General features: G+C 40.0%; 8 protein-coding genes and 1 long non-coding RNA gene across 32 annotated transcripts; 6 read left to right on the forward strand and 3 right to left on the reverse strand.

Annotated features, from left to right (window-relative positions):
* Nucleotides 1-2,879: 2,879 nt before the first annotated feature.
* Nucleotides 2,880-8,995, reverse strand: pfdn4 (prefoldin subunit 4). The gene is made up of 4 exons (XM_067593182.1): nucleotides 8,888-8,995; nucleotides 8,324-8,431; nucleotides 7,144-7,284; nucleotides 2,880-3,272 (listed from the first exon to the last, which is right to left on the reverse strand). Exons 1-4 carry the CDS (start codon nucleotides 8,912-8,914, stop codon nucleotides 3,141-3,143), a joined length of 408 nt encoding a protein of 135 aa, XP_067449283.1. The 5' UTR covers nucleotides 8,915-8,995; the 3' UTR covers nucleotides 2,880-3,140.
* A 2,360-nt stretch (nucleotides 8,996-11,355) lies between these two features.
* LOC137185377 (uncharacterized) lies at nucleotides 11,356-13,251 on the forward strand. Its single transcript, XR_010928847.1, has 4 exons — nucleotides 11,356-11,672; nucleotides 11,841-11,914; nucleotides 12,171-12,255; nucleotides 13,027-13,251. It is a non-coding gene; the product is annotated as an uncharacterized lncRNA (long non-coding RNA).
* A 1,200-nt stretch (nucleotides 13,252-14,451) lies between these two features.
* LOC137185276 (uncharacterized) lies at nucleotides 14,452-15,746 on the reverse strand. The gene is given in 4 exon segments (XM_067593623.1): nucleotides 14,452-14,524; nucleotides 14,938-15,130; nucleotides 15,302-15,478; nucleotides 15,698-15,746. Coding segments are annotated over 4 exon segments (492 nt in total).
* Nucleotides 15,747-18,234: 2,488 nt separating this feature from the next.
* On the forward strand, nucleotides 18,235-26,292 carry bcas1 (brain enriched myelin associated protein 1). 12 transcript variants are annotated; one of them, XM_067593183.1, is made up of 13 exons: nucleotides 18,237-18,569; nucleotides 19,579-19,638; nucleotides 20,065-20,100; nucleotides 20,424-20,639; nucleotides 20,781-20,861; nucleotides 21,963-22,025; nucleotides 22,296-22,337; nucleotides 22,484-22,549; nucleotides 22,874-22,912; nucleotides 23,718-23,840; nucleotides 23,954-24,034; nucleotides 24,394-24,612; nucleotides 25,115-26,292. In XM_067593183.1, the coding sequence occupies exons 1-13, from the start codon at nucleotides 18,549-18,551 to the stop codon at nucleotides 25,193-25,195; spliced, it is 1,128 nt and encodes a 375-aa protein (XP_067449284.1). In that variant the 5' UTR covers nucleotides 18,237-18,548; the 3' UTR covers nucleotides 25,196-26,292. The 12 variants fall into 12 exon arrangements, with proteins under 12 accessions (XP_067449292.1, XP_067449284.1, XP_067449286.1 ...); XM_067593185.1 differs by lacking the exon at nucleotides 22,874-22,912; XM_067593190.1 differs by lacking the exon at nucleotides 23,954-24,034 and having other exon boundaries at nucleotides 18,238-18,569.
* A 5,462-nt stretch (nucleotides 26,293-31,754) lies between these two features.
* Nucleotides 31,755-39,619, forward strand: znf217 (zinc finger protein 217). 6 transcript variants are annotated; one of them, XM_067593195.1, is made up of 6 exons: nucleotides 31,755-31,905; nucleotides 34,502-35,881; nucleotides 36,078-36,185; nucleotides 36,338-37,735; nucleotides 37,845-37,969; nucleotides 38,144-39,619. In XM_067593195.1, exons 1-5 carry the CDS (start codon nucleotides 31,833-31,835, stop codon nucleotides 37,955-37,957), a joined length of 3,072 nt encoding a protein of 1,023 aa, XP_067449296.1. In that variant the 5' UTR covers nucleotides 31,755-31,832; the 3' UTR covers nucleotides 37,958-37,969; nucleotides 38,144-39,619. The 6 variants fall into 6 exon arrangements, with proteins under 6 accessions (XP_067449296.1, XP_067449300.1, XP_067449299.1 ...); XM_067593199.1 differs by lacking the exon at nucleotides 31,755-31,905 and adding an exon at nucleotides 31,916-32,044; XM_067593198.1 differs by lacking the exon at nucleotides 31,755-31,905 and adding an exon at nucleotides 32,268-32,492.
* Nucleotides 39,620-77,551: 37,932 nt separating this feature from the next.
* Nucleotides 77,552-177,902, reverse strand: LOC137185002 (teashirt homolog 2). 5 transcript variants are annotated; one of them, XM_067593203.1, is made up of 8 exons: nucleotides 177,436-177,902; nucleotides 177,120-177,250; nucleotides 175,287-175,350; nucleotides 135,224-135,360; nucleotides 121,365-121,537; nucleotides 119,092-119,237; nucleotides 118,812-119,015; nucleotides 77,552-80,649 (listed from the first exon to the last, which is right to left on the reverse strand). In XM_067593203.1, the coding sequence occupies exons 7-8, from the start codon at nucleotides 118,849-118,851 to the stop codon at nucleotides 77,609-77,611; spliced, it is 3,081 nt and encodes a 1,026-aa protein (XP_067449304.1). In that variant the 5' UTR covers nucleotides 118,852-119,015; nucleotides 119,092-119,237; nucleotides 121,365-121,537; nucleotides 135,224-135,360; nucleotides 175,287-175,350; nucleotides 177,120-177,250; nucleotides 177,436-177,902; the 3' UTR covers nucleotides 77,552-77,608. The 5 variants fall into 5 exon arrangements, 4 of the variants coding, with proteins under 4 accessions (XP_067449304.1, XP_067449303.1, XP_067449305.1 ...); XM_067593202.1 differs by having other exon boundaries at nucleotides 118,812-119,237; XM_067593204.1 differs by lacking the exon at nucleotides 177,436-177,902 and adding an exon at nucleotides 177,343-177,392 and having other exon boundaries at nucleotides 118,812-119,237.
* On the forward strand, nucleotides 144,148-181,506 carry zfp64 (zinc finger protein 64 homolog (mouse)). 2 transcript variants are annotated; one of them, XM_067593208.1, is made up of 6 exons: nucleotides 144,148-144,168; nucleotides 178,609-178,767; nucleotides 178,853-178,999; nucleotides 179,171-179,233; nucleotides 179,321-179,572; nucleotides 179,677-181,506. In XM_067593208.1, the coding sequence occupies exons 3-6, from the start codon at nucleotides 178,900-178,902 to the stop codon at nucleotides 181,104-181,106; spliced, it is 1,845 nt and encodes a 614-aa protein (XP_067449309.1). In that variant the 5' UTR covers nucleotides 144,148-144,168; nucleotides 178,609-178,767; nucleotides 178,853-178,899; the 3' UTR covers nucleotides 181,107-181,506. The 2 variants fall into 2 exon arrangements, with proteins under 2 accessions (XP_067449309.1, XP_067449308.1); XM_067593207.1 differs by lacking the exon at nucleotides 144,148-144,168 and adding an exon at nucleotides 178,161-178,417.
* A 24,128-nt stretch (nucleotides 181,507-205,634) lies between these two features.
* sall4 (spalt-like transcription factor 4) lies at nucleotides 205,635-213,459 on the forward strand. Of its 2 annotated transcripts, none has more exons than XM_067593209.1 (4): nucleotides 205,635-206,027; nucleotides 208,459-210,921; nucleotides 211,026-211,330; nucleotides 211,446-213,459. In XM_067593209.1, the coding sequence occupies exons 1-4, from the start codon at nucleotides 205,961-205,963 to the stop codon at nucleotides 211,878-211,880; spliced, it is 3,270 nt and encodes a 1,089-aa protein (XP_067449310.1). In that variant the 5' UTR covers nucleotides 205,635-205,960; the 3' UTR covers nucleotides 211,881-213,459. The 2 variants fall into 2 exon arrangements, with proteins under 2 accessions (XP_067449310.1, XP_067449311.1); XM_067593210.1 differs by lacking the exon at nucleotides 205,635-206,027 and adding an exon at nucleotides 207,468-207,717.
* A 3,760-nt stretch (nucleotides 213,460-217,219) lies between these two features.
* LOC137185005 (probable phospholipid-transporting ATPase IIA) lies at nucleotides 217,220-249,735 on the forward strand. Of its 2 annotated transcripts, XM_067593212.1 has the most exons (28): nucleotides 217,221-217,389; nucleotides 220,066-220,210; nucleotides 223,157-223,270; nucleotides 223,430-223,538; nucleotides 224,605-224,663; nucleotides 225,659-225,710; nucleotides 226,842-226,936; nucleotides 228,367-228,447; nucleotides 228,550-228,625; nucleotides 229,106-229,182; nucleotides 229,335-229,495; nucleotides 229,591-229,733; nucleotides 230,339-230,451; nucleotides 231,204-231,413; nucleotides 234,304-234,465; nucleotides 235,739-235,831; nucleotides 235,969-236,052; nucleotides 236,978-237,148; nucleotides 238,331-238,429; nucleotides 239,823-239,912; nucleotides 240,192-240,336; nucleotides 241,299-241,363; nucleotides 242,570-242,725; nucleotides 244,287-244,351; nucleotides 244,610-244,718; nucleotides 244,811-244,868; nucleotides 246,243-246,446; nucleotides 247,854-249,735. In XM_067593212.1, exons 1-28 carry the CDS (start codon nucleotides 217,322-217,324, stop codon nucleotides 247,988-247,990), a joined length of 3,141 nt encoding a protein of 1,046 aa, XP_067449313.1. In that variant the 5' UTR covers nucleotides 217,221-217,321; the 3' UTR covers nucleotides 247,991-249,735. The 2 variants fall into 2 exon arrangements, with proteins under 2 accessions (XP_067449312.1, XP_067449313.1); XM_067593211.1 differs by having other exon boundaries at nucleotides 217,220-217,389; nucleotides 228,367-228,625.
* The last annotated feature ends 2,971 nt before the right edge of the window (nucleotides 249,736-252,706 follow it).

Here is a 252,706-nt window from a genome sequence, read left to right on the forward strand (position 1 = left end):
ATATCAGTGTTAATGGCCATGACATGAAACTGCACAGTGTTTTGACAGGCGGCATGCTGCATTGTGCTTTTGAGAAGTGATGAGATTGCTGCTCACTTGTAATGAATAAAAGCCGGCTGAGACAGAACAGCTCTAAGTGATGAGGAATGGCTGTAGCTGCTATGGATTTTTCAAACCGTCTGCCGTTGACTCTCTTGACATTTGGGCTAACATGCGGAGACAGTGAGCAAACAACAAATTTTCACTGTAGCCCGGCGTAGGAAATGATAAGTGTGCACAAACTGTTTGATGAAGAGCGGGAGACACCGGCGACTGGCGAAATCTGTACTGACGACTAGGTTATTGAGAAAATAGAGGGGAAAGTGATTAGATAGTGATAGTGGCATTTCACACTTTGAATCAATCAAACCTAAACCACATGAGCGTACATGACTTTCACCTTTATTTACGAAGCATCCTTCAGTTCTTATTCTGCATATTTTTTTTTGATTTCCTCTATATCTCATTCATCATTTTTTTCTTCAGGAGCGATGATGTGACCATGTTTGGCGTATCTCTCCAATATTTACAACGTGCAGCCATGTCCAATAAACTCAAAGAGCTCAACCTTATACCAGAGAGAGCTCTTTGAGTTCACTGTTAAATTACTGGGGAGACAGAGACACCCTCTGGCCTGTTTCTGCCGTTACTGCAGTCAGCCTGAGCTGCACAAACATCAGTGTGTATCACATATACAGATCATACTTTTCTGACACAAATTGAGATTAATTTCCTTAAAATTAACATAACATTAACATATTTTGGTATCCAAATAAGAGCAATGAATATTTTAGTGTCCCACTACAGACATTAATGAACTAAAAACAACAAAACAAATAATTTAGCCCAATTATTGACATTCCTACTGGTGCAACTGTAGTAGAACTGCAGAGATTAGTCGACGAATCGATTAGTTGTTAGGCAGAAAATTAATTGGCAACCATATTGATAATTGAGTGATTGTTTTAGACATTTTTAAATCAAAAAATGCCAAATATTTGCTGGTTTCAGCTTCTAATATGTGATGATTTTGCTTTTCTTTGTCATACATGATAATAAAGTGATTATCTTTAGGTTTGGGATGGTTGCTTGAACAAAATAAAGATATAATTTTCATTCATTTTTGACTCTGAGAAGTTTTAATTAAAATTATTATTATATAAATGATAATTTTCTGACATTTTATAGACAAAATGATTAATCAGTAATGAAAATAATAATTTGTTGCAGCCCTAAACCACAGGCAAACATAATTTTTTGTTTTTTGCATTCATACTGGCTGCTTCAGCAGAAATTATACCAATTTAAAAGCTGTCAAAGTGCTGTGAATGTTAACTCCGACTGCACAGTTGATAAATATCAACATCTGTGTCATTAGAGAGGAAGCAGGGGAGCGAGAGGACAGATAGAAATGAACAGATAAAGAGAGAGAGAGAGAGAGAGGACAGAGAATAAACAAGGCCATCAGGGAAATAAGTCCAGTCATTTCCATGTGTTTTCCTCTGAGCCGGGGTTTAACAAGCCTCGCATAAAGACAAGCCTGTGTGGGTGGAGTTCCTCTTAATCATAGCTATGAATGTTCAGCAGGAAAGCTACCGGGAGGAGAAACTTGTTAATTGAGATCTTGATCCTCCAGAGGTGTCTGCTATAACTTCAAGCTCTCCATTTCTTTTTCAGATTATTTTATTAGCTCAAGCAGGCCACACTTGAGGGCACAATTTAATGAGGTTTGTGCATTGTTGATGTTTGTGGGAGCCACCAACCGTTCAGCATATATAGAGAATTATCTGGAAAAATGGAGCAAAGACATTCAGAACAACAAAATCTACATTTAAACAAAAGATTTCACCTGAATTCTTTCAACATGTTGTTTTTACTTGTGTAAATAAAGACTCATTAACTAACATTTATGCGGCGTATGTACCGACATTGTCGAGAATCACACCTCACCATTTTGGCATGTTATGTGTACACAGCTTTACAAGTTTACCATGAAAGGTGTCTTTAATCTACCAACTGCTCCATTCATCTGTTCATCAAAGACGTGAATAATCAGTCACAATAAGAATTGTTTGGAAAAACCTTCAGGAAACGCTCTGCTGATTGGTATTAAAATACTTCAGTTTTGGGGCCAAACAGCAGTTTCTTGTAATCTTTGCATTTGTTTTAGCCTGTTAGTAAATCAAAATGCAATAATTTATGGTGTCTTCCAAGTGTAGTTTGATATTTCTTTTACTTTTCTTAATTATGATACCTTTAATTATGTCTCTAAATTCAAGTCAGTTCTGTGGGATTCACGGCTGCAGCTTAATACTGTACGTGTGCGTCGTTTTAAATCATATCTAATCAAACATTACGGTCACAGATTAAACAGATATGTCATCCAAAAAAGAATTTGCTTGCAGCTCAGTTTGTCAATTCATTTCTGACTAAATCCTCATTGGCACAAAACATGTAAGTCTTTTATTTCTCTGTATTTTATCAAAAAAAAAAAAAACGTAGATCAGTAACAGAAGGTACTAATTTCATCAACTTTGTGGCTTCACGGCTTGATTTGAAGTTGTAAACACCACAAACTTCTGAAAAAAAAGGTCAAACAGGTTGAATTCTTTTGAGGGCTTTCACTTGAATTGTTGATTCAGAGCAGAACGCATTGATGTCTGAAAGAGAGTATTTTGTTAATTTTGTCCTACCTTCAGTCAAACACAGCATTGTGCAGAATGTTAAATATGCTTCAAGTTAAAACGCTACACAGCAGCTTTTGTTCCTCTTTTTTTTTTACTTTAGTTTGATCAACAGAGTAAAAAAAACATGAGCATTAAATAAGGGACCAATTAAAATACGTTAGAAATGATGTGCATTTTATTTGATCTCCAGATCTTTACCGTGGTTATTCATGTGAATTTGTTTTTTGCCAGAACTAAACTGAAGAAACATACAACATCTGTGTAAACAAAGATAAGCCAGAAGCTACGAATCTAAGCCGAGTTCTACTGGATGTTTTGTTTGGCAAACGTCGTGCGGATCGGATACGAGAGCTGCATGAAAAAAATAAAAAGAAAAGTCCATGCTGGGGCAGCTGTCAATGTCCATTTCACTGCTCAGCTTTCATCTGCCTCCAGGTTAATGTTGTTACCAAACTTGGCATAGAGTTGGACCTTCAGATCACCCAACACTTGCTGTATCGCTGACACTCGCTCCTCAAGGCCTTTGACTTCCTGCTCCAGTTTTTCCTGATTACAAGACATGAAAACTCCGATTACATGACAGCCGGTAAAATGTGGCAAACAGCAATGGGTTTAAAGGATAAGGCTGCTGATTTTCTATATTTTTTTTGCCAAGACAAACCAATAATGAACTGATTATACTTGCATGTATTGTGTGTGTATCCAAAGCCTGCTATATCTTATTCTTCTGTACTGTAGAACTCTATTGTCGTCCAAAAACTATTAAGAACACGTCAATGAGCTAACAAACCATACAATGACTGTAATGTCACAATACTTCTAAACAGGATCAATTCATTGTTGGTTTGGCTCCTAACATGAGATTTGTTGACAATAAGAAAAACATCGAAAATCACCAGCCTTATCCTTCAAGACATTTCCATAAACCAGTTTCAATAAATTACACGAATGAGCTGCGTCAACAACAAAAAAAAAAAAAACACACAGAAGGCAGGAGGAGAGAAAAAAAATGATGTAGAAAATGTGCGCTAAATTATCATCAGCAGATATAATGAGTTGACAAGCGAGCTGTTACACATTTGTCATTCAGTATGTGCAGCGTGCCGCTCTACATCAATCAGTACAGGCTTGTGCAGCGTGCTTTGTTGTGTGCTGATGAAGCAGCAAACAACACAAGGACGAACAGGGACTCTTGGTCAATGCTTGTCCTCTGTCTGGTTTAGCAACTACGGAGCGCTGAAACTGCCCGGCTCCTCTCCCGAAGGTGCATTGAGGAAGATCTGTAGCGCCCCTTTGTGGAGACTGCCATCTGGCTAAACAAGGCCTACTGACACCGAGGCCTGAGCCAGCTTGTGAGAGTGCTGTTGATGCCTGCTCACAAGGTTTTGGACTGTTTCTAACTGTTTTGGACAAACTATCAGTCTCGTATACTAAAGCATGTTTATGGGCGCTTATTCCGCCTTCGTCAATAAATATTGTCTGACAAGAGCTGCGAAGATCAGCTGTGCACTCCACAAATCTAGCTTTTATGGAAGAGTGGTGAGAAGAAAGCTGTTGCTAATAGAAAGCCATAAGAAATCCTGTTTGTGGTTTGCCACAAGTCATGTGGGAGGAAGGTACTCTGGTCAGATGAGACCAATTTGAACTTTTTGAGTCCTGGTGCAAAATGCTATGTGTGGCGGAAACCCAACACTGCACATCACCGTCCCCTCAGAGAAACAAGTTGGTGGCAGCATCATCCTGTGGGGATGCTTTTCATCAGCAGATACTGGGAAACTAGTCAGGATTGAGGGCATGATGGATGGAGCCAAATACAGGGCAATTCTTGAAGAAAACCTGTTTCAGTCTCTGAGAGACTTGAGCCTGGGGCGTAGATTCACCTTCCGGCGGGACAATTATACAAAGCATACTGGCAGAGCTACACTGGAATGGTTTAAGGCAAAGAATGTTAATGTCTCAGAGTGGCCCAGTCAAAGCCCAGACCTCAATCCAATTGAGAGTCTGTGGTGAGACTTGAAACTTGCTGTTCACAGACAGTCTCCGTCCAATCCCACTGAGTTTGATCTATTTTGCCAAGAGGAATGGGCAAAAATTGCAGTCTCTAGATGTGCAGTGAAACCTCCAAAGCACTATGCATGTAGTGTTAATCAAATGATAAAAAGCCCAATAAAGTCAATCTGAATTCCAGGACTTAACACTGCAAAATGTGGAGGTGGGGGGTGGGGTGGGGTGGGGTGGGGTGGGGGTGGGGGTGAATACTTACACAAGGGACTGTAAATGAATGAGAACTGACAAATAATGCAACTGTGATTTTTTTTTAAATAAACAAACTGTGGCAGGATTTCCTGCAGGGTGATAATACCAAATACCAGTTTACACATCGCATCACAAATACACATATTGTCAGATTTACAGATTATGCTTTGTGCATTTGTGATTTACAGCAGTTAATCAGTAAATCTAAACAAAACGTGCACTGAGAAATGTCTGTCCTGGCATTTAAAGGAGCAGTACACGACATTCAGCCCTACTAGATGTCAAAACAAATAGCTATTTGCTATGTTAAGATATAGTGGACTAATGCCGTCCTGAGCAGAGAATGAAGTCACACTCCCTCTGTGTGTGTTGTTATCCGAGCTTCTCTGTTCTTTGTTTTGATAGCCGGTCCAGCCACGTGTGCATATTAGTGCCTTCCTGCGTCCATTTTCAACATGGCGGCTGGGTCACAAAGTTTCTCATATTACAGCTAAACAGTTGATTAAAATATGTTTCTGAAAACATTTGAATGAGAAAGAGGCAATGCAGTGACAGAATCTTGATCCATATTTGATCAGCGCTGCCTGGTTTCATGAGCTCTATTTATCCCCAACTTTATCGAGTAAACGCACATTTGATTTGGTCTGAGATGATGGTGCTCTAGTGTGACATCTAGTGGGGCTGAATGTCGTGTAATGCACCTTTAAATGAAACATTACCGACATCATCTTTGAGTGATGGTACAGGAGTCTTACTACCACATTCATCAAGATCAAATATTTTATATCTAACAAAGAAATGCACCTTTACATCAGACTTTATTCTATTACTGAGACAGCTCTCTCTCCACAAAAGCAAGAGTAGGAGAGCACAGCAAAAATAAATTCCAGTATGGTGAGCAAACAGACGCATGAAGCACATGGAGCTCTTTATTTTCACAACCTTTTTTGGCTGCAGCGACCTTCAGATCACACTGAACAAACTCAGCATCAAGGCAATCTAGTACCTTCTCTTCAAAAAAAGCACATGACAGGGACAAATTCTTTCATTTCATAAAAAAAAAAAACGAAATTACACAAGTGCTTACTTGTGAATAATAATGAACTGAGCTTCAGTCACATTGAGAAGTGACTCTAGATAGTTTTGTTGTTTTGAACCTAGACCTTTTTATAATGTTTCTAATCAGCAGCTACCCCCTTGATCTCAAACACAGTCTAATGGGTCAATTATAGAGGCTTTCATAAAAGTTAGTAAATCCCGTTTTTGAAAACAGGAAGCTCACAAGATAGACAGACTCTGTTTTAATAAAGGGGACAAACATATCTCTATGTTCTACTGATAAAAGAGGGTCGCTCAGTCTAACTTAGTAAAAAGCATTTTTTTTGTGGCTCTTTTTTCCCCCCAGTCAAACATACTGTAAAGATGTGACGATTTTTGTGATCTTGTGTTTTCAAAAATAGGATTTATTATGAAAGCTGATTAACATACTGGATTGTGTTTAAGGCCAATGAGACGTGAGAGTGTTTCTTAAGACTGCTACAATCAGGGAAGCTGTGTTATTCACAGAAATAAATGATGGAAAACAAGATTTGAATACAGTTTGTGTTGGTAAAACAGTTATTACGGTTAATATTTAATGTTTGTGTAGTGTTTAGTTGTAATTTGGGTGGTTTAGTATCGACAAACTGTGTTATATTTTGGGCAACAATCAAATAATTGGTTAATCTTTTTTTTAAAAAAACAAATACGCTAAAATTTTGATGTAATTAACCTCTCAAATGTGAAGATTTAATGGTTTTCTTTGTCATGCATGATAGTAAACTTACTATATTTTGGTTTTGGACTGTTGTTCAGACAAAATAAGATATTTAAAGAGATAACTTGTGACTCTGGGCAATTACATTTTCACTATTTTCTGATGTTTTAATGGAGAAAATAAACGACAGATCGATAATAAAACAATCAGCAGTTGCAGCCGTTTACTTTTTACCAGTTCACTTCATTTTCTTGAGGCTAATTGCTTATCAAATGAGTTTCATTATGTATCATTCTATGTTAAATTCTCCCTCACAGCCCTTCAACCTGAGCATTTTGAGGTAATGAGGGTCTTTTCACTGATGATCAAGTCTGACGAGTATGAAAAAGGGATTAAGAAACCTACCTTTGCAGCCTCCAGCATCTCCTGTGTTTCTTCCTGGGTGTGACTGATAAAGACGTCACCGATTTGATAAGGGATCAATAGAGAGTCGTCGTCGAACATCATCAGGTCATCACTGGCATCCTGTAAGTTCTGCAGTGATTTCTGCATGGAGACATTAGCAAAATAATTGCAGAGTTTCAATGAGGGCTGTTGACTGTTAGTAAATTAGCTGCTGCACTGCCCTCAAACCACACTTAACTCATCTGAACAATAAGAACCAGTAAGTGTTGATTAAACGCTGTAGTTTGTGGTGCTGTTGTTGAATTTTTTTGTGTTAAACTTTGGTGTTTGTAATATGTTGTACATCCACTTTATAACATCAAGGGTAGCCTCAACTCTCAGTTTAATGCAATGAAATTCAACAGCACCTCAAAACACAGCCTCCAAGATAACAAAAAAGTTGAATCAACATAAACTGAACATTATAATTGTCCTAAAAGTAAGGAGTTATTGCAGGCTGTTGTATTAGACTGCATTCATTTTAGTTATGTGTATCTACTAAACACAAATACATCTATTATCAGTTAAGAGTCCCGGGACTGTATAGGGAGTATAATGTTATTAGAGCTATAATGATGACTTCATCAACAGAAAATTAATCACCATCACTATTAATTACTACTAATCACTATTCTGATAAATTGATTCATTGTTTTTCATTCAGTTATGTGCTGATTAAACTTTATGGTCATTTCAGAGGCTGTAGTCTGTGGTGCTGTTGTAGTTGTTTTGTGTTCAACTTTCTCGATAGATTTTATTTTTTAATTGTTAACTGTGCATATATATCCTGTTAATACACACACATAGTTTATTTACACTCGAATTTATATGTATATCTACACAGGTATTCATACTTCTATTTATATTCTGCTTTTTTGCACACAGTTGTTAATCATGTCAATATGCAAACATATAGTCCACTCCCACTTGAATCTTTGAATCATTGTAAACTACTGTCCCTCTCTTTCTGACACTGTTTATTGTTTAATATTCATGTTTATTCCTTTTTCTGTTGACATCTGGACCACATTAAATTCCTTATACTTGCTATTCGGGTAATAAATCTGATTCAGATTGTGTAAACTGAACACACAGTGAATGATTATTGAGTGACTGTATTCCCAATAAATTGGAGTCTTACTTTTTTTGCCTCTATTTCATTTTTGAGCTCCGTCATCCGACTCGTGTTCCTCGCGAATTTGTTGATCTTCTGCTGGTCTTCAAATGTGACATTTACATCTTCAACAGCCTGCAAACGAGAGACAAGTGAATGAATGTATAACGGTTAACGGTCGCGACTGACAGTGAAGCCGAGAATAGCAAACCATAAATATGAATGGTCAAACTAGCTAACGTTAGCTTGCAAGCTACAGACGGCAGTTTGGTGTCCTGTCACCATTATTAACTATCACAGCCGTCGTTTAATTAACATCATCATCATCATTATTATCATCATAATTATCGTCAGGCATTTGCACTTTTCAGATATCTGCTAATCACTGGGTAAACTGCAGGCTAGCAGGGGCGTTAGCCGTTAGACATGAGCTAGCTAACACGAGGGTGTCACTAACACTTTAAATATCATCGGCACCGCTACTTGTGGCCGTTTTTCCACACAGACATGTACACATTTAATTTGCTTTCACAGACTAAACAGCAGCAGAGTGCCTCGAATACAAAAATATATATTTTAATTTTAACTTACTACAGGTCCCTTCATAGTTGCTGCCATCTTGGCTTCCTCGACTGCTCAAAGACGGCACGACTTCAGCAAACAGGCCGGCTGCAGCGCCACCTGGCGGGGTAGAAAACTTGGAGTGTGACAGTAAAAGTTATAATAATAATAATAATAAAGTTTATTTATAGAGCAATTTTCAAAAATCCACTTTACAAAGTGATTCACTAAGGCAGCAAATATAAAACAGACAAATCATAAAAGGTTAAAAAAAAACATTAAAAAAACAATTTAGTGTATAAAAACCAATTAAGTGTGATATAAAACAAGAAGAAATAAAAACAGAAATAAAAGACAGTTCACAGAAAATAAAAACTCAAGTAAAACCAGGAAAGGCTCTGATAAAAATATGTTTTAAGAAGAGACTGTAAAGAAATCACTGACTCAGCCAGTGAAGTTGATCAACCATGGCCCAGTTTTTTTTTTCAGCACTGCTTATTAGGGGGCCATCATAACAAAAGCCTAACATGTTTTAAATATATTCTGTTTATTTATTTTAATTCATTCAAGAATAAATTGATTTATACAACAGTTTTAGGGTTGTATCTGAGCGCAGATTTCATAATTCCCATCAGTAAGTGGGGGCTCACAGAGAGACAGCAGCTTATGTCAATACTCATTTGGTAAAAAAAAAAAAAAGACTTATAAACATGAGCATATCCTCTGTGTTACACTACAAGATCAGAAATGTAATCGATAACTTATCCACACACAAAGTGTCCTGCTTCATTTATGATTGAAGAAAAATACTGGTATTGACACATATCTGTTCTGCTCAGATTGGCAAAATTATGTTATATAGACTTTGTTATTCATCTGGTAAATTTATAGGATGTTACGAGGTTTACATGAGCCTTGTGTTTACATCATTATCTACTGCAGATTTATGAAGAGTCATGTAAAAGATTTGATGTAATCAGGGCCAAATATTTTTATTGGAGGGCCAGATTTGGCCCACGGGCCACTATTTGCCTACCACTGGTGTAATGCTTTATTTGGTCAGTTTTGTCCATTTAGTTAAAAAAGCTTTTTCTGGCCTTCTCTTGACCGCACAGCAGAGCCTCCTTTCAAATAAGCAAGGTTATTTAATGTGGCATCAAACCTGATCCCTAACTCACATCTGAACACTCACAAAACTAAGAAGTTTGATCAGTTTCACCATAACTGAGAATTCTCACGGTTTGGTTTATTTTTACAGTTGTCATTTAAATTGTCTGGGATGTTTTTGTACTTGCTTACGATATGTCTAACTCGTTATTTTATCAACCGGAACTGCTGCTCTGTAAATATTTCTAGAGCAAACAGTACTGCACCCAAGTTCAAATATTTACTGAATACATCTGTAAAGCTAGAGCACTATTAATTAAATTCATACGAGCTACAGAGGATGTCAATAAATCTAATAAAGTCTACCACAGCAAATATAGGCACATGCTGTTACACAGTATCACATTTGTTTTTTTTACTTGGGTTGAACAAATCTTGATATGCCTGTTCTCCCAACTACCCTTAAAATCAATGGCCTTTTTGTAAGGTTTGTGCCACTAATAAAACATGTAGGTTGTCATGCGTTGGTACATCATGAAGAGATTGCTTGAGGTCTCTCAGCTGCGGTCTTTGCATGAAGTCAGAAGTGCACAATCCAAACAGGGGAATCCAACTCCCACCTCAATGTGTATGCTATAGGCCACAATCGGGACATTGTGTTCATGGATTCCAAGCCCTGTCATAATAAATTCAATAAATACTGCACATTTTGGGTTCAAGTTTTGTATGTTGCAGTTGTTTATGATAAAAACATATGAAGATAACGTGTCATTCGACTGATCTGCGCAAAGAAGTTTACAGGAAGTAATTGGGAATAAAACAAAATGAGTGTTATGGAGCTTTGGTCAGATTAATCATGACACATTTTCTCACAAAAACAACAAAGAGAACACAAAGATGAGAATAAAAATAAGGAAATCAGTTGATGAACTAAAGTCAGTTTGTCTTTGATCCCTGAACGTCTCTCAGATAGGCACTGATGCATTGAGAGGCCTATGTGGACGTCTTTAAGAGAGATGATTTAATTACACAGCTCTCTGTTTGTTTTGATTAACATAATAAGGCAGATACTTGCTCTTTGCAACTCAGAAAAGCTTTTTTAAATCAAATAATATCAATAATAATTCAATAGATATTTTAAGGCACATGTCAGTTTGATTAATTGTAATAATTAATTGATTTGAATCTTAAAAAATAACACCCATAGCATAATGAAATAAATGATAAAATACTTCAGGCCCTCCCTCCAATTCACAATAACTAGGTTAATATAACAGGGTTGTAAGAGTAAACATATATATTTTTGTTTTGGCAGTGTGGACCAATATCCTTAACACACATCCTGTTACTTCCCAGCGACATTTGTCAACAAAACTGTGCTTCACCGCCTCATCACAGTGTCCTTGATTATAGTGTAATCTCATTATCACCATATTTTCAGAGAATTACAACGAGATTACCATGAGCTAATCATGCGCTTTTACTAAAGAGCACCAACACACTGTTGGGCGGATGGCTGACTATTCACTGGAGGAAGTCCAATTGATTACTTCAAAAACAGTCCCACCCATTACAAAGCACACATAAAATAGCCTGTTAACAGTAGGCTATACACACAGTTGGGCTGGAGTGGCAAAGACATCTCTCTGAGAGTGACAGACACTTTCCATATATTTTTCTTGAGGAGGTTATTTTGAGGTGCAAGAAGGTAAGATATTTGAATGGTACTGAAATTAAGACATTGCCAAAATATGATCAGATGTGCAAATTTCATAAACACTCAAAAGAAGTTAGACTGTATTTGCTATGTATCCATGTATGTCAATGCAATGTAAAAAAATCCAACATATTTCTGACTTCTGGCTATTTGTTACAGTTGAATTTGTGCTGAAAAACCTTGCTGGAAAAAGTATGGGAAACGAGCACTCCAAGAACAAAGAGCTAACCAAGGTACAATTACACAAATACACAACAAACCTGTAGTACCTGTAGTAGTAATCTGTAACTTCAGTGGTAAGATGCATGTGGAAAAAATCGATACTTGCTTTTTGAACCAAAGGTTTGAGCCCCCCCAAGATTTCTAAATTTGCAAATTTATTCATGTGTCCTCTTGTAAACTTACCCCCTGTGGACAATATTTTGTGAACTGTAGAGCTGGCACACACTGATATTTGTTTATTATTATATATATTTATTATTTTTACAGAACGGGAAGATTCCTGAGAAACATGAAAATGGGGCGGTGAATGGCATCTCTGCAAACATCACATCTAATGGACTGGAGATTGGTGGTGAGTGAGATTTTTTAGATTAATGACAGAAAAATGATACATGATAATGACTTAATTTTAAAATAACACAGTGGTAATATGTAAAATATAAATGCAGACACAACTGAGGTGCATCACTAAAAAAACAGAGCAGCTAAATGTTCAACACCTAAGAATCATAGTGCTTGTATTATCCAAATTCCTTTCTCTAAATTTGGAGAATCTACAGATTTTAACTCTTTTTAAATGTCCTTTATTCTGTTGCATTCTATCCAGCTTTATGGGAATATACTGTCAGTCTCTGACAGACGAAATCAGCTGATCTTTACATGCACATGTTGGATTAGTCTTTTAGACTCTTAAAACTCTGTAAACACAGTGACTCCCAGCTGGTCTGTGTCTTCAGTCTTCCAATGTAAACTCTAGGCGTAGTCTAAGACATTGATGACCCGTCATGGTGTGGTTTGTGTCCCTGCACTGACAATAATGGTGTAGGATTCCCGCTGGCACTTGAGTTTGTCTAAGAGCTAATGTTGACGCTGGAGATAAGGATAATGTCACTTTCATGAATTGACTAGCCCATGTTTACTTCATGACGCATTGCACAAGTATGGGTTTAATGCTTCATGATATCTAACAGAAGCAACAGCCTTTTCTGTGATAAAGTAGATGGTTTATGTTTAAGAAGAGCAGTCAGACAGTTTGGGAGTGATGGTATGTTCTCATGTTTTGATTTGGTGGTGGTAGAGGTCTTTTGCTTACATTTTGATCACAGATTCTTCTTTTTTGCAGTTAACGGTGAGACCATAATCCAGCAAAATGCCATGTCCACATCATCAAATCCTGCCACAGAATCAAATGAGCAATATGTGATAGTTGAATCAAACTGTCAACATGTTGACGCTCAAGTTATCTCTGATACCCCTGACACCACCGTCCAGAAGGAAGAGGAAGAGAAAAAGAGAGAGACCTCAAATGAAAATCAAACGGATGCAAGTCTTCCTGCCACCAATCCACAGACGGTGAGTATTTTATATTTTTTTATTGTCAGCAAATTATACGAAAAGTTCAAAACCAACTATGTATTCATCCTACTAACAAGTATTACTTGTGTGTATTAAAAAACACATCAAAGGGTCATGCTAGGTGACATGTTCCTTCATTGCCATGGACACACGTACTGTAGTTTCTTTTGATTCAATCCCAAATAAACCGTCCTGCTGCTGGAAATACTTAGTAGAACCCCAAATGTGTATTAATCCACAGCTGAAAATAGTCCCCAAAATATGCATTATTTACCCCTGTCTCAGTAATGTTTTCTAAAAACTACGGTGCCCAGCTGTTTTAGGAAATTATTTAGCCTCATTAAATACTTCTATATATATAATCATGACCCACTTTTAAAGACTTACATTTTCAGTGGGAAGACAGGGTTCGGAAATCAGTGAGCAATGAGAGACGGACTAGAGTAATGTGGATTAGGTTCCTTTCATAGGATTTGTTGACAATAAGAAAGCCAGCCTTATTCTTTAATGTTGTGCTCTAATCTCTTTTTAACAGTCTGCCTGCCAAATTGCCTGAAATCACTCTGATTTAGATTAGATTTCCTTAATAACGTCACTTTTAGCTGTACATAAACCACTCCAAGATCTTATTGGAAAATGAAAATAAAATAATTCGTGTAATCACGAAATAATTACATCACTGAAAGACGTGACAAACATGAACATCTGTAATCCACTGCAATACACCAGGCCTGCAAGAAATTCTTCTGCATTTAAAAATGTGTGGTTGTTGTTGACACAATGACTGAAATTGAATTCTGTGGTATGTTTTGAGGCTTTAGTGGTACCTTATTGGGCAGCATTATATTGAGGGGTGTTAATATTATTTTGTCCACCTCATTCACATACATGGAGTAGTAAAAATGTTATAAACACCTGAAAATATAATTCAGTCCAATACAACAATACCATGAACTCAAATAAGCAGGGTGTAATCGACACCTCTGTGTCAACAACAATTAAAACTTATTTCCTAAGTATTTACCTTTTTTAGGACTGTTGTACTGCATGTTCTACTTTTGTGCTGACTCAGTGTGTGTGTGTGTACACAGTGCGATCAAGCACATGGTTATTATATATTTGTCCCAGGAACAAAGACCAGTTGTATTTTATCTAAACGTGAATGTTGATTTTCATGATAAAGGAGTCGGATTCAAGTGGAGAAGAAGCTGCTGCCACAATCATCGTCGTGCACCAAGAGGAGTTTGAATGCCCGCATCAAACAGCTGAAATATCAACGCAAACAGACATGAAAATTGAAGCGGATATTTCAACGCAAACTAGTGATGACCGTGATTCAACCACTTACACTGGAAGCCCAATAGAAGAGGTCGCCGTGATGGAGACGGCAACAACTGAAGAACATTCACTGAGTGAATCTGTTGTTGTCATTGCAGAGGAGGTTGTTGAAGACACTACATATGAGGAACCCTTAGACAACCAGACAGCTGGGATCATCATCACAGAGGAGGTCAACATAGAGAACAATGTGTATGAGAATATAGTGTTCATAGCGGAGAGGGTGGAAGTTACTGACAATTTTGAAATAAGCCAAATCAAAAACTACAATCCTGAGGAAGAGAGCATTAATGGGCCTGAGGAAATTGAGCAAGAAATCACCAAAGAACCAGAATCAAACCCAAACAAATCGATTATAGTAGATGAAATATCTGCCGAGGAAAATGTGATTGAGGAAAATGTGCCATTGGAGGTGTCTTTCAGCCTTCCCAAAGTGGTGGCAGATTGTATTGAGGCAGTTTTCTCCTCTGTTTCTGAATCCAGTGACTATACTGCTGTAAACACATCAGAGCCACGAGTGGAAGAAGTAATTACTGAAGACAACGGTGAAAGAGCTGGAGACATGTCAGCTGATGCAGCGCTGATTGAAACCGCTGAACCTGAGCCTAATGCTGTCACCCCTGAGGCCGGTGAAGCAAATGGCGTTCAGTCCCTAGACGCAGAGCCAGTGACTAAGGTGATAGAAACAATCTTTGAGGTTATTTATGAGGAGCCAAATGCTACACCTGGAGACCAAGACATGCCTGTAAAGGAACCTTCTGTTCCTCTTGAGACAGAAATTCTAGTTAAGATGGAATCCGCCCATGAAGAGGTCGCCGCCGATGATGCTGTTGCAGTCGAGGATGTACCAGAAAAACTCAGCCCTGTGTCTGATGATGAACCTTCAAAATCAGAAAATCAGATTATCACCATTGAGGAACTTCCTGAAGTTAGTTTAATGTCACCTGATGATGAAATTCAAATCAAGCTTCAGTCTATTCCTGAAATTATTGTTACAGAAGTTGATGTCAATGAAGATGTTATAGCTGATGTGGCACCCGAGACAGTTGAAGAATCAGAAGTCAGTTTTGCTATTGTCAAAGAAGATGCTGAGGTGTTACTGGAGGCAGCAATTGATGCCCTCTGTCTAGAACTTGAACCCAGTGCCATCACTCCTTTGGAGTCTGCAGCAGATAATACCAGCCCTCTGGAAGAAGAGGTTTTGGTTGCAACATTTTTTGTGCCTCTCTCTGCAGAACAAGAAGCAAGCTTTACCATTCCAGAAGAGCCTGTGGAAGAGACAATTATCCCATCAAAAGATGAGATAGTTGCTGAGAAGATGAAGGAAGAAGCTATACAAGCTTTATTAAATGAATTTAAAGCAGTGCCACACAGTGTTAACAAAGACACCGCTGTCCAAGAAACATCTACTGAAGGAGAAGTTGCCATTTTGGAGGAAACTGTGGAAGAAAGTGACATGGCAGAAGAAAAAGCTGAAGTATCTGATGATGAGCCACCAACAGAATTCACAGAGGAGCCTGTGGAAGAGACAATTATCCCATCCAAAAATGAGATTGTTGCTGAAGAGATGAACAAAGAAGCTATACAAGCTTTATCAAATGAATTTGAAGCAGTACCACAAAGTGTTAACAAAGATATTGCTGTCCAAGAAACATCTACTGAAGGAGAAGTTGCCATTTTGGAGCAATCTGTGGAAGAAAATAATGTGATAGAAGAAAAAATTGAAGTATCTGAAGATGAGCCGCTGACAAAAGTCACAGAGGAGCCTGTGGAGGAGACAATTATCCCATCCAAAGATGAGATTGTTGCTGAAGAGATGAAGAAAGAAGCTATACAAGCTTTATCAAATGAATTTGAAGCAGTGCCACAAAGTGTTAACAAAGATACCGCTGTCCAAGAAACATCTACTGAAGGAGAAATTACCATTTTGGCAGAACTTGTGGAAGAAAGTGATGTGACAGGAGAAAAAATTGAAGTATCTGAAGATGAGCCACCAACAAAAGTCACAGAGGAGCCTGTGGAGGAGACAATTATCCCATCCAAAGATGAGATTGTTGCTGAAGAGATGAATAAAGAAGCTATACAAGCTTTATCAAGTGAATTTAAAGCAGTGCCACAAAGTGTTAACAAAGATACCGCTGTCCAAGAAACATCTACTGAAGGAGAAATTACCATTTTGGCAGAACTTGTGGAAGAAAGTGACGTGGCAGAAGAAAAAACTGAAGTATCTGATGAGGAGCCACCAACAGAAGTCACAGAAGAGCCTGTGGAAGAGATAATTATCCCACCCAAAGATGAGATTGTTGCTGAAGAGATGAAGGAAGAAGCTATACAAGCTTTATCAAATGAATTTGAAGCAGTGCCACAAAGTGTTAACAAAGATACCCCTGTCCAAGAAACATCTACTGAAGGAGAAATTGCCATTTCAGAGGAACCTATGGAAGAAAGTGACGTGGCAGAAGAAAAAACTGAAGATGAGCCACTGACAGAAGCCACAGAGGAGCCTGAAGAACCCAGAGAAGAGAATGTCGCCGCAGCTGAAGTGCTGTTAGAAGATGCTGATGAAGAGAGAGTTACTCCATCTGTGGTTGCTCTGGAAATCTTGGAATCTAGTCCTGTCATTTCTGAAGAGGCTCTGGAGGAGAGTGTGAGCTCTCTCGAGCAACAACCAAAAGGTGGCGTGCGAGTTGTAATCCTCAAGACAACTGAAGACTTTACAGAAGAGATAATACATGAAACAGATCATTCTAGAGATGTTTCAGCTGTAGTTGCGGATAACACTGAAGATTCTCAAGTTGCTGCTTTAGATGAGTCTGTGGCAGCATGTATTGAGGCCATTGTAGAGAAAATAATTACAGAGGATGTTGTTGAAGCCAAACGCAACCCTGTGACCTCAGAGGATGTAGCACCAGAGATCGTCACAGATGCTGAACAGAAGGCAGAGGATGAATCAAGTGTGAACACAACAGTCCCAAGTCCAAACCATTGGGAGAACATGGAAGCTGTACTTGTTAAGTTGCAGTTAGCATGTGCATCGGTTGTTGAAGAGTCAGCATATAAGCTAAGTGGTGTAGTGATATCTTCACAGGGATATAGTATTTATGTTACCATCCATGTGGCTCCAAAGATGGAGCAGCAGTGAAATGTTACAGTTTTTGTTATGAAAAATATTGGTCTACCTCACGTGTCATGTGTTTAATGGTTTGTGATTGCAACTGGATTGTAAAATGATTTCTGTTTTGTAATAAAGCCGAGAGCCTGTTTTGTATATATCATCATCACAAAGCTCACATTTTCAAGTGCTGAAACATTTTCCAATAAAATAAAAAACGAAAACACTGAATTTACAGATTACATTTCTTCTTTATTCATGACTTTGAAAAAATGAAATAGTTGTGACTTAATATAACGTCAAAAAGGAATATATACAAAACAATAAATGAATATTCACCCCGAAGCAAACTCTGAATAGATTCACCAAAATAAACTCAAAATCAAGGTTAGTCAGTTGAGTATTTTAAAGATATTCACCATCTGGACACAGCAAGGTATTTGAGTTTTCCTGACATTTCTCAGGGCATAACTCTCAGACATTGTTGAATATCAATGAGTGAGGGGTGGGACACACACATTAATAAAAGGGTGATTGTTGACAATGCCCCGAGTAGGCTGAGGCATGGTTGGAATTGCGCTCCCATCTCAATGCTGCGATTAAGACACTCACTGCTTGCATATCAGCTCCACCGCTCTAACCTAATTCTCAAAGACTAATTCTTTTGTGATGGTGTATAGGAGGCAGAAAACCTAAAGCAAGAATCAGAATCATTAAAGGAGCCAGAAAGTGCGACTCTAGACCCCAGTCCAGAGGAAGAAAAAGCTCCTGAGACTGACGACGGAAACAGTCAGCCTGTGGAAAAGCAAGAGGAGAGTAAACCAGAAGAGAATCCAGTTATGAACTTCTTCAAAACACTAGTAAGTGACACATTTTGAGTAAATGAAATTAAGAGTGGTTTATTTCTTATTGCTTCTCTTGTAAAATTAGAGTGTCATTGCTGCTTGGAAAAATTTAATTAGAGAATTGCTATAATCAAAAGTAAAAATAAATCCGCTCTTGTTATCTCCAACTATTACTGAAGGCAAACAGCTGCTCAAACAACAAACAGCTGAATGGAGTTAATGCGTGTGCTAATTATTGTTTAAAGCCTCACTGAGGCCAAGATGTTTGGTAATTTGCCTGATAAAGTGGAGATCAGGGATAATTAATTAGACTTCAGCAGTGGAGATGTGTATAAATGTGAGTGGTCTGTTTGTGATTCCTCTTATTCTGTGTGGAGGCATGCAAAAAGATGAGATTGTCAAAAGGGGGTTTAATGGCAGTAAAGGAGTCCATAACAAATTCTGCTGTGATGACAGTGCTTAATGCAAAACCTTCAACAAGAAGCTATTGTATTTCCTCTTCATCATGCTGTCTTTTGGACTCATGCCGTTTTAAAGAGTTACCATTGCCCTAGCCCCATGCTAATCAAGTCTTTGAACATGCGGGAATGTGGTGGCCTATTGTTCAACCCATCGTGTGAGCTCACAAGGGAGGCCTGTGCAGTTGGAAGTTGAGATTTGTGAAGATAGAGCGAGGGCAGGCCTACGCCATCTCCGGAGCACAATAGCTGTCACAATGACAGCGCATGTACTGTATGTGCTCTGTCAGGCACCTCAGTGTGGACTCTGTTTGCCTCAGTTAACTTATCATAAAGGCCTATGTTTGCATTCATGAAAGGCGTCTGTTTCATCTAAATAATTATTTTTCTGTTCCTGTTACATCAACTATATCCTCTGATTTTGAACGCTTTATACCGCAGCTTTACTGCCAGCTACATGAAATAACATAATGCTCCATGCCTATACATTTAACATCTGAGGGTTAGGCATTTTGTCTTTACTTAATCAATTAAGAAAAGTTAATTTTCCTTCCCTTGTTACACAGGTGACTCCCACTAAAACAACCAAAAAGGAAACAGCTACTCCCGATGCCACAAAAGATCAGGTGAACATATGTTCGTGAAGCATTACATCACATATAAAAAATGTTAAATACATAACTCATGCCAGTACCTCCAATGTATTTAATTTGAATGGTTGATACTTGATATTCTCTCTATTGTATGAGGCTCATATTTATTTTTAAACCTCTATAAGTGAATTCAGTAATGATAGAGATTGACCATCGAACAAAGGCTTGGGGTTTGGGTTTGGAGATAGTTTTAGCAGGTTGTTGTAACTTTCAGTTCTGTTTCTTGCTTGAATAGATGGTATTCTTGATTCCATAACAATTAATTTTATTTCTAATGGACCAAAACATCAAAGCATACATACTATATGACATATACACAAGCTTTTTGCTTGTCTTTGTTTGCTTCACTTTAACTTCATCTTTCTAACTGCTACCTTTTTTTTTGTTGTTGCCAAATAGTCCGAGAAGGAGAACCAGCCAGCACCAACCACCACTGTGAGCCTATAATGTGTTTTAATTTGTATAACAGAACTTGCAATGCGCTAGAAAGGCACATACTGTACATGGTTGGGTTCTGTTAATTTCCAGAAATAACATTAATCAATCTAACTTTAGTTGTTAATGCTACATTTCCTTGTTTCCTTTGCCTTGTTGCAATTATATGAAAACTTGAAGTTGCTGAATGATGACTACATTGTATTTTTTTACCTAAAATTGCCATTGTATATCCTAAAATTTACTGGATGCACAAAGGTAACTGTGTGGACGGATTACAATATTTTCCAAATCATCATTCTAACTCTCTGCCTCTTGAATAGGTTGCGCAAGTGTCTGAACCACCTGCAGCAGCCAAAGGAATGTCTATCCCACCACCACCTCCTCCAGAGCCACCAAAAATGGAAGTCAAGGGAGAACCGGCTGCCAAACCTGTAAAACCCACACCACAAGAAGAGCCAAAAGCTGCTGCAAAGGAACCCGAGTCCTCAAAAGGAAAATCAGCCAAAGATACTCTGAGCAAATTCTTCCGCCCAAAGGTAAAAAAACAGCCATAATTGCAGATTGCAAGATGAAATCGCTATTTTACTGGATCATTACTCTATGGACTTTCAGTAAGCGTGTGTGTCAGTGTATCAGATTTATAACGTAGTGTGAAACATACTGTATGTGAATTTGAGGTACTGCTAGGTTTCAAGGCAACCAAAGAAAAGGGTGCTTCGGCAAGTGGAGCCAATGCCTCGGCTAAGACCGCAGCAGTGGTACAGTAGATTATCATATTCTCAAACTGACCATGGCTCATCCTCGTACTAACTGAACAAGAGCTGGTTTGTCTGGAGGTGGCAGAAACTGAAGCATTTGCTGTTTCCCAGTTGGAACCAGCAGCCGTTGCATACAGTAGTGTTTGCCCTGTTTTGAAACTCATGCAGGAGAATTACCAAGGTTTTTGTAGTTCCTCAATTAGACGAGGCATAATAGTGTGACTTAAGTCAAAAGGCTTCACTGAAAAGAAAACCTTAAATCTGCATTACTGTTTCTACCACAGTCCATATTTTCATGATATATCACCGAAATGGCATTAGTGCTTACTTTAAGTTGAAAAATTTGTCTGACATTTTGGGAAATATGCTTTTTTTCGCTTATGTATTTAGATGAGAAGATCAATATTACTCTCAAGGTTGTGCACTATGTATGGAGTTGATTAGCTGAGTTTAGCTTAGATTAGCATAAAGAATGGAAGCAGGGAGAAACAGCTAACCTGGCACTGTCCAAAATTCACACAAAGATCTACAGCTCACTATTTAACATGTGATATCATGTTTGTTTAATCTAGACTGTCTGTTAATTTGTCTTGTCACCACTGTGAGGTTACCAAGCAACCAACGGGCTGCGCCCTACTGCTTGGTGCCAAGATACAGTTACACCGCAATGTAAGACAACTTACATTTCGGTTTGTGTACCAAAGTAAACAAATGAGATACAACCTTTTAATTAGTGAGATTTAAAGGCGCCAGTGGGCATATTTGTGAACTTGGGAGGAGAACCAGGTCAGCTGTTTTCCACCTGCTCCCAGTCTTTATGCTAAGCTAAGCTAATTGTCTCCTAGCTCTTGCTTCATACTGTACGCACATACTTGAGGGTGGTATCAATCCTCTCATCTAACACTTGACAAGAAAATTAATAAGCGGTTCCCAAAATGTCAAACTGTTGCTTTAACCGGTTCATATTAGTCTGTATCGCTGCCATGATAACATATTAATCATTTCATAATAAAAGCTTTTCATGTGTGTTTTTTTTTAGGACATTTCTTTTCTGTCTTGCTGGCTTTTACTAACAATAAGAATTCCTTCACTGTTCTGCAGACAATCAAGGCGCCACTACAACAAGATGTAGAAGTAGCAGTACAGCAAGTTGTAGAAGTACAGGTAAACCAGAGAGTGTGCTCAATCTTCTCAGTTTTATTCAGGGAATGTTTTATTCATGTATTCTGATGTGAGTGCGAATCTGCATACAAAGGATTTCAGTAGTCATTCAGAAAACCTTTCACCAGCACAGTAGCACAGTAGGCCTTAACTTTGAACTGAGTATATACAAACCTTTCAAGGATCACAGCTGTGTTCATAACAGACATGCATTTTACATGTTCATTATAATTTGCATCAGTGCAGAATAAAAAAAACACTTTCACTCTGTAGGAGACACCAGTGGAGGAGCCAGAGCCAGTTGTAGAAGTCCAGGTAAATCAATGGACAAATCAATCTTAGGGTTTTGGTTTTTTTTAGTGGAGTATACTTCTGATCCTCTGATTATATCACATCACTGTGTACTAATTTGCATAGCTTTTCTTCTTTTTATATGTTCTGACTCATTTGCATTTGCTCAGAGTGAAAATAAGGTTGAACCTCAGGAGACAGCAGAGGAGGTGGCACAGCCAGTTGTAGAGGAGCAGGTAAATCAGCAGGAAGTGCTCAGGAATATTAATTCTTAATTTTCTTCACTCTACAGACACTTCTGACACGATGTTGTACTAAATGTTACAAATATTATGTTGTTCCACTTTCAATCATTTCAGTAAAAACATACAATCAAGTAAAAACAACAACTCTTTTTTATGTTTTGATTAATCAATTCATTCATTTGTTAAAACATTTAATCACATTGCACCCCATCGCGGTATAATTTCCGTCATGACAAAGGAGTCAGCCCATAATTTATTGCATTTCTTACAGCATTTGAATTGATGGGAGAACAAATAACTTTTCCTTCCCTGCAGATGGTGGAAGAGGCACCACAGCCAGTGGTAGAAGCTGAGGTAAATTAAAGGAATTCGGCATTTTGTGAAATATTGTATGCTTATTTGCTTGCCTGGCTACTGTAGATGAAAATATTGATACCACTCTCATATGTGTTTGTTATATATGAAGGTACAGCTTAGAGACAGTTAGCTTAGCTTAGCATAAAGAATGGAAATGGGGGGAACAGCTAGCCTGGTTATGTCTAAAGTCTACCAGCACCTCTAAAGCTCACTATTTAGCACATTATATTGTGTAAAACCACATTTTTTTCTTTTTTCTTTGATTTTCTATGTATTAAACAAACAAGATACAACTTGTTAGCTTTAGAGGTGCTGGCAGGCATTTTTTTTTAACCTTTGGATGGAGCCATGCTAGCTGTTTCCATCCGTTTCTAGTCTTTATGCTAAGCTAAGCTAAATGTCACTTGTTGGTTCATATTTAACAGACAAATATTGATGTGGTGTATCGTGTAACTCTTGGCAAGGAAGCGAATATGCACATTTCCCAGAATGCTGATCTACTCATTTCAATAAGGACAATCTCAGAATCATTCATTTTCCTATTCTCTTCTTTTTTACAGAAAATACTATCATTAATTTTTGTGCATGATGCTGGGGGTTCTTTATTCTTAATGGGTCAGGTTCTTGTCTTTAACTGATTTTCCTGCCTTACTTGTTTGCTCTGATCCTGGATACTTTTTCTTTCACTTGCAGGTGGCAGCTCTTGCTCTCACTCTTTCAGCTTCATGATGGTGGGCTTCATGTATTTAATTAGTAAATAACTCATGATATGTATTTTCCTCTCTGCTGTTTTGATAAAAAGAAGGTGGATCCCTCAAAAGCCGGCACTCTGGAGGCGGCTGCGAAGCCAGAACCGCCACCGCCTGTTCAAGAAGAAAAGAAACCAGCCTCAAAACCATCCTTCTTTTCTCTCTTCAAACCTAAAGTAAGCACCTATTCACCTAAGCCTTTATAGACCTTAAAAATATCTGAAAATGTCTGTGTATGAAATGTGGTGGACTTACTAAATAGAGAGTAACAGATTAATGTGAATTTGAGGTACTGTTAGACAACATGACCACAAAAATCCAGGCAGCCTCCACAAGTGGAGTTCGGCTCCTCAGGAAAACTACTGGAGTGGTAAATACAGTAAAACTGCCTAATGAGAATAGATGCATTATTAAACAGAGTAATTTCATTAATTACATCTGGTATGGTTTCACCCTTTATTATTGTCTTTGAAAATCATAACAACACATTTCAGTGCTTCTATGATCATCCCTCATAATGCTGCAATCACTAAGACCGATTAAGACCGGATCCTAACAGCAGATGTACGTCTTAATGTCACTTCGAATTTTACATCTGATGTCATCTCAAATCCATCTAATGAGTGGAGTACATAAGACATTGTTATATAACCACACAGATGCTGTATCCTCAGTTGCTCTAGGACTGGAATAATTGAGCTTTTCATTATGTGCCCTCAACAATTTCAGGCTGCTGAACCCAAGAAGGCGACCCCTGCCCCAGCTGCAGCAGCAGAGGGAGCTCAGACAGTAAAAGCCAAAGAGGAACCAAAAGGAGCGGCCAAGTCATCAGAGGCGGCTGCAGATAACAAACCAGCCTCAGTGGCCTCCCAAGCTGGAGATGATGCAGCCAATGTGCCCAAAAAACTGGAGAAGAGGAACTCCATCCAGCTGTTTTTTAAAGCTCTGGTAAGGAAAACATCATTTTTCCCCAGATGTGGTTGAGATGTGGTGCATTTGAAGTATGTACAGTATACTTATTAATCGAGTTACATATTTTTGGAGGCTTGTTTTGGATGGCCCTGTGTATTTGCAATATGTCTCTAGCTTCATGTCCACTAGATGGCAGCAGCAACTAAAGGTGTGGGCCTTTCTTTACTGAAAATAAGAATTGTGTCCTCTGTGTAGCCTGTGTTCACATGACACACATTCCATGCAGTGTTACAAGCAATGCAGTTTAGTGAAATGATACAAGTGAAAAAAGCATAAAGCTTGTTGAAGAGGTACTTTTGCAAAAAAAAAGAGTTAGACATTGCTTCCCATAACTAGCAAAATGAATAAGGCTTTTATGAGACTCAAACATAAATACATATCAAATGGGTTAGTTCAACTTTAGCATGGATGATATGGCTCTTTAAAGAAAAGAGATAGATACTTTAACAAACAAACACTGTCTCCGTTTAAACCGCAGGGTCAGAAACGTCACTCTACAGATGCCGGCGTCCAGACAGAGCCAGTGGTTGTTGCTCCAGCAGCTGAGAAGGCCAAATGAAAACCAAAACCGACACTGACGTTTTCCTGTACAGACTCCCCCCCTCTCTCTTTCTTTCTTGCTCTCACTCAATATTTATCTCTTTCACTCTCATATCCTTCCTTCAACCCCTATTGAATTACTTTAACTACATTCTTTTTTTGTTTTGTTTTTGTTACTGTTTAGTAGTTACTATATGAAAGGAAAGGTTACTGGAAGGATCAAAGCACGTGAACACTTGTGAGAAAGAGGAACAGTGGTCAGGTAGTTGAACAAGTGCAGGTTTGAAATGGTCTAAGGCCTATTTGATGGCAAGGTTGTTGAGATATATACATATATATATATTTTTAGTCATGCAAATGTCTTGACAAGTATAGCAATGTGAGTGTGAAACTTTTTCTACAGACATTTAATGTGACTTCTCTCTCTCTTGCAACCTAACAAACTGGGCTTATGCAATACACAGTACCACGCTTTGCTTTTAGCAATTAATTTTGTCTGAAACATTTAAAAAAATACATGTGTCATATCGGTTCTATTTTTTTCAGTTCATGCCAGAAAAAATCATGCAGTTGTGGAAACTCAGAGGTTAATATGAAGTGATTTTAAAGTAGGTACTTAAATTTGTATGACACTAAAATTAAAAGCAACAAATAGATCTGTCCTGATAAGAGGAGAATGTTTATATAACACACTGCACTTAAAGATTTTTTTTTTTTTAACTTTATGTAAGCTATATATAGACTAGAGCACATTCGTACATATCAAGTGTTTAACAGTCATATATTGGGCCATATGGGAAATTACAATCTTTACTATTCTGTTCTGTGGGGAGCGGATTGTAAGTATTCATGTTAGACATAACAAATGCATCTGGGATGGCAGATTGGTGTCATTGTGCAAATATGTCATCGTGGTACGTTTTGCAGTAGTCATAAATCACATCCGATTAGCTCTTAATTTAATAGCGGCACTTTGTGTCATGTTGTTTTATGGACGTCTTTTGGTGTATTGTGTCTGACATATGTGCAATTAATATCATGCTTTTGTTTGCCTATATGTACGCGTGTATGTGTGACTATACAGCTATCTTGAAGGCAATAAATATGTTCACCATTTGTCTGTTTTTCATCAGTGTGAATTACAATGATGTGAAGAAACTGAATCAAGAATAACTGGGTGTTAACCACAACAACAAAAATACGCAACTTGTCCAGTTTGGCAACAACTGAATATGACATTCTTTCATCACTGACATTCAAGTTATTTTTATGCATACAGGTTAATGCACTAAACTTGTGAGCTAAGGTGTGTGAGATGAGTCACACTTTGCTATGTTGGGCGTAGAAGTAAACTGTAAGCCTTACTCATCTATGTATTTATTTGTATCACTGACTGACAGGTGACAGTCTGACAGAAACCGTCGCAAAAATAAAAACTGACCGCGCCTCAGGCCGCCATTTGTAACTTTGACAGAGAGATGACTGCCGGACAACACTGCTTGAATACTGATTTACATTTTTAGAGCCCACGAGACACAGCTTAGAGATAAAAGATGTGAAACAAGTTCTAAGGAATTGTATATTTCAGGTAAAGGCGGCCTTCAAATCTTCAACCGTTTATGATGTAATTTCTATGATTGATAGCACAGTGTGATAGCTTTGAAAGGATGTGTTTCAGATAGCGATGTCTGAGACCCACCATTCACCCACCATTAAGTGATGAGTCTTGGCCCCAGAAGGCATAACTCACACTGCTCCTTTGTTGTTGCTGTTGACACACTCTTCTCGCATTACTCTCTGTAATAGGTGTGATCATTTTAAATTGTGCATCAAAGTAATTGCTGTAGCAATGAAGGAGCAAAAGTGAGGTATTGCTTGAACAATGTAAGACATTTGGTTCGATGTATGTCCTTTCCCCCTGAAGACTGATTTAAATTAGGATGTAATCTGATATTTTTTGCCAACAATATTGCTTTTATGTGTTAAGAGTTCATGTTCGTTACCAAACATTAACTAAAGTGGTGATGAAACTAGCAGATGGCACTGGCAGATACAATTTTTTTTTGTTTTTTGTTCGTTTTAATGAGGCAGAAAGCTATGAAATTTTGAAATAACGGTGATATCCTACAAACAAAATGTACTCACACATCATGACAAACATTTAACAACACTATCTTAAAAATGAAGAACTTTGTAAAACCTCACATCAGTTCCTTATGTTTTTACTTCCTCATGCTGTTATTCAGAAATTTGCACAGCCATTTATGCATTTATAGGTGTCCTGGCAGGAATCAGCGCAGACAGAGATAACAGCTGCATGTCCCTACATGCCAGAATTGTGGGCTTTTATTCACAAATGCTTTTTAAAGGGAAGGCATTTCTGTAAAAATTATGAAAACAATCAAATTTCATGAGGGCTGGACAATACAGGCAATAATGAACTGGGTGGCTTACTAAAATGGGAATGGTTATAGGTATGGATTTGACAATGCAAAGACTGTACACTGCACAAGATCTGCTCGACGACCATGTTGCTGCAGTTCATCCCAGGACAATGCATGTGACTGTGTGAATGCACTGAGCTCAGAGGGGGTGGAACAAGGGAACAGTGGGCAGGGAGGCCTGACAGGAGGCCTGCTGTCAGCACTAATGTGCATCACGGCGCTGCTCGCTAGTAACAGGTCTGTTGGGGAAACATTGGGGTGAAACGATTCCAGGAACCAATGAGAAGACACAGTAATCGCTGATTTTGATCTGATAACAAATGAGTGGTGGTGATCTAGCCTCTACGGGACAGTCTCATTCACTTTAGCTAAGGGTGAATCAGCAGGTCCTGCAGGCACAACGTGTGTGTTTGTGTGTTAGGGAGGCATTCTAATGCAGATGTGATTTTGGTTTGGGGTTGGTTTTTTTGTGAGTCTTCTCAGGGGAATGTTACATCCTGCAAGGCATCTTTAGTTTGATACTGGAAATCCCATGAATGGCTACAGCTATTTGAATGTCATTCAAAATTACTGAAACACTCCTGTTGTGTGATATTCAAACATTTGCTTGATATTCAAATTGGTGATGTGATTAAATTTGCATGATGACTGTGTTTTAACCTCAACTGAAAGCTGTATGTTATATGCTGTAAATTATATGATCATTTAAAGAAGAGTTTCAAAATTTTTGAACTCTGTCTTAAAACAATAACACATACAGCATGTACACTCAGTATGATCAGTCCATATTACTTTAAATTTCAGGTTAACCTTTGCAAACTTTATGTGAAACTAAGATGAGGTTCCAGCAGACTGATTTAGTCAAATTAAGTAGATATTTTCTAAAATGACTGTCCTTTTAGCGCAAAAGTCCCTCTTTGTGCTTACACAGAAAGTGTTTCCTTGTTGAGTGGAGGGGTAGTATCTAAAGTGACAGAAAATTTCCACGTGATTTGACTAACTCAGACTGTTGAAGCCTCATACAAACGTCAGATACATTTTTGAATACATTTTTGCATAATACGTGGACTGTGGATATTGTGTACCACCTCTTTCATTGGATGCACATAAGGGAGGCCTCTTTTCATGGCCAGTATGAGCAGCAGGAATGATTACAGTATTCAAAATATGGTTTAATGTTCATTTGGTCTTCTGACTATTGTTACAAGACAGGTTTAAAAAATTATGAACCTTTCCTTTAAGGCAAATTTCCAGTGTGGCTTCTGTTTATATTTTTTTGTACTTTGTTTGGTTCCTGAAAAGTTTGTTGCAAGTAAACAGAAACACAGCAGAGTGCACTGTGGGAAGTTAGGGAGATATAAGTTGGTGAGAATTGTAAAGCGGTGTCTAAAAGATTTTCATGTACTGTTTTTAACGTGCAACAGAAACAGTATGACAAAGATAAATATCAGCCAGAACTGATTTGTAAGGTTAAAAACATTCTTGATAAAAGTGAGTTATCATATTTATGACATGATTGTGAAGATAACAGCCCATAATACTTTAAATTTCAAGTTAATCTCAGACTCAAGGATATTTGGATCTTCAGGATTGGCATGATGAGGTCTATGCTAATAGTAAGTAAATACTTTTAGACAGAGCAAATCTGTCTATATTTAGATGTAGTTGTTTCAAAGAAGAAATATTTACATGTATTTTATTTTTGACAGAAAATGAAGGTAATGAGTAACAAGATGAGACATGTTCGTCCTAGTTTTGATAATGAGAGAAACACATACTGATACTAGAGGATTAATCCGACATCAAACTCAGCCAATCTCACTAATTTGATCAAAACAATAACGGCTTCTCTTCAGTAACTATCTGTATTCACATGTTGGCTCATTTATTTATTTACTTATCATTTTCTTCTTTATTGTATTGTATTTGCTATTACTGGGCAACAAGTGTCCACTTCAAATTCAAACAAACAAATTCTTTGTTTCTTTTGTTTGTAACTATGTCCATATACCTCCTTGAGGAGTCACCATAGAATAAAGAAAAGTCTAAAAGAAAAAAGAAAAAGGTTTAAAAGTCAAAAGACGGCAGTGCACTAACAGCAGAACAAAAAGCCCCCTCTCTTTTTCCTCAATTTCTCCTCAGGAAAGAAGCAAAATATTTCAAACATGCACAGAAGTCAGAAAAAGTTGCACTGAGGAATGCTTGCGCTGACTGATAAAATTTCTTTGAAGATCAACAACACAACAGCCGGTTGCATTGAATAAACATTACAAACAGTCTATGGGTGAGAGAGGAGATTATATATTATCAGTGTCTTTCAGGAGTGACACCAGGATTATGAAAGAAGCCAGGCTGTGAATCCGGAGGAGAACAATGCAGTCAGCTGCTCCTGACACGTCAAGACAAAAACAAGCCACCACAGTCTTTCCCCATCCGTTGATCCAATTCTTATCAGGGTGTCTGTCTACTGAATACATAATTATTCATTCAAACATTCGGTTTTTCAAAGATCTTGCTTTATCTTTAATTAGAATTCACTGCTTTGGGTTTAGTGCTGAATGTATACATGTGTGTGTTTTTTTTATTATTTGTAAATGGAGACAATTCATTTGGAGGATTTTAGGAGAGGAATTACATTAGCATAAAGTCAAACAATAGGACAAAGTTAATTAAATCATTTAAAAGAAGTAAACAATGTTTACCCACTTGTTGCTGTCATTACCACTACAGAGGATGCATGCTAATTAAATAACTGCAATAGAAACTGATTAAAGAAATATTTGTCTAGTTACACAAAAAAAATCTAACATCACCTCCAGAGAGTGGGCTTCTCATGGTACATCATCTCTGGGTTATTGCATGATCCTGAGGCATCATACTGCTGTTCCAGATTGATAGCCTTTCACAGAGCCTTTGTGGCCACAGAACAATAGGAAATGAGCGGGAGGCCTCGATGTGTCACATGTGGTGCCTTTGATTAACATACTAGACTTGTTTGTGTAACAGGATCTCGGGGTGAGGCAAGAATACCAAAAAGTGAATCAAAGTATTGCAGGGGGTATATAAAATGTTTTCATTTAGTGCAGCACTTGTAAGTGATTGAGGTCTTACTAATGCAAAACAGGATCTCTTGTCTTGTATTGCAGGCGCTCAGAGACAGGCACGTGGCCTATTTTAAAACTACGGCCCGACCAATAGTTTGAGATTTGATAAGATAAGATAAACATTGTTCTTTAGTATGTGTAAAATACTTGCTCCTGTCTTAGCTTATGTCTAATATGTGAGAGGCTTATGATCTCTTTATTGGTGTCTGGCATGCACACAATAATCACATTCACTGCTGTAGCGAAGCATTTTGATGAAGTCTGCTTGCCAAACCTGCAGATCTACTTGCTATTTTATTACAACCCTGTGTTACTCAGAGCTGTTTGGTGACAACAATGACTCAAAACGGCTTTCAATATATAGATAAAACAGTGTGATAACCTATAAAAGAGGGTGTGGGGATAAGGCAACAAGCCAGCCCATAGTGAAAGATGTTTTTTTGCAACTGGAGTCTTCCAGTCTTTGTTCACTGTTCTTTAACTGGGAGTGGTTACTGATAAAGTTTTTTTTTTTCTTTCAGACATTGCTGGCATTCAGGGGGGAGACTGGGTGAGTCTCAATAATGATGAGTGTACACTGGAGTCTACTGAATATCTTCATTGATTGTATGATGCATGGCTTTAAGCTAACTATCAATGCCTGGTGTCTCTTTGGGAGGCTGTAAGGGTGGAGGTGGGGCTCTTTTGTTTCTAACCACACATTAGCCACTGTGCTGATGATCTTTATCTCACAAAGATCAGAAGTACTTTTATGGGGTCTTTTGTATCTTTACAGCGTCCATATCATAATTTAGTATTATCAATAGCATTTTTATTATAGACATTTCCTTTAAAATAAGCTATACAAAGCCCTCTCCCCCCCTCTGAAAGATCAAACAAATAAATTCACATTTGACATTATCATTACATGGCTTCATCAGTTGACATGAGGATCTATTTAGATATGAAAATGGGCTGCTGTGCGTATTGTTTTACGTTTTTTTATATCGTGAAATAGGAAGAACCTGAAATTTCTCATGACTCAACCAACCTGCTTCTGCAAAAACCCTCATGTAACAGTGAAAAAGTTTGAGGCACCCCTCCCCCACCTCCACATGGTAGCTGATGCATGACGTGCGAGCGTGAAAGAAGAAGAAGAAGAAAAAGAAGGAGAAGAAGAAGAAGCAGGGCAACACTTTTAGGTAGGTCCAGAGCAGTATTCCAAATCAAACGGTGTTGTTATGTAGCCGTGTGGCTTTAAAATCAGCACATAAAGTCACTCTGTGGCAGCTTACACACATTAAAGAAGCTTTAGACGCGTTATCAACAAGCCTACTCAAGGTCAGTAAACTGAACAGCCAAAAAATATAAAACTCAACTATATGACCATGGTAACCTGGGCAATTAACAATACAAATCGGGTCCACATGATGGTGATATTTGATTAAATTAACCATACCTGCTCAAGCAACTGGTAACAACTAGGAGATAGCAAGATGCTTTATAAATATATTAGATATAAATAGACGCATCGCACGTTTTTTTTTTTTTTTTTATTGACATACGAGTTCAGTCAGATTATGTGGACTAATCCTTTTCTGTTACTCGTGACCACGTGACTGCCCTATGGGTTTTTTGGGGGCTGTCGTGCACGCGCTTCCATCTTCCCCTTGAGAATCGTTGAGGGAGGGGGGGGGGGCGCGCGCGCACCCTCAGAGCTCAACAGCTGCACAGTGAGGACTCGCCAAGTAGAACAAATATGATGATTCACATTCAAACAATTGAATAGGTGAGCTGTCCGCCAGCAGCCGACGCGTTGTGTGCGTGCGTGCCTGTGAGTGTGTGTGTATGTGTGTGAGTGAGTGAGGAAAATGAAGAAGCAACTCAACACACAAGTAGCCTCGCTCACTTGAACTCACTCGCTCGCAGTGTCAGTATCATTATTAATCCGGAAATTCACAGTTGGTAGGTATTGTTGGTGAGTTTCTACAGTTTGGTCGAAGTCAGAGACAACAGAAAAGTGTTAAGTTTGCTAACGTTAGTGTCGTTAGAATGACCCTGCGTGGAGTTCACGGCTTAACTTAACCATAACTTGGCGACGGTAGCTTATCGTTAAGTTACTTATCTGGGGGTTCAGTTTTGTAACTGGCGTTAAAACAAAACAATAAGCAACAACGTAAGTACACACGGTGTGGTTAATGTTGGTTTGTACCAATCTGTTGCCATTAAAAATGATCGTAGTCGGAAGTTGTTTGCAGTTGAGTTAGCTAAATTAAGCTTTTTTTTAATGATTTGGAGCGTTCCCAATCACAGTTAACGCCAACATCAATAACGTTAACATGATCGATATTGATTTGTTTCGTTTTAAAAAGAAAAAAAAGCAGCTAATTGTTCCCGATCCACTTATTAAGCATATATAGAAATGTAATAGCCATTTCGTTAAATAGATTTTCGACTTTGGTGAAGTTATATCTGTTAACTGATAACGTTGTTCATCCCCTCGCGAGTAACTTAACGTTAATGATCTTAACGAGTGCTTGAATAACAAGGTGGCTAACGTTAACGCTGCCTCACACAAAGCATGTGTGTGGTTTTAAAAAAAAAAAATCACTCTGAGTCATTAAAGACAGTTGCCTTTGCTCACCTGGATTCAGTCAAAAGTACATTCAGGCTAATTAATTATAGCAAGGCAGACAATAAATAGCTAATTGGATACCAACATCATGAAGTTGTGTTCAAAACACAAAGTTACATAATTGAGGAGAATATAAACTTGCAGTTGGGATATCTCCATGTCAACTACATTGCTTGGTTGTAACACTTTATTGATGATTTGATGTTAATTAATTAATATATTAGGGTAAATTTAAATATAACATAGTGATGTAGTGGGCTGGTATGTTTCACTGTTGTCCCCATGTTCACCTGCATTAGCCTTGCAGTCTTAAGCATTTGAACTTGCTGGTCCAGTTACTCCACTCTTGAGCTTCAAACTAGGCGTGTGATTTGAAATTCTTCAACTTTCTATTATTTATGTAAGCGGTTCTTTTATAAATGCTGAAAGTGTTACTTTGATAAAAATACTAAAGATTACCAGTGTACATGTGGAGAACACCATTTAAAGGCTGGACTAGTATGACATTAAAAACTATAGGTTTGATTTTTTTTTTTCTTTCAGGTGTCTGGATGTGTTCAATCTTGTTTAATGGCAATCAAACTAAGTCCACAGATAACACGTTTCAACTTTTGATGCGATGAGGAATCAAGATAGTAATAAAATGAAAAGCTAGTTTGTTTGTGCCCAGAAAAAATATTACATTGATGGTATTTGAATACTGTTTTTATTCAACTGCGGTGTATTGTCTTAACATTTAATAGTGACTATTGTCATTTACTCATAATTTAAAACAAAGTAGTCTACAAAGGAATCTAATGTTCAAATGTGAAGTGAAATGACATAATGAATGTATATGTCAATATATGTCTGATTTTTAAGCATGTCAAAGTTATGTAGTTAATAGCTCACAAACTCAGTGGAGTTATATATACTAGGAATGCTAAAAAAAAAAAAAAGTTTATGAGCAAAAAAGACATAGTTTTACATGTTTTACCAGTGGCCTCAACATTAAGGAAATGAGTTGTCTGTGCAGTTGATTGCAAAAAAGATACATTTCCTGTTTCAGTGTACGGGAAGACATTTCTCTTTGTGTGGTGAATTTTATCTTGGTTTTGGTAATAGCTACCTGATTCACTTTTGATAGTAAGAAAAGCCTAAAGAACTCTTCCCATTGTTTCCAGGTCCCCCAGTAATCTGGACAGTGAGAGCAGCAGTGTTGCTCCACCCCCAGAGGACAATGCCGACTCACTCATTGCTGCCGTTTGTGGAGAGCCCAGATGGACTTGCCCAAGACAGTTTGATTAGTAACAGTGCAAGTATCCCAGGGCCTGGCTCTAGTATGACACCTCACACCACTTACCCAGAAAAAGCCGTGTTGCAATCTGGAGGGAGTGTACCGCTATCTTGTATGTTCTGTGATCAGACTTTCACTCATCAGGAGGAGCTGGGACCCCACGTATTAGCACAGCACCCCACCACTTTCTTTGAACCAGCCGTGCTTCGAGTTGAAGCAGAATTTAGGATCCCAGGAGAGAGACCCCGACCCAAACCGAGTAACCTCCCCAATGAAAAAGAGGAGGTTCACAGCTGTATCGTGTGTGGTCAGGTATCACAAGATGCCAGTGAGCTGGAGACCCACATGAGGAAGCACAAGGACTACTTTACTTACTGCTGTAATGTCTGTGGACGGCGGTTTAGAGAGCCATGGTTTCTCAAGAACCACATGAAAATGCATGTAAAACCAGGAGCAAAGAGCAAGGCCCAGCAAGACCTGGAGACCCCGGTCACAGTCAACGGCATCGCCCAAGACCCTGTGTCAGAGCCTGTAGTCACTGCTTACAAAATGTGCATGGTTTGTGGGTTTTTCTTCCCTGACCATGACAGTTTGGCAGAACATAGCAAAGTACATAATCGAGAGGTGGAGCCTGGCAAAGATAAAGACATGGAGAACATGGATGGCACTACTGAATCTCTTGCCAAAGAGACATTTCTACACAGTCTCAATCTTATGCCTTGCCCTACAGGAAATGGTGTGCAACCAGTAAGATCATCAAAATGGATTCCACAGCTAGATCCTTTCAATACATATCAGGCTTGGCAACTTGCTACAAAGGGCAAGATAGCAGTTGGTCCTAATAATACTAAAGATATCGGCCAGGAAGCCAGCACAGACAACGAAGACTGCGGTTCTGATAAGGAGGAGTTGAATAATATTTGGTCCGAAGGCCAAAGAGACAAAGCTATGAAAGAGGTTCTTGGGAGAGAGCTCAGGTCTCAGCAACAGACTGTAGCAGACAACCCAGAGCCACAGCGGAGGTCTCTAATGCAAAAAAATAAGGACAAAGAAAGGCCAACCACTTGTGAGGATTGTCAGAGAACGTTCAGGACCTACCACCAGTTAGTTCTCCACTCCAGGGTGCACAAGCGTGAGAGAGGTGGCGAAGAAAGCCCAACTTCGTCTGTTGAAGGGAAGTTGTCAAGAGCAGGTTCACTGGATCATGCAGAGGAAGGCTCGGAGGAGGGCTTTGAGGAAGCAGCAATGACAGAAAACCTGGGTTCAGGTAAATTTGGGGCATTACATGCTCATGCTTCACTCATACTGCCTCTATTGTTGTTGAGGAATTGTTTCACACAAAGCACTCTGTTGGCAAGTACTCCCTCTGCTGTTGGGAGTGGTGACTACACGTGTATTTTGTGATTCGGTTCTGTTCCTTTTTATTTATTTTATTAAACATTTGTTTGTGTCTGTTTTTAAAGGTGAAGATGGTTTTGATCGATCAAAGGTCAGATCAAAAGAATGCAACTACTGTGGCAAATCATTTCGATCCAGCTATTATCTCACAGTTCATCTGAGGACTCACACAGGTATGTTCAACGCATTTTGCTTGGATGATTTATTTATAACTCTGACACTTTGTGAATGAAGAGAAATTAATTATGTACAGTTGGTCTTATTCTTTGACTGATATTTTAAACTATGCTTATTCTCAAGACTCACTGTTTGTATGTATTTTCAGGTGAAAAACCATTCAAGTGTGCTTACTGCAGCTATGCTGCAGCCCAGAAGACTTCACTGAAATATCACCTGGATCGGCGTCACAAGGACAAACCTTTCATGGAGATCCCCAGCAGACCTGTGCCTTTAATGCCCTCTCCGAATGATGGAAAACATGGAAACGACAATGAAAATCCTGCCCCAAATAGAACCAAACTCTGGGTTCCTGCAGTCAGATCATGCACCGATGAAACACCGGGGGACAGATTTGATGGCGTAGGTAGCAAGCTCGGCAAACCACTCGTCCAGATGAATGCTGAGTATGAGAAATTAATTGCTAAGCCTGCTTACTCCCCGATTGATGATGTGCTCATAAAGTGCCCCGTACCTGTTAACCTGAAGATGGAACGGGAGGAGATAAAAGACGAGAACTCTGAGGCCCCATTAAATCTGTCCTTAAAAGTGTCTCTCTCCATCCCCGCCAGTGCAGAACCCAGAAGCGCATTAATCCCAATTGCCTGTTCGTTTTGTGCATATAAAACCATCTACCCAGAGGTCCTGATTATGCACAAAAAGCTGAATCATAAAGACAAGTCAGACAGTACAAAAAAGAATGGATTTGGAGGCAGTTCAAAACAAAAGCGTTTCACAGGCTGCCCCCCCGCACTTGAAGGGAAAGATGTCACCCCACTTCCGATGATTGACAGGCGCCACCCACGTCGAACCAAGTCCCCGACCCCTCAACCCGCAAAACCACAAGAAAAGACACCTGTTAACCCACCGAGCGGTCCTAAGCTGTCCCCTATCCAAGCACCCCTACATGACGTCCAGGAGACCCAGCGATATAGACAGAACATTGATTCACATGCCAGTCAGGAATCCTCCAGGTATACGGAGCTCATGAGGAAATCCAACACAGGCAGCAGCACCAGCAAGTATGTAATGGACAGACCAGCTCCCCCAGACAGAGCGGGAATTGGTGAGAGGAGTTACCCAGCGAGAAGTGGTGTCATTTGGCACTCAGATGCTGCCAGGCTGTGCTTGTCAAGCCAATTCGGGAGTCTCCCCCAGATTGATTTCGGCGAACCTTCCAGTAAGAGATTAAAGTACTCGCTAGCTACAGGCAGAGAAGCTGACAGTGGTGAGAAGCCCGGCTTCAGAGGACCAGCGGGGGACGGATCCAACAGGCTGCTCATCTCAGGGAGAAGCGTGAAAACCACATCGCAAGGGTCGTGTCCATCCACGGCGTCCGAGGCTTTGGGTTCCGTGAAGAGTACATCTACAGCTATCGGAGGGGTTTTGGACACTGACTGGAGCATGATGAACCTTCTGCGCTCCTACACACCCAATGACCTGGCGTCTCTCTACCACAGCACACCACCTAACCCCAGTCATGGAGGACTGGCCAACCCAAGAGCAGGTACGTATTAGGCTAGCTGGTTCAGGGAAGGTGCATACAGGCTACTTTATATCGAAATATTCTAGCTTTTTTTTAATTTAGATTTAACATAAAAGGATTTTTTTCTCAGGGGGCAGAACTGTGCTGTACCAACACTTACCCACTCTGCCCACCCTGCAGAGGAGAGACCCCTCAGGCTCATTCCCTAATCAACGCTATGGGACCACTGATAAAACTACCTAAAGTGGCACCGAGGTAAAAACTTGAAAAACATTTAAAAGTACATACAGTAGGACTTCCTCTTTTTTTTTTTTTGATTTTCAAACCTTACCACAGATCTTTGAAAAGTTTTACCCGGTGATATAAATGAATTAAGTTCATATTTGAAAATATATGAAGTTTTATTTTTTATTTTTTTCCTCTCTCTAGATTTGAACTGTGCTGCTACCTTATTTCGGAGAACTTCTTGGAAAATTTGTTTAATGTACAGTTTCAATAAGAGAGATGGTTTGTGTTGTAAAAGTTTCTCAGTTCCTCTAATTTAATTTTTTTTTCCAGTAGAAGAAAAAGTGTATTGCATACACATTTCAGGGCTCAGGCCTTCAGTGTACATTCTACTTTTTTTTTTTTTGAATGAAAAGGCGCAGATCATCTCTCTTAGAAAATATTATCCCACTGGTGTGCACTGATATTTTTTTTGTCCACTCAGAACTTTCTGCTTAATCCATATTTGACCCACACTAATGTTCAGATCCTGTAAGTGTCTATGACATAACAGTGTATGTGGTAAGTGAGCTTGCGGTAGATAAGAACTGTATTAAGGAAAGACACAAGGAACATGATTCGTGTGAAGAATTGCTGCTCTGTTAATTTACTGTTAATGTGCAGGCAGTAATTAGCACTACCCTATTATTTTTTTTTTCCATTTCCAAAGCACTGAAGGGTGGGGGATTTTCTGTCAAATAACTTGATGGCTTTGGCCCGGTGGTTTACTAACAGGCCACAGCAATAAGTCCTTTTCTGTATGTTGAAGTGGTCTACCTCATGTTGTGCTTTAGACACTGTTATTTTTTTTGTAAAGCTGCTGTAGCCATCATGTTAGCTGAGCCTGTATTCCTAGTTCTCTATCGACTAGAGGGACAGATGTTTTGAGTTGGAGTAGTATAACTAGGTGGGCATGTGTTTGTCAGGCACCACATAAAATACAAGCTCATCTGGTGACACAGAACAACTACAGCTGAGGCCGTATCAACTTATGGCACATGATTAACTAACACAATTTTGGATTGTGGATTTCTTTGATATGCACAGTATTTACAAGCCCAGTTTTAAACACACAACAGATTTTGTGTTTGTCCTTTTTTTTTTTGAAGTGGTAATGGCTATCATCTGCTTTAGCGGTTCATCAAATCCATAAGCTGTAAAAAAAAGTACCAACTGTCATGGAGTTTCTGTTTGTGTTAAATAGTCACGCTGTGTTATTCTACTGCGCATCTAGTTACCGTTCAGGAGTTTGCTTTTACTATGCAGAGTCTTGCAAGTGTTAATTTGTGGCAAAAGTGGCAAAAGTTAGTCCCAGCTGGTCATAAAGTGGCCTTTTTAGATGTATAACTGTTTGGAGGAGAAAAAAAAAACAAAAAAACAAAAGCAGCTGTTTATTTAATTGCTCAATTAATTGTACACTGTGAATAAAAAGTCTCAGGTTAACTCCTATTTACAAGCTATTTAGTCTTTTGTGTGATTTAGTTTTTTTGCCACTTTGAAAGGCTTGGGTTAAGTTATTTGTTTTGTTTTGTTTGTTTTGTTTGGTTTGGTTATTCACATTGCATGTACACTTATGTAAAAATGGAAATATTGTTTCAGATTTGTATGACACATTTCAGTAATAAAGTGAGAGGCGAAAGAGCTTGGTGTGGCGTTTGTTGTTAATTGATGGATACTGACCACCTGCAACCTTCATGGTTTCTTCTATTGAGTGGCACAGAAAACAGATACAGCTGCAGTTTGAGGGCCTTTCCTGCATTCAGTGAGGAAGAAACTGTCCTTTTTAAACTGGACATCTGCCAGGCTCAAGACACACATACCTGTAGCTGAAATACTCTTTTGTATTCTCTTCCAACACAGTGTTGTATCATACCTCCTGCAAAGCTAATATACCTTGACACACTGTACCAATTTCACTTCTCTAGACTGTAACATGCTTGATAATGCAGTTACATGATTACTATGTCAAAGTAATACTTTGGTATCTTTAGTCCTCAACGAGAAATAATTTAGGCCACACATATCAGCCTCATACTTCAATTATAACATGAACAAAAGAAGAAAATAACTTGTGTGTAGTTTTACATCCCTTTCTCCATCAACAACACAGATTGACCACTAGAGGGCAGTATTTACTAAATCAAGATTAAAGCCTTATCAGATTCTGGTTTCAAAGCCTTGCATGTTCAGTCTGAATAGCAGACCTGCTATATGTAGTGATTAAACTACACTGTGGCAAGGCTGAAACTGGAATTACAGGATTATAAAGGATAAACCATAGTTTTTTTGTTTTGTTTTTCTTAGCCCTGATACTGAATATACCTTAAAATATGCACGTTTGTCTTCATTTTAAAAGATACATCTTGCACAGGACCAAAAAAAAATGTTGCTGCATGTCTCTCTCTTTTGTTTTAACTTACAGTATGTTGCACTTGTGGCCACACCCACTAATTGATGATGTCACACAGGTGTTGCTTATCAGCTGTCAAAGGCAGCACACCTGCTTTGACATCATTGATTGTGTTTGAAAGTTTTAATACAAAGCAGTGGAGCAGCAATCCCTCCCACCCCCCCCCTTTTACCCCCCGTGATTTAGAGAGCATTCACTCCTTAAAAAAAAAAAAAAAAAGCTTCCTGAGAGAAGTATGGTAATAGCTTCTACATCTGCAAGACATGAGCGCACTATTTTAGTTGACTCTCCTCATATCTATAAAAGGAGAAGACTGACAAATCCTTTCATGGCTGTGTATTCTGTAAACAACAAATTGTAAGGGACAATCTTGAGCACATTGAACACTTTTAAACTTTGATTTTTTTTTTTCTCCCCCTCCTCCTCCTCCCTTTTTGAGTCGACCACATCTGTTTGCTGTCTGTTCCCCTGGGCCAGCACTGTGTTATCTATTGCATTAGCTCACATTAGTGCATATCGCCCATGGGCCTTGGTAATCACAAACGCAAAATGAGCATTTCACTTAGCATCACCCTCATATTCCCCCACACTGTGGCAAACTTAGTGCAAACACGTGGCAGAGAACGCAAGTCGACAACAGCTTATGACATCCGTCCCGTTACTCTCCATCGCTGTGTCCAGAACGCTGCGAGGGTTTTCATGTCAAAAGCCTCTTTTAATAGGCGAAGATACTCTTTGAATGTTTATGTTTACTTCACTGTTCTTGATTTTATTTTTCTCTGTAATTTTGGGGGCTCTCAAGAAACATTTCTGCCAGACCTTTACCTACTATTATTCATCCTTTATTTAGATCCCAACCAGGGGGGTCCGCACGACAACAGCAACAATAAAACAAACAACAATTGAAATAAAACAGGAAATAGCTAGACAAGTCAAATATAAAGATCATAAAATAAGTGAAACAGCTCTACATATACATCTCTACTTCTTGCAGATGAAAAGCTCAGCAGGCCTTTCATTATGCTGCATCACAGATGGATCTTCTTATGCTCTAGAGGCCTAAAATATACATTTTTTATTTGATTGATTAATGTTGTAGAAGATCTGCTAAAGGTTCATATAAAGTTTTGTGTCCAACATGGAGCATTTTCTTTCTCTACAAGTTACAGAAAATAGATTTCACTGGTTATTTTAGTGATGATCTGATTAGAACTATTTGATCACATCTTGAATTTTTATTCCCCCAATAATGCTTCATTGTCAATTATGCACAAATATTCTTCTATGGATATTCACTTGGGATTCACTTTTTGTTTTTCTCCTCAAATTCTTTGGCATGAAACACCTGAGGTCTTCACAGCTCCTTATCAAGTTTCTTTCATCTCATGAGGGTTTCTGTGATAAGGATTCACACAGCAGCCATTTGAGTGCACAATTCAATACACAAATGGCATTTTATGCTTGCATTGCCATCCATTCATCTGTTCAGCGTGTTTGCTTTTAGGTGGATACGTGCATCTGCGACTGAGGACGTGTTAAGCAGTTCCAGCCTCTTTCTCTCTCTCTCTTTAGTACGACTTATCAAATCTCCTACCTCCCTCCTTCTTTGTTAAGTAAACTTGGTGCTTTCTCCTTCCCCTTGAGTGTCCTCCCCTCTTATTTTCAGTCCTTTCATCACTCATAATTGTTGCCTCCAGATTGTCAACTTGCATGAATTAGCAATTGGGCCAACAAAGCGGATACGGTCAAATGTTGAATATCCTGTCACAATTTGAGGCAGAAAGTCTGCTCTGGTTGTGATTGCTCATCATCGTCACCCCATTCCTCTGAGGAAGAGCAGCAATGTAATGGTTCCCACAAAAACAGCCCCTGGCCTGAGGAAAGGGATTTGGGTGTCTGGAGACAACAGGGGCCATATGGAGCGGGCTGAGATAGCAAGGCGCATGTACAGAATAATGGATGACGTGTCATGTTTCATGTTGCTGAGATGCCATCAAGAGACTTGGTTTGGGGAAATCAAAAAGCTCACATACAGCGAAAGTGACTGTTGGACCATTTAGCATTTTTTTTTTGGTGTATTTTTATGTTGTAAAAGCGCTGATCTTATAGCCTTGAAGAATGTGTTGCTCTATTTTCAGTGCCTTTAGTCTGTTGAGGTAATTTGTAAATAAACACAATTGTGGTCCCTGTGGTTATATGTAGGTCTATATATAATATCATAGCAGACGACTTAACAAGCATAATGAACCAACCACCTGTACACAGAGACTAAGAAATGTCAGATCTTAAGGAACAGTGAAGAGTAAAATAGATACAAAGATAACTTGTTTTGTTCAAAATATGGGCGACTATTGTTTTCTACAAATCTTTTTAGCCACACTAGCAAAGTGGAGTGGTTAAGAGGTTCAGTCCATCAGTCCATAGATTTACATGATCCCCAGAGGATGAATCATTGTTTCTTTGGTGATTCCCTGATTTTTCATTTAGCGCCACCCGCAGGTCAGAGTCTCCAGTGATATATCTTAACATCAACTAATTGGATTAGCACAAAATTTTGTTCAGACATTCATGGTTCCAAGATGATATATCCTAATAACAACCTTTTCACTTAAATGTCTCAACTATTGGATGGATTGACATTTGACAATTGCAATGACTTTGGTGTTCTCTTGACTTTTCATTTAGCGCCATCATCAGGTCAAAATGTGTCCAGTACTCTGGTTAATAGCTAAATAGTAGCAATACTAATGAGATTCTCTGCCTGTGCTGTACTTGCTAATTAGCAAATGCACACTAAACGAAGATAGTGAACATGGTAAACATACCTGCTAAATGTCAGCATGTTAGCATTGACATTGTGAGCATGATAGCATGCTGATGTTAGCGTTTAGCTCAAAACACCACTGGGCTTATTAGTACAGCCCCACAGAGACAGACTCTTAATTGTCTCAGTTTCAATAAATGTAAAAAATAGTACAGTAACACAACATAAATATATTGTAAATCCAAAATATCAATATCAGGCATGTAGGACAAAGGGGTTGTACAAAACATGAAATCCACTGCTGTTGTTGAGATAAAGCATTTCCTCCTCTGTCCGGAGGTCTCTTGCCAGGGGGCCACTGTATACTTAGTCACTCCCTCCCCCCCCGTCTATCTGCTCTACCTGCATGTAGAATAAGCACGGCACCTCACCACTGTTTTTCTCCCAGTGTCAGAACCGCACTTAAGTGCTGTTTCCGATACCCATGAGTAAGCCCCATAAAAGCTGCCCCATCGCCACAGCGTTATTGTTTCTTGCGGATGATTGATTGATGGATGAGGGCTGACACTTCAATGAAGCCATTTCCACTGGCATCTCTATCCGATGATGTGCAGCGTATATTTTCCATCCGCGCCTCATTGCTCGCCTGTGTCATTCCTGGAACTTCATTTACACCATGTTCCCTGAAGGACCTTTTTTAGTCCCATCTCCCTTTTTTTTCTCCCTGGCTCCTCTTTTTATCTCCTCTTTTTTCCATGCCATAAAATAATGCTATTTCTTGTCGACTCTGGAGGGGCCTGGAATCATTTGCAGGGAATGATAAAACCATAGGCATGGAGGGGTTATTTACAGGAAGTGTAACACTGACAGGGTCCCACTGTTCTGCTTTTTTCACTGTCAGATGCCAAGTCCATGCTGAGACAGGGCAGGGCTATGATATACATTTCAAACGCACTCAACCTACACCACATGCACACACAATCATTTACTGTTATCTTCACAAGCCAAATAGGGGCTCCCAGTGTTGCAGATTCTACCAAGATGTTGTCCAAACCTACCCGAAAAACATGTTAAAGTATATTAGTTCAATGACAGTGTGATTGAGGTGCCTTCTCTGAGACAATTGCCTGTTTTTGCTCATATGGGGAGCAGATGGTAAGCAGGCATCAGTGCGGCAGGCTTTCTGGGATGACAGCCATGAGATTCCCCCTCAGGTGCCATTGGAGCCCCTTTAGAAGGGGAGAGTGATTGGTAGGACATGGCACCTTCTAAGCAACTGTTTTTTTTCCCTGAGTTTCCACATCTTACAGTCCTCATCAACAAGCTACAAAGCAGTAAATATACATATAATGTGAAGAAATGATCTAATCACTCTTTTGCATCTTTGATTATATATGTAATACAGTATATTTATTTCCAACAATAACATGTTTTTCATCATCCATTACATTGACAATAAGAACTAATTGTTTAGACCCATATTAAATAATCAAAGGTTTGTGTCTGTTTATAACACACTATACACTATAAACACTATACTATGCAAGTGTAATCAGATATAAGGACATTAATAAATACTTTATAACATGCTGTAAAATTGTTATAAGCTAGTATACAATGTTTAAAACCTAAGCTTTTATAAGAATGTATTTAATTTAAATGTTCACATATATATGAACACTTCAAACCCTAATCCAGCATGTGTGTCCATCCATCCTTTATTTAGAAAAGCATAGTACTTTGCTGACTGTACAGTAACTATGAATCACTTTCTAAAAGTGTTGGAAATTGATTATAATATGGCAAAATGAGTGGGTTTTTTGTTTGTTTGTTTTTTGCTGATCAAACCTATGTACTCTCTATATTTAGAGCTAGGGCCTTTCCAAGAAGCAGGTTTACTAACCTCCACAAAACTAGAACATGGACTCATGTAAAAAGGCGTGTTGATGACTCAGCCAAGTTACCCAGATAACGAACCTGATTCATACACTGATAAGTACAGAGCAATGCTGTTAACAATTTATTCTCCTGAAAAGGGAACCTGCAGTAAAGTGTGCAATATTTATGTTGATTTTATCACTGAACAATGCTTATAAAATCAGAAGTGTGTGTTTGCACATTGTAGTTTCTACAATACATACTGTTCCTTTTTGCTGAGCACGAATATGCATCTTATACAAAACTGAAATATTTTATTAACCAAAAAATAAAGTACCAAAAGTACATTCTAAAAAAATAAGCAAAAAAACCAACCAAACAAACAAACCAAAAAAACCCAACAAAAAACACCAGAAATCCCCCCATCTCGTGGCAGGCTTTTGACCACTTCCTATTTTTAAACATGGAAACTCAACTCATCTTCTTTTTCGACAAACTGAAATATCACCATGACTTATGCAGAAACTATTATTTAATGTATGGACATTTCTGTCCAAGTCATCATACATGAATATGCCAAAATTCATGTTAGTTAAAATGAAGATTTCTCTTGTGTTGTTTATTTCCTTGTGCTACTACTGTGAATTTTGAAGAGCTAACTTCCCAGTTTGTTACCTCTTGTATGTAATAGCTCTGCTTTAGGGGCCACATCCTTTGCTCAGGTCTGACAGGATGTCAAATGGAAATTAGAGCAATTTAAGATAAACTTAAGTAAAGACAGACTTAAGTGACTGTACAATGTGTGCACTATAGGGAGAACTAATGTACTGTCAAATATGCTAAATAAACTATGAGCATGATTTATGAAACAAAATGCTATGTGTTGTGTCATCTATCTGTTATCTTATGCACAGTATGTGCAATGTGAAAGTGATGTGCAGATGGTGTTAAAAACCACAATATAACACAGCGTTACCGCACTGTCTATATATATGATTACAAAGACAAACTAGTCTAGCTCCACATTTAAACAAAACTGTGTGTGTGTGGGTTATATTAAGACGTTAATGTAATATATCTAGCTACCACTTTCGTTTAAAAATGCATCTGCCTTTCAGCATCTTGAGATCGAAATGCACCCTGTAGTGGACTGAAGGGGAAATGAAAGGACATAATGCACAGTTGAACATATGACGCATTTACTGTAGCTGTGTGTGTTCATATGTGTGTGTGTGTGTGCTGGCTCGGTGTACTTGACCTTGGCTGCTACAGGACATTTTGGTTCATCAGGAAAGATGATTGTTTCCTTTAAAAGATATTAGGAAGACTGTGTCTAAAGGAAACTGACATGGCTCCCTGCATCCCTGATGGTTTCCACTCTGTTTCTTTTATAGTCGCTCAATAGGTGAGGGAATAGGTGTCCCACCACAGTATTTATACATTAAGCGAGGTTTTCCCCCCTCCAGAAACAAGAGGGGAGCAGTGATTGGCCCCAGAGTATTATTTCTCCCATGTAGACACTGGAGTGTCATCCTTTATCAATAATCACCTTGGAGGGAACGCTGCTCTTATTCAAGGGAGATTGACCTCTGTGGTGATGAGGGTACATGGACGGTGGTCATCCGTTACCACAGCCCATACTCAGCCCTGGGTAATATCCACAGATGGGGAGGGTGGGAGGTCTGTGTGCAGCACCCTTATAGCGCATGCTGGGACCGCATACAGTAGGTGCCCTCTTGGCCTTGTCAACATTCCAGTAAACCCATCTCAGATCTGTCACTTCCACCACATGCCTGGTAGGAAAGAAGAAGACAAACAGTGTTGTTTTCATGAAAAGAAAAATGAAAACAGTAAGAAGTGCGGATGCTCAGGCCTGTATTTGCCCTTTAAATGCATCCCTTAAAGCCATTATCTGATTGCAGTACATTTACATTTGATCATTTTGTTACTCTGTGTGTTACTGGAAAAAAAACAAGAAAAAAATGAATGCGAATGAATGAGCAGCTAGAGGAGGAGCAAGGAAGTTACGCATCCATTCCGCAAAGCAATAGCCCTCGTCTTCTAATGCAATGTGACACTGAATACTACACACAGAGAAACAAGTAACCTCAAATTGGGTTATTCTTCCTACCTGCCAGTAATCCAGTTGATAAGCACTATACATGTAGATTTCTGGGGAGCAGAGAAATCAGATTACCCTGAGCTGAACTGGGATTTTCAGTCTAAATTGGCTGTTGTTCCCCGGGTCTCTCATTCTATCAGGATGAATGAGGGGAAATAAATGATTTGACTTTGCACCAGATAAATTGTCTGCACAGGAGCACACAGTAAGGTAAAGAAAACAACACCGGGCTTATTGAGCATACAGAGATGCACCACATATATACGTATAATACAAAAAAACAAAAAACAAAAAACAAGATCAAAGTCCACAAAATGGTTGGATGATTCATGTAAAGTCCTCTCCAAGGAGATAAACTAATCTAGAGGCAACTACTTGGCAGTGTTTCTTCTCTCATCACTTAAATGCGTTGAGACTTCTCAACTTGTGACTTTTTAGTTTGACAAAGGGCGAGCAGGTACACATCAGCTGGAGAAACAGAGGGAACTGTAACTGTTACTGAGACTTTTATTGAATGACAAAGACTAATCTCGTGTCAAGGATGGCCAGAGGGGGGGCTCGGAAAAACAGGGCTTATTGTGAACAGCCTGTCCTGAATGAGGCTAAGAACTGAACCAGGATTGATCTGTTTCATAAAGCCAACTCAGAGCTAATGAGCTCAGACTAATTCAAGCTTTGTTTAACAAGATTAAGAGTTTACAGCCATGCTAGGTGCGCTGTGAGGCTGTTCTTGGGCACAGTGGTGCTTTCAGCTAAATGTTAATGTTAGCATGCTAACATGCTCACAATAACAAGAATGGCATGTTAGCATGCTAACATTTATTAGTTTAAAAAAAAAACAAAGACCAGCGGAGGCTGATGGAAAGTCATTTTTGGATTTTTCTTTTTGCAGCTATTTGGGCATAAATTAAAGTAGTTGGACAAAGTAATGTGACATTTTGACCTGATGAAAAGTCAGAAGATTGCCAAAGTTACCAGTCATCCAGGGAATATGAATTGTGAATGTTTACAAAAAAAGTCTGCAGGGTATCTTTACATGACAAGAGAGTAAAAATGCTGCTTATTATGAAGATAAAGCCGTGTCTCAAGTTGATTATTAGCTTTATTTTAACTACTGGGCTTTTAAAAACATACATGTTGACTGGAATACTGTGCAGATACTTTAGACTGAAAAAGATATGAGGTCAGATTTTGAGTTTGCAATAAGTGCTGCCCATGTCAAAATGCGACAAATTTGACAATTAGTGCAAATGGAGCAACCCTGTTTCCTAGAAATTACATTATATACTACTTAATTGTTTTCTCAATTTCCATGGTGAATTAGGCCGGACTTAAAGGACCAGTGTGTGGGATTTAGTGGCATCTAGTGGTGGAGTTGCAGATTGCAACCAACTGATTCCCCCTCCCCCTCCTCCTGCCCCTCCTCTTTCAAGCATGTAGGAGAGTCTACGGTGATTGCGAACCTCTAAAAAAGGCGAAAAGCTCTCTCTAGAGCCAGTGTTTGGTTTGTCTGTGCTGGGCTACTGTAGAAACATGGAAGTGAAACATGGCAGGCTCCATGAAAGAGGACCTGCTCCCTATTTAGATATAAAGGACTCAATCTAAGGTAACAAAACTATTCTCATTTTCAGGTGATTATACACTAATTAAATCATACTTATGAATATTATATTCCATTTCTGCCAAGTCTGTTCTGCTAGATGCCACTAAATTCTACAAACTGCACCTTTAAACCTGCTTTATGAAACAGAATTCCCCTGAAAATAAACCTGATTTACCAAATAAATCCCACAATAACTGGTAATCTTGTTTTATGAATGACAAGGATATTGGCTATTGAGCATATTTATTTCCAATTTGTAAAGACCACATTCACAAAGACATTTATTTACTCATACAAGGATTGCACTGTATGCATGTTTAACATTTTTTAGGAGAAAAGGCACCCAAAATACGCACAGCTCAAATTTAACAGAGATTAAATTCGAACCGTTTCCTATTTGTTTTTGTTTGTAGTCGTGCATTTAATGCTCTGAGAACACCATTTAGTCAGAAAACATTGGAAATGTAAGCATTCATGTGGCCCTTGCATCCACGAATGTGTGACTCGCATGCAACATCTCAGCATGATTTATGTCCTAAAAAACAGCCTTTTCTTGCATTGCAAGTAGCCAGAGTCTCAGCCTCTCCTCTCCTGTTTTTGTATTTTCTAACATGACACATGAATCCCCGGTGGCCCAGGAAATCAGACAACCCAGGTGCAACACTAATATCCTCCCAGTATCCAAACATTTCCTTTAAAAGTAACTGGCACATTGGGGCCCATAAATTAGAGCTGAACGCTGCTCAAGATGTCTGGCTTCCAATAAGACGGTACCCAGAGCAATAAACTTTGACATTGCTGCTTGAAAAATGCCTGCCCTTTTTCATTGTCAAGTGTTACAAATTGATGAAATGAGTTCATCGATGTTCCCTGGTCATTATCTCTCCAGTGGCACTTTGTTTTACAGACAGTGGGAAAAGGGACAGTGCAGATTAGAGGCCCAGGCACAGTTTATCAAACAAAATCTAATATCATCCATAAGAGAGGAATCTGGAAATCAATACTTCATTACTAAATTGTTAGTGGGGATGAAGAGTAATTGTGTGAGTTCAGAGATGTGTCTCGGCGGCCGGGGCATAGGAAGTTCAATGTCACCCGGGAAGTGATAAGTAAAGGCACTGATGGGAAGAAACATTTCTGTAATGGGGGGTGCTGGAGGAGGGCAGTGGCCTGAGCACAGAACAGACAATAGACACTGGTTTGCCATTGATTGGTCCAGCTATAAAGATGGAATGGTTTAAAGAGCCGCAGAGAGAATGAGGGGGAGACAGAACGAGAGAGGGGAAAAAAAGAGTGAGCACCACCTTCTGGGTTTACCCTTGTCTTGTCACCAGTTTTTGTGCATTGCGTAAAGTCTTCTTCTGTGGTCTGTCCAATCAATCCTCCTGTACATTTGCATCCTGACGGAGATAAGTGCAATGATAAAACAGTTCCTCTGCAAAAATGGAAGACCGCTCGATGACATGGCCATTACCATTGGCTGAAGGTTTGTCTTTGAAATGGCTTTGTGTTAATGAACATTATTAAATAACTTTGATGATTAATTATAGTCACCGCCGCATGTTCTGTAATGTTTACAGTACAGTACATCCAGCTTTCTGTTAGGTGTGTGATCTTAGCAGAGCCCTCTAGCTCTTCTTTTGTTCACGCTGTGTGTGAGGTCGCATCAGTGCAACGAGCACATCACCTCCATGCAGCTTGGCACAGCCTCATCCCTCTAAAAGCTTGTGTCTGGAGTCCTTCTGACCTGTTCCCCTGCCTCTCCATGTTCAGCCATGCAAATCAGAGTGCCTTCAATTTGAACATTCATAAGCCGAACCTGCAGCTTCTGTTTGGAGCCGATGGGAGTTTGAAGGGGGCACAGTGCTGCCTGATGTAGAATAGGCAACTTTTATATTTTTGTGAAAAGGCAAAAAGGTGAGGCAAAGGTTGAGAAAAGTGTGAAGCCAAATGAAATGTTGTGTGAATGTGTTTACTTATTTCTTTTAAAACCACCTGGGTGTAATTTTTTGGTTATTTGTTCTTTGTTCAAGTGGATTAATGAGTATGACATTCAGAGCTGAAACTAACAATCAAATACTTTTTCAATGAATCAATTAATTAAGTCTATAAGGTGTCACAAAATATTGGGAAAAATGATCATCACAAGTCCCCAGAGCTCAGGTTGACATCTTCACATTGCTTGTTTTATCTGAACAGTCTAAAATCCAAATACATTAAATTTACAATGCTAACTTATAATAGAAGCTAATAAAAATGAATTGATTATAAAAAATGTTGTTGTACATTAGTCATTTTGTACTATATATGAGCTCTCATTAATTTTATCAATCAAATCTGTTTAATTTATGAAATGTGAGATGTGGATGAAATAGAGGTTGAAAAGGGCTCATAAATACTGCATTAGCTAATTGTTTAGACACACTGTTAACACTAACTTATTGTCACTTAAAGGACCAGTGTGTAAGATTCAGGGGGATCTATTGGCAGAAATGGAATATAATATTCATAAGTATGTTTTCATTAGTGTATAATCACCTGAAAATAAGAATCGTGTTTCCATTACCTTAGAATGAGCCCTTTATATTTACATAGGGAGCGGGTCCTCTTCCATGGAGTCCGCCATGTTGCATCGCCATGTTTCTACAGTAGCCCAGAACGGACAAACCAAACACTGGTTCTAGAGAGGGCCTTTTACGTTTTTCGTGAGTTTCACAGCCACCGTAGGCTCTCCTACATGCTTAGAAGGTGAGGGTGAGGGGAGGTGTAATCAGTCGGTTGCAATCTGCAACGTCACCACTAGATGCCACTAAATCCTACACACTCGTCCTTCAAGATGATATGTTGAACTTGTTAGCAAACAGCCGCCTGTTTATACATCCTTCAGTTACGGAGCAACATTAGCATTTATTGGGGTCTTGTTTGTGTCCACCAGATGAATTTAAGTCCAATACTCACTCTCATTTGAGCTTTGTTTTTGTCTGCACCAACTCCTGAGGGAAATATCTGCCTCTTTAGCTGCTAAATGCTCCACTATGTTCTTCAGCTAGTAACTAACTGTGTCTGTCAGCTTGTTTGGTGTTGGGTATAGAGTACAGTGGGTTTTTAAAGCTTTCTCTCTGAAACAGCTGTCTGCCACGTCTGGATACGATGCTGATGAGAGCGGTGAGAGTGAACCAAAACAGTAAAGTTGTGGGCCAGAAAACCAAAACAATGAGCTGAAAGACACTGAAACTCTCTATAAAACTGAAGGTGTTAATTATCTGTGTGTTTGTTACTGCAAGCGACTTCTTTCACATAGTCATTTGATCCATATTTGATCCATTGTTAATATAAATATGTTGATTACAGCAGTTTTAAGTCCTCAGACCATCAAAACACGGATTATGAGGAAGTGCAAGGAAGTAAAACTACAGTATATGAGGAAGAGAGTCTAATATTCTGACACGTTACTTCTGAGGTATGTGTAAATATCCACCACTGCAAATTCTACAGATGGAGTGTTTTTCTAATTAACAAAAACACCACCTCGCTTACACATCAAAAACTAGTGGCGGGAGTGATATAACAAGCTGCTAGAATCCAGATACTCTCATTTCATAACATGTTTGAATGTTCAGCAAGTATACTGCTCTATTTAAAAAGAGCCTTTCCCTGTTGTTGACAGAGATAAACATTTTTTTTATCGCAAGGCTTTGACGTCGGTGAAGTGAAGTTGACAGTCCAGTAACAGGGGCCGTTTGCTAATGATTTTTGAGCAGCCCCCAACTGAGTCCTAAATGTCTGCAATATCCATAAACAACTCTATACTGTCCAATTAGGCAGACAGAGATGTACTGGGCTGTCAGACAGATTTGCATGGCTAAGCACCTGAGATCCAGAGGATGATGAGGGGGATGGTTCACCGGCCAGGGAGAGAATGTGCACAATGGATGACTTTCATTACAGCATTACCGCTTTACATACACACTCATCCAATTACTGCCTGGATTAATTGATCATCGTACCTTTCTTTTCCCTGCACCCGCGCTTGTGCTGGTGTGTTTTTTTCCCTTCTCTACCAGCTACACGACCTGCCGCTTTCACTCCTTCTGCTCTATAGCTCCTGTCCCAGGTTTACAGCCAGAGCTCTTCATAAAAAGTCTGAGGGGACATTTTGAGAGAGGGGGGCGGCGGGTTTGTTAGAGAAAACCGTCATCGGCCACCACAGTGAGGACGGCCATTTGCAGGATCGCATACATTGGGAATAATTAGAATTTATGTGAGCTCGTCAATCCTGCCTCGTCCTCTTCTCTGCTGTAGACCCATCAGTGGTCAGAAGGGTTCACCGGAGCATGACTCATCCCTGAGTGCGTTTGATCAGAATGAATTATGCCTTTTAGATTCATTATGGCACTTTATTTCTCCTCTCTGTCCTCCTCCCTTGTCCGTTCAGCACCAGGAATGAAATGTACAAGACAGGGTACATATTTTATTGTATGCATGCTGTCATGCACACACAGTTAGGGATAAGAGGAAGGCAGTGGTGGTTTAGTCTAGCTACCCGATATAATACAACACTTTCTTATAAGAAACAGTGCAAAGTATGTTAGAGAAATCAATCACAACATATGAATATTCCTAAACATTTGTAATTTCTGTGCACAGGCCAGAAGGCTAGCTGTGTGATGCAGGAAAGATTGGTTGGAGCCATCTTGCAGGTAATTTGAAAAAAAAAAGCACAACTGGAAGACTTCAAATGTGGCATCATGAAATGACTTTAATATGACAAAAATCTAATTGAACTCATGCTGTTTAGTGTACAGGACTATGACAAGTGCTAATGGGATCATTTAAGATCATTTAAAATACAAACGAGTCTTCGCTTTCTGTTCATTAATTACTGCTAATTATACGAACAGCTAGCCTTGTCGGGGCAGTACATTTGGCTGTCTCTGAGTTGTGAACATCAGGTCTGAACTATAGCGGATGTCCCATTTCCCTCCTGGATGACTGGTGATGTGTAGCGATGGTAAGATGAATAAACATCACTGTGCTCAATGCAACGGCTTCATTCTGTGAACTGCACCGAAAGAGGGAGGAAATATGAATACTGCAAATTTGATTTATTTAAAGCTGCATGCGTACAATAAATGTAAAATACTTTTAGGTATCAGTAATTCACAACTGTCCATTTCCTAAATACAGTTCAGTGAGATTTCATGAGAATTAGTCCACAACATCATTTAGACTGAGCAGATTGCATCAACTCATTTCTGCATTTTTAATTGTTTTTTTTTTTTTTTTTTTTTCTTCCATGGCCCCATTTCCCTCCAGGGAAAGAGCCCAGTCTAACAGAAAGGTTAGCAATCTCTGATGCAAGCAAGCTGCTAGATTTCAGATCATGTCAAGTCTTTCTCTGTTAGCGTTTTCAGCTTGGTTAATAATGTAGTTACCTATCCTTGTTCATTTATGTATGCTTAACATTACCTATCCAGATTTTAAAAAAAAACAAAAACGTGATATCTGAAATAATTACAATACCAAGTGGTCAATCTTTTTTTAACTGTTGTTTTCAGCCTCTGTTCAGAGCTTCATCAGTAATCAAGGGTTAATTTCACACCTCAGTGGATTGCCTGCCTTAATCTCTATTCAGTGTAATTAAATCTGTCCAATAAAGTGAGCTCTTTTCCTCTTTGTTCTCTCCCATCTCCTACTCCCTTTTTTTTTTTTTTTTTTTTATTGTTTTACACCCATCACATCTCATCGTCTGAACTACAGGCCATCCAGCCTCGTTTGACAGGCAGAATCTATCCCTAAAATTAAAACATTCCTGACCGAGATTGTAAGAGGGAAAGGGAGAGAGAGAGAGAGGAAGGGAGGGAGGGAGGGAGGGAGAGAGAGAGCGGGGGGGTGTTGAGGGGGGGTTTGCTGAGATTGAGCTTGGTGGGAGAGGAAAAGGAGAGGAAAAGGAAGCTGACACATCCTGTGTCTATTTTACTTTCTTTTTTTTTTTTTTTCTCATTTCAGCAGAATGGAATGTGAAGATTTGACCCTGTCAATCAGGCCTCTTGACAAGTTTAATCACGGTGTGCCCTCTGCAAAATCATGGCTAAATAGGAATGCAAATAATAGAGCGCTGGGGCCTCTTATAAATGGTAATCAAGAGGACTAATCAACTGACAGGTCCACAGATCTGGCTCGCTCAAGGAGTCACTCAAACTTATTTTCTTTTTTTTTATTATTATTATTTTAAGCCCTCACACATTTCTTAGTAACATTAATATATGAAGAAAAAAAAATCAAGAACATCAACAATAATTTTGCCTTAAATCAGCTCCATCTGTCTTGTTTTTCAGTTGCATGCATTTAACACGTGTAACATTTCAGCTATCATTGCTTTTTTATGCTCCTGGCTATTTATTTTTTTAACTCCTGCCTCCGTGGAGTAGGAGACAAAAGGTTATATTAAAGCCTTGTAAAGGGTATCTTTCTTTTCAAGCTAGACCAGCCGCAGATTTCTGAACAATGTAAATGAGCCTTGCCAATCCACTTCTCTGTGATCTGCCACAAAAGTCAAGGGCTCCAAGACTTTGAAATGTTGATTCGGTTTGAGTATGGTGACTTCCCTTTGCACCTTTAAAAATACAACTGATCTAAGTTTTATGTGCGCTTGAAAGTTGTGAAGGTTGCCTCTCCTCCCAGTTGTCAAAGATGTCAAAGCTAAATATGAAATTCTGTCTTGCCATGACTGCATCAAAAGTCAGGGCATTTTTTTTTTTTTAAAAAGTCCATAAGATCAGAAACATTGCAGAAATCCCACTAGTTTGCCATAAATCTATTCTAAAAGCATCCAACCAAATCAAGTGATCACTAATTTAATCTTTTATTTGCATGACAGAGGTAGAATCGGGAATCCAGACGAAAAAATCCAGAGATATTCCTTGTGAAATAGTGCAGTTGCTTTATGTTTTTGAATCTATAATTCATTTATTTAGAAAACCTTATATTCAGAAAGGGTAAATTGGATTTGCCTCGCTATAATTATACATGATTTTAGATGGTTTGGTTTGTTACTGGGAATAAAAGGGTTTATATGGCACGTCAGCTGGATCTAACATTTTAAAGACTTACACTTCTCCGCTCGCTAATGATGGTTTACAGGCCAATTCTCTGGGGGCAGTCTGAGTGCTTCCAAGATATCACATCTTCACAGGCAATCCACATAACTTAGTCTGGCAATGCCAAAGGGAGGTTTAAAGACAAGCCAAAAGCGTGAGTAAGAGATGTGTCAGAAAACAGCACCATATATAAATCTCTGCAAACAAAACATTACAAAATCAAATCCTTTTCCACCTTCTTGCTCCTTCTCTGGCTCGACTCTCTCAATTGCAAAATTGCTCATTTAAACACTAATGGGGAATTTTAAAGGTTTTGCTGTAAATCCAGTGCCTTTGATTTCTTCTTACATTAATGTTTATCCACTGAGGCACATCCATACGTCACACCGGCATGTCATATAACATGAATAACAAAAAAAAACCTCACTGATATTCACCTTGTGTTAGATTATAGTCCAGTAACATTCAGCCGCCTACCTTATACCTACAGAGGAAGATCAACATCCAAACAATGGAGCAGCCAAGACCAGACATCATTAGGCTTCTTAACACCTCACAAGACACAGGCAGACTGACATCCAGCCAATTTGGCCATGAGCTGAGATAGCTACTGGTAGTCTGCAACCTCACTATGGACTAATGATGGTCTAAGCCTGTCTTGGCCCTTCACAGGTCCGTTTGATCAGCTACAGTAGAAATCCACTGTGACGTGAGGTTGACTAAACATTCAGCAGTATTTACCTGTTTGAATTCTGTCGTGTGTTTGGCAGATGATCAATATAAGTGTTATTCAAACCGATGCAGATCAGCTTTACTATACAGGACCTGTCACCTGTCACTCTATTTATGCTGGAGTGAGAGCAGGTCAGAGAGTGATAAATATGTCTCTAAACAAAGATACAAGCTGATGAGAAACATACTGAATTTTCCAAAACTGACACTTCAATCAAAGATATAAACGTGATTTAATGTGCTGTCATTAGGCTGTGGACTCAACTATTTTGTCCACTTTGATTAAAAACAACAGGCGGAGGACTGCAGAGATTGTTTGTCACTTTGCAAACCATCTACTCAGGACAGCAGGCAGCTGGATGGATGGATGATATGAAGGCAAATATAAGGAGGAATGATGCACAGTATTTATAGTATCCAGATAACACTTGGTTGGAAATTGACAGGCCCACCTAATGATGCTCCTCAAAGTGGCATGGAAGCAGACGAATGGACCTCTTCAAATGGGAGGCCAATCCCTGCTGACATAGGGGATAATAGCCCAGCATTGAGCCCATTGTCTGGGCACCCACACCATGGCATTTGGAACTGAGCGGCCCCTGTTCCTATGGACAAATGATCCACACTCTGCCAGGGAATGTCAGCCATCACGTCCCTCACTCAGTCTGTTCACATGACAGATGATGGCAGAGGCCACTTTCTCTTAACCCTATTAGTTTACTTTTTGTTTCCCCTTTTCCTATTTTAAATCCAGAGGTGACCGTGCTTTAGCAATTGTTGCACCTAAACTTTGGAACAGCTTTCCCTATTCCATCAGATCTGCTGAATCTGTGGTTTGTTTTAAGCGGCTGCTGAAAACTAATTTCTATAGGTTAGTCTTTTTTATAAATACTCTCTGTTTGCCTTTAGTTTTGATTATGTTGGTCATGTGTTTAATTCTTATTTATGTATCAGGCATATGTATATGTATGTATGTGTGCACGCATGTATGTATATGTTTATGTATGTATGTATGTACCCTTCAGTCTTAAACAATTATAGGCCCATCTCCAAATTGTCTGTCCTGGCTAAGGTTCGTGAATCTCTTGTGAGTGAACAACTGAAAGACTTCTTATCTTCTAACAGTATCTTATCTGATTTTCAATCAGGTTTTAGGAAAAAAAAAAAGTAGTTAATGACTTTATTGAATCCTTAGACAACAAGCATCACTGTGCAGCCCTTTTCATCGACTTATCTAAGTCTTTTGACTCTGTGGATCATCCAATATTGGAGCAAAAGCTTAGGACTGTCAGAACAAACTGTCTGTTAGGTTGAAAATTATCTATCAGGCAGATCCCAGTGCATGCAGGCAGAAGGTATCACTTCTAGCTCCCTTAGTGTACCCAAGGGTGTGCCCCAGGGATCAGTCCTGGTACCACTACTATTCACTATATACAGTCTCAATCAAAGTGTTTCCAATGCAAAATTTCCACTTTTATGCCAATGATACTGTGATATACTGCTCTGTGTCTACACCATCCCAGGCTCTTTGTCAGCTACAACTTGCTTTTAATACTGTACAACATACCTTCTGTTTAAAACCTTAAAACTTATTATAAATACTGACAAAACAAAACTCATGATATTTTCAAATGCAAAATGAAAGCCACTGAACCTTCCATCTATCACAACTTTTCAGAGCTCTGAGATTGAGGCTGTATCTCAATACAAATATCTAGGAATAGTAATAGATGATTCTCTCTCTTTTAAGCCTCACATTCAGCAATTGGTGAAAAAAAAAAAGTTGAAATTGGGTTTTTATTTTAGAGAGAAATCTTGTTTTTCCTTCGAGGCCAAAAGAAGCCTTGTTGCTGCCGCCTTTATGTCTGTGCTGGACTATGGCGATGTTATATACATGCATGCATCTTTGCAATGCCTACATGCGCCGCACTGAGGTTTATTACAAATCTTAAAGCCCTTACTCACCATTTCGCTTTGTATGCTTGGATGCTCGGGTTGGACGGTCTGCCTTGTCCACCCATAGACTTAATAATTGGCATATTCTTATTCATAAGGCCATTCTTGGTCTGCTTCCATCTTACCTACAGATCTGCATCCTTCAGAAAAGTATGGGAAGTTATTGTCTAAGCTCACAGGACGCATTCCTACTATCTGTCCCTAAAGCCTGTACTGACCTGGGAAAAAGGGCGTTTCAGTATACTGCTCCCTCCACTTGGAATCAGTTGGAAAATTACCTGAATCTTCAGGAGCTGGTCTCACTGGATGCATTTAAAGTAATTCTAAATGACTTGGAGGCAGGCACATCTGGCTGTAGATGTTTTGACTGACTCATACTGCCCCTGTTTGATCCCTGATGTTGATGACTTGCAACGAATACTGATGAATATTCTTAATATTTTATGATTCTGTAATTTATTCTTTATTTTCATTGTAAATTTTTATATGTTTTTTTTATGTCTGCAACCCTGTTAATTGTGCTGCTGCATGTCTTGTCCAGAACGTTATTGTAAAAGAGTTAAATAAAGGTTAAATAAAAGTAAATAATGTATGTATGTATATATGTATGCATGTATGTATGTATGTATATGTTCTTGTATTTGTATATGTGTGATTTATCCTATATGTAAAGCACTTTGTAACTGTATTTTAAAAAGGGCTATATAAATAAAATTATTATTATATTATTATTAGTTTATTAGTTTATTAGTTTATCTATCTATCTATCTATCTATCTATCTATCTATCTATCTCTAAGTTGTAAGAAATTGTCTATACTGCTTTATTTCCTTAGATCAGATGTTTTCTACTAACCCTCATATGTATTTGTTTACATTTAGCTGCTCACAAAATTTACAAAATAACATTATAGATAATATATTAATCAAATAATAAAAGATTATTTGTATTTGAACCCCACATTTTATATAAAAAGAAATCAAATAAGTCTAAACTGAGTCTAAATAAAAGCAGTGTAATGGTGTTTTTTGTATTTTTGTAATACAAATACCAGTTACATATTATGTTTATTCTGGGAGAAGGCGCTGAGAACTGTCTACGAACAAATATGTGAAGCATTCTTGGATCCATTTTGAAAACACTTTTAAGACGGTCCCTAACTTCAGCTTGTCATTTTTCTGTCTACTGTCAGTCACCAAAGTGCCAGGCTTCAATATGGGATCATGAGGTAAAAATAACAGCTGTGCAACATCAGTCAAGCTTTATCCTGCACTGGTGAAGACAGGTGAGAAGTTACTAAAGATCTGCCTCGCTAAATGTCTATATACCTGTGTGTTTTTAGCCTATGGCTTTTTTTTACATTTTGGCAGTTCTTCATAAAGGAAAGTTATGCTGCTTTAGCTGCTAGTAGTTCTTTTTCACTCTGAATAGACAACAATCACCTGGATTATTTTGATACTGAAGAAAAAGTCTGAATTTGATGAGTATGAGACAAGATCTGAAGTCATTAGGAGTAATTTTTATTAGCAGCTTATTTCCATTTGACTGAGTGAGGACTGACTTGTGGTAGATTGTGTCAATTAAGGAAAAAGCAAACACAAATAATAAGAAATAAAAACACAAATCTATCTATCTATCTATCTATCTATCTATCTATCTATCTATCTATCTATCTATCTATCTATCTATCTATCTATCTATCTATCTATCTATCTAAACCTGGATCTGTGTTATAATTTCAAGTAAACAAAAGAAACACTCTACAGTCATTATAAACCCACCCACAGCTGCCACTGGGACCTCCATTAAGCCCAGTGTTCCTGAGATGCTCTGGTCTTATCTGATTCATCAACAAGACGTTGGCTGGCATGATTTATCTATGCCACTTACTTGTTTTCATTTTGCCCGGGGGCTGCTGCCAGCATCGGGGGCTTCTTTTTTTACAATGTGACAGCTCCATCTCAAGAGAAAAGACTCCCCCATGCAAAAACAGTGCATCAAAACAAATAAGGCCGGAGCCACTTAAGAGAAGGACCCATTTTCACTGCATGTCAAGCAAATGATGCAACGGCACGCACAAATCTGCATTACTTCTGTGCTCATGCCTTTGTTTGGAGATCCCATGTATGAGCCTAAAAATAAGGTTTGAATATAAGTATTACTATCATGCATTCGTTGTCACTTTTTTTTCACTTGACTCCAAAATTATACATAATGATTTTTTAATTGATTGTTTGTATTTTTTTCTTTTTCTGCAGGTTTCTATTTACCCATCTTCTTTGTGAAAATCCTCCACCTCCTAGTTTACATCCCCCTTCCCCTTTTCGGCTCCCCAAATCTACAGGCAACGGGACGCTCTTGTACATTAAATAAGAACTGTCACCCTGGGCAACTTGCAGCAATGAAGCATTTATTCTGCCTCACATTTCCTGGCACTTAGAATTATTTCCTTCATGCCTGATAACCAAATTACAATATGGCAGGTCTCCCCGGAGCCACAGGATTGTTAGTGCCAGCTCACAACATACTTTCAACTGATGTGGCATTTCATGTACAGCTGCCAATCAAAGCCAGCAGAAGGGAGAGATGTAAATGAGGGCGGGCCCGACGGTGTTCAATTACCGCTCTGAGCTCTGCATAATCCCCCTTCCCACTGACTGACTGACTGACAGCTCCACATTCCTCCTCATCCCCAGCTTTCTCCCCTAATTTCACTACCTAGGTTTTGCCTCATACTGGGACATGGAATCAGACATTGGAGGGAATTTCTGTCATTTCTATTTCCATTTAGAATAGTGCAAAAAAAAAAAAAAAGGGGGGGGGAGCATTATCTGACATCTGAAGGACTATAAAGGAAGGGTATGTGTATTCAGAAAGTAAATCAAACAAATTCCCTACACAAACCAAAATTTGTGACCAAGAGCTCAAAGCTAAACAAAGTCACCTACGGGCTATGTCAGTGTCTTTTCCTCTGTTGAATGAGATTCTCTCTTCCCCATTATAAAAGAATGGGAATTTCAACAGCTGAGTGGGCTGAGATACTCTTAGCTGCCTACTCAGCATCAACCTTTGGTAAATACTCAGATTAAGAAGATCCATGAATAGTGCTGGTATCTTTTGCTCTCTCTGTCATAAAGACGCCTTTAGATTCCTCTTAATCCCCGTGTTAAAGGTACGCCAGCCGAATGGCTTAAGCAATGTTCTGCTAGTGACTGAGAAATGATGCCATTAGACCTGCAGGATTCAAAAAATGCAATGCTTTGTACGAGAGTGTTTTTATATCACAATGTATCATCGGACATAATTCTATATAACTCGCTTGGCTTCATTTAATTTTAAAATATCAAATTGTTTTTCTCCACAGTCACCTGATTTTGTCTGCCATCGCCTTCGTCATTTTCTCCTCTCTCGTCTGTCTAAAACTGGCACTTTTGTTGCATTCCAAGAGGTTGATAAATCAATCCATCAAAAAATTCTTTGCGGTGAAACTCAATCAAGAAAGGTCATGTCGGCGGGAAAAGAACAGATTAAATTAGCATTGAATTAGACATGGAAAGTGAGCTCTGTCAAAACCATCACTGTGCTCAGCACAATTAGAATATGTTAATTATGCATTTCATTAAGGGGCCTCAGCGCTCTTTGAATGTGAGATGAAATGTCACTGGTGTAGGCAGCCGAAAAATGGAAGATTGCCAGGCACAACTTTCTTTGTGCAATGTGTGACACCTTCATTAACATCAGGGATTGCTAGTCTGATTAGACTTTTTGTATTAGTTTAAGCCTTTAGGCTTTCAAATGCTATGCCTTTTTTCTCCATTTTGATGTGGCAGCAAAGACCCATCTCCATTTCCAAGCAGATATTGTCTATGGTTTAATTCTTTGTTTAAATTCTCCAACATAATGCCGTGACATCGGACGTAACATCTCATTGTCTTTGTGTAGATGACGGCATTTACAGCGTCTTTGTTTCACATAATCTTGGGTCACTTTCAGCAGTGTGAGACTTGAAGAGCCAAATTCCCTCACTGTACAGTCATATCCAAGATATTCAGGGAGGCCTTTGTGTTGACAGTAACTGTGGATTGTGGTAATTTCCTGTTTTAGCTTTGAAACACCAGGATAGATAGATAGATAGATAGATAGATAGATAGATAGATAGATAGATAGATGGATAGATAGATGGATAGATAGATGGATAGATAGATATATAGACTGCAGGCCAGACTCTCTGTACCAGTGATTAACTTCTGAGTGAACTCGGGAATATCCCACACACAGTGTAATGCTTGACAGGTCATCATATTGTATTCTGTGGCAATCACACAGAAAACAAATGATAGGTAAGTGAAAGTTGGACTGCAGTGGCAGCTTACATTACAGATCAGCTAACTTTTAAAACTTCATTAAAACAAAATGAAGGCACTTCGCGGCACACTTAAATTAAATCGAAATGCTTTGGGATGAGATGATGAAAGCCAGAGGTGGGAGGTGTCTGACAATTTCAGCGCTCACATACTTTCATGACATAAGATGATTCTTGTGTGCTGAAAGTGAATCGTAGGAATGATTGTCTCTGGAAGACCCCATCTCACAGATGTAATATAGATGTCTTGAATGAGTGACTACCTGCTGGTCTGTCTTTGTACCCATAACTGAGAAGGAGAATATACAGTACCTGTAGAATAGGACTCCTACCTCCAGTAGCTACACCACAAGATTGCTTTCTTATGCCAACCACAAGAGGGTTAAGGAGGTGAGACTGGAGCTGGGGATCAATTTCTTTATGTCTTTATGGTTTGCTGTATAACGGTCATTCATGTAAAATCAATCACTGCTTGGATATTATATTTTAATAACAAGATTTCCTCTCTTTTATGAAGGATATGACTTTAACACATACAGCATCGTCTGCAGAACTCTTTATCTTTGCCTGAAAGGATGTATTACATTTCATGACGGTTCATATTTTCTGTGGCTACTTTTCACTTTATCCGCCTTGCGCGGTCAGCATTACGTCCCACATGAGAGATGGTTCAGGAACATCCACAAGGATGAGGGTCCTGCAAACGATGGAGTTGGATCATTCACTGTCTGGGCTCTGTTTGAGCTTTTGGTTTATGAGGATGCTGCGGTTGCACTGAAGCCTCTGACATGTGCAGGACTGACTGCTCAGGTGGGAGAAATTCAGTACCTTCAAAACTTTGCCACAGGTGTGTCATTTGCCTCTTTTGTCTCGCTGTCAAGTGTTTGTCACATTAAAACCTCAGCAGCTCTGACAATTGCACTCCTAAGAGAAGTGGAGTAATTAAAATGTATCAATCACTTGTTTTAGCACATGCCGCTTTTTCTCCCCCCATGTTTGATGTGATGTGGACAGCAAGTAACAAAACGAGCAATGAAAGCTTCATGTTAGAAAATAATCTACTTACAGGTCCAGCACTGCAGGGAAGCACTCAATCAAAAGTGAAAAATGGAAGTCCGTGTCCAAGGCCTAAATGTATTCCATGGCCGGAGAATGAACTTGCTGCCCATGTGACACATGATTTACACAGGAAAAGGCCTGTGACTCTCTACAATGATAGATCTACGCTTAAGTCTGCCTGGGCTCACTCTATGACATATAATCCTTCTCTTTTAAGTTGTAAGATAGATATAGATAACAAAATGCAGTATTGATTTCCCTGTCTGCACAGTGGCTGGGTTTTTAAGACTGTACATGTCCATGTCTGAATCTTGACCACAGTGACAACTGTCTCTGCAGCTCATACTCTCACTGTTGCTTACATTTGCATCATTAGATCAATTTAGCTTCTCGGATATTCAATGCATGTTCTGAATAAAAATGAAATTTAAAAAAAAAACACCTCAGTGTTCTGTAAGATGTCTGTCTTCCAGTGAAATATTACTGTTTTACTGAAATCTTTAGTTGCAGACAGCTGCAGTGTTTTCTATATGTTATAGCATGCTCAGTGTGCAAGACGTACATATACTTTCACCGGTGTAATTTTGTTTTCCTCTGATCATGGAGCTGCTATTCACACTTGGAGAGGTAGCTTTTTCATGAATTCATAAACTATTATGAATTTGTTCACACATGAGGCCGGACAGGAAGGATATTTCAAATACGCAGAGGATTGAGGATATTCTCAAAATGGGCAATTTGTTTTAGAAAACTTAAGAGATGAAGTAAGACTTACAAGGGTCATTACTTTATATGGTTTACTTGATATAAAAAGAGTAAGGTCCATTCACAGTTTTCCTTGCACAAATATACAGTGAAGTCACAGCTTAACATTTATTTGACATTTTGGACACATTAAATATTACTGATTATTTGGTCATTAACAGCTACATACAATTTAAATTAATCAAAAGAATTAATTAAAATGCATGAATGTGAATACGATCGGCAAACTGTTAATAGGGACATGCAAGACAGTCTTTATTCTGAAAAATGTTTTCACTGAATGCCTGTGTAATATCAAATTGCCACAGAAAACACAAAGGTAATGCTTTACAGTGCAATTATTTTGCTTATCTGTGGAACCACTTATGCAAATATGTAGTGCAACACAAGGGAAGAAGACAAGAGGTTAGGTAACAACTTTGTGTTCAAGAGAGACTTAAAAATAAATTACACTGTAAGTATTTTTTAAATTACAGAGCATCTATTCAATAATTACAGGGTATGATGATATTGTTACTGGGTAACAAGACCGGAACCTCATTTATATCAATGAGGGTGGATTAATATCTGAAACACTTACAAACTTTCTCTATAACAGAACACAATACAACAGTATCACAAACTACAGCCTTCAACATGACAATAAAGTTGAATCAACACGTCTCAAAAACAGTTAAAGAAACTCCCCTGAATTTACACAGGAATTCTGTGTATTTCAAAAACATAAATTACAGCAATTTTTCATTAATATTACTTAAAATATGCTTTCCTCATATTTCTCATTTTATTCCCCACATAACATTATGTTTGTTTGTGTTTATATACTTCTTACAGTATAATCTTTCTAAAGTCTTTCATAGTTTTTACCCAGTTGTACCTGTGTAACTGTTTTTCTGGGTAAATCTGTTCCTCAGAGTATCAGCATTGTCACTCTCTTTCTCACACATCCTGTTGGTCCTCTGTTTCTACCCTGTAATTATTAATATTTACCATGTAATTTACAGTAATTTATTCCTGAATCCCTCCTAAATGAAAAAATTAACCCCTTAATCCCCTTAGGTTCCAAGTAAGAGTGTCATATATACACCATATGTACAAAATATTTACGCTGTAATTTGCAGGCTGTAATCAAGTCAACCGCTTTTGTGGTTGCACAAGTTCTAAAGGTTAAACGTACCGTGCATATGTTTTGACCACTAGTAGTACTATGGAGCCACATTTTTACAAATGCTTCCCATATGTTTATGTATCACGCACAAGGATGCACATACAAGTGCACAAGCGGCATGATTCACTCTCTGACTGACGCTGATTTCACTTTGTTCCTCTGCTTGACAGTCGGTGGCAGTAATGTGACAACCACCTTAGCAATGCGCCAGTAAAGGCAGTGAAGAAGAGGGACTACTATCAAGCAAACATGGATGTAAAAAATCTGTTTTGCAAATGTTTTTTGAGTGGGGAAATGCACTCAACATGTTTTTAAAGCTTCAATGCATTCTTGTGAGAAACATAGAAAGTAAACCTAGCTTTTATTTGTTTACAAAACAAAAAAACTCCTCAAGGCATCTTTAAAGCAACATTATGCAACTACAGCTTCAAAATCATTGTAATGGCACATTCACTTGTAACAAGGAGAATGGTGTCTCTTTCATCCCCACTCCAACCCTGTTCTTGTACTATGTAACTTGGGCTTAGTGGGTACGATCACCCGTGAGAAACAGTAGTTACCTGGATTTAACTCTAGTTCTATGAGTATGTGCGGACAGGTCTTCAGCTACTAAGCAACAGCTGGTTTGCCTGATGAGCCTTTCAGTGAATTACAATCACTTGTTATCTAGACAGTATATAACTATATCGTTACCATCAGTACTAATACATACAAGCAGCCACCGGACTGTATTTTCCATGGTATGAGAAGATGATGTGGATCGTAACACAAGTCAGTCAGTATAACACTAGCTGTTAGCAACTACATTTTAGCACATAGCTGCTATGGGTTCAGATGTTGACGATCATGGAAATAAGATAAGCTAGAAGCACAGCGAGGGATGTCACAACAGTAAGTGTTGAAGTCTGTTCCCCCTCAAATAGTGTTCCCTCACGTTACAATAGTGCCGTACCGTCACTGCAAGGTAAAATAAGTTGTTTAGGCGACCTGTTGGAGATGTGCTGGCCATCTGCAGCTCTTTATTAAACATCTCACTGTGGCTGTTTCTGCTTGTACTGTTCCTCTCCACAGTATTTATAACTGATCCACTGAACAAAGAGCTCCAAATATCTTCAAATTTTGTTGTGTCGACTTGTTTTTATTGAAGAATAGCGTTGCTAACAAAGCTCCGTTAACGAAACTCCACTAACTCAGTGATAAACACATTTCATTTCCTATAAGTTCTTCACAAGAAAAGCCTTCCATTAGTTTGTCAGTGGAAAACTTTTAATATGAAGCAGCAGCAGAAATATTTTTATCAGCAGTAGCTTAACATGGCTCTGATACGACTGAAAGCGATCAGGAAATGGTTAAATAAGGCTGATATCTGAAAATACAAACAGGAACACAGGAGAAAATTTTCAGGCACATAGGTACGACCAATGAAAATGTTTAGTTGACAGATTTTTGGTCACCCTGTTATCAACAGAATTAAATGCACCAGCGTCCTGTAATTACCACGTGTGGCAGCAGAGGCCACTGTTGCTGCTGCTTAGCAAATGTTACATAGTCTTGCTTTAATTTCATGTTCATAATATCCACAGAAAGGTGGAGAAAAAGATATAACAAGCGACCTTTCAGGCTGGTGGGAACTCGCTGTATCTGGAGGGCCGTGTACACTTCAAAAGGGACTCAGAAACGACAATTTCACCTTCTGATAGCACACGGACCTCATGATAAATCTATGTCATATCATCAAAACATTGTATGTCAGATTGATGAGAGATTCACCATCAGAACTCTGCAATTTTTCTGTCTGAAAGTGTGTCCTCATCTGGGGCTGGAAAAGTGAGTTGCAGCAGCATGTCATGTCACATTAACACAACCTGATTGTCATTTCACATTTAATTGAAGTTATATCACAAAAAAAGAACATGTCTAACCATATTCAAGCTCTCATGGGTCACAACATTTAGTAGTTTTGGGTGAGCGGTGAGAGGTGGGTTTAATTTTATTTACTTTTATTTTGCTAGAGGCCCATGGACCCAGGCTCTGTTTACAGACTGAGAGAAATAGCTTAAATCTGCTGGCGTCAATGCTGATTCATGTCAAAATGAGTGACAGGTGACCCGAGAGCCGGCAGCCAGACAGTGAGACGGATTACAAGTGAGCAAAACGCCAACAACTTCTGGCCTGCTGTGGGGCAACAGATGACAGGAGAGGAGGGCAAGAGGTGGAGAGCTCTGTACTCAACCCCCCTCCATCCTTCCATCCATCCATCAACCCATCCCCCCTCCTGGCCACTATCCACTCAGGCTGACTGATAGACAAGAGAAAATGAGAACATTCAGCTGTAATAATACCGCTACGTCAGGTTTTCCGGTCACATGTTACAGATTCAATGTTTTACTATTTGAATACAGTGTAACTATATATAGGGTTAAATTAGGTCAAGTTATATTGTTATGTTCAAAGCAGCAGATTGTAAAATTGCTTGTCAGTCAAAAAGGTCATTGTTTCTACATGTTGGTAGCAGCGGTGATTAAATTCTAGCCCAATACAAGTGAGGAATAAGTGTTTCTGGCTTTAGGGCCAACAAGGCTGCAAGTCAGGAAGTGATCTAATAATAGCAAGGTGTGAACAATATGCTCCTCATGAAAAAGTGGACAAAAAAAAAAAAGAGAGGGAAGGAAAATGCTTCAGCTAGCCTACAAATTTATAGTTGCAAAAAGAAACCATTCATGTGCCCTGGTTGACTGCTGGCTGCAACCGAGCCAACAAACCCTGAATTCTCCTGACAGTATCTGTGGGGTCCAAATCCAATCCCATCCAATTCTGGTTGTTAGTTTACAGCAAGGACGACCTTGCACAGTGCTGACAGTCAAATTCTTTCCAGGCTGTTTCCTTGAGTTTTATAATCGTTATACCTCACAGTGTTATGATGTTAAAAAAGGTTTAACAATGTTTGCAGCTGAATTTCCATTAACAAAATGATTCAAAACTTCAATATTCTATAATGTGTATGAAAAGAAACTGCCCTCTAAAAATTCATATTGTTAAAACAAAGTAATAGTAATCGTGTTTCCCCCCAAAATATCCCCATCTGGGCCAATCAGCAACAAATGTGTCACTATATTTTGAAATGTAATTTCCCCTCGGACCAATCAGTGTAATTTTGAATGCCAGAAAGCTGTGGTGAGATGCATCATTTTCCAAGTTTTGTCAAAGTGAGATCAGTCATGTCGGATGTTTTGTGTTTGACACATAAATGAGCAAACAGATGTTGCACAGCCCCTCCTTAGGCTCATCTGTGTAATTCAGCAGTGAGTTTCAGCCGAGTCCAACAAGTAAGTAAATACTGTGGTGCTCCTATATTTATCACTTTAATCTTAAAAAGGCCAGAATGCACCATTTGCTTCAACTGCTCTTTTATGACTGTTTTGGAATCTTGAGCTGTATTTATTAAAGCTGCTGTGATCAATATTTTTATATTAACAGTAAATCAAATTACGATGTATAATGTTACAGAGGTGACTCATAGTGACAGACTCACAGAGAATTATACTCTGCAGTTCCCCTCAGCTCTGTGAAGCATTTCAGCATCTTTTAGGTCATTGTTTCGGTTTTACAGCCCACAATTTTAATGTTTTGGTTCCCTCTCAAAGTCCTTTCCAACAACAAGAAGCCAGACAGACGGAGTTAGCGAGTATCTGGTGACCACAGTTGAGCATTTAGAGCCGGATGCTTGTAAAAATAAAGTTAAATGGAGAGTTCATATTGGACTAATATTTGTCAGGTGTACAGTTTTATTTTATTTTATTTATTTATTTAATTTTATTTGTCTGATTTGCTGTGTAATTGTAGTACTTAGAAGTTTTAAGCATGTAAAGCACTTTGTGCTACACAAAGTGCTGTATAAATAAAGTTATTATTATTGTTATTATTACCATTATTGTTGTTGTAAACAAAACTCCAAAACAAATGGTAATGTCGCTCTGTGTCTGCTGGATGTGTAAATAGGTAACAATTTGCTAAGACGCCATAATAACCTTTTAAGGTGATATGTAAATGTTGTGTTAACAGTTTGTTGTGCTGCCCCCAAGTGGCCAAAAAAAATAAATCAATAAAATCAACGCAGGTTAAAAGAAAAAAAAAATCATACTGGCTGAGGCAAAGCTACATTTTTTGCTTACAGTTTTTCAATCATATACAGGAGTCACTACGTGTCCTGAGCTTACACAATGCAAACAACATATCCCTAGTTAGCATAACAACCCTAGCTAACATTTTAGCATGCTTATATTGGTTTTGGAACAAGCATTTCTGCTTCCTGACTAAACACAACAACAATCGCTACTCTTGTCAGCAGCTATACTAAAGCTTCTGACCTCATCTGGGATGTTCCAATCTTGATAACAGTCTTCTAGTGTGAGTGGTCAAACGAGTCGAACCTTAACTGTGGCCAATGTCAAGCTGCAAATGACACCAGCAATACATCTAGCGGGTGCCTGGTCCTACAGAAAGCTGTAGTCAATTGCTATCTTGCTCCTGTTGGCACCGGCTGTTAAGTTCAGTTTATCTTTGAAGAACATTTGAAGTCCCCTTGTCACACACTGGCACTCTGGTATCAGAGCCTCATGGAAAATGGGTTTCTGTTGGCTAGAATCTGACAAAAAGTGACTGGGTTTCTGTGTGCTCCCAGCAGTAAGTCTTTACGGTTCCTGCTAAGATGTTATTTGTTCTTGAGAGCTGTGTGTCTCTGTTGTCAGCATGTCTTACAGCACAGGAAGTATCTGAGAAGCTCAGAAACATTTTTTTTTTAACAAAATGATGGTCTGGACCACCTAATGCACATCTTTACTGAAGTATAGTTTCTAGACTTATCTCTGTGATTACTTCCTGCTGTGATTTGATAATCCTGACAGCTGCATTCAAATTCTTGTTGTCATAGTGTAAATTATTACTGTAATTTTGTCATCAGTTTACACTGGAGTGAATGAAGAATTAACATTCATGCTAAACAGTAGTTACTAGACCATTTTGCCTAACATGAATGATCTGGTTTTCAGAGAGCCCGTCCTCCCAAGAAAAACGACACTATAGGTCATAAATCAGTCGCCAAAAATGACCCATAGCTACGTTTGAGTGACAGACGCCATCTAATGGCCGTAGTAATCATGACCCGGGGAAGTGACGTAGTTCAGATGAAGTTAATGTAAAGCGACTTCCTTATAAGGAGGACGCGGGTTGGGTAGATAGATAGATAGTTAGTTAGATGGCAAAAGTGGCAAAACCTGCAGGAGACCGCTGTTTGCTTCCTGTTTCCAACCACAAGTGTCATGTTTTAATTTGCGAGTTGGAACATTTTTTCAAAACCATAATATATTGTTTACTGTTGCCATGATGACGACGGTTGCCACGTTTAACCACATTTCAAGCGATCATTTTAACCAAAACTTTCCGTAACCCTAACCAAGTGGTTTTTGTGCCTAAACCTAACCAGACCTTAACCACAACGTTGTCACACCATAAAACATCCTTATTTTTTAATAGTGATTTGTAACGGTTTTGGAAATCGGCATATTGTGCTTCAATGGGTCGTTCTGGAGTGCATGTACAAATGACCTATGTGGTTGTTTAATTTGGAGGACTTGTTGTTTTCAGACTGAAGTGGAAAGAAGAAATTAGGTTTTAGACCCAAAGATTTGACTTAAAGGATCAGTGTGTAAGATTTATGGGGATCTATTGGCAGAAATATTGGCAGAAATGGAATAAAATATTCATAAGTATGTTTTTAATAGTGTATAGGGTCCTCTTCCATGGAGCCTACCATGTCGCACCACCATGTCTCTACAGTAGCCGAGAATGGACAAACCAAACACTGGCTCTAGAGAGGACCCTTTGTGTTTTTTGCGAATTTCGCAGCCAGAGTAGGTTCTCGTACATGCTTGGATGGGGAAGGGGAGGCGAGGTGTATTCATTTGGTTGCAATCTGCAACCTCACTGACTAGATGCCATTAAATCTTACATACTGGTCCTTTAAAAAAGACAAAAAAAACTCTTAGTTAGACCTTTACTTTGAAACAGAAAATAGGAAACTTGTTGTGTAGTTGTGTTAAGATTAATTTAATTGAAATTTATTTAAAATTAACATGGGTTTACTTTCAGTCTTTCTTCAGTTCTATCCTGAATATTTTTCTACTTACTCCCACACAACTCCCTGTTAAAGTTCAGATGGAAAATATTTTTAAAAAAATCAAATGTGAATGTACAAGTCACAACTGAATAATCCAATGAGTCAAATTTCGACATCCGCTTTCCCCCCCCGAGATCCAATATGATCAAACATGTTTCCAGATATAATCTCTATTTACATCCACGGATTACTCAACGCACAATCTTGTTACATGAGTCGCACATGCTCTTACCACCACATTAAAGCCTCCTTATAAGCATAGGTGTCACCCCTGTCTCTGGTGTCTGGCCATTTGCGTTTGCTCTGTGAGTCCAGAGATGCTTGAGAGGCACAAGCAGCCAGTCGGCAAGAATTAGAGCAGCGTCCATGATTGTGCTGACGTCTGCAAGGGGCTAGGCTGGAGATTAAGCCCAATAAAAATGTGTGATTTGTTGCTTTCATATTTGGGAGATGTCAGCTTCAATTTGAGCTAGCACGCTGCCTTGAGGCAGGCTGGGTGACATATATGAAGGATGCACTGAGGAACTGCTGGCAATCAAGTGTTAGTTCTCTCATCCACTATATGATGGCGATGAAAACCTCCACATATTTTTACACAGAGGTTTGGCAACATCTAATGGTATCAGCTTTTATATAAGATCATGTATCAGCTTAAAAAAAAAAGAAGGAAATGTGATTTATTTATTCATCTTTTGTTCACTTGTTTGGTCAGTTATTTAAAGGTTTTCTCTACAACTGAAAATATATGATGGGTCATTCTGATTAAAAATACATTTAAAATATATAGATGTTTTGGTTTACAGTGGTCACCTAAAGTGTTTTTTTTAGTGATTTCTACTTGCAATTTAACTTTAAAAATTCTACATTTTAAATAGATATTTTCATAAAAAGTAAATAAAAATAAAATAATTTTGGATACTACTTTGAAATATAGCCCTCAAAACTGGTAAAACCTTAAAAAGTTATAAATTTAATCACTAACCCAAAGCAAGAAAGTAGCGAATATCTGTAAATACAGTATTAGGCAATCATTACAAGTGAATATCTGAAAGAAAAAAAAGGAGGGGGGAGAAATAATTAACAAGAAAAAACGTGCAAAGGGTTAGGAACGTCTGAGCTGGGCTATCAGGAGTCAGGATCGACTGACTGTTTGAGATTCTGGAAGTTTGAAAATACCTCATGCATTATAAAGCACTACCCTGAGTTCTCTGAGTTTAATCCTTTTTGCAAGTGCTTCATCAACCTTCAGCTTTTTTGACAAGACAGAAGTTTCAGCATGTATGATTAATAAGATACAAATGTGCAACTGATATTTGATAAATGACTTTGGTTTCATATTCATGATGTACAATGAATATGCAGCACCAGGGGCTTAGGCCTACTTGATTGATCAAATGTATTCCATTCATCACTTATTTTTGCTTAATTAGCATATTTGAAGCAACACCATTAACAGTGGAAGGACTATGGGCTATTTGGGAGATATGATGTATGTATGAGAGCAGACATACATGCATTCCTCTTTGTCTTGTAGAGCTCTCATTCTCAGGAGGTAGAATTCATTATAACGAGGCGAAAGAAAAGCAGATTTTAGAGGTTATTATTTACCAAAAAAAAGCACAGTGTTTAGGTTCATCACATTTTGAAAACCAAGTATTTGCTCTGCTACCTTTGGAAATAATATCATGTCACTGTATCTGCAATAGTACAATGCAGGTAAAAAGGACAATGAAATGTTCTGATATGTCTGTGAAGACAGGAATAGAGGGGTGTAATGCTCTTTCTGGGAGATTTCTCCGAAGGACATAATAACCTGAGGACTTTGGGGAGAATAAATGGGAGAAAGGGGAGTTAGGATGTGGGTCATTATAGCTATAAGTTCTAAAGCCCTTCATTAAACACATGAGCCAGTCATTACCCTGCTGCTGTGTGATGAACATTTTGAACCCCCCCCCCCTCCTCCTCCTCCTCTGGTTTACAGGCCAGATGATGCAGAGAATCCATGCTTGTCTAGCACAGGGCGAAGCAAAGTCAGGCACAGTGTAAATGTTTTGTGTGTATCCAAGCAGGCAAATTCTGCTGCACATTTGCCCTATTACAGCACATCAGCATCAGGGAGACGCACGCTAGTGCGAGCAAGGAGCGTACACTTATCATTATTTGATAGCATGTTTAATGACAGATTGACAAAGGATTTGCAAATGCGAGCTGGCATCAATTTTGCTAAGGTCGGGTTTCACTGCGTCTGCAATGCAAGTGTACTTATGTGCATAATTTGATTTTTCAACTAAGCTATTAGAACTGTTTCAGAAAGTAACTCCAAGCTGTGAAAAATAGGAGCACTTCTGATGTTTTGAGTCAGAAAGTGAGATATTACCTTTCTCGGTTTACAGTGTTTCAAAACAATTTCACAGCTAAACTTCGGTAAATCAATGATACTAATTGTAAGAATAATAGAAGAATTGTTTGAGCTGTTGACTTTAATTTGATTTACTACATGTAAAGTGATTCCTCGAAGAGATAAATTGACAACATCCATTTTAAACCACATTTTTTCTTATCATTTGTATTTTTTACGTTGAGAAGAACCATGAATGTATGCAGCTTTATCACTGTGTGATCTGCCTAATGCTCTGGCTAACGTAGTGTACTGAAAGAAAAAAAAAAGAAAAGTTTACTTTTTTTCATATAAACTGTGTGTGTCCATGTCACTGTGTATAATATCCATCATACTCAATCAGTTTAAAACACAAGCATCTGTGCATGTGTGTGTATGTGTGTGTATAATTGCAGAAAGCTGGCTGTGTTCTGTAATTAGCCATGACATGTTAGATATACGGTGCGATTAACTGTGTTAATATGCAAACATCTAAAATGAATTAATATAAAGCATCAAAAGAATTATGGGTTTATTTCAGTTAATTACCTGCAATGTGTTACCTGAAGTATATCAGTATTTAATAACTCATGTATTCCTATTACAGAGCATTAGATTTATTTGAAAAACAGGATTAGCTGATATTTACTGTACAGTATTTTGATTTCAGCTCACTACAGTTAATGCACCTTTTGAATGATTGGTGATTACATGATAAGAATCATATTAACCTACAAGAAAGTTTGCTTTAAATTTAGATTATATCACATTTTTTGTGTACTAACAATAAATCCTGAAGAGACTTTGACTTATTAGAGCAAATTATGGTCAGAGACAACTAATTTCCTTGTGTGATTGCACTGATGATTGCATTTTTCTTTGGTTAGCCTTGGGTGAATATCTACTAGGTTGTGCTGAATCCTCAAAATGTACTTGTAGCCTACTACTGCTATGTATGCTCTGAATAATGATTGGTGTCTACATAAAGGGAATTGCTGTGGAAATGAATTTCCAATAAAAATGGATACATTTCGTGTTGCATTATTTCTCCTTTTGTTGGTAAAAAGCAAAGAGCCCCTCTAAAATTCTATTAATAAACACAAACAACCAATAATATTCTTGTTTCTTTCCCTGCACAGTATTCTGCTGCATCTTAAGAACAATGCTTGCTTCAGTTTGGAATAAGTTGCTCCTTTAAAACATAATGGCCCTACAGACAAATCAGAGATCCATCGGTGAAGAAAGGCACTAAATAATTTATAGCTTTAATCTGCTCACTGAGGTGTGTGGTCTTTGACAGTAATTATAAATGCAAGGAGAAATTATAGCTGAATACTTTAACTGCATTAGGAGTCATCTGATGAACAACGTGATTGCCTGCTCATTTCCAACAATAGGGGGCAAGTTGGTGTCACAGCATTCAAATCACCGCAGTGCCCGTGTGCTTTTTCCCATTTACCATCAAATGTCAGTTGCCCGTTATAAAATAGAGATTTGATGGGTGGAGGTAATTGAGGACTTGATTGCTTGAAAAGAGATGAATTGCATAAAATGTTTATGAATTTAGAAGGCAATTATTTTTAATAGCCTTGAAATAATAGAGCTGGAGGAAATATGTTTAATTGTTATGATACCATCTTGCAGCAACAGCAGCGGCATTCACAGGAAAGCAATAAAGTCTGACAAAAAGATCTATCTTTGAGGTGTATCTAAAAGTCATTAGGTAAGAAACAGAATGCAGCGTATTGTACTGTATGAGGATGTTGTCTTCTATCTCATACAGGTTCTCCATGGATTTAAAAACTTGTAATAGATGAGAATGATATCCTGAATTTGAATATGAGATACTTGGATAATGCTTTATTTTATGGGTCCACAATTTCCTGATAATTTCCTCATAAGTTTCCTGAAAAGAACAATGTAATGTGGTGCTAATTAAAAGGAAAATATGAATTTTCTTGGAAGAAAGGCTCCATTTAAACTCAAATGAATATCGATTCATTGTTGGTAACTTTATTCTCCACATGTCGAATTTTATGCTTGCCTGTAGACAAATTTAACATTTTTGCATGTTCAGCTTAACTGCTGTGCACTGACTAAATGACTATTTAGGTTTCACTTGAGATTAATTGTAATATTTTTAATTGGATGCATAACAATTAAACAGTCTCTATTTTCTCTATAATTAGTACCGCATTGCCAAGCTCTTTCTGGTAAACTTTCTAGGAAATAATAAGGAAATTAGCTAATAATTTAATAAAGCATTACTGATGATTGTATGACATTTGAAAATGAAAAATTTGATATTGAGTATAAATTGTTGGTATAATAATTTTGGAAACATATTCAAGCTGTTAACGTGAAAACTAAACAATTAAACAGACGGCTTGATAATAATAAAAAAAAAAGGAATACAAGCTGTTATCAAATGTTAACTCTTTATTTGAATAAGTAAAAAAAGGTGCAGGTATCACAGGTATCCTCTGTCTTGCTGTTATCCTTGTTGCATGAAACACACTGTTTTTTCTTTTTTTTCTTCTAAAATATATTTACATGTGAAATATCCTTGTTTCCAAATTCTAATTATTTTTGAGTCATGTACAGAATCCGAGTCTAAACTGGTGATTAAACATTTATTAAAGTGCTTTTTTTTTTTCTCTTCTATCATTGCAACACAAAACATCTTTACATAGCAATACACTGTACAGTTCTGCATGTGTGTTATCATGTGTCGGGCTACCTGTTTTTAACAGCTGCACATTTATGCAAGTGTACTGTATCACAGAAGTTGTAAAGTACAATTAGTTCATTATTTTGTCTTTGAAATACAATTGAAACTTGACATATCATACAAATAAATAGTAGTCATAGCCAGGGCTATTGCATGCAAACATCAGCAATTATGTTTCTTCAAGCAGTAATACATTTCATTACTGGTGATGCATTTGAGCAGGGTGCAAACGTATCTCTTAGTGTTTTCCTTATACAATTTCTAACCAGTGTGTCTTTGCTGTACTCCATGAAATGTTTTAGATGTCATAATGATGCACACTACACAACGCTAATTTGAAAAATGGTTGAAATATCGGACCCGTGTATTAAAATAAAAAAAAAAAAAGGAAGAAAAGGAAAAAAAAAAGTGACAATAATATGAAAAACTACTCCCTGTCCATTTCCACATATTGTGAATGGTTGTCGGGGGATTTGCTGTGAGTTTTACTCAAATGGAGTTTGACTGCGTGATTACTGGCAAATGTCCGACAGCAGAGCTTACATTTGAACTTTGAGTCAATGTCCTCCTCTGTGACCAGAGCCTCTGTGGCTCTGACATTGAGAGCCTTCGACAGTTCTGGCTCCTCTACCTTCGTCTGGTGCTCTATCGGCATTTTGCACATGTCTTTGATTTGGAACCCGAGATGGGATTCCAGATGGGAAATGAATGTGGTCGGTGACCTAAACTGGGAAGCGCAGTCATTGCAGTAGAAGACCGGGTGGCCCGTGTCCATGTTCTTGAGAAATTTGGTCCCTCCAGTTTTCCGCAGTTGGTATTTTACATTTGCTAACCAGTGGCTTATGGTGGTCATGGACAATCCAGTGAACTTGGAGATGTGCATCCGCTCCTGAGGGCCGAGGTCTGACAGTAAGTATTTTCCCTCAGAGGTCAGGAAGAGGCTGGACGCAAACTGAGCTTGCAAGATGAGAAGATGGCGAGGATTCCAGTTTGACTGTCTACCTTTACGCTTGTGGACAGAGTACACCTCGGCAGACACGTCCTCAAACCGCCTGACATCTGATTCCAGTTTCATCGTTGGGATCCTTGATGGGATGGAGGGTTTTGGCGTGGTGGCTTTTGGAAGAACTTTAACCATATCGGCGATGTCGGACAGAGCGTATTTCTGCGGCATCGGGGTGGAGGGCTGTAGTAGCGAGGAACTCGGCTTGCTGTGTTTAGATTTCGTCAGGTCTATTGGTTGGTCATCAGTAACATAGAGAAAGGTATTTTTAGGCCTATTTCTTACAGGATCTCTGAGCATTAAAGCTGGTTTCTCGCCGCCACGGTTAATGTCAGCAAATATGGACTTGGTGTGAGAAGATAGTTTATCTACTCTCGAGTTATTGGGCTTATTTGCTTTGCCCAGATGATTGTTCAGAACTGACTGCAGTGCACTAAGAGGGTTTATGCCAAGTATATCCGGAGTGTCACTGAGAGACTCTGAAGTAGTGCTGCGTCCATTGCTGGCAGAGGGGCTCGGTGTCTTGCCTCTGTCAGAGAAATCTGGGCTCAACTTCCCTTTGATCGCTTCACTCCCTTCATTCACACAGTCTGCATCAAGCTTTGAAGAGGAAGAGGAATCATCCTGACAATCGCTGTCATCATTCTCCACCAGATCAAACTTAATATTCTGACTTTCTTTACCATCGCTAATGCCAGCCTTTTCTTTTTTGATGTCCACATTTTGATGCTGTCCCTGGGGAGCCTCGACTCCCACAGCACCGTGGTAAAACTTCCCCTTTGGGGCAATCGGTCTCAGCTTGTGGTTAAATGTTTGCTTTAGCTGAGCAGGGGGAGATGCAGAGAGAGGGGTGCTTTTGATGATCCCAGAGAGCTGATAGGCAGCATGAATGCTCGGGTAGGCACTCCAGCTTGGTGTCCCTGTTTGAGCTTTATTGATGGCAGAGGCCACTGTGTTGGCTAAAGATTTAAGAATGTCCCCTCCTCCACCTGAGTCCTGTTCGAGATCCTCCTCACGGAGATAAGGGTACTTAAAAGCCCCATTGCCTGCCTTTTGATCCTCGCTCTCTAGCTTGTCATCTTTAGCTTCGGTTTCTTCCACTTTGTCTGATGTACCTTCCCCCTGGCTATCCTTCTCACTGCTCCCAGGGGGAGAATTTTTGGGAGACACCTTTTCTCCCTCAGTCTCACCGGCGGCAGGCTCAGCTAAACCCTGCATCTTTTCTATGGCCAGAGGGTCAAGCGCTAATTGTTTACCCTTCTTAGAAGCTGAGTTTGTGACTTTGATGAAGTGTCCAGTGACCATCATATGTGTGGTGAGTTGCTGAAGGGTGTCATGGGAGCTTCCGCACTCCATGCATTTAAGAATCTGAGACTTGCATGTCTCAAATTGCCACGTGTAACTCGCTCCGTTCTGATAGCCGTAGCGATTATTGTTAGCATTTGAAATGGTCGCAGCCCGTTGTGCCTCAGTGTAACCGGATACACCAGTCGTAGAGTCAGGGGAGCAAGGTCTTGCTGTTTCAAAGGCCCGTTTCTTTGCTGGTGGCAATAATTTGGGTGTGATTACTGGGATTGGCTCTTTTAAAGGCACTTTTTGGTAATGCTTAGTTTTAATCATATGGACGCTCAAATCCTGGAGTGAGTCAAAAGAATGGCCACAGAACATGCACTTCAAAACTTTCTGCGCATCCTCTTTCCCTTCCATATCTTGCAAATTTCGTTTCCTAGATTTAGAGGATGAGGCAGAAGAATTACTCTGTTTGCTGTGGTTGTTGTCCTGGTAGTGTCCACTCTTGTTCATGTGGACTGTCAGCTCCACTAGAGTGTCATAAGCAGCACTACAGTCCTTACAGCGAAATCGGCTGGCTCCCGTGAACACTGAGCCACAGGGTTTGGTGCTTTGCCTGTACAGGTGCACAGAGCTGAAGAGGTTGGGTTTGGATGCAGGCTTTGGGGAGAGTGTTTGCTGCAAGGTCTTAGAGAGGGCATCCTGGTGCCAGTCAAATTCACTCTTGGTACTTCCGTTGGTGCTGTCACAGTTGGCTTTGCTGGTGTTTTTGCCTATTTTCAAGTCCATTCCTATCCCCGTCCAGTAGGAATCAGAGAGGAAGTTTGCATAGGCTGCCCTCATTTTCTCCAAGCTGCTTCCCGTCTCCTCTTTATGTTTGGAGCTACGACTTTCCTCATCCCTCTGGCTCTCAGGTGGCGAGGAGGTTTTGAAGTCTGAGAGTCTGTCACTGCTGTCGCTAAGGCGTGACTCCAACTCTGCCTCTTGATTGGAAAGGACACTAATGGGAGAATTCTGGTTGCTATAACTGTTAGTGCTCTTGTTGTCTAACTCTCTGTCGTCGGACACTTTAGGGCTGGTCTTCTCCGAGCTTTCTTCTTCGGTTTGAGTGTCGTTCTCGCCGTCTTCCTCGGCGATAGGGTCATGAAGAGGAGCGTCTTCATCAGGCATGTACACTAGAAAAAGGAAGAGATATGGAAATTAATGACATTAAAACATGTAGTTTAATCAATGTATAATTACATCTCTTAAGTACAATATTTATACAACACACATTTGTCATCAAAGAAGCCCTTTAAGACAACATAATGGTGGCTGCTCGGGAGGTTTGAGAGTATAACTGGACATAATGTCTTTACTAACAGACTGCTGCCGGTGTAACAGCACCATGTGATTCACGACAGGCCATTGACTTAGTGCTGTGTCCAAGGTTTTTCTGGCCTCAAGTTGAGATGTTTACAACAATCATTGGCCACTGAGTGACAAAAGGAAATTGATTCTTCTGGGGCCTGTTAAGTGTTATTGCAAATGACCTATTCCATAGCGATTATGGATGCCTCAAAACTGCAATGAAAATGTAAGCCTTCTGTTGTGGATAACATCTCTATTTCCCTGAAGCCAAATGTGAGCAATGGCTGAACACAAACTCAGATATTCTATTGTACCGCATTGCTCTATCAATAAATTAAAAGGCTTGACTGGAAAAGATGAGAAAACATTACTTCAGCAGACATTAGCCGGCATCACAAGGTCTCAATATGGCAAATTCTACATCAGGGAGCTGGTTTTTGTCAACAGCAAAATAAAAATATGTTGCAAATGTGAATGCTGATGAAGATGTTGATCATGCTGGTGGAAAAGCTGATTCAATTATCAGTGCTAAAACTAGACAATTATACAAAATTTCAAAAGATTACTGGCAATCTGTCATGTCATTATATTTTCCCTGACAGTCTCATAAACAGCAATTACTTCTTTCATTATTCACCTGTTCATTCTCCCAACTCAAAGAGCACAAACATTATTGCTTCAATTAACAGATAATTAAACAACAGTATTTCTAATTGACACATTTCCCATCATCCAATTAGTGGAAACTCTGACTCAGCATCGAGGGCTTTTCATGTGGCTGCAGGGTCTGCTCGACATAATATGAACACGGCTACAGAAGAATGAAAAAAGTCCCATCTGACAATAACTATTTCAGATTATTTTAAATCTAACCACCCGGCAACCCACGTCAACAATTTCACAACCAATGTTTGCATATCTTTTGAAGACACCCAGCGATACACGCAGTTTTGTCGGTGTTGTCACATATCTAAGATATTTTCCGCCTCATAGTCATGTAGGAAAAAATGTGCATTTTGGGAGAGAGAGAGACGTGGCAGATGTGCTCTGAGTTAAATATGAATAGGACATAACAGCCCTGTCCAGGCACTTATGCATTTCATGTGGTTAATATTTCTTTTCTGAATAGAGGGCACTCCATGAGGGGATGGCTGAAGCCGAGCACTCAGGAGTCCCACACTGGGCGGCCCCATAGAACAGCTTCCTTCTTTGCCTTCTGAAAATACGACTTTTTTTTTTTTTTTTTTATCAATATTTCACAAGTGCCTCTAGAGAAACCCTGGAGGTGAATTGCTTGCCAGCTAATGGATGAAGATGGAGATGGGATTCGGACTTTCAAAACAAACATAGAGAATGGGGCCTGGTGAACAAGAGGCTGTGTGCACACACACACACACACACACAGATATACACACACACACACACACACCCTAGATCCCCAATGTGCTGTGACCTTGATCCACCGCGAGAGGGATGTTTTGATTGGCCAACCGAGATCAGTGATGGCCTCCAAAACACCCTTGATGCTAAGGGAGAGAGTTGTCAAGAGCACAGAGGTATGTTTTATTTATAGTCTTATATATAGTATTCACAGTGAAGGAGAACACCAATGGCTATGACAAGCTCCCAGTTGATGTCCTCTCTCTTCAAAGTTGCCACTAAAACTGAAAGACTGGTAAGAATGAACACTAAAGTGGGGAGATGAGCATTTTTCCAGTCCAGTGGAAAGGCTATTTCCTGCATATTTTATGCAACTTAAAACTCACCAATACACACGATTCAGTTCCACCTACCCTATTAGTACAATAATTCCACTAAGAAGCAGATTCAGCACAGTTTTTTCCTGAAAATAACCACTTACATGTAGTTTAATTGTATTTTAATGTGTGTGTTTGTGTTGTATCTTGGTATTTGAGGATGGAATTGACAGAGATTAACAGCTGCCCTTCCTGCTGTTCTATGCCTTTCTATCAGATGCCCTAAGTAGCAGACATCCAGAGGCACCAATTAACCTTCTGGCAGGGATCACTCCGAGATACCCGCATGTCTAACTCTGCTTCTCACTCCATTTGTAACTGTGCTTTGCCAGCTCCTGCCCTGCCACAGCAATGTGTCCATGCCAGGCTGCATTACTCTTTAATGCAAGATCAGATTCAAGGACAACTCCACATTAAAAAAAACAAAAAAAAAACAGACAACACCCAGAGAAGATTGTTCTATTATGACAAATAAGTTTGTCAAGAAATACAGAAAAAGCTGCTGATATGCTTCATTAAACAGCGTTGTTGAAAGAGTTAGAACTTGTGCGTCATAGTGGAACCAAAAGTGAAGTGAAGTGCTCTCAGGCCCTTTTTTTTTTTTTTTAGGCAACTTTGAAAAAAATAGGAAATGCCTGCTTTGAAAATGTTGTGTTAGAGTCCAAGCAATGCAACTCCCAGCTAACTAGCCTTACAAAACAAGAGGCTGGCATGCCTTGCCTGAGATTTAGCATGTCATAAACTGCTGTAAAGCCTCCAATCTGTGTCACTACAAATTTATATCTTCAGACAGAGATATGCAAAGGTCAAAAAACCTGAGGTGTCCATCATAAATCAGGCAGCTGAAGTGTTTATAACCTTTATCCGTTAGAGCAGACTCTTGGCATAGCAAGGCCTGGATTTACAGAAGCAGCAGCCTGTTTCTCAGCCAAAGGGCTTTTTTCCCCCCTTACATCTAAAGAAACGAGCTAACTGCATAGGCAATAGTAGATTACATTTACTGCTACATCCACAGCAGGACGGTGTCCAGCTGGATTTGTCCTGAAAGCTTACATGACAATATATTTAGAACTCCACTTTAAGCATTTGTATCTTCATAGAGCACAATCCTATCTCCCCCCGTGTAAGTGTGTCTATTCAAGACGTGTCAATCATTTCAGAAATGTGTGTGCCAGCTGTAAAACGGCATTCTGTTTCCAATATTAACATGCCAGTAGAAACTTTTGTAATGGTGAGAACATCAACATTTATCCCTTGGAAGGTCAACATTTCCTTCATTAATCTGACAAGCCACAGAGAGTTAGCAGCCTGAGGAGCTTAGCTAATGGACAGCTGCAATACCCAGCGCAGGACTTTGTGAGTATCCGAGGTAACACTATCTTCAGAGAAGATTGGGTAATTCATAGGTGCCAGTGACAGGTCTGCACGTCTGTGCCACTTTCCCCAGCGCTCTCTGGTTGTCTCAAGCTACAGTTTTTGCTGCTCGCAAATCAATATCTCTTTTTACTTCTCATTGATTGCCTAGCGGTGGGACCAACCTAAGCAGGACTGTTATGACATTTCTAGATTTCCCCCTGTCCTTGGAACAATCAATTACACGCGCATGGCAATCAAAACCTCTTTGCAAAATGAACCTGCTCCATGACATTTTCATCTCCCGGATTTATGCCATGTAAAGAAAAAAAAAAAAAAAAGAAGAAGAAGGAAAAAAAAAAAAAAGGGAGGCCTTCTGGATAGGCAGAGCACACGTTAACAACGCAGGTCAGGATCACTGAGCAATCTCCAGGCTGTCTCAGTAACCATCATCACTTTCTCCTTTCTGTTTTCACTCACATATAAGCAACGTACTCTCTTAATTGTGTCTGTAGATTTAAAAACACTTAGTCACCGTGCTCATCTGCGGTTATAAATAGGTGTGAAACGTCAGTCAAAAAGTAGCTGCTGTACAAAACATAATTCTAAACAAAAGTTGTGAAGCTCTTTTGTGCCCGCAATTCTAGAAACAAGCTATGTGTTTATAAAAAGTCACCACAATGTGATTTTCTTCAGTGAGCTATCATTAGAATGAGGCACACATGCCACAAGGTTTATTATTTGACAGTGATATCTGACTAACTCGGTGAGCGCTGCGTGTCAAGATCAAATAAGATACATTGTCAGACATCCTGATGATAGTCTTGATGACACATCTAAAGTTAATTCTGAACTGAATCACATGAGAAATAGTGAAGAGCTAATTCTGAGCCCTGGAGCCATCTGTAAAGATCTGTAAACACCTCTCTCTTCATTGTTCCCTGTCAGGAAACAGTCTCCCCGAGCCCAAGGACACTGCAGAATAAAGAGAGAACAATCACACACACAGGCTGCTCCCTTTGACAAAAATTTATCTGGAGGTTAATTAATATCACGGAATAAAATAGTTTCTGACTTGCTTTTCAATAGGAATGTGTCATTAGTTCCCATCTGACCCGTTTTTTTTTTCATTTCAATACTTGTGTTAAATGACTCCCAAACTGGTGACAACACAGTAGCTGAGTCTACATTATGTTAGGTATTAAGAATCGATCGGTTATTAACAGTATTGTGGTTCATATGGTGCGGTAAAAATAAAAAGGATGTATAGATTAGATAATAAAAAGCAGGTTTAAAAGAAGCCATGAACCTCCGCCCCCCCCCCAACCAAAGTGGTTTTGTTGGAGCGTTCTGAGGGTTTGACTCCATGAGACGGAAACACTCATTAATTTTTGTATACATGAAGAAGATGTTACTTAAAGCGCATTACTTACTTCACTAAACACAAGCTATTCATGCAGATAAATGCCTTGCTTTCATACACCCTCAACTTTAATATTTAATAGTCTAATATAATCGAATAAAAACTTGCAGCTCAAAAAAAAAAAAAAGAAAAGAGAAAAAAAAAAAGACACGGACAACTTGAGGACAGATTGTGAACACAGCAAATGGCACAATGTGCTCAGATGGACCCAGAGCCAGATTAATATGATAGGATCGCAAATATGACACCATATCCTGCCATCTGGCTGTTCATTTGGGCAAAAATGATCACAATAATTATGGCTATTAATCAAAAATGTTTTCACAACCAACATTCTGTTAACTAAAAACACAGAGAAGTTTGGAATGCATGATCATCACCCTGATAAACACTAAGAAATATCCGAAAGGCAGTCAGTCTGAGCATCCGCAGCCTTCTGAGCGTGTCACGTTCCAGTTACAGGGGGGGAATTTTTATGCATGTAATGATACAAATGTGGGAATTTCTAAAAAGTCTGTCTTTGCATGTTGTACGGATGCTAATCATGATATTTACTGAGCCACGTCAGATTGCCCTGCCTAGCTCCCGGAGCCCCTTCCTTCCAATGATGTCACCGAGCGACGCTGCTCCTTTTGATGCCTACGAGAAGCTTCTGCTTCAAGACGCATCAGTCGGCCCACTGCCTAATTGGAAGTGAGCGGTTGGAGAGCATTGCAATCTGCACTCCAGCACCTAAGTCATCACTTTGAACATGCCACAGCCGCCGCATCACATGCAGTTGCCTGGTGTTGCATCTCACCAAAGGGTCCCTTATCAGCACCAGCAGAGACAATTATACACACAACATTCCCATCCTGTCCTCTACACATCTACCAAACAAGCTATTCAAAGCTGATATTGTGAGTAAGGTGGATATTAGATGTATTTATGCTAGAGATGAAACAAATTAATCTGCAACTATTTTGATAATTCAATCATTTTTTAAGAGAAAATGCTGAAATATTTCTGGCTTGTGATAATTTGAAGACATTATCTTGGGCTCTAAGAAAATAATGATGGGTATTTTTCACTATTTTCTGACATTTTATAGACAAAACAATTAATCAAGAAAATAATTTTCAGATTAATCAATAATGAAAATAATCATTTTTGCAGCCCTGATAATACATATGGATAGAAACAGAGACTTTTAAAGGTTTGGTTCACCCAAATTACAATATTTTCTAGATTTCAAAGTACTGTAATAAAATACATTTTTGAGGTGCTTTACATGAGTAGCTCCAGTTTATGCTACTTTACACTTCAACTCCACCATAATACAGATGGAAATATTGTACTTTTTTACTACATTTATTTGACAGCTGTTGTTACAAGTTACTTTTAAAATTAAGATTTTGCATTTAAAACATATGATCAGTTTATAGAATATGATGCATTATTATACTTTTACTTTTGATCTTTGACTTTTACTTGTAATGAAGTGTTTTTATGGTGTAGCATTGCTACTTTTACACTTTAACTTAAGTAAACTATCTGAATACTTCCTCAACCACAACGACTCTGTGAGTCCACAAACAAAACAGGCAGATATCTAGTGAGAGAATATGTTTTTTTACTATTTCGATGAACCAACCCATTAGAGTTATTGGACACTCAACACGTTGCAATGCACTGTTTTGTATAAGTAGTTAAAATATACTGTACACAGTGCAACAGTCTCCTGTTCATTCTCTCCTGCTAACAAGCAAAGGTAAATATAAACAATATGGCGAGCTTGCTTGCAGGATAACATTGCAACTGAAGAGGCTTAAAAGCCTCAGTGTATATTTGTCAGATTATAGATGATCTTTTCTGCCCTGACTGATACAAAGTTCCAGTTGGTGGAGCAGAAGCAGGGCGGCTTCAGTGCCACTGTTTTTTCCACTGGCAGGATGGGAGCAGCCTTGCGCCGCTCTGTCACTTGGTTTCTGAAGAGCCCGTGACACGGCTCTCCAGGAGCGACATGATGAGGTCTGATGGTTCCTTTCTGCAGAATAGCAGTTTACCCCTCATTCACCCTTATCAGAGAGTGAACCCATCATCTTACAGTACGCCACTCAAACTGCTTCGCATAATGGAGCTGACCAGTCGAGCAAACAGGGCGGTACTAATAAAAGACCATCTTGCTTCGGTTCAAATTTCCCTGATTGAATGTCAGTCAGGAATGTTTGCGTGGCAGCGGGGAGGAAAGTGGGCCATCGTTTAAAGGACGACTGCCTTGCACACATAAGGCCTTTGTTCTAGTTTTATGAGATACTGAGTGAAAGGTATGATGGTCTACACTCGCCTAACGTGCTGTTTGTTTTTCATGCCCACTAGCCCGACTAAATAAAGAGCTTTTCAATTCCAAATTCACTCGCTGATCGTCTGAGGTTTTGTTGTTTCATCATATGATTCCGTTTTATTTTGCATCTATGGGGCAATATCCAGGATTTAATTGTTTTCAATATCAAATCGATCTTTTATTTCCTTGTATTATTCCATGATATAAAAGTATAAAGCCAGTTGGGAGCCTCTTTCGCTCTTTTTGCTTCATGGGACTGTGCTCCATTTAGTCCTCCCCTGAGATCTGAAGACATATATACACACAGTACATACAGTCCCTGCATCATAAACTTTGCATGAACCCTAAACGCCGGCCCTCCCAAACAACAACAGCCCTCCATCAAGGTCAGGCCTTGATGAATCTGATAGTGCAGCTGGAAGAGACTATGTGTATTCTATTAAAACAATCTGCATTTCACTAACTCTTCCCGCCCGCTCTGTCCCTGTATGGATCTTTCATTAGATTCTGGATGGGCTCCAGCCAAAGCTTTCCTTGTACAAGCAGTTTTATGCAGTTTTCAGCAAAGGGAGGCATTTTTTTACATTCCAAGTTCATTAATAGTAGATTGCCACTTTTTCCCTTCATTAAATACAATGAGGCTACAGAGTGAATTTGCAGCTGAAGCGTGGTACTGTCAGTTTCTAGTGGGACCAAAGGCTGCTTCATGGCAAGCATAAAGGGAGTGAAGCAAGCCCGCCAAACCTGGAGCTCTGTGGGACAAGATGAGCAACAGTAAGAGAGGCAGAAATGCTTCAAAACAGCCCGCTCCCTCCTATTCAGATTCATTTTAATGGCAAATTTGTTGTCAAGTGTCCCCCACAAAATGATTAGGGCCCGCTGTTTTCTGAAAAGTGCAAACTTCTGGATTTGCCTGGTGCGCACTGTCACTTTGACAGCCCATTCTGAGAACAATGGCTGCCCAAATAGTGAAATGTGTTGGCACCCAATAGTTGAAAGTTTCCCCTCAAAACAGGCTTTCTGCTGTTTGTGGGTATTCTGCTGTGTTGATATCTAGATGTTGATTAGAATGAAAAAAGGAGCCAGTGAATTGGGCTCCGCGGAGCAGGCACATCAACCATTGTAAGAGATTGACAGTCACTCCATTGAGCCAATTATTTCTCTTCATAAGACCTGTTTCTATAAAAACTGGTTAAAGACTACAGTCATTGTTAGAAAGTCTGAACTAAACTACTGGTAGAATTTACAGAAAACCAACAGCATTTAATGGGAGCCACTTTGTGTTACTTTTACTACGTGGAATAATTACAGACATAACACTGTTTCTATTAAAAGGTAGAGTCAGTGATTCTGGAGAAAGATTGTTCAAGACATTTTTTTGTCAAAATCAGCAAATATCTCCCTATTGTCTGTTAGCTGTCTGTTCCGTGTGTGCGCTGAAAAAAAATGGTGGTGTTCATACACAGCCGTGGTTCTGTAAATGGAAAACAAACAAAGTGGCTATTCCAGCCAATCAGCAGGGGGCGCTCGTGTTCGTGCACAGGATAGAAGGAAGTTTATGGAAGATTTTATTGGATTTTAATAGTTGTAACCCACGAATATCTCACTATCCACAAACATGTAATTTTTTTTTGTGTTGTGTAAAGTCATATCCACAAAAATACAGAGCAATATGCAAATACGCATAACTTACTCTGTAAACACATTTGTGGATCCATTTGTACATTTGAAATGGGTTTTGCACATTTGTGGATTGTTTCCTGTCAATTTATGACGGAAACATTGTGGAGCGCTTTGGATATTGCTCCTGCACAGCAGCCTCCCTCATCAGTGTATGTGAATGGGTGAATGGTGTATTGTAGAGCGTTTTGAGTGATTGATAAAACTAGAAAAGTGCTATATAAGTGCAGTCTATTTACTCATTATAAGAGTATTTAAATACAACTTAAAGACATTAAAACACAAAGTAAATGCACTTTTTTCATATTTAAATGTAATACAAAAAGTAATAATGTGCTTTAAATGAACTTATTGCTGTTCTTTTACATATGAAGTACACTTAATATGTATTTTATTTTTATTAAGGAAAAGTTGAGGACAAGTCAACTCTGGTCGAAGCAGCAGGCGGGTGGGTGTGTGCGCGATATGAACACAAACACAACTTTTTTATTGTTTGTTGTCTCCTGTTGTACGGATGTGGATGCTAGGTAGACTCTAGAAGCTAGTAAAGTATTGTTTCGACAGATCAGCTGCGGTACAAATTGGACAAAAATCCACAAACAAATCGATGTCACGTGGCTCACAAACTGACAGGAAGTCATCCACAAATGTGTAAATATAACTTTAAATGTATTTTTGTGGTGAAACTATTTACATTTGTAAAATCTATATCAATTTTATATGAAATTAAAATATGTGTTTACAGAGTAAGTTATGTATATTTGTAAATTATTCTGTATTTTTGTGACTTCACACAACACAAATAAAAAAAATACATGTTTGTAGATAGTGAGGTATTTGTGGATCATGGTACACATTTGTGGTTTGTCTTCTGTGGGTTACAACTATTAAAGTCCAATAAAAACTTCCACAGAAGTCATCAGAGCAGCTGTCTGTGTGAGGACATGACAGTCTCCCGTCTCCCGCACCCGTTGAATGGTGGGGGGGAGGTTGGCCAACTGGAGACAGAGAGGCCGTGGCCAATTCACATAGAAAGTGTTTTCTCACGGAGCAGATACGCTTCCATTTTATTAAATGTTTCAATCCACACTGAATCTGAGACAGTCTCACGGAGACCCCCCGCGTTCTTTTGTGTTCCACATATATTCCTGTTGCATTTAGTGAGCGTAATCTGAGCAGGCAGCTGTTTAAATCACACAAATATCCCACTGTATATGTGTTCTGAACTTATTAACTGTATCAATGAATCAATAAATACAAACACTGTCGATTTCTTCCTGTGGAGCCGACATGCAAACTATTTTGGTTCAGTACATTTCTGTGGTCAGTCAGCCTGGTGAAGGCAGTTGTCCTCTCAGCTCCGCAGGAGCTGCAGCAGACGCAGGTTGAGCGAGGAGTGGGGAGGCCGCAGAGTGGCGGAGGATGTGGATGGACTGTTGTGCTCACATGAGATTAATTTTTTTCTGCTCGTGATAAAGTGTGAGAGGAACAGAAGTGACTCTACAGCTGGCACATCGCTCTGAACTCCGCCATACTTCTCTTTCGGTTGTTGCCTTGGCAATGTGCATCCATGAATTTGGGGGGGGCGGAGCTTCTGAAGCAGCACGAAGGGAGGGGTGTGTTTGTTTGGGTGTTTAGTTCAAGTATCAACAATCTTCCTCTAGAATGACTATATCTACCTTTAAAGGACCAGTGTGTAGGATTTAGTGGCATCTAGTGGTGAGACTGCAGATTACAACCAACTGAATACATCTCTCCTTCCCCTCCAAATATGTAGGAGAACCTACAGCGGCTGCAAAACTCACGTAAAAGGCCCTCTCTAGAGCCTGTGTTTGGTTTGTCTGTTCTGGGCTACTGTAGAAACATGGTGGTGCAACATGGCAGCCTCCGTGGAAGGGGACCCGCTCCTTATGTAGATATAAAGGGCTTATTCTAAGGTAACAAAAACACGATAGTTCTTATTTTCAGGTGATTATACACTAATTAAAACATACGTATGAATATTATAATCCATTTTTGCTCCAGTCTGTTCTGCTAGATGCCAATAAATCTTACACACTGCTCCTTTAACTGTTAAAGTTGAATACTTTTCAGAATGAACACATAAAAGAAATAATAGTCTAATTTAGGCACATTTCCTTTGTTGTGTGTTCATTTTTTTGGAAAATTATTCTCAAATCACCTACAATAAAAGAAACAAAAGCAGATGTGGTGCCCTGTATGTGTGGGATATATGTTCATTAATGCCACACTGCAAACATATCAAAGCTGTTCAAATATTTCCACTGGAAAAGTCAATGCAACAAAAATATTTTCTCTGTGCTATATCCTCATTTAGCCTACGAGTCAGCGGCATGACATTTCTAAGGTGTTCGGCTGTAATGGAGGAGGAGTAGGTGCCGACTGCAAGACGAGTGCAGAGCCTTTTTATTCATTGCATGGGAGAAAGTGGTTAATTTATTGAAAAGAAGGTAGGCGGACGAAGCAGCGGAACGGAACTGATACCCTGCGTGGCTGTAGGTTGTGCACCGAGGGGGAGGGAAGGAGGGTGGAAAGGAGTGAGGTGCGGGGGGGGGGGGGGGAGAGAAAAAGGGAGGTTGAGGGAGGCGGAGACCAGAGCGACAGAGGAACGGTTAATGGAAATGAGTGACAGGCTTTCAGAATGATTTACAACGGGTGGCGCTGCGGCAGAGCCGGCGCTTGATGGATGATCCTGAAAGACGGAGACGAACCATAAATCATGTCTTTGAATCATTGACAGAGATAAAGGAGGGGGAGAAAAAGCAATGGCATTGACGTTCATTCTTCCAATAATGTACATTGACGAGTTACACTACGGAGCCTTAATTAAAAAGTGAACACGGGTCTTCTCCCTCTCTCAACCCCCTCCCCCCCTCCCACCACCTCCCCCTTCCCTCCCACCCCCCCTCCGGCTATGCTCCTCTAACCCTCTCTTCTCTATTGCGATATCAATGGTAATTAAAGATGCAGCATCCCCAGCCCCTGTCCCATAGCCACTTCCTCCAGCTTCCCACAGCAGCCAGATTAGATAAGTGCTCTGCTAAAAGATAATGTCACCCCTCAACAATATCAATGTGGGTCGGGCCCATTTGTTTCTACATCTGTAAACACACACACATAAACCGAGACGAGCGGGAGAAAGAGGCTAGCTTTGTTTCTTTAGAGGGGAAAACAAATAGCAAACCGAGGGTTATGTACACATGCACGGACAAAAACTAAACACTACAAGTCTTGGTTTACGCGGGTTCCTGATGGTTTTAACTTACAAAATAGCATTGGAAAAATTTATCACAAGAGGAGTATTAGATTTAAAAAAAAAAAGTGCCACTGACTCTATCTTCCCATCATCCTATCCCACTCTTAAAAATTGTGTTGTTCTGTCTTGAGTGCAGATGGCACTTTGATAAACAGGAGGAGCCCTGTAGGAGCACAGAGCCTGAATGAGTGGCATTCCACATCAGCTGAGCTCCCTTAAAGTGCGCACAATAGAGCAATGAGGTGAAAGTAATCCTAAACATCTGTCTTATGTGTCCTACACGCACAGGCTGTTTGTTCAAGTTCTAGGAAAGACATTAGCAAGAGGGGGAGTGCAGAGGAGAGAGAGAGAGAGAGAGAGAGAGAGACGGAGGGAGAGAGAGGATATATCAATTCATGCACTAGTTCTCCAAAGGGATTAAGCAGGGCCTCTGTTGTCTGTCCTCTCACTGCTCTGGCAAACAAAATGGAGAAGGCTGCCCTACTAATGCAAATACCCTCTTCATGAAATACTGTAGCAAGCTGGTGTTTAAATGGATAGTTTAAACTACAGTTTATCATCGTGTTTGTTTTTAATTATTATCTCCAGCAGGCGTAAGCCTGGAGGAGATCATGTGTTTGGTCGTGTGTGTCCGTGTATCTGTGTGTCCGTGTGTGTATCTGTCCGCAGCTAATCTTGCATATAACTGGACCCGTCAGCCTAATATTTTTTTGTGTGCGTTTATGACTGTATGCTCAAGGTCCTCTTGTGGTTTTACAATTTACAATTGTTGAAAAAACAGTTTTATAGCATGTTTTACACCGTCATTGACTGCTGACTCCTCGCTCCTCTTAACCAGCCAGTAGGGGCAACAAAAAGCGTTTCCATCAGTCCGCTAGGCTAAAAACTAGTCTGCTGGAGGCCACGTTTTGGCCTTGGGTCAATAACTGACATCCATAGAAAAGTTTAGTTTCATCTTGAACTGGAGCATCTGCAGATTAATTCTGTACCCGATGTGTTATGATGCACTAAAGTTAAGCATGATACGAGATGAATAAATTCCTGTTTTTGTTAGATTTCCCACCATCTTGACTGTAAGGGAGCCAGGAGTGACAACAGAGTGAGATTCAACTCTTATTTGTTTGGGAGGGGCAAGGAAGGCAGGGAGGGCTTTTATTTTGTGTGGTGTGTTATAATAAAATGTTCTAAATAAATTACAATGTTTAAATTGAGAAGTTTGGATTTATCGTCCTGTTTATTGTTACTTTATTAAGTTTATACAGTAAGGTGAACCCAGGAGGACACTCGGTTACAGATACCATTACACTATTCTATACATCTTAAGGAAAACTGAGACTCTACATGTCCCCAGACACACCTGGCAGAGATCTGCACTCTTCTAGTTTCTGAGGCTTGCATAGAAATCACAGCAAAATGTAAAATAATAAGAAAAATGATAGTATTTGACACCAGGATACAGGGTTTTAAGGCCTCCTGGCAGCCAGCTCTGCCCCCGTGAGAAAGGACAAGTGATGAAAATATAGCCGGCCCGGTGCACTGTCCTGTTTGACGGCCACGCAGGGAGACCGAGGGCAGTCGGTCAGCCTACTGCATATGGGGATATTCACCAACAAAAAACTGAAAGACACACAAAGCTGTCGCTCTCTCTCTCTTCCCTCCATCCCTCTCCTGCTGTGAGAAGACATTTTGGCAAGCTAGAATGGAAATGAATACACAATGGTCATCTAGCATTGAAAAGCTGTGGTGATAATATTGGTCAGGCAAAAGGCTGCCCTACCCAGTGTGTGTGTGTGTGTCCATGTTTATGAATGACTCATGCTGCAGCGCAACACAAAAGGCTCACACTCAGGCTCCGCACGAATTTGAAATTCATTTTCATTTGAAGGCTTGAAGTTGTTCATATCATGTTTGATCGCATCCTTGCATCAAAACACAGTTTGACGGACAAGGGAAATAATTACTTGTCATTCATGTGTCTGAGTTTTCTCTCCTCTCCTCTTTTGTTGCTGTTAAACATGTTCCTCTTAAGACTCCCCCCCCCCCCCCCCCCCCACCAAACTCCAAACGCTCTGACACAACTTTCAAGTCGCACTTTATACAAAACAAAAGTGAAACGATTCCGTTCGATTCACCAAAGAGAAAAAAAATAAATAACTCCACATTTCCTGATGACTGTTCAGCTGAATGAATCAAACGGCTTGAGTGTAATGAACTTCTTGGGAGTCTCAGTCATTAGTGGACGATAGTTCTTGCTGATCTTAAATGGTCTTAAAAGATGATCCATACAGTAATGAAGCCAGCTCTGCTGCTGGCTTGATTCCCAAAGCAGGACATAATCAAAGTCACAGGGGATACGCTGGAGCTACTGTTACCAAACAACAGCCCTCCACTTCCCTATTGTAAGCTCTTTTAAAATTAAAAACAAGGAAAAATCTGTTTGTTGTTACACTGTAGATCCTGAATGCTAAATATTCAAATTCATAGCATGTGTTTCGGGGCCGTCAGCTGGGACCACAGAGCAGCAGGACGGCTTACAACCTACTGGGTCTTTGGAAAAAGCAGCGTGTAGTGTCCAAGGCCCACCCTCCTTCTGACTCTTCTGCCTGGACCACCCTGCTCGCTGTGCTACGCTACATGACAGGACGATGCTGCTCAGTCCTTGGACCCATCGCATTGTTTTTCTTGGACCATGGTGAAAGCAAATAGCAGCTAAAGGGCCCCGGCGCTCGCAGTAAAAACCAAAAACCCGTGCAGTCATTCATCAAAGCCCAGACAAGTCGCTACTCCCCCACCAACTACCAACCCCCCCTCCAACCCCCCCAACCCCCCCAAGGCACGGCCATCTCCCCCCCACTCTGGGTTTTAACTAGGACTCCAAATAATTCCAGAAATGACAAATGATACTTATATCTCTGGCCTGTGCCGAATCAATAAGCATGCAGAACAACTATCCATCTTGAGAGGTATCGACAGACGCGGCTCGACATCGGCGGAGAAGCACTTGGTGGCTTTATTCAGGATCGGGATGGGAGGGACGGAGTACAGCAGGAGAAACATGACACTTACTTTTAAATTACAATAAACCACCCGACACTGTTAACAATCAAAAAACGATTACAAGAAACTGCAGCATCTGGAGATATATATATATATATATATATATATTTTTAAATGTCCTCACAATGAGAAGGCAGACTGACCATTTGTGAAAATATGCACGACCTTGTGAACTGGGACGGGGGGGGGGTTATTTTGACAGGAGCACCTGCACATGTTTACATGGCAGTTGTGTGCTGGGTATGAGCTGATGGGTGGCGATACAGCCCCTCTCTGGTCCCCCGGCTGGATCGGAGCAGCTGACAGATAGCACTTCAGAGCAGCTTTAGCTGCAGCTCCCCTTGAGGGGCTGTGATTGATGACTCGCACTGCCACCTAGATCCATTTTCTCCTCCAATCTGACTCCTCACAGGTAGAGTGGAGTCCTGCTTCCCTCTCTCTCTCTCTCCCTCTTCCTCTCTCATCTCCCTTCAAATTCAAGTGGGCTCATTTTTGCAAAGGTGTTTACCAAACAGAGCGACTTCAAAACCGTCTACTTTGAACAAAATTAAAAACAGAATCATACGGAGGAAATAATCTGAACTAAATGCCTCGTGAAAACCATTTTGATCCTGAACATTAGAGATCAGAAAAGTAAATGGAAAAAAAAACAAAAAAAAAACACAATGAGATGTTTGGAGGCATAATGTCATTAGCAAGGAAAATGTTAAGACCCAGGACCCCTGCAGGTCTGAAGGCATTTAAGAACAGTTAGCTTAGCCATCTGGTAGACAATTACACAGGAACAAACACACCGCCTCAGCAAATAAAGCTTGGCTCATCAATCATGAGAATAGCCAGAAGTTGGCCTGTTATTCCCTCTGATTTAATAACCCGATGAACTGCAGTGTTATCCACCACAAGTCTTCAAGTCAACTGGAAAACATTCCGACATAAACCGACAGCATTTTGTGGGCCGAGAAAGTCAAACTGTAAATAACACTTTCTGGTAATGTCAAATTATTGTTTTAATTTCAAATATCCAATATATTTCATTTAATCAGTTGTTGATGTTATACAACATTTTTGGTGCTTAACCAAAGAATGAAAAAAAAACACACACAAAAAAAAAAACTCCTTGATTGCGTCTCTAAAATTATACTGTAATTTGCACTGGGCTGCGAATATAAATTGAAGTGAAAAAGAAGTGCAAGGTTAAAAGTAAAAACATTTAAAACATTCACCGCTTCCTGTTTCAAGTAGTTTGCTTAATTAACATTTGCCCTGCGCTTTTAATTGCAATCATACTTTCCCGTGGGACCTGAATGTGGATTGTCTGGTAATTGCAGATGTTGATATGAGATGGTGACACAATGTCAAGTCTGTTTCTAAAAATTACAGAACAAAAAAGGAGGAGGATCAGGGATGCGCTGCCGCTGAGTGAACCCCTAAATTCACTAACGAGGGGATTTCACTAACTTAAGACACTACAGTGAAGAGATACTGACCCCGAGGAGTAATGGAAAACAAACAAGCGCTAAGCTATCACAGCTTAGAGAATGAAACAGATCCCTAAGCATAGAAACGCCAAGATAAAGCCTGAATTTCACCTGGATGCGGGTCATTCTTTGTCAGTTTCACCGGGGTGTTTTCAGAGCCAAGAACATATTCATCTGTGTTTCTGGGTTGTGGCCTGCACGGCCTGTGTGGAAGAAAAGAAGTAGGCCACTGCTGCGGTCTCCGATTCTCCTCAGTACACGCGTCACCTGCCAGCTCATGTGGCCCAGCTGAGATGTGAACAGGTCTGGCAAGAACCAAATGTTTTCATTTACCTCAGGGGCATCTACACTCTTCTTTAGCAGGCGGTGGCAGGCTAACATGTCAAGATACCGGCGCGGGACTCTGGGCCTCTGGGAGAGGTCACGCACTCGGAGCATAGGTTCAGAAAACATCAAGATATAACTCTGTGAAAGACGGAAGGAAGGCAGCCCCGGACCTCTGCATTACATCCTGCTACAGCCTCGAAGCTTAATACTAAGCAAAATAACATCAACATCAGATGTGTTATTAATGCAGTCATGCAGATAAAGGCAAAGGTAGCTCAGGATCATTTTAGTTTCATAGCTGATTCCGACACCTTGAAACCTGAAAATGTGCTTCATTACACCTTTAGGCTCATATTTGATATGTGTTCACATTGTTTGATGGTTCTACATCCTACTGGGCAGCAGGGGGTGGCGGTGCTTCTCAGGCTAACCTCAACAAGTCTATTTCTAGCTGAGGACTTGCTGACAGCACATTTAACTTTGTGATCTTCACATGAGAGACAGCTAACAGTTGCTGACAGCTGAAACACATTGAGCTCCATTTCCCTATACAATGTCTTATTGACACTTTCCATTTGATGAGGACTTCAACTGACTTTCAGATGAGAAAAAAAAAAAAAAAACCTATGTCAGGATGGTGGGTACAAAAATATCATAATAATGAAAAAAAAAGGTTGATTTCCAGCTAGCTCATGGAAACCAGTAGTTCCTTTGGGGAGGCTCTGGGAGGGGTGGTGGTGGTGGTGGTTGGTGGGGGGGCAGCGGCTGTCTATAGAAGCCTGATTTATGATCTACTCAGTTTTGCATGTGTGTTCACAGGTTTCTGGGAGTTACACTCAATTAGAGCAGCAGGGGTTAGGAGTATGTTTTTCTCAGGATAAGTTAAAGCTTGACACGTTTATTTCTGCCAGTGCAGCTGAAGAGCTGGTGACAGCCTATCAAAAGTCGTTTTCTTTGATCACCCGACTCAAAATGTGAGAAATAGTAACCGTCCCTGACAAGTGAAAAGAGAAATCCAAAAGGAACACAAAATGTTTATAAAGCACAATCTTAAATACCAGTCAACATAAGCGAGAGCAGAAAATAACTGTATGGTGGGAGATGAAAATGTCATCACTTAGCAGGACAACAAGAAGCTGACAAATGCAGTGCTAATCAAATTTGTAAAATTCAAATTAGCTTAAATGTAATTCTTGCAAAGCATGACCAGGGAGCTTGCATCAAACCAAAGACTGAAGAGCGACTTAATGGATTCAGCAGGACAAAATCCCCAATTACAAGTTAAATGCCATGTCTCTTCACAATTGATATAAAACTAGTAAATCTTATTTTTTGAGACATTTAATGATTGAGCCAGCCAGTGAAACACAGGGACAAAGTACCAGCGTGAGGAGTTACTCATATCCCTGTTGAAAAACTCCTCCGTTTAATGATTCACCACTAAGGAGAGTCCACACACTTCCAGAAGAATTCAAATCCCTTTTCCCACAGCCTCTTTCAGTCCGTATGATAAATGACACCCGTCATTCCGCCGTTGCCAAACAGCACAGAGGGGAATTGTACTGATATATGATTCACAAGAACAGGAAATAAACTCTGCCTTTCTCTGTAGCTCTCCCTCTTGCCAAGTAGGACGGACCTGGACAGTGTCAAGGCTCTCATGGTAGAGGCAGTGGGAAGGCTGAAGGCGCTGAAACCCAAAAAGGGAATAGACAGTGGGTTTCCAAAATGAACTCTCCCCTCTCTCAAAAACGCTGGAGCTTCTGATGACTGATGAAAGGCACAAGAGCCACTGCATTAAAATAACAGCAGAAATCTATGGGAATGAGCTTAGGAGGATCAAAAAAATTAAACAGAGGGCAAGCTAAAGTCTGCAATTATCAAACAGGGGAAAAAATATAGAATGGGCAACCTCCCTCTGCCCCCAATTACAATGCAGCAAGTGAGGCTAATTACTGTGCCTTGATTATTTCAGATTTCTGAGTGAATGAGAATGACAAAGACTTAGAGAGATCGGTGCAAGTTCAGATAAGGGCAGTACACACAGATATAACATATATATATATATATATGTATGTATGAATTATAATATCTTATTCTTTGAATTAAAAACATTAGAATAAAAATTATTCAGCTAATTTAATACCTTCCTCAGAATACTCTTGTTAATAGCCAGCTGCATTAAGTTGGTGTTCTTGTGTCAGAGAGACAGAAGGAGAGGCACATCCTGCTGCTGCTGCGTGGCTGCTCGCCTTCAGGCGAGTCCCTTCAGGCCAGCGCTCAGCGGTAGGCCTCCCACTTGGGCTCAGAGCGCAGGGATGTGCCCAGGGCCAGGACCAGCAGCACTCAATCACCCAGACAGCGACATCCTTTCGCCATCACCATCAGAGAGGCCCCTTTGGGGTGGTGTGAGGGGGGGTGGGTGGGGTGGGGGGGGGTGGGGGGGAGATATTTATGAGTAGAGCGTTCACACACATGCCCATGCGGCTGCGATTCTGCTGATATACTGTCGACTGGACTGTGGGATGGAGCCATATAGTTCATCTCCTCCTCATTTTTAGCCCCTAACCAGACCCCTGTAAGTGCTCCTCTGAGCTTTACAGGTTTGGGTCTGATGTAGGAAGCAGACAGTGAACACAGCACTGCATGTAAATCTAGTGAATGTGAAGCTGGAGTTAGAAGGTAGTTATTAGATGTCATTGTCAGTGATTGCTTTGTTTGAAAATGTGAACCAAATGACCAAAATAAGTTGCAAAGCGGGACGAAAACAATGCTCGAGCTGCACTATTTTAGCACTATTTGTTTCAAAAGACACTTTCAGTCAAGCCCCTTCATGATGAGCAGCATATGTTTACCTAAGGGGTGTATTTTAATGCCTCTTTACCTTTGATTTCAGAGCAGAATAATTACAGAGGAAGCCATGTAAAACCCTGTGGCAGATTAGGGAAGTGAGTTGGAAATGGGTTCAAATTGTCGTTCTGAAGTAAAGAGGCTACTTTGCACCACAAGGGGTTTCTTTCCTCAGGCAGGCCAGGGGATTAAAAGAAGCCATAAAAGGTCTCTGTAATGGCATCAGTAATGTCTTGCTGCCATTAAAAACGGTGAGAAAAACATCTGCTTTGCATTTTTCACTCCCCTGCTACTCATTTGTCTTTCAAACTATCTGAGAGAGTGCCATGGTTTCAATGTGCTCATATTTTTTTTTTTTTTCAGAATAAGGTTATTTTACAGACTTCATCCAATGAACATTAGCTTGAAGTCAGGATTGTATTTGCAAATGCCAGACCGAGGGCTAACTTGCAGTGGTCACATATTGTATTAACAGTGAAGTTTGTATACTTGTTGGGACCATTATCTGGAGTAGATTTATATTCACCATAAAACTGTGTAGACTTGCATCCAAACCTGCAGCATATCATTATTCTTTGGTAGTGCTCTGTTTATTTCCTCTTTCGCTTTTGCCAAAAAACAGATTTTAAAACCGTCTGTATTCGCACCCAGATCACACAATGGGAGCCAAAAACACCTTGATTGGTTTATAGCTAGCCCCTAACCATTAGAGGTGCACTGTATCCTCCTTGTCTGGGCTTCTGGGAAAGCTGAGGCCCTGCAGTAATCTTTTCTCTGCTAACCCTTTAATAAACCATAGCCTGCTTCATTAGCTTCCCCTCACAGAGTGATTGATCGGTGCCAGTCACAGAAACCCCATCCTCGCTCTGCCTACCTCTCCTCAACCCACTAAATAAGGCACTTTTTTTTTCTTTTTTTTTTCAGCCAGCTACCACCCATCACACTATTAAAGGGGAGTATTCAGCGTGAGCCAAAGAGGGAGTGGCATCAGCCGTGGATGGCAATGCAACAGTGTTCCTTTTGTTCAAAGGCTGGGTCAAAATCAATTTATAGGATGCACTATACTAGGCTCAGTATATTAGATTCTTACTGGTTCAGATTCTGTCTCGACACATGAAAGGAAAAAAAGGAAAAAAAAAAAACGAGATTCAGTGAGATTTCAACAATGAGCTGTTCATATTACACTGACGGAAATACATTAAGAATACAGCTCCACTGAGAAAAAAAAAAAATAAGATGGGATTAAAAGGTGCAGTTTATAGACGGGATGAATCATTATTTTGCCGATTGCTTAACAAGTCTGCCATTATTAAATTACATCCACTGCTGTGATTCCTATTCCTCCGATTTCGAGTAGTAATTGTTAGGATAAATATAGAGATAATAATCAAAAAAAAAAAAATCAGTTAGATCAGAGTGAACAACTTTTGGCAAATTTTGATAATGTCCTCAAATTACACATTAGATTACAGATAATTTTATCTGAAAGTCAAGGCAGTAAAGTGAGATGCCTTTATGGCAACATAAGAAACTGCACTCGAATGCTAATTCAGAGAAAATTACCCATCTGATGACACACACACAAAAAAAAAACAGCATAAAGATAGTCAGTACACAAGATCCATTTGCAAAAAGAAGGCAAACAATGAGACAGATACTGATACTACTAAACTAAATGTAAAATCCTGCCAGAGGGGAAGACGAAACATGTAAGCCAATGATAAGAGTGGATAATACAGCATTACCGTAATAATGACATATCATTTTCCTGCCCACCATTAGGAGCTGGATTCTTTTCTCTTTAGTAATACCTACAATGTATGTGCTGTGTGATCCTTCACTGCTCTACAGTGGAGGAATAGAGAGATACAGAGGGTGGGGGGGGGGGGGGGGGGGAGAGGTGCTAGATGCTCCTCAGCTGCAGTGATAAAGTCAGTAATATCACTATCTCGCCCTCCTCTCCCAAGAATTGCTATAAACCTATTTCGAAAATTGCACCCATATATTCAGTGAAGACAGTTAGCTCATCCTGGTGACAGTGCAAACTTTTAGGGTGAATTATGCCGGTGTCATTCAGAGGGGTTTATCAAAGAGGGTCAATAACTCAAAGGCCCAAATCTGAGATAGGCCGGCCCCAGCAGCAGCAGCAGCTCTCCCTCTCTGCTGCTACAGGCAGCTGGTGTGCTGCCATGGAACAGTCTGCTGCTATTGCTCAGGACACAAGATGGTGCCCAGACGCACTACTACATGGCAACACTGGAAGCTGTACAACTCTAGTAAAAGGAGACACTGGAACACAGTGTGAAATACAGGACAAGTCGCCACAAATTATACACATAAACACAAAAAAACTAACTTTGACGCGTAGTGCGGGGAAATAAATCCACGATTTTTATTTCTCTTTATAAACAGTCGTGTGCATGTGTTGACATGAAATGTGGATATTTGTCTGGAGAAATGAGCAACATTCAACTTTGCACTTTCTTAACCAACTTCATGATTCAGCGCTGGCACTGAAACACTGAGGGATGCATTTCACATTTCACAGTTCCTAAATGAAATCTTGTGTTTCGAGCATATTTACAAGAAAGCGAGGCTTTATCACAACCCTGCGTTTACTGAAATAAAAATATCTCGACGTTTATTTTGCGCCATCTTAGGCTCAAAACACATTTCACCCTGACACTTATCTGCAATTAGCCATGTTAGATGTTTGTCATGTGCAAACACTTAGCAGAATTTGACATTCATTTGATTCTAATGGGCTTTTCAGTGGGGGTTTTTGCCTGTAGGATGTTGCACAGCGAATGCATGACTGTTCACAAAACACATTTGTCAATTTGAAAGAGAGTAAATTGGTATCATTTATTGTTAAAACAGACACTTCATATTTTCCTCAGTAGGTCAGACTGGCTTCAAGTGTATTTTTTTTTTTTTTAAATCCTGATACCAATCTTTTCAGTGGGTGTTTTTTTGCCCCTGCCTTGCCTATAGTCTGAGGGGTGATATCACCTGCAGCTGTTTACAATTAGCTGAATTGTGTCCCAAAGCAGTGCTCAAGTTTTACTCACCCTCTTTAAAATCTGTATTTTCCAGATGGCCTAACATCGAAGCTCCTTTATATATGAGCCTGATGCAGCTCGACCTATACAGCCCAGACTAAGAATTGTACTCATTTTAAAACGGCGTCATGGAAAAAGTTACTAAACTTGAAATAGTCTACAGTATATAGTTTAGCCAAGAGAAGATTAGCATGCACTCTGTTAGAAATTCTGACTATAGCTCAGCCTTTAACTTTATATCAGCTTTATTCATTTTCATACTGTGTAATGTGATGAGGTATATTATATAAATGCACAGGTGACTCCGTGTCCACCAAAATATAACCTGCCCCGGTGTTGAGAAACGCGGATGTACACAAATTACTTTGCGGCGCCGGTCAGCAGGAAAAGTGTGTTTGGGTCAGAGTGAAACATGCCCACACACTCTCTGTGTAGAGTTAAAGCTCACCATGAAAGAAGCAGGTCTATCAGACACCCACAGCCACCAGCTATTTTGCATCTCGCGGGCCTCGGATGACAGACGGAGTATGCATGAGTATCCACATGCTTACTGTACGAAAGGATAATTCTTGTTATCATATATGACCCAGATTTCCAGCCCCGACAATACAGACAAAGTTCTGAGCTCCGTAAATCCACCGGTGAAAACTATCAAGTGCCGTTTTTTTGAGAGTGAGCTGTCACGCTGACTACCGGAGACAAAACAGTGAAAGCAGGTATCTGATAGAAAGTCGTGCGGATCGCCGCTTTAGACGGTTTGCAGATTGCAAACCTTCAATTTTTTGGAAGGAAAACTGAAAATCATCCAGACAGATAGTTAACTTATCATCTGAATTTCCATGCTTGGTACATATCTCGGCTTTATGACTGTAATCTGTTATTAGAGTCTCTTATTTAAAGCGAAACATAGTCTTTTAATAATTGCTCAATGTGCTTTAATTGTAAACACACAAAAACAGTTACAGGAATAATGTATTCTAGGTATAGTACTAAGTATAAACCTCCGTGAATGGTGTGTCATGAATAATGATCAGTGTGGGATGCTTGCGAACTGTATACACACTCTCTCACTGTATACGCCTGTAGGGCAGGAGTGCATTCCAGTGAGTGCAGCGACACTGCTCTTTATCCAGCCAGAGGTGGAGATGATCCTCTCTCACAGTGGGGCCTTTCCCTTTGTGTACATGTGTGTTTAGGGTTGTCTCGGCAACTGAGAGCCCGCTCCTTCATTGGGCCGGGCCGCCCCGCCCTGAGTGCCGTTTGTGCATAGCGGAGGGCAGGATCCTGCTAGTGGAGCTAATAGTCTACCTGAGGTTTAGATAAGTAGGCGCATGTGTGTGTGTGTTCAGTATATATGGCATCATCAAAGCATGCCAATAATTACAGAGTTGGGTTATTACTGTATGTGACTGTTATTTTCATTAACATTCATTTCCCGTCTCCGGTAAGAGTAAATACCCGCCCACGAGTTTAATCACAGGTTTATTTCAAACCAATGCAGTTACCTCCATGATATCATAACTTGACAGTAGATGAGCTATTTATTTTATGAGAAGCAGATCTCTATGAAGAGACAGAGGAAGCATTCTGTGGGAAGTAAATATACCGCAGACAATAGTGAAACTTGAGTAATTTAACAATGAGCAAGTGACTTTATGACTAAAGCATTAACATGCTGTATTGTGCAATGATCCACTCAAAAGATTCTGATTCTAACGTGCTGATTTATAACACTAATGACGAGGAGAGGCCTCTATGTTTTAACATGGCATGATACTAATAACATGGTACTGGTCATGTCCAAATGGGAACGAGTGTTTGCAGGTCTTTGCAGATTTACGTTGCATTGAAATGCAGGCAACCTTGGCAGGAAATAAGAGATGGGAAAAAAGCCAGCCTTTCATCATTTTCCCCAAATCAGAGGAGGAAATGAATATGGATGCCCTCGGGCGTGAGGGGAAGGAAATTCAGGGGCTGATGAGGTCCCTAAAGGATGCGTCTGGACAGTACCGGAACTTTTCAGCTGGGTCGCTGCCAGGGTGTGAGGGGCTGCCATGGAGCATGTAGGAAACACATGCAAGCATAAAGGCACTCACACACATACATACAAACACACACACTAAAGCAACTACAAAAAAAAAAAAATCGCAAGGGCGCATCAACACACCAGCTTGTGCACACACAGACTGATTAGCTAAAAGGCTTGCAACCCCTTTCTTTTTTATTGCAGCTTACAGAAATAGGGGGGAAACAGGTGAAGAGAACGTAGCGGGGCAGGCACTCGAAATATAAATGAGATTGATATGAAGTTATGGTGTCTTTGAAAGATGCAAAACAAATTTAAGATGTCTCTAAACCGTGTGGATAAAATCTGACTAAAAGAGGAATGTTTCCATGTGACACCTTGCATTCATTTTCATGTTTCAACAGGACAATCTGAAAGTACCCTTATGAACCCTCTCAGACATACCCCTTAAACAAACTTAATCAACTCCTACTGAGCCACCATCAGTCACAAGTCTCAGAACGAAGGGATGAATTCTGTTATCGCACTCCGCAAGTAGTCGTATGGCAGGTCAGCTGCGACGGCTGCTGCTGCTGCTTGCTTCGCTGTGGCGTGTGAGGATGTGATAGACGAGGCATAAGAAATAGAAAAAACGGTGAGATACACTGAGCCAGCAGCCGAGGATGAACAGCGAGGGCTACAGAGTCGGGGTGCACCCCCCTGGAAGTCGGGTGCAACGGATCCACCACATCAACAACTAATTCACCGAGGGAGTAAGGAATTCCTGGTTAGGGATTATAGCAGGCTTCAAAGAGAGCTTTTCAAGGCTTCAAAAAAGAGCAGTGGCTCTGAATGGAAAAGAGACAAAACCACATTCCAAAAGACAGAAGTGCATATATGATGGCAGAAGTGGGTTGTGATAACTGATAAAAACTGTTTTTACATTGTTGAGGTTACTGTTTGCTGATTTAATGAGGTTTAAGCCTGCAAGGTCAGCTACCCCATTATCCTGTTGTTAGAGAGCAACAGTGAGTTTAGAAATAATTCGGTGCCACGTTCAGGGTTTGAGCCATTGTGACGACGACCCTCTTAAAATATAACATGTCCCGTCACTACAACCTCCCTGCCCTCAACCATCCCCCGTAAAACCAAGGGCAGGATCAATGCCGTTAGCAGGATTTTCATTTTAGATTTTATAAGATGCAACTTTTTTCATGAGTTAGCCGAACCACAAAATGAAACTATCGGCTGTTACCTCGTAAACGTGCATGAAAACCGGTGACTGCCAGAGGTAGTTTGTTAGAGAAACACCACTCTGTACTCTTTTGAGACTTGAAAAAAGTTAGTGAGGACTGTTTCTTTCTGCTGTTCAAAAAGACAAATCAAGTGATGCGTCTGTTGGGAAATAAACAATCTAGCGTAATTTTCCAGCCCTGCAAGTTGCAGCTAAATGTTCAAATACTGACTGACAGCTACTAACATAGACAGTCCACTATAGTGATAATCACTCAGTAATATGTTAAAGTGCATCGCATCAGTATCTTAATCACTTTAATCAGGATCTTTGTACATTCAGAGCTAAGCTGCATCTTTTCCTGTCAGTCTGTTAGCTAACATTAGCTCAGCTGCTAAAAGGGGGGACTGAAAGCTGTCAATCTTCAGCTTTAATTGACAAACGTGACTTACACCACCAGCAGTTAATTAGAATAAGCAGACATCTATATAGTAGTCGGCGCTAAATGCTAAATGTATGTTATAATTACAATTATGTAAAAGTTATTTTAAATATCTCAGTAACGTAGCTATTATCGCTGAACGTGAGCTACAGTAAATTGGTCTGGTTTTCTTGATGCACGTTTCAATTTCTTTGAAGTTGGCTTCAAGTAAAATGCCATTTAAAACATTTTCAGTGGCACCCATACTTTCTTCATCACCCCTTCCTCATTGATATGATTCATAATTTCCCCAAAGATTTAACATTTGTTCAGTGTAATCCAAACTAAACTTGGTATATATGTAAAATAATATGTCTGTTATCTATTCTGGGCCTGTTTGAGCCTCTTCAGATAATCTTAAGACACTTTGACTTACAGTAGGTGTACGTTAGAGGGTATATGTGGCTACAGAAACGAGAAGGTGACTACAGCTCATGACCAGAGTCAAAAGCAGCTGTTAATCCCCCACCCCCCTCAATCTCATCCTCCCCCTCTCATCCAAACCAGGTGAAAGCAAACCAGACTCTCTATAGTAGTGATGATGGAGCAGATTACACTTGGTGTTATTTCCAGATCCATCACTGACCAGCCGCTGCACCGCTGTCCTGCACGGGTCACTCTGTGTTAAAGTCAGGGCCTTTGGCAAAAGCAATGATCTGTGTGTGACCTCTGTTACATTTTAGGGATGAGTGGGCCCCAGGCGACAGTTACCAGGGATACACTATACAGCACAAAGAGGACGTGTCAGTCACTAACACAGTGAGTGAGACAGAGCTGGAAGGACAGGTGGATACTCAGACAGAATAAGAGCTAAATATAACAAGAACTAGTTTTGACAGAAGGACAAATGGCCACACAGAGAGAGGCGGTTATGTACATGCAAATATTCAACAGGGTTCCTATTATGTCAATTGGCGAGTGGGTGAGTTTGACATTTTAGTCGGTTGACAGCTGAGGAGTCTTAGGTGTGTCAGGTCTGCATAAAAGTTTGGGAGATCTGGAAATAATCCAACAAATATTTCATGCTCTTCCAGGCTTTCTACGAGCGCCGTGAGTACAGAGAGACAGGCATGAAGACAGACAGCGAGAGGCGACTACGCCGGACAAAATGTCTTTAGGGTTCCCAATAGACTCTGTTTCAACCAGGCCGAATAGCTCGCTGACTGCCACAACACTGACCTCCTACTGACACAGAGAAAATGACCACTTTCTACAACTTTAAAATGGCCTGCGGGGGAGCACGAGATACCAGTACTGAAAATACAACAGACAATTGCTGACTCAATGTTTGTCAGGATATGGGAGGGAGGAAAATGTGTCCTTGACAACTTAAACGGTTTTGGATTGAACACGACTTATTTTGACAGTTAGTTCTATATCAATGACTTTTCGCAGGCAGACACAGACGCAACGCATGCACGCACGCTTCAAGACAAAAACATATTCTTCAAAGGAATACTCAATGTATTGAAAACAAGCTTTGGAGAGAAGGGGAGAAAAAAAAAAAGGATGAAATGAATAACCTTGTCACATCTAGTGTGCACTTGCGAGGATGACCAGGCCCGAGCAGGTTTCCTGTAATGTGTGCACCTGTATTATTATCAGCCTAATGAAAAACAGAATTCAACTAACGGTAACACAAGACCATTATTTTCTACGCTCCCTGAGGTGCAATGCAGGCCTATTAGATCCTCCAGTTGATCCATCTACACACACACATACTTGGCCCCCATACACTAAAGGCCATAAAATATGCCTGTAACATATTGTGCTGTTATAGTTTGCTTTTAGAGGCCTCCCTGTCACTCAGTTAATCTTAAGAATGCTGTTCTGGTTTACAAGTAACAGCTGAAAATCAAGCAAGAGAAACACGGTCTCGTCTTGATAGACAGGATGACTTATGGCTGGCCTGGCTAGCGACCTCTTGAATGTCTGGGCTGAGATATATGATGAACAGGCAAACGTGGGAGGACACGGAGTCCCTGAAATTCTTGTAAAGGGGGAGGGAGGGTGATGAATCTGCATCTGCTCTTAGCTGTACAGCAAATGTGGACATACTGTAGTTATCATCAGTGAGGTCATGGCTATCATTATGTGTTTGGTAGACGTGTAACCTTGAAAACATGGATAAAAAAAAAAAAAAACCCTCTTCACTGTTAGGTTTTTATTGAAGCTAAATCCCATATGCCCACAGTGTTTCTAGAAGGTTGTTGCCAACTGGAAGTACACTAAAAAAGCCTGACTTCTGCTGTTGCTCAATCAGTTGTGGGCTTAGCATCATGAAATCTGGGTGACGATGACATCAGCCCGCACCCACATGAACCATTCGTGTGACGTGTCAGTGCAGTTCCTACTGGCAGCCTTTGGCATCATGTTTGCTCTCAGTCAAGACACAGTTGGACCATAATTAGACATGCTGCTTCCTGTACAAAGACCTCCCTGTGTAATATTAATCATGTGAGGATAAAGTTGTAAATCCATCCTCTGCGGAAATTCCCCCTCTTTCATGTATTCTCAAAACGGAGAAAAAGGGCTCTTTCTGTTAGGAGCTCCGGTTGTAATCAGATGTCAGCAATGGCGAGAGAAGCTACACGGGCTCTGAAATCTGTAAGTGATAAGGATTTTTAATGTAGCGTTTTCTCTGAGGCCGTCCCAGACAACAAAACTAAACAAAAAAAAAAACAAAAACAAAATCAGATCGTTATGATAACCGGAGTATCTGCCACATGCCCCGATGACCTGATCTCTACTGTGTGAACTATGTTTCTATGACAATGTAGAAAAATATTATGAGTAGATTTTATGGGGTATTTAGTGAAATTAGTTCATCTTCATGGAATATCATCATATAAAATGCTGCAGAATAATATTTTTGGTTTCCCAGCATTCATTTTCTTCTCTAAATTATACCATTCGTCATGCACTCATTACTAAGACAGTCAATTTTGAACCAATTCCAATTGCCTCTAATTTCTAACCGAAATAATACAAGATGCACATTTTTCATCTGCCTGACATCCATTGACTTTATTATTGTGTGGAAATGTCAGACTCTGGCTGAATAAACACAAAGAAAAGTCAACATAATTCACATTTTTAGATACAGTTTATTGCTAGGTGTTACACTCTCCAAGTTATCAAAATCAAAGTCAAATAAACTATAAGCTGCTTTCAATCCTCGTGTGTTGTGTTTCTTTTTCATTTATAGTTTGAAAAAGTTGATTATTTCACACACAAAAAAACAAAATTGCAACCTGCAGGTGGCATGTTCTTATATTGACCGATAAGAGCGATCATTATAAGTAGCTCGTAAGTGGGTGCGGACCGAGCCATAAGGCTACAACACTGACATGTTGTGTGCTTCTGCTTAATCAAGTTGTAAGTACAACAGAATTATTCTACATTCATCACGGACACCTAAGCTGTCACTGCTGTTTAATGAGTATCAATTAAGCTGTTTCAACAGACTAGCTCAGCACATACTGTAGACACAAACAGGCAGGCGCAGCCCTAAGGAGAAGCCTCTAAACACAACACGGCACTGAGTCTCTTACAGAGGCACTTCAGGTTAAGGATTAGGGTTAAAGATGACAATTAAAGGCAGCCTGATGTATTTTAGTTCATAAAACATACATATAAGTATATTTTTTTTTAGAAACTAACATGCTTTTTTTGTTTTTCTTATTTTTATTCCTGATAAATTTTTTTTTCCTATTTGGACTAAACCTACAATAGTTGGTCATTGTTTTTGTTTTCTCTAGTAGAGACGGCTGTTTTACATGTATTTATGCTGTAGTACTTTTATTTTGAATATCATTCATTTGACAGGAGATCATTTGACAGAGGTTAGATATATCAGTCTGCAATTTTAAATACAGCATGTTGTCATTCAATTCTTCTTTGACAATGTTTGTTTATGCTGTAATTTGAACAAAAATAGATAAAAAATTAGCAAGCCCACTATTGTGCAATCAGATATCTGTTAATCTCAAGCACAATTACTAATAATAAAAAAAACATAAAAGTTATATAGTAAACTGGCACCTATCCACTGTGACTTGCTGTCTTGTCATTCTTCATTCACCTCCATATTTTAGCTTCAGCAAAAAAAACAGCTCAGTTGCACCTTGAGGTGTCATGGGTCGAATGTTAACGTGTTTAATAGGGTGCGTGATCCACTGGACCCTCCCCACCCCCCGCCAAGAAGAAAAACAAACTCTTTATTCTTGTCACTTTACATTCAGTTTGACATTAAAACTTGTTTGCAGCTCACAAATATGATCAAATGAGCCGTTCAGTATTTGAAAGCCCTGCTAGTTAGAAAGCTGGAGTTTCTATCCCTCGGATCAGCGTTTCTACTGAGAGAAGAGTTTGTTAGATAACAACAACACCGAAAGCATTAACAGTACATGGAACAATTATCAAGCTAACAGTGCTGGTTAGTTCTAATTCAGTTGTTCAGAGTCAAATTGTTGCTTATATGTGTTTCAGTTGTAAATTAAGCCTTTTTCAAGCTGCTCAATCAATAGGTAAGATTACCATTAAAAGTAACGAGAAAACAAAATGTTAAATGTAGTTAAAGCATCTAAGAATCTAACTATCACATTTACAGTTAAACTACTTTTATTTTTTGATACATAAAAAAACATGTTTGGCTTATATCAGATATACTACAGGCTGCTTTGATGGTTTAAAATATCAGAAAAAAGATATGGAAGAGGTTAATAAGTTCTTAAATGTTGTTTTCCACCATGTAAATGTGGTCTGCTCTGCTCTCAGTTTAAACTGGTGAGCTAAAGATGTTTAGATGGAGTTAATTATGGGGCGACGGCTGTGATTATTTAAGCTTACATAACATGTTTTACGAACATAAACAAAGATACATAAGAATCATTTTGGACTGCAATTTAGAAATGCATTATTTTGCTTTGACTGGCTGATTAATGGATTCATTTGGACTGACGCTTTTGCCAGAGACGTTTAAAACAAACCGACAATTGCTCATTACAAATCAGTACGTTCTTGATTGGCTTTACTAAGAGGTGCATGTTGGAGATTTTTTTTTTTTTTTTTTTTTTCTCCCTACCCAAGTTTGACTGAATTGCACAAAAAGCGTGAAAGCCTCTGTTTGACCCACGTAGAGAGACGGAAGATCACAGGCCAGCAAGGTCAACAGAGCCGGTGGAACATTGACTTGATTCATCAAATTAGGTCCTATGTAATTGCGCCGCATGACGACTCATAAAACATGTAGGCTATAAAGCTGTCAGGAAGCCATCAGCCTCGTGCTAAATGAAGTTACAAAAGGTGCAAGGTTCACAACTTCATATAGTGCTCGAGTAAAGTGTCCAGCAGCACTTCCTCTGGTCATAACCTCACCGTGTGCGGTAACCGTGGAGATCAGAAAACTGTGAGGTTTATTAATAATCCAACATCTCATCTTAAGGTGGGTTTTTACTTTAGATGGTTGATAAAATTACTCTTATCTTTTGTTTAAGCATTATTTGTTGCTTCTAGTTTTTCAACTGAAACAAGTTTAATAACAATTTAATTCACCAGCAATTGAGTTTTTTACAGACTAGATTTGATTTTCAGCAGCTTCAGAGGAGTAAATGCATATATTGACTACATAAGTATATAAAACTGTAGCTACAAGCAGTAGCAATGCTTATGATTATCTTCTATATCAATGGTACTATCACAACTGTATCTAAGACACACCTCAACATAGACTTGACAAACAATTTGCCAAATCTCCAGAACACCTGAAGGCATATTTAGGGGACTGACCTCTCGGAGACTCTCAGAGCATGCAGTGTGAAGGCGGTTTACCTTTGTAATTGTTACAGATCACACCATTAGCACAATATTGTCATAGCTCCTGCTCCTGCAGTCGGTAGCAGCTGAGGGTTAATTTGCATAATAAATCTTAATTGAGGCTCATTAAGGATTTGATAAGAAGCAAATCAGGTACACCGCGGATAACTTAAGATTAATGTTTTCTCTGTTTTTTTTGACGCACACATATCGAAGGGAAATGTCACATTCATTCATAACTGGGCATCACTCTGCAGAATATAATATGAGATGTAAATTCAACTTTAACATTCTAACCAGGGAAGAAAAAAAAAAAAATCTAAATCATGATCCTTCTCTTTATAGTTTGCACAAATTATGCTTTGAATTATTATCTGAAGCTCTCTTGAATAAAAGCAGAATATAAAGCTCAGCTGGTCCTCTGAAATCAGAGTCCAGTCATATTTAATACTGTGCAGGACTTTTTTTTTTTTCTTTCAATCTACATATGATACTGTAACTTTTTTTTTTCAAAGGCATCTCAGGTTAGCTTAACCTGATCCGGCTGTGATTCTTTTTTAAAGACCTCCTACCCATATGGCTAACATGTATGCCCTTTGACTGACTATACATGTAGGTCAACAACTACAAGATGGATGTACTCGCTTAAATCTTTTTGACTCTTCATGGAAAAAAGAGATGACAAAACTGCGGATATAAATTACATAGATATAAACTACGGTGGGAATGTCTATCATTACTATAATACAAAGCACATGAGGTCCAGTGCGTTTTTACCATAAACCATATAAAACACACCATACCTCCTCCGTGTAATCAATACCAGGCCCACGGAGCTACTGTATTAACTGTAAGCTTGCCTTGCATTCTTATCCTCTAAATCCACATAAATGAACAACCCGAGCTATAAAGTCTCCTCCACATTTTTCCTTTGTAAATCATCATATCTGTAGGGACCTGGACAAAATACCATAACATAATTTCTTTTTGTATTTGGGATGTCTTGCAGAAATAATGAGTTTTAGCTTGCTCACAATAAACTCTCCCAATATTCTAGTTATTGTCAGGCTTAATGAGTAAAAAAAAAAAAAAAAAAAAAAAAAATCATAACAAGAAATAGTCTCTTTTTTTTTCTGCAGTGATGATCACATGGAAACATTATCCACATGAATCACCCCAACGGCATATCAAATTGTGTCATTTGCCTGGAAACTAGTGCAGGTCTCAGAGGGAAGGCAAGGTGAATGAGCAGTTGCTGTAGAGAGGTGCAACACTGCACAAGCACTTGCCTTGAGACCAATCATAACAGGCTGTTTTTTCCACACGGGAGAGAGAGAGAGAGAGAGAGAGAGAGAGAGATCACTGTGCTGGAGGGCACAGGAGTCTTGGTTCTTATCACCTAGACAGTGCACCACCCTGTCTGCCTCTCATGCAAACAAAAAAACCTTCGCAAACTATTAGCTATCTACACCTGTCAGCCGACTGGCGTGCAGGAGGAAACGCAACCAGATCGCGCTGAAGCCACCTGATGTGATATTATTCTTTTACTGTAGTAGGAATATACAGCATGTGAAAGTAGCTGATGAGGAGAAAGTTATTAAAAAGGGGGTGGGGGTGGGGGGGGGTGGGGGATCTCTATGGGGAGCGCCTTCAAGTTTGAAAATTGCAAGCGTTGCAACAAAGTTTAAGTATATGTTTTGGTGTGTTCATAAGCCGATGGAAATTTTAAGGCTGGATTTGATCAAAACAAAACATTTGCCTTGTTGACATCGACCCAGAGAGATACAGTGCAGAGAGATTTAATTCCCACTAATGATTACATCACTTGGCAACTTAATAGACTTTATTTGATGCAGAGTTTTTGCACTCAGGATGAGCTAAAAAAAACAAAACAAAACAGCTGATAAAGTGACCAAAACACTCCTACAAACTGTTAAGTGGGGGCTGTGCTCTTTTATTGTACGGATTCTCAGTTGATTTGCAGAAATTCCCCATTTCAGCCTTGAAAAATGAACACAGCAGCCCGTGTTCCTACATGCTGAGAGCTTCATTTAAAATATTACAATTCAAGTATCGCAATCGTCAAAACGGTACGTCGGAGGTATCCGTACAGCTAGGATCACATGATTTGCGAGGCCACAAAGGAGCTGTGCCTCATTGTTTTCACGTATCATTTCTTTGCACTGGAGTAAGGTTATGTGCTACACTCTCTCTCTCTCTCTCTCATATCTGTACATTTCCAAGACTGAAAATAGGTGAAGCAGTCATCTGTTATCTGTCTTTACAATATTGTTCCTTCGGTCATTTTCATAATTCAGTCGTTAACGTGATTACTGATACTAAACCAGTAACGCCGCAGCCAATGGGAACTCTTGTTTCCTGCAATTAATCAAATCGTGGAGTATGCGGGGAGGCTTTGAATGGAAAAAATAAAGAGCTGTCACATGCACACGTGATAGAGAAAAAAAAAAATTATTAAAATCATCACCATCATCCTTATATTGAGCCTCAAACGTATCATCCATGAAATCATACATTTGCCTCCCTTTGCTTCTAAAACCCTCTGAGTTGGGAGTCCAGTGAGAGTCTAATTCTCTTTTTGATCTCATTTTATAACAATGGTTAAATAGATTTAAGCGAATCACAGAAAAAAAAAAAGAAAATCATATTATAAAAGGCTATAGACAAAAAGGATAGCGTGGTGATACAGGAGAAAAAAAAATCCAAGAGAGTGTTAATCTGGTATTAAAAACATAAAATAAGACACTTTTGTATCTGCTGCCATTTTCCTCACAGCTTTTTGTCATTCAAAAATGGACTTCCCCTTTTTCTACCTAAACTGGATAAACAACATCTGCCTTGATCGTAGGATGTTTTCTGAACAAACCACTTAGGAGGAATTTCTGCTAGCCAATTCCCACAAGCTGCTGTCAGTCACTAGCTGGCACTGCAACACTTAATGCCTTTGTCTGTTCTCCAATTTATCTTGTTAACAGCAAATTGGGCTAACGGTTAGAGGCACAGAGCTATTGTAAAAAAAAAAAGAAAAAAAAAAAAAAGAGGAATACGCCCACGGCCGCAAAATAACATATGGCTCCCTTCACTCAAAAATGCATCCCAAGCACTTATAGGGCTTTACGTTTACACCATATATAAACCTGATACACAAATTTCATCCTGGAATCTGCAGAGCCTGATAGCCCTCTGTCTTAGTGATGCTTTCGCAGTGATAAAGCAAAAGGTTTAGTGCATCCTTTCCTGGACCGGTGAGTAATTGGCGTTTTAAAATTACCATACAAACCATGTATGCAAAAGAAGTAAATCAGATACAACTGGCCTTTTACTTGTGCGTCTGTGGTCTCACGTTTTACAAATATGCCTATTAATAATACAATCCCCAGAGGAGAATACAAGCACCCTGGATGTTGAATGTCCTCTGAATTAATGCTTGAGCTGGGAATGGTGTTTTTTTTTTTTTTTTTTTTACATCTTGCAAAATACTATTCCCACCAAGAGGGATACTGCATCTTTAAGAGCCCTACAAAAAAAAAAAAAGAAATGAACCTATTCCTTTGCATCTTCCATGCTCTTATTTCAATACTCCTCTCTCCTTGTTCCCACTACACACATCATTAAACATATTATTATAACATGACTGTCAGCCTGCGTCTCTCTTCGCTCCATTCTTGCTCTGCCAGGTAATCAATTTGTCGTCACTCTCTGTAACCCCAGTAAAGTCATCAAGTGAAATGAGTTACAGCTGCAAAGAGCCTTCAAGAATACAGGAGGAAAAAAAAAAAAAAAAAAGAACGGGAGAAAAATGACAACACAGCCCAGGAATATTCCACCGCTTGATAGCACATCCCAGGTCTTGAAGATGAAATATTAATGCACAATTTGTTTATCTGCAAGCCCACATCTCTCCAGTGCCGAGCTGTTAATTTTCTATCGGCACAGACAACGGATCAGTCAGTCATGAACTCTTCACAGCCATTACCGGGAGACATTTTGATTAAGTATTCCTAATGTAGTGGATAGGAAAGAATGAAAACACTCTGCCTGCCAACTTTTGATTGACCATTAAGCCACTGATGAATGTGCCTGTCAAAGAGGAGACAATTACCTCAACAATGAAGAAACTCTTCTGGAAGGCTTATTTCTCTATAGGGCTGACACATTTACCAGAGTACAGGCGAGGCAGCTGAGAGCGTGTAAAGGGATCACTTAGGCATCTTCTCAAAAGTTCTCTGAATAAAACTGGGGACATTGTTTTTAAGAAAAGGGGGCTTTTGGAGGCTGAAATGTGGGAAAAAATATTTAGTGTGTGACTGTATGGCAATGGGTGCTGTGTGTCTGTGTGTGTGTGTGTGTGTGTGTAAACTGAGAGTGTGCCGGGCAGATAAGGGTCTCAGTATCTTAAGCGGGTATAAAGAGACGCTATTATTGGCAGAGAACAATCGCCATCTGGTTGCTACATCCGCAACCATAATAAAGACTGATAACTTCTCAACACACCACGAGCAAGTAATTGCATCCTCAAACGCGAAAATACCCTTGATCAATCTAGTTTTAATCCACCGACTCAATCATAATGGGGCAGTTTCTGGGAACATCATAATTCATAGAAAATACGATGACCTCAGGAAAATAAGGTCAAGGGTAACACTGATTTTGTGACCTTGTGAATTTTGATAATTTACGATGGAGAAGTTATGCTTTTTGGGGAGATATGAAAAGATGAAAAGATAAGGTTAGTTTAAGGAAAGAGAGACATACTGAGGTTGTCCCATTTGGGCAAAATCTTACAGCATTACATTATAAAGAGACACAGTAAACACACACACACAAAACCAGTTTACAACTAGGATGTTGGCCTGTACTACACAAGGGCCTCCTTGTATACATTTCCTGTCAATCTGACACACAAACACTAGACTGCACATAAGCATGAGGTAGGTTTCACTACATGACACTGCTGCACAAAAAGTAAAATCTGTATGTTGTGGAGATGTGTGTCCTCCTCTCCCTTGCAGCAGCGTGGATGGAGTGTATGTGTGTGTGTGTGTATGTGTGTGAGAGCAAGAGAGAGAGTGTGTAACCCATTCTCCATTTGTCCATAAGATTATGAAGAGTTCATACAGAGTTCATCTGCTATGGATACAGCGGCTCCACATCTTTCAGCTCCTCTCCGCACTTCATGCGGGGTCAAATCAAACACAGCGAGGGAGGTTTTTTAAACTAAACTTTTTAACCCAATGAATGAACAAAAGCATCATGACCTGTTATAAAGATCACTGAGGTGAAACTACACAGCTTTTTTTTTCTATCTTTTTTACTCCTAATGAACTCTTTTCTTCTTATAGTGTTTGTATTATCAGTGTTATTAATTTACCCACAAGCAGCTCATGATGCTACAACCATCTTTCTCCATATTGTTATAACATTTTACAGCAGTGCAGTACCCAAACTGGGGTCCCAGGCCCATGTGGGAGCCCTTAGGGGTCCACGGTGAAATGAGAATTAGCTGAATTTCTATAGTATTGAATTCTCCCAAAGCACAAAACATAGCTAAGTCTATATTCTTCACCACAGTACACGTATAGTTATATAACTCTGTACTAAATCCTAACCTAACTACAAAAACCTGCTCATATGGGGCTCCTCGGGACAATATATCTCTCTTAATGCAGGGGTCTATAATGCGTATCTATTCGGGGGTCCCACATGAAAAAAAGTTTGGGAGGGGGGGGGGGGGGGGGTGGAGGGGGGGGGACCCTGTGCGGTTCACGGAATCATAACAAAAATAATCCACAAATGTTACACTCATATTAAACAGATCCTTTGAGAAAATAATATCGCTTACCCGCAGCCCGTTTGGGCGCCTGCTGTTTCCTCCGTGGCATTTTTTGGAGTCGCAGTTCACTACTGTGCCCAGGTGAAATCTGAATGCGGTCTACGATAGTCCATGCATAGAGAGAGAGAGAGAGGGAGAGAGAGCGAGCGTGTGTGTGTGTGTGTGTGAGAGAGAGTCTTTATTTTGGCTCTCGGAGTAGTTCAGTCTCTCTCACTATAAAGAAAAAAAAATCCAGTTAGGAATCGTTTTCAGTGGGGAAACAGATGTTAAATCGGGCTTGTTCTTTCACCTTCTTCTTCTTCTTCTTCTTCTTCTTCTTCTTCTTCCTCCTCCTCCTACGGGGGGCGAATCGTCTCCTTTCACCATCCGTTTTTGTCCATCAGTGGCACATATGTTGATCGACGTGTGTCAGTCAGTCCCTCAGGCAGTTTTTCGCTGGATAATATGTGGAGGGAATGCGCGTAAAAAGCGTTTGGTAATGGTACAGTATATTACGCACGGTGCAGGCGAGGGGAGAGGCGATGCCAGCAGACATCGATCCATAGAACAAACTGAACATTAAAAACTCCTCCCTCCTCGCCTGGACTTGATGATGGCAGCGAGACATTTGTTACACTAGATAACCATGAGTTTATTAAAGGAACAGAGGCCAGGGAAAAAGAGGCAGGAGCACAGGCTGTGTGTGCTGCTGGGGCTGCTGCTGCTGCTTTCTATCACTCTGTGCTCGGTGCCTTTTTTCATGCAGCGTTTTTTTTTTTTTTTTCCTTCTCCTTCTTGTTTTTAGACCCGATCCTGCAGCTTCCGCTTTTGCTCGCTAGATGAAAGACATAAAGTTTGTGAGATTTTCAACCGCTGCGGTTATGAACGTCACTTATCGCTTTAGGTGTAACACATGCTTAATGTGACAACTAAACCTGATCATGTCGCTTTAAAAAAAACACACACACACATATATCTGTTCATCAGTCTGTTGTTGAGGAGTATCTCATTGCAAGATACACAAAACAAGCTACATCATTGATTTTTTCCGCACTGGATGCAACTTGGGAGGCCTGATAAAAAATCCTCATGCTTGATAAAGTTACTTTGATAAATGTATTTAGTTACACATTGTGTGAAACTAACCAAAAACTGACATTTGAGCGACTTTTCAATGATTTTTTTTTTTTTTGGACTGAAAATAGTTTATATTTGCTACATGAAGTTTACTGCAATGAACAAAGTGAAAGCATATAAAGATACTGTATGTACATTCATTTATATTCATCATCACATCAAGTTACATTCAGTTTGCTCCTTTTCCCTTTCATGGTTTCACGTGTACAGTAGCTATTACTCCGTCTTGTGATTATGATATTGATTATTGACAAGATGTGAGATATAAATACAGTATTTAATCTATGGCTGCAGCTGAATTGAATGAATTGTTTTGTCTGTAGAATCACAGAAAATAGTGAAAAATGGTCTTCACAATAAGCTGATGTCATATTGTTTTCTCTCTCGAAAACGTAAAAATATTCACTTTTCTATTCAATAAAACAAAGAAAGGCAACAATTCCTCACAATTGAGAACCTGAGACTGGGGAATGTTTGACATTTGTTCTTGAAAATTGACTTAAACAATGAATCGATTATTCTTAAAATTATTTTGTGTTATAAAAAGCGATTATTTTCTGTCCACTGACTAATCGACTAATCATTTCAGCTTTAATTGAACCTTTTCCCCAAAAGTAACAAAGTAAATGTCTCTTTGTAAAAGTCTTTTACTTATGTCCTTACAAGTATGGAGATATTTCCAATTTTCTTCCTACAAACTTCCTACTTTTACTCCATTAGATGTGAGAAATAAATACTTCATAATAAAATCAAATCAAATTCTTGTAAAATGTAGATATTATAAATTGTTAAAGGTGAAATGACCCACTTTAGTAACTTTTTACTTTTGATCCTGAAGCATATTTTTCACACTTCAGTCATATTTGGAGCTCTGAATTTGTACTTTTAATGGAATATTTTTTTTTCAATTCTCAGTATTCTTCCCCACTACAGCCTTTATCTTTAGTTATCATATGCTCAATAGTAAAAGCTCTCTTTTTCTTTAAAAGCTATTCATGACCTAATCAAATATGAAGTAGAGGTGATGGATGACTTCATTTCAGAGAGACAACACCCCTTAGAGATCCAGGCTCGCCCCGCATTACAAATGGCTTCCTGATAATATTCCATCACCCTATTTTGTGTCTGTCACTCATTTCGCCGATGATACCAGAGACCTCCAGTGAACTCCACCTGAAACCTTGTGCGATCAATCACGGGCTCAGATCAAGCCTGAGCCATACCTGTCTGACAGCTCTTAACACCCCGTGTGTACACAAAGCATGCGTGCGTGGTGACAGGCGTTACACCGGCGCCCACCGTGACCTCACCTTATCTCTCTCGGCACGGCCTCGCTCCGCAGCCGCTCAACACCTACGCTAGTTTCACTCACCCACACCTTCGTTCTCCGAATCTGCTTCTGAAAAACTTTTGTGAGCGGCGCTTGTGTTTCAAACTTTTACCTACCATCCATGCATCAGTGTCGGCGGCGGATCCGCATGCAGATGGTGGAATTTGTCATCCCTTAAGTCTTGATGAGCTTTTTTCCTTCCTCACACGGTTGTAATTCTCATACCTGGCTGCTTGAGGATTTTCCGGGATACAACTTCAACAGGTTTTTACTTAACTGTGATCCTCCACTGTAACAAAATATGACAAACATATGTCTTGTTAGTGCTTTTTTAGAATCACCTGTGGCTCTCTTTTCAGTAAAGAGACATGTATGCAGCACACATTTTCAGAAAGTAGACTTTGTCTGTGCACTTTGACCTTTGTTTGATGATAGTCTCATAAATCTGAAGTGGAATTAAAGTCATATATTTGATTTATAAACAACGATTTGAAAACGGTCCCAGTTACACAAGCAGATGTTTCCCAAACCTTGAAATCAGATAAGTAATTCTTTTATCTCAGACCTCATCAAGAAACTGGAGCTGCTTCTCTGACAAAGCAGAGTTTGTGCATTCTTTGAATGTTTGTTTGAGCTTTAACACCCATGTACGCTTGATTTCCAGAAAAGCTCTGAAACAGAAAATGTGCCCACATTCCTTGGAGGTCACCCGTGGCACTTCTGGAGTGTCGACAAAATCAGACTCTTATTTATTGTCAACAAAGCAGCTGAAGAAAGTGTCTTTTGACGGCGGCCAGGGTTTTGACCTCTCATCATTTTTTGCTTTGAGGGAGTTCGATTCATCTTCAAAGTCGATTCTGGACCATTCAGAGGTGGAGGAACGCTGCTTTAGGAGTGGAGTTTCAGGTTAACCTTGGATGTTATGTCTCAAATACAGTCAAGAGTTGAAACCGGGGATAAAAGTGTAGGACAAAGAAGACAGACAGTCTTAGGACAAAGAAGACAGACAGTCTTCTTTGTCCTGCACAGACGGTGTGATGTCAGTGTCTGAAACTATGGCTGCTGATATGGGCCTACGAGCTTACTTACGCACATATAAAATAAATCTATTTTTGTGTTGTAACTCCAGCCAATAAAGCCACTAATACTTCAGAGGCTTATGGCAAATCACTAGAAAATGTATGTATGAACAACATTTAAAAAGCAGTTATCATCAGTTATTTACATTAGTTATTAATATGGCAGGGACACTATTAAAGGTCCCATTTATGTACGACACCCTCTGTTGAGTCTAATTGGAAATATGTTTGGATTTTTATACTAGCTGACTGATCTTCTGGTAGAAGAAATGACAGTTTGACATCTGAATTTACTTTTTTTGGAAATTATGAGAGTTATAATAGGCTACAAATTTATTTCTCAGGAAGTCTTTGCATTTGCAAAGTCCAAAAACCTGTGTGATTATACATAAAATCACAGATATGCAGCTTTTTTTTTTCACAGATATACTTGTCTGTCTTTCTCCCTGCAATGTAATGATGAAATGCTGTGAAAACGCTAAAGCTGCTACAATCATGGTTTTTATATCAACAATATATCAAATCTTCATATGTGTAATGTCCCCTCATAGTGACGAACCCACAAAGAATTATCACCCGACTCTGCGGTTTCCCTCAGCCCTGTGGAGCGTTTTACCGTCTTTCAGCTCACTGTTTTTCTTTCACTGCCTGCCAACTTTCCCGATTTGGTTCGCTCTCACCGCTCTCATCGGCGTTGTTTTTGGCAACAGGCAACTATTTTCAGAAAAAAAAATCTTTAAAAAGCCTAAGTTCGCCATCTGCCCTCCACCAAATGACAAACAGACAAACTTAGCAACTAGCTTGTGAACATATTGGTACATTTAGCAGCTGAGGAGCCAGATATTTCGCCCAGGAGCTGGTGGAGACCAAAACAGAGTTAAACAGAGAGTGAATATAGGATTTAGACACACAACTCCAAATTCATGCTCATGTTGCACCGCTTCTGCTGGATGTGTACATAAAGCAATTGTTTGCTAATATGCCACAACATCTTTATAAAGGTGATGTTATTTTTTCTGGCCCCAAGTGGCCAAAAAATGTATTACTGCAAGTTTTAAATCAGTTTCTCTTTTGAAAATGTGCACTCAGAAAGAGAAGAGCATTAATGGGTTTCCCTCAAAGGGGCTGTATTACAGATCTGTTTCCTTATGAGAGTAATGTCCTAATGAGAAAATGAACTTGGACTCTTGGGTTTCAGCCAGTGCAACGAGGAAGGAGGACAATGCTGCAATTAAGCTGTTGTAGTTCTTTTTTCCTCAACTCTGACATTTGTGTCTGTCTTCTCCCACTCTCCAACATTTCAAACGTATCTAATTGGGTTGAATCTGAGCTCACACAGTTCCAGTATTTAAAACTGGAACTATAAATCCAAGTAGAGTTTCCCCATTTATCTTAGCAAGAATTCTGAAACGATCGTATCGCTTCGTTATCGTTATCACTTCTTTACAACCCACAGTTTTGCTAAACATTAACTGTCCAAGATTTATGGGCTCTTTCGCTCTGGTCTGAACAGTAACGCCTGGTAAATAATGTCCAAATAATTACTCTATGCATACAGCTTTGCCATACAAACATTACCAAGAGAAAAAGAGTAGAGCTCATTTTTTTTGACAAGGCACTGGATTCTAGCAAACATGTGTCAGACAGCGATGTGAGTTCAAAGTGAACCCAAACAAGCACAGTCTTACAGACTTCACAGACCTGCTCACTCGCTCACATTAGAAGATTTACAAGCTCTCTGTGAATCTGCAACATTCAAAAAACACACACAAGTGTTCTGTGGATCCACACTGGTCAATTATCCATTTGTGCAAAAATCTGGACTCAACCTGAAACTGTTTCCAATATCACAACACTGGTCTCATTCATATTTTGCGGTCAGACTGTTTAGTTACACAGTCTTTTGACAATAGGGAGTCTAATTATAATGCTGTAGTCATGATAAAAGGAGGACGGTCTGGGAAATCTAAACCTGTCTTTAATCCAAAGATGCACAATAGACAGCCTGTGATTGAAGTTCAGTTTCATAATTTTCAAAGCAGAACAACAACATATGCATACAGTCAAAAGCAGCTGCTTGATTTTGCGTTGTAATTCATTTAATGCTTGTGAAAATTTACCAAAGCTGAAAACAAAGAGCTATTACAAATTCAGAGGATGTCTGAAAAAAACTGAAGTTGCGTGATTGACAAGCGGTTAAAAATAAAATTTCCCAGAGCAGGAATACAGCGCAGCGATATAATGATGCAAGCCTATTATGAACTTGTTTCAGGGATGGGAAACAACAAATCACATGAAACGGGGTGGGAGTAATTTGTGATCATATAAACAGATACAAACATCATTTAACACATCTTGAAGTGACGCCTCGGTTGTAGATTTTTGATGATGGCATTAAGCGATTTCCAGACACGGACTTGGATACAATTGGATTTACATGTTCTAAGAGACGTTTGATTCATTCAACAACACACAGACGCAAAAGGGTTCTCATGGTTATATATACAATAGCATGTGGTCCTATCCTGTTGTAAGAACAACACAGTTTAGTTGAAAGTAGGTGAGGTTGAACAAGCTGATGTGAATGTTGTTGTTGTTGAAAGCGCAGTTAAAGGAGCTTTGTGGGACTCAGTGTGTTTGTCCTCAGGGCTGAATGTAACAGATGACAGAGATCATTGGAGTTTTTTTTTTTTTTTTCTCACATCAGTCAGAACTTACTTCTTTTCACTATTTTATAGTGTACTATAGAGACAGACACCATTGTGATATTGTTGCACTGTTTGTACCTAATACTGATACTTGACAAGTGGGTACTTGTTCTCTTCATGACAGGTGTTAATACCTCACACTTGATCTTCTCTTATTCCATTACTTCAGTGACTACTTGTGAGTCAGTATTACCACAGTGAAAAATAAAGGTTGTTGTTGCTATGTGTGTATATATGTAAGTCTATAGTGTATAAGAAGGCTCTTGCAGGTGTCTGTAGTGCCACGATGTAAATAGAAAAATAAGTGCAAGCAGAAACACGTTATAAACTAATTGTCAAGATGCAGCAAAAGCAAAAAAGCTGTTTGTTTTTTGAACTGTCAGTGTATTCAATATCATTTCATGCTGTATTCTTATTTGGTTTTGATTATGTATTATATGCGGGGCGTAGCTGCAGACCCATTGTGAGAATTTGGGCTTAAATTTCTGACAGTCACAATGTTAAAGTGAGCCGTCTTCGCCAAAATCTCTGAATCAACCTTCGTTGGCGGTGTCTCACAGTGTGATCTAAGTCTGTCGGTTTGTATTGACGATCAAAGATTTTCCCCATTTTTCCTTCACTATTGTCAACTTTCGTCTGGGACAGCTTAACACAACGTAGAGGTAATTTTAAGTATCTATCCTGCATCTGAGGAGACACAAGAACAGAAAACAGAAAACATGTCTGTTGCCAGTTACTTGAAAGTGAAATTGTCCGAAACAAAACCAAAACAGTGAGTGAGTAACCCACAGAGAATTATAGCTCTACGCTCCAGTTCCCCTCCGTTTCACTGAGCTTTTTTTAGCATCTTTCAGCTCATTGTTTTGGTTTTCTGGTTTCACTTTGTTATGGTTCACTCTCACAGCTCTCATCAGCAGGCAGACAGGTAAACACAGGCACTGTCTGCTAACCTTATATCAGCTTTATAAGCCCATAATACATTAACGTCATGTTTGCAGCTTATTGCATTGCCCACAAGAGGCCCCCAAAAGTTTAATGAATACAGGTTTAATGTATCTGTCCTACATGTGTGGAGACCATTTTGGAAAAAAATATATTTGTTGTGGGTCCTTGAGGATAAAATGCAAGCAACAATATTTTTTATTATAGATTAATTCATAAAAAAGTGATGAATATTACAAGAGATAGATTAACATGAGCTCTTCAGACGTCTCCGGACACATCTTTACTCAAATTATACTTCCTGGTACACAAGTCATTGATGTGTAGCTATAGTAAGTATTACTGCAATACATTATAATTGTTCTGAATTTACAGGAAGTCTGTTACTATGGCTGACAAATGCGGTCGTACATTAGTTACCAAGTGATCAATTTGTAACAAAGGACTCTAAAAAGTCATATTTTAGAGCAATACTTACTAATAATACTAATCTTTGATTCTCTCTAAATATACAGTATATTCACATGGGCTTAAACTGACTAATAGTAAAAGTTTAATAGTAATAAACTGACTTTATTTCCCTATATGGCCCGTAGACATTTAATTGCAGTAACATTATTTGCTGTGCTTTTAGGTGCCGTGGCAAAAATGTGTCAAATGATAGCAGAACATTTAGAAAAAAGTAGAAAAAAACTCAAAAAATGTCCACATTTTGTAGTAAAAACACCTTCAAATACTGTTATTATCTGTTATTCTTGTCAATGCTAGTGAAAACCACCACCAGTGGTAGGGTTAAAGTTGGCACGTTATCTCAGGTGGAATGGCACTATGACCCAGATGTAACCCTGACTGTCATGGCAAATACACGACTTATCAGAAAAAAGCTTTCATATCTGTAGGAAAATGAGTCTGAAGCCGGAGCTGTCAGTCATTCTGCAGAGTAAGTACAGTATATGGGGCATGAAGGGAGGGGAGTATTGTTCACTGTCTTTTTTAACCCAATAACATCCATGCAAACAATCTTTCTAACATTGCTGCTTGACCTATTTCCTCTCATGTAATATATCGTTAAAGCAGCCTTGTGAAATGGCTTAATTATTCATGCTTGATTTCAAAATGAAGAGCTTTGAGAACATGGCTCCACAGGAGGATTGACACACGCAACGGTGCTCTTACAAGCACACACACTGAGGCACACTGGGGCCTAGCTTACTCAAAAAAAAACACACACACACACATTCACACATACACACACCCTTGACTGACTTCATCCACTGTGTTGTGCAGAGAGCATTAAAGCAAGAGTGAAGATAAATGTCCTGTCAGCGCCTTTAATGATTTATTTCAAACATTTCACTCGATCCAATAAGGTTACAATCTATGGCAGGTAATTGTTTATACAGAAATAGAGGGCATTTTGTTTGTTTTATTGAGCATTGAGCAGAGTGAACACACTAACCTCAAAAAAATGGATGCACTGTCAGAAATATCAATTTGCTTTTTAGACTACATACACTTGCAATTCTCATCACACATATTAACATACAGTGCAGTCTTCAGCATTTTGACTTTTTTTTCCAAATTAGGCTGAACACTGCCTCTGAAGTTTTTTTTTTTTTTTTTTTAATCCCCTTTTTTAACGGTGTGAGGCCTGTCTGTCCATATGGACGAGCGTGCACGTCGGTGTCTGATCCGCCGCGTGCTGTTTTTTTTGTGCTTCCCCCGCGTGCGTGTGCTGCAGTTAGGTAAGGCATCAGAGCAGCCTGTCACTTGTCCCTTGGTATTGCTTTAGTCTGCGTAGACAGTGTGTCCACCCTAGGTTTGTCAGTGTCTATTCAGACCTGACCTGTCTTGTTCAGCACATGGCAGAGGATGCTGATGGACATTTCCAGTTCTCCTTCTCGGTGTCCATCACTCGGCGCGGGATGCATCCCCGACGCATCTTAGTTTGAGCTCCTGAAATTTGTTGACAGTTGCAGAGGGTGGTCTGCAGTTCTGCCACCCTCAATTATGGGAGATGTGATCTGATTCTGACTTGAGGGATGTAGGTTGCCTGCTGTGCATAAATGCTCAATTGTGGTCGATCGATATCTTGCTAATAGGTTTTGAAAATTGAAAACAATGCAAATAGAAAAGATGCGTAAACCCCGCTGAGGGATTTTGAAATACAAACCCAAAGGGCTAAGTGAAGGTGGGGTAAGTGACATCATTTATTTATTTCCAGTCCTGGTGGATTAGATTCATTCATCCTCTTTCATGTTTGTTGCTTTGCTGCCAGTCAATCTTGTGTTTGTTCTCTTAATTTCCTGCAAGTCGCTGATGTAAAAGAAGGAGTATTTAATTAGCACTCCCTCTGTTCTGTTGAAACAGTTAGTGTGTTTTTATAGGACCAGGAACAGAGCTAAAGTCTGTTTCTAATGGAGATGGAGGCAATCAGATAACTAACATTGCCACCCATGCTCTCTTTTCCTCTTCTTGAAGAGGACAACTTCAGCTTTTAATAAACATGTAATAAGAAGGAAAACAGCTGGTAGCTGCATCACAGATGGTGCCGTTCTTGGCATCTCCAAGGAAGGGACCACACATACAGATGGCTCATTATTCCAGCATTTGGTTATGCATATTGCACAAAATTTTATTCCAATGCTTAACAACCAGTATAAGCAATACAGGTGTTACTATTTTTCACGAGGCTCCCCTCTGCAATGTAAGCAGTCGTGATCTTGTTTTGGTCCTATCTTTTGATGCGGATCACTCACACAAGCCTCAGAATCTACTTCTCCCCTATCAATATTTCAGTGCTGTCTCTGTTTGTGAGGAGTGCCACGTTAATCTGCACTCAGGTGTGATTCATGGCTAAACCAGCTGTCAGTCTTTTCCCTGACTGCAGCTCTGTTTTCAAAGTGCACCTTTGTGTCATTAAGGTAACAGCCCGCAAACACCTCAACGGGTCGTTGATTAAGACAGAGGGAGAGATATTGATCACAAAGAGCGACGGCGAAACAAGTCAGCACGGCCGGCCGAGAGCGAGGCCGAACACGTCAGCGCGCGACCTTGACCTCCGTGAAATCCCTGAGACCCTGCTCTTTCATCTCAACTTACAAAACCCCTGCTGTAGGTTATCTGCATATGTGTCCTCTGTGTATTATTTAGATTCGTTCAAATAGAAGATGTCACTGGCAAAAAAAAAAAATATATAATTTGAATGAAAACAAGGCAAAGGATTCGGTCCCGTGAGAGAAATGTGTTCTTCGTTGAGGCTTTTTTTAGGTTGACTGTTTTAAATTACAGATGCTCTCTAATTGGCTACGGTCAAATAAAACCTGCCTAATGAGGCATTGCATTCATTTGCTTATTTCCTTTCAAGTCGTTTCCCTTTGTATCTCAGAGCAAAAGTCTGCTCTTGTGCTTACTGTCTGGTATTCTTAGTCAAAAGACTATAATGCCTCAAATGAACATGTGAATATATGTTTCCCCTGCTGCAGAATAGCTGAAACTATTGAATTTACTCATTACCTGCATAAACAGTCGCAATAATAAACCCTGAACTTTAAATGTTATCTCACCTTCCTGCATTATTTTGATGACCACTAGCAGGCTTTCAAAGGGAAGACAGAAAAACACAAGGCTGCATCTCACTCACTGTGTCTCCATTATACTGTATGATGAACTTAGCGCAGACTTCTCCTTTAATGTGATGATTAAGTGCGCTAATCACAAGTGAGAGTGAAACACAGACACTTTTATCCCGTCCCCCCCCCCCCACGTGTGTGTGCGTGTGTATGTGTGTGTGTGCGTGTGTGTCCTGAAACATCCAAGGGATTTTCTTTCAGACCTCCTCACACTTGACACTCCATGTATGCTGGAGCTGTCCTGTCCAATTTATAACAGGAGTCAATGTGACCTTTATCCTGGCAATGACTATAATGTACTGTAGCACATGTCAGTCTCAGGTCAGGATCATCCCCTGTGTCATATGTTTTGTCTTGCATGTTTTACAGTCACCGGGGACGTACTGCTGCGCTTCTGTGCTGCAGCCTATTCAACTTTAAAGGGAAGTTAGACAGGTGATAAGCTTATAAAAACATAACGTATTATTACCCTAGAGACAGTTTCTAGAGGCCTATTTAATATAGCATGCTTTTAAGGATATATTCCTTCTGCAATATTACATGTTTATATATATTTATAGCTTGCACAATGTAATTAGACATTATAATTACACAGTAACGACTATTTTGAACCCCAGTTTAATAATAACAGCTCTCTTTTGTTCTCTATTCTACTCTGCAACAAATGCAGGAAACAAAGGAAGCCAAGTGATTTAAAGTGCTTAAAAGCATAGGTAGGCTGCACAAAATAACTGTCACATGTTTTTTGGCTCTAATTTTCCCCCCTCATACTCATCTTATTGCTCATCAGCTAAGTTGTCAGGTCTGCTACATCCCTTTGATGGCATCACTGACAATTAGCAAGACGATGCCACACAAAACCATCTGGACAGGCACGTCTCTCGTCGCTGAAGGAGACAGTTTTCTGGTGTGACAAAAATAAATCTCAAGGTCAGTCGCTGTCACTTTTTAAAAGTATCAGATTCCTTCAGAGGTAGATTTATGGGATTGGATTTATTTTGAGAAGGTTTACTCGCTAATAACGAGGTGTCTTGACTGTTAAGTGGAGATGAGGAATTAAATCAGTAAATTATACAACCCTGTCCCTGCTTAATGTTTTCAATACCGCATTTCATTGCCAAGGTGCAGAGAAGCAGCTGAATTGATAGGCAGGGTGATATGTAATCATATCTATTTCTATTTTTATATGTGTATAATATTTTTAGACGGGCGGATGGACAGACAGAGAGAGAGACAAACAGACAGATAGACAGATAGATAGATAGATAGGTAGATAGATAGATAGATAGATCATGATAGACCTGGCATGTCATCTTTCTAGTGCACTCAGAAAGAAACGATCAGTTATCAAGAGGGGCAGGAAATTGATTTTTTTTCCTTTCTCTATACACAGCAAATGTTCCACATACTGTAAATATATGATGCTTTGAAACCTCTTTGTGTGGTAAAGCTGAAGAGCCTTGGTAATGAAAGTCATACTACATATAACTCTGTTAAGGCCCCGTCACACCAGCATTTAAAATAGCAAAGTTTTGTGGCAACCTAAATGAACTTAAATGGAATCAAAAAAATCAGTTTGAGTTCAACTTTGGTGAACTTTGACACACATTTCGGCCGTTGATCTATGGCAAGCTGTCTCTGATGATGCTGACCTTTTAGGAAACTGAGAGAGAGAGAGTCCAAAATTGAGGAAGCTGTCATAGCTTATTAGCTGTGTGTCCATCTGACAGGAACAGGAGTTGAAGCTGCAAAGACATATTCTGAAATAACTTACTGTCCGGTTAGCGAGCGAGCTACGAGCTTGCTAACTGACAGTTAACAACATCTTTTCAATATCTCTTTATTGAATGAAATCATGTACAATCCTAAGAATAAGATGCTTGGGTGATTAAAACAGCACAGTAAAGAGAAAATAGCAAGAAGGTTGGAAAGCTATTGTGACTGACTGTTTGCAGCTAGCTAGCATGTTAGCCGTTAGCTGTCCAGTTTAGAGCTGCAACGATTAGTCGATTAATCGATTAGTCAAACCACAGATAATGAATCGGCAACTATTTTGACAAGTGAATAATCGTTTTGGTCATTTTTTAATCAAAAATGCCAAATATTTGCTGGTTTCAGCTTCTCATGTCTGATGATTTAATGCTTTCTTAGTCATACATGACAGTAAATGGATTATCTTTGGGTTTGGGACCGTTGGTCGAATAAAGAAATGACGTGAAGACATCACATTTGACTGAGAAATTGTAACAGGCATTTTTCAATATTTTTTGACGTTTTATAGACATAACGATTAATTGAGAAAATAATCAGCAGATTAATCGATAATGAAAATAATCATTAGTTGCAGCCATACTCCAGTAACTGTGGTTCCCCAGCTAGCCTTGTGAGTAGTATGTATGTACGTATGTCACCAAGCCTCTAGCAGCGCCTATTTCATGAATTTCACTATTTCTGGTTGTGTAAACACACCTTTAGTCATTTGGACAAATAACGAAAAACTAGCAAAATGACTTTGGATGTCTGTATTTTTTTTCTGACCACACGGATTCAAGCGATTTAACAGCAGCATCATCCCATATCCGTTTTTAACTGCTTTATTTTTTTGCAGACAGGTTTCGATCAAGGTTACAGGGGCAAACGGATCGTTAAACAGGAACTAGAACATACTGTCATTGTTTTTGAAGAGCATGTACAATGCAAGCCTTGCTCTTGCTACAGTTACTCATCCGCAGCTCTTCCATTGTGTAGTCCCATGATGGTTCTGTGCTTGTGTGTCCATACATCATGTTTGTGCATGCTGTACTAAAGCAGATCCCCTACAGAATAGGCTCCAGAGTGTCATCCACACAGAGTTATCCCTCACCACTGGCTGACCGTGGCATTATTCCGATGGGGACTGTTTGACTAATAAGCATTTTTGCTTCACAAGTGCTGGCTCTAGTCAATGCTGCTGCTCTGGATATACATACTGTATAAAGGACACCTTGAATTGGAAAAAAAGAAAAAGGTGGCCAACGCTATTAAAAGCACCCACTGGTCCGGAAAACACACTGTGATTTCATTACAAAAATCATATAATGGTCGTAAACACAATAACAAAGTTGCATTTTTGCTTGGAGAATTTGCAGCGTATGTAGAACAGAAACAGCCCTCTCTCTCTCTCTCCAGATGATTTTTTTTTTTTTTGGACAAGTTACACTTGAATGCGCAAGATATATCCTTTTGTTTGATTTCAATATTACAAAACAGTTAATAGAGGAAGGCTAAACAATTCCTTCACTGAGTAGAAATGGAAGTAGTCTAATAGAGAGGTCAAACAAGCTCAGTGTTGATTTTAAATGCATCGTGTCAAAAAGAAAAGCTCAGAGCTGAACACTTTGTCCACACATCAGCGGGTCAAGCTAAGAGTCAGTGATCCAACTAGGCTTGCTGTGATTCCTCTCTCTCTTCAAGTGGGCTGTTTCACAGCGAACAAGTGCAGGCATTTACATTTACATTTAGAAAATGTAGCTTCACAACATGCTGCGGATGTTATATAAATGTAGTGGAACAAAAAATAGTATATTTGCTTTGGGATATCTTCGAGTTAAGTGCGTGTACGAGTGGTTCTGCATCTCTGAGGTCAGATACTGTTAAAGCAACAATGTGGAGCGCAAAACATATTAACACTTCTACTATATAATATCTCTAATGGATCGGTTGCAAAAAAAAAAAAAGTAATAAAACTCATGCGCAGTCTACTCTCGGTTGACCTGAAGGTGAGAAAGAAAGCTGCAAATATACCTCATTGACCCTCTCTGTGCTGGCAGACACTGCATATTTCGACAACCACCCTCTAAAAGCTATTTTAGCTCTATGATGCTACCTGAGTGTTTTCCTCCCACTCGCAGTTTAAAAATGCTCATCGCAAAAATGACCTCTTTCTTCCTGCTCGGTTTGTGTGCAATTGAGCAGTCGCAGAGTAACTTGCAAATTTAGTTTTTCTGTCTATATTAATATTTATGTCTGTGCTGTAAATAATACTCGTAGCAGCTGTGTAAAACCAATCCGCAGTACTCTGTAAATTCAATTCTAATAAGCGAATCTCTCTCTAACTCCTGGATTCTGGAGGTTTTTTGTGCAGCTGCATATTCGCTACTGTGAATCAGGTCTGGGTCCGAGCCTGCTGTTCTTCAGTAAAGTGCTGCAATCACCTCAGCGAACCACGCTGACAACCTCTTCCTCTGCTCTGTTGTTTAGACTTCCCTGCAGAAAGCCTCACAGCGGAGGGATTCAATCCATGGAGGTTTCCACCATCAGATGGTGTATAACGTCCCACAGTCTCTCACAGTAGGGCTTTGGTAGAAGTTCAGCACACATGAGACACCATCATTTGAAAAACATCTGTCACTCTGACAAATAATAAGTGCATAAGTCCCCCAGGGAAAAAGGGAAGTGCTAGCTCCATATTTTATTTCTTTCTGTATAACAGTGCGACTGACTGCTGTTTTTGTGTGTGGTGAACTGTACTTTATATCTAATGCGATGCATGCTCACACTGACAATTGACATTTTAAGGGCATTACCCTTGACAAGGCGACCTGGACAAATGAAAGGAAAAGGCAGAGTGATTTATCAAGGGGGCTGACGAAATATTTTCATTTACATTTTTTTTTTTTCCTGTGCTGTTTTGAAATGAATCTCCAAGACGTACACCACACCCCTGCTCCAGACTGTGTGAGCTGTCTGCAGAACAGCCTGATGACCTGAGATCAGGTAAGGGGGCTATATCTCCCCAGGGCGCTTGCAAAGCCAAGACAACACTGCACTGCTCTCCTTTTTTTTTTCTAATTCTGCCAGTTCCTCCTGGCTTAATTGAGAATTTGAACAAACAAATTAATCATTGCAGCCCATAAAAATGACAGGATTCATGCAGTAGCATTCTTCATTCTCTCTAATTTGTTGTGTTGTGTTGTCGTCCCCCCCCCCCCCCCCCCACCCGCCCCTTTCTTCCTGTGCCTTTTCTCAAACCCCCACAGCATTTTTTGTGCTGAATCTGCTAGTTTACCCCCTTATGAAAATTACAAATACTTGTCAAGGTTAACGAGTTAATATTCTCATTCAATATTTATTTTATGGGCGAAAGAAAGCGTCTCCCTTCAGCGCGTCCTCTTCCAGAGCGAGGATGGGTTTGTTAATCAAAATGACAAGGACAGTGTCCTTTTGATAATCCCCTGAATCATCGAGAATAAAAAATGAACTTTATTAATCAGCGGCCTCTGATTAATTGTTATGAAGTGTTGCTCATCCATTTCCCCTGCATTTCCGTAATTTTCACAGAAGCCTAACAATCTCCCCGATGATTTGAAGCCTTTTTGAGCTGGCGTTGCATTCAGCAGCATAGCAATAAATAGCTGGGCAGCACACTCTCCTTCCTGGATGAGCTTCTGCACAGCAAGACTTTTACAAAAAAACAACACACAATGCTTATTTTTCCCTCTCTGCTTACAGCATTTTTTTTATATATATATAACTTTTTTTTTTCTCACCTCTGCGTTTGCATTTTTAAAAACGGCATTGTTCAAAAAAAAAAAACGTCAATACTGACACAGTTTAGTAGCAGCCATCGGTTTACCTTTATGTTTGTATCCTGCATCAATACTGCAGTTTCTGCCCACTTAATCCTTGAATGTGAGGCGCCGACGTGTTCTCCAATCTTCTCCAGGTGGGAACAGCATCCCAGCAAGCTAACAGGGGAAAAAGCAGGACTTCCTACAACATCAAATATGAACGAAGAGTTAGTAAATGAAATCATGTTACACATTATCTACAAATTAACAACTCTCCTCACAGTGGAAACATGATCGCCCCCAAAAAATCCTCTTTTTTTTTTATCTTACAGAAGTAGGACAATTAATAGTGCATACACTGATGATGTTTATGATTAATACATAACACTGAATGTCGTTTTTTTTTTGCACAGTGTATGGTGCAAGGTTGGGAATCTGATGTAATTTAAATGAGCGTGCGAGACGTGTGGTGCTCATTTGCTCTGAAGTTATGTCCATGAAACGGAATATACAAACGATAGGAAAGTTTCATATCAGAAGGGTGTCTCTCTCTCTCTCTCTCTCTCTCTCTCTCTTTTTCTTTCTTTCTCCTCAAGGCGGATTACTACAAACGGGGCCCTGATGAAGAAAGGATATGCCCGTTAATCAGCGGTCATCTATTTCACCGTATTTACCTAAAAGTTATTACATTCAAGCTCCATATTTTAAAGTCCAGCGTAAGGAAACTATACGTTTAACGAGTGCACGCGGTGAATTCCAGCCTCTTCTGCAGATTTAAAGGTGGGGGGGCGGGGGGGGGGTTGGGTGGCTCACATGCAATTAATTGTGGAGGTGTTTTATCCATCAGAATGAATAATTTAATGGGAGTGTTAATAGGTATCCCAGACTTGGCCAAAGGAAGGGAGACAAAGTGTTGTTGAAAGACGTTTCATTACTTCTCCTCTGATGCTGCTCTTCATTTGTTCTCCAGTGTCTTTTTTAGGTCAGTCTAGTCACATTTGAGGATGAAAACAAAGCGATTTAATAGTAATAGGAATAAAAAAAATAATTAGCATGATAATAACAATAATAGGGGGAACAGATAGAAGAAAGAAAGAACTATGTGTGCGTGTGTGTGACCGTGATTCATTTCAAAAAACCGGATATGGCTCGGTGTCAGAATTATAATCATCGCAGCACACAGCCAGAAGTTAAACTTTCACCATAAATAAAAGCGAGTCTGGTTCATAGTACATGGGAACTGAAGTAAATCTGAGGGAAAAACTTCCCCCTGCTGAGTTACCTTTGAGAAATCTGCTTCATGTAACATAAATTGTTTCGGGGGGGGGGGAAGGGGGGGGGGAATTAAAGCCACAATCCGTCATTTTTTTTTTTGTCCACATAAATGTTATATCCACATGAATTACTGCGGAGTTTGATTTATTGATGAAAGAATCAGCGCATCATCATTAAAATACTGTTTTCCTGCTGTTTCCCCCCCAAACAATACTAATATGAAACAAATATTTATTAGCGACATCAATAACTAAACAATCATAACTCAATTCCAGAGACGTTTATGTTTGCATACAGATTACGTGTTGTGCCTTTAATGGACAAAAAAAAAAAGAACAATATGTGCATTTTTGAGCTGAAAAGTTTTGTGAATCATCTTGGCCTGTATTAGCATACACTTTCAAACACTTAAAACCAAAATTCCCCTTGAAGGAAGCATTAAATTGATGATGTCTTAGACTCGGTACAGCTTTGACTGATTCCTCCTGTGTGTGCGTGTTTCAGCTGGTGGGGGAACAATGTGAACTTCATCGACTCCCACACGCGCAGGAGGGATGACATCAGAAAGGAGTCGTCACTGTCGGATGCAATAAAGGGACATCCACATGCGCATAGTTCCCCATCCTTCACACTTTGTGTACACCCAACATAAATTAGCTATGGCGACTACTCTCTCTTTCTACAACCGTGCAAGACAAGGAGAGAAGAAGAAGAAGAAGAAGAAGAAGAAGGGTGTGTTCCAAAAGCCAGGTCTCCCCCCCCCCCCCAGAAAAAATTTAAAACAGTAAATTCAGATGAGATATTGCAAAATTAATTTTCTGACAGTAATCCTTTTCCCCCTCGGTAACAGGCGTCTGTTAATTTTTCACAAAAGGATTCACAAATACATGAGTCCTTTTGTACAGTTTCCTCAGATGGAGATCTATGGCGTTGTGAACAAAAGACACTCCTTCAATGACAAGTGCCAAGTACATCAGCCAGTCCTTCTTTTTCAAGTAATTCCAACCCTGGCTATTCAGGGTTTGCCCTGTGGCGAGACCGAGCACTTCGTTCTCCAGAAATAGCCATAGCTCATCTTTCACAAGGACTCAGGTCGTTGTCTTATCACGGGGAGAGAGGTTCATTTGAATTTCTGTCTCTTCAATATGCCTGGCGATCATGATGCCCGGTTAATATTGAAGTTTAGGGGGAGCGCTTGGTGTTGTTCTTCCTCATCCGGTCTCTGTGGAAGACACAAATAACTTGTAAGTTGCTATCAAATATCTTATCACATGACTTTATCTGCTAGAGATGGTAACCAGGTGCACCTCAGCAGCTCTCCACCTGAGAGAAATCATGATCTTCCACATTTTCTTACCTTCATAACACTCAACATGGTTTGTTTTTATATATTTTTTTGAATGGATACAGCAGAATAATTTCATACCACTGACCACAAACACTCTGTTCATTTATTTGTTGTCCACTGCACCTCATGAAATTCCTTTTGTTCCCCGTTCACAGCAGAAAAGCAGAAACCACATCTAATTAACACGCAAACACACCTTGACAACTTTTTTTTTTGCATGACATTCACTCAGCTAAAATAAAAACCTTTTTTTTTTTTTTAAAATAACAAAAAGAAATCCACACTGAAAAAAGAGAGGCGTTTTTCTTGATAAATTTAAGATAAAAGACGTGGCAGTCATTTTCTCCCGTGACATATTTGTTCTTTAACAACAAATCAATGGCTGTGAAAGCTTGGCACCTGAATACAGAACAATGGGGAGATGAAGCGAAGATTGTCTTCATTAGGCACATTAATATTCATAGAAAGTAGGAAAATCTGACACCACGGAGGACTTGGTAACCTTTTCTCATATTAGATTTTTTTTTTTCCCAACTTCTTAACACAATTAAAGTCCAGCAATGACTTAATTAATGCGGCTTTCTGTCAGGCGCTTTAAAGAACTGTCAATTTGGCCCTGGGTCTGCCTGTCAGCGGGGAAGAAAGACAGTCATCCCACTCTTACGGGAGACAGTCGGAATCACAGTGCCGGATAAAGTCACATTCTCAGACACCTTGCCAAATTGATTCTTTTAAGGGTTTTCTTGCAGATTACCATTTCTTCCTTCCTGTCTCTTATTCTCCACGAGTGTCAAATCTGAGAGAGAAATCTAAATTCAGTTTTAGGTTGTGGCTATTACCATCCCTCTCCCTATTGTGCTGGTTTGCTGCTGATACCCGGTTAAATTATGATTTGAAATGAAACGTTTCTAGTCAAAGAAACCTCTGAGTTCTGAATCAATTAAAGAGATGTATGGTTAGAGCGCCGCTGCCCTCGCGGTTAGCGAAGTTATTGAATCAACAAAAAGATTAGCTCCTGTTATTAGTTTGCATGAAGTTACCGCGTTACGCGCTCTGAGAACATGCCCTCGTGACAAATGATATCAGTAACACGTCATAACGATGGTGCGGACGCTTTTCTTGGTAAAAATCAGCCCCCTTTACAGTATGTGGAGAGCGCTCAGGCTGTGAGGAGCGAGGCGGGTACATTTCCTTTTAGAACCAGAACTGTCTTCAAGTGGAAGCCACAGGCTGTCCAAACAAGATGACAGTGTAAATGGCTGCTGCTAATGACTGATTCTCCTCTTGCCTGGGTTTTGATCAAAAATAGCTCCTTCCCCTCTCTCTCTCTCTCCTCTCTCTCCTCTCTCTCTCTCTCTCTCCTCTCTCTCCTCTCTCTCTCTCTCTCCCCTCTGAAAATGGCAGCGACCAAGATTGAGGTAATGGCCCTTACTTTAGAGGCTGACACAGCTGCGGGATTTGTTATCACTTTGACTGAGATCAGTCTCGCTTTATAATAAGTGAGCTGAGATTTTCAAGAGATTCCGAATTAGCCTGTTACGCAAGTAGTTTGAGTCAAACCAAAACAGAAATATACAGCATAATATTTTGTTAATCTAAATGATTATAAACTCCTCCTTATCCTTCCTGAGTGTTATTCTGAATGGTGCCACTATAATATTAAAAGCAGTCAAAATCAGATTTTAATGTTCACTTTCTCATCTATCCACTAGGTGTGACCAGAGGGGGGGATGATGAGGGGGTGGTGAGGAGGGGGGGGGGGATTCATACACTGCCATTCTCTGTATTAATGAACCAATACCTGTGATCATTCTGCAGGAGGTGTAACTGGCTTGGCAGGTGTGCTGCCACTGGGAAACAGATTAAAATAGTCAGAGTTCCTTTCAAGGCTTGTACGGAAAACAATGGAGGCTTCACAAGGTAATCATGCCATTATATGAGACGGAGGGACTAATTGGAATTATACTAGAACAGGCAGGGAGCTCATTAAAACCTTGAGCACTACCTCATGATAAACAGTCACTTTAAGGGCTGGCACTAATATGATGAGGCAAAGTCTTTATTTCTCACTTTCCAATGAACACATCTGATGTTTAAGCTCCTTATACTCACTCAGCAGGTATCGTGCCGATTGTAAGACTCCTTAATTGCCACTGGAAATTAGTAAGATGGTTATATAGAGAGCTTTTCGTCGTCGTCACGCGGGAAACACCGACCGAGACGACGCTGTCTCTCAAGGTCTGGATCATTCTAAACTCTTTTTTAATACAGTCATACTGTGCTTTTCATACTTCATATTAAACATTTCATGTTTTGTCATCCGCTTTTCAACATGCGTTTCATTATTACAAATTTTACCGTGTGTTAATATATTAATTGTTCAACTTTGCTCATTACAACCCCATAAAACCTCACTAATACAATCCCATAATAACGCAGCAAGCTTGTTATGGACTCTGACAACCCATGATTAAAATCAGACTCATTTTGCTTGATGAGAAATTGGCTTTACCCAAAATAACTTTATATCCCCCTGCTTTCCAACCACAGTTCATTAGCTCCATCTTGCTCAGGCAGGATTCTTTGTGCCATTTTGACTGTATTCAAATCTCTTTAATGCCATCTCATGTTTAAAGACTGGCCATAAATCCCATATCAGTTCTTAATGACCACTGCCGGCCAGCCGGTAATATGTCATTGTTCGCAGGCGATCACCCAGCGGGGAATAGACCATGCCAGTCTTTGTAATTGCACACCCAGAAAGATTTATATTGCCATTATGCACACCCATAAGAAATAATTCAAACATATCATTGAAAAAAAACAGCCTGCACATTGCTGATCCCCCAAATCTCCACTGAGCATCTAGCTGGTATAATATTCGACTGCTACTCTGCTAACATGGCTTTACTGTCTCATAGTAAAGATGTCTCCAACACTCATATTCCATATGTCTATTTATTAGCAATAATGTTTCTCCTTCTGAAAGGCACTTTAGCAGGAGTATGCAAAGGTGGTGTAGGAAAATGCGAGGCGTCGTATAACTGCTGGAGCGCTACGAGTGATCGAGATTAACAAGATCGAGATTAAGTTTATTGTCATTCAGAATATACACAGGACGAGTGCACAGCAGAGGGAAATTATGTTGCGACGGGCTCATGAATGTAATGAAAAAAAAAGCTAAAAACTGACAAAAGTAAAAAAATAATGAGTTAATTATATAAACATGATGTAAACAACCATGTACTAATAAAAATCCACATCACAGAATAAAAACTGTAACTAGATTTGCACAGTCCAAGTGTGTTTGTGTGAGTCGGGGAGGGGTGTCAACTGGTGGTGGTGGGGGGGGTTACTGGGATTTAAGGAGTCTGATGGCTTGAGGGAAGAAGCTTTTGCAGAACCAGGCAGTTCTGCGCTGTATGCCACAGTACCTCTTGCCGGAGGGCAGAAGGGCAAACAGTCCGTGATAGGGATGAGCGGGGGTCCCCCAGCGATGTTGGTGGCCTTGGTCAAGCGGCGTTTGTGTGATATGTCCTGAATAGATGGGAGTGAAGTGATGATGACTTTCTCAGCTGTCCTCCCCGCACTCTCTGCAGGGACTTCAGGTCTGAGGCATTGCAATCTCCATACCAGATAGAGATGCAGCTGGTCGGTACACTCTCTATGGAGCCTCTGTAGAATGTAGTGAGGATGGGAAGAGGAAGGGAGGGAGGGGGCGGGAAGTGCGAGCACTGCTGGGCTCTCTTGGCTAGAGATGAGGTGATTAGGGTCCAAGTCAGGTTATCCGTGATGTGCAACCCCCAGGAACTTTGTTGGTGCTGTTGATGTAGAGCGGAGTGTGAAGTCAACAATGATCTCTTTCGTTTTTGTTGACATTCGGGGGACAGATTGTTTGTGTTGCAACAAGTCGGACTGTAAAACAGCTCCTCGTCGTCCCCAGATGAGGCCGACTACCGCTGCGTCATCCGTGTATTCTATAATGTGGTTGGTGTGCTGAACTCGCCACAACAGCGGCTAAGTGGCTGGAATATTCCTCCGCCATCAATCAGCTGGGGCGGTATTCCCCCTAAACAAACTCCTCCACGTGCACTCCTGCTTTTTTTTTTTAACTGAACGCCTGCGATCCTCGGATGGCTCTGGGATGTGGTGATTGAAGACGCAGTTAGCTGAACTCCCCAAAGTGTGCCGCCGCAGCTTTGTTGTGCAGCCTTTCCTCCTGAGAGGGGAGGCAGGTGTAGGCTGACGCAGGTTTTGATCACCTTGGTGAATGCGGACCTAAGTGGCTTCTCTCTCTCCGGCGTCCGCGGGGAGGACAACGGCAGCCAACTGCGGAAGGACGGGTGTTTGACTCGGGCTAATGAATTGCCTGGTTGAACAGAATTACATCATGCTTGTTTTCTTTAAAAGGATTTGACAGGTACTCAAATATGCCGGTTGACATTATAATTTAAACTACCACACCGCATGGGGGGGAACAAATAAGAAATTGTAACTGTAGATTGATAAAAATGTGAGGATATGCGGGATGTTTATTCATGAATAGCTGATAATAAAAAACTGATATACTTTTACAGAAAATCTACAGCTATCGACATGAGAACGACGGTGACCTCTACTTGTTCTCTTTGTCCCTGCTTAGAGGGCCGGGGAAGCAGAGGGGGGAAGTTGAAATACCCTGCTCAAGTCAGTCATCAAAAGCAGGCCAGTCATGCAGACTCCTGTTTCAGAGTCTACTGAGACCGCTCCCAGGGACTCTTTGTTCCTTTTCAACCAGACTGCTGCTGTCTCCTCGCTCAGGGGGCTCACTCACCAGTGACAGCCACAGTCAGATCATACTCCCCGCAATCAAATACAGTTTTATTAGATCTGTCTTGCAGAGCGGCACTCCACTGCAAAAACATGTTTTGTTCTCTTTAACCTATTCCGCCGGGGACGCAAACCAACAGTGACACTGTCGTTTGTGAGCAATGCAGTATGACTCCCTTGTGGTACAAATGTCAGATTATACCGTGCAGTACTAGTTATCCTCCCCCTAAATATAGCCTCTCTGGTATCATAGCCTGTCGCAAGAAATTCATGGCTTCACACACATGGCCTTTAGTGGAACCCAAGACACTGTCACAAACCTTAAGAAGTCGCCAGGATGAGACTAATTGTAAATTCATATCTGTCTGCAAACTCTCCTTGTAATTCTGAGAGGAGAGTCACCTGCCCCCAGCTTGATCCGGGCTTGTAATGTGTGATGTGCACTTTTCAGTCCCCGTAGATATCAAATTGATTTGCACGCGGAATCGCCGTCTCTTATTAAGCTGGCATTTCAGCAGCGTGTTTGATTTAAATAGGCACATGTATTGGGAAGGTATGACCAGCTGTGTGTCTGTCACAGCATGATAGACTGTTTTGATATCGGTCACTCAAACCAATCATCTACTCTTAGAGGTTTTAATTAAACGCAGAGAACTATTGGTGTATTAAAAAAAACATCATCACAGCTCTGCCATATAAAAAGGAGCTGTTTGTGATCTGAGGTGAATCATCATAACTGTGACATGATCGTCATTTTCTTCTTGAAGAGCTGCTTGTTTTTCTCCTCTTTTCTCTCAAACAAGGCTTAGTATAATAATACGTGGGCTTTTTGCATGCTGTTATCATTGGATGGAGGATTACACGCAAAACAGCAGGTGAGGTCACAACAACAAGGTGAGGTGGGGAAAAAAAAAAAAACACCACCACCGAGCAGTGACTGTTGCATTCACATGTCATTCACCTGACCGGGAACACTCATACGCCGTGGACGAAGCATGACACATGTCCGGCGTTTTCGTGTATTCATGAGAGCGTGAGAGACGGCGTGTCACGCGTGTCTGGTAGGAATACATTTATCTGACTGTCCTCTTCTGGGATTCTAGAAAAGTTTTATCTCACACTTTGTTTTTGTTGTTTTATATGAAGAGAAATCATTTTGTGCCTAATAAATAAGATCCATATACTGTTAAAACATACAAAATGACTCCAGGGCTTTGGATTTTTCCTACAGACTTGATTTTTTTTTAAAACAATAATATTCTTCTATAACTACTGAAAAGTCATTCAAAGCTGCATATAGGGGTTTTTTTTTTTTTTTTTTTCCTTTTCAGACATCCAACCCTATAAATAATCAAGGCCTTCTCCGATTCCTCCGAGTAATTATCTGTGTTCTCTGACAGCCACAGGCAGCGGCAAACTGACAGGCCTCCATGAGGGAGATGTTGTGTAAATTTTATGAGTGACAAAGGAGATTAGTAGAGTGACTTTGTACATGTAACTTTGACCTCCTTGGAGCTGTGCATGCGGAAAGGTGAGCCGGAGCCCGAAGAGGAGCCTGACCCAAAAACCCACTTCTGGGTGAGTTTTTTCTTCCCCCCCAAACATTCAAGAGAAATATGTTTGAATACGGTGGAAGAAAGGTAAAACTTATTTAGCCATTACACAATAGTGATGTCAGCTAACCTGCAAACCGCCACTTGTACTTCCTGTGTATGTAAGGGATCTCAGAGGATGTGTGTTTACGTCGGTCTGTTGTTATGTTTTGGCAGATGGTTGGGATATTGTGTTGGATTTGGGTGAAAGCGATAGTTTTCCCACAGATATAGTGATTCTGGAGAGGCACTCGTCAGTTAAATAGCGGCCTGCCTCCACGATTTCCGTTTCCGAAACTCCCCCTTTATCATACTCCTATTGTGCGCCGCTACCGACGGACCAACCCTAAGCGTTCTTTGCTCTGATTTCCCATTGATGGTCTTTCATATAGTGAGTCTGCTCCCAGAAAGAGAGAGGCATTGTTCCCCCGTAATTACAGGGCCTGTGGTTTCAGCACGTATGTATGCCTCGCCTCCGGCTCTCTCTCCGTGATTGTCACCGAGATTTGACGGAGGCATCGGGCGCACGTGAGCGAAGGGGAACGCGGTCTTGCCATCACACACCCTTCTGTTTACCCGAAGTGTCAGAGGACTGATGTCACCCAGAGAGAAAGAGAGAGAGAGAGAGAAACAGAAGAGTTGGGCCTTGGTGGATTCCTCCACGTCTCTCTCTCTCTCTCTCTCTCTCTCTCTCTTTACGTCTGCCTGTCTGTCTCTCCGGACGTGTCGTGAAAAGCGATGATAACGGAGCGGTGCGTCGAGTTCAGCGGCCACGCGGCGTTGCAAATCTCCCTGGCCATCTTGCACGGCTCACGCTGTTCAAACAGGTTCCACGTCGGCTTGTGTCTTGTCTTGTCAAGTGGCTGACATTCTGATTTAATCAACATCCACGCCTGCCAGATGAATTAGATCACTATCAAAAATGCACAGGGAGCGCCGTGTCCCTCACTTGTCAGAACCAAAACTCATCTGCTCGTTTAATTATTACATTCTCCCGCCAGAGGAGCGTTGTAGCTCTGTGTGGGCTTAAGGTCGTCTGTCCTCGGTGCTTTGTTAAACTTGGATGAGCCCCAGAGACTTTTATAATTCTATCTCCGACTTGCATCATTTTGAAAAAACACATAACGGTGGTCCGGAGAAGAAAAACAAACAACAGCATTCCTTCCTCGCTTTCTCTTCTGAACATCGTCTATGATCTGTTTTTCAGTGGAAAATGAATCCGCTACTATGTTTTAATTTCCACCATATCTGCCGCGGTTGTTAATAAATATAAGATCTCGGCGCTCTAAACAGACAGCGAGGCGTTCTTTGTTTTTATTTGACGAATGACTCAGAAAATGTTTAGACACGTATGTCCATCGTGCTTTCCGTGGAACGCCGTACCTATTACTCCTTCGTTTTTTAAAGTTTGCTGTGATGATTATAATAAATGGGGAAGTTGAGTGCTTGCTGGCAAAGCAACTGAGAGCGGCGTGATCATCTAGAAACAGCTGAAAAAGGACTGATGTGAACGCCAACAGCTCGTTCCCTGAATTGAGACTGTTTTCTGGAAGTATGTACTTTGAGAAGCAAATGCTTTCTCTTATGTATATCACTTTCTTTTTTTATTATTAAATTCACTATTTTATTCAATATGTGAGTGCAGGAACGGGCATCGGATTGATGCGATTGTATATGAAAGTGGTAGCAAAGTCTAAAAGAAATGATTTTATTTTGAAGTTTAACAGAATTACTGCGAGGAGGAGAGGACTGTGCTGTGTGAGGATGGTTCAGCGTGTTCCTAATGTGAGTGTATGCTGCATGAATTATCAGTGGGAGGACGGCTGTGGTTTAGCTGAGCTGAAGAGATTCAGATTGAGATGTCCACTCACGGCTCACTGGTTTGATATTTCCATCATCGACAGCAAAGGAGACTCTGACAGTTGGGCTGCACAAAGCCAGCTGTTTTCATGGTTTGAAGCGTCCTGAACGTGCACCCAAGTTGAAGGATTTGGTAGGAGATTATTAACTAAAGTGACACCCAGAACACAGGCATCCACAGTTGGAAAATCACTGGGTCTCCCTTTTTTTTTTTTTTTTTTTTTTTTCTTCTCTCTCTCCTTCTGCTGCTCTCTTTCTCTGTGTAATTTTGGAGCAAAGTGCTCCAGCATGTTTGTGTCAAAAGTTCCAAATTGAAAAGTGTGATAAGGTAGGAAGAACATTAAAAATAGATAAACATACATCTGTGGACTAATCTGGCAGGGGGGTGGGGAAGGGGGGGGGTAAAATCAAAGCATGAAGGCATGATGGTAATCATGGCACTGCTGATCAAATGATTCCAGAATAAAAGGGCAGATTAAATCTGTGATCGATGCGATAGATTGTTGTCATTAAACGACTTTGTGATTTCTGAATTATTCAAAACACATAAACCCATCTGGTGGAGTCTGGTCTCCATTAACAGACGGCGATGGTGGGCAGGTTCACAACCGAAGACGAATGAACGTTCACATGGATCTGTGTTTAGTTAAAAAATTGAATGGAGGATGTGTGTTTTTTTTTTCCTGTTTTAGGCATTGCTCACTACTTAAACTCTTGATTTCTTTTTGTTGTCTTATTTATGTATTTATGTACTAATCATTACCAGCACCACCTTTGATGTCCTCATCATATTCTGGAAGAAGGAGCGTTGTTCAGCTTGACAATGAGACGACATGAGACGACTCTTGAGTTAACACATAGTTAATATTTCTTTCACTTTATTCTGTGAAGAGATAGATTGTTGAGTTACTGCTGGTCTGTGAAATGAAAATATTGGAGTGATTATGTGCAAAAGAAAGTTAATCCTTCACTCGGTTTTCATCACTTACTCATCCTTCAGGAATTCAGGATGAACAAATTTATACTTTCACAAGGGGGAAAAAAAAAGTTTCCACAGGTGGTAGCCACAAGGAAGGTGACCTGTTAACTATTCAGGCAACTTGATCCAAATTTCCGAGAAGCGCTCATATGTTCAGTTCGTCTCGAAGTTCGGGTGATGTTTCATTTTTCACCACGTTCACCACATTTGACATCACACCTATCATTAGAAAGCAATTAAAACCCAACTTCCTTTGCAGATTTTAAAAATAAGAGACAGTTCTTACAGTTCTGCATCATTTCTTCCTTTAGCATTGCAGCTGCTTGCAAAATAAAGGGAAAAAGACCTTTGTGGATGTTGTCCTTCGCCATCCTAGGAAAAGATGTGCAAGTTTTTCACTTAAAATAATGAAAGACTCCCCATATCCTAGTTTAGGGTTGGAGATGAGGATGCAAACAGACACCTGAAACTTGCATTATGCTGACTGAGTAGTTCTAAGCTTATATTTTGATATTGCTTTGCTGTTGTTAAGGTAGATTTTATTGAAACTAACACTGTTTTGAAGCTCCTCTTGATAATATTTATGTAAAAAATATCTTGTGTGATTGAGGTTTTGATTATTTCCTGTAATATAATATTTATTTATTATATATATTTCCAAAAATACAGTGGATAAACTAAAATTATTCTCTTTTATTTGTCTTACTTGATGAAACACATGCAAAAAAAACTAATTGAGTGCCTATATGATGGCGTGTTTTCTATGAATTTCAATATATTTATCAGAGGGAATGAGGTTTGTTTACTTTTAATATTACTGGCTCGGACGCCTGCGAGCTACAGCTGTAATCACTGCAGTCATCTGTACCTCAAAAAAAAATGACGCCAGCGTTTAGTTTTCTCTTTGTTTATCTATCAAAGCACTAATAATCTCTCTAAAAAAAAAGTCTCTCTTATTGGTTTGACCACAGCCGAGTGTTTTTATGTGTCAATTGAATAAGAGCCAGAGCAGAAGAGATGCTGCTTCATCGTTTCTCTCATCCGGGTCGAGCTCGGGTCAATCCTGAATCTGATCTGAAAAATGTAACATCTCCGGCGATGCCTCACAGACGCATTAAGGGGAAGAAAAAAAAAAAAAGGTATTTTGGCTTCTGTGGATCAGCATTCTTCTCAGGCTTGCGTATGGGGGAAGTGAAAATACAATATCATTTCGGAAGATGCTTGCATTCATCTTTGAATGAGCCTAACCCTCACTTTGAGCCACCTCACAGAAAAAGAAAAGAAAAGAAAAAAAAAAAGAGGTTTAGGAAGAAATGAAAACCCCCAGCGCTGCTCACTCATCTAAGAAACATTAAATGTACGGTTTGTTTACCCCGCATGTGCACTTATGAATCCCAGGGGTGCCGCAACCTGTGTATAACTCACCCTTAGGGCCTTGGGAGTATTTTTCACTATGAAATGAAATTTTATAGCATGCGAGATTAGCCGACACTAATGCAAGGTCAAAAATAATAGAATCAATAGGCAGGCTTGGTGATGTTAACATTTACAGAAAATAATGGGCTGAAAAGCGCTGTTGAGAACAGAATGAAATGAGTCTCTGCAGAATTCTTATTGATGGCTTTTCATTATTTCTAATAATTTGACTTTCTTTTTTGTGTGCTGTTTGCCGGGGGTACTGCCCTCGCTGTGGTGCAATGGTTTATCTCTCCGTTGTGTGTAGGTGTTTGCATGCTTGTGTATGTGTGAGTGGGTTTGTGCTTTTTTTTTTTTTTTTTATGTTTACACGCACATGTTTTATGGTCAATAAACAGCTATTTTCTGCCAAAGTCTTTCAGCTGCTGATCAGATCTCTCCTTGTAACGCGGCGGCGGCGGTGATGATGGCGGCGGTTCGGGGGGGAAGAGATGAATCTCAGTAGATGGGCCAACTTTGTAGATGTGAGCTTTGTCTGGCGTTCAGAAATGTTTCAGAATGCTGGATGTTTATTGCTTCTGACAACACTTACTCCTTCAGAGAACGGGCCAACATCAAATGAAGTGTCCAAGATAAACTCAAATGAATGTTTCTGCGTGACCCTGTGTTTTATAGGCTATTGGGAGTATTTGCACTATCTGAAGCTAATTCTAGTCTGATTACAGGGGGGTCTGAGATCCCCTTCTCCATTATAACCCCGCTCGCTGCTATTGTCTTTCCTCTCAGACTAATGAAAATAATGGTTATGAATGTTTTTGGTGCACTTTGATTGTCACATCAACTGTTTTTATTGCTGTCATTATGGTTTAACATCGCACTGTTAATTCTGTTAATTAAAAAGCTGATTGCTTTTGCCAGTCTGTGATCTCCATTTGGTGAGTCCATATGGTAGAGATTGCTTGTTGTAAATTTCAATGAAGCCTTATCACAGCGTCGCTATGTATAATCAAGCAGTACAAGTGCTTGAATTGCAAAGAAAGCCTCATCATCCTCCTTCGCCACTCTTTTCCCACCGCAACTTCACTCGGACTAACATCTTTAAACGGCTTTTGTTTGGAATCGTTAGAGAGATTACGACAGGGTCTTTGTTTATTAGCGACACGTTTAAATGCATATCTGATATAGATAAATGGTGAAGATGACCACACTAACTAAAAAGCTGCAGTAATTTACTTTAAATGACAAAAAAACATGATGAGGATACCTTAATAAGTAATATTTCATGCTCTAAGAAGCATTTAAGAAGTTAAATCCAAGCTCTCATTAACTACTACTCAGATACATACAATTCTAATGAATGAATGTACTGTATGTATGTATCCTCTATACCCAACAGGTGATGACCTACTTCAGCTGGATTTTGTTTGTTGTTTGTTTTTGTGAGAAGTCACCCTGTCCACTCTTCTGTCTGAACACAGACCAGCTGAATCTCCTAAAAGGACAGATCAGGTTTGTTTTGGGGGCATCAAAGTATAAAATTTGACCTTAATATGAGAATCAGATGAGCTGAGAAAACAGAATAAAGTTCTTCCTGTAAAGAGATGTGAATTCATTCACTCAATTTTAAACCTGCAGATGTAAATGAGCAGAGTTCTTCTAGTTTGCATAAAGTGCAGATAGTTTTCACCACAAATGAAAAGGGTTGGAATAAATATTAAATATCCTGATGTGGTCAGTTCAACAAAAAGATCAGTGACTGAATGACTTTTGCTCAATCACTTAACAGTCTTTGACTGGATATTTTCTGTATCTCTTTGGTGCTGAGCAGAGCGCAAATGTAAAGTAAGTAAAGTAGCGTCTCAGCCTCCGTGTGTTTATGATAAAACAGTGTCAGAGTTTTTACTCCTGCATCAATAAATAAAAGTGCAGCAAATATTTGTATACATCTTAATTCCCTCCTACCTTATTCTGCATCTTTAAACACCTTAAAGTACATGTTGCGTGAGAATTTCCACTTTTCTTCTACTTTACCAAAGAGATGCTTTAATAAATAAGGATGAATACAATTTGGCTTTTCTGTGGTGCCTAAAAGGGGCTGCAAATTCTTAACAAATATCCTTGCAGGTTTAGTATTGGGGGACATGCTGTTAGCTGATCAAAGCCTTGTTTCCTGTATCTGTCCTCAGAGCAGGTTTGTGCAGATACAGGAGCGAGGCTACGGTGGGTACAGCTAAACCTGAAACTGAAATTAAAATGTCATGAACTAACATGTATTTGGAGGTTTTCCAACCGCAAAAAAATTTCTCAACTTAAAAAACTTGTCGCTCGCACGTTCCCTGCCACCTTAAAACACCACACAAACACCCAAACTGAGCCCACTCAACAGCTGTCCACGTTGCCACCCCCCCTCCCATCCTCCCCCCCCCCACACCTCCCCTCTAATCTGACTACATGTATCTCTACTCTAAACAGAGGAGGACTCATGATTCATGGGGGCCCGACATAAAACGCACCATTCCGGGTGAGCCGCATAACTCTTGTCATCGCAGGTCTTTGAATTCTTTGACGAAGCTTTTTGCTAAATAACGTCCTCATGCGTGTGGAATGCCGGTGTTTACAGAGAGAGAGAGAGAGAGAGACAAGGGGGGGGGGGGAGAGGGCGCTCACGGACGCGTCTGCCCCTGTCGAGCCCGTTCGGACTGTCTATCAGTTCAGAAGTCTCACACGAGTCATCCATTTCTCATTTTTGGTTCCCTCTGACAGGGGCCCCGGGCTCTGTCTCTTCTCCGCAGTATTTACAGTTGGTGGAATCTGTTTATGTCACACAGATGTAAATGTTTATACTTGATGAACGCTGGCTGGAGTTTTTACAGTCTGAAAAGATGTGTACGGCTTTTTTTTTTTTTTTAAAACGCGCGGAGATAGTTTAGCTTAATTTAACTGTCATCATTAGGGAATGTGAGATCCGTCTCAGACGCTGGCTATTGGGTTTTTTTTTTAAAAGCATGGGTGCCAGGTTTACATGTTTAATAGTGGTACTGTTTGTAGCGCCGAAGCCGGCAGCGTCCTTGTTAGGGCTCTCGTTTGCAAACGCCAGCTGATGTGGAATAAATTAGCTGGTTTATAGTTCTTTATTTCACACGTGAATAACTTTCCCAAAGCATGTTTTTTTCCTGCAATAAGAGAGAGTTTGGTAGAATTTAAGTATATTGAAATGATTGAAATTAGGTATTATGTTTTTTTAAGTTATGCATGTATATAAGTAACCATGGCAACTCTTATGATGAACTGGATGCAGTGTTATCACTAGTTTTGGTGAAAGAGAAAAGGGGCAATAACACCTTCAGGCGGAGCGCTACAGTCTTAATTTGTTAAAGCCGTTGTCCTGAGCTCTTCTCAGGTGGGGAACTATTTATCATTTAGGCGGCCGTTATTTTTAATGAGTCTGTTATCATTCATTTTAGGGCATCCCACCTTTCCTTGACACGGATAGTATTTCTTTTTATATAGGACATAGGATTTATGTCTCCCTCTTCCCTCAGCCTCTCTCTCCCTCTCTCTCTCTCCCCCGGCTGGGAAGCTGTCAGCCGGATGGCAGTTGGGGATGCGGTGGTACGCTTGCCCTCCAACACCCGGTGCAACTGAGGGGCCAAGGGGGCTCATAGAGCTTAAAACCGTAACCTGCCTTTGTGAAATCATTTACGCTACAGAAAATGTGCCTGTAATATGGACCCTGTTCTTCTCTCTGTGTTCTTTACAGAAGAGGACATGAAACTTCCACAAACTGGCTACAAGTTAAATTATCATCATGCTGTATTGATGTAACAGAATATGATTTTATTTTGAAATTTCACAGATTATTACTTCCAGTGACGGCCTCGACCTGCGCTGCTGACCTTTCACTATCTGTAAACTGTAACTTCTGCTATTTTCTCACTTGCACCACCTGAAGGCAAAAAGCTTCACAGCAGCATTTCTTTATAGCTGACGTTTTCTTTGAATATGTATTTTTTAAAGGTTTTAACCTGTTTAAACACTTGTTTCATCTGTTAGAAAAAAAACAACAAATGTTAGCTTTTGAAGATTTATTTTAAATGAATGAGAGAAAAAATGAAACTGTACATTTTTCGAACAAGCCATTCAAGCCACTGTGGACATCCAGACCGCAAAGTGTTTGAAGTTCTATCAGACGCCAAAACACTGTACAGACGGTTTATTATACTATAAAACAGGATTTTACAACTCTGGAAAGTTATCATGGTGGCATCCTTTTATCTTTTGTCATAACAATCATAGGTTGAAGTGTAGAAATACAGCATTCACAGTACCATGTAATCTACCTACAGTATATTGATCATTGACAGGATCAACTATTTTGCATAACGGCCTTCTGTGTCGGCATCCTCTCATGGTCAGAATGACCTCTTTGAACGCGGTCAAACTGTTAATAGTCTGGAGAAAATGTCATCTCTCTGGAGCTAACTATTACTATTACTACTATCTATAAAAACAGATATGTGAATAACTTTTGTTTTTAACTTTTGCAGATTTAAAAGTAAAATCTAAAATCTAAAAAAAGAACTCCACATCAGTCATAAAAAAGATCAACCTCAGCAATAACACTCATTGCCTGCAGGTGGCACGTCTCCATCTTGTTGTTACTTTTCTTGCCTAAGAGACGCTGCACCTCTATAACTGTATCATATTAGCTAGGTCTGATTTCAGGTGCTTTGCATTGTTACAGAACGACACTGATGCTGCTCTCAAAGTCACCTTGTCCGACTTTTCAGATCACACAGGAGCTCTGCATCCGTGTCACTTAACAGATTTAACATAATTACCTCAAATTCTTATTAGCTATCAGTCTGAGTATTAAATGTTTGTTATGAATGTTTATTAATGCTGACCTACTTGTCTTAGAAAGTATCTATGAGAGTATTTAAATGCAGTGTCTGTTTCTTTAAGTTATCTCTGTTATTATAACATTATATTGTTATACTTACAGTTCCTCTTAATGTACATCCTGGTCACTGTGCTTGAGTCAGACGAGTCTCTTTAATGAATGTGTCTCTGTAATCTGCCTGCAGTGTATACATGTCTTAGTCATGGTAGCATTAGACATGTGTTTGTACTTGTATTTTACTAAATGTTGGGCTATGATGCCTTCTCCCTGAAGTGTTGATCTAGGCCATATGTAGAGCTGGCAACACACTGTAATGGCAGGTGAAAGAATGTGCACTTGGCATCTTGCTCATTCTCACAGATGCACACACACACTTACATTCACACACACACACACACACACACACAGGACATTGGCTCAAATTTTCTTGCTATAACAGAAATGACCCGACAGCTTTTGCGCAGCAAGATGTTTTCTGCTCTACTACACTTTTGGGTGGTGGTATCAGGATGTCCGCTCGGCGCCAACACCTCCCTCAGTTCCTCCACCTAACAGCTACATCTCTCTACGAAGGCCTTCGACAGCATCCACGTTTACGATTCTAGAAAAACACGTCTTAATCTAGCGGATGATTGCGGTGAAGATTTGAAGTGGGATAAAGTAACAGACTGTTTCACTAGATAGGCAAAGCGCCCTTCATTGAAAGTTATTGCCAGGCAGCTGGGGGTAATACATCACAGCTTTTGTGAGGACAATGCTACCAAGCCGGATCCAAGTACAGATGCATCATAGTTGCACAGTGAGCATTTTGTTACAAATAATGTTGTCATCAATTTTCATCTTTTGTTTAAACATATTAGTCTTTTGGACAAGATAGGTCATATTTCAGCAGGTTGATAAATTTTCTCCCCTCTCCTCTTCACAGAATGTGCACTTAATTAATTACACAACCTTTAATTGGACAGATTATTCCTAATGGTGCTACGGTGCTAAATGTACAAACTCTGAGAGGGCTCACAAGTAATTATTTTAATGCCACATTCTGGGCTAGCTGTAATCAGTACATTTCAAATAATTAGTATTTTTCATAGGATAGGTACGGATACTCTAAAATAGACAAATTACATTTACATTTGTGTGTTGGGGTTTTTTTTGTGGCTGATCCCTCATCTACTGCATCATTTCCATGTGCTGAGGGCTTTACAGTATTAAGGGGCGTATGATCACCCCTTGATATTTTACGATATCTGGCTGTATTACCTCCTGTTTAATTACCTCAGTAATGTGCATTGATGTACATGATGGATTTTTACGGAAGCCCGCTTCTTAACTATCGGATGCTGCGACATGAATGATCATCACTGCCGCAGTGGTCTTAAGAGATAAATTAATAATTGTGATAGAGGAAGCGGAATACAATTAGCGGATGCGTCTGCGGTCAAGTAAAGAAGACAAACATGAACACAAACATGCTTACACGGTGTCGTGTCACTTAAACCGCTGATGTCAACAGCGTTTAAACAAATACAATCCGGTTTGTTGGCCTGAGTGATTCGGATCGCGTTCCGTCAAAGTACACAAACAATCTTTATTTACCTTATGTGAGCGTTCCTACTCTGAGCTGCTGGAACAATTTAGAGGAAAGAAAGAAAGGGGGGGAATGATGGCGTTGTTAAAACTTCACAGCTTGACTCAGAGATAAGGAGAGAGTGGTTGAACTAATGGCTGAGGCCTGGTTGGAGGGTGCCTATAAGGCCTCAAAGTCATATAATTCAAAGCATGTATGTCAGCCTCGTGCTCATTACCATGACTGATCATACTGTCTACCGGTATCCTGCCCGCCTAGCACCCGGGACCTGCAGGTGGTACTTTATCTAACATCCTTGTCGATTTTTCACGGGAAAAATTTTCTCTGCTAAGCAGTGCAAAATCACAGCTTGGCAAGGAACAAAGAGCACAAAAAAAAACACGATATAGTCAAATGAATAGTTGAACGACTGCATACAGTTTCTGTTTGTCTAGAATAAAGACAAACAACAGAAACGATGCAGTTGTACTGGGCTGTATCAATTTGTTTTCAGTGGTGGTGGACAATATAATACCATAAAGTGTATTTCATGCATTTTTTATGTTTTTTGCGGTGAGTAGCCAAACAACACACCGCCCTTCCATTCTGACAAACCCTGATTTCATATATCTAAGTGCTCAAATGCCCAAAAATCATGTGTCACCGACCATCATTCTTCCTTCTCCGCCATCGATGGAGCTTTTTTTTTTTTTGTTGTTTTCCCCTCGTTCTCCCCCTCTGTCTCTTGTCCTTCTCTTTTATTGCTTTGTACAGCAAAGCACCATTACTGATCCCTTCCAAAGCACAAACTAAAAATCTATCCCGTTGTCATTTGCTGCACCGTGCCATCTATCATCGGGGGTGCTTGGCAGCGTCTCCGTACGAGAGAGGAGGTGCTGGAACAGGAGGCAGAGTCAAGGACTTTCACGCGCAACAAAAAACTTGTCACAATTATTTATGGCTCTTGCTGGGACACATAATAGGACACATCAAACTGCTGTTTTTTTGTGTGATGAGCGCCCTCACATCGCTGGCTCCCTTGTCGAAGTGGGTCACAGGCATCTCTTGCCTTACACATACAATTTCCAAGACAATGGCGGAGCACTTGGGGAAGTGACAGTGACAAATACTGGAGCCCCCACGGAAAGCTGGGCAGGCTGTTACATGAGTGATTGCGCCAATAATCATGCGGAGTCGTCACGTGTCTGTGGAGCAGGAGGGAGATGGGCAGCAGGGGTGGCAGGGGGTGGGAAGAGACGGAGAAAGAGAGAGAGAGAGGGAGAGAGAGAGAGAGAGAGGGAGGGAGTATATGAGTGTGTGTGAATAAGACAGGGAGGAGCTGGGGGAGCAGCAGGCCTGTGTAGAGAAGTGGCTAACAGGTCCTGGCAAATCATTTTTTATTTCCTTATCATCCATCTCCCACTTCCTCCCCTCAGATGAGTTGCTGCTAAATGACTGTCACTTTGGACGGTGCTGTGATATGTTCTGCTGTAGCGCCCGTAATTGGGAAGGGGTCACCGGTGCCTGTTTCTCTATGTGACCTTTCTTAAACTCGGCCGCCCAGGGAATTGGGCAGAGCCTCAGATTAAATTACTTCTCCAGCGCCTCGGCCCTTCACCTTAAGTGCTGGCACTTGGCTCCAGTTCATGGGAAAGAAGCCCCTTGTTCTCGCTTCAGCGCTTCAGGCACCAAGCACGGACTTGCCCGGTTTGCCAGCTTGAGCTAAGAGGAGAGAGAGAGAGAGAGAGAGAGAGAGAGAGAGAGAGCCTGTGCTGTGGATGTATGGCTTAAAACGCTTGGATGTATTTACACCGCACCTACAGATACGTTTCTTAATAAACAGTCGCTACATTCAAATTGGATCACATTGTCCTCCTCGCAAGTATCTCCCGGTAGGATGTCCGCAGCAAATCTGCGATAAACAACTTTTTTTTTTTTAAACCAGACGATATAGGATGTAGAGTAATGTGTGAGCTGAAGTAATTTCTTCAGTGTTTGTTTCAAGCTGTTGGTAAACAACAACAAAGAGTTAAACGTGAAATCATCATCTCGCTGTCAACGATATATACCCCCCGCCTCCTCCTTCCCGTCACCACTTAAAAAATGGCACATTGACCTGACACAGCAATGTGAGGAGAGAGGCAGCTATTCACTGCTCTGTTAGATATGATATAATGAGACGCCACAGCTCTGAAAGACTGACAGAAGAAAAAAACACCACCCAATTGTTCTCCAAACATTGTGGGGACGTCTAAATAAAAATGTCACATTTTGGCTCGCTATCATGCAAATTAATGGCATATCTGGCTGTAAAATAGACATTATGTGAAATCAAATCATCTCCCAAGACATAAAAACGCTCTGATCAAGTGTTCGTCCTCCCCTTTGAGAGCCTTCAACGGCTCGACTACCTCCTCAATTACTTTGGGTGTCAACAGACAGCTATCTGCAATGAGGGCATGTTTTCCCACATAATGACAACTGATAGCTGGTGTCAGACAGGTTATGCTTTTCAATTTGTGTCTGGCAATAATAACAATTACAGCTCATGCAAGTCCTCATTACCTTACAGTATGAATTCATTTTTGCTGTGCATATTTCCCAAAACACTCATCTCCACGCCCATCAGCAGAGGGGTAGGACAACAGAGGATAGAAAACAAAATGCTAAACTTTGATATAGTTGACCTTTGACTTTAAGAAGAATCTTTGCAGCCACTGGTTCACTTTGGCTACTCTTGAAACTGCTCTGGATTTACAGGGTGTAACCTCAAAAAATAAAATCAGTGACACATATTCTTCAGTTAGTGGTGAGAATCATGTTGCTGTTTGACTAATTATAACAGAGGTTTTTATTTCAGCATCTCAGCAGTGTGCCAATGATGGCAGTTTTACGCATGTAGAGATGAACAGCAAAAATTTTCAGGCTCTTAGAGAGATGCAATTTGAACAAAAGAGGCAAATATGGCAAGGAATTACAACCGGAGTACTCTGAATCCATACATGCAGACAAATATATGCGATGCATTTCATAGAACATGCCAGATTACATGCTACGCCGTTTGTATTGGTGTGAAAAGCGACAGTCGAGGGATTATAATCAGGCAAGTTCAAGAGGTAAAATCCCATTTATTTTCCCTCCCCCATACTCTGTGATTCACTGAAACAGGAAGGAAAGTTAAGACACATCACAGGTAGCAAATACAAGAACTGGCATGAATTCAGTTTGTCAACATCAACAACAAATCTGTTGGCCAATGGAGAAATAGACTATGGCTATGTTTACACCAACACATATAATACAAATATAATACATCTTAATGTCTTAAAATGACTATTTTGTCTGACCAAATGTCAAAAGTGTCATTTAAATTAATGAGTAAACAGAAAAGCAGCAAATCTTCACATTGAAGAAACTTAAAGTCACAAAATGTGTGTGACTTCACTGAATTAATGATTCAAATAGTCAATTATCAAACTTTTCTGTCAATTAACTTTGATCAATCAATCAAAAAACAGTTTCAGCACAATGCAGGGACGAGATGAAATAAAGTCAACTATTTAAATCCATTCAGTTTTGGATTTAAGGTTCAGTTTTGGGTAAATAGAGCAACTACGATGGTGTGGTGTCACATCACATGAATTCTGGGTAATGAAGTCCTTAAAGCAGCTATAATCATCTTACCTGCAACTTTACTGTTTAGGTTTACTCTCACTGCTCTCATAGCATTGTTATAAAAGCTCACTATACATTACCTGCTCAACACCAAACGGCAAACAGACACAGTTAGCGACTAGCTGGTGAACATAGCGGAGCATTTAGCAGGTAAAGAGACAGATATTTCCCTCAGGAGTTGGTAGAAACCAAAAAAAAAGGCTGAAAGAGAGTGAATATTGGACTTCTTTGACTCCAAATGAATGATAATGTTGTTCCATAACTGCTGTATGTGTAAATAAGAAACTGTTTGCTAACCAGTTAGCCATATCATATTAAAAAGTGATGATATGTTAGATGATATGTGCCTTTAACTGTCTTTGTCTTGTAGTTTGCTTTGTTACTTTTGCTTTATGAATTCTTGTAGCATCAACCTTTAAATCATCCATATGGGGAATACTACCAGCTCACCCTTTCATACGTGAAAATATAATGTTCACTGGTAGACCAGCTTTAAAAGTGGATCATTGTAACAACAGTACATCGGCAAACAGTAGAAGATGACTGAGTTGAGGGTCATTGCTTCTGTCACTGAGCTGCAGCCTCTCATTTTCTCTGCCTGGCGTTCAGCCCTATAAGTCACTGCCCTCAGTCTGGAGACTGGCTTAGTGTATACAACAAAGACAGACACGCCTGAGCTCCATTCAGTACTCCACAGTCAAGGCCCACCCACTCTGAAATCTTAGCTTACTCTGTCCATCTGACAGGAGTCCTCCCCAAAAATATTCTTCCAGGAGATAAATGAACCTGCTCATCAAAGTTTCTATCGTTCTATCTTTACTCGTAACTTCCCTTTGCTAAAAATTCCACCCCACGTCTAAAATAAGAGATAATCCTCCCGATGAAAGAGTCTCACGTACCTGCTGGTGATATTCGACTCATCCCCTGAAAGAGAGATGTGACTGGTTGCTGACCTCGCCGCTCGAACATGAACTGGTCGATGCTGGGGGCCGTGAACCTGAAGTGTTGCTACTCTACTATGTGCTGTCCTCAAGACTGTAATTTGGTTCGGGTCCATCAGTTTTTATGATCAGTGTCAGACCAGAACAGGATTAAGAATAAAGACATGGAGGCTCTGATACACCTTTATGACTGGCATGTGAAAGCCTAAAGGATTTATCCTGATCATATATACTGGTGTACGTTTAATGCGACTGGAGAACCAGTGCCAACGGGGTGCAACAGGTCCTCAGAAGCACAGATTCTTCAAAATACTCAACAATATGCTGTTCCAAAAATGTTTTTAGGGAAGTTAATCTAAAATGATTAGGAATTTATTTGAAGTCAGTAGAAAATGCTTTAAGTGGTCAGTGTTGAAGGGTTTTTGGGGGGATTTAACAGATTCCGCGGACGTCTTTCCTAATTCTAGTCGACATCTTCTAGCGGACGGATTGCATTGCGCTGGCATCCGTGTGTGTCTGCTCCTTTTAAACACCATCCATGTGTGGCCGGAGCCGCTCTTGACAATGACGCAGAGTGATGCCCCCTCAAAAGCAGATAGAGAGAGAGAGAGAGAGAGAGAGAGAGAGAGAGGGGATCTGTGATGAATCACGTCCCATGGAGGGGAAAAATGTGTTAAATAGTACTTGGACACTGCAGCATGATAATTTTCTATCACAGCAGCCTATAAGTATCTGACAAGCCCTATGCTGACTTGGCAGTCTGTTACAAAATGGCAGGCGTGCCCTTTTATCTCGGTACATGTTTCACGGCAATTGGACAATCAGCCACTGCAGTGAAAATCCATAGTATTGATCGGCCTGTATCTTCTCTATAATTTCTCCAGCAGGAAATCCCTGATGACAAATTATATCTGCACCAGTTTTTGATTGGTGCTTTGATGTAAGTGATCTCCAAGGGCAGACCGAGGAACTGGTTGAGGCTTTATTAACTGAGTCTAACCTGGCTCTTCCTCGTCTCACACCTGCCCCCCCCCCCCTCCCCAAAAAAGCCAGACTTCCTGTCAGACAGTCAAAACCGCTTCAGTGATTTTGAATTTACAGCTGCACATGTATGCAGGCCGACCGGCTTCGTCGTCGTAGACGGAAAAACGCGAGGCCGACTGGTTCGGAGGGATGGTTGGCTGTGAAGGTGACTGTCTGCTTCTTGTGTCTAGACTTGAAAAACACACACACACACATGCCAATACAAGCGTGTCACAATAAATCTTGCATCAGATATAACTTTTTTCCTATTTATTTCTAGATCAGATCAAAGTCATCGCTGTATTTCATTACAAATTACAACATGTATACTTTTTTACAAGTCTATCCTGAGCTGCCTTTTATTACGTCTTTGTAAATTGCGCCGCGGTGTTAAGTTTCAATTTACTGTCAATATAAGCGGTCATTTCATTCAAGCAATACAAGACAGGTCCTACACTGTTTCCCCCCTCCTCCTGTATCTGCCATAATAGTGCTGCTACAGTGAAGCTAGCCATCTCCTCTGATCTTTATGAATGTAAAGCAAAGAGGTGGAAAAGGCAGCACGAGATAGATTAAATGTGATAGTGTCCTCTATTGATTCTAAACAAACACACATGCTCTTTCTCACTCTCTTGCTTTCAGCGCTTGATGTGTATAACGAGCCCTATCATTATGCACTATGTACTACTGCCTTTTTTTTTTTTTTGGCTTCCTTTGGTTGATAACCCTGACCACAATACACTGCTCAACACACACTGGAGTGCACACATCAAGAGGCCTCTTCTAATCCTGCCGGGGTACTTAGCAGGCATCAAAATTGGCGCGGAACTTTTCTGAAATCCACTGTCATAAATCCGATGATTTTTGAAAAGGAGAAGGGGAGAGAGAGAGAGAGAGAAAGCCCTTTATTGGAGAGTGGTGTGTGTGTGTGTGTGTGTGTGTGTGTGTGTGTGAGGGGGGGGTGGTTGGATAATGTTGGACATAATCCAGCCTCTGACAGAGGAGGAGGGGGGGAGCCAGCATCGTTTACAGAGAGGCATATGCTCCCCTCCCTTCGCACAGACACGAACTACAGCAAAGCAACCTTTTACCAGCCAGTCAGAGAAGGATAATCTTTCCCCCTCGCAGCACAATGCAGAGAGATTACATGGAGAACATGTCAGTCTGCACTGGATTTGCTAGACACTAGATCTCTTGTCCCTATCGATTCTGCGGGCTGCTCATTCATGTTTTCACACGGGTCTCGCAGGCATAGAAGGCCAAAAGCATATGGTTGGGGAAGGCAGTCGTTTCTTTTCTCTATGCTCTCTCTCTCGCCCTCTTTGTGTGATTGGATGCTTCACTTTATATGTGTGTGTGTGTTTGCACCAGCATTTGCACATACATGATCTCAACAGTGTGGATGTAACACCTGCTCCTGGGAAATGCGTTTTGTAATCACAGGACAAGTTAACCTCGACACCGTAGACTGCAGATGTTGTAATCCCCGGTGCTGTTCTGTCGCTGTTGATTTGCATCGGCACAAGCGCAATCATCGCCCCTCATTTTAGGGGTTATAATTTTCCCTAAAGCTTTGCATTATTAATCAATTATTACATTGCACGCCCTAATACAAATAACAGAGACGGCTATAGTTTACACACCGCTGAACCCAGGTGGTTAGGACTTTCTCTATCTTAAGCGGGGGGTTTATTCGTTATAACATCACAGCAATTTAAACGACGGAAACAAAGCAACATTGTTTTCCGGCTAAGCTGCTCACGGAAGCATAGCTCCTTGGTTTATTGAACACATATGTGCCAAAACACTATTTTGACAAGTTAGCAAACGAGCCTTTGAAACGGTTGACGCCGGCGAACTGCTCTTTCCATAATGAAGCTGTTAAAGTAGAAAAGAGTAGCTGACAGAAAGCGAGTCAACTAGATACACTTATTTTCAAAAGTCTCAGCTATGTAGCATGAAGAGCTAACGTGACAGATCGCTGCCGTAGTGTTTAAAATGATGAAAACCACAATAATGTGTTGCAGTAAAAAAGAATTCGGTTGAAACTTTTCCCCAGTGATGCTGTCTAACACAAAGTAAAGTGGCAAAGAAAGTTTTTTTTTTTGGTGGGGCCTCTTGGTTCCTGAATGACAAAGGCCCTCCATATTTTATGCAACTTTGACGAGGGCAGATTAAGGTCCAAAGCAGTAGACTTTGACAGAGGAGTCCAGTGGACTCACAATGCCCGTTTTAAGGAGCAGAAAACAAGAAGTCCTCACTCATGCGTTTCTCGGTGATCAATATGCTAACTCGGGGAATGCTAAAATCGAGGCGGATGCTTGACAAAGATGGATAGATTTGCACCGTCCGTGAAATGTCACTGATTCAGTGGAGGATGTCACCTCAGGATCGCTCGGCTGTGTGATAAGCCTGACACATCAGCTAGGGGTGGAAAGTGGCGTTGCGCTCTCTCTCTCTCTCTTGCTCTCTCTCTCTCTCTCTCTCTTCCCTGTCAGAGCAGACGGATGACAACGACCACCGCCGCTGTAGGTCCGGTGGGACCCAGGTAAAAATGAACACAATTAAAAAAAAAAAAATGGATGAGTTGCAATCTGTGGAGAAAAGTCAATGTGTGAGGTTTCGGGTGGTTAGCGACTGAGTGGTCGCAGAAAAATAAAAATCATTAATTTCAAGTGAGGGGTGTCAATCTAGATTTGATAGGAACAGTCTGAAGTGTGAAATGTTTTCCTCTTATTTCTTTTTTTATCAGTTTTATATCAAAGCGTTTGTGTTTATTTGCTAAATGTATGTATGTAACCACCTTGACACAATATGATAGGTCCACATCCACAATATATTCAGTCTGACATACATCATTTTCATTTTCAGCACATCAAACACCCCTTGCTAGAGATTTCACTGATAATGGGAACAAAGCTCTGTCATTTTCCATAGATAATGTAATTGCCATAGGAAATGAAGCCATAAAGATGGCAATAAAGGTTTTAATTTTACTGCCTTCTTCCAGAATTTGACCCTTTGTGATGCCCATATTTCCTTATGCCCCGAGGCGGCAGCTCTGAGACTCTTCTATCTATTTGTTCAAGATCAAAAGGTCTGTCCGACAACAAGAAGCACTGACAGGCTGCTTTGGCACATGTTGGGCCCGTCTATGGGACCGTGGGGAAGGTGAGAGAGTGAGAGCTTTCTAGCTTACTGTTTTCCTCATCACTCTGTCAGAGAGGCTCATCTCCGGAGACTTTCGGGCCGGTTTGTGTGGTCAAAACAACAGAGTCGCACGAGGGAGAAAACAGCAATCACCGCAGTGGTACTTTAGAGCGACCCCGTAGCTTAACCTACCGTCAAACTACCCACCTTGTTCCGTTCTGATAGCCTTGTGGATGATTTTGACTGATTGGTTTTGTTTTTGTTTTTGCCTTTTTGTTGTTCCTCAAGCCCTACCGTCTTCTTCCTTTCCACTTCTAGGTAACAGGGATCATATCTCATATTGTTTCCCAAAGACTTTGATTGTAATCCTTGTTGCTTTCTGAAGGAAAAACACCAGAAGCTGACAGAAGACAAAGCACCATCCACCCACAGGATCCCGGGTAACTAATAGCCCAGGTCAAAGTCTGTCCTTTTATTTATAATCCTCAACAGCATGAAATATGAAGGGCTAGATTGAGATACATAACTTCACCCCCTTTTTTTGAAGCAGGAAGCCCTCAGACACCAAAAATGATGAAATGCTTTGGCTGAGAGGTAAACTATTAATAGACTCCTCCACCTGAAACTGTCACTGTGATCCCTGCTCTACAGCCCTGCATCCACACCAGGAGCACCTTTCAGGGACCTGTGAAGGGCTGCCGAGAAGGACTATCACATATGCTTAGGTGCACCTACTGTACAGAAGGCACGCTTACCCAGAGACCGATACCTTTCATAATTGATAGTAGCGTGCACGTGTCAGTGACTCCATGACGTGAAAGCAGGAGTATGGGACATGCGGATACTTCATATTGTGCTGATTCCGGGTGTATAACTGCATACAAAAGCCTAAAAGTGTTGTTGAGTCGAATAGAGGATGATAGTAAAACAGGCACGCCTGCATTTTTCATGGCTAACTAATTAGCTATTTCCCCTAAGAAGCACAAAAAAGAGCTCTTGTGTGTGTGTGTGTGTGTGTGTGTGTCACTGCCGTCTGCTGTGCATCATGAATAAAATGCTCATTTTAAATATTTTGGGGACAACTTTCAGGATGTAAATCAGCCGGCGCTAAAGTTATGTCAGAGGAAAAGTCACCGCCGGTAGCAACCACATTCCACAAATGATCATTTATTACCCAACACTATTTTAAAGGGGGAAATGGCAGCCTCCCTTTGTCAAATCTAACAAGGGAATAGCTTTCAGGTGCTTATACCGCCATAACTCATCTCGGTGACCTTTTGAGCAGGAATTAGGGCACTTTCATCCTTGCTCAGGTGCTTGTTGGAGTCCATTAGCATTTTTAAAAAAGTGCTACGGAGTGTAAAGAAAAACAGGGAGTCTTTCATTAATAGGCCTAGTGAACTTTAGCGTGATCGGTAAATTATGAAGAATGGCCTGATAAAAGATGATTATAGCGTTGCTACGGATTTGATTTTTAAAGCACCGTCTACTGACTAACAAGCTGAGTTTTGTGGGGGTTTTTATTTTTTTTATTTTACAACACTGTCCCTATTTTTTTGCACACATTGAAGCTAAAATCCATGACAACTTCAAGCACACGTAGCAATCATGAGCTCATATTTCCTTGTTCCGAATGCTCAGTTCCTCCTTTATCATTATTCTCCAATTCAACATGCTCCTCCTTCAGGGAAATTACACAGCCAACCCGCCTAATCCCAGTCGTGGTGAGTGCTATTCCACGGCAGCGGACCAAATTAAACATCTGACTGAGATCGCTGAGAGACAGGACATACCAGTCTTCTAACCCGTTCCCTATTTTTTTTTTTTGAAGCTTCTAAATAATTCATAGATAAAACAAAACACAACAAATACCTCGAGACGTGGCGCGCTACCCGGTAAGTTAATCCCACAAAATGAAATAGAACTTTATCTTGCTGCTCAAATTGAAGCAATACCGTGATATTAAAGTGTGAAAGAGAGCACAAACACTGCAACAAATTACAAAATGCCAGGAGGGACCAACGGCGGTATTACAGAGGACGACCGAATACCATTTCATTTGTGTGGGCCGTGCGGTTCAACCGTTATTGTCAATAAATTGTAACATGCAAGCTAGTTGGAGTCCTCACCGACAGTGTCATATATCAAATCATGAAGTATGATCAACAATTTTTACAAGACCAGCAAAATGACTGATTATAATATAAGAAAAAAGCTCCCAAGTTTTGTTTAAATCCACCACATAAGGCACTCAAGAACTGGCTGGAACCCTAAAGTGCCAGATTGTGTTGAGATGTCATACCTTCTGATATCTGCTGCTGGTTTTGTATTACCAGTTTCCCTGTGATCAAAAGCATTCATCTAAAAAAAGAGGATATCTGAGTGCAAATATCATCTTTATACGGCCATTACTTATTAATCTTTATGTTCATTCCGGGGCCACTAAGTCATGTCACCTCGATGTCCTCTGAAAGCGAATGGCCCCGACACGAGTATATTGAATTACATGTTCCCCTGTTTACTGGAAAAGCAGGTCTTGGAGATAACAAGAAAGGTGATATTTACTGTAGCCTGCAGCAGTGTGATGATGTGCCCTGCCAAATCAACACAGCTCAGGTGGGCCGAGGAGCTCCTCTGTGTTGGGGAGAGGACGAGACCGAGCCAGACGCTCGCCGAAAAGAGTGATTTGTGTAATCGTACCTTAAGATCGGTGGCTATCGGCCCCTTTTTACAGAGATCGGTTTGGCGAATAGAGTTTCTTTTTATTGGACTTCCTGTTAATGACATTTGTGTGCAGACGTTTTTTAGCCGTGATGACATTCGCCGGTCTTTTCAGACAAACTGCTGTTGAGAGGTTACTTTTCTACTAAGACAGCAAATAAAACAGTCTCACAAAATCTGGAGAAACCACCAAACACTGAAATGCAGATTAGCAAACTGAAATATTTCTTTATGTTAAAGGGTCATGTGACAAAAACTTTTTACCTATACTTCTACTAATAATCATATTTGGAGACAAGTCACACTATTTCTTGCCATGAAGATGAAGCTGACACTTATAATTTGTTTAAAATGAATATATCATTCTTATATCTTGTTGCTTTGGGCTTTGGGAGATGGTGACGGGCATTTTTCACTATTATCTGACATTTTGAGGAATAGTGCCATATCAAGTTGTGTTTAAGTTTCGAGGCTTGTCACCTGATTAGAGCCAAAACGATCTTTTCTTTATGTTATATGTCGAGCTGCAATGATTAGTTAATGAATCGAATAGTCAACGATCAGAAAATGAATCTGTTTTGATTGATTGTTTCAGTCATTTTATAAGAAAAAAAAGGAAAATATTTGATGGTTCCAGCTTCTCAAATGTCCTCATCAAGACACAGGAGGTCTTGTTCCAATTAAAGTAGCCTATATAATAAAATCAGAGAGAAATATATAAATATACATTATATTGCACATTTGTGTGCAGGTACAGTATCGCACATAAGTAGTAAATAGATAAATAAATGTATTGCACATAAGTGATGGGTGATAAACACTTGTGATCAATACTTCTTATCATATATGACAGTTAATTTAATATCTTAACGTTTTTAGACTATTAGTCAGACAAAACGAGCATTTTGAAGACGTCATCGTGGCCTCTGAGAACTTGTGAACGCCATAAATGTGAATTTCAAAGTCTAAACAATCAACTGTGAAAATAATAAGTCATATGATATGATAGTAAATGTAATATCTTAAGGTTTCGGACGGTCGGTCGGACAGAACGAGCGAACTGAAGACGTTGCTTTAGGCTTTAGGAGGTTGTGATGGTCATTTTTCACTATTTTCTGACATTTTGAGGACCGAGCGTTCAATGGATTTATTGAAAAAAAAATAGCAAGCAGATTAATCAATGATGAAACAAATAACACTTCACATTTCAGATTTCAGGATCTTTGCTGTAGTTCAAAGGTCACAGTGTGTGGAAAGATTTCAGCTGCACCTTTAACTGACATTACTGACAGATTTTAGTCATATTAAAAACTTCAAAACAAAATTATCAATACTTTTATGATCTGGTTTCCATAATTAACATACATGATTCTTAACACAACGACCTCTGTCACATAAACGAAATGACTTTACGGTGACATGTGACATGTTTAAATAAACACTCAGAGGCAGAGACAGTGTAGCATACAAAACAAGAGCGCTTTATGGTTAATAGAGTGTTTTGATCATCATATATATAGGACTAGGGAAACAGGTGCAGATGAAACAACTGGAACACATGGTGGAAGCCAGAAGCTCCACACACCTGTTCCCTTCCTGCTAAACAGCCTCGCAGTAGAGCAGCGTCTCTGGAGCACAAAATAACTTCCATCTCACACACACACACACACACACACACACACACACACACACACACACACACACACACACACACACACAGTATACATTTCTCCAATTCTAATAGCACAGAGATGGAAAACAGACATTTGTCCCTTTTAGGGCCAATTGCAATGGTGATAAATGAAAGCAGGACTCTTTCTCTATGCTGCTGGAAGATCTTAATGCATTTTCCTCTGGTCTGTGTAGACAGAGCACTCCACAGGGAGAGAGGAGAGGGGAGGGGAAGGGGAGGATAAGTAACTATAGGAGGTGGTAATGGTGTTGGTATCGGGCTGGTGTTGTTTGCCCTAGCTGTATTGAAGCGATGGTCCCTGAGGAGCCTGGCACAGGGAGCTGGGTTTGTCAACCTTGTCTGAGGGACTTAATATGAAAACAACACTAATGAGAACCATTTCCATTGCTCTGTTTATTTTCAGAGATGCATTGAGCGGGGCATACGCACGGCTCAGTGATCGCACGTTGCATTGCATTCATTATGGGGCCCTGGATGGGCTACTGATACATTACACACAAACACACTTATAATTGCATTTTTTTTTTTTTTTTTTTATTGTTCAGTGCTACTTTTAATGCCGCACTGAAGCAAAATGGGCTCCATCTGACCAAACACAATCATAATGTTATGCGTCTGTTTGGCATCTTTTATCCTTTTTAGAAATTCCGACTAAAAAGCTGAAAATTAGACATATTTCATAAGGACTCTGTAGCAAAAAACTGCACATCTGCACTGTAGATTCTATAGTATCTGAAGAGATATTCTCTTCATCAATAAATGACAAGCTTCAGCAGACAAGTATCATTTCCTCCGAGCAAGACGAATCCTCCGGCGTCCATCTATTCACTCAACATCACGCCATTCTGAAAATCTCTCTAAAGTGACATTACTCTAGAGATTGAAACCACTATTTCATTGAGCAGAAAATTGCTATTGAATTTGGAGCTGAATAATTGGAAGCCATGTTCCAAATGCAACCCGCAAGAAAAAAAAAAAAAAAAAAAAAAAAAAAAGGTAAGAGTTATGTTTTACTGTCACACTCAAACCGATGACATTCTGAAGCTGAGCGGCACAAATGGTATGGGTATTGTTGGACGGGACATTGCTCTCCTTTGTATATGAGCCATATCAAGCGAGCCAGTTGCAAGGCAATTTTTGAAAAAAGGATGCAATTCACTTTGATTTGATAGAGGGCCATGAAAGGAATAAAAAGAAAAAAAAAAAATCAGCATTTTAAAGAAAAGATACAAGCATTCAACTGTGTAGTTACATTTGCTGTATTTGTCATAGCGTGGACTACATATTAATTTTTGAAAAATACCGGTTGTGTTGAAGATTGAACGTGGCGAAGATTATTTGTGCAAGGAGAAATTTCCCTTGTGCAGCACAGAAATCATAAATTCAACATGTAACATACATATAAAATATAATGGTTGCATGCATGTACATCAAAACTAAGATTCCTACAAGCCTCTTCTGCCTTTTAAGGAAAGAATAACGGCTTCAGCAGCTCTTTATCTGTTTGCTGTTTTTCTTCTGTTGAGCTTGGTGGCATTGCCTCTCTCTCTTTCTCTCTCTCTCTCTCTCTCTCTCTCCATCCCTGCCCGCCCCTCCCTTCATCCAGTGATCGTTTTGTGAACCCGTTAGCCTGTCATTGGTTTAGAGACTCCAAATGACCCTGTGTTTCTGCGGAAGACTCATTCATCCCCTCCCTTTCCCTCCCCAGGCCACTGGCAATACTGATGACCACCAGAAAGACACACACACACACACACACACACACACACACTTCCTACAGACAGACATTAACACACATACACACACACACACATGCACACACGCACTGATGGCTGCTGTGGTTTGCTGGTGTAATGTGCTTTGTTGTGTGAAGGTATCAATCAGAGGGGAGCAGATTATTAGAGTGTCTGAAAGAGATCAAACAATGTTGCCGTCTGCACCCACACATGGCTGATTTACAGGCAGGCTGATAAAGTACTGCAGCTCTCTGTCAGGGGCTACATGACGGCTCGCCGCGCTCTTAGGATAAATTATTGCAGAGGCCCGCGGTAATGTCTCTCCACCTAGCAACCAGCCGCCCCAGCCGCTGCCAGGGGAGCCCTGCCTCGTCTGCCATAATGGCACTGTGTCCGGGGTCAGCAGTTACTGTATTGTAGCGGGGTGGGAGGGATATATACACACACACACACACACACACATATATATATACTGTATACACACACACACACGCTTGAATGCATGCGCGTGCACACTTAACGGCGACGTTTGTCTCTACGCTTGCCATTGGAAAGCGATGCCAAAAGACACTCAGGGATGACTAGAGGAGGACTGAGTGGACACAGGGGAGGAGCTGGTGTCTCGCTACAATTTTGCAGTGGAGCAACATTTTTTGAAAAACTGACGCCTCGGTTCCAAACAAGACAGCGCCGAGAGACGAGAGAGTGTAGGGGGGAAAGGGGGGGGACTGGAAGGGTGGAGGGGGGGGGGTGCCATTATCAAAAAATAAAGCTCACTTGTGTGATTGGCCAGAAGGCAATTCCACAGACACATTATTTCATACTAAGCTGTCTCTAACTGTCTGTGCTTATGTCAGGCCTGCACAAAACAAAACAATCATGTCCCTGATTCATACCAGCCTGATGGGGACGTTTTTTAAAAAAAACGCCGGTGTTTTTATGACAAAACGCGGTATCGCCAGGTCCGCTTTTCAAGGCGAGGCCGCATATCCTGAGCCTCGCTTTAGCGGACGGTGACAGAAGTTAAATATATAGATAGATAGGCAGAGATCAAAATGAATAAGTCACCACCCAGAAGTGGATTTCACTTACAGATGACGCATAACTATTTTATGTCCCGTTGAGTTCCCCGGCCTTTTATTTACTCGAGATGGCTTTTTTTTTTTTTTTTTTTTTATTCCTGTACACAGAGCAAGGTCAGAGAATTCACTCTAGAAATTGGCAGGGAAAAGACACACAGGGGCTGCGAAAAAAGTGAGTAGAAAAACTATACCGAGATGCTAAAAGATAGATGCTGTCGATTGAGCGTGATGAATATTTTACTGAGGCTTTCTCCATTAGAGCTTTTTCAACAGGATCTTCTTCTATATCAAAAAAAGAGGAATAAAAAAAAAAACAACAACTAAAAAATACATTTTTGTAAAGGTGGTCCGCAGTCAGGAGTTCAGAAACTGGCTTTGGCGTGTCGTCTGCCATTTCACTAGTGACTGGGTGATCGTCGCCTCCCTGTTCCCCCCCCCAACCCCCCTCCCCTGTGTTATCTCGCTCAAAGCAGTGCCATCCCTCCATTGTAATAATGCCGCTTCCCAGCAGCCCTTGGAATGACCTTTCTTTAATTAACTGCATCTTGATGAGCAGATCTACATAGAATGTGAAGGTTAATTAATGAAGTATCACTGCTTAGTCTTAAAACCATCACCTAGCGGATGACAGCCAGCCCACCACTCTCAATTTTACCCCCCGATCTCATTAGCAATGGTAGGCCAACGGACAGCTCGGCTCTGGCCGGTGGATCTCCAGTAAATTGTATCAAAGACAGGCCCTTTGATATCCTTCGTATGGCTACATAAGACCATATTCTGACTCTACATTTTGAATAATATATGAGAAATGCTCACAAATACACACACACACACATTCTTGCATCACATAATGTGTTCGTGTTTTTTCTCTGAGGTATGAATCTAGTCAGCAACACCCCCATAAATAATTCAAATGAAGGTAAAATAATATTTCAATTAAGATCCATGTAATCTGTTTCCTGCAAACAAATACATGATGGATGGTGATGGATAATTCTTGTATTATTGCGCAGTTTCATCTTGATAAGCTTTCGGTTTCCGTGTGATTTCATTTCAGGGCGCGTTTCACCGTCGCTTATCGTTGCAATTTGGAAAGAAGATCCACATTAGCGAATGTTGCCCAACTACTGAGAGTGTCTTCTTGTGGCGGTTAAAGATGTTATGATGATCCAGGGGGTCTAACGTTACAGCACATTTCCCAAAACTGGCTGCGCTCACACAGCTTTTTGTCTATCTATAATCTATCACAGTAGAGGATGAAGTGAGCTATGCGCAGCACTTAGAGCGCCGACACTAGGTGGACGCTATCCGTCATGGTGGATGTGCTGGGTTTTTGTTGCTGTTGATTGCAAGGTTTCCCTCTTGGGCATGGCGGAGCCGGTCCAGCCACCTGGGCTCATTTGCCATCCCCACCTGGCCTGGACGTCGGGAAAATGAAACCTGAAAGTATCCATGAACTGGCTTCTTTGATGATAAATGAGAGCCCCAGTCAAAAGGGTGTTTATTTAAATAATTCACATTTTGCACCCAATTGAATCAGTTCTGTCATTATCCTGTTACGGATCTGCCGTCTTGTATGCATCGTATGCACTTTCACTGACACCTAACAACTTCTCTGACTGTGCTGCTGCAGCATATATACAGATGTGCATGTAAACCTCCCATCAGAAAAATCACTATTGTCTACTGTATCAGTATTTCTCAGCGCCGAGAAACATGATTGAGTTTCTCAAAGTAACCTTGCTTTTAGCCCCCTAAAGTCAAAGCATTAATGCGTGGCTCGGCTTTCAGGTAAGCTGCGGAGGCACAAAACAACTTACGCGAGACGGCGGAGTTTGACAAGCGTGTGTTTATCCGGTTTTATCCGATATCTGCAGAATATAAAGAATAAAATATGACAGATATATACCCAGGGCCATCTGGATGCAGCTAACCTACCGGCAAAGCAACCGGTCTCTATTTGTGTCTGTTAGCGCTACAACGTTATTGATTCTTACCGTTTACCACTACAACCTTTTGACAGCCATGTATGTAAAAACTGACATGGCTGACTTCATGACAAGCTAACAAAGAGTGATACCCCCCCCCCTACCCCCTGCTGTCTCTCACTGCCGTCTGTGTATTTATAGAATAGAACAGAATAGAGTAGTTATATCTAGTTATCCAGGATGATGATTTCCGAGCCTCATTTACGAATCGAGTCATGAAGAAAGACGGGGGTGAGATTCCCGTTTTGTTTTTCATAAATTCTTAAGAGTTTCCCCAGGTAAACTCGATCCCTAATTGGTGTAGCTTTTTGCTACCACTGATATAGTGTCACGCCTTCACTGATGACTGTCAGGTAAACTTTCTATATAGAAGTATTTCTCCGTTGAAGCGTCTATCTGATTTCCATTTCAGCACCTCGAATGACACCCCGCTAAAAGCTGGCACAATACGCTTCCCCGCACACAACGCTGTCACCAAAGACAACTCGGGAGGAAGCGAGTGTTTTTGAGAGTTTGAAACAAAATAGCTGGTGCAGCATTTCCCCCGTTTTCCCGTCTGAAATCCTTGACACCAGAGGATTTACAGTGAAGTGAAAGTGAGGTGGGTGCTGTATGGAACGAGCTGTGGGGGCTGAATTAGATGGGGTGAGGGTGGTGGGAGGTGGGAGGGGTGGTGGTGGGGGGGGGGTCCACACTACACTCATGCTGACAGGGATCCTCCCTGTAGCGTGTGCTTTTTTTTCCATTAGTTCCTTACTCACTCTCTTGCCCTCCAGACCCGCAGAGTGAGGAAGATTTAAGTGGCCAGTCAAGTGAAATCCCCAAGGTTTGGCAGGTGTGAGGTCTGGCTTCATTATCTACAGACACCTCTGTCCAATTATGAGCCTTGCTCCCTCTGTGACGATGATGATGCCGTGTGGTGTCCATGTGTGTGTGTGTGTGTGTGTGTGTGTAGGGCACGAATAAGCCAACCTCATTGTTATCTGTCTAACTATCAAGATTCCCTCCTCCGTCATGACATCACTGACAATTTCACACCAAAAAAAAAAACACATGCACGCGCACATTCGCACATCTTTTGTTTAGATTTGACTCCGTAGATCCGTTCATGGCCTCGTTTCCTGCTCCTGTTCTACTTGAGAGTTAGAGAGCAACACCTGAAACCTACTTGTGCAATAATGTTAACGGTCAGTTCCTTAGCAACGATAATTAGGCCTCACTGTAAAGAAAAAACAAAGATATATATTACACGCGCGACCGTCCTGTGATCGGGAGTCCTGCTGGTTTTTGATACATCTCTGTGGCTTCTCCATTTTGCTGACCCACTGGTTCCAAAATGTCAGCTACTACAAACTAGAGCACTACAGCCTTGTAAGCCGCTTCAAACAAGCACAGGGTCTCTCTCGCTAGCCTGATTTTGGACACCCCCTGCTGACGCTACAGCAAAATGCACCCACAGTACCCTTCCTTCCAAACCACTGGAAATACCTCAGTTTTGATAGGAATGATTAAATTAGGAGACAAAAAGCTGTTATTTATTCCTCAATGTCACATTAATATCTTATATTCCTGCCACTGAGGCCGCATTAACATCTGTATCAGCAAAACCTCCATGTTTAAGAATACATAAAATCTTATACTACATATTAATTTCCTCTTCATTTACATCCCAGCTTGTTTCTAAGGGGTTGAATACTCTCCTCCTAAGGCTGTGGTCTGCTATTGTCTATGAAGGCACATGTACCCTCTAGTCTCTGGTTAGCCTGCACTCATCTGCAGCCCTATCATCTGCATCAGTTGGCAGATACAAAGAGCATAGCGCCGATTTGCGTGTGTGAGCATGTGCGCCTTTTGTGTGTGTGTGTGTGTGTGTGTGTGTGTGTGTGTGTGTGGCACGGCTACACTTGCTCGCGTGTGCAAGTCTGTCTGTGTGTGTGTGTGTGTGTTTTCCGTGCGCGCTTGTGTGTGTACGCTGTCTTTTTATATGATATAGTGGGAGTGTTGGGAGGCATCTGATGGTTCCCAGACTTTGGCTCTGTTTTATCTGATGCTGAGATGGCAGCTGTTGACCAAAGGAATTCGTACATGTGTGTATAATTCGTCTTACGGCTAAAAAACAAACACTCGGGGACATCTTTTACCCATTCGATTTGACATGATACAAACAGAACAGGTCAATATGTGTGTGTTTGGTTTTCTGTGTTTGCTTGATTATAATTTCAGGGGTGTCTATAAATAGAGAAAAAAGGGCCACAAATCTAAACACATTATACAGTATTTTCTCCTAGCTGTGTGTGTGTATATAACAATCATCAACATGCTCGAACCGATGTGGGGCTGAAGCATGTTGCAGCAAAGCTTTGAACTCACCGTTTTATTTGCTTCCCTCTTAATGATAATAATCTTAGGACTGGCAGTGGCGAATGAGCCTCCCCTGAATTGCAAAGGAGGAAAAAAATGACATGAATTAATAATGAGCAAAATTACTCAAACTCTGCACACCACGACCTGCCGCAGCACGGTGAGCAGCGGGCCCTAAGGTGACAAAGCTAGATAAATATTTTATGTCTAAATATGATTTTGGGGTCCTAAGCCTGCTTGTCTGACAATCCTGCCCAGGTCTTTGCAGCACACGGCTAAACCGTTAAAGCTAAAAAAAAAAAAGAGAGACTTGGAATCGGGTCTTGTCTGGACAGAAGCGAGATCAGGTTTATGTGTTGCAGCCGGCTTCTGAGGTTTGTGCCGGTGAAGTGAGTCGACGGTGTTCTTTGGGTGCCCTCAGGTGGAAGCCTGGTATAATTGCTGTTGACAACCTACAAGTCATTGTGCAATTAAAGCATCTGCCGTTCCTGTGTGGCAGCGGGCTGTGATGCCTTGTGACAGCTCGTAGCCATTAAGCAACTGTAAGCAGCTGGCGTGCCTCGGTGGGGGAAAATAATGTGACAGAGGCACTCCCCCCTATTGTTGCCCTTGTCTCATTGGGGAAAAGAGGGACATTACATCACTCACTGAATACTCAGGCGTCTCAATGAATGGGAGAGGGGCATGTCTACAAATTAGAATTGGCGCAGCTGGATATCCGAGTGATATTTTGTTTCTGAGTACGAAAACTGAATAGAAGTTTATTGTTTTGAAAGGACAACGGAGAACCGGTCATGCTTAGAAAAGCATGTGGTGCATTTAACAACTGCTATTGCTATTACTGGAAATTAGAGCTGAAACAATTAGTCAATCAATACTTTTGATAATTGATCAATTGTTATGGTAATTTTGCAAGCAAAAATGGAAAAAAAATGCTGCTCAAGCTTCTCAAATGTGAAGATTTGTGGCTTTTCTTTGTTTTCTATTACAGTGGGTTTCATATTTTTTGATTTGGGGCTGTTGGTTGGGAAAAAAGGGATGTGAATATGTCAACTTTCTGGGAAATTATGAAAGGCATGGACTTAATTATTAATCCAGAGTCTCCAGATTAATTGATAATGACAATAATCACTAGTCGCAGCCATACAGAGAGTATTTGTAATCATACACATTACTTTTAGCGCTGTGTTTCCTCATAAATAAAGGCGTACTAATGAACTAACCAGACTGCCCCTCATAAAACTTCTTCAGTGAGAAGAAGTGGAAGAACTGCGAAGTGTGAAAAAGTGAGAAAAAACTAAAAAAAACAGATTTACAATTCTTTTGATTGTATAAATAAAGTCTAGATCAAAGTAGAGAGCACACTGGCTGGCTCTCCGCTGCTGGGGGTAGACGACATAAGTCTTTCTTTAATTACCCCGTCTCGGAGTCATTTGTCTGTCACATGTAAATGTGGTCTTTTGATGTACATTTAACTGTATGGAGTTTGTGGGGGGATTTATGTGCATATGATTTGCACGCTCTTTGGTCAGATCTAATTATTTATTTAATTATCTCCTTTTCATGTGTTTTTTTCTTCTCTCTCTCTCTCTCTTCGGGACCGTGTCATCAAATTTCAAACTGCCCCAAAGTAAACTGTACTTTCTTATTAATGTGACATTCACTGTTACCGTGGATGTATCTGAATCTATGGAAACAATCCTGACAGAATCAAACTCAAAGACACTGGGTAATCAACTAGTCAGATTCATGTGGGTAGACCATGAAAGGTTGTATGTGTGTGTGTGTGTGTGTGCGTGTGCCACTGTGAATATATGAGTGTGTGTGTGTGTGTGTACACACCTCCTGTCTGTCTCAAGGATTTGCTGTTTCAGCAGGGAAGGAATCAGTCCTGTGCCTTTGCCATGCAGTAAAGTCAGCGTAAGGAAATTCCTGAGCCTCACAGTGGCAATCAGGCAGTTAAGGACCTGCCACTGAAAATGGAGCTGTATGTCAGTCACTTTCATGGCTTATTCACACTAGCACAACTACTCTGGCATAAAAAGAGGCATTCTCATTCACTCACCCCTACAACCAAGCAAATTGCCCTTACTTGAAAGATGGCAGGGATGTGTATATTTTAAGTGCCCTGCAACAATTGCTACGCCGGAAATCTTACCTCTCAGATATGCTCTTTAAAGTCGTTGAAGGTATCACAGCTAACGTTGGAGCCCTGAGCTAGTCTGTGAACAATGAAGCCAACAGTGCACATTTAGGCCAACGTCGGTTGGAACCAGATATAATATAATTTATGTGCTAAAATACTGGATTCTAGCATCTGAATAGTTTTATTAAGCCTAGCAGGCCATTGTGTGCCTTTGTTATATGACTCCCAATACGACAGGTGGCAGTAACGGCCGTGTCAGGCTTTTTGAAAACGAAGAAAAGACAGTAATAGCGACATAAGATTCTCAATTCACTCCAATTTCATGCTAATTTCTCTTTCTAGAGATAAATATTGCGGTCCAGATGTTAACGTTTTATATAACTAAGACTTCTGTTCATTTTAAAATAAATAAATTAACATTTTTAGAGCAAAATTGGGTTGTTCCACTAATTTGCATCACACTCTTCACAACAGTAGCAGTGTTGCTTTCAGGTGCTCATAAATAAATCCAATGTTACCAACCGAAACGTATACAAAACAAGTGTTGAACGGAAACTGCACACTTGTTTAAATTAAATTATTTTTATCGACAACAATTATTATAAAAAAAAATGTGGCAAAAATACAACATGTCTCTCATGTCGTCTCCCATTCTCAGCGTTGGTAAATGTAATTTTTCCCACAGTCATTAAAGGCAACGCGTGACGTCACCCGGACAAAATACATGCTTATCCCGCTGCCGCAAACCTCACCTAGAATGTCGTAAAAACCGATCTGTGTCAGTGTTGTCAAAGAAGTAAACTGTTATTCCAGTCGGTATCTAAACCGCGGTATATTTCACCTTTTGAAATGTGAAATTGTTGTGCTGGCTGTATCTGGACTCGAGCCGGTGCAGTTTAACAGCATATTGGTCGTCGTGTTGGCTTTCGGGAGCCAGAAAATGAGTTGATCTCAACCAAAACTAGCTCGGAAATGGCAACATACAACGCAGGAGGTAACGTTTAAGGAAAACAGACTTGTTCCCTTATTAGACCGTATCTCTAACAGTTCAGTCATGATTTTACGTCGTAATACTGAGTCATGTTTCTCGTCGTGCATGTGCACTTTACATACGTTCGCCACACAACTTCATATTGAAATCGGTGGTTTATGTTGTGTGTTTTCTGCCTTCTGATGTATCTGCAGGACATCCTGTTGTGGTGGAGGTGAGCCCAGATATCCATATCTGTGGCTTCTGTAAGCAGCAGTACAATAATTTTGAAGTCTTCCTCGCTCATAAGCAAAATGGGTGTTCCCTACCCGCCTCTGACACATCAGCCCCCGCAGCAACAGCCCCTCTCACAGGTAAAAAATACTCATTCATCATTTGTCTGCTGAGTTCATTGTTTGTCTCATGCACTCAACGCTGTCATATATTTTTCCTGCTTAGATTCCAGCGCAGAGTTTGTTTTTGAGGAAACCTACCAGACCTGTGTTATGAGAGGTGTCAAAAAGATCCTGACCAAAGCACAGAAAACACCTTCCAAAAAATTAAAACCTGCCCTGACTTCAAAGAGACACAGCTGCTGTTTCTCAGGTTGGTGCCTCTTGCCGTTTATGACTATAACACATTCCTTCTTTCCAGCTGCCAAGCAGGGAGAGCTCTACTTCCTGCCAGTCATGTTTGCACTTTTAGGTTAATTTTCCACAACTGCAGAGGCCATACAGACACACACCTTGTAAAAGCACAATCTCTCTTGATCTACAGGTTGCACTTTTAAGACTCAGTATGGCCAAAAAGACATGGAACGGCATCTCAAAACCCACACCGGTATGTCACTGCCTTGCTGCCACATCTGTTGTTAGAGCACTCCAGAATCAGATATTGACACAAGTTGTTTCTCCCTCTGCCATCCAGGTGAGAAGCCGTTTGAGTGTGAGCTGTGCCACAAGCGCTTCAGCCGGCGGGACAAGCTCAATATGCACAGCCGCTCACACACAGGCGAGAAGCCACACAAGTGTAAACACTGTCCCTATGCAGCGGCGGATAGCAGCAGTTTGAAGAAGCACCTGCGTATCCACTATGACGAACGGCCGTTTAAATGCCAGATCTGTCCTTACGCCAGCCGCAACTCCAGCCAACTCACCGTGCACCTCCGCTCGCACACAGGTAGGCGGTCAAAAAGCCCAAATTGTCAGCAACTGTGAAATGATGTTTTGTACACTGCATTGACAATTGTTTTTTTGTTGTCATTTATTTCATTTTCTCCCAAGGGGATGCACCTTTCCAGTGCCAACAGTGTGATGCAAAGTTCAAAATCAACTCAGACCTGAAGAGGCACATCCGGATTCACTCCGGCGAAAAGCCTTACAAGTGTGATTTTTGTGAATACCGCTGCGCCATGAAAGGCAACCTGAAATCCCACATCCAGATCAAACACGGCACCGAGAACTCCTTCCACTGCGTACACTGCGATTTCAAGTGTGCCAACAAAACTGCTCTGCGGCAACACTCGCGAGAACACCAACCCACTCAGCCCATTCAGTGCTCCAAGTGCACTTATTCCTGCTCCAGCAAGGGGGCGCTCAAAGTCCACGAGAGGATCCACTCAGAGGAGCGCCCCTTTAAATGTGACTTCTGCAACTTTGCCTCCAAGCAGCGCAGCAACCTTGTCATCCATAAAAAGAAGTTCCATTCAGATAAGCCTGAGAAAGGCAGCGGCGGGAAAGGCGGCAGAATTGGAGGAAAGAGCGGAGGTGGTGACTCTCCGAAGCCTGTCAGCTCCCGGTACCGAGCCAAACTAGATGCGGCTCGAGCCTTCTGCTGCGACTCATGCGATGCTTCCTTTGTCAGGGAAGACTCGCTGCGGAGCCACAAGAAGCAACACAGAGACACTCAGCATGTGTTGCAGCTCCATCTCTCAACTCCAACCGATACAGTCAACTTGGTTCCCGCCACAACGTCACAGACCCAGCTCGAAGTTCCTATCACATCTGACTCAATGACTCCTTACAGCACTGCACAGCTCAAAATCATCGTATCCCACCCTCTGAGCCAGGAGAACCCCTTAATTCCAGCTGGTGTGGATAGTCAGAATAAGACCAACATGGTCCTGCTAAGCCCAGAAAACCAGGACATGGTAGTCAACTCCATGATCCAACAGGTCAACCTACTAGCACCTATGCAACCACTCGGGTCGTCTCAGACCGCAGAAGCCACCCTTGAACCCCAGACGGTCCTGTTGACGCAGCTCAGCCCAGAAGATACCAACAACCCTCTCCACCAGGCGCTGCTGCAGACGGCCATAACCGCTCAGGACTCCAACAGCGGCACGCAGACTTTCATCACCACCTGCTCTGAACTGGAGGGCCTCAACGCTTTGATCCAGGAGGGTGGCACGGAGGTTACGGTAGTGACAGAAGGGAACACCGCCATGGTGACCACAGCAACTCCACCAGACATGGTGTGCGGACCATCGAAAGACATGTCCAAGCCAGCAGGGACAGTTACAGTCGAGGACAGTGCCTTACCCTGTGAGGAAAGCGCGTTACTGGTGCCAAACATCAGCCTTGGGAGCCAAAATGTCGTCATCCACGGCGTTCCGCTGATCGTGTCCACTCAGCCGCAGCAGAGCGCAATAGAGCAGCTCTCTCCTCACACCCTCTACTCAGATTCACACACACTGGAAGGCATCCCGCAATAAGAGGAGGGCGCGGCGTGTTTTTCTGAAAATAAAAAAAAAAAAAGACTGTAACTGCATCATAAGCTATTTATTTGCCAGAAAAGAACTTTTTAGTTGTAAAGATTGTCTGTGCAGACCATTAACAGCTTTTGTTTCTAATCATGAAATAACAACGCTGTTATGACTTTTGAATTAGACATCGTTTTAGTTTTCAGATTTTAGTATACTGAATGGTTGTCGTAGAGCAGTAGTTTAATCCAGAATGTCATCATGTTTAACACTGATTAACTTTGGAATTTGGACATAGATTCGAATACTCTATTTTCAAGTGTCATTTTTGGAGGCATCAAAATTGAATATACTGTTTATTTTCAAGCAGCGGTGTAAAAGAATAAAGTCTGAAATGGTTGAGTTGACCCAACTTGAAACTGAATGGATTTTTTTGTGACACACTTCTCCAATTTGTCCATTAGGTGGCAGCAGAGCGATAAGAGTAGAGGGTGAAGCTCACTCTGAAATTATAGGGCCTTGCAGTCCTGTAGTATTGATTCTATATATTCTGTAAGTGTGTCTTTTTTGGGAGATGAATATGTTCAACTACTCGTCGTCATTCTGAATCTAGCAACTAGATGTCAATTGTAGAAAACATTAGACCGCATATCAAGGTCTTAGTTTCTAAAAGCCAAGTTGCTTTTTCCTGATAGATTTTCCAATAAAGTGCCTGTTTTGCTTGTGGCTATCTATTATTCTGGCCATTTTTACACTCAGACTTCAGCTCTTAGTATTTGCAGAAAGTGAAGGCTGCACCTGAATAGAGGTCTCCTGTGAACAGTTGACCATTGATTTCTTTCTTGTCCCTCAGCACTAATGGCTCTAGTGATGCAGACTCATATGTTTTCGGGGCTCAGCATGACCACAAACTAAGATGAAGTCGTTTGATGAATGACCCTTTACCAGCGCTGAAGTTTGTGTCTCAAAAGGAGAATTGTCTTCTGTCAGAAAAGGAAATGGTACTCACAACAAATAGCAAAAGGATATAAAGATCTTTGTTGTAATACATTTAAGGTGGTTTAATCTATTACATATAGATAGATATGATGAAATTGTATATACAGAATGTCTGCTGCATATCAGCAATCAAAATACAGGATAGATTAGCACGATATGGCCTCTAGTTTGAAATCTGTGAGAAAAACTGAAAATCTACCAGTTTTATAGTGAAACGAGTGAAGATTATGTGCTCTGGTTGTTTTTAAGTTTAAAAATAGCCTCCAAGAGTTTATAGCCGTGTTTTTGGTTGTGCTTACAGGACGGCTTCACAATTATTTCAAGTATTAAACAACAGTCAAGTGCCCAAATGAACACTGAAATAGTTATTTTCTTGCTGTAAACATTCCCCCTGTTTATCCCTTCATAATGCACTTACAATGTAAGTGATGGCGGACAAAACCACAGTTCTCCTTCTGTGCAAAAATGTTTTTTTTAAATGTTTATCTGAAGCAAATATGAAGCTTCAGCCGTCCAAATGAGTCAAATCAAGTAGATATCTTTCAACATTACAGTCTTTTTGGTGCCAAAGTCCATCTTTTTGTTGCTATACTTCCACCACAGCTCAACACAGGAGACACAAAGAGGGAATTTGATGATAAAAATACTGTAGATGTGGCAGATATCCACTTGATATGACTAACTCAGACTGCTGAAGTCTGATATGAGCTTCAGATCAACTTTTAAATGCATTTTGCACTAAATGACTGTGGATTTTGGCCCCCATCACTTACATTGAAAGTGCATTATGAAGGGGATCTTTTAATTGCCAGTATGAACAGGAGGAATGATTACAGAGAGGAAAACCTCTTTCACTGTTCATTTGGGCACCTGACTGTTGTTTTAAAACAGACTTGAAAAACTGAACCTATGCTTTAAAATAAACCAAGTGGTGATTCGAGCTAAACGCTAACCTCAGCATGCTAACATGATGTTTAGCATGATGTTTACCATGTTCACCATCTTTTAGCGAACTAACACTTGCTAGCACAAAGCTCTGAATGCAGAATAATTGAGAATGTGATCAGTTATGCAGGTATTTGGTTATAAAGCAAATTATTGTACATATTAAAAGTTAACCTGATAATGGCACCGAATAAAATGTTAAAGGGATCATCAAGGTTATTACAATTCAGTCTGAAGGGGACATGAACGTCTGTGCCAAATTTCATTGCAATCCCATAATACTTGTCAAGACATTTCAAAACCGCAATCATCAACCTCATGGTGGCGCTAGAGGAAAACTCAGGGGAAACCCAGCAAAGTCAGTGGGATTTATCTGCTGAGGGAAATGAATGTGTGTATGAAATTTCATGGCAATCCATCTTCTGACTGCTGATGTATTTCAGTCTGGACCAAAGTGGTGGACTGACAGACTTTGCCATCATAAAGAGCACTGTGTTCTGGTTACATGGCGGGCATAATGCATCGTCAGTACCTGCACTCGAGCTGATATTAAGATTCTTATCAGAAAAATGATCCAAAAGTGACCCTTTTGAACGCCGTGTGTACCTTTAGGTCCAAAGTCTTCAGGTGGAATCACTAAATTCTTCTGAAATTCCATTATGAGTGAAGATGAGCGTTATGTGGGAAAGACAAGAAGTGCTCTCTGGTGTATCTCTTTGATCTATTATCTAACAGACTTCCAGGCCCTAATCCTGAGCACCCTTGAGGAGGAGAGTCCTTTTTTTTTTTTTTTTTTTTTTGTTTCTCCCCCTCCTCTCCTGTTCCACATGCGACATCATACAGCTAGGTTAAGTGCTTTCTCTATGGGCTACAACATCTTTAGAGCTTTGCTTGGGGGGGGAGAGAGTTTGAACTGTTGTAGAGAGTGAAATATTTTGCGAATGTTCGATTGGTTTTCAGTCGAATAATGAATGAATGATGGGAGAAGTCGACACAGTTTAAGCACATGTAGCAAATAGCATCCATTCTATCATGAAATCTGAAAGTTTGCTTTGGTGAAAGGTTCTTTTTTTTTTTTTGCAGGAAGGTAGCAGGAGTTTTAAACTCCTCTTGATACTGTATGGCACTTCTCAGTTCCTTCCTTCCTGTGTTTGAGATGTCAGCCTTTGAATGGGGTCATAAACGTCTCCCCAAAAAGCAATTTCCACTCACAGCTGCTTAAAGAAATCGTAAGTTGTGATGCATTCCTTTTAGACATAAACAGATCCAGAGAGGACCAGGTGACAGAAGGACAACAACCAGAAGTAGATCACACACGAGCATGAGCATAAGAGGGCAAATACTTTAAATAGTGTGAAAAAATGTCAAAGGGCTGTAAAATAAAAGTTGAATGAATTTAGTATCGCGGTTAGTTTCTTTCATCGGAGGTGGTTATAAATCGTAAAGACAGCCACTGAGTGCGGACTGTTTTTTTCACACTGCGCTCCTCCAGGTACAATCTGTCACTCGGTTTAACAACACATTTCTGACCTTTGCTTTGTTTGCACACAATTTGCTATCCCATCAGTAAATGGCACTGAATGCCTTAATGAAATTAACTGATTGGTGAAGTATTGATATGGATTTGTTTTTCCAATGTAAGCATCTTTGCGCTGTGACACTATTGACATCTTAAGTGAGTTTTGATTTCTCAGTACACTGGAGGCTTTTATCTTGTCTCTTGTTCAATTCTATTTGTGTATGTGTGTGTGTGTGTGTGTGTGTGTGTGTGATAGAAATACAAGACGATAGAGCTATTTGATCAGCCTTTTACAGCCGAGCAACAAAAAGACACCTTCATTTGCCTCTCTGAATGCAATGTGATTATTTGCTAAGACGTTATTAGGCTATTGTAGCGGCTAAGAGTGGAATCAATAGTGTCACTTTAGGGCAAATTCTGGTTGTAAGATTATTTTGATTCTACGTGTCGTATGTTAGTTATATTTTTTGTGCCACCGAGCACAATTTAAAGTAATTGTATGCTCAGATATACACATTAGACACAATTATTACATCTCACTGATCAGTCTACTTTCTGTTTTTCCACCTTTTCTGAAAGCACTGACACCCTTTTGTGGTATTCATTTGACATCTGAGTGTTTAGGGTGTTGTTTTTGTCTTTTTTTTTGTCTATCTTGGGTTGTCAGGACACATTACCCTGACAGGCTCTTTTGTTGTTGTTTCTTTAAGATTGAAAGCAGCAGTTTAAAACCAGTCCTCGGGGGGCAGAAAAATAAGTATAATTTTGAGCCAATAGGCATGGCTGGAGTGAGAGAGCTAAAGCCCATAAAAGTCCTTTAATGGACAAAGGAATGCTACAGTATCTCCTGTGCTCTAACACAGAGCCAGTGCCTTTTATAACAATGTCCTTTATAATGATGTGGGTTTCACCATTTAGCAATGGCCACTGAGTGTGATCTCGTGAATGCAAATAACCAGCTATCAGCTTTTGTGATTGAGTAACAAAGACATTTAGCCATTGTTTTCCTGTCCTGTTTCTGTGCCACTAACCCTAAACAAATGAATGTTTGCATGGTTTTGACCGTGCACATGGTGCCATGTATTGAAAGGGGGGAACAATCGCTCAATTGTTTTCTTTTATTCCATATTTTGTGAGATGCAAGTTGCGTCGGGAACACTGGCCAAGTGTTAGTCTTGTGCCATCAGGTTTAGCTCGGCACAGAGATACAGCATTGGTGTTTTTTATGCTCGGTTTTTTTTTTTTTTTTGTGACACAACCTCTGATCGTTCTCACATGTCAGCATGTTGTTTTGTGTTTCCTCTGCGCGCATTCTCATAGTTTGCAGAGCAGGACAGTCAGTTTTTTTTGTGCGCTTCGACATTTGTTTTCATTGCCAGCCTGCCATAATAGAGTGATTAGATTGTTCTTAAGCATTCAATATAATATGAGTTATGCTCGTGAAGAACTGGAATAGTGACGCTGATTATAACAATGCAGACGAATGTGCTTCTGTAGGATTGTGTGGACGTTTAGAATGAGACTATATAAGTTGTTTTCTTTCATTTCGGCGGCAGGCGGGTAGTGTTTCACTATTTTAGGAAAGTGTAAGCACCTTGTGGGAGTCGTAATCAAACGTTAGAATATTAATGTTAGAATATTGTCCCAATTAAACCTGTTGCCTACTTACAATTTTAGAAAATTCCACTGGTTTCAACAGATGGCCATGAGCGAGCCAAATATTTTCTTTGTTCACACATGCCTTATCCTAAGAAAACAAACATGATGGAAATCTGATCTTTACACATACAAGCCATTGTTGTGTGTGTCTGTGTGTGTGTGTCTGTGTGTGTGTGTCTGTGTGTGTGTGTGTGTGTGTGTGTGTGTGTCTGTGTGTGTGTGTGCTTAAGCTGTTGTTTACCTTGCCTGCTTTCAAAGCGCTTAATGCACACAGATACTACTGCTGCCAAATTAATTCTTATGCAATCTGAAAAGAAAAAAAGAAACAGAAATCCATGCTGGTTATGGAGCAATTAGAAAAGCAGTTGTTTTATTTCTGAGCATCTCTACAGGAGTCTGTCACCACATTTATTTTTCCACTAAAATCTCAATTCATAAACCATTTGAGAAAATAATTCCCCCTCACACAAATGCTCAAGAGGTTTTTTATCTAGAACCGCTGTGACTTGGTTCTCCAGGGTGGCATGAGGGAAGTTTCAGTGTATCTTTCCTGTATATCCGTTTCATCATTGGTGATAATTTGACCACTGAGGGACTCAGACCCAGGAAATGTTCTTGTTTTCATTTTGATATGGTGTGGTATTTGTCGGGAACGGAGAGGTGGGGAGAGGGGATGGTAATGGGGGCAGAGCGAGAAAGATAAGATTAAGGCTGTGCTTTTTTTAAAGTATTACTATAACAATACCTAATGTGGTCCCTTCTCTTTTTGAACAGTAAAAGTAATTATGCCTCCATCCTTGATGTTACCCATTCTTTTATTTCAAGAATTCCTTAAATTAGCTTCTCTCTCTCTGCCAGCATAATGTCCACCCAACCCCGTGATCTAAGTCATAGCCTGTCCATATTTGCTGTTTGTTTGACCCCATAAGGGCACGAACCCTGGCTGATCCTTCATCTGAGGACAAAGCTTATGTTTGCAGTGACATCATAAATGCCTGTGCAGAGAAAACAATGGCTGATGAATTCAGCGGGAGTCGAGCACAGTGGACAGCAGAGACACAGAGACGAGGCCCGAAACTTCCAGTGTCATGGAAAGTTTTGGACAAGGACCCACACCTTGACCAAACACACACAGAGAGCGCTCCCAAAATGAAGGGGTTAGATTGCTGGCATTGTTTTAGAGGCGGTGGCAGGGAGGAACTGAGCACTGCTGAGATCATCAGGTTATATCACTTGCTCATATGAACATGTTTATATGAAGCTTTGTGACCGTCGGAGACAGTCGGAGATGGGGTTCTGCTCCATGAGGAAGAAAGACGCTTTGTTTTTATAGGCTGCCTGGAATGTGTTGAGGACTGCGGACATCTGCTTTATTAGCATATGTGATTCCACCCCCAGCTATGAATCCGCTGGTGGTCTGATAATGTGTCATACTGTGACTGATATCTGTAAATACAGATGACTGGTAAATGCAAATTTTACACCATTAAACGAACTGGTTGTCATTTGTAATCATATTTAAAAAATTTACATTTTAACCTGCAGCTGAAACAGAGGAAGTAGGCTTTCTTAAGTGCAATGTTTATGAATGAAAGAAGTTTTTTTTTGTTCAGCTGCACCACACAGAGATTAGCACTATATGAATGTGTGTGTGTGTGACTCTGTAAAGTTTTAGTCTGGCTCTCCTGGAGCTTATTGGTGTGAAAATTCCTCAGAAGCATTCTCAGGTCATTACAGATGCATCCCACCCATGCACTCATACTGGCTCATGGATTACCATTTTCTTTGTTAGGCTAATTGCATTATTGGGGCTTTTTTTAAAAAATCAAGTAGGGGGTACATGGGCCTATGTATGAATGTACAATCACTCATGGATGAGATTTCTTTCTTCACATGGAAATTGAAGTCTTCAATGTGGACACTGAAGGGTTTTTTTTGGGGTTGTTAAATGTGACTTCATGCTTACTCAAAATACATACATGATCTGTCGCTGAGTGTTTTAATAGGAATTATAAATATATAAATCAAACTAGTCCTTAATATAATCTTGGTTTGACCCACAACTCTCCTCAGCCTCTGGGTATTTCCTGTTATCACAACCTCGCGCCAGATGATTAATTAGTTTATGAATGATGCACCATTTCTCAAAAGCCGAGTGATAAGGATCACATGGCAAAGTCTCCTCAGACAGATTTCATCTATTAAATAGACCAGGCCTGTGTAACCTAACACCTTTTAGGGAATGCACTCAATCAAGCCTATTGTTTCTCTTCACATACAGTTCCTTCTGAGAGATAAGTATGGCCTGGCCAAGGAGATAACAACAATGCCTTAAAAGCATGGATGAGACAGTCACTGTCAACACCTCGGTTTGTAGGATTTCCAGTCAGATTAATGTGCCAGCTCGACTCAGCTCAATCAGGGCAGCTCGGGTCATATAAGAAAAAGAACGTTATAAATACAAGAATATGTACGTGGCAAGCAAAACTACAACAGTGCCCCTCAGTTGTTCCCAGTTATCCCTGACTAATATTCAGACTATTAGTCAGGATGTAATGAGCTGAGGCGGTGCCTGTGGTGTGATTCACATAGCAATTTGATGAGGGCAGTTTCTGAATAGGCAGCATAAATATTATGGCATGGAGGATGTGAGTCAGGACAGAGAGAACTCAGTTCATTGGGCCATTACTTGGCTTGAAAGGAAGGAGAGGAAGTTGGTTTGAAGATTTGTCACCAGCAGATCGCTCTGTTTTTAGGAAGGGGGTGGGCTCTGCACAGCTCAGGAATGTGAAAAAAGACCTGGGTGTTGGGAGGTTTTTTTTTTTTTCTTTCATAAATAAGTCTGACTTGTCTAAGTAATCAGTATCTGTGTGTGTGGCACAGACAAACAGTGACTATTTAATTATACAGAATACAAATATTTCTAATTTAATATTTAGTAAAATATTAATATTACATTGAAGATGAAGTTTATTTATATAATATTCCATAACGTATTTCATCATCACAACTATTGATTGAAAAGCAACAAAGTGCCTGACAAAACCTGTTGTTCAAGTCTTAAATATGCTTTATGTATGTCTTGAATGACAGGTTTTGTCTCCTTCCTGAAATCTCACTGCTACAGGTAAAACAGAAAGTGACACAATTCTCCTGCCTACATACTCCGGTTAGGCTCATTATTTCATTTCAAGTCTCGTGATTGCATCTAAATTCCTGCTAAAAGCTGATTTGAGGCAGTTGTTCCTGCTCAGACACTCATCACTGTTGGTGGGAGGTGGCTGATATATCCATCTGCGCCTGCGAAGGAGCACTAATCCTTGACAACTGTGCCCCTCTGGCACCATATCCGTTGCACTGCTGGTTGTTTGATACAATGGGCTCCCCTCCTTTGTCCTTGAAATTGTTTTAATTAGCCCCACGGCGGGGGTGGGGTTGCAAACATAAGACTGACTCAATAGGATTGACAAAATCACAGGGGCATGATACTACAGGCTTGCAGATGACAGACACATGTTTGAAACAGATGTTTTGTAATGGACTAAATAAAAGTGACAGATATAGAAACAGTGCAGGCTTTTAAATCACAAGTAATGAGTCAAATTAATGCGGCACCTCAGCTAGTATGCTACATAAATACCACAATTTAAAAACATGTATTAATAACTTTGGAAATTCCTAAATTTGGATCCATAAAGTTATGGTTTTTAGCACAGCAGCATACGTTTGAATATTAGCTTATACCATTACATCATCATAACAATGTACATATCCTGGAGTTTATTTGGTGAATCATGCTAATAGAGGATGTGTGCTGTAGTGGAGATGAACAGTCAGTAAGGAATTTAAGTGGGCAGTAATGAATTTTTCATGACGGACAAAACCTGCTGAAAAACACACAACTAAGCAACGAGCCCCCAAAACTAACTTTCCTCAAATGCCACTTGCAACACTTATTGCAAAACTCTAAAAACCTGTTGCACTTGTTGGTGATTCACTAAACAAATGCACTGTGTGGGTGGTTGGTGTGTATGTGTGTAAACATGTGTAGGTTTAGATAAGCCACAGCCACATGCAACCGCCTGTCCCACCACCAAAACTTGCAGCATGGACCACTGGGAGCAGCCGGCAGCCAGCAGCCAGCATCTGCCGACTAGAGGTGACGAGAAGCCGAGTCATTACGTGATCTAAAGAGGATCATGTGACCTCTAAAACGCCACCATAATCCAATATCCATGTCTGTTGTGCGGGTCACTTTCTATTGGAAAGTTAATTCAGGGAATCTCTGTGGAATGCCGGTCAAATAATTAGCACCGGTTCATGATAAGGAGGAGAAACAATCTATAATTTAGAGCAAAAGAACAAAACAGTACATGTGTAATGGGTGAAAAATGGAGGTCAAAAAGAAACTTAGTTTGGCCTTTTATGTAAATGCTCACACCCCCTTCCAAATTCAGCTCTCCCAAGTCAAACACACCCATCCCCCTCATTCCCCCTCATGTCCTCCTCCTCTCCCTGCCCCATGGGAGGAGGGGTGGTGTAGAGAGAGTGAGAGAGAGAGAAAGAGAAAGAGAAAGAGAGAGAGAGAGAGAGAGATCCTAAACCATCTGAATCCCCTTTAACTAAGTGGCCAGAGAGGAGTAAGGGCAATTATTCCACCATGATGCATTCCTTTTCAAAAGAGGATACCATCACTGTTCAACACATGGAATGCAAGCTGTGTTATGGGCACTGAAGGCATGTCACATCCTCCCACCGCTCATGAGAACGAGAGATGTGCATCAAAAAACAGCAAAACAGGTGCTCACAAACGCATTAAGTGCCGCGTGAGCAGCGGGGGAATGAAATATGTTAGGGGGGCACCGCTTTCATGTAAATGCTTTTACAGTATGGTTATTACAAATGGTTATCCAGAAGCCAAGCAGGGATGTAACTATGTTAAAGAATGACATATTTGTAATAATGAAATTTCAGATAAAAATGTACTCCAAGTAACAAGTACTGCAGAATATATATTCTCAATGTTTTACTATTTCTGGTAGCTGACTGCAAGCTGGGGGGTGGTGGGAACAAAATAGTTTTCTTTGAGATTTGATTATTTATAACTTGAGTTGTAGGTAATTCTTACTGCCAACATAAACACAGGCTTAATGATGAAAAATATAGCTGTGGGACGTTTTCGAACGGAGAAGCCTACAATTAACAAAGATTAATAATGGTGTGTTGTGATGAAGCCCCTCCTCGTACTGGGAGCCTCGGGCAAAGTTCTGTGAGAAAAAAGTGTTTGTTTGTTTTCAGCCTTCATAGTCATGCTGATTATAAGAAACTGGAGACGTTTCAATTCTTGTCTGCATGGAATTTGGAAGTTTTTTTTCTGCCCCCTGTCACCTTTCATCATCAGTTCATTGAAAGCGGAACAAAAGAAGGCATGCAGGTTTTTTATGAAACATTGATCAATACATGCACTTTTCCACGTTAAATCAGAACATTTGATCACCAATTTTGATTTTGCTCGTCTTTCATTTGCTACAGTTGTGATTATGTAACATACTTTAAGAGGATATAATTCACTCCTTTACGCTTTGTGACAAAAGATATGTGATTTTAGTGTTGTGTGGCCTCGCTCCCCATACCCCACCTGTAGCCCGTGCAGTATTGATTGCTCTAGACAGCCTTGTGAGGTCCACTTCTTCAGTGGTGTTTAATGGAGCTCATCGTCCCCTACCAATGCTCTCACCATTTCCCCTGAAACTGGACACTTGCGCACATGTATCATCCAACAGCACCTTCCTTAGGAAGCGACTGGAGCATGGAGCGAGAGCTTTAACACTTCTTTTAAGAGTAAGACAATGAGCGCAAGACAAATTTCCAACCGAGCAGCTGTGCGGTGAAAAACACTTGCCTTTGTCCAGTCCTTCCCATAGTCTCATAGGGGCTGTCATATGCTGAGCATTTGTTTGACTGTTTTAGATGGGTTTTTGAATGCATGTGGGGTGGAACCAAACACATTCTTATGTGTGTGAAAGTCACAGGGTATAAAGACAGATGTAGCATTGCTCAACTCTTATTCTCTCATCTCATCTGTGATATTACTAAAGCCTTTAAGTGGAAGAGTCAGCTGGGCTTTAACTTTTTTTTCTCTTCCATATGCTCTGCTTTTTATTGTCAGTCAAATGTCTATGAAAAAGCAATATTTTTTGGAAATATTCACTTTTCATGCTGAGAGTTACATGAGAAGATTGATACCACTTTCTTGTACTACTGTCAATATGAAGCTGCAGCCAGAAGCCTGTTTAGCTTAGCCTATAGCATAAAGACTGGAAACAGTAGGAAACAGCTGTCCAAACATAGCAAAATCTGGCTACCAGCATCTCTAATGGTCACTGATTAACACATCATATCTCGTTTGTTTAATATGTATAAAAACCAAAGTGTAAAAACAGAAAGTTGTAGTTTTACAGAGGGTTATGTGTTGGATTGTTTCTTGGCTGAGCGCAGTAACTTCCTACATTACAGGCAAATAACCTCCTGAAAAACCACAACTTGTTGTTTTCAAGCTTCAATTTTTGTACTAATTAATCAAAGAAGATATAATATGTTAGTTGGTGAGCTTTAGAGGTGCTGGTAGGTGGATTTTGTCATCTTTGGACAGGGCCAGGTTAGTTGTTGTGCTAAGCTAAGCTAACCAGCTGCTGGCTGCAGCCATGTACAGACATTAGAGTGGTATCAGTGTCCTTATCTAACTCTCAGCAAAAAAGCAAATATCATTTATTTCTCATCATGTGAAACTATTCCTTTAACTCCCCTACGCGGCTCTGTTCCCCATTTTAAAGGCTCAAACAGGAGACATTAGCTTGAAGTCTCTGTAGTCTTTTGTCTCATAACAAACTTTACTGTGTCTGTATCGTGTTAGCAGGCAGATTCTATGCGCTGACACAGACTGCAGCCAGCTAAATGTGTCTGTGTGATAAGTCCAAGCCGAGCCTTTCATCCTCTGGACGTTCGGACGGAGACACAGACAGGTCAGGGTTAATGACAGGCTGTCATTGCACCTTTAATGTACTATGTGTTGAGTAAAGGCTGTTTACACATCCACATATGGATAATGGTTATGCATTGTAAAGAAAAAAAAGTCAAAACTTAAACATGAAAGGATTTTGATAACTGAATACTGATGAAAAAGTATATATATATATTCTCACATGGTTTGTGGATGGATTGAGGTGGTAAAAATACATTTCTTTACATGACCGAGGTAAGCTCATATTCCATATCTGTGTGACCTGCCTCTCCTCTCTCCCTCGTCCTCCCCACAAAGAAACTGAGTATGAACAACATTTCCTTCAGAGTCTGACTGTAATGGAATACTTGTTAAAAAGAGAAGAATGTGCTTTAATTTGTCAAGGGGATCTGAGCTGACAACTTTAGTAAAGTCCACTATAACAACCTTCCAGGGCCCCTGACCTAGGGAGGGAGTGACCCTTGACCTTATTTGGGCCTCTTTTATGAGGACTTTTTTCGGCTCCGGCCAGATGGCTAAACTATCAAAGGGTTTTTTATGAGAAAAATCTGCAGGCAAGAGTGGAGTAGTATATTTATCTCATTGTGTGGAGGACGAAGCCTCTGTAACTTCCGACTAGGTGGGTCGAGAAAGCATTGGATACACAGAGGGGTGTGTGTGTGTGTGTGTGTGTGTGAGTGCCAGCCTGCTGCTAAACATCTGAAGAGTTGCCTTTTCATAAATTGTATAAACTTCATCCTAAGTACCTTTTTCATTAAATATATTAACTTACTTTTCTTCTTTCAGTCTCCAACCGTATTCATGCTCAGAAGACTTTACAGTATGATGTGATTGCTAGATACTTTGCACAATGCTTTAGATTGGATTATCAGATTAAAATTTTTGTTGCGTTGCCATTATCAGCATCTTACTATTGACTCACGGCCGACACTAACAGCAGCAGCGAACAGGAAAAAAAAAAACAGATATTGATTTTATGTCTTTGTAACTCAAAAGCAGCTCCTTGTCAATACTGGCAGTGATTTGGAATAAATGGCCTGTTGTTGAATAAGGCTGCTGCTTCTCTTCTGTTTTCAAACAAACCCTGACATTTTTTTTTATTTTTTTTTTTTACAGGTAATGTAAAACCTGTGTATGAAAAGATTTTATAAATGCTACCCTGAAACTGATGTGACAGTTTCCTGAGATCACATGAGCGCAAATCAGTGGAATTTGTGTGTTTGGGAAAGGGAAGAGTTGTGTGTCCCAGGGTCACTATAACTCGCTCTGCTCACATCACTCATGTGGTGTCTTTATGAGCGATGGGCTGTTTTGTTGGATTAGGTTTCTGGGGAAGCATTTAGGGCTGGTCCATAAGCAGAGCGATACAGGAATACATTCAAGATCCCAGTGAATTTTACATGAACTGGATGTACGAATGACATTTGATACGCGACCCGAGCACATGACTGCGTGTACTGTGTATTAGCATGACTGACTTTGTGAATGTCTCACAAGTTAATGATAACATGGCTACTCTATCTTGGTGTAGTCACACTGGTGAAAATCCCACTCAGCAGGAAGTAGCTGCCTTCTTATACACACACATGCATAGTCACACAGCTGTTGTAGGCATTACCTATTTGTTGTTCTCCTCAGAAACCAACTCAGCTGCTCCCTCTGAGCCCACTCATCATATGTCTTTTGACTTCTGTATGAACAGGAGCAAGATAATTTCCAGACATGTCTTCCACATGAGTGGAAAGGGGATACACGGGAGTTTCAAATTCATCATGGCACCGGATTCATCATGAACATGCATGTAAAAGATTCAAATATTTGAAGGGATTCTCTCCATGTTTATATTCAGGGCTAAATATGACACCTAAATGTTAAAAATGTACTATTTTTTTGGTATTTATAACCTTCAAAAATGATTCCCAGAATCACAGATCAATCATTCGCAAACATTCAAGGCTTTTAAATGAGTATAACCCTTCATAACTGGGGGTAACCTAAGCTGTTGCTGGCCTGGTTGTTTTAATGTGGCCATTCCTTCTCTTGATTGCACTCAGAGGTCGAGCGAGATCTGAAGTCACTGGAAGCAGTTAAAATAATAGGAGCTGACCATGTGTTTGAGGTTATGAAAAGGGGAGGGACGGCCCCCTTACGCAGACCCGAAACAGTCACAGAGGGAACCGCTGCAGTTTACTTCAATGTTATTAGAACCTGGAGAATATATGATGATAAAACATTGGTTATGAGGATTTTCATCAGTTATGCCTGTTCAGATCTGAACGCTGCAAGATGATGATTGTTTCTATCAGTAAATTCTGTATTTAAAATGATTATTGCTGAACACCTGATCTAAATAAGACACAGCCTCAAAAGCAAACTAAAACAACAAAGCAAACATCTAAACTGAAATTCATATAAATATAGAAACTACACAAATTAATACCTTTTTTTTCAATCTGGCATAACTCAATCAGTAATATGTATATTGTGGCTACAGTCAGTACAATCGGCCTGTTTACTTTCCCTTGCAGGCTCAGCACATGTGCACACACACATGCACACACGCGCCTGCTTTCAAAAATACTCACCTCATACATGTAGATACACCCCAGATAGCTCTGTCTCCGCCCATTTTCATTCACAAAGAGAAGCGTGGTGAGGGAGGCGGGGCTTATTCTCTCCCACATTTGTATGAATCCCTGAGAGAGCACACCGGGGCATCTGTGCAGCAGTGAAAGTCGCTCATCAGCCTAACCTGATATTGTTACTGTGAAAAGATCCTCTAGTTGAAACCTTTAAACAATATTTGTATCATAAAGGTGTTTATCAGTGTGGTTACCTTTATAAATACTTTACTCCATGCCATTTTGACTTCACAGTTTGATTTGTGTGTCTTGCAAATGAAGTAGAACCAGAATTATGGGGGGGGGGATCCTCCACCTCAAGATTTTTCTTTTTTTTTCCATTTCACTGTTAAATCTCCCAAAAGTTGAGAACACAAAGACCCCTGAGCGCTGGCCAGCCCACCCTGCAGATGGCCGGAGGATCAGAGGCTGTCAGCATGCTTAAACGAGTCAAGAGTCGGGGCTTCAGCCCTGTGGGGGAGGACAGAGCATGAATGGGGTATTTCCACCAACCTCTATAGCCCCCCACTGGGCATTTGTAAAATGATTTGTGGCAAATTTGTTTAATCAATATGGATGTGGGGGTTTGGATACCCTCCTCGGACAGAAGTCTTTCTCTCCCCTTTCTCGCCTGTAAATGCCTGAGTGGTCACTGTGTATTAGTAAAACTCAGGTTTTGTTTGTCTGTGTGTGTGTGTGTGTGTCTGTGTGTGTGTGTGTGTGTGTGTGTGTGTGTGTGTGTGTGTGTGGATGCATACCTGAGTGCAAAGAAGTTATTGATCAGGAGAGGACTTGCAAAGCACAGGGATTCAAACAAGTAATACAAGTTTGGACACATAAGCAATGAGGAGAACAAAGACTTGTTCTTTATGACATCTATTGCATGTTGTGTGTCCTTGGGAGAGGAATCCCTCCTCTGAGGTTTGTTTTTCCCTCTTTAAAGTTTTTTTTGGGGGGAATTTTTGCTTATCTAAAGAGAGATTTTATGTAAAAGCCCTTTGGGGCCTTTACAAATAAAATAGACTTAATTAAGTTTGACCTTAGTTCATGAATTCTGAGTCATATTTTTAGCATCTTGATAACGTGCTTCTCAGTGAGTGTTGAGATTTTCTCGTTAACATTGTTTGTGAAGTTTTGAACCAGACGAGGAAAATACAGTAAAAATCTTGCATCTAAATGTATTAAGCACACTCCCTTACACAAAAAAAGCTTAAATCCTTCATCCATCATGTAAGGAAGCAACAGTAGTCTCTCTCTATATATATATCTCTATCTATCTATCCATCTATCTGTCTATCATTTAGCGTGCACAGTGGTTTTGCAGACAGGCAGGTGGCTTCAGTCCAACTCTGCTCTGGCTGCCATCCATGAGGAGTCAAAGGACAAAGACACTATAGGGTTTTCTCCTTTTTGTCTAACTTGTGATTTACAGTTGCACCTCCCATAAAGAAAACCACCCTCTCTCATAAACACACACACAAACTTTTGCTCAGTATTTTCTTGTCAGAGAAGAAATTGAGGTTGTTTTTCAAATACCTTTAAATATATCGCTGACTTTCAACGTATGAAATCAGAACTAGCGGCATCCTTTAATTATCTGAGGCGTTATGGCATTTCTGACAACAAAATATTGCTGCGAACTAAAAATATTTGACATAACAAAGTCCTGCATGCCTCTCCGGTTGCTATGCGCAGTTATTATTTACAGCCCGTCCAGCTGGATGGTTCTGGCTCTTCCTCTGGAATTGTTTGCCATTATAAACCCCGGACAGCGCGTAAGAACTTTTGTCACACACACTTTTTTAACCCCACCGAGTTGAATAACTTGAACAGGCCTTCATATGTCTCTCTTTTTTTTTTTCTTTTTTTCTCACTTCCTATCAAAACTCTGCTACCAGAGCTTACGGCGTCACAGTTCCTGGACAGATGTAGGCAGAATTCCTAATTTCATTCTCATTCTCTCAGCCTGTCAGTTTTGAAAGGGGGAAGCAGGACAGAAAATAATCGGCAGAACATCCCATAAGTCTGAATGTGGGGGCAGCAGATGTGGGTGTGGAGGGGGGGGTTGCCACTGGGCCTCCCCAAGGCCCATCGGACTATTGTTCAGCATAGAAGCCATTTCTGCGGTTGCCATAACAACCATAATACACTCTTATCCATGTCCCTGCGCTCACGGTTGTACGAGCTCCGATTCTTTGAACTTTATTGACATAGGGAGAGAAGCGATGACAAACACGAGCGTGTCTTTTAAATGATTTTTTTTAAATTACTATTTTTTTAAAAATCAATATGTTTAATCAAGAAGCAGATAGAACTACAATGTTTTCAATAGCACACAATGACAGGAACTCGCTGATATTTTACTGATCTTACAGAAAATGTGGACATATTTTAAGTGATTGGAAGTGAATATTGTTAAATACAGTAGGCTGAGGCTGCGGGGATTAAGAGTTTCTTTCAACGGTCACAGAAGGCAGTCAATACCTCAGAGGTCCGCGCCTGTCTTTGTCAATGGCCGCTGTAAACCTACATTGAAGAGCCTGAAAACCCACCAGGTGTCTTATAGTCTTTGAGCCTCTGCAGAGGGACCACATTCACTGTCAAGTGCTTTATGCTGTGTGTTTCCTTTGTATTCAAGCCAGTTTTCCCCCCTTCAACACCCAGAGGCGCTTTTTTAAAGCTTTTTGCCTACGTTAAGAGCAACCTTTAAGGATTGTATTAAAATGATTTTTATTATCATTATATCATTGTTATATTTGTATATTGTTGCTAAAATCTGTTGTTACTTCTGTTAATGACAAAAGAATGTGTATTTGCTAGTTTGGTAAAACATGACAATAATTCAATGTGCATTATTATTATTTTCTTTGTTCACAATCTGTTTTAGTGTGCATGTAATTAAAGTCAACCTGAATATGATCAATCAGTATTCAGCAACATATACAGAAGCCGTGTGTGTCCGTGTGTGTTTATGTTCACGGGTGTGTCAGCGTGAGATCATGTTAGCATGTGTGTGTTACAATCATCAATGTTTCATCAGCACCATACTTTAACTCTGGTCACTTTGCCATCTGGCTGCACTTTCCAACAAAAAAAAAACTTAATCCATCAATGTGAATGAGCATAACATGTGTCCTCCTGCGCCATAAACCACGCCGGTTACATTTGGTTTAAAAAACCATCAAAATGACCACAACTCATATACAAAGTTGATAGATGGGAATTATTTGAACATTCGCATGTTGCTGAAATTGTTTAATAGGTTTAGTTTACATGATAGTCCGTCCATTTGAAGTGTTTATGTTCATGTGTTCTGAAGGTCATGCATGAACCAGATTGTTATAGTCCTCTAATGTAAGGTGGAAATACTCAGATACTTTAAAAAAAAGTACACCACAGTGTAAAAATACTCCATTACAAGCAAAAGCATTTAAAAACCTACTAAAGTAGCAGATACATTTACTTAAAGTATTAAAAGTAAAAGTACTTGTTTTACAGAAAATCCTCCCCTGTTATTTATATATTTAATATGTTTAATAAAGTACATTATTACTACTGATGCATCAATGTGTAAAGCAGCATTTTATTGTTGTTGAGCTGTAGAGCTGTAGGACTTTATAAGAGTCACATAAATCCGAGGGCTCGGGAGATGATCCTTTGTGTAGGAAAGAAGAAAAAAAAGTTCTGCTACATAAATCTGGATTCATTTTTTTTGGATTTTCTCTTTGAGTTTTTATGCAATATTGTAAAGTTTTACCTCTTTAGGTCACAGTTATTTATATGAAAACATCTGAGAAGTTTAGAGTGAAAATGTCTCGTAGACATCTGAAACATTTTTGTAAGGGGTCATAAGCCAAAACGTTTGGGAACTACTGGTTCAATAGTTTTACATTGCGGTGTGATTTATGAGTTTAGCATGTGATATTTCACATAAGATATGAATGAAATTAAAAATAACAAGTAAAATTGAACAGTAAGTAGTGACTTAATCTGTCAGATAAATGTGGTACAGTAGAAACATAGTGGAGTAGAAGTATCATAAAAGTAGCATAAAATGGAAATACTCAAGTAAATACCTTAAAATTGTACTTAAGTACAGTACATGAGTAAATGCACTTAGTTACATTCCCCCTCTGGAAAATATATTCAATCTCCCAAAACTGAACAATTGTAACTATTGAGATTATTTGTCTGATTTTGCATCACCTTCTTTGTTTAAATCTGATTTTTCACCCTCCGACTTTAAATCAAAACGTGTAAATGACCAAAACAAAAGTGGGTAGGATTCTATTGTGCGCTCTCAAAAGCTAATTAGAAGTGAGAGAGGACTGATATCCTGCAGCCCCTCCGCTCAGCACTTCCCACCCTGTAAATGTTTATGACCCTGGCCCAGGTTGCATCTCAGATTTGAAGGATTGGGCCCCCCCGTTGACTCACAGCTTGATGGTGACTTCCAAACTCTCTCTATCTCTTTGTTTATTGTGTCCCAGATTCTTCAAGTTTGACCTCCCCTTAAGTTTTGTCATCTACAAAACTGCCATGCCATTATTTTTTTTTTTAGAAACGTATGGTATTCTGTTAATTAATAACTCAATAGTTGTGAGGTTTTACCATCTTAATAATCTCTGAGAGTGCTATATCTGTTATCATGCTTTACTTTCTCATAATAGCTTCATCTCTCTGGGCTTGTTATTGCATAAACTGGTATGTTTCTTCACTGTGTGTCTGATCAGAAGTGAGAATGAGAAAAGGGGGACACAGCGTCGGTTCTCTTCATACAGTGAGTCCTTGTTCCACCCAACACTCTATTGTTTATTGATGGAGGCAGTTGTCATAGTCATGCAACAACAAAAGCCTGACTATTGGTGTGTTTACCTCTGCACAGGAACCACTGGGCAATTCTCCATTAAATTACAGCCATGTGTGGGCCACTGATCTCTCTCCCCTCACCCGCCAGCCCCCCCCCCCCCTTGCACCACAGATACATTCACACACTCGAGTGGTGGAACAAGATTAAGACTGTTAACATTACTTATTGAACCAGGAAAAAAAAAGAGGTTACACTGGCAAAAAATATGTCAAATAATTACAACAATCTTGACCAGAAATATAACCCAAAAAACCAAATTCAAAGACATCACAAGCAGAGCAGAAGTTGTTTGTGGAATGCTGTGGCACATAATTTCCTAAAAGCCCCCAACCCCCCAACCTCTCAGTCAACGGTGTGAGACAAATAAGCAGTCATCTTGTTATCTCTAAAGAAACAGATCTGCTTTAAAGACAGAACCATTTATACTTCCTGTTTCACCCAGGTGTTACAACCATTTCCGGGTTGAACACACAACATGCAAACGCTTCTGTTACAATTCGATTTAGCATTTTTTGCCGGCTTCTGTCGAGTCACGTCTGTTTAAATGTTTAATTTGTAACAGAAATAAAAAGCTCTTTGTCTATATAATTACATGTATTTATCCTGTTGACCGGTAGGTATGTGTGGTAGTTAAGTTCTGTATGACTCATATGTGTAATGCTTTTCAAAACATTCAATGGGGAAAAACAATATTGGTACAGCAGACAAACATCCAATACCTTTCACCTCAGTGCCCTCGGTCTCTATTCTAGGCTTCGATGTTACCAAACAAAAGATCTAAATACATGTGTTCATGAAAAGGAGGACATTTGAAAGGGTGTTTGCTGATGATCAATAATGAAAACAGTCTGACGCTATAGTAATTGCGGCGAGCCTCTATACTTGTATTTGCTAGATAATGCCATGTTTAGATGATTGTACAATCACGGAAAACAAACGACGGTGGCAGGGAAAATTACTGTATAGTCTTAACAGAGCTCTCCTTGAAAAAAAAAGGCGCATTGATTGCCTGGAAGCAGAGCGTAAGATGTGATATAACAAGTATGATTGGAGATTTTTTTAAAAAACAGCAGCTAGGTAGTCTTAGTAACAACAAAAGGTCACCCAGACCTATCGTCAGCGTTACTTACCCTTTCATGGGAATCAAGCCTTGCATGAAAAAAAAAACAACTTTTTGCCTTTGTCCTTTGTGTGACTTTAATGACGTTATTTATGACTACAAGGGGGAGGGGGCGGGGGGAGAGATGTTTTAAGGGGCACCTGAAGAAAACCAACAGAGGATAAAATAATAAAACAGGATCTTAGAAATACACTCAAAAGAAATCCTGATGTCAGTGAGTAAGAAAGTGGTCAACCATTGTCCCACTGTTGAAGAGGAGAAATAAAACACATCTTAAACGGTGAGAAATGAACCACATGGATGTATCGGCAGGTCCTTACAGAGAAAAAGGCTTTTGTTAATGTGTGTCTCTAGTGGTACAGTTAATTATTTTCAATATAAGCACTTGTCAAGGTGTATGAATGAGTGTGGCGCTCTGGAAATTCATTGCAAGGCGTTCAGGATGATGCTGAAATGTCATCATGAATTTTAAAAGATGGTGCATTTTTGTCTCTTGTCTTTGTTTCCTGGCACATTTTGAGCAGAAAAAATGAATTATACCATAATTAAGTTATTTTGTTTGAGCCCAAACTAGTTATTTGACTGTGCTCTTATACAAAGATGAGTGTAAGCATAAAAAAATCAGGCTTGTTCTGAGAAACAGGACTGATTATCACACTGATGTGAAATAGCTCATCCTTCCCAAGTTGGTCCTGCGCCTTTCATCTTTTACTGAGTCCTAAAAAGCACATGTTCAATTTACAATTCCTCAGCAAGTGTTAGGGCTGTTATTGTTTGTCCACCGCAAGGTCATCGTAAAGCTCGGCAAATGACACATCTGAGAAACTTAACGTCTCTCCCACCTCGGAAAGGTTTTCTTGCCACACTCGACTTATTCAATGTGGAGGGAATCAGAGAAGGTCAAGGCAAAGAGAATAATCATAGAAATATAACTGTCCAAAGGGTGTTTTTTCATTTATGAGGTCTTTCATCTGTGGCCAGTGCAGATTCTCTATTGTCAGATACATGACCTGGTCAAGGAAACAGTATTGTGTTTGCTCTCTGTGCTTATATGTCTATATGTTATATTGCTTTTTTTTTTTTTTTTTTACAAATATGAAGGATTTCTATTTTTTTCCACATAATCATTGCCTCCATGAATTGTCTGTTACAAGGTGAAAACTGTTTTTTTTTTCAAATAACTTAATTCATATTTCACTGACATGTTTTATTGTTATTTAAGATTCATTGTATACATCTTATTATTTAATTTCCAAAAAGATAGGTCAAGTCACTTGATGCCCCTCTGGTTCCCACAACTGCGGTTTTATGAGCGCACACAGTTTGAGCTGTTTAGATTGAACGTAAGAGAAACAGCGTATTCAAGCATAGTTTCTTATTGGGGCAATAAACTGTCTAGACAGCACTCCCCTCTTTTTCACCTTCAGCCAGTCCCTTAAAGGACATTTGTTTATCTGAATATATTGGCTTGTCTTTGTCTCACACTTATCAGCTGTGGCATTATATAACACATTCTGGGTCATTTAAGACTGAGAGACAGAGCGGTGGAAAGACCCGTATCACTTATGACGTATTTACTGTGACTTCATGTTACAGTTTGTTTCGATTCATGCGCTTAATTTCAAAAAAAGTTATGGATTCAAGATAAACTTTGCAGATAATGATTGTTTTTATACTCTGTGAATCTATGATTCAATTATTTTTTCATTTAGTCAATTTGTAAAGCTTTAAAATTAAGTTACCGGAACCAAAACTGATTACTTAAAACAACTTGTTTTCTCTGACCAACAGCACAAACAAAAACATTCAGTTTAAAATGGCATAAAAATAATCAAATCCTCATATCTAACCAGATGAGATTTTATATTTTTATTTGAAACATGATGATTAAACTTTGATTAATAGGCTAATTGTTTCTGCATTACTCTGACAAGAACATTTTCAGTTTATTATGCTTTCATGGATCTCTTTACACCCCTCATGACTCTTCTTTGTGTACAAATGTGTGACATTACTTTCACACTGTTGAGTTTTAGAATATATTTTTATTATTATTGTGACATCATGTCACACATGTGTCATGAGGAATTTGTCCTTTCTCTCTTCTACATTTAATATAAAATAAATCAATGTCCAAAATAAACTTTTCCCACACTTATTTTGCTTGATCTCAGCTGACCCCCTCGGTGTCTGTACAGCAGCATTTCATCGCTATGTCACATTCCAAAAATGAATTCCTGTCTGCAAAAAGTAATCTGAGAAAATGTTAATGTAAAGGAAAAGCAGGTTGCACCGTATCTCCTGCATCACTACAAACATACTTCACATTTTCCCATTCTGAGAATTTGCAAGTGTGTGTGATCTAGATTCTTGGTAAAATATGTCAAAAAGAGATCAGGATTAGATTAGATCAGTTTCGTGAGAAAACACAGTGATATAACAAAAGTCATTGTGATTCTGGTGAATTTTCTGTTTAAACTACTTTTTTGATAGTTCACTGTTAACATGCAGGAGGTTGATCATTGTGCACCGCAGATACAACAGGATATGAACAATTTCTTGCTATAATAAAGGTTTTCCCCTTGTGTAAATTATTTTCCATGTGTGTGAAGTAAATTTCCTGCAATGTTTTTGGTACATGAGCTATGCCCACAAGGTGAATGTTAATATCAAGCAGAAACATTATTGCAGCATCTTCTTCATTTCATAACACAACTTATTTGTTGATGTTATTGAATAATTAGTTTTTGTCAGATAGCAAAGGTAACATTCATGTTTCACATTAAATAAGTGTTACACCAGCAGTGACACATTTGATTATTGGGGAGGTATTTCTCATATGTTTTGACATAATATAATAGAATTTAGGGAAGTATTGCTTAGGACACTGAAATAGAGGAAATACAGAGGTAACAATATGACAAATTCAGCCTCATTAATAAATAATGCATCATTGCAAATAGAACAATTGGAGTCATCACCTAAACTAGAGCAGTGAACTGCAGAAATGCTTCCTGAACTACAACGTCCAGACCCACTAACAATTACCATGGACAAAAAAGCTTGTTTTTGTTTTTTATGTGCTGTGCCATGTTCTGTGACGGCTAAACTATTTCCTGTAAACCTACATCATAAATACTTCTGTCAGCCTAAAAAAAAAAAAGATGTGTAAACAGAGTTACTGAGTAGGCTTTTTACCCTTCATCACTGTACATTCCTGAGACAAAACTGTTCTGACTTTTGGCTGCATTTGGTAGAGTTTATGACCATTTATACCCTCACTACGAATAAACATTGACCCCATGATATTTCTGGAAGAATAAACAAATGACAAATGTATAAATGCCTCAAGGGATATTATGAGAACATGACAGTGTGTGCGTATATGTACAGTAGAATGGTAAGATTACCATAAACTGACTTTTACTTATCAAAGATGCATTTGCCTTCATCATGAATGCATTGCAGTGATGCTGTAGGAGGATAAAGATATAACATTTGATAAGGTTCCTGGAAAATGATGAATACATAATGAATCCCCTGCAGAAAAAGACATATACAAGAGTGAATGCAAGTGTGATTCCATTGCAAATAAAATAAATATCTCAAAGTACGATATGGTAATTATATCAGCGCCTCATCCGGTCATCTAATCATAATATTCTGGTGTTTTTAGTCATTTTTTCAAAAGTAAGAAATGTTGACAGAAGGTTTAAGACAAAGGTGTTTGAGTGAACTGTTGCTCGCATGTGTCTGTGTGCGTTGACAACATTTTTTTTTTTTTTTTTCATGAAGGAGGAAAAGAGCGATGAGTTGGGTGTTATTAACCCTGCCTCCATCCTGCAGTCCATCCACTCGCATGGCTCCTCCCGCCCCCTCCCGGCACTCCGCTGCGCTCATCAATAGGGAGCGTATTTGAATAATGTGTGAGCACTTGGACTGGAGCCAATCAGCTGTCAGAGCACCGTGATAAATCGCAATGCATTATTGATAATAATAATTACGTTGACATGCGCATTTCTACTTGAGGGGGCTAATTTTCCAAGCTGAAGAATTTGTTGAAGAAGGAGAGGAAAAATTGTTTGTAACTCTTTGCCACTGATGGTTGCACCATGTCGAGGCGCAAGCAAGCCAAACCGCAGCACATCGACTCCGACGAGCCCGGTTCGTTAGAAAATGGTAAGTTTACACAAACGGTATCAGTGTTTGATACTCTTAAACGTAAACCTGTAGCCAAACCATGCCATGTTGCGAACTATTGGATGTTTTATCTCAAAGTTGGAGGCTGACTTTTACATTGTTCCCCTCGCACTTTGACCTGTTGCTGTCCTTTTTTTTTTTGAATTGACCAGGAATTAAACTTAGCCGCAGTTGCTGGGAAGTGACGAATTCAGAAATGATTTTTTTGATCCCAGTACAAGTGCTCACCGAGGGTCGCTTTAAAATGCAACAGTGTAGCTTTTACTCATGTTTTCCTTCTCATAATGATGAAATGACCGAGTCGCATCCTTCATTTTGTAATTATACGGGGTTAGTAGTTGGCAAAAGTTCTTCCTTAATCGATTAACTGTACCTTTTCCGTAAAAAAAGGCAGATTTTTACGTGGATGAATGTGTAGACGGTGAATCTCTTTGAACTTTTTTCCTCTCAATGAGGCCTGTGTTGCTACCTGTTGATTGTTTGATACATTGTAGTCTTACTTTAGAAGTTGAGTGGCAGTGAATGTCTGTGTAGGTTCATCAGGATGTCAGATTATATGCAGGTTATTTCTTTTAAATTAGATATTAAGATTGGTCTCGCTTTTAATTGATGATTAACTTGACTGCGCACTTTTAAAGCACTTTTGACTGCATTTAGATGGATATTGTCGTGGTTGGTATTTTGTTGAAAATGTAATGATCCATACTTTCCTCAGATTTGCTGTATGTAATGTAAAAGTGTGTAAATATTTTGATATTAGCCGACTTCTTTTGGTGGCATTTGTTTGCAAGTGTGCGCCAATTTTTTTTTTTTTTTTTGAAAACAAAGGTACCCAAAATCTGTATGAAATGTGACTCTGGAGCAAGCTGACCTAAAGGCAATAAATCCCCCAGTTTAATGCATGACTGTTTCCTTTCGTACATATGTGGAGAGGTGGGGGATGGAGCAGTGGCCTTTTTGTGGAGACTGGGTGGGGGTGCGTTTTGGTGTTGCCATATGCAAGCTCCAGCGCTGTGGCAGACCTCACCTTACAATTAGGAAACTTGGATAACGAGGTGTTCGGAGAGTAGCAACACATTTTGATTTGTGTTTGCCATTTAGAACATTGTTGCTGTTCTTAATTTTTAAAAAATGACTTTTCGTGTAGCACACTAGCGCCCATGAACTGTATGTTTAGCCTGACCTCGTGTCATGTACCCCACTAAAGGTTATCACATACAGGTCATGCGCCGTCAAGTGGTAAACTAGTGCGTTGCCGTCTTATTGCTTTATAGCCGACAAGCTTCCAAAGAAATCACAATGAAATATACTTCAAATTACGTCTCTTGTGTTTTGTTCTTATCAAAGTTAATTGTATTGCGATAAGAAGCAGCTGCACTGTAGTGCGCAAATGTGGCTGAGCCATGCTTACTGTTGCCTCATGGATGGGAATGTAATGCAGGTTGCAACTTTTTGTTTTTTTGTGACACTGCTTCAATGCCTCCTGGTGAGCAATTAACAAGTCCAACAGTTTCCTTGGGTAAATGCAAGCAGTCTACCCCCTTTCTCTGAAGCATTAGCATTTAACAATACACCCAGTTGTGAAATGGCCTCTTGGTTAGCAGACAAATTAAAATGCACACTTGGAGCACTTATCAGGCTTTCACAGGCTGTGAAAATGCCTGACAAGGTAATCAACATTAGATTACCCCTTTCCTTTCCTTTCTTTTCTTTTTAAGCCCATGTTTGCCCTGTAAACTTAGTCATGTATTTTTTTGCCTTCTTTATTTTATATCAACTGGGAAATCAAATTCAGTCTGAAGGTTTATAGTTATTATTTGCTTTTTGTGAAACATAGATTCACTGTTTTAAATGATTTTAAGTATTGCCTCACGTGTGGTGCTGGAAACAGATCTGATTTTTAGCAAGTGGTTAATGGCTTTTTTTTTCTCAGAAACATAGTAAGTTAATGCCCCATGGCTCTTTCACTTTCTGGACATTGTTCTGGGTAATGTCACAGGTAGATGATTGCCCTCTGCTGGCCCAGTGGACAATAGGCAAATTCAAAGTCTCTCTCTATAGCCCAGTGCACTGACCAAACAAAGAGGGAAACCTAACAAGATTATGTAAACTAATGAATACAAAAAACAAATGCCTCAAAAATCAGAGATAGATGTAAATTACACAGGCCTCATAAAGTCAAAATATTTTGCAAGGCTGTTGTGCTGGATTTCAATATATTGCAAAGGGTCTTGTTATTTATCACCACAGTTTGACATTACTATTAATTCTGTTTCTAAACCTGAAAGTCTGCATATTACTAATTTTATATTTTGATTTATTAACAACATTTTTGAATCTTTTTATTGGTCAGATATTGTCCTAACTGTATAAAGATCATTGATTTGGTTTCTGTATCCTCTTGTTTTAGGGATTCATCGAGATGATCAAGCTGAGGAGACCGGAAATGAAGTGAAGCGGTTCAGAATGGATGAGACCAGGGTCTGCAACAAGTGTTGTGCTGAATTCTTTGATGAAGCAGAATTTCTTGAACATGAGAGAAATTGCACTAAAAGTCAGCAAGTGCTCATCATGAAAGATGGAGATGGCAATGAAATGCCTGAGGAATATTCGCGAGGTTCTCCTGAAGGCCTAACTAGTGACCATGATGATAGCCAGTCCAGCGGTAATTCCCTTTCAAACATCAATACAGACCACCTGGAAAGAACTGAGGAAGAGTCTAGCATGAATGTAGATGACTCAGGACAACAGGATCGGGCAGAGATGTCTGCCAGCCCTGAGATGACTTTCCATCCCTCACCTGAAATGCAAGATTCAAATGTCACTCTTGAAACCATGGCTGACACTAAAGTGGCCGTCTCCCAACATTCTTCAAATAATACATCTCTAACATCATCACAAGATGCAGTGCAGGCCATCCCGATGATATTGGAACAGTTGGTGTGCCTCCAGCAACAACAGCTACAGCAGATCCAGCTCACAGAACAGATTAGAATCCAAGTAGCCATGATGACTCCGCAGGGTCTTCAGTCATCAGTAGTGGCAGCTATGGACCCTCTGAAAGCCCTTGGTGCGCATCTCTCTCAACAGCTGTCTGCTGCAGCAGCTCTGATAGGGAAACGGACTGGCAGTCAGAGCCTCTCTATTGAGACAATGAAGCAAGGTAAACTACCTCTGCCCACTGGCATTCCTACCTCTCTACCTGGAGGACTAGGTACAATGACTTCTAAAATAGACAATTTGAAGGGCATTCCAGATCTGGCCAGCCGTTTACCAGCACTACTGCCCCAGTCACCAGGTGCATTAGGTTTCCCTAACACCTTCAGTGGTGTCCAAGCAGGGATTGATTCCTCCAAAAAAGTGAAGACTAAGATGCTGAACCTCCCACCAGAATCAAAGAATGGGGACCCATTATACAAGCACAAGTGTAGGTACTGTGGAAAGACCTTTGGCAATGACAGTGCTCTCCAGATTCACTTGCGTTCTCACACTGGAGAGAGGCCCTTCAAATGTAACATCTGTGGAAACCGCTTCACAACCAAAGGAAACCTCAAAGTGCATTTCCAGAGACATAAAGACAAGTATCCTAACATCAGCATGAACCCTCACCCTGTGCCAGAGCACCTTGACAATATTCCCACCAGTAGTGGCATTCCCTTTGGCATGTCTGTGCCCATGGACGACTCAAATATGACTGAAATTAAGCCTATACTCGCCCCTGCAGCTGCTGGGTTCCACCCGTCATCCATACCGGGATTCAAGACAACATTTGACGGATTTGGAGGGGACCCATTTTCCCAGAGACCCTCCCCATCAACAAGTGATGGCTCCCCATCTGTTTCCTCGAATGTGTTTGGCCAAGAGACAGGAATGGATGCGAATCAGAAGGATGCTAAAGAACTGCTTGGAGCACTGCATCATATGAATGGCAATGCCCTTCCAGGAGAACAAAGCTCTGGAACAGCAAAACTTCAGCAGATGGTGGATGGCCTAGAAAAGAGGACCAATGACCCCAATGAATGTGTAATCTGCCATAGGGTGCTCAGTTGCCAGAGCTCACTGAAGATGCATTACCGAACACACACCGGCGAGAGGCCCTACAAGTGCAAAATCTGTGGCCGTGCTTTCTCCACCAAAGGTAACCTCAAGGCCCATTATGGAGTACATAGGGCTAACACTCCTCTTAAAATGCAGCATTCCTGTCCCATCTGCCAGAAGAAGTTCACCAACGCTGTGGTTCTGCAGCAGCACATTCGCATGCACATGGGTGGGCAGATCCCCAACACTCCTATGCCAGAAAACCAGTTTGAAGCAGCGGAAGCAATGGAGCCATCTCTACCAGAGGAGAAGCCTATGGATACCAATGGTTTTGAAGCAAGCATGGAAGAGCATGAGCCAGAGCTGAACTCCCAAAAGCCAAATGACACCTCGGATTCCCTCCCATCTGCCACTGAGGAACAACCAAAGAAGCATGCTGCACCCGCTGTGTTTTCCAGCCTAGATGTTTTGAAGAATCTCACCTCTGCTCTTGCACTGAAACGGCAGAGTAGCACAGCTTCGGAGAGCGAGGGAACATCCAAAGAATCCCCATCAGCTCCTAGAGAGCAAGAATATCAGAATGGCCGTAGTCCTGCCATTTCTGATTCAGCCATGTCATTTCACTCGTCTTCCCCTGTAAACAACAACATTAGTAGCAAGTCTCCTGAGTCTGCTGTTGATGAGTTTGCCCGCACTGGGTCAAAACCAGACTCTGATGGTGGCACTCAAGATGGACATGAATCAAGTGGAGCCCTTGACCTCACAGCTTCCAGCAGCTTTACCCCCAAAGTAATCAAAGAAGAACCTGGCATGCCATTCACAAATGGAGACTACAGTGAGTTTATTAGTTGAATTAATAAATATTAAATATTTAAATATTTTTGTGTGTGTTTCATGTTGAATGCTTGTATCTATAATTTTCCTCTCTTTTATCAACAGCTCCTAGTAACATGCCTTTCATGAGGATACCATCAAGTCTGGCCAGTCTGGAAATGAAGATTCCTCCCGAGAATCCTTTGGGCCCTCACGGTTTGTTCAGCTCCCATATGCCTCAGGGAACAGCCATGCCCTCCTCCATCTCCACCGCACCGCGACGATCAACCAAACAGCACATGTGTAATACCTGTGGCAAGAACTTCTCATCTGCCAGCGCCTTGCAGATCCATGAGCGCACTCATACAGGGGAGAAGCCTTTTGCCTGCAATATCTGTGGCAGGGCTTTCACCACCAAGGGAAACCTAAAGGTAAGTCAACTTGGTCTAACTGACACTAAGTGTGGTTTTGTATATAATAACTGCTATTTGGTAAATAATATATCATGCATATTGATGTATGGAATTTACTGGGTTTTTTTTTTAGGTGCATATCGGCACTCACATGTGGAACAACTCATCACGGCGTGGTCAGCGCCTGTCACTGGATAATCCCATGGCGCTGATGGCAATGAGCTCAGAGGCTAATATGTTACCAGAAATTATGCAGGCCCCCAAAGAACTGGCTGCTCCAGCAATGAACTTTGACCCGTCTCTGTGGAACCAGTATGCTGCCGCCTTCAGTGGTGGCCTGACCATGAAGACCAATGAAATTTCTGTCATCCAGGGTGGTGGCATCCCACTCCCTGGGAGCCCTGCCGGTGGGCCTCTGATTGGATCCACTGGAGGCCTCATGAAGATGGATGGATCCCACTCTGGCCTGCCTGCCACCATGGCTGAAATTGAGAAGAACAGCTCTGACAGTGTGCCAAAATCCCAGTTCCCACATTTCATGGAGGAGGGTAAAATTGCAGTTAATTAGGCTTTTTATCCATCAAGCCAGTTTATCACCTGAATGTCTCCTTTCGAATGAGGTACAATCAATATTCAGAGAAAATCTTGTAGAATTCTGCTTAGATTGGTTGAATTTTTCCAATAACTTCATTGCAGCTCTCTATCCTCCTGACCTGAACTATTCTCAAGTGTTACTTTTAGTTGAACTTAATATAACTACTGTAGTTGTATTTTATTTTATATAAATATATATGCGGGTATTTTTTTTTTTTTTTCCTGTGACTTTTTCTTTTGTTTTGCTGTCTATCCAGAAGTTTGAATGTATAACTTACTTGAAACTGCTTTAATTCAGACTGTCTCCTTGATACTTTAGAAGGATTTTGACTTCAGGGCATGATTTTTTTAAGAACACCATGTCTCAGTGTTCAGAAATAATGGTGTAGTTAACCGTATGTGTCTGAAATGACTACTTTCCCTCCTATTGTGTGCCATAGGTTTTGACATTGTACATTTTTGTAGTGGTTAATGTCATTAGCATGTTTAATTTTTGAAGGGGCTTTTGATGAGATTGACAGATTATTCCAGTGTCTTGTCTATTAAATCAAGGTGCAACAGTTCAGTCATCTTTTTCCGATAATGTAGATCATAAAATAGGCTGTCACCTTTTTTGCGTCGGTGCTAAGATACAGTAGTTAATGACTTTAAAGTTCAAGACATTTTGCCAAGTGCCTAACCTGAATTGTATGTGTTGCTGTCGTCTTTCACTGCACCATAAGGTTGTTATGAAGGCTATGTTAGACTGATTAAATTATAGTTGTAGCATTGCATGTATTTCATATTTTCATCAGTTTACAAATGTCAGCCTCCCCTCAACCATGTATTTCACTTGTAAATCTGCAGTCAAATTTAGTTGGCTGAGCTCTGAAAGCTATTACAGGCTTTATGTTCTCATGCCTGCACTTTATTTAAGGTTTCAGTTACATTTAGATCTTACAGTTGCATTTCAGTTTCACTGCCTTATACAATGTTGGCTAAACAAGGAAAGCGCAAATCAACAATTTTGTCACCTCTTCTTTTCTGTCTAATTTGTTTGAAACAACCACAAGTTATTGTCAGACTTTTTTTTCCCTAGGTTATCTTTTTCAGCTTGTAGCATCATTAATTTATTTATAATACACAATAGGCTTGAGTTTAGGGGGTAAGTTCTACCTCGTTTTAGATTTTAGTTGTCCTCCACTCCCCCCTACTCTCAATGCAATGCTCTGTACATTTTCCGATACATTCTTGATTATACGAGAAGATTTTTCATTCTCAACCTGCTGAGTTGAACAGTAATGAATGTATCACTGGACACTTTACACAACTCAGAATGGTCAGAGTTCTTTGAAGGCCCCTGCTGTACATTCCTTATCGATATGCATTTGCCAAGTTGTGCCTTTCTTTAGCAAACCATGTCAAAACTGCTTTCAAGTTGTCTACAATTCAAGTAATGTTGAGCCGATTTGGCTTGTTTACAATGTAACTGTTTTTTTTGTTTTTTTTTCAAATGTTTCCTTCATCTAAATGTTTTCTGATTTTGAGAAATAAAATCAGGGTGACTTTTTCAACATTTTTGCTGTCATTACTTCACCACAGAAAACATTGTTACCAAACCTATTTGAACTGATACTCCCCAACCGCATAGGATAGACTGACTACACTGATTTCTATGGCAGCACAGTCAAGTTTGAATGTACATAAAATACCTAATTTACATCAATTCACCTTCAGATGACCCAAGTTTTTTTGTTTCCCTACTCTCATGACCCACCGGTGGTCATTAATCCCTTGCCATTTTGCATCCCAAACGAAAAACTATTTGCATTCCCAACTGAAGCATGCTCCTCAATCACGTGTCCATAATCCATTTTAGGCCAGCTACGGCGGCCTTTTCCTTTACAATTTTGTTACTGTTTTGTTTACACTCAAAGTAGTAGCAGCAGCAAAGTACAGAAACACATGTACTACAATACTACAGCCATACAACAAATACATCCTTATTCAAAATGCTTAACTGCCTTAGTTGTTTGTGCATTCACTCAGTTCTGTGGTACATTTTGAGGCTGTACTTTGTGATGTTTTATCAGACCATTTGATTTCATTCTGTCATAAACAACATGCCCACAACACACTTGTCTAAACAGTCACAAAAATTAATAAATAAAAATTAAGATTCACTCCAACACAGGACCTGGACTTACAACAACAAAAATATACAATGAAATAAAGCAAATTATAAATAGTATGTAACCATTGTAGGTATTGCTCATTATACAATTAGCTCATTTTGAATAAAAAATGGTCAACAAGTATATTGACCAATTACTCGTATTTATATTTCTTTTGGTAAAAAGTATTTCCACCTGTAAAAACTGTAGTTTCTCACATGATGTTTTCAGCTGGATTTAGATCCAAAAAAGCATATCTTTTGACGGAATTGCGACTATTCCTAGTATTATACAGTACCTATGCTAGCCTTTAGTACACCTGTAAATAGTCCGACCCCAGGGCCATTGGGATTCATTATGTTGAATGGTGTTTCTAATATTTTGTCCACCTCACCTAACATATACATAGAACACCTTACAGTATAATACAATCCAACATAACACCATAAACTATAGCCTTTCTGACACATTATCACAACTGCTGTGTTGAATTGCACAGTATTTTATGGTCAGTCAGCAGCAGTAGTGGAGGAAATACTCAGATCCGTGAGTAAGAGAAGAAACACCATAATGTTTAAAGTAAAAGTCCTACATTCAAAATTCTTCTGGAGTTAAAGTTCATAAGTATTATCAGCAAAATTACAAAGTATCAAAAGTAACATTTGTTACACAGAATGGCTCCTTTCAGAGCGTTAAATATATTGCATTAGTGGATTATTATTATATATTGATGTGTTGAAATATAATAAACATTTAATATAGCTGGTTGACCTGACGTGAGCAGGTCTAATAGACACAATAATTGAAAAGACCTGTGTGGGTATGCAAGATATTTAATCTATAATAATAAATAATTCTATAAATTGATGTGGTTTTTAATGTAAAATCAAAGTAACTAGTAACTACAGCTGTTAAATGAATGTGATGAAGTAAAAGTACAATCTATAAATTCCCTCTGAAATGTAGTGGAGTGGAACCATATAGGTATAAAGTAGCACAAAATGGAAATACTCCAGTAAAGTACATGTACCTCAAAATTGTACTTAAGCACAGTACTTTAGTGAATGTACTTAGTTACTTCCCACAACGTCTCAGTAGCTTTTCAACAACATTATATAGATTGACAAGTATTTCAAAAAGCACATCCTGTCAGTAATGACAAGGTGGTACCTATCACTAGAAATTATTATTCTTAGGTGAACTACTGTATACTATAATTTGATATTCATTTCATTTGACACTGAGAGAGAATAACTGATCAAATATGTAACTCCCCACCAATCAAGGCTGGATTACTGACCAGGCAATTGCCCAAGGGCCCCAAAAGTCTCAGTTTCACTATACTGTATGTCATTTGGTTTTGGTACTTTGACTAATTGCAAATTAGTTAGAGCGTTGCACCAGGTCTTGCAGTATTAGCTTATCTCAAGGCCCTCTCCTGTAGCTTTGAGCACTATATTATTTCAGTTTATTATTTGTTCTTACTCCTCCAAAGAGTTGTGTTTAATCAAATTAGCACAAACAAACTGACTGGCTGGGAAGCATTCCAGCATATTAAAATGAAGCTGCCATGCGTATTCTGTTGTTTGCACTGTTCTTGGTAATATCACGTATTCACTTTCTTGCCAAGAGTTAGATGAGAAGATCAATATCACTCCAATTTGATATGAGTGTCAGAGTTCTAAGTGACAACATTATCCACTATGGTGCCCTCAAAAATTCCTCAATGGAATGAAAAAATGTGTATTCATGGCATGTACACTACTTTCTCATAATAATCCACTATGTGCCACACTTTGTTAGATGTGTAAATTAATGTTGTGTTACTCTAAAGTTAACAAAATGTGTTTGAAATCTTGATTTGCTGCTCCCTATTGAGTAAACTATTTAATGTCTATTTTATAGGCAGTAGTGGATGAGTGAAGTGATTTCAAACACAGCTTGGCCCAAGAAATAGACAATAACCTCATGGATGTTTTAAGAGAGCTTGATACAGCGCCACTACTCAGCCTTGCTGCCAGTTTTGCCCAGTGGCCACTCCCAGTGAAAAAATCTCCTGTAATGTGTGGGCAGGGTAGAGTGGAGAAACACTACATATTCAGTGGGCCTCGCAATGTGGAAGCAAACCCAGAAGCTTTTTTTTGACTTATGTGCTAGCAATTTTCATTCGAGGGAATAGGCAACATCTTTGAGTCAGGTTGCCAGATCCTATAATACATCCATGCAAAACCTCCATAAAACTGCAAATTGTTGCTTTTACACTTTGATTCGTGTACAGATTAACAAGATATACCTGTTAATTGGTGAGCTTTACAAGTGCTGGTATGTGGATTTTGTTTTTAACCTTTGGACAGAGCCAGGCTAGATGTTTCCCACTGTTTCCAGTCTTGATGCTAAGCTAAGATTGATATTCTCCTCTAACTTGGCAAGAAAGCAAATACATTGTTCATAGAGTATTATTTGTGGTAACACTCCAGATATTGCACATATTTTTCTTCAAAACATTAGATAAGAAAGATCTATGCTCCTCACTAAGTCGCTCCAATCATCCAACACTCCCCGCTTTAGTCCCTCAGGTCTATCAAAATATCTGAAATATCTGCTCCACCAGGCTTTCAATTCAAACAGATGATAAGTGTGTTCACGGACTGCCTTAAACTTGTTATGCTCTGCGTCTTAGCCCATCTGATCTTGAAAAAAAAACAACCCAAAACTGCTTTTTCTTTGCTTAAAAATCACAAATTTTACATTGCGGGACGCAAAAAGCAAAGTTTGCATGAGAAAAGTGTGAGATGTGTCAATTGTGTGAGTCTCACGGTCAAAGCGTGAGACACGGCAGCTCTGATACACCAAGAACGGTCAAGAGGGGTCAAAAGGGGCCCCACAAAACATTTTTGCCCAGGGTCCCCTTAACAGGTTGATCCGGCCATGCAACTAATAATTATCACCCTAGCAACATGGAATAAAAGAGTTCAATCCTAAGCCAAAGACCGTAAAAGTAATATAAAATAATATACCATTATTAATATAATAATATATAATTAATATAAATTAAAATTCTCTATTATGAACTGGGCCAGTGGCTCATATCTAGTGAGATAAACCTGGGTGGTGTGGCGCTGTCTCTGTCCCAGCAGCAGTATCCTGCCGGCTGTTGAACACTCCTGCCGGCTGTGTGACTGACAGCCGGGAAGCCTCCGCCCAGAGCCGCTACAGCCAGGCTGCCTGCCTACAGCTTCACCCGCTACCAGGCGCTGCAGGAATGACCGACAATATCCCCTTACAACCCGTCAGACGACCGAAAAGAAACGACAGTAAACACAGAAATGGGTAAGGGCGTTGTATAACACAGGGAATGTTAATAGCATGAACATTTATTATTTTTGTAACGTATTTCGCTCGTCGGCTTCTGCTGATGTCAGTTTAGCCGTTAAACTGTTGACAGAAGTGCGTCGACATTTGTGTCAATAACTGAGCGGTGGAGGGTTTGGAAAATAATAACTATAGTGGGGGAAAACAACAGGGGTTTGATATAGCTATAGCAGATATATACACATGCTAATAAATACGATTCATGGTAGCTTTAAAACAGCTAGCTAGAGCTCCAGGAGACATCCTTGTTCCGGGGTGCAGCTGAGGCAAGTGCATTTAACGCCCATGTCAATATTTGCTCGGTTGACTGGATCTTCGTATATTGTGACAGAGCAGAAATCAAGCACGGCTAAATGCTGAAGAGTAGTGTGTGCTATAATTCACGGGATGTCTAACAAAATGATGCTTTTGTAAGGGTTATTGTGTATAGTAGTTACATAAAAGGATCAGGCCTCATAAATGATGATGGAGAAACACGTACAGGGCAGAGACACAGTGCTGAAATGCAGCCAATAGACTGATCAGGCAGCAGGCTCACATGGTGATGTCATCTCCTGTAATAAACACGAGAGCTGGAACAATTAGTCGATTGATTAGTGATTGACAGAATTTAATCGGCTATTTGGATAATTTAATAATCGTTTAAGTCATCCCCCCCCCCCCTCAAACATTCACTGTTTCCAGTTTCTCAACCTTGAGCTGCTTTTATGTGTTTTAAAACATTATAAACTGAATATCTTTGTCTTTATCTCTTTGTTCAGACCAAACGTGACGTTTGAAGAAGGTGATTTTTCAGTGTTTTCTTACATTTTATAGAGCAAGCGAATCCAGTTATCGACAATGAAACTGATCATAAGTTGCAACCCCAATAAAGCCATTAATACAAAGACTAAAGAGCTGAAATTAGCTGTCAAAACGCTGAAATATTGATCCATAACTACTCAATGTATTTTTTGTATTTTCTATAATTTATAGTGAAACCTGATGACCGTCATTGTATCAGTTCACCTGCCAGCCTTTCACATACTACTTATATTACAAAACCAACTCAAGATTGCAATTAAGTGTCCCATATATGAATAAGTAAATATATTTTTGGCATATTTTAGTTGTTAAGCGTTAAGATTACTTACAGTAGAAGTAGAAGTACAGTAGTAACAACAGTAGTAACAACAGTACAGTAGAAACAATTAGTCGACTGACAGAAGATTAATCTGTAACAATGTCATTTTCAAGCATAAATCCCCAAAAATAACCAGTTCTGGTGTCTGAAATGTCAAAGCTTTTTTCTTTTCTTTTATATTAATCTAAAATGAATATCTTTGGGGTTTGGATTGTTGGTCAGACAAAACAAGACATTTGAAGATGTCATCTTGGGAAAATTTAATAGGCATTTTTCACTGTTTTTACAAATATTTTAAAAAAATAAACCAAGGCTGAGCATGCTGATCCCTCACTTTATTGGACTGATATTTTATACACCAACAATTTATCAATTAGTCAAGAAGCTAATTGGCAGAATAATCAATAAAGTAAAATAAAGGCCTTTTTTGCAGAAGACATTTTGATTTGTCATAGTAGGAAAAGCACAGGTGTTACTAATAACATAAATACAAGGACAATGAAAGTGAACCAGCTAAATATAATTCAGCCATCACTATTTACACCTGTGCTTTTCCTACTACGACATGTCAAAATGTCTTCTGTGAAAAAGGCCTCTGAGTTCTAAAAAGAGCAACATGAGGATTAGTTGTCTCGAGATTACAGAAGCAGGTAGTTGCTTTACAACCACAGAGATCACTCTAGCCTTTGTTATTCTCCAAAATGTGCAAGAATTACATCTTTAAATACAGTATGTATCGAACTAATTTATATATCTTCAAATGTGTTTCTTCTCACTCAGTAGCCTGATACAAATGTTTCACAGGAACCTCACCTCTAGCGTATAAAGGGGCAGAGGAACCTTGTGTTTCCATCCACTGCAGGCTTATCATTACACAAGAAGCTCAAGAAATAACTTCAGAGTAGTGCTCAGGCTTGGCAAACAGCCTTTGAACACTGAATATTGTCCATCTGGTCGTCCACAGTTAGGGCGTTTAAGAAAACTGTCATAAAAGTATTAGTTCCTTACTGCTACTGAATGGAATCCTTTTGACGGCAACTAACCAAGGTTTTATATTTGCATTTTGTTTATAGTCTGTTTTATGAATCACGAAATTGCTCAATTATTAATCGGGAGGTCACTGGACTCTTAGGTGATTGATATGGAATGTTTTGTTTGGTTGAGCTAAGGGAGTATCCACCCTTTTCCAGATGAAGTTAATATTTATTTTGTCAGGCATAATCTCTCCAGACGTCACGGTTATGGACCTTTTAGCTCAGCCTTGTCTCTTCTGTGGGTTGCAATAAGCAACACAGTAACAAAGAGATATGACAGGCCATTTATCAAAAATATCTCAAGAGCTATGTATGAATAAAATGGTGTCAAACTGCAGAATTACGTTTTTAAAAAAATATATTAAATCATTTATCATTTTTTTTAATATAACTGTCTGTTTCTCAGCAGTTGAACCCAATGGCGAGATTTAAATGTGAAATTCTTTAACCTCTCCCCCCTCTCCTCTTCCCCATCAGGTGCTGCCCGTGGTCGAGATGCTGTGGCATGGGTGACTTCCGTCCCCGCACCGTGTGGCTCGGCCACCCAGAAAAGAGGGAGCAGAGGTACCCCAGGAATGTCATTAACAACCAGAAGTACAACTTCTTCACCTTCCTGCCTGCGGTTAGTGTCAGTCAAAGGTCGCCACTTCACCCTCCCACCGTTTAACCCCCAAACCACCACCCACCTCTCCGAGCCTGGCCCTGATTTACTGTCACCTCGTCGGACACGTTTTTCCATTCAGAGAATCGTAGTCTGAGAAGTGATCTGGGCTGTTGTCTTGTATTCCTCACTGTTGGTTGCTTGTGATGCGGGTGGTCAAGACAGTGAAGCTCAGTGTGGTTTATGATTCATTAGAAGATTATTGTATATTGGGGCTGCAATGAACAAGTGTTGTCTTTATTGATTAGTCTCATTGTCAGATAATACTGCAAAATGTGATCAGGACTTTGTTGAGCCTGAGGTGATACAAATTGCTCATTTTGTCTGAACAACAGTCCAAAACCCAAAGATATTCAGTTTACAATCATATAAAATTATAATAAGTTGGTACCTGTTTGGCATTTTTGCTTGAAAAATGACTCAAAAGACAATGAATGGATCATTAACTTACCTTTCTGTCAATTGACTAACTAATTAATCTGCTAATTGTTTCACTTCTAGATTAAATACACGCCTCATTTATGCTTTTAGGCCTACATCCATATATATACAGTTGTTTTGTTTGCTTATAGGACCTCATATTAGCATGCCTCTGGATGCTTAGACACATAGCTGCTTCCATTTCTACTGATATGACTAAAGCCAGAGAACATTTTCTGACAGATGAACAGTTTGCACAGCCGTAACAACATACCGGCCTGATGTGCTGGTGAGGTTTGGTTTATTACTGTAATATCGACTTGCCTCAGTTCACGTGTTGGCAGTATAAGAAGATCATTAATCATTCTTAAGTAGTAGAATGTCTCCTGTTACAATTAAGACCCTTAAATGGTGACAAGAGAAGCATAATAGACTGTTTGAGCCACATGCGGACACGCGGCTACACTAAAGGAGCATGTAAGTGACAGATGTGGACAATATGGACAGCAGGTACTAACAACAGCTGCATGTTTTTGACTCTGGCCTGATTTACATATGCATTTGTTTTCCAGACATTCAGTTGTCTTAAGATCTTATGGCTTTTTTGTATATGAAGCCAGACATTGAAAGTAGCTCACATTTGTTTGGAAAGCTAAAGACAAGAGCAAACTGTTTTTGCATTGCAAATTGTGATGCTTTTTTTTATTTTCTTTTGGTTCATGTCAAGAAGTTCTTCTCACTAGAACATAGTGAAGTCTTTATGTTTTTCTGCATTGTTTCTTGACTCTTGGCAACAGCTTTGGAAATGACATACAGTAGCAAAATGAACAGGCGATGTCTCCCTTGGTAGTAATTTTGCACACTGGTGGTAATGAAATGGAGCACAGTTGTAGTATGAGTGTTAAATTTAAGAATGCTGGTAGAGGAAAAGCTACTGTATGTATTTCACTTTGTTCTAAATACTGTATATTAGCTATTGAAAAGATTTGTAGGCTAAAACTGGGCTGTATTTGTTACCCATGTTAACATTTCTGGGTATATAAGACCAGTGTGGACAATTTTGCAAATCATTGTGGGCAATATTGGACTTAAGTTTGGTTTTTGCATCAATTTGGTATCAATTTGAGGAGATTTCTTAATTTGTCAAGTTTTTAATTCACTGTGTTTTATCCATGAACTGTTTCTCATTTGATCTTCCAGAAAATGCACTATATTATTGAGATATACAAGTACATACAGTTTGTATTTTATCCACCCCACCCATTCCTACCTTTTATTTGTGTTTGCATGGTTTCTGGTTCTGTCAACAGAACTGTATTCCCAAGAAGGAAAATGTTCTCATTTTTCCAAGTAAAACAGTCACATGCTGATATAAAGTGGTATCGATCGATATAATTGTTCTTCCTGCCCATAGTGGCCTCAGAGAGATCCCACTCTGAAGTGATTTCTATTTAGCCTAAGTGATGGGAGATAAAATCCACAGTCCTATTTCTGTGCAAAAATGTCTTCTGAAGTTCTGCCAAAGCTAAGATGAGGATTCAGCAGCCGGAGGTAGACAAATCAAAACGGGCTTCTTTTTAGGACCAGATTTCCTCTTTGTGTTTCCTCGCTGAGCTGTGGTGAAAGGATCGTAACAAAAAGAGGAAATTTCAAACTAAAAAGACCAACTTTGAAAGAAACCCACTTGGCATGTTGTAACTCAGACTGCTGAAAACTCATAAGCTTTGGCTGAACTTAAGCATTTATTTTTGCACAGAAATACATGGAAACTTACAAATTGCCTCAGGAAGTGAAATCTTTGCAGCCGATATCAATCAGAGGAAAAATGAAAGTAGAGCTGAAACAATTAGTCGAGTAATTGATCAGTTAAAAGGCAGAAAATGAATTTTGAGTAATTTTTTTTAAAAGAAAAAAGGCAAATTATCTGGCCTCTATATATCTTCTATCTATCTACAATAGCAAACTAAATGTCTTTGGGTTGTGGACTGACTCACCATGAGCTTTTGGGGACATTTTTCACCATTTTCTGATGTTTTATAGACCAAGCAACTGATTGATTAATCGAGAAATTACTCTGATAATGAAAATAATTGTTAGTTGCAACCCTAAATTAAAATGATCAGCAGTGCTTTCAGTGCACATATGGACATGTGAGGATTGTTTTAAGACATACTTTAACTTGTCTTATATAAAATATTCTCCTTTACATACGCCTGAAATCAGTTTTCATTGTCTCACTTCAGGTCTATTGATTATTAAATTACGTTTCATCTACAGGTCACTAAAACAGTGTTAATACAAGGCACAATGTTGTCGAATACATTTTTAATCAAAGTCTGTCAAAATCAGACATGAATGAAAAAAAACTGTCAAATAGCTTTGAAAAATATTATATTACAAGCAGTAAAAACCAGATACAGTCATGTGTTTGATCATTTGTCACACTGCAAATATTTGATTTTGTACTTCTTTGTTCTGTGTTCACAGGTGCTGTTCAATCAGTTCAAGTACTTCTTCAACCTGTACTTTTTGCTCTTGGCCTGCTCTCAGTTTGTGAAGGAGCTACGTTTAGGTGCCCTCTACACCTACTGGGTCCCTTTGGTACGTGGCATTTCATAAAAAAAGCTTTGTTCCTCATAACTGTTAATTATTACAGTCAGATTTCATTTTCTGTGCTTAATGTGTGTTTGGAGCATCTTGTGGAAATGTTCTGGTATTTCCCACAACCACAGTTACCAGTTTTAAAATTTCTCTGCCCAGGGTCTTGTTTTGATTATTACCATCATGAGAGAGGCAGTTGAAGAAATAAGATGCTACCTTCGAGACAAAGAAGTGAACTCGCAGATTTACAGCAAGCTATCAACAAGAGGTAAGCATCTGAACTTTGGACAACATTGGTTATGTTTTATCTGTGTTGATGCCCGAACCATGTTGCTTATTTCTCAGCAACAGCATCTATTAACTGTAGGAGGTTGGTCCTATTAAAACTTATTGGGGCTTGGGGAAATGGTGGGTAATTCAAAGCAGAGATGTAAAAGTGTACATAAGAGGCCTTGGTATAAAGTGCTACCAGCAATAAAAAGCAGGAGACCACTTGTGGTTTCCATCACTTTGCCTCTTTGATGTGGCAGCTTGTTTTACCCATAAACACAATGACTGGTTGCCTCCATGATAGTGGCCCCCATGCATATCTTGTGGTTTATACAAACTTTATGGTGCCAGAACTTGTTGTGCTCAACCATAGAAAGAAACTGGTTGAAGTTGATTCGCCTAACTTATGTTAAATTACATGTTTAGCAACAAATGTGCATAAAATATCGGCAAATTGCCATTTTATAATAATCAAAGCCATTCAGTTCTTCATCTTTTATTTCAGATAAAATAAGCTTATCTGAAGCTGCTGAGTCAATTCTTCTTTGGTGATCTGTCTTCTGTAAAAATTTTTGGAGCAGACGACAAATGTGAAGTCCCATGAACCGAATGCATAGCAATATTAATGTGCTTTAATGTCTTACATATGCATAGCCCAGAGGTCATGGCAAGAGGTCAAGGGTCAGTGATCTCTTCCAAACAAATTTGCCCGTTCATTCCAAATGGAATGAGAGAAAAGGCTCAACTCCCCCAGCATTCCTTCAAATCTGGATGGAAAATTACTTTCCCAAACTCACAGGGGTTGACCGGTGAAGCATGCAGGACAACAGTTAACCCATAGAAGACATTAGTGTTTGATTTTTGAGGACATATTTGATTAAAAAAAAAAACATGTTTGTTAACCTATGTTTCCTATCTGTCTTTGAAAATGCTCTAACATTTGGATAGTCCAGATTTATTGCAAATTTTAACTGAATGACTGACAAATTCCATATATTTTCACAATAATAATAATAAAAATGTAAAGTTTCCTTGATAACTTTAAACTTTGTTCTGTATTTCAGGCACAGTGAAGGTTAAAAGCAGCAGCATCCAAGTTGGAGACCTTATAATTGTGGAAAAGGTTTGTTAAAAGATTGTGTCACCCACATCTGTGAATAGCTTTTTAGGACTGTCAAGTTACCATTTATATGACAGCGGATAATGAGGGGGTTGTTAATCTTCTGTGCTCCACTAGTGACTGAGGTGAAAGGAGTTAGTAAAGATTTTGTAATCTTGTGATCAATGCTGAGCTTCAGCCTGTCAAACTCAATACATACACAACAGATGTGGATCTAAAATGCCTTTTAATAAGATCTTAAACACAAATTCAATTAAGTACTATTTATTGATATCGTTCCCTTCATTTCCAAAACCCCATTTGTAGTTCACAGTTGTTTAAATTACCTAAGTTGGTCTGAGTTTTCAGGGAATCTGTTGTGTTCCTTTTCTTGTGGACAGAGTGGTTTCTCAAAGGTCTCCGCTCATGAAATATGAGAAGTGAGTCCTGTCTTCAGTTTCCAACTCAGGGCTTCTTTCTGAATCACTCATTTCAAGGCAGCTGAAGGAAAGGTCACACATGTTGTCCTACACATTTCACTAATATGACTGAGTGATTCAGAGTTATGTGGGTTACAATTCAGAAACGTGAACTCTTCAGCGGAGGTGAAACCAGAAGCTGACAAAAGAAAAGCACTGGAATGTTAAACCTAACCTGCATTTGAAGAGCTGTAATAAACTCTTTATTCGACTATTGGCCACTTAACAGTAATTCATGCACAGTGCATTTTTTTGGGAAGCTTTCCAGATGAACTGAATAAGGAATTCGTCTTCCAGTAACTTCTGAGTAGTGCAGTGGAAGGAGCAGGTCAATCAGAGTGTCAAACCTGGTCAGGGTCCCGCTCAGGCCACGGCAGGATGATTTGCTGGAGGGCTTATTATTTTGACTCTCGGTAATGTGACACATGAAAAGCTAAAAGTCTTCTTCAGTTAAAGTAAGAGCGGAGGAGGGAGGAGGAAAAAGTGCAGGATCAGGAAGTGATGTTGAACTCATGTTTTTCTTTCTGCCTCTCTTTGTAGAACCAGCGTGTTCCTGCTGACATGATCTTTTTAAGGACCTCTGAAAGAAATGGTAAACATCTGCTGGTCATTCATCCAGATCTCCACAACAGGCTGGCTGCCTGGCTGGCTGGGGAAATGACTTGTTTAAAAAGGCGCTGAGGTGCAGGGATTAGCCCTGAGCCAGGACAGGAAGTCCTATAATGTCTAAATTGTAATTGGGTCCAGTACTATACTATCACTCAAAGTGGGATGTGGTGGGGAGTCGCTACTCATGTAATAGTGAGATGGGCGGTGCAGACAAAACATTTTTTCTCTCTTCATCTCCGTCTGCGACATATTCCTCGGAGTAATTTTGTCTTTCAAATGAGAAGATAATGAAAAGTAAAATCAAGGAACACACAAAAATCCAATGCAAAGAGAAAACTGGAGACATGAAAGGAGGATGTCTCATCTGAATAATCAAATATGGATTAGCTAAAGATTTGCCACTAATAACACAATTGCATTGCATTGTTTATTTGCACATATACAAAATACACTTGGACCAAGCCCATTAAAAAAACAAAAAAAACAACAACCTCTAAAGCGCTGCACATCAAAATCTCATCACGGGGGAGAAATTGTTTTATTGTCAGCTTCTTGAAAGGAAGATGTGAGCCTGTGAGGAAAGCTAGATGCATGTTGTTGTTGCGTCTTCCTGTTGGGGGAAGAAAAACAACAGCTTTGTTTTACTGGAAATAGTGCTTTGGTTATCTCTCCTCCATGTGGAGGCCATTAGGTCAATTATGAAGAGCCTAGGCCAGGATTGGGAGTTTTGGGCAGGATGACGCATGCAGGCTGGTGGGGGTGGCCGGAGAGGGGGTGGTGGGCTTGGTGGGTGCCTCCACTTGTATCCCAGTTTGATCCCAACTCAGACCCATTCACACATGTTTCTACTATTTATTTGATAGTCCCTTGCTATGTATTTATTGGAACAGTCAACTTGAAAATGGGTGTGTGTTAGAACAAATAACAAAATCAAAAACTGTGTTGAAATGTAAAAATTGTGGTTTGTACGGTGCCATCATCAAGAATTGAGCCTGTGATGTACCTTCTTAAACTAAAAGCCCATCTATTGTTCTAGCCTATCTATTGTTGCCCCCTAGGGGTGAATGTGTTTCCATGTGGCACCAGTGGCAGCTCATGTCCTCTCCTTCCTCAGGCTCCTGTTTCCTTCGGACTGACCAGCTGGATGGAGAGACCGACTGGAAACTACGCCTCCCAGTGGCCTGCACACAGAGGCTGCCAACTGCTGGCGTGAGTCATAAAATACAGATAGAGAGGTAGTAAGGTTGCAGGAGAAAGTTGTGCGTTGCAAGACCACATCTATGCTATTGTTGTTTCTCCTGGTTGTGCAATAAGAAGTGATAAATGCAGGAGTAATTGTACATGCACAAGTGCGGTCTAAGAGAAGTCTGTCATTGGGACACAGGAGTCATTTAAGTAGAGTGCAGGGTGGCCCGGTCATCAGATCCTGGTCATGCAGGTCATCAGAGAACTGCATGACTAAGAGGTCAAAGGTTCACAGCTGTACCTCAGAGGAATATGATTCCAATATTTTTAGATTTCATTTGTCATTTCAATTGTTAGGCAATAAATGCAATTTTCAGTATGACGCAGATACATGTGTTATTTTTTCAGTTATTTACTTTCAACCTAAATGTCACATTTAACAACTCTCCATGAAACCTAGACTGTTGACATTTTGGTGAGGGGTAAGCAGTGTGGACCGAAGAATTAATTTGCAAAAATCCCAACCAACTAAATGAATCAATAAAATCTACTAAAGATTGTAAACGTTAATTATAGATTTTATAAAATGTCATGATTTTGGTGTCAAGAAGAAACTTCCATCTAATTGAATGTAGTTGGCAGTAAAAGGCTTACACTGGCTGTCATTAGCAAACTGATATATTAATGTAGAGCTGAAATGTCGATTAGTCAACCAACAGAAAAGTAATCTGCAATTTTTTTTGATAATCAGTCATTTGTTTAAGTAATGTCTTTAAGCAAAAGTGCTAAAAAAATCACTGGTTCTGACTTCTCAGATGTGGTCATTTGTGGTTTCCTTGGTCCCCTATGACGGTAAATGGAATAACTTTGGGTTTTGGACTGTTGGATGGACAAAACAAGACACTTTGAAGATTTTTATTTGGGCTCTAGGAAATTTTTCATTATTTTTAAATGTATCATTAGTTAAACAATATATCGACCAAATGATTAATCGAGATAATAATACTCAGCAGATTTATCAATAGTGAAAATAGTCATTAGTTGCAACCTTGAGTCTACCCCGACCATCAACTGCCACTTTTAACATATTTGCAGGTCCTGTCAACTACTGACCTGTGAGCTGTTTTTTAGTACATATTTCACTCTTGATCCACAAACAGTAGCTGCCATATTTGTCAAACAAGTCTACAGACGTTTATTTTTGAACGTCTCATAGCAGTTTGGCTACTAATTATATTCTCGAGCAAAAGTTCTCAATGTAAAATGCAAAACCGTAGAGCAAACACTGCTACTACAGATGATGATGATGTATTATCCAAAATAGTTGCGTAATTTTTGATGTCTAATGAGCAAATTAAGAAAAATGTTGCTTGCTCTTATCTTCTTCTCAATCATGTATCATCATTCACTTTTTCCTGTCAGTGATCTTACACCATGTTGTCGACGTCTTACAGGACCTTCTCCAAATCAGATCATATGTGTATGCAGAAGAACCAAACATTGATATCCATAACTTTATTGGAACTTTCACCAGGGTGAGTGCTTGCATTAATATTCAGATTAACTTTAGTGTAATGGAACGGTTTCTGTTATTCCTCATCATAACGTATATTTGCATATATTCTCAACTGTTACAGGAAGATGGAGACCCTCCAGTCAGCGAAAGTCTCAGCATTGAGAACACCCTGTGGGCCAGCACTGTTGTTGCTTCTGGTAAATATCTGACTGGTAGTGAGTGCAGCTCTGTCGATGAAGCAGCTAATGACCAGGAAATAACCAGGACCAGTCTTTGCTTTTAGCTGAAAGAGCTACGCTGAGGCATTGCTTCCTTCGCAACTGTTGATCTGATGACTTGTCTAACCAAACACACGGAGAAAAATAATGAGGCAATTAGACATTTTACTCATTTATAGATGCCTCTGGGGCAGCAGCTAACCATACTGGTAAAAAAAAGTGTGCTTCTTCCACAGGAGAGTGAATCCACTTAAACCTATGCTAACATATGTTATCCATTAAGCAATTGGAAATCTGCATCTTATATTCCAAATGCCATTCTTCATTTTAACAGGTCTATTCACGTCAAGATTATAAGTCTGGGAAACATCTTCTTGACATACTATGTTTTATGTTGTTTCTTTATTATATTGGCTTCAGGCAGTTTTTTTTAGGCCTTTTTCTCTCCCTCACCCCCAGGCACAGTGGTGGGGGTTGTGATTTACACAGGCAAGGAGCTGCGCAGTGTCATGAACACCTCCAACCCGAGGCACAAGGTACAGTTTGGCTCAAAATGTACCCTTGATGATTGATAATTTATTTGACATTGATTTAATTCGTTGATTTTCTTAGACCTACGTATTGTATATGCACTGACCATTCGTGTTAACATTTGACTCATAATGTTTACGTCTCTTGCTCATGACAGGTGGGTTTATTTGACTTGGAAGTGAACTGTTTGACTAAGATCCTGTTCGGGGCCCTGGTGGTGGTTTCTCTGGTCATGGTGGCCCTGCAGCACTTCGCTGGCCGTTGGTACCTCCAGATCCTGCGCTTCCTCCTACTCCTCTCTCACATTGTGCCCATTAGGTGCGACTTAATTCTCTTACTTCTAAGTCATCCACAGTTGCATTATATTTAATGTAAGGAGTAAGGGTAAGCACAGTTCTATTTTTGTTTTCCAGTTTGCGTGTCAATCTGGATATGGGAAAGATGGTTTTCAGTTGGATGATAAAGAAAGACTCCAAGATACCTGGGACAGTGGTGAGGGCGAGCACCATACCCGAACAGCTCGGACGGATCTCCTACCTGCTGACTGACAAAACAGGTTAGACTGCAAAAATGTTAAAATAACCAAAAGAATCTCTGAAACCACTGTGTGTACTAAAATACTAAAATGAAAGGTTATGTGCAGAGGCAGTATCCAGTAGTACAGAGTTAAGTGGTTCCCCTCTCTGTGGGGTTTTGCTCTGTGGTGGGATTGCTACTGCTTTCAACGTTCTAGACCCTTAAATCATAAAAAAAAAAAAGCCCAAAGTCTCTCATCCATGCACACCTTTTAGAGCACAACACCTCCACCAGTGCACTTCCTCAGGCGCGAGGTGTTACCCATCAGATTTACAGCCCTCATGCCCAATAAAATGATCAGCCATTTCCCCATCCAGAGCATGATAAGGCCGGTGGGGTCGGCAGGTCAGGCTAATGTACGTGCAAGGCCCCTTTAGGTCTTTTTGATATACAGGCGGGAAAATGCTTTTAAAGTGAGTGTGAGGATACAGAGGTTGTGTGTAGTGTTGAAGGGAAGGCTTCTGACCTGTGAAAGGTGCAGACTTAAAATCCTTCTACAGCTACTGACACAAGAGATTGTTTCCCAAGACAATATTAATTTTGCAAATATCTGTCAACCTAACGAACACATTTAATGTTTACCAGGAACTCTGACCCAAAATGAAATGGTGTTCCGGCGACTCCATCTTGGAACCGTGGCGTACGGGATGGACTCTATGGATGAAGTACAGAGCCATGTGTTCAGCGCCTACACACAGGTAAATAAACACAAAACATATAAGTCAATGCTCCGTGTCTGTCAAGGAGAAGAAATGAAGAAAACAAACAGAAAAGAAAAAGATTGAAATTCCACAAGCTTTTGGAACGGGGTAAAGCAAACAGACGGGAGCATTGTTTTTAAAGAAACATATCAGTTTGTGATTATTGTTTGGTCGAATGCTTCCTGACCTCAGATGACACTCTTTGTCCCCCCTTGACACCAGAGGTTAGCGAAGCAGGAAACAGGATTAGCCCACAAGCAAAGCACTGACCGGACTTCTTTTAATGACGCTACCATTAACCCCTGGAACGCACAGCCTTTCTAAAAATAGCAAGGCCACAATGCAAAAGCAAATTGTTTCATATTTACTTTACACATCTGGTTATCCTTACAGGCCGCTATCACAAACTGCGGTTAGTGAAACTGCTTGTTTCTCAGACTGAAACCTACACAGCTACCAGTTCTCTGTTTTCAAATTAGGTTTTTGAATCATTATGTGTTGTAGTATATATACGGATGAAAGAGTTCATAGGAATTGTTTATTTGTTTCGATTTGACACTACAGATTTTCAGACACTCATACAACTTTTTCTCTTTTTGTCAGTATAGATTATTAGTTCTGCTGGCTACTATAGCTACTCTCTCTTAGAAAAACCTTGACCGCAACAGAAGACCTCCATTAGAAAAAACTCTTTTCAATTTGCTGTTGTCCCTTCCTCTGAGTACACTACCTTCTGCAACTGTCTTCAGCCCACCCACGACCTTCCAGCCTCCAGGGCTCCGGCAGCCACTAAGGTACGCAAGACCATCAGCAGTAGAGTCCATGAGGCTGTGAAGGCCATCGCCCTGGTGCACAACGTGACACCCGTGTACGAGTCCAACGGCGTGACGGACCAGGCCGAGGCTGAGCAGCATTATGAAGATACCTGCAGAGTTTACCAGGCTTCCAGTCCAGACGAGGTACGACAGCGAACCACACAGACTGATATGTACATGGTACTCCGGTGTTGGTGACATTCATGATAATTTCATCAAGTGGAGGATTATATGCTCCTTCGTGGATTGAGAAAAAACATTTTCAAAGCTCAGAGGGAATGTGCTAATATGAAAATGTAATAATACCAATTATTTTGGCTTCATTTCAAACAAGATACTATTCATTTTTGAATCCTAAAATTTACATCTTATCATCATAAATCATCTATTGTCATAAAATCTTTCATTGTTCTAGATGTTTCAGATGTATTTATTACATATGTATTCATTTATTATGTAACATGTATTTCTTTATTTATCGTTTGCACCGAGAAATCTGACTAATCTCTTTGTTCTTTATAAATGTGACGGAAATGTGAGGAAGAATTATACGACATCGTGAGAATCGCATCATTCATATGAGGGAATGCAGGTCATCATACTTGAATAATAATGATAATGATAAACCTTATTTATCTACTTGAAGAACCTTTAACACAGGAAATGCAGCTCAAAGTGCTTTACACAACAAAAAAGAAAAAAATCTGACAGTTTAAACAGTTTAAAATACACATTTAACAGTTACAGTATCAAAAAAAAAGAATTAAAAAGAAGGTGGGCAGTAGAATAATATATAACAGTTGTAGAAAGAGAAAAGTAAAATAAAACACTTCCTCTACTACTACTATACCATACTTTTATATGCACCTAAACAAAGAACACTTGATTTATTCATTAGAAACATTTTTATCCAACAATAACTAGGCTGGCTCTGTTGCTTTGCATCTGTGTGGAAATATAGACTTGCACATTTCCCACATATATTATACAAGCAGCTGCAGGATATCCATCAGACAGTACATGTAAATACATAACATCACAGACAAGCAAATACTTACATGCAGACACAGTTCAACTTGACCTGTAAGGAAAACCACACTTAATCTACTTAAACATAAATTTCTCAAGGCCAAACAAGGAAAGACTGGACAGGAGGACAGATCGAGGGTTTCTTGGTTTTTGACAGTAAGGGCCATTGTCTCGAGTGTCTTCGCCGCTTTCTTCCGTGTACATTTACAAGCCGAACGGCATTCCACATTTATGTCCTTGATCAGTATAAATTCTTTGAACGTCAGGAAGAGGGCTGCGGAATTTCGACTTGATCCATTTCCTGCGGTGTAAATACGGATTTCCTTAATGTGCTCCCCAGCCCATTGCACTTATCCCCTTTTGAATTTCCTCTTTGATAGCATATTTTTTATAGAGCCCAGTACATCTGTTGTGATTAAAGAACTGACCCTACTATTGTTTGTAGGAAATGAAGCTGTTTTTTTTTTTTTTTTTTTTTTCAGTTACACTGGATAGAAATTTGAACTCTTATTTGACTCGCTGCACCCTGAAAAGGTGCTTTTCTTTTTTTATCAGTTTGATGCAATCTACACCAAGATTCAGTTTGCTTTCCCTACAGCTTTCAGGAAGTCTTAATATAGAGATGGTTTTGTCTGTGGACACAATGCCGGTGACTGTTGAATGTATGGTTTTTACTACTGATGTCAAAACAGACACATCACTACTTGCTTAAGATTATGTTTTTGGCATTTTTTTTGCCTTTATTGGATAGTGGGCCGTGAAGAGACAGACAGGAAACACTGGGAGAGAAAGATGAGTATGACATGCAACAAAGAACAATTGAAACAGGGACGTTGCGGTTTTTGTGGCTCCTGCTTGTCACTTTTTTAAAGATATCCAACATATTTAAACAAAAACAGGACTTTTTTTCCCCCTATGATACAGGCTATTATTTGTATATAATAATAATCAAAAAGGATGAGGCATATAACGTGTGATTCAGCAAAGAGTGTCGCAATCGAAACGACTTTGTCAGCTCATAAAAAAAAAAAAAAAGTTGCTCATAAAAGCCATGCGGTGGTTCTGAGTCAAGCCAACAGGATACAGCAGTATTCGGTCCAGTAGAAATCTGGCGGCCAAACCCAGATGCTGCTATTACAAGCTGGTGCTGTTGTGGTGGACACCGGATCCAAGAATGCCTCCACAGTGAATATTTCTAGACTGTGACTAAGCAGAGTTTTCATAAGTCCCAACCTGGATGACAAACATGACGGTCAGAGTCAGAGCTCAGTCAGAGCTTTTCTGACGTTAAAGCGTCTCCCGGCCAAGCATTGTCAGACTACATGGTCATTTCTTTCCAAAATAAGGAATTTTGGTGGTTTTAAAGTTAGAGTAGGAACATGGCGATATTTGTTGTTCTCTCTCATCTGTATCCATTTGGCTGTTCTGCTATTAGTCCTGTCAGAAGATGGATGATGGATTGGCTATGTGATCTGGCTTCTGGTCTGGAAGTTATTGTGCAATGTCATCTCCCCTCTTTCTCTCTCCCCCCTCCCTCCCCCTCACACACACACGCACACACAACTTAACATTATATTAATGGATGTCGTCTGTTGTGTCCTTCAGAGAGGATCAAGCAAAAACAATATTTTCAGTTCAGAAATGGACATCTCCCTAGTTTATCAATCAATAGTCTTGAGTGCTGAAAACACTCGAGCTATTGATTAAGTCTGAATGGTTACTGTGCTCTCCGACAACCTATTCAGTCCAAATCGTCCTTGAATGTTGTTTTTTTTTATAATTCAAGTAATGGAACATCATATTGACATAATGGCTTTACCATCAGAATGATTAAAAAAACCCTGAGCAGCGGTCACTTTTCTCTCTTGCTGTTTGTACCGGAAAGAAGATGATACAATGTTAAATGTTAGTTATTAGATAAATATTGCAACTTTTCCATCTTTTATATTCAGTTATATGTTTTTATAACCATCTACTAAAACCTTTTACATTTTGGTGTTGATAGGTGTCGCTGGTGCAGTGGACTGAGAGCGTGGGTCTGACTCTGGTTGGAAGAGACCAGTCCTCCATGCAGCTGCGGACCCCTAGTGGCCAAATACTGAACTTCACCATCCTGCAGATATTCCCCTTCACCTACGAGAGCAAGAGGATGGGCATCATAGTGAGAGTGAGTGCAAAGATGATGATTTTGTTACTTCACTAACAGAATCTGGTTTGCATTTTGTTGTTTTTTTTTTTTATACGAGTTTTAAAGAAATGTAATTGATTCTCTTGTTTGTTTATTACCGTATTGACCTGAATATAAGAGAAGCCTGATTATAAGACAACCCTTCTTTTTCCAGTGTTTTTGTTGTTGTATCTTTTTTGAAGATACCACACACTCTCACATTCGATCTGTTGGGAAAGTTTCCCTGAGATAATATTAATTCAAGGAGAAGAGTCCTCATCTTTGAGACTTTTCTCTTGTAAACTGAAATACTTCCATTAAAGCAGAACTTAAATCCTACATTTATGTAGCTTATCTATCAGTCACATAGTCACACTCTCTCCTCTCAGGCTCTCAGAAGAGGTACAAATATTTTCTTTATAAGTGAGCATTTTTCAGCTCTACATCATCAGTAACAGCAGTAATTCTTGGCCGCTTGACAGATGATTGGGACCCCGGTCTGCCTCGGAAATAAAGGCGTTCGAAGTTAAACAAGCCTTGAGAAAACTCTTGTAGATTAAACTGGGGCTGACTATCTCTAAAAGAGTCACTATAAACATACTCGAAGACACTCGCTCGCCTAGCAACAAGAAGACTACAAACAACCCATAATGCAACACTTTCTGTAAATGTAACAGCAGTACTCTCTCCATTCATAAAGGATCTCTGATCTTGTGAATGTGTTATTGTCCAGTCCTCAGATATAAGACAACTCCCGCTTTTTTCAAATGTAATTCCCAGAATAAAATATTGTTTTGTGTTGGTGCCAGTACAGCCGACGCTTTCAATGTAGGTCGGTTGTTGGTGGTTGCTAGGTGACTGATTAGGACTTGACACTGACTTTAACAAGAAAAACACAAGATAAATAAAATATTAAAACATATTGTCTGAGAAAAACCTCAACTTATAATGAACTCTGACTAAGTCTGATGACTAACATTATTTTTGTTGGCTGGCTTAGAACTCAGGAAGCCTGGGATTTAGAAACTTGACTTCCTCATGATAATATTTTCAAACACTTTTTGAAACCCCTAGTGAATACCAAAATAAGTTATGCCTTTCTAGGCAACAAAAAAATCATAAAATAAGAGCACGTGCGCCATAGCTCACGTGGGTATGGACTGGAAATCCCTTTTGAGTGAGGCAAACTCGGACATTCGACGTATGATGTATCGGTTTTGTACGACCTGTTGACGTCTCAAACTCATTCAACTCTGGATAATTGTTTCCCTAGGATGAATCGACAGGAGAGATCACTTTCTACATGAAGGGAGCTGATGTGGTGATGGCGGGCATCGTCCAGTATAACGATTGGCTGGAAGAGGAGGTAGATTTCCCTTCTTTTTCACAAGACACGATGCAGATGTAACAACGGGGATTTTTATTCCTGTTGTAAACACCTCGCAGACTAATAAAGCTGTGTAACCTGCTGAATCCAGATGTTTCTGTCCGTCTTGTTTCTAGTGCGGGAACATGGCGAGGGAAGGTCTGAGGGTCCTCGTGGTCTCCAAGAAGTCCCTGACAGAGGAGCAGTATCAAGATTTTGAGGCAAGTGTCCTCTGCCTTAGTGACCCGAGGCTGAGCTGAGGGACCAGGTCTTGCTGAAGTGTCCTGAGTCTCTTACACATTGAGCCACCGCAGCTCGTAAACCACAGAAATACCAACAGTGTGTCAGATAGTATCTCAAAATACAAATGCAGAGTGATGTATTATGCAGACATGTTCAGTATTTCTAAATGTCAAAGTGTGTTGTTGGGTAATTAGACTAACCTCTGACCCCCCTCCCTCCCTCCCCTCCCCACCCTCCAGTCCATACACTCCACCCTCCCACGCACACACCCAGGCCCCACTCATTGTTTGAGCAGGGCAGGGCTGTCTCCCCTGCAGTCTTCAGCCCCAGGCCCATTACTGAAGTGTATAATTGTGTGAGCTGAGCTGGTGGGCAGCAGTGAGTCACCAACTGAGTCACACACAGAGTTTGTGTTCCTGTATGAGTCACACTCGGATTGTTTTTGCTTTATCTCACTCACAAATTGCCCTGCAGCTGGAGCGCTGAAGATAGGCGTTAACCAATTGATCATGTCTGTTCTGTATTTCCAGATTTTCTACAACATTGTAGCTTTTTAAGGCTGCTCGCAAGCAAATACCTGCAGGTTTATGTTAAAACTGAGACTTTGGGTTTATCGTAGGGAAGTTTCTGCGTATTGAATGGCATGTTTTCATACTGTACACAGTTTAATTTCTGCATAATTCTTCTAATGTATGCACACTGTGTGAGGCGTCCTTGTGGCTGTGTTTTATGCTTTTCTCCTTGTTTTTGTCATGTCTGCCACAGCTGGTGGCCATATTGATATTTTCTGCTATTCCTGGCTGTTTCTCTTCTTTGGTATTGCAGTGTCTCTCTCTTATTTATACTAAATTCATCTCCTCCCATCACCAACTATTCCCATCTCTCCAAATTCTCCCCCCCCAGGCACGGTACGTCCAGGCCAAGCTCAGCGTCCATGACCGCTCTCTGAAGGTGGCCACAGTGATTGAAAGTCTGGAGATGGAGATGGAGCTCCTGTGTCTGACCGGGGTGGAGGACCAGCTCCAGACTGACGTCAGGCCCACCCTTGAGATCCTCCGCAATGCAGGCATTAAGGTCTTGTGGGGGGCGGAAGACAGCTTCATAGCTCACAGTAGCAACTAAGAAAACAAAACATATAAACAAGACAAGGACATATGTTTTTCATATCTACCTACATGAACAAGCCTCATTAAAGTCGCCTCCTTTAAGTATAAAACCCCTAAACTATTGTGAATGTAAATGAATTAGAATAAAGATTGTGGAGTGGTTGCTGGTTGGCACGCTTCAGATATGTTGGAGCTCATTTTTATGGAAACAAGCAGCAGAAACCAGATTAGTCACTGTGGTAAAAGTTTGGCTGATTATCCCCTTCACTCCTCACTCTTCATTTAAAGGGTCAGTTTACCCAAATTACAAAAAAAAGCATTTTCTCACGTATGTCCAGTGGTATCGAGACATGCAGATAGATTTAGTTTCATTCGCTCGAGTTTTCAGATACTTCTCGCTGAGATTTCTGCCTCCACCCCACTACGATGGAGATGAATAGAACTTAATTTCTGCTTCTCACAACATTAAAAAAATGAAATTTAAAAAATAGATGCCAACAATTTCCATAGGGACTATTTTTTCAGTATAAAGCAGTTCCAGTGAAAACTCTGACAGTGTGTGAACTATCCAGAGCAACCCGAATAACACATAACTACTGAGGTGTTTAAATGTCATATTTTAATGCTTTGAAATGTAGAAATAAAATTTGATTCATTGGCAGAAATCTCTCCGATGGATATCTCAAAATCTGGACAAATAAAAGCAAAACTATCTACTTATCATTAGTGATAAGTGACAAGTTTTTTTTTAATTTGGGTACATCAACCATTTAAATTCTCTGCTATAACCTTCTGTAAGAAACATCCAAACTGTCTTCATTAAGAATCAGTGTGAGACAGAAATAGGATACTGTGATACCAATCTATGTGATGACTCGGGTTTGTCTTCTGTTTGAAGCACAAGTACTACAATAAAGCAAACTATGTTTGATCCTGAGATAAGTCCACAAGCTTCGGCTTCCAGACAGAACGGTTAGAGGTTGCTTGATCAAGTCAGTGATTAGAGTCTTTGATCTCTGGAATTTAGCTCTTGTGTACTGATTTCACTGACAGATTATGACAAGATTTAGTTTCATTTATTTACTATTTAAGCAAATTTCTCATCAAGCATCAGTGCATCTTGTAAATGACGTGATGTGTTTCTGTGTAGGTTTGGATGCTGACAGGAGACAAGCTGGAAACAGCCACATGCACCGCTAAGAACGCACATCTGATCACCCGCAACCAGGACATCCATATCTTCAGACCGGTAAGTGCAGGACCAAGACCCCTCTTCCTTTTTAATGTACATATGAAGTGGGTAACAGTTGATTTTTAGCACCACGAGGTTCATCCCAGTTCAACACAGCGCTGACAGTTTCCTGACTCAGTCGACCCTCCGGCATCCATCCTCTGTGTGCGACCAAGGCCCATTAGCTAGTGGTCATACAGCCCCACACAACTACGCATGATGGCTAAGCCAGCATCCACAGCTGAATAAATCACTTCCCACCAACGAACGCATCCAAGCCACTGTCAAAGAGAACAAACAGGCCCTCGCTCAAACAGAAAGGAGAAACCAGCTGAACCACTCCCAGAGGGAACATGCAGAGGGCTCACTTCCTAATTTGTTTTGCAGCTTTCGGGCTCTCTCGCCGCTTTGATAGTCCCCCCCCCCCTTCTGCCTCCCCCCCCCCCCCCTCCCCTCTGGAGCCGTGCCAGAGCAGAAGGATCGCCTGCCATATAGGAAGGTTACAACTTGCGTACAACTGCGGTTACTGGAAGAGAATAACAATGGTTGGCACAGCTTTAAAACCTCTGTCCCAGTGGACGGGGGAGTGCTGACTGGGCCTGCAACACATACATCTGGATTAGTTTCCTGGTCGCCACCAAAGACCTGATCTGGATTGACGTATGAATAGTCAGCGGTTGAAGGATACTCATACCAGAGCATAACTCTTGTTGACAGATTAACACCATGCCTTGTCAGTGCTGCATTTTTGGAGAATTTTTAAGTCTATATTTGAAACTGACACAATTATTGAGAAGTTACTATTGAGAAATATCTATAATTATTGAGAAGAATATTTTTTCTGACGTAATGCAAAACAGTGGTCCAGTTTATTGTGATTTTTTTTTTTTGCTCACATTTTTACACATCGGTATGGTTGCACCATTTCAATCTGTCAACCTCTACTTAACAGACCTTTTCTGCTTATTTGATTTGTTATGTGAGCTAAAATGCATTATAACAACACAATAAACTGTCTAGAATAGTATAATTAAAATATGCACAAGCCTAAAAAGAATGATGGTGTCTACATTTATACTTAAGATGTGATATCTCACAGTTAAAGTTATAGCCTCTTGTTAACTTATATAATATGAAAGGATGATCCCAATAAGTCAGATTGGCCTTTATCAATATGGGAAAACATTCTGTATAATAACATGATGTTTATTTCAGCCAGTTTGAGTCCTACCTGTTGGCAGATATTCAGTTGCCTTTAACGTTTTTCATCGCCGCAGCTCCAGTGATGCGAGCTGCTGGTCTGATAACGATCAAGATGCAGAAGCTGACAGATTGTGATGCTTGATAATTTTTCTTTGTGAGTGTATTTTTTTTGCGTGCATCTCTAAATGCGGTCGCCACATCGCCTTAGGTGACAACACGAGGGGAAGCCCACCTGGAGCTCAACGCCTTCAGGAGAAAACACGACTGCGCGCTGGTGATATCTGGGGACTCGCTTGAGGTAAACTCCTTAGTGCGTCTGTGTGTGTGTGTGTGTGTGTGAGAGACTTATCTCTCCTTATGAAACCTTAATAAATGTTTTTCTGTATCATGCATGATAATATCGCTGCCACTGAAACATCTCTGGAAGTGGTATCTGTGGTTAGAGTCACTTTCTAAACCGCTTCAGGAGTTTAAAACTGTAAGGAAAATGAAGATGTTAAAGATCCGCAGCTGAGAGCAGTTACACGCAGGTGGCCCTAAGATGCTCACCCTGTCCGTTTCGGTGGTTTTCTCGCAGGTTTGCCTGAAATACTACGAGTACGAATTCATGGAGCTCGCGTGTCAGTGTCCCGCTGTGGTTTGCTGCCGATGTGCCCCGACTCAGAAGGCTCAGATAGTCCGGCTGCTTCAAGAGCGTACAGGCAAACTCACCTGCGCTGTAGGTGAGTGGAAAAAAAACAACAAAAAAACTGTCCCAACAGCTTTTTCCTGGTCGGATTTTCTTTTTCTTTTTTTTTTTTTTTACTGTGAACTTCTTTCCTGTCTTCACATCCTCAACAAAACATCCTCATCTCAACAGCACTCCCAGTATGAGCATTTTATAAAATGCCACAATTAAGCAGAGCTGGTTTTAAAGTGCATTAATGCGAATATAATATTTGTCTGTTACACACACAGGACTGGGTGATAAATCAATATTATACTTGATTTATTTATTTAAGGTGTATTTATATAGGGACAAGTATATAGCATGAACTAACGCTCCATACCACAGCATAATATGATGATACATTATTATAAAACAACATGCACCAGATCACATGACTGATCCCTCTTTGAAAAACGGGTTCAGTTTGAGTTTAAAATGATCCCGGTCGTGATCCATTTTGAGTTCTGTGGGCGAGGAGTTCCACTTATTGATCCCTCGAACAGATAATCTGTCCACATGAGAATTTACAAAAGGAGACCTTACAGTTCCCAGTAGACGCACCTCGTGTTACTGAGCCAGAAACCCTGCGAGGTGCCAGCAGCTCACTGAGCTTAGCAACTTTAATAAAATGATCAAAACTTCACATTTTTAATTTGCCAAATTATTGACTCTCACTCATGATCACATTGTTATTCTTTTACAAAATTCTGTCAGTGATTCCAAGTAAATTACACTTTATATATGAATAAAACAAGTTAATATCACCCAGCTCTACAGTCACACTCCTGTTATCTAAATTCCAGACCGACATTTCACCTTCCTCACTGTGGCTCTGCGGTTATGATCCCTTAATCGGGCCAAACGAAGGGAGTGTCTCATGAAATAAACACACACATAATACTCTCAACTCAGTATCTGTATTGGTGAGTCACTGATGTGAATCTTGACACCTCCATGGCTTTTGTTTTCTCTTAGGGGATGGAGGAAACGATGTCAGCATGATCCAGGAAGCCGACTGTGGCGTGGGAGTGGAGGGAAAAGTAAGACTCTGTCCATCTCATCGCCTCACACTGACGTGTCGCTCTCACAGATATTCGCTTTGTGTTTCCTGTCAAGATCTCTCTCACATTCAGAGAGAGATGTAGAGGGACATGCACACAGATGATTCCTTTTTCCCTCCATGAGGAGCTATTGTGTTTTGTAGAGGAAACAAAGATGACCGGATGCTTTTATGCTTAAGTAAAAGTAAGAGTCTCTGATCGGCACGTCTCTTGTACTTCTCATGGTTCACTCTGTAACATCCCTGTTATTTAGTTTGCCATTTGTCCAGTTTTGTTCATTTTTGTCACCAATGCTGATCTTGACAGTTGAAAGTTAATCAAGATAAAAAAATCATCTTTACAGCCCATCAATCCATCCATATAGACAAACACACTTACAGTTGCATTCACAGCTAAAGTGAAATAGGAAGTTTTAATTGGACATTCTAACCTGAAAGTATTTGGATTATGGGAGGAAACAGGAGGACCTGAGGGAAAGCGGCGGCGGAGAGTCGAGGAAAACGTGATTTTCTGTGCGGAATTTGCATGTTTCCTGCATTTTTACTACAGCTTTCAAATTCAACTGTATAACAAGAAATTAAAGAGACAAAAGCTGCAGAGATGACTGCTTACACACACACACACACAAACAGACACACACAGAACCTCCAGTGGATTTGTTATTATAGCTGAAACCATTAGTTGAAAATGGATCAGCAACAATTTTGATAATGGACTAGTGGTTTTCATCATTTTTTAAGCGAAAATGCAAAACATTCTTCTAGTTTCAGCTTCTCAAATGAGAATATTTGCTGTTTTTCTTAGTTTTCTATGATATTAAGCTAAATATCTGCAGGTTTGAAGCAATCTGAACAAGTCAACTCGGGTTTTGGGAAGATGTGATGGGCATATTTCACTAAGTGTGAATTATTTGCAGCCCTACTGGTCATTATGCATCGATGGAACAATCAGAGTTTTTGTTTGATTCATTAAAACCTGTAGATCTCATGCTCGATGCTTCAGCGTAACGTTTGCAGAGACTTTTTGTGCACCTTCAGTCTGATTTTTTTGTGCTTCCAAATAACAGAGCTATATATCTGTCATCTTCTGTTCACTTCATAATAAGAACACATAAACATGCTTTTCAGGTCAGCAAAGACTTCTTGGAGCATATCCTAACTGCCCTCTGTGCTGTGTGTTTGACAGGAAGGAAAGCAGGCCTCGCTGGCTGCCGACTTCTCGGTGACTCAGTTCAAACATTTAGGCCGTCTGCTCATGGTCCACGGTCGGAACAGCTACAAGAGGTCTGCAGCTCTCAGCCAGTTCGTCATCCACAGGAGCCTGTGCATCAGCACTATGCAGGTAGAGATCAACTAAAGCATTTGTGAAAAGAGTTCATCAGATGTATTGAAACGATGCCTTTGAATCACAGTATTTTACAATTTCTTTGGCTCAGTTTTCACATTTAGAATTTCATTTGCAAAACTCTCACTGCAAAGTGCCATACTTATTATTTTGGCCTCAAAATCTCACATAAATGAATGAAAGGTTTATCAGTGCGTCATAACAATTAATTTGTTTATCCATACATTTGAATCTTTTAAAATGCACTTTGAAATGAAATGGACACAATCAAAACAAGAGTCTGCAGCGGTAAGGTCAGTTTATGAACTGATGTAAACTAAGAATGACTTTATATATTGAATATGCTCCATCACTAAATACAGATAATAAGGTTTAGAGTCTGACTTGTTACTACAGTACATCCTTTATTCCTACACAGTAAAATGAAAACTGAGATTGTACTTCAGCGCTTCAATTTCTGTTTTTTTTATGTACACAAAAAACCCCCACAAAGTAAACACAAAGTATTTTTTATTCGAGACACCAAACCTGAGATGTTTGTATGACTTGTGGGTTTAATAATCTGAAATACAGTAAGCTACTGTAATGCAGGAAGACATATAAAATTAAACAACGATGTTTACTAATGCAACAGACACTTATTATGTTGCAACATTTTAACTTCTAACCTTTCCAAGTTAAGAAAATATATTTCTTTTTCCCACCACTGTCACACAGTTGACTGAATCGGGTGGGCAGTGAAGTTATTTTGCCATGCTGCTCACAGCTGTGATGACGTTAAAATAAAGTGAAGTGCTTGCTAACATGTTGTATTGATTTAGTGAGTAAGCTTATCAAGCATTGATACGAGATGATGGTATTGAAAACTGAGCATGTGATTTAGTGTTTTGAGTCAATTTGGCAGTTCACGTTTTGCACGTCGAAACTCCGAGCCAAAACAACCGTAAAATATTATAAAACGTCTGAAAAACAATATGTTATTTTAAAGTTTGGGAGGATCCGGTTCATCCACAACACCTAAAACCTAAATGTGAGGGGGCAATGACCGAGGCGAGGCAGGGAGTAGTTTCAGGGGTGGTCATGGAAGAGTGGGTGCACGATGAGTCAGAAGAGGTGCCCTTCTCAGTTGCTGCCCCCCACCACAGCAGACACAGTCAATTCCCATGTCCCTGTCCAACCTCAACCCCCGCCGTTGAGGGAGAGCCCGTGATTCACTGCATCATGGACTTTGGGGTTTCAGGGAGGCCCTCCTCCACATGTCTCACATTAACACCAACCACAGCCGCAGCTGCGACCTGTCTGGTTTGGGGCCGCCGGGTTTGGCAGGCTGACTAGTTGACAGCTCAATATTGGCATCATCTATACGCACCGCGGTTGAGTCAGGAATATCGTAGTGTTGCGTTTGATTAGCTAATTGATCGGTCAAAGTGTGGTAACCTTTTGATATAACTTAAGGAACCCTTTGGTGTAGAATTTCTCCCCATTATCGTTTGTAAAGCCATCTGAGTATTTATAAGAAAATGATTCATTCTCTGTTCTTCTTTCTCTGTCTCTGTAGACGGTTTTCTCCTCTGTTTTCTACTTTGCTTCAGTCCCGCTCTACCAAGGATTCCTGATTATTGGGTGAGATACAAACTCTGAACTGTGATGACTTATCGAGAGAGCATTTGGCCGCCTTGTTTCCCTGGCATTTCCTCTGTGTTAAAGCACTGTTGTAATGCTAGAAGGGGGAAAATATGAAAGTACTGGACTACTGCTGGACTAATGCATTTCACTGTTGAATCCAACAATGAAATGTGTGAAACTTCTTGTCCATGTGCCATTTTCTCTGGAGCATGTTCCCCCCACATTGAGAGGACACATGAATTTGTTTGTTTCCAGCTACTCCACCATCTACACCATGTTCCCTGTCTTCTCTCTGGTGCTGGACAAAGATGTGAAGTCAGAGGTCGCCATGTTGTATCCAGAATTATATAAAGATCTCTTGAAGGTATTTAATGAATGGTCACACCCTGCAGCCAAATATAAGATGCAGAAACGTGGATGAAAAATGATGATGTTGTACTGTTTTTCTTTCCACAGGGTCGACCACTATCTTTCAAGACATTTCTAATATGGGTCTTGATAAGTATCTATCAAGGTAAGGAAGAGTTTATGCGAACCGTGTGTTGTTGTAGGTAGGTATATGTTGATGTGTAAAGCATGAAGGTTGACAATCAGATGTTTAATTTGGGCATAAAGACAAATCACACTCTGAAAAACAAAGATAAAAGGTGCGTCGCTCTGCTTTTAACAGCCCACACACACTTTCTTCTTAATTTCTAGAAGAGTTTATTTATGTTTGAGGATTTTTTGTCAGAAAACCCAGAGGTAACTTTCCGACATGGGCCATTTGCAGTGAAAAGTCGTTTGCGGCGGCATCCAAAGCTACGCCCCAAAAACCTTTTATCTATTTCTGTCTAAAATAAATTTTCCATGTTACGGCTGATCTGAAGCTACTGTATATTTCCAAGTAATGGGGCCTAGTTTCCAAATCACTGCTCTGTTTGTTACTGTATCACTTTATCACAGTTTCTCCTACTGTACCTCCATTGTGTAATTCTTTGTTTAATTAAAGTCACTAAATACTTTTAGGTAGTTCTACAGTTTGGGAGATGTGATTATTTGCTTTTTTGTAGTGTAGATGAGAAGACTAATATCACTCTCATACCTGTATGCTAAATATGATGCTACATATAACAGCAGCTACCTTTGCATAGCATTAAGACTGGAAACAGGGGAACAGGCTGATTCTGTCTAAAATTCTCTAAACCTCGCAAATTAACACATTATCTCTTATATGTTTGTAGTGTGAAAACCACAAAGTGCAGGATATTTCTTGGATAAGTATAATTAGTGAGCTTTAGAGGCTTTGTAGGCAGATTGTGTTAGCTTTTGACAGGCTAGCTGTTTGCCTCTGTTTTGATTCTTTGTGCTAAGCTAAGCTAACCAGCTTCGATCGATCTTCTCATCTAGCTCACTGCAAGAAATCACAAAAACAAATTCCCATCACAAAGCGATGGAAATTTGTTTTTAACATGTCTCACATAATTCACACAGAATAGAATAAACGTAGCACAAAAATATACACATAATGTTAAGAAAATAAAAAAATGAAATACTTAATGTATGTATAAACGTATGTAGTTCAAAAAAACATCTACATGTATGAAATACATTAGCAGCTGAAGCCAGTGTTGGTTTGTTGCTGGTTTTATAATGTCACAATGTGAGAGGAAGTAACATTTAAAAAACTGCAAAGTGGAAAATCTTCCTCTTCATGTGAGAGGAAAAAAAAACATCTCTTTGTGAACCTTTTTACTTTTTAAATCCCCAAAAAAGCAGATGCAGTTTTCATCTTGTTAATATGCATAACAGAACTTCAGTCACTCATCAATGATATACATCTGCAGAGTGAAGTTAACATTGAACATAATGCAGGAAGTGTTGTTCTTCTTCTGTTTTTGTTCCACAGGGAGCATCATCATGTACGGGGCGATGCTGCTCTTCGACTCAGAGTTCGTCCACATCGTCGCCATTTCCTTCACCTCTCTCATTCTGACCGAGCTGCTGATGGTTGCTCTGACCATCCAGACGTGGCACTGGCTCATGATAGTCGCCGAGCTCCTGAGCCTGGCCTGTTACATCGCCTCGCTCGTCTTCCTGCACGAGTTCATAGGTGAGCGAACACAAAGCATGACGGCAGCGTATTTCATAGAGACAAGAAAACAAACACAGTCTGCGGTTTGATTGATGTTATTGTACTTGGGACGACCTTGAGATAGTACGTCAGCAGTCAGCAATGAGGGAGACCTGCTCATTCATATTATGCCTCTGGTGTACAGTAAGCTTTGGTATGCTGGATATTAGGAAGGCTAAAGGTAAGCACATTAACAAATTGTCCTGGTTCGGACGTAGCTCAGACATACCGTAGTATCAAAGAGGAAATGCCAACAATCCTGTTAAGTTTCCTGTTACCAGCGACTGCCGAGGCTCATGTGTTTATCACAGAAAAGGTGTACTCGGTAGAAAACACCACCCTAAAAATAGTTGTCTCTCCAGTGTTACAGACTGGCCATTGTAAGTCTGAAACATGAACAGCTCTCATAGCATAAGAGTTGGTGTTTACTCTATTTCAGTCAGTTTGTTGCAAGGCTATTGTACACATATTTACTTGAGTTGGCTAAAAAATAAGCTAATTTTAGTTGTGCCATATTAAGACTCGTGACATATACAATACTCTAACCGAGAGCTTTCCAAGCCTTTATTTTCAGTTTTTACGTGGGGTGTGGAGTTCCATTTTCAGCCTAAAATCTCGACCACTGAGGATCATGACCGGCATGTGGTCAAGCGTACCCTTTCTGGACACTTCTCCTCCCTCGTGAAGTCCAACTGGAATAGATTTTTTAAAGGCTATTCTTCTGCTGCATCTGCAGTTTACACTTTCAATTCGGCATTTTCCAAGGGGGGAAATTTTTGTATGAAATTGTTTTAGTTTAATTTTCCTATTCTCATGCATTCAAAGCAGCAGAACAACTCAGCAGAAATATTTCATCAAAAACTACTGATGTTATTTTATTATATATTTGGCTTGTTACTCACTTTTATTGTGGACTCAAGCTGCAACTAATGATTATTAATTAATCTGTTGATTATTATCTGGATTAATTTGGTCTGTGAAATGTTATAATAAGGAAAAAGTGACCATTTCTTAGAGACTATGCCTTCAGTAGAGACTACAGTTATGCCTTCAGTTTGCTTGTTTGGTCCAACAAACTAACAGAATCTTAAGATATCCAGTTGACTGTTATATATGTCAAAGAAAAACTGCAAATTCTCACATTTGAGAGCCTGAAACTAGAGAATTATTTGTCTTTTTGCTTGAAAAGTGACTGAAACGTTTTCTCAACTTATCGTTGCAGCTCTATTGTGCTTTAAACAATAGAAACACAAGCCTGTAGCAACATTTAATTCACTAAAAGAATGAAATGAGTTGAGCCACAGTGACAAAACAGTTCGCTAAATAATAAATATACATCTGTATCCTGCAACCTCATTCTGATCTCCATCTCTTCGTCCGTTCCAGATGTTTACTTTATCACCACGCTATCGTTCCTCTGGAAGGTGACAGTCATCACGCTGGTGAGCTGTCTGCCCCTTTACATCCTCAAGTACCTGCGGAGACGCTTCTCCCCGCCCAGCTACTCCAAGCTGACCTCTTAAAGAGAGAGAGAGAGAGAGAGAGAGAGAGAGAGAGAGGAGCCTCTGGCCTCGTTTTTACTGTGGGAAAAACAGAAAGGTGTCCCTGTCTTCATCCAGCAGAGCCTGCGCTTTGACCAGAGAATCAAACACGGATTCATTCCCCCTTAATTTATTCTGGAAAGTTCTACTTGGAAATGTGACAGACAGACGGTTTTGTCAGGGGCAGGTTGTTTACTGAGAGGGAGTTTTTTGTTTAAAAAGCAGTGTTACTTGCTACATGTGTTTGATGCAAAGGCGTACTGATGATTTCTCTATGTGGAGAACACCTGCAGTGAGTTGTGTTTGACCAGCTTTGACTGGTTCAACTTATTGATTGTCATGAACAGAAATGTAAATATGTAATTTAATAACCTGTGGCTAATTGACCTGTATGTTATAAATCAAGACACGAAAAACACTTCAGCAAAATTATGCAGGTTCAGTTTGTTTTATAACGTCAAAAAAAAAGTGGAAAAGTTGAATGTGTCTGACTTAGCCTCTCACTCGATAATGTAGATGTGTCATTTGGGCTGGAAGCTAATTTTCTCCAATTTCCAGTTCCATCTTAAATAGCAAAGCTGTTTTTATTGTCAGAAAGTGAAATTGTATTGACGTAGCATTCTCGCTCTGGACTTGATTCACACTCTCCTTAAACAGCGATTACTAAATGGAGTTTGAGAATTACAAGGTTGAAAAAAAAAAAAAAAAAAAGGTTTACTGGCCAGACTTTGCATAAAACACACGTCTGCAAGTTTGTGTATTTGTTTATGCGTCACCCTGATGCTACAGCCCGACACGGCAGAGGTGGTGTGGTTGTTTATTTTAGCATGACCTGTGGTGTCTGATGTTAAATCTGTCTTTGTCTCTTTGTATGGACCCTGAATGCTAAAGTTGTTAGTGTTTGTGGAGCGCGGTCAAAAACAGCCACAGAGGAGTGTCGGTTATTTGCAGCCGAAAACCTTCCGCCGGGGCTCCCGACAGGCTGTGTGTCCGCAGGGGAATGTGCAGCCTCTCATGTGGCCGCTTGGCAAGCCAGCTCCGGCCACGCTTAAGCATTGCATGATGACTCACTGTAACAGTGACCTAAAGCCATAACTGAAAATATCACAGTGACCGGCATCCAGCTGCCCCCCCCTTTTTTTTTTTCATGTCGTCTAATCCAGGGCCCCCACAGTTCTCACTGCTACTACTAACCTCCACAGTTAAGCTGTGAAAGAAAAAAAAAAAGGGATCAAATCAAGTCAAATACGATGTGAATATTTTCAATAAGTATTATTACTACTGCACACTCAGAAGAAAAAAAAAATGGTATGGTACAACTGTATATTCACTCTTCATATTGCATTTCACTAGTGGTGTGATGATGGTGATACTGTAAATAATCAGCAACTAACATGGCCACATTTTCATTTATTTCAATGTGTCCAGGGTGCCATAAGTAAAATCATTTTTTTTGATCCCCACCAAACTTACTGTAACAAGCTGTTTGCACAGACTTTTGTTTTGTACAACTGACTATTATATTTTTATGTTGTAATAGAGTTGCAAAACATAAATGACGCTAAAATGAATTTTGGTTGCTTGTAAATAACCTGTTTTTTTATTTATTAACCTTTTTTTATTTAATGGTATTGATTGCACTCAAATGAGCAGAAACAAAAAGGGAGAGTTGTGTTGATGTCAATGTTGTGATGATGATTAATAAATTCATGGTTTTTTTTCTGCCATTTTTTTTCCCTTCTTCCTTGTGATATATTCTGAAACAATGCTTGATGATTCATCTACAGGCGGTGATTTATTTCCTGATGATCGACTAATGGTGCGAATCGAAGAGTAAAAACACTTCATGTCAAAACAGTCTGTAGTCAGGACTCACCCTCAAGTCTTATTTTGTTCCAACTGAAGACACAATTCTTTAAAAGCAAGTTACAAATCATCTTAACATAGTTTTTAAAAGCTCAGCAATTTCCCAAAACAGCTGGGCACTGTGGTTTTCAGCAAATGTTACTCAAACAGGAGTAAATACTACATTTGTTGGGGACTATTTTCAGCTGCGGATGAATACACATTTGGTGTTTTTGTGAGTATTTGCAGCAGGATTTTTTTTCCCCTCATGTTGTGAGATTGATTATGACTGCTCGTCATAATGAAGGAACGGTATTGGCTTACTGATGTGTTTTTTTTTATTATTAATTTGTGGAAATAAACGCAGCTCTATGGCACAGTGGAATAAGATATATCAGGCTTTGGATACACACAGTACTCGTCTGTGGGATCGATTCATTGTCGGTTTTGATCTTTTCATCGGATTTGTTGACGAGAAAAAAATGGAATATCACCAAAATACTACTTTAAGAGGTAAAAAAACAAAAAAAAAATGAGGAAAAAACTAGAAAATATTCCCACATGACAGATATTATGAAATTTATCAAAGGCCTGAAGGACTTTGACGTCATTTTGAGTTCCCATGAATAAAAATTGTGAAACATACATCCATAAAATGACCATTTCATTAATTAAAAAAGTGGAACTAATGTATTTAAGTGCATAAAACTACATCAGAATGATGTAAAAATAAAAAAACAAAATAAAAAAGGCTTCTAGAGGTCAGGTCAGGACTTATTTATAGTTATTATTATTATTTATAGTGAAATCTAAAAGTTGTCCTTGTTGTATTTAGGTATTTTCATGTTAGCGTTATTGTTTTCTTAATTAAATTGTGATGATGTGTTTTCAGATTTCAGGATTCTAAATTTTCAGTTTTACATTGAATGTCTTGTGTTTTATATATTTCTTTGCTTTTGGGACAATTCTGGAAATAAGTATTTTCACTTATTATCCCTAGATTGCTATACCATGGGGTGTGTTCTGTATCTATAATCCATACATAAATCATATCATAACCACGTAACCCATCAAACTCCGTAGACACGCTGCCAGAAGAACAGTATATTAAGAAAACATCTTTATAAATGATACAAACTGAAGTACTTTCCTTTTCCCCGGGGGATTCCTTACTCATGGAAAGTGAGATCGGACCGAGACGATCACCCACAGTTTGTATGTGAAAACAATCATGAGTATTATGGTTGTGTTCCACTTCAGTTTCTGATGAGGTGCGAGGTACACGGGACTCTCAGACAGAGTGAAGAGGCTGGAAGTTTGGATCTCTCACCAGAGGAGGGAGTCCCTGATGCCTGAAGACCACTTGTGTTTTTCACTCTCCTCCACACATGCTCACATCACATGAGCTTATCCACAATCTCAATCTATGACATTAAATGTAATCATGAGTGAAAAAAGGCAAAGTAGTAACACAAAATAGATTATTTCATTAAAAAATGAGTGAACTCTATTAAATGGATTCATAAAAGCTGAAAACTACAAGGAAAACACTTCTTCATTTTTCTTTGAAATTAATGTCCTCGCTCGGTTTGAGTTTTTAAAAGGAACTCGGTTAATTATCCATGTAGGTTACAAGTCGTAAAAGTGTTAAAGCTTACATGGCTTTTCGGCCTGGAGATGGTTTTAGTTGGACTACATTCTCAGTCATAAAAATCTTTTCCTTTTTTTAACATGCAGTCAAGCACCTCAGAACTGCATGTTCAAATTAAAACTACAGCATATGTCCAACTTTTTCTTTTTTTTTTTTTCTTGTTCCACTGCCCAAATGCGTAAGTTATACCATTAAAAGAAACCATTTAACTTAATCAGTCCCATGAAAAAGTGTAATTCCACTCCAGAATCAACAGAGCTGCCTGCTAACCTTAACGCTCGTGGTCTTTCCTGCCCTCTTGAAGCCGGCTGTGGAGGCCCCCCTGCCCCCCCCCAGAGCTGGTCTCCTGCCAAATCCACAATCCAATCAGAGTCAAAATAAATTTTGAAAATGAACTTAGCATTTCACTGGGTTTAGATTTTCAAGACTTTAACTCACAGCTGTTACATAACATATCCAGGCTAATTATCAAAAGGTCGGTGCATTTCATCTCTGGCACTTCTGGAGACAAGCGTTAAGTTTCCAGCTTGGAAACATCTTACACGCTGCTCCCAATGGAACAGTGCAAAAGAGAGAGAGAGAGAGAGAGAGAGAGAGAGAGAGAGAGAGAGAGAGAGAGACGCAGACTACCATGAATGTGCTACAGAATATAGGCTACCACAAACTGTCACATGATCCCTACTGGAGCGGGTCATACGAATGATAGCATGGAACCATGTGGGATCCGTACCCAACCTTTCAGGCCAAAGGTGACCACATCATCGACAAGGTGTCTGGACCTTCTCCACTTTTTCCTAGAGAGAGCGCTGAACTCCTGCTGCACAGTTTAGGCCTCGAGGTCAGCTGTGCTTCTGCGTCACATCCGATTGGTTAAACGGCCTAACGAGCTCACTTGCAATAACCCCTATTTGCATGACACTCCTAGGATTATACAGCACATTAAGCTTATCTGCTTAGATGCATCAAGTTGTTTTGAAATAACAGAAACAGTTGATGGATAATTTGGAAAGACACCAAATAATGAACAAGCTAGCGGAGATGAATTGTTTACTACACGCTGTTATTGCTCTGTGTAAACACTGGATTTTGGCAATGACAGGCCGCTCACAGAAACATTGCAAAGCATGAACACACACCCTCCTCTGGCTCTATTTATAGCTGTGCGGGCCTGGAATGCTTTGATTTGTCTTAGCACCCACAAC

Source organism: Thunnus thynnus, chromosome 6, assembly GCF_963924715.1.
Source record: "Thunnus thynnus chromosome 6, fThuThy2.1, whole genome shotgun sequence".
Lineage (NCBI taxonomy): Eukaryota > Metazoa > Chordata > Actinopteri > Scombriformes > Scombridae > Thunnus > Thunnus thynnus.

What these genes read in the sequence shown, in the direction of transcription:
- pfdn4 (XM_067593182.1), bottom strand. Translation starts at nt 8,914, where the DNA reads ATGGCAGCAACTATGAAGGGACCTGTA. An exon ending in ATGAAATAGAGGCAAAAAAA is followed by an intron (nt 7,285 to 8,323) that starts GTAAGACTCCAA and finishes GTCTCCATGCAG; the next exon opens with AAATCACTGCAGAACTTACA. An exon ending in AGATGCTGGAGGCTGCAAAG is followed by an intron (nt 3,273 to 7,143) that starts GTAGGTTTCTTA and finishes TCTTGTAATCAG; the next exon opens with GAAAAACTGGAGCAGGAAGT.
- bcas1 (XM_067593183.1), top strand. Translation starts at nt 18,549, where the DNA reads ATGAACTTCTTCAAAACACTA. An exon ending in AGCCAGTTGTAGAGGAGCAG is followed by an intron (nt 22,550 to 22,873) that starts GTAAATCAGCAG and finishes CCTTCCCTGCAG; the next exon opens with ATGGTGGAAGAGGCACCACA. An exon ending in TCAGGAAAACTACTGGAGTG is followed by an intron (nt 24,035 to 24,393) that starts GTAAATACAGTA and finishes CAACAATTTCAG; the next exon opens with GCTGCTGAACCCAAGAAGGC.
- znf217 (XM_067593195.1), top strand. Translation starts at nt 31,833, where the DNA reads ATGACGTGCGAGCGTGAAAGAAGAAGAAGAAGAAAAAGAAGGAGAAGA. An exon ending in AAGCAGGGCAACACTTTTAG is followed by an intron (nt 31,906 to 34,501) that starts GTAGGTCCAGAG and finishes CATTGTTTCCAG; the next exon opens with GTCCCCCAGTAATCTGGACA. An exon ending in TCATCTGAGGACTCACACAG is followed by an intron (nt 36,186 to 36,337) that starts GTATGTTCAACG and finishes ATGTATTTTCAG; the next exon opens with GTGAAAAACCATTCAAGTGT.
- LOC137185002 (XM_067593203.1), bottom strand. Translation starts at nt 118,851, where the DNA reads ATGCCACGGAGGAAACAGCAGGCGCCCAAACGGGCTGCGG. An exon ending in GGCGCCCAAACGGGCTGCGG is followed by an intron (nt 80,650 to 118,811) that starts GTAAGCGATATT and finishes TCCTTTTTCTAG; the next exon opens with TGTACATGCCTGATGAAGAC.
- zfp64 (XM_067593207.1), top strand. Translation starts at nt 178,396, where the DNA reads ATGGCAACATACAACGCAGGAG. An exon ending in GCATCTCAAAACCCACACCG is followed by an intron (nt 179,234 to 179,320) that starts GTATGTCACTGC and finishes TCTGCCATCCAG; the next exon opens with GTGAGAAGCCGTTTGAGTGT. An exon ending in GCACCTCCGCTCGCACACAG is followed by an intron (nt 179,573 to 179,676) that starts GTAGGCGGTCAA and finishes TTTTCTCCCAAG; the next exon opens with GGGATGCACCTTTCCAGTGC.
- sall4 (XM_067593209.1), top strand. Translation starts at nt 205,961, where the DNA reads ATGTCGAGGCGCAAGCAAGCCAAACCGCAGCACATCGACTCCGACGAG. An exon ending in GCCCGGTTCGTTAGAAAATG is followed by an intron (nt 206,028 to 208,458) that starts GTAAGTTTACAC and finishes CTCTTGTTTTAG; the next exon opens with GGATTCATCGAGATGATCAA. An exon ending in CCACCAAGGGAAACCTAAAG is followed by an intron (nt 211,331 to 211,445) that starts GTAAGTCAACTT and finishes TTTTTTTTTTAG; the next exon opens with GTGCATATCGGCACTCACAT.
- LOC137185005 (XM_067593211.1), top strand. Translation starts at nt 217,322, where the DNA reads ATGACCGACAATATCCCCTTACAACCCGTCAGACGACCGAAAAGAAAC. An exon ending in CAGCACTGTTGTTGCTTCTG is followed by an intron (nt 228,626 to 229,105) that starts GTAAATATCTGA and finishes CCTCACCCCCAG; the next exon opens with GCACAGTGGTGGGGGTTGTG. An exon ending in ACATCCATATCTTCAGACCG is followed by an intron (nt 238,430 to 239,822) that starts GTAAGTGCAGGA and finishes ACATCGCCTTAG; the next exon opens with GTGACAACACGAGGGGAAGC.